The following is a 288,358-nucleotide window of genomic DNA, read 5'->3' as shown; positions in this document are numbered from 1 at the left end:
TTGTAGTTTCACCAAACCTCTGCAACTTTTATTGGTTAAGAGACTAGTTCTATACAAAGGCCAATTTTAAATTGAGGCATGAATTGGACAGCTTCAGGGTAAATGGAAAGATTTTGTGATACTGTGAGCTTGAGGCACAGGTCTTTTTAACTCCCAAGCTTCTTTCATTTCCATTTAACCAATGGGCTCCCCACCCTTTCTTGCTCGGAATTTAGCAGTCAGCCCACATCATGGGTGAAATTTCCAGTCGGAGTTCCCTGGACTATGAAGCAGTGAAGTATCTCTTAAAGTAAAGTTGATTATCAGTAGAACAATGCAGTAAACAATTGATGAGGGGGAGGGTTTCCCCCCTTCTTCCCAACTGATACCCGGCTTGGGTCACTGTCTGTGCGGAGTTTGCACGTTCTCCCCGTGTCTGCGTGGGTTTCCTCTGGGTGCACCAGTTTCCTCCAACAAGTCCCAGGTGGGCCTCCTGCACCGCCATCCATTGTAGCCAACATTACACTTTGTAGCCCCTGTCCTGCGCCCTCCTGTGGGGTCTACCATGCATGCCCTCCTTGAGTGGGCCATGTGCTACCCTGCCAGTAAGGTGCCACCTGGTTGTGGGAGGCGTCCCGTGCCATCGATCAGTGCCAAACTTTGTGGCATGCATGGGAGCAGGGATCACAAACGGGTTTAGGTGGGGGGTGGGCACCCATTGGAATCGTAGCTGTAATGTACTGTGGGTCCTCTGTGTGATGCATGGGTTGTGCCTACCTGTCTGGGGGCAGGATGGATGGGAACAGGGTGCAATGGGCAGGTGGGGTTTGGTGCCGACTGGTGTTCCTGAGTGGTGGGCTAGTTGATGGTGCCACTGCTGGGGTATCTGCCCTGGCAGTGTGTTAGGGAGGGTGACAATGGCCGCAGTGCATTTTCCCACTGTTCAGGCTGCAACTCCCCTCCCACTTCCCCCAGCTTCCTCCTGCAGTTGGGCAGCTCCTCGGGTGGGTGCACTGAGGGGTGCCAACACCTGATGGGCCACTGGCTGCGCTGGGTCAGCTGGGGCGGGGTTTCCTAGTAGGATGTTTGGGGAGGGGGGGGGGTGGGCACCCATACGGCCGGTGGTGCTCTGCACATTTACAGGACGTGGTGGGCAGTCGGTGTAGAGCGCAGCCAGGTGGCTGCATTGCAAACTGCGGCAATGGTGGCCAGTGCCTGGACATCCAATCTGGGGGGATATACACCAAACCCACGGCCCATCTCCTGGTCACACCCCCCCCCCCCCCCCCAACTAGTCTCCCCCTGGCCCTGGCAATCTCCCCCCCACTCCCAGCCAGCGGCACAACTGGCAGCCCATGGAGACATTTCTTACCTCCTCTTTCACCCTCGGCAGCCACTGCACCCAGTTTCCATTTTTAAATACCACAAGTGTAACGCGCCGGTGTCACTTCCACCTGGCAGAGGGGGAGCATAGCGGGAGGGCGGAGACTACCGGGTCGGGTCTGTTAATGATATGCTAATGGCCGTTACTTAACGGGGCATGGAATGCTTTCATTGAGGTGCCAGAACATGGCGTTCCGTTGGGTGCCCGGCATCGATCTCAAATTGCGACTAATGCCCAATTGCGATTCGCGATTCCGGTGCCGTTGGACAGAGAATCCTGCTACAGCTTCCTTGACATGTGAGCCCCACTGCATCAGGCAGCTTAGACTTTCTCGACAGGTCATCGTTGACATCTGCAGCCTCATGGAACAAGACCTCCTTCCTAGACAACCAGGTGGGAATGCATTACTTGCGGTTCAATAGAAAAAAGTTGAAGTGTTGTATCGGGCACATTTGGCAGCGTGTTTCCCGGCAGCTTCAGCAGGGAATAACCCTGCTATTCAACGGCATTTTGTTCTTTTCTTTGGACTTAGGAGTTTCTCCCCATTGAGGTCACACTTAGGCAGCCGTTCTGCACCAGTGAGCTGAGCTCACCAGCTTGACTGCTCCTCGCAGATCGAGGTGATATTTTGGAAATTCACCCCAATCTCTATACCCCTGCTTTCAGGGCCCCCATCTTTCAGGACCACCCCCTTCACCCCCACCCACCCCCAACATTTTCTGGGGCCTTCAAACACCCCCTCACTCATACTCTTATGCACAAGGCTTCTCTGGGCCCAACACCTGACACTGCCAACTTGGCACCCGGGCACCTTGACACTGCCAGCCTTGAACCCTAGCAGTGGCCTTGCCAGCCTGGAAATACCACCCAGCTACCCTGTCAGTGCCAAGTTAGCACTGCCCAGGGTGCCAGGCTGGAAGTGTAAAGGTTCTAGCATGGCAGTGCCATGGTGCCTAAGTGCCGGGAAGTGCCAGGGTGCTACCTTGTCCTGTCTCTGATCACCCAGAGGCCTCTAATCGCCTGCGATGCCTCCCAAGGTGCCATCATGACTGGTTCATGTTTGTGTGCAGCAGTACTAAACAGAGCCCGGTTGAGGCTCTGCAGGCGGCAGTGCTGGGTGAGTCCGGCGGATACATATTTAGATGAGCCTAATGGCTCTTTTAAATATGCATTTCTGGATCTTGTCCACTGAGGGAGAGATCCAGATCGCACTGGGCCTTGCAAGTCTGTTAACTCTTGTCAGGTTTATCGCCCCGTGCAAAGGCCACTTTTGGCCTCTCCTGGGATTCAACTGTCGCATCCCGACAAGGACGTTGAATCAATTCCGTGCTCATCATCACAACCTTGAATTTCATTGTCTTTGGTTCTGTTCAAGGGCCTGGTGGTGACATCTGTAGAATTTCACTATTTGCTGCTCACAAAGTGCATCTCCCAGGTGACTGCGGCCAGCTTTGCCGAGGCCGCCACCCACGTCTACTTTGCTAGTAATCAGGACATTCAGAAACAGAGGGTTCTCATGTTTGCTGTCTTTGCTGGATTCCCACAGGTACACATCTATTTGTCAGCCAGAAGGGATTCTATTCCGCAGGTGTTCAGCTGTTATGTGACCAACTCCAAACAGAGTGAGCAATGGTTAGTCTTTCAGAGTTGGCTAATGATACCAGTGAGGAGTCCTAACACTGATGCAGACAAAAGATACAACTGGAGTCAAATAACTATAAGAGTGCTCATGAGAAAACCGTTGGGTTGCTGAAGATGTGGCGGGCATTCAGTATGCACCAGCGAGAATTTCCTGAATGGTCATGGTTAGCAATGCCTTGCAGACTATTGCGTGAAAATTAGGACTTGAGTAAAGTGTGGACCTCTCTTATGATAAGAGGAGGAGGAAGAAGAGACACAGGATGAGGAGGAGCCTGACACATCCCGGTTGTCTGCAGTTGTTCAGTCAATTGCCAAGAAGACCGGGATGGAATGACCCAGGCATGGTTCAAATAGCCAAAGTATATGAAGTCACATGGCACAGCAATGCTGCCTGTTCCCTCCCAAATCATTCGTACAGTCAAAAACACTCCAATTCATTTATGCTTTTGTTCATCTTCTGCTCCAGTAATTCCATCCTCCTGAAGGCTAATGAGAATTTGGAAGCTGCCAAGAGGCAACAATAGAGCTGAATAGACAATGGAGACTAGAAATGGAAGTCTGGATTTTAAATCACGAAGCAGGTGTCATAATATACATCTATGTATATAATGGAGTGCAGGCAGGCAGTGATTGACACACAGGATGACCAGTAAGCACACAGAACAAAGCAGCCAATCACCAGACAGGGCACAACCACTATATAGCCAGAGGGCACCAGTTTTCCTGCTCTCTCGGGATCCAGCCTCTGAGACAGTCAGAGCTCATGAGCAGCAGCTAGAACATACACCATGTGGTAGTGTCAGGCTAGCATCAGGTCTCCAGTCACTTCAGCATAGTGTCAACCCACAGTTGAACATGTAATATAGTTAGATGTTAAATAAAATCATGTTGCATTTCAACACTTGCATCTCACGTGTTGGAGGTCTGTCTCTCGCTACACTGCATCAAGCACAGCCCAAATAGACCCAGCCTGCCCAACACATCAGCAGGTAGTGGGAGTTAGGAAAATTCCTGGATCAGGCCATCCACCTCGGAAGAAAGGCCCGTAAAGATGGGATTTTCATTCCACATGGTGTGAGCTGCAGTTAGGCCAACCTAGCCTGGATAAGGTTTGGAGGCAGCCATAGGGACGCTGGGTGCAGAGATGGGCCATTTAAAACACCCACCAATAAAAACAGAAAGGCCCTCCTGTCCTCACCCCTCACCACTCATACCACCTCAGCCCCAACACCTTTTCATCCCCAGGGGACACTCTCCATGTCCCCTAAGGCTCCCATCAACCCTCTATGGTCCCTGGTGCCCCCATGCCAAGGTATTCCTGTCAAATAATCATCATGGCTCTCCACATGTCCCTCCATGTCAAGCTATGGCACTTCAATATTTATTCACACACGGTACACAGAAAAGGTTGGATTAACTCAGTTTGTTCTCACTGGAACAATGGAGGTTAAGGGCAATGTGATTGAGTTCTACAAAATTATGAGGGGCATGGACAGAGTGGATAGTCAGCTTTTTCCCAGGGTGGAAGAATCAACTTCTAGGGGGCATGGGTTCTATGTGCGAGGGCCAAAGTTTCGAGGAGATATGCGAGGGAAGTGTTTTACACAGAGGGTAGTGGGTGCCAGGAACTCGCTGGCGGAGGAGATGGTGGAAACAGGTATGATAGTGATGTTTAAAGGGGCACCTTGACAAATGCATCAATAGGATAGGAATGGAGGGATATGGTCCCTGGAAGTGTCGGAAGTTTTAGGTTAGAAGAGCAGCATGGTCAGCACAGGCTTGGAGGGCCAAAGGGTCTGTTCCTGTGCTGTACTTTTCTTTGTTCTTTGAAGTGAAAAATGAAAATCGCTTATTGTCACGGGTAGGCTTCAATTAAGTTACTGTGAAAAGCCGCTAGTCACCACATTCCGGCGCCTGTCCGGGGAGGCTGGTACGAGAATTGAACCGTGCTGCTGGCCTGCTTGGTCTGCTTTAAAAGCCAGCGATTTAGCCGAGTGAGCTAAACACAGCAAAATGTGTGAAAGAATATTTGAATCATTAGTTGATAACCTTTCCACTTTCTTAAAAAACTCCTTTTCAGTACATGCCAAAACCTTTTAGTTATCCAGACGTTTTAAAGTATCAGTCGCAGAAACTGCAAGCACTTGAAACCTCTTTATCATGTGTAAATAAGCATGTGAAATTGGCAGCATCGATCAGAGAGCCACTGCTGTCAATAAAGCAGTGTTTCTCTGGGGCTTAATTGTTTACTGGATATCTGGGTCCTCAGACAAGAAAAGGCTTGGCTAAGAACCGAGAACGTGCTTACGGTTCCTGCTATTGATTTATTAAAGGGTCCGGATTCTTCTAGTTCCACATCCTCTCCTATGGATATAATTGATCAATTTTTGAGGTGGGCACTCGTCCTATACTGTGAGCAGAGGACCTTTTAAAATTATTGCAGGAATTGCCAACTGTAGTGGAATTTCCAACGGTAGTGGGTGAGTCTAACAGGTATCCCAACACTTAGCCATGAATGCAGACAAAGAATCGAAAATGTTAACTGTCTGAAAAATACAGTACTTTGATATGTATTATCTCCTGATGCTAGTGATAGATTAATTTGTTAACAACAGAATCTGAGTACTTGTACAATTAGTTAAAAGTGCTTTCATGCCTACAATTTTTTTAAATATAAATTTAGAGTACCAATTCATTTTTTCCAATTAAGGGGCAATTTACCATGTTCAATCCACCTATCTTGCACATCTTTGTGTTGCGGGGCGAAACCCACGGGGAGGATGTGCAAACTCCACACGGACAGTGACCCAGAGCCGTGATCGAACCTGAGACCTCAGCACCATGAATCTGCAGTGCTAACGACTGAGCCACCGTGCTGCCTAATACCTGCAATTTTAATAGGTTTCCTTCCCCCATGTCAGGTTTTGTTTATTATTGTGATGTTCAAATCAGTGATTTAGCTTGCATGACCTTATGATGAAACCATTAGTGTCAGCATTAGACTTGTGTAGGTTGGATAGGAATAGGGATGTTATATTGCAACGGTACAGGGCATTGGTGAGGCCACACCTGGAGTATGGCGTACAATCTTAGTGTCCTTATCTGAGGAAGAATGTTCTTGCTATGGAGGGAGTGCAACAAAGATTTATCAGGCTCATTCCAAAGATGGTAAGACTATCATATCAGGAGAGACTAAATCGGTTTGGATTATATTCCTTGTAGTTTAGAAGAATGAGAGGGGATCTTGCAGAAACTTATAAAATTCTAACAGGTTTAGACAGGGTAGATTCAGAAAGAATGTTCCCAAAGGTGGGGGAGTCGAGAGCTAGGGGTCATAGAGTGAGGATAATGGACACATCTTTTAGGAATTAAATAAGGAGAATTTTTTTCACCCATAGAGTGGTGAATCTGAGGAATTCATTACCACAGAAAGTAGTTGAGGCTAATGTGGTGTGTAATTTTAAAGCAAATATAGATCTTGGGGCTACAGGAATTGAGGGATATGGAGGGGAAGGCAGGATGAGAGTATTGAACTTGATGATCATAATGAATGGTGGAGAAGGTTTGAAGGGCCGAATGGCCTCCTCCAACTTCTATTTTCTATGTATGTTTGTATGTATGAATGTTAATATGAGACATTCATTCGGGGATTTAAGTGTGGGCTCTCTCTCACCCTTCTGCAGCTCTCAGTAGTAGAGTCCCAACAGAAAATCACACCGGAAAGTCACACCGACATAGAGCATGCTAGAAGAAAACAAACAAACCCATGGCCTTCAGGTATCTGCATGTACCAGTAGGAGCAATCAGCAAACACACCCGACAGCACCACTTGAGAATATTTTGTTTATTAAACTGCCAACACGACCATTTCACAAAAATGATCAAGAAAGCTAAAAACAAACGACTTAACAGTCTATATATTATATTAACCATTAACTGACAAGGAAATGACGCATACAATTACTTTTTCGTTGCAGAATATCGGGATAAACGTAAAGCTACAACAGTGCTTTTTAAAAAAATTTAGAGTACCCAGTTCATTTTTTACAATTAAGGGGCAGTTTAATGTGGCCAATCCACCTACCCTGCACATCTTTTGGTTGTGGGGGCGAAACCCACGAAAACACATGCAGAATGTACAAACTCCACACGGACAGTGACCCAGAGCCGGGATCGAACCTGGGACCTTGGGGCCGTGCTAACCACTATGCCACCGTGGTGCCCCTAACAGTGCATTTATAAAAAAAAAAACAAATACACGTTGAACATTAAACAGTCAACAGTACTATAAAGTAATCAGCAATCTGCAAGAGCATGTCTTCAACAGCTTCAAGTTGTCATTCGAATCAATCCGCTTCTCTCTCCCCCTCCTGCAATTCCCAGCAGTAGACTCTCAACAGTGGGAAATCACACCGGAAAGTCACACCAACGCAATAGGAAATCACACCGGAAAGTCACACCAACGCAACAGGAAATCACACCGGAAAGTCACACCAACGCAACAGGAAATCACACCGGAAAGTCACACCAACGCAATAGGAAATCACACCGGAAAGTCACACCAACGCAATAGGAAATCACACCGGAAAGTCACACCAACGCAACAGGAAATCACACCGGAAAGTCACACCAACGCAACAGGAAATCACACCGGAAAGTCACACCAACGCAATAGGAAATCACACCGGAAAGTCACACCAACGCAATAGGAAATCACACCGGAAAGTCACACCAACGCAACAGGAAATCACACCAGAAAGTCACACCAACCCCCCTGTGGGGTCCCCCACCCCGAGTACTGGGCCAGCAGCTCCAGTGCCCTTGTGGTGTATGCCAGAAAATGGAAACGGCCACTAACCTCCTCACTTCCCTCCGCAACCACTGCACTCGCTTCACCTTTTTAAAAAGAAGTACTAAACGATGCCCGCGTGATTTCCCGCTGGGGAGCCAGTTAATTCCCGAGAGGCCGTTGCAAATCGACTTTAATCTCGCTAATAAGATGGAAATGAATGCAAATGAGGGTTACTGATATGCTCGCCATACTTGGGTGAGATCCTGAACTTGCCAAAGGGAGCGGGCCAGTTAGATACCAAACTGATTTGCGTCTAGTGCGAATTTCAATTTTGGCTTTTCCCGCTATTTAACTGGCATGCCTAAATCAACAGCGGGCGCAATGCGTTGGTTAAATCATGCCCAAGGAAATAGCAGAGGCCATTTTTATTTGTGCTCACAGTAGAAGATGCAAAAAGTAACTGAAGAATAGCAGAAAAGCAAAACCAAAGGGAGAGAGGAACCTGAAACAACCGTAAACACGAGAGAAAAAGTATGAGGCATACTAATGAGACTAAAGGCTGACAAATATCCTGGAACTAGTGGCTTGCATCTTTGGGTCTTGAAACAAATTACTGCTGAGATAGTGAGTGCTTTATTTCTCATCTTTCAAAATTCCCTTCATTCTGGAAAGCTTCTATTGGATTGGAAAGCTGAAGAGGTAACCCCTTTGTGGTAATATGCCGGTAAGCAATATCATAGATTGATGGTGTGCGACCTCCAAGCAGCAGGTGGCGGTGCAGACACACCATGAGGTCTCAAGACAGTGATCATGTGACCAGGGACTCCACTATAAGTGGGAGCACATCCGGTCATCACAAGATGGCTTTGGGGATGGTTGTAAGACATAGAGGTGTACAGGTTTGCTAGGTGTAGTTCCAGGATAGTGCAAAGAAACACCATGATAACTTGCTCTGTAACAGATCGCTATCTTACCACGTGTGATTCAATAAAGATCCTGGTTTGGACAAGTAGATTCCTTTGCAAGGCATCGAAAGAACCAGAGACAACATGGTACCAAGAGTGCTGAAGATTTGAAGATTACGACGGCAGTGAAAAATTTAGGAATTTGACGGACAGACCGCTCTGGTGAACTTCAGCCTGAGGCCACTCAAAGCACTTGAAGATGCTGAAGCAAGAGATGGAAGGATTGAGAGACCCCCACCAGCTTCAGATATCCAGTAACATCGCCGAAAACTGGCGGCTATTCAAATAGCAGTTCAAACTCTATGTTTCGGCCCTAGGCCTACAGGCCCAGCCTGATGAAAGACAAATCGCATTGCTGCTAACAGTGGCAGGTCCACAAGCAATTGAACTATATAACTCATTTGCATTCGACAATGAGGAGGATTGCAAGAAATATGATGAAGTTATTCGGCACTTTGATCGGCATTGCTCCCCTAAAAAGAATGATACGTTTGAGCGATACATGTTCCGTATGTGTCCCCAAAAACCTGGTGAATTGTTTGAGAGCTTTGTCACCGACTTGAAGCTGAAGGTCCAGTCATGCAACTTCAGCAGCCTGAAATCTTCGCTAATCCGAGACCAAATTGTCTTTGGTGTAGCTAATGATAAGCTCCGGGAAAGGGTGTTGCAGGAGGAAGACTTGGTGCTGGAACAGGCAGAAAAGATTTGCTAGCAGAACGAGGTCACTGCACAGAGAATCGGCACACACTGCCCAAAACATTTTGCCGCCAACTCAGATGACACTAGCACCATTAGTGCTGTGACGCACATCATGAAGAAACGTGGTCTTAGTGCAGGTGGCCATTTCAAATGGCCGACAGGAGCATCCACTGCCGCCTTGTGTCAAAAGTGTGGCACTCAACATGCCCCACGGCATTGTCCGGCCTTTGGAAAAGTCTGTTCCAGGTGCAGCCGTATTGGGCATTTTGCAAAACAATGTTTTGAGCATCCTACGATGGACCATATATGATCAGTAAATGTAGCTGATGAGATAAGTATTAAAGAATAGTTTTTCATCAATCTCATCTCAGCCAAGGACCAAAAGAGTCCAAATAAAAATGATGAAAACAAAATTGTAAGGAAGACTGGAACTAGAAAGAACTCTCTGGACTCCATTAAAACTAGATGGAAATCGATGGTGTTACTGAACAATTAACTATTGCGATGTGACTTTGACTCTAAAACAAAAGCCAACCTCCTTAGCCGGTCTGCTTTGCAAAAGCTGAACGTGCAGCAGAAAGTCGCTGATCTGTCAGGGCTGCAGGTTTGTTTCGGAACAAGAACAATGGAGACCTTCGGTGCATGCAAACTTGTGCTCTCCATGGCAGATATGAGGTACATGTTACTGTTTCATATTGTAGACATGGGCATTGACTACATTATAGGAGCAAGCACTTGAATTGAGTTGAGCGATTATGTGTACGATAGCATGGTAGCACAGTGGTTAGCAGGGTTGTTTCATAATGCCAGGGTCCCAGGTTCGATTTCCGCTTTGGGTCACTGTCTGTGCGGAATCCCCACGTTCTCCCCGTGGGTTTCCTCCGGGTGCTGCAGTTTCCTCCCACAGTCCAAAGATGTGAAGGATAGGTGGATTAGACATGATAAATTGCCCTTAGTGTCCAAAAAGGCTAGGTGGGGTTACAGGGATAGGGTGGAGGTGTGGGGCTTCTAAGGCCCAGTGCAGACTTGATGGGCCAAATGGCCTCCTTTTGCACTGTAAATTCTATGTGTCCAAGAAGACAGCTGGCCTGCTGAATACTATGGATCTCCACAAGATATTCGAGTGTGCATGGTTTATGAAGATTCAGAAGAAATCCACAGGGAAGACGATGAATCAGATGAGGAGACAAACAACCAGTGAGCATTCCACTATTCTAGTTAACAATCTTCAAGAACATGCATGTGCTAAGTGGTATGATGAGCCCACATTAAAGCATCAGCTCGTTGTGAATGTTAAATGGACAGCCGTGTATATTTAACAAATGAGACAATCACGAAAGTATATCAGTTGGACTCGAGGACACTTAAATCGTTCTTTAATGAACCACAAATCATAGGATGCACAAGCTACAAAATCAACTGGAGGGAGGGCAAAAATGTAACGCCGAGAACAATTCAAATGGAACCGAAGCTCAAAGGTCGAAGCACACTCAGAAGTCATGAAAATTGTACCAATTGAATCGTTCTTTAATTTTTTCAGTCCCCCTGAAGTTCCGCGGTGTGGAATGTTAAGCAAACGTTCAGCAGCCAAACTCAAGGCTGACCTTGAACTTGGTGGTCTACTGCATGAACATATAATTCCGTGTGTAATGTTATATTTTACAGAAGAAATCATTGCAGATGATGCTGAATCCGATGATATCTACTGCGACCATATGCTTGAAGATTTTGACAAGGATACAGAAAGTGATGGCATGGGAGGTGAGGCAGATAAAGACCAATATAAAGACCAATAATCGATTCCCAGATCATCGATAACACTGATGATGAATGGGAAGACATCAATGGTGACTGCGGTGACAGAAACACAGATGTTGAAGTGGTTGGCCAGAGAGCATTGTAATCTCGAGTGACGAAGAACGAGTGAGTGCTGCTCCAGCAAGCCAAGAAAGGGCGACACCTGTTGCCCCAGTTCCAACCTCCACTTAGGCACCAGAAACCGAGGCGCTCCAACATTTTGGTGAGACCGCGGAAGTGGGCGCGGTCACACAACCCAATGATGACGCGTCGGCCCTCAGGGTCCAGCAGAAACTTTGCAGTCCTCTGAGCACAGGGTAAAAACCGAAGGCTACCAAGCCTAAAGAAAACAAGAAGCACAAGAAACTACGTCATCACATTCTCAACGTACACAGAGAAGAAAGGAGAAGACTGGGAGAGTTGCTCATCTCACTAACAAACCAGAACCAGAAACAAAGAGAAGCAGCGAACAGCGTCATGCCCTGAAGTGCAAAAGAAAGAGGCTAGTGATGCAAACGTGGAAATCATGGGCATAGGCTTTCCAAAGGCACAGAGCAAAGAGGGGAAGAAGCAAGAGGCCAGCACATAAACCAGTCTTCCAAGAGGTTGGCAACAGCCGAATGATCATAGAGGTGATCCCCTGAGGAAGGCACAATGACCTGTGCAAAAGAGACGGACTCTGGCCAGGCATATCATGTTTATGGACACCCTAGTTAAACTCATTCACATTGTTAGACAATATCATTATTGTATAAATTTAAAAGATCAGTGTTGATTGTAAACAAATCTGAATGTTTTCTGAGGAAGGGGGATGTGGTAATATCATAGATGGATGGTGTGTGACCTTCAAACAGTAGGCAGTGGTGCAGACACACCATGCAGTCTCAAGACAGTGGTCGTGTGACCAGGGACTCCAATATCAGTGGGAGCGCATCCGGACATCACCAGATGGTTGTAGGAGATGGCTGTAAGATGTACAGGTGAACAGTCGTGCTAGGTGTAGTTCCAGAGGAGTACAAAGAAACTCCATGATAACTTGCTCTATAACAGATCGCTATTTTATTACGTGTGATTTAATAAAGATCCTTGTTTGGACAAGTCAAGGTGTTTGGTAGATTGCTTTGCAAGACATCGAAAGAACCAAACACTATTATTCAAGAATGGAAGGAAACAGAAAGCAGGAAACAATAGGCCAGTTAGTCTAATATCTGCCATTGGGAAAATGCTAGAATCTATTATTAAGGAGGTTGGAACAGAACATTTTGGAAATCATAATCTACAATAATAATAATCTTTATTAGGTGTCACAATTATGGTTTACATTAACACTGCAATGAAGTTACTGTGAAAAGCCTCTGGTCGCCACACTCCGGCGCCTGTTCGGGTACACTGAGGGAGAATTCAGAATATCCAATTCACCTAACAAGCACATCTTTCGTGGCTTGTGGGAGGAAACCGGAGCACCCGGAGGAAACCCACACAGACACAGGGAGAACGTGCAGACTCCGTACAGACAGTGACCCAAGCGGGATTTGAACCTGGAACAATCATGATGCAATCAGACAGAGTCAATATGATTTTGTGAAAAGGAAATCATATTTGATAAATATATTAAAGTTCCTTATAGGTTTGAACACGGATTGAAGATCACGCTCCTGAAAAACATTTCTGGATGCTTAGGACTCGCTCTCATTTTAAAGTCAGGGCGGGAAGGAGTGAGTCAGAAGCCAGGTCGTTTCCAATTAATGACCTGTTAAGCTCCTTGAGGAGCTTGTTAACAGGCTGAAGAGGGCAAGGATGCATTTCACAATCTGTAAGTCAGTGAGCCTGAACAGTCTGGTGAACATTAGTACACAGCTGTTGGATTCAATGATGGCAGAAGTTAAAGTTTCTTTTTAGATTATGAAAAATGTCAGGACCTGTGCGATCCCATGCTTGATCATTTGGCTGTTTGACCATTTTTGTGTGCAATGGGGCTGTTGCAGCCTGCTCTCCTCTGCAAGGCAGGGTGCAGCCTGCTCTCTTGCAAGGCAGGGTGCATTGTGCTCTCCCGTGTAAGGCAGTGGCAGGCCCCATCATGGCTGAAGTCATGACCCAACGTGAGGTATCAGTCAGAGTAGCAAAGGAGCAAAAAGCGAAGGTGAGTGCAATTTTAACTAATCCCCTACCTAGGCCGCCAATGCAAAGTTTATCGAGCTTATCCCAGCAAAAAGAGAGTCATGGTTAGAGCCTCAGACATTCATGCAAATTGGAGTCCTGTCTTAGTACTTTAGCATCCACAAAGGAGGGCACCGGTTGAAGCCATCTCAACAGCTTTAACCTGATCACCATACTGAAGATGCTTTTTCAAGTTAAGTTTAATACTTTTCTTTGCAGGACCTGAAAATGTACCTGCCTGGGCTCCCACTGCTCTTCACAGATGACTTGACTGCCTCCATCTGGCTCAACATCGCTGCTGTACCTTGGATCTAGTGAGTGCACTCTAGCTGGTTCATCTCCACAAGTATGCACAGCAGGATATTAAGGCCTGGTTATAAAAACCAGGCTGAGCCTCTCACTGCTCCTTCCTTGCAGTTTAACAACTCACCAGGCTGCTTTCCCAACTTCAAAATAACATTTAAAAAATGTTTTTAAATAAAAATGATTTAAAAATTGGTTCCTTTAAGTTTATTGCAGCAATAAACAATTGTATCTGAATTTGGTAATTTTTTAGCTGTCATAATTAGTCTTGCTTCAGAATAGCAGTGGCTGAACTGAAAATGCACTTGCACTTTACCATCCAGCAGGAATGAAATGTCCAGTTTAAGTGATAATATTTAATGCACATCTGTGTCTTGATCAAGGTTTGATCAGTATCTTCTGAATTATGCTTATTTTCTAGTTTGCCTTTACATGCAATGTGGGATCACCTCAGTTAAATATCAATTATTCATTTTGGCTCTGTATTTATATCCTTGAATCTTTTTGTAATTTATTAAATTATTGATAGGTTAAATATAAAAGAGTGACGCATTCTTTGCAGAAGTTTAGAGGTGACAAGAAGGATTAGGATACCTTGACATTCGAGTATGTGAAATATGAAATAGCAATTTATTTGTCTGTCCATAGCTGATCCATGTGTGCCTTTTTAATTGTTTTGTTATTCATTCACGGAATGTGGGCATTTCTATCAAGGCCAGCATTTATTGCCCATTCTTAATTTCCCTTGTGAGCCGGCTTCTTGCTGTATAGTCTGCGTGTTATATGGTCAACTATCTCTATAGTTAGAAACCATTCACATTGCAAGGCTATCGTCAGCAAGAATCTTGTGAATGATTTGCTGACCCTTTGCTTGCAGTGATGTCAACATATTCAGACATACCAGTATAATGTTGCTGTCCTTGCTACAGAACCTGAGTGAGTCATATTCAGGTTCTGACGTGAGTACAAAACACTTGAAAGGGAACAGTGAAATATCATGGTTACAGATGGAATGAAAATAAGCCACATACCTTTCATGTTGAGTTATCTGGAATGGCCTACGCACTAAAGTTTAGGAAGGACTGTTAGTTTCGTAATATTACAATGGTTGATCACCAAAACAGGCTGTTGATGATTTCAACATGCTTTTGGATCAGAGTTTATTGAAGGAATAGTTGTGATTGTTTAATTCTAATTTCCTCTTTCATTTTGTGTCACTACAAATATTGTTAAGAGAAAAATTGTTGATACTTACCTTCTCTTTGAGGTTGATGTTTTCTGTTGCTGCTACTTGGTATTATTCATTGTCATGTGTCTGTTTTCCTGTAACAGGAGAGGGGCTTTTTAACCAACAAACAGATAGGATTCAGGTGGTAGTGGTGGGAGTGGGGTGGGGTGGGATGGGGGTGGGGTGGGGTGGGATGGGGGTGGAGTCTGGGGGAAGAGTTGGGTAGGGGAGAATTAAAGTCTAAATTGAAAGCTGCCACCAACCATTCCACTGCCATCTTTAACTGAGGGAAGGTGGATAGGTGACCAAGCCACCCCAACGGGATGGTTTGACACTTTAAATATGAGAAAGAGCCTGCGAAAACATTTGTTATTCATTCTTCCAATGTCAGCCAGGTTTCCTGAGCCTAATTCCAGGTGAGGGCTGCTGAATTCAGGAGTTGAGTGCCTAAATCACCACCTGCTGAATCTAGTATGCCTGCATGCACAAACTCTTTAATCTGAAATCCCCACCCCAACCTTCGCTATGAGTGAACCACACTCTGCACCCACCACCCTCCCCAACTCCTGACCTCTGATTCTCTCCCCTCTGCAACTTCAAGCCCTTTGACACACTCTCACCCCAAGGCCACAGATCTCATTCACCGAGGCCACTAATCCCCCACCTAACCCTAACCCTCGAGGATCAACCCACTTCTATGGGAACAAGCTCCCTTCCCCAACAGATTGATCTCTCTCCATACCCCTGAGATTGAGCCCCCCACCCTTGACCACACCCCCCTGTAACCCCCACCCCTACAACCATGCCAAGATTGACCCAACCCTGGAAATAACTCCATCACACCTTGATTACTGGTCTGTCAGCAAAGCCTCAAAATGTATGCTTTCCTGAGAGTTCAGAAATCCATTGGGCTGTTGAAACAGCTGAGCCCCAGGGAAAGCACTAATTGATTGAGAGCGCTGGCTCCCTGATCTCTGCTGTTGATTTCACAGTGTTTATTTACACATGGTTAAGAGGATTCAAATACCTGCAATTTCAACTGTTGCATTATTAAAGGATCTGGACGATTGGTACTCTTTTGCCTTGTAATAAAAAAACCTGGATCCCTGGTGCTGTAAGGCAGTAATGGCAGCTGTAAGCTACTTTGTAATGCACAGAGTCCTCTCATGTAGTGTCACACTGGTTTTGACAACTGTCCGGTTGAGAATCCTTAATAGGCTGGAAGACATTCCAGTTCTGTGAACACAGAACTCATGTCACAGAGACAGAAATAGATTTTCAAGAGGAAAATCCATGAAAGCAGTTCTGAGATACAAGGGTTAATGCCACTGTTAAGCACACGTTGTTTCTTCAGATTATTTATTTATGCATTTATTAAGTTAAAAATTAGCATTTTCAGACTCAGTTCACTAAAGGTCAATTTGTTGCTGAAAGCTAGCAAACAATTGAATAACTTGGTTCGATGGTTTTACAGTGGTTAATGATTAGTTGTTTTTTTGACCTATTTAGCAAACAGATTTTTTTTTAACACAATTCTTTTTCCAATTAAGGGGCAATTTAGCGTTGCCAATCCACCTACTCTGCACCCATCTTTTGGTTATGGGCAAAACCCACGCAAACACGGGGAGAATCTGCAAACTCCACATGGACAGTGACCCAGGTCCTCAGTGCTGTGAGGCAGCAGTGCTAACCACTGCACCACAGTGCTGCCCAAACAAATTTTTTTTGAATTGGTTCATATTATGCCAATCCAAACCACGTTCACATGTTTTGGGCATGCCCTAAGCTTAGGGGGTACTGGGAGGGATTTGCGGGCGTCATGTCCCAGGTGCTAAAAACAAGGGTGGCGATGGGTCCAGGGGTGGCAATGTTTGGGGTTTCGGATGACCCGGGAGTCCAGGGGGAGAAAGAGGCCGATGTTTTGGCCTTTGCTTCCCTGATAGCCCGGCGACGAATACTATTGGCATGGAGCGACTCAAAGCCCCCAAAGACTGAGTTGTGGCTTGCGGACATGTCGAGTTTCCTGGGTATGGAAAAAATTACGTTCGCCTTGAGGGGATCTGTACAGGGGTTCACCCGAATGTGGCAACCATTTATTGACTTCTTTGCGGGAGAGTGAGCGTCAGCAGGGGGTGGGTGGGGGGGTTAGAGTAGAGTAGAGTAGGAGGGATAAAATGACGGGTAGTACCGGTGGGAGAGGTGCGGGCTTGTGCAGTATGTTACGATTGAAATATTGAATGTACGTGGATGTTTGCACATTTTTGCCTTTTTTGCTTTCTTTCTGTTGCTGTCTGTAACTATTTACAAAGCCAAAAACTACCTCAATAAAATTGTTTATTTAAAAAAAATATTATGCCAATCCGATATTTGACCAGTGGTATGACTCAATAATAATTATTTTTTCAATAGATATTTTTGAAGTGTGCTGTCCAATTAATGTATATCAGACATAAACCTTACAACCCATATAATTTATAATTTTATTGTCATAAACATTCGACAAACCATAGTCTTGGAAAATTATATCAGGCATTGAGGTCGTTCTGGGGCTCGCCATTATTAAAAGCATCTCGAGTGGACAGTCTAAATATGCAGCAGGTGCCAAAGTGGTAAAGCTACAACATAGGAGTAGATGCATGTTAAACAGCAGAGGCAGCATGTTTGTTCCTGGTGTGACCCCATTTTAATGGATTGCAAGACTCCGCGGGAAATCTTTCGGGAGATAAGGTGGCAGTGGGGGAGGATTTGTTTTGAATGTGGAGGAGTTTGATAGCTTCACTTGCTGAGGGGGGATGAAGCTCCAGTTGCTGATTGAGTGGGGGGGGGGGGGGGGTTAGGAGGCTGGGAACCTTACTTTGTAAGTGGAATGGTGGTTCGGGGAACAGGAGTTGATCATTGGCGCATTGGTGGAATTGATGAAAAGGCAAAGTGGGGGAGTGATTTCCGCCCCTGTTTTCAGCAGGTGGGGATGGAGGCAGGGGCAAGATGTGCAGGGTAGGTGGATTGGTCACACAAAATTTCCCCTTAATTGGAAATAAAAATAATTGGAATGAAGGCAGGGGCAGAGAATTGAAGGAGATTCAGAAAATGGCTTTCACACCAGTGGGATTGCCCCATTAGGTTGGCTCCGACCCCATCAGTGACATAACGGTGCGGGAACCCTATTATAATACAGTAACATATATTTAGCAGACCTCATATACTGTGCAGGCTCCTCACAGACAGTGACCCGAGCTGGGAATCGAACCTGGGACCCTGGCACTGTGAAGCAACAAAGCTAATCACTGTGCTATTGTGCCGCCCTATCAAGTCAATAGGGAACTAGCGAGCAGAACCTGCTGGCTGCTCACAGTTAAGAGCAGCCCCTAGGGAGGAGAGGGTTTTTTGTAATCTTTATTTTTTTTTAGATCGAGCCATCCTTTTGACCTATCAAGAGCTGAGATTGCTGGCGAGGCCAGGCCGCCCCTGCATGGCGGGTGGGACCCGCCTCTTCACTGTTTTTTAAAAAGTGTGTAAAACCCAGCAAGGCAGCTTGTGGCTTCTGCTTTACCTGTCGGAGACAACACATCCCGTCCATGGTTTCTCTCAGAAAACACATACGTACCTACCTTTTTACAGCTTTCTTTTCAGCAGCATTCAGCCTTCAGAGAGCAGTGCATTCGGTCACACCCAGCAATGCTGCAAAATATGAGCATTGAAAGGGGCCAAGCCAGTTTGTTGGGAATCAACCCGGGCTCCACGGCAGCAATTGCGACTTACAAACCCCAAATCTATTCTAGTGACCCCACTGGGAGTCATGACCACAGTTTGGGAAGTCCTGTCATAGACAGAACCATCCACAACCAATGGATCAGATCCTTGCCAGCATCTCATTGCAAATGACAAGGCTGACTTTCAACCATCGTCAGCTAGAAGCGCTGAGTGGATGATGCATCTTGGTATCCTCCCCAGCATCACATATACCACTTCAATTTGATTCACTCCACGGGAAATGACTGAAGACACTGGATACAGCAAAGGCTATGGGCCCTGACAACACCCCAGCAATAATACTGAAGACTTATGCTTCAGAAGTAGCTGTAATCCAGTCAGGCGATTTCAATATAGCTACAACACTGACATCTACCTGACAATCTGGAAAAGTGCCAAGGTATGACATGTTTACAAAATGTAGGATAAATCCAACTTGGCTAATAACCCTATCAGTCTCCTGTCAATCATCAGCAAAGTGATGGAAAATGTGTCATTGACAGTGGTATTGAGTGCCACTGAAAATTCAATGACCTGCTCACTGATGTTCAGTTTGGTTCTCCCAGGACTATTCAGCTCCTGACCTCTTACAGCATTGGTCCAAACATGGACAAGGAAAGCCAACTTCAAAGGGGGAGATGAGAGTGACTGCCCTTGATATCAATGCAGTATGACTGAGCATGGTATCGAGGAACCCTGGAAAAATTGAAGTCAATGGAAATCAGAGGGAAAATTCTCCAAGGGTTGGAGTGGAAACTTATTACAAAGGAAGATGGGTGTGGTTGCGGGGGTCAGTCATCTCAAGCAGAGGGCATTGCTGCACAATTCCCAACCATCTTTAGTTGCGCTTCATCAGTAACTTTGGGTGCAATCTACTGGCTGCGCTGCGACCAAACGGCAGCGCAGCCGATAAATGCCGGGAGATCTCTCTTCCTGGATCTACCTGGCTCGTGATCTAATGCGAGAGGTTGCGATTTGAATCCCGCCGTATTTGGCAAATCTGCATATTAGAGCTCACCTGATCTACTGAGGCCCTGGGATCAACCCGCCACCTCGGAGACCTCAAGAAAGTGCCATTTAGCGCTGGTCTCTACAAACGGGGACCAGACGGAACCGCACTTGATTTGGGGGGACTCCCAGGGGATTGGTGGCCCCCAGGTGGATGCCCTCTGGGCAAGGTGCCACCTGGGCACCTTGTCAGTGCCAGGCTGACACCAGGTGGCACTGCTAGGGTGCCAGGCTGGCAGTGTCAGGGTGCCGGTGGATAGCAAAGGTCAAAATTACCTGCAAAATTTTCAATTGATTCAGGGAAAATATAACATTAAAACATAAAGTAAGTAAAATGGGAAAGCAATAATGTATTCTCTGGCTCTACGTCTTGGAAATCTCTGAAAATTGGGGATTGATTTACAATTTATTTACTTGATCTAAAATTGTCACGGATGGGAAACTGCTGCTTTAATTAGAAAATAACCAATCTGTGATTTATTTCTCTGTCTGGCTGTCTTCCTCTAATTTTTCCTGTTGCTGCTGAGGTTTCAGTGCTCATTATAAGGCTGCAAAACCAGCACTGTGCCAACATTTAAACTACAGATGTTAATTAATGAAATCAATATAGCAGGACCAGAGCTTGAAACATAGGATACAGAGATAATACATTACAACGAGATTTTGCAGCACAATAGGATGTGTGAATCCCCCGGTGGCTCAGTGAATAAATATATTGTAGCTATCAGTTATACAGGTCAGGAAGATCCGTGGCCTCTCTTTAGTTCCCAATTTCAGAATTGAAGCAGAAATGGAGGACTTTACTCCAGGCTAGGAAAAGAACATTCAGTTAAAGGTTCTTACTGGGAAAGTGCATACGCATGTATAAGACTGTGTGCACGCTGAGAAGGACAACGATGTGTTTAGTAATAATAACTTGCCGATGACACTGGGCTAATTCCTTACTCTCAAAATGGATGGGCTGGAGTCGCTTTGGCAATTAAAACGCAAAAGATCGGGACCAAAAACTGCATCCATCTCAAACCCAGCACTCTACTTTAACGAAGGTGGGACAAGGGGGGACAATACCCCCTTATCTCTACATAGAACCTAGCCTCCAGGTTAAATCCAGTCCACAGACCCTGCTATTTGCATGCAATACACTTTATACAGCTGTTTTTAAATTTGGCAAGTACCAAAGTAGCAACAATTTAACATACAGTTGCATTAAAATGCAACTAGATGCTGTAGCATAGTGATGATCAGCAGAAGCCACCCCACTCCAGCGGCTACTCATGTATGGCCGTGTATATTGAATGCTTGGCTCTATACTTATATACAGGGTCATACATGAAGAATACCTGCTGGGGTGAGGTAGCTGCTGCTGATCCTGAAACTATGCTACATCATCTAGTTGCAATTTAATGCAGCTATATATTAAATCATTGCATTTCTGGCACTTGGTAAATTTAAAAAAAACAGCTTTAAAAAGTGTCTCCCATGTAAACTACCTTTATGGAAGGAAATTGACAATTCTTACCCAGTCTAGTCTCTATCCAACCTCAGGCTTACAACACTGTGGTTGACTCTTAAATGCTCTATGAAATGGCCGAGGAAGCCACTCAGTCGTATCAAGTTACAACAAGAAACAATAAGCAAATCTCCAAAAGGTCACCCAGCATAGGGCCTCACGGTAGCATGGTGGTTAGCATCAATGCTTCACAGCTCCAGTGGTCCCAGGTTCGATTCCCGGCTGGGTCACTGTCTGTGTGGAGTCTGCACGTCCTCCCCGTGTGTGCGTGGGTTTCCTCCGGGTGCTCCGGTTTCCTCCCACAGTCCAAAGATGTGCGGGTTAGGTGGATTGGCCATGCTAAATTGCCCGTAGTGTAAGGTTAATGGGGGGATTGTTGGGTTACGGGTATACGGGTTACGTGGGTTTAAGTAGGGTGATCATTGCTCGGCACAACATCGAGGGCCGAAGGGCCTGTTCTGTGCTGTACTGTTCTATGTTCTATGTTCTATTGACCTATGACATCAGTTCCCCAAAGGCACACCCTGTCCAGTCAACCCTGCAAAGTTCTGCTCATTAACATCTGACAACTTGCGTACAAATTGGAAGTGCTGTTCCACAGACTAGTCAAGCAACAACTTTTACTCTGGCACCACAGATCCACCAGAGGTGGTTACACTGTGATGTACAGTCAAGAAGGATTGACCTTGGGAATAAGTATCCAGACGTCATGAATTTTAATGTATCAGGTCAAACATGGACAAGGAAATCTCCAGCTAATGAATTTATATCCTTCCATCTTAAACACCACCCAGAAGATGCATTGGGAATAGATAGGACACAGAATTTATTTCATTTCATTTAGTCTTGGTAGGAGACTTCAATATCAACCACCAAGAGAAGCTTTGTGTCACCACCACTGACCAAGCTGGCTGAATCCTGAAGGACATACTTGCAAGACTAGGCCAGTGACAGGTGGTGAGGGAACCAACAGGATGGAAAAAACTTTTACCTCAGCCTCTCCACTCTACCTGCTGCAGATGCACCTGTCCATGATAATCTTGGTAGGCATGATCTTGTGGAGACAACATCCTGTCCTCACACGAAGGCCATCCTTCATCATATTGTATGGCACTACCAATTTGCTAAATTGGAGAGATTAACCACATTTCTAGCAGATCAAATCTGGGTATCCATGAGGTACAGTGGGCCAATATCAACTTCAGAATTGTATTTCATCATAATTTGTAACCACAAGGCCTGGCACATTCCCATCTGTAACATTACCATTGAGCCATGGGGCCAACACTGTTTTATAAGAGCAAGCTAGAACAGGTCAGGCATATTAAACCTGGTGAAGCTGTAACACAGATAACACGCGTGCTAAACACCTGAAGCAGCGAGCTGCAGACAGAAGTAAGCAATCTAACAATTTACAAATCCGATTAAAGCCCTGTTACGTCCTGCCACATTCAGTCATGAATGGGGGTGGACAATTCTCCAACTGATAGGAGAAGAAGGCTCCATGAACATCACCATCCTGAATGATGGCAAAACCCAGCACCTTGGTACAAAAGACAAGACTGAAAAACCATCTTTGGCCAGAAATGCCAAGTGAATGATCTCTCTCAGCCTCTTCTTGAGGTCCTCAGAATTACAGAAGCCGGACTTTAATGAATCTGATTCACTCATTGTGATATCAAAAGAACTGTTGAACCTACTGGCCATGGCAAAGGTCCTGGCAATATCTCGGTTCTACTGCTGAATACTTGGTGAACAGGTATCACACTGGCATCTGCCAGACAAAATGGAAAATCATTTAGAATAATAAAGAATTCGAGCAAGGCTGGACAAACAGGATGCAGGGAAATTGTTACCTCCGGCGGGTCGGGGGGAAGGGGGTGGGGGGTGTCTAGAACAGGAGATCACAGTCTCAGGATTCAGTGCTGAGAAGAGTCGAAACGTCGTCACTCAGACAGTGGTGAACCTGTGGGATTAGCTGTGGAGGCAAGTCATTCAATATATTTAAGCAGGAAATAGAATTCTGGAATCTGGGGCTGATTTTCAGCTCGTGATCGCCTTCAGAGTGAATGATGATGCGGCGGAAAATGGAGTGAAGCGGGAAACGCAATTCTTTCTGGAGAGATTGCGTTTCCCTATTTTCCCTGCCCCTCACTGGCAACGTCACGAGGTTTATGCCCACAAATTGTGAGAACTTTATTTAAATGGATTATCATAAGTTTTAGTCTTATTAATGGGCACACCAGCCATATGATTCGCTCCTCATTAAATATTCATTATTTGCCATTGTGACAACACATCGATGAGGTTTACAAGAGATTTTTAAATAGAGGTTTCAGTCGAGGCGATGCCTCTGGGGGCGCAAGGGTAGGCATCGCCACCAGGAGGAGAGAGACATGCCCAGGCGGTGCCCTGGCCCTTCCTCCAGCACTGCCCTGGCATAGGTCAGCACTGCCACCCTATACCAGGCGAAGGGCCGGGGCAGACCCTTGTGCTAGCCATGTATGTGTGGCTTGAGGGTGGAGAGCAGGCAGTGAAGGGGGAACTTATAGGCATGGAAAAGAGTGTCCACTAGGGGGGGGGGGGGGGGGTGGGGTAAACACCAGCGATAATTCTGTGGTGGTGGGGGAAGCCCCCAATGATTGTCCGACGTGGGTGGAGCACCGATGATTGGCTGGGAGTCGGGGGGGGGGGGGGGGGGGGGGGGGTCATGCGGGTATCCAAAGGGATTGGAGGCCCCCAGCCTGGCACTGCCCAGATTGGCACTGCCAGGGCACCAAGCTAGCAGTTTATGCACACGCAATCGGGCCGGGGTTGCCTGGTGTGGTTGTTGGGGGGTATTGGGGAGGGGAACCCTCCCATGTTGTGTACAGGCTGGGGGGAAGTCGGGAATTTTTTTGTGGATCTTGGAGATTGGGGCGCCATTTAAAAATGCTATCCTGATCTCTCGCTACAACGGGGAGTTCTGACGTAGGAACTCCCCATTGTCAGAAACGAGGCTATGTGCATCCTCGGCCACACGTTCCCTGTTTAGACCCCTGATTCAAAGAGAGTCCCGTTGAATAGCCAAATGTTTCTTGGCACTGCGAGTGCCGGGATACCCACGGCTAAATGTGCTCGCTCGGGGACTTTGTTCTCTTTTGGGAAGATCGTGCCCAATGTTTCTCGACTGCATGACACCCCAGAAATGCTTTTCCCAAACTCCTGCTAACCAGACACAGTGGGCGCGATTCTCCCAAAACGGGAGCAATCGTAAGGCTGGCGTCAAACCCGGGCGGGTTTGACGCCAGCGCGCCCCTTCCCGACCGGGAACCGATTCTGGTCCCCGGTCGGGGCTAGCAGCCCGACGCCGTAAACTCCGGCATCGTTAAGCCCGCTTGCCGGAGTTAGCGCCGGCTGACGCGTCATATGACGTCAGCCGCGCATGCGCGGATTGGAAGACTCCAACCCGCGCATGCGCGGATGACGTCATCGCGTATTTGCACGAAACCCGTGCATGCGCGGGCCGGGATGCCCCTCAGCCGCCCCGCGAATGGATACTGCGGGGCGGCGGAAGGACAAATAGTGCGCGGGCATCGGGCCCGCTGCCCGCGATCGGTGCCCACCGATCGCGGGCCCATGGCACCCTTGGCACGGCCGTGGTACTGCCGTGCCAATCGGTGCCATGGTTATAAAAAGCGAGTTGTTCCCGCTGTTTTTACGAACGGCCAGACCAGGTCTGTTTGCCGTTCGTAAAAACAGTGTAAAGGGCTGGGACTTCGGCCCATCGAACAGCTGAGAATCGCTGCCGGCCGTAAAAAAATGGCGGCAGCGATTCGTGTCGGGAGTTGGGCGGGGGGGGGGGGGGGGGGGGGGTGGGGGAGAATAGCGGGAGGGCGGGAAAAATGTCGGGAAGGCCCTCCCGCTATTCTCCGACCCGTCGTGGGGGTCGGAGAATTTCGCCCATTGAACCTGCAATTTGAACATTTCAAGATAAACCCATTTTTATTATGTTAGACTTACACCTGAGAATTTCTATTTGAACCAAGACTTTTGGCTATTGTTAGGAACTTCCATTTGTTGCGGTTTTGCCCATTCAATTAGTCTATCGACATCTCTTCATCAGTTTACACCTACAGTGTATTTAGCACCACCTATGTTTTAGGCATGAGCAAATTTGGTTGTGACTGCAGGTCAGGCATGTGGAGACAGTAACAGAATGAACAGTTCATGTCGATAGCTATTGATCAGAACTGACAAAACCAGAACCTGGTACTGAGTGTTCAATATTTTTACCCTGCAGTTGAGCTGGTTTAATAATTTCCTAGCTAATCCTCTTTCTCTTTTTTATGCAACACGTGCAACCCTCTAATTATTTAACACCGTTTTCATTTCCAAAGATGTTTGGAAAAAATATGGTGAGGCAGTATGTAAAATAAGAGTTTCTCTTCTTCACCAAGGTATTTTTTGTTGAAACCTATTGCTCATGAATTTAACAATATCACAGATGCTTGATGCAGACTAAAACTGCCAGTTCCCAGAATTAAGAATCGAAAGGCTTTTAAGCTCCGTTACTCTACCCAACTGCACCTCACCGACATTAGTCATGTTGCAGACATAACCAAATTGTACATAAAATCTGTCTGTTTCCCTGTTAACTCATAGTGTTGTGAAATGTACAGTCACTTGTACTCCTAGGATTAAAGCAACCGGTTCCAATTGTTCAATATTATTGAATTTCTTATTTAATCTCTCTCCATTAAAGAAATAATAAAATGTTCTTGCTAAAATTGCAATGAATTGGAGGATTAATTCATTATCTCTGCAAACAAAAGGAAATGTTCTGCAAAGTTGCATTGACAAGTTAAAAAGGCCAAAAGAAATTCAAAATCAATGTATTTGTTTTAATATTCGCTTGCAGATATTTCTATATATTTACTTAGTTCGTCTAGTGCAGGGGTGGGCAAACTTTTCTGTGCAAGGGCCACATTCAGAAATTCACAATTTTAAAGGGCCGCATAGTATATTAATTAATAGTCCCGGTTGTAACCAATTAGCGTGCGGCATATACCTCAGCACTTCCCCCGGCGGCATCCTCCCTTTAGCCCTCTTTTTCTCTACTTTTCAAAAATGGCGCTTCACCCAGTTATGATTCTGGGTGCCTCATATAGAACATAGAACATAGAACATAGAACAGTACAGCACAGAACAGGCCCTTCGGCCCTCGATGTTGTGCCGAGCAATGATCACCCTACTCAAGTCAATGTATCCACCCTAAACCAGTAACCCAACAGCCCCCCCATTAACCTTATATAAAAAAAATTTTTTTTTAAAATGTTTTTAATTTTTTTTATGACTTGATCTTGGTGGGCCGCATAAAGACCTTTGGCGGGCCGCTTGCGGCCCGCGGGCCGTAGTTTGCCCACCCCTGGTCTAGTCTATAAGATTTGTTCCCCCTTTAAAAAATGTGAGTTAGTTGCTCTGTTGGAATAACAAAGTAAAAAAATGAGTTAACTGTCTGCATGCTAGATTTAAAAAAATATATATTTTTATTCTCTTTTTTCACATTTTCTCCCAAATCTACACCCAACAATAAACAATAATCAGTAACGAATGCAATGTCAATCCCCATATCAATAACAACGATCCCATCCTCCCACCAAACCCCCAAACATTAGTCCGCATGTTAGCATAAATAAATGACATAAAGGAATCAGGAATCACCCATAGTCACCATTAACACATACAGTCCCCTTCCCCCCAACCCTCTCAGGCCACGCCCCCTAATGTTCGATGTAATCCAATTCTCGAAAGTACATAATGAATAATGCCCATGAGTTGTAGAACCCCTCCATCCTTTCCCTCTGTTTAAATTTGACCTTCTCAAGAGTCAAGAATTCCAGCAGGTCCCCCAGTCATGCCAGGGCATAGGGTGAAGAATTTTATCTCCACCCTAACAGGATCCGACTTTGGGCGATCAACGAGGTGAAGGATACAACATCTGCCTCCGCACTTGTTTCCAACACCGGCTGGCCACCAAATATGGCCTCCCGAGGGCCCAGGTCCAGTTTCACGTGGACCACTTTAGAGATTACCCTAAAACCTCCTTCCAGTAATCCTCCAGCTTTGGACAGGACCAAAACATATGAACGTGGTTTGCGGGTGTGTGTCCCCGCAACGTTCACACACATCTTCTACCCCCTCAAGGAGCCGGCTCATCCTCACCCTTGTAAGGTGTACCACCTTCAGCTGTATCAGCCCCAGCCTCACGCACTAGGTGAAGGTGTTCACCCTCCAGAGTGCCTCACACCAGAACCCCTCCTCCATACCCTCTCCCAACTCTTCCTCCCACTTTGCCTTGGTCCCCTCCAGCAGTGCCTTTACCTGTTCCAAAATAGTCCTGTAAACCGCCGATACAAGCTCTTTCTCCAGTCCCCCTGTCGTCAGCACCTCCTCCAACAATGTGGAATCCGGCTCTACTGGAAAGTTCTGTATCTCCTTTCTGGCGAAGTCTTGAACCTGCATGTATCTCAATATTTCCCCCTGCTCCAGTCCATACTTCGCTTCCAGCTCCTTCAATCCTGCAAACCGACCCCCAAGAAACAAATCTTTTAGTGTCCTAATTCCTTTCTCCTCCCATCTCCGAAAATTTACATCCCACTTACCTTGCTCAAATCTGTGGTTCCCCCGAACCGGCATTTCCCTTGACTCTGCCCCTAACCCAAAGTGCTGGCCAAACTGCCTCCAAATTCTCAACAAAGCTATTACTACCGGACTCTCTGAGTATCTCCCCGGGGCCGTCGGAAGCAATGCTGTTGCTAGCAACTTCAATCCCAACCCCCTAAACAAACTCTCCTCCATTTGGACCCACTGGGAATCAACCCCTCTGACCCAGGTCCGTACCTTCTCCACATTCGCTGCCCAGTAATAATATATCAGATTCGGAAGACCCAAGCTCGCTGCCTGCCTTCCCCTCTGTAGCAGCAGCTTTCTAACTCTGGCCACATTCCCTCCCCAGATGAACAAGATAATCATCCCTTCAACCTATCTAAAAAATGCCTTTGGCAGGAAAATTGACAGGCATTGGAAAATAAACAGAAATCGCGGCAACACGTTCATTTTAACCGCCTGTACCCGACCTGCCAGTGACAGAGGGAGACCATCCCACCTCGCCAGATCAGCTTTCACTCTCCCCACCAAAGTAGAAATGTTGGACCTACGGAGTCCCCCCACTCCCTAGCAACCTGCACCCCCAAGTATCTAAAGTGAGACCCTGCCCTACGGAACGGCACCCCCACCCCTGCCCCCACCCCCGGCCGAGTCACCACAAAATATTAACTCTTGCCTAGATTTAATTTGTACCCCGAGAAGGACCCAAACACACAAAGCAGGTCCAGTATTCCCCCTATTGACACACTCATTTTGGTTCTGACACGTATAATAACAAGTCATCGGCATATAAGGACACCCTCCCACACCAAGTCCGAAACGTCATCCATGTCGATGGATGGAGGGTAATCCTTCGCCCTCTTCATTAAAGGCTGATTATCTGGTACCCGAAACTCCGGGCCCGGAGGGATATAACCTAACCGATTGGGGAGCTTCGCTTCCTGGATGATCGCCTGGGAGGTTCTACTGCCTGTCGCGTGGCGATCACCCCTGGATGTCCGTCAGCAAAACTCCTTGTCTGACTCCTGGTCGGACTGGTCGATCTCCCGCATTTCCGAGTCACCGCTGGGTACCACTGGCAACTGCTCCGGAGGGAGGGACACCACCGGTCTCGGGGTGTGTGGTCAGTCCTCGGGTACCTGTTCCATCTGGCTCCGGAGATGGTGCACGTGCTGAGTTGAGTCCTTCCCTTGCACCCTCACCGTACACAGGACTGGCCCAGTGTGATGTACGACTGTTCCCGGAATCCATACTGCCCCGTCAGTAAAATTACGGAGGTAAATGGAGTCGCCAGCAGTGAATTCTCTCACAGGCCTGGCTCGCTGCACTCCAGTCTGCTCCTGCTGGTCACGGACCCTATCCCTGATGTCCTGCGAAACGAGGCTCAATCACATGGGCAAGTGACTACCTATCAAGATCTCCGTTGGTGTCACCCCCGTGGTAGCATGCTGCGTTGTCCTATAATGGAATAGAAAGTGGCCGAGACGGGTTTCTGATGAGCCCGCAGTCTGTTTTCTCGTCCCCAGTTTGAATGCCTGTGCAACACGTTCCGCCAACCCATTCGAGGATGGTGATAGGGTACGGTGCAGATCTGACGGACTCCATTTTTCTTCACAAAATCCGCAAACTCCGAACTAGTTGAGGCAGTGCCGATGTGCGTCATGAGGACCTCCGGGAGTACGTAAACGCTGAAGGTCTGCCTGAGTCGTTCGGTGGTGGAAACGCAATGTGGTCATCATCATTCTGTGTACATCCAAACATTTAAAGTGTGCATCTAATAGCAGTAGGTATATTGCCCCTGGAAGCGGCCCACAAAAATGCATGAAGTGGAGCTGTTGGGGGGGGGGGCTTCTGGCAACAGGTACACTGTTTTGGCAAGTTCTTGGTTGCCATGTCGATGCCAGGCCACCACACATAGCTCCGGGGTCAAAATCTTCATTTTGGAGCTACCTGTGTGCCCACTGTGGAGATCCTGCAAAATGGCCCCCTGGTCTCAGGAATGACTGTGGTGAATGTGATTCACACCGAATTACAACCTGTATATACATGTGTCTATATTGTAAGTGCAGTGGCACTATCTGACCTCCAGGGGGAGTAGCTCTGGGAATGCTTGAGAGTTGTACGGGGCTTCTCCATTGGCTCCGCCCAGGACTCCTCCCACGGGAGCTGCTGTATAAAGATCAGTGCCACAGGGTCAGCCGGCCAGTTCACCGAAAGTTCAACGGCTAACAGGCTGACTCTGTTGTAAGTATATTAAAACGGCTATTCTAATCCTCTAAGCACGTGTCCGTAGAATTGTTGGTTCCAACAATTTAATATACTTAGGAAACAGTCGAAGAAATCATGGAAGCAGCCCTCAAGCCCGGACGCCTAGAACTCGACCCACAGTATGCAGAGGCTAAGGAAATTTTTCCCACTGGCTCAGATGTTTTAAAGCCTACCTGGCAGAAGCCAGCACCGCTGGAACAACGGAGGAACAAAAACTCAGCCTACTGCACGCGAGGGTAATGCACAGAATCTCCACATTGCTGAATCCGGCCGGTTCTTACACTGCAGCGCTAGCAATACTGGACAAAATGTGCGTTAGGCCCATTAACGAGGTTTATGCACGCCACGTGTTTACGACCCGCCGTCAGCGGCCTACGGAAACGCTTGCCGAATTTGTAAGGGAATTGAACAACCTTTCCAATGACTGTAATTATCAAGCCGTTACCGCGGCCGAGCATTGGGAGCTTGCTGTGCGGGACGTTTTCGTGGTGGGCCTTAGGTCTAACTATGTGTGCCAAAGACTGCTAGAAAAGGGGGCTCAGGACTTAGACACTACTGTGGAGGCTGCTACCACTATGGACGTTTCCTTCCGCAGCCTCACATCGTTTCCCGCGGACCCCGCGACCCCATCATGGACCCCCGACCAACAGTCCCCCCAGGCCTGTGCCGCACGGCCCCCCAGCTACCGCGCTGCCAAAGCCAGTTACTCTGCTGCCCCAGCAAACGACTCAGCTGCTCCAGCCAGCTACTCAGCTGCCCCAGCCTGCCATTTCTGTGGCCAAAGCCAGAACCCGCGGCAGCACTGCCCAGCCCGATCCGCGACCTGCAGCAGCTGCGGGAAGAAAGGCCACTATGCCAGAGTGTGCCTCGCGAAAAGGGCTCCAGTTTTTAACTCCCTTGCAGAGAGAACAAATCGCTCCCAACACCAGCGGGCCCGCGGGGCCCGAAACGCTGCGGCCTACGCCCCGACTCCGCCCCCTCCCGCCACCTGTGATCCATGGGGGCCAGCAAACCCCCACCATGCGGCCGGCCACGTGCGACTCATGGGGGCCGCCATCTTCCTCGTCGCTCACCATGTGCGATCCACGGGCCCCATCTGCATCGGCATGCTCAGAAAGCTCTTCTGAAGAATACGACTTCCCCGGGCACTCACCACGCGGCCCGCAACTCAACGTGGTCACCCTAGATCAATCCCGCCCAAGCACCTACGGAGTTCGATGGCGGAGGTCCAGAATCAATGGGTACAGCACGCCATGCCTCTTTGACTCCGGGAGCACCGAAAGCTTTATACATCCAAAACTGGTAAGACGCTGTTCGCTTTCTATTTTTCCTGTGAGCCAAACTATCGCCCTCACTTCGGGCTCCCACTCAGTCCAAATCCAAGGATGTACCGTCACTACACTCACAATTCGAGGCGCTAATTATTCTAAATTTAAACTTTACGTCCTGCCCGCCCTCTGCGCGCCACTCTTATTAGGCCTGGGTTTCCAGTGCAACCTCAAGAGCCTCACCCTCAGCTTCGGCCGGCCCCTGCCCCCACTCACTATCTGCAGCCTAGCCCCGCTGCGCATCGCCCCCCCCCTGCGCATCGCCCTCCCCCCCCCCCCCCCTCCTCTCTTCGCCAATCTCACTCCAGATTGCAAGCCAGTAGCTACTCGCAGCAGGCGATACAGCCTACAGGATAGGGTCTTTATCCGTTCGGAGGTCCGATGGCTGCTCAGTGAGGGGATCATTGAGACCAGTAATAGTCCCTGGAGAGCTCAGGTGGTGGTCGTCAAGACCGGGGAAAAATTTTGCATGGTTGTCGACTATAGCCAGACCATAAATCGCTTTACGCTCCTAGACGCGTATCCCCTCCCCAGAATTGCAGACATAGTTAATCAGATCTCCCAATATTGGCTATTTTCCACGGTGGATCTGAAGTCTGCATACCACCAGCTCCCAATCCGCCCGGAGGACCGCCACTACACGGCATTCGAGGCCGATGGCCGCCTCTTCCACTTCCTCCGGGTTCCCTTCGGCGTCACTAACAGGGTTTCGGTGTTCCAACGAGCAATGGACCGAATGGTAGACCAGTACGGGCTGCGGGCCACGTTTCCGTATCTGGACAATGTTACCGTCTGCGGCTATGACCAGCAGGACCACGATGCCAACCTCCACCGTTTTCTCCAAACGGCACAGAAATTAAATCTCACTTATAACAAGGAGAAATGCGTTTTCCGCACAAACAGACTGGCCATCCTCGGCTACGTCATGGAGAACGGAGTCCTGGGCCCAGACCCGGACCGCATTAGAACTCCCCCTCCCTCATTGTCCCAAGGCCCTCAAACGGTGCTTGGGGTTCTTTTCATACTACGCGAAGTGGGTCCCTCAATATGCGGACAAAGCCCACCCACTCTTTAAGGCCACACGATTTCCCCTGTCTGCTGAGGCGCGCCAGGCCTTCAGCTGCATCAAGGAGGACATCGCCAAAGCAGCCATGCGGGCGGTGGATGAACCCACTCCCTTTCAGGTTGAGAGCGACGCCTCAGAGGTAGCTCTAGCAGCCACTTTAAATCAGGCAGGGAGGCCCGTTGCATTTTTCTCCCGTACCCTATCCGCTTCAGAACTCCGACACTCCTCAGTCGAGAAGGAAGCGCAAGCCATCGTGGAGGCTGTTCATCACTGGAGGCACTACCTCGCAGGTAGGAGGTTCACCCTCATCACCGACCAACGACTAACGATCGGTTGCCTTTAAAAAATGATAAAATCCTTCGGTGGAGGATCGAACTCTCCACCTATAGTTACGATATTAAATATCGACCGGGGAAGCTCAACGAGCCCTCGGATGCCCTATCCCGCGGGACATGCGCCAGCGCGCAGATAAGCCGTCTGAAAGCCATCCACGTGGACCTCTGCCATCCAGGGGTCACCCGGCTCGCCCACTACATCAGTGCCCGAAACCTGCCTTTCTCCAACGAGGAGGTAAAAGCGGTCACCAGGGACTGCCCGATCTGTGCGGAGTGCAAACCGCACTCCTATAGACCAGACAGGGCCCACCTGGTCAAGGCTTCTAGGCCCTTTGAACGCCTTGCGATCGATTTCAAAGGGCCACTCCCCTCCACTAACAAGAACATCTATTTCCTCAACATCATCGACGAGTTCTTCCGATTCCCTTTTGCCATTCCATGCCCTGATATGACCTCCCACACAGTAATTAGGGCCCTGCATAGTATCTTCACCTGTTCGATTTCCCCAGCTACGTGCACAGCGACCGGGGTTCGTCCTTTATGAGCGACGAGCTACGTCAGTACCTGCTCGACAAGGGCATCGCCTCGAGCAGGACTACCAGCTATAACCCCAGGGGGAACGGGCAGGTGGAGAGGGAGAACACGACAGTCTGGAAGACCGTCCTGCTGACCCTCCGGTCTAGAAAACTCCAAGTCTCCCAATGACAAGAAGTCCTCCCAGACGCACTCCACGCTATCAGATCCCTCCTCTGTACAGCTACAAATCAAACCCCTCACGAGCGACTCTTCATTTTTCCTAGGGGCACTGCCACGGGAGTCTCACTTCCGGCGTGGCTGAGGACACAAGGCCCGGTCCTCCTGAGGAAGCACGTCAGGGGGCACAAAACTGACCCCCTTGTTGAAAAGGTGCGCCTCCTCCAATCCAACCCCCAGTATGCATTTGTGGAGTTCCCGGACGGTCGCCAGGACACAGTATCCCTTCGGGACCTGGCACCCGCTGGATCCAGCCCCCCACCTACCCCCATTGATGAACCCCCTTACCCCGTTCCCTATGCTGCCGCCCCCTCGCGCCCCCGATCCTGCAAGCTCACCCCACCGGTTCCACGTGCCAAAACCAGCCCGCCCCCAGCGCCCCCAGTCTCCGGTCGAGCCAGAGGTGTATAAAGTTCGGACGAGACGTGCCCTGGAGTCTGCCATCGTACCCCAGCTCTCAACACCCACCCAGCCACCGCAAGAGGATGCAACACCGGTGCTCCGCAGATCGAAAAGAACAATTCATCCACCGGACAGACTAACTCTGTGAGCCACCACCCCCGCTGGATTCAATTTTTTTCACAGGGGGTGAATGTGGTGAATGTGATTCACACCGGATTACAACCTGTATATGCATGTGTCTATATTGTAAGTGCAGTGGCACTATCTGACCTCCAGGAGGAGTAGCTCTGGGAATGCTTGAGAGTTGTACGGGGCTTCTCCCTTGGCTCCACCCAGGACTCCTCACCCGGGAGCTGCTGTATAAAGATCAGTGCCACAGGGTCAGCCGGCCAGTTCACCGAAAGTTCAACGGCTAACAGGCTGGCTCTGTTGTAAGTATATTAAAACGGATATTCTAATCCTTTAAGCACGTGCCCGTAGAATTGTTGGTTCCAACAATGACCACCCAGGAACCCCACAGCAGGATGCCATCCACCATTCTGAGTTCCACCACGTTAGTGGTAAAAGCCCTCAGGTCCTCCAGGAGGGCACAGTACTGGGCGCCATACAGCACAATGTGGCAGACCCTGTCCAGCAACGGGTCTGGCTGTGTCCAAGCCTTTACGTGGGCCGCTGTTACCGGCAACGAGTCCATAAAATGCAAGGCTGCGACGACCTCATCTGATGCCGCTGGCATTGGCACGCTGATGGGTAATGGCAGCAGGGTGAGAGCGCCCACGGGGGGAATCTTTGTTTCTGCGCAATACTCCAAAATATGCTCATACGCCGCTGAAGGAGAGTCCAACGCTGAATGTGGACGGATGCCACCGGGGTAATTGCCTTGTCCTCTTTGAATAACCCCAAAAGCGATTTATGGTCAGTATAAGCCATGAACACAAGGTTGTAGACATATTGATGGAATCATCGAACGTGGAACACAAATGCCACCCCTCCCTTTCTATTTGGGCATAATTTCCCTCTGCCAAAGTGTGTGAAGCAAATGCAATGGGCTGTTTGGTGCCATCATCCATCCTGTGTGTCAAAACGGTCCCGATTCCATACGGCGAGGCGTTATACGTCAGCAACAAGGACTTTGTCGGGTCAACAAGGACTTTGTCGGGTCAACAAGGACTTTGTCAGGTCGAAGTGCGTTAACAAGTGGGAAGACGACAGCCACCGTTTTACTTCAGCAAACACCCCCTGCTGTGGTGGGTCCAAAATCCACCGCTGGCCGTTCTTCAACATCAGGTGCAGCACGGCCCAAACTGTCGCCAAATTCGGGATGAACTTTCCGTAATAGTTGACCAGGCCCAAAAATGAACAGAGCTCCGTGGGATCTCTTGGTACGGGTGCCTGGCGGATGGCCCAAAATGTATCGTCCATCGAGTGTAGTCCATGCCTGTCAACTCTGTAGCCCGAATAGACCATTTCCATTGCATGGAACACACACTTTTAATGCCACAGGCGGACCCTGGCCACCTTGAACCAACGCAGGTCATCCTCCAGGTTTTTGAGATGTCCTGGTCGGGGGAAACCGGTGATCAGCACATCGTCCAAGTAAACCTCCACTTGTGGCAACATTCGGAGGATATTTTCCATCACCCTCTGGAATCTGGCACATGCCGACGAGACTTAAATGGCAGCCTGGTGTATACATACAACCCCCTTTGGGTGTTGATGGTCACGTACTTTCGGGAGGATGGATTCAAAACTAACTGGAGCTTGGTAAACGTCTGTCTGATTCTCAGCCTCACATATAAATCTTCAATCTATGACACTGCAGTGATCCAGACAGGATGCCATGTTGACCGTCATTTTGTAATCTCCACAAAGGCAGGCAGACCCATCAGACTTCATAACCGGCATGACCAACGCGACCCAATCCACAAGTTACACCAGGTGGATGATTCCCGGCTTTTCCAAACGGTCCAGTTCAACGTGTACCTTTGGCCTCAAAGCGTAAGGAATAGGTCAGGCCCAGAAATAGCACGGTTGGACCTCCAGGTCCACTGATATTTTGGCGAAGGCCCCCTGAATGTTTCCAAGGCCTTCCTGGAACACCCCCAGGAAACGTGCCAACACCGCGTCTGGCCCAGCGAGGTGCATTCGGCATATTCGTTGCCAATCCAAACGGAGACGGTTCAGCCAGTTACACCCCAGCATATTTGGACTGGGACCTTTCACCACCACCAGTGGTAGGTTCACTGACTGGGATCCATATTCCACGGGAACCTCCTGGTTGCCCGCGCTCTCCAACGGTCCCCTTGTACAACACTTGTCAGGCATTCGTACCCTTCAACGCTAAAGCGTGTATCCTAGAGCGAATCTTTTCATATGTGCGACCGCTGATCACAGAGACCACACCTCTGGTGTCAAGTTCCATCGTAATCGGAATACCATTGATCAGGACCATGACCTGGATAGGCGTCACCCATGGTTCCGAAATGCAGCAAAGATGGTGGGTAACCTCTGGTTCGTCTACAAAATGTATCTGCATTCTGTGGCAGTTGTCTGTGCGGGGGTGGTGGGTGGTCAAAGTGTTGTGTTGGCATCGGTCCCGCTGTCTCCCTCTGGTGCCAGTGCTCTCATTCCGCACAACAGTATATGGGGTGCACGCCGTATATTGGTAGGAAATTGGTGCCATTGGTCCTGGTCACCTGGAGTGCACCCCCAATGGCAGGAGTTCAAAATTTCCACCCAGGAGAGGGGAGCTGTTCTAGGTATTGGGTCCAATATCCAGGCTCAGTGTCAAACGCCTCAAGATTTCTGATTAGTGGCATCTCTGCCACCTGAGTAGAGGCCTTCTGAGGCCTAATCAAAGTGGTCTGGTCTGGAGGAAATGGTGCCTCCTGCAGCTCCACTTGACCCTCATCGCCGTAAAGTTGCAGGCAAGAGATCACTCAGAAGTGATGTCTGTTGCAAAAATTTGATTTTATTCAGGTAACCCCTCCTATCTCCCACCCTGGCCCTCACCTGGGCAGGGGTATTTATATCCCAGCAGTCCTTTGAACAGTGGGGTTAGCTCTGCCCCCTTATCTGGATAGATCATATTCAGGTGAGGCTGCAGGGATTCTGGTGTTGCAGATCCCTGGGTCTCCTGTAGGGTCATAATAATCTCCATTTTGGTTCTTTTGCTAGCAAAACCGATTTTCCTGAAGAATTAGAACTTCTTGTGATGGAGTCAAAGGGGACAGAATAACTTGGAATGTTGCTTTCAATCGAAATATCACATTTGTTCTGATGCTGATATCTTTACTCATCTACGCATAACATAATTATGTAATTAAACCATGTGTTCTGGTATAGCTAGGTATCACAGTTGTCGGTTCCAGTTTCAGATTTGTCAGAGCTCAAGATGTGACCATAACCTTTGAAATAACTTTATTAAGTATGTCATACGGTGTGCTGAAAACGCATAGAACATTCTCATTTTCAAAGTCATACGCTTCATTAAAATTCATGAATGCTTACTCATGTGAGGTACTATTACAACATATTCTCACAGATTCCTGAAGCATGTCTGGAGTGTCTGTCACAAACATTCGACACTCAGATGTTTCATCAGCAAATCAGGTGATAACACAAAAATAAATAGAATGACAGATAATCTCCATTTAACAGATGATTCAGGAGCAGTTATCCAGCATGGTGATATTCCATCGCATAAATGATTCCATTTACAAATAGTTGAAGAATAAGTTGCTCTGGTTATTTACCATTAAGTTCCACTGCGGTAGCTGGTAAGTGAAACCTCCAGTGTCTCTTTGTAATCAATAACTGGTCCAGAAACAATGGAAGTGTGACTGATTTTGTCATAACGGCATGTGAACATTTCAATGGTCTTAAAAGGGTCCAGATGTCATTTGGAAACGCAAAAAATCTTTCCATTGTAAAATATCTGTTCTCATCTCAAAAATTATGTTCCGGAATAATTTTTTACAATCTCAGGTCTGTGTAATCCCAGCATCATTACCTTAGCATATTCTTCCTGTGACAATTTTTTATTAACTGTAGATCTGAGGGACAATCATTGTCCAAGCATGAACAATGTGATCTATTATGTTGATTGCTGCTTAATTTAGAAGCTTAGTTTATTAATAAGTAAAAGAAAGGAGCAGGACTAAAATAAATGTAATTAGACGGAGTGACGTTTGAAAATGCAAGGACTCATCAGAAGAAATGTCTTTTAAAGCACATGTAACAATTTTTTCTAAGATGTTCAGTTTTTAACATTAGTCATCAATCCTTATATCTTTAAATTCAATATATTTCTGTCAATTTTCCTGAAGCTATGTATCACTTTTCAAAATTGCTGGACATTGGAATGTATGGGTGATTTGGATTCTATATATAGAACATAGAACATAGAACAGTACAGCACAGAACAGGCCCTTCGGCCCTCGATGTTGTGCCGAGCAATGATCACCCTACTCAAACCCACGTATCCACCCTATACCCGTTACCCAACAACACCCCCCTTAACCTTACTTTTAGGACACTACGGGCAATTTAGCATTGCCAATCCACCTAACCCGCACATCTTTGGACTGTGGGAGGAAACCGGAGCACCCGGAGGAAACCCACGCACACACGGGGAGGACGTGCAGACTCCGCACAGACAGTGACCCAGCCGGGAACCGAACCTGGGACCCTGGAGCTGTGAAGCATTTATGCTAACCACCATGCTACCGTGCTGCCCCAGGTATCTCCTGTTGGTTCACATTTATAGTGAAAGTTATCTGGATTTGTTACAGATCATGCCACAATTGCACTTCTCTCTCTTTGACGAGAAATAATGGGTGGAATTTTCTTCTCTGGGATTATGTCCTGTGGCGGGAGAGGGGATGGGGAATATTTTCGGCTGCAGAGGCTGCCGGGAACTCGTGCTATGTCGTGCGGCCCTGGCCTCATTAATTATGCAGTTGGGTGTTTCCTGACGTTTTCTGAGGTGGGGTGGGCTGGATGATGCGCTCCCTGCTGTCACATCTAGGCACAATATTTAAATGATGCCTGGACAGCAATTTACCCACCATGTTGCTTGAGGAGATTGCCAGAAGAGGAGTTGAAGCTCCAGCGCCTAAGTTCAGTGACACCTCCCTGGGCGTCCCACTCGACTAAATGGAAGCAAGGAGGGATGTCCTCTTTCAAACAAATCGGGGGCAGGGTGAGCAGGGAGACAGACCATCATGGGAGGGAAACTCCAGGGAGGCCATGCTCAGGGCCTGCAGCAGAGAATTACCCTGTAATACTGAAACAATGCGAATGACCACATGAATGACCCACCAGAGTAAGCGAGACATCAACTGTTCACACTCACCTCAAAGAATGGTGCAGGGCACATGGGCCTCAGTGTATCCTTGATAAGGTGATGCCTCATGGCTCCACTGCAGTCCACTGATTCTGCAGGTGGAGAGGCCACTGTGGGTCCCTCACCCTCCACACAGAGAGGTCATATGCTGTCTGGGAGGGAGGGGGGAATGAATTCATTCAGGTGATGAGGGCATCAGCAAGCACTGCCAATGACATGCCTCTCTAACCCATATCCATCTATCTGCATGGACTCAAAACTCTGGAGGATGCTGGCCCAGAACCCTTCTGGACAACCTGCAGTACATCAACCAGATAGCGCACAATCCATTGGGATATTTGTAAGACTGAAAGCATGAGAAAGATACACAAAACTCAATTGTCTTCAGCTTCATCTTCTCTCTTTGTGCAGGAGAGGTTAAGTCATAATCAAAAGAGGCGGAGAAGATGGAAGGGGGTGTCAGCACAATTTAAACAATGCACTGACTACGAGGAGTGAGCAGCGCAGCTGGTCGGGGTGGAACAGGAGAGCTCCATTGGATACGGAGAGATTGGCTTGAGGCCTCTATCCAGTAAGGATCCATGCATGTCATTGAAACCTCAGGGCAACTGTGCCTCCATGTTGGAGGCAGCTCATGCAGACACTCACTCGCTCCTCTCTCACTTACAGGTACCACCTGAAACCCGGCAAGGTCCGAGACTCAGGAAACCCTATCCAGCTTCAACACAATCCTGGAGAGGAGTGAGGATATCGCAGATAAAGAAAGAACACAGATAGAGGCATCACAGCAGACAGCTGCATCCTCCATTAGCCAAGAGACACACACTTTGGTGGATATTTGATCTAGTTTAGGAAAGGTCTCATATTCTGCTGGTCACTGCACAGACACGTGTCTGCAGAATGAGGAGGCAGGGTCAGCCAAGCTCACAGCACTTGGAAGACTGGTGGGGAAGAGGTATATGCGAGGTCCGTGCCTGATGATGAACTTTTGGAATCAGCCTTCCAAAAGATGCTGGAGAGTCAGGAAGAGATAAGGGATAAGGGAACATCAAGCAGAGATGTCAGAGGCCCTCAACAGGGTGGACATGTGAGGGGTGAGGATTCTGACTGCCAGCTGGCTGATGAAGTGGTGCTGACATGTACATGTATGGGGGTCTCCAGAAGGAAGATGGAGGACTCAAGGAAGAGCCTGGTCTGGGTGAGTTTCTGCAATGGCTATGTGAGGCAGAGGCAGGGAACCTTGCCATCCCTCCAGGTGCCTATTCCCCTCAGGGAGTCAGGCAGGGGCCATTGAGTACCAATGGGAAACTGAACAGAAGTTGGACACCCCTCGGACCTCCATTCAGAACACTTTGAGTTTGTCCTTACCAAATCGTCCTTGCCTGTGATCCCTTCAGCCTCATATTCTGTCACTGCAGAGGGAGCAGCTGTTCCACAGCAAGACAACCAAAGTAAGCCAGGGTCCTCCAGGTCCTCTCCAAAGGATGGCTGCCAAGGTCATCCTGGGCAATAGGACCAACTGGTCAGCAGGCTGCTTCCACCACTGCTGCAGGTATCGGGGATACAGTTAGAAGAGGTGTCAGCAAACAGAGGCAGATTTAAGTGAACTCTATTTATATTGTTAAATCTTAGAAAATAATATGCAGATTTAAGTGGGTTTAATTTTGTGCTTTTTGTGCATGAAAGGGTACAACTCTAGTTAAATTCATGTCAACCAAAGGTTGCATGAATGGGGGTTTTGGTTTCAGTTCAAACTGTATTTCTATTGTGCTGAGAGAAGGTTTATGATGGGAAACTAAATAAGTGATTGGGGAAAGCACGAACTGTTGCTTAGCAACCAGGGGCTACTTTTGGGAAACAAGCTCTTGGAGTCTAATTTTAACTGGAGCCAGAGTAGAAGGACCTTAGCAGTGAGAGAAGGAACATCTTTCACAGCTTAGCTAAAGAAAAGCCATAAATGAAGTAAAGGGCAAGGAAGCCAGTGCCAGAAATCTAAAGAAGAGTTAGTTAAGGAAGCGAGTGAAATGAAGAGATGTTTCCAGGAAGCCTGAAGTTAAAGGAACAGAGGAAACTGCAACAGGGTACAGTTCATTGGAGGCACAAATAGAGCTGTGAAGGAGTTAGCTCGTGAAAAGCCAGAAACATACCTGAAGTAATTCTAAGATTTGTGATATCTTGCTACAACCTGTTAAATTATACTTGAAGTAATTGTGAAGCAATTGGTGGTTGGATCTCAGAGTTTGTGTAATAGCATTCAAGTCAAAGGAATACTGAAATGAGAGTTTGTAAACCTGGAGGCGGATCGTTGCTAACAAAGCTGAGAAAAAGTCTTGCTTTAAATGATAATTGGAAAACCTGGATGAGGATCCTTGATGAAAACAATTGAGGGAAATCATTATTTGAAAGAAGATTTTTAAAGTGTGTAACTCTGAGAGTGGAGTTTAGAAACAATCATGAGAATTATCTTGGGAGAATTTGAGTGCACAGAAGATGAATTGAGTGGCATCTACCACTGGGTTTCAGTGTGGGCTGTTGTCTGGCCACAGTTAGAAGGACATGGGTTGGTTGCAGGATATTATACCATAAGATAAACTGTGAAATCTGTGTTATCCTTGAAATGTGGGTACATTTGTGAACATAAGGGGAGGAGTGAAAGATTATTGCATTATTGTCAAACATTTTGGGTGGCTGGTCAATGGGGTTTCCCATTGTGGGGAAACCCCCAGGCTGCTGGCAAAAGGGAGAAGCCTGACAGCAGAGAACTCAGCCCTTTAAGTTTAAATCTGTTTTTTTCTTGGTGGTAAAAGCTGATTGGCAGTCCTATGACTCTGTTCCTCCACATTTTCTAATAAAAGTAAAATATCTGGTCTTTTGAGTGAGGGTTTCATTCCAGGATCTTTCTGCCCAGTTATAACATCCACTAGGATCGTAACAATTGTAAGAGAAAGAAAGTTTTGAATTAACAAGTTGTTGCACTGGTGCAATAAAATAGTTGCATGTAACAAACATTTGTAAATATAGTTCATTTGGACTTTACTTATATCTGACTCATAAGACTACCTCCATCGACCACACCCTCTCCCCAAAACCATTGACCCCCAAGGAATCACTTTCGACTTCTCCACTGTCAACCTTCAACCCTACCCAATCACCTTCTGTTCTGTCCAGGTTAACGTGGAAAATCCTACCCCGCATAACTATAGACATGCCTGCCCTCATTCTTCTGGTGCCCTATGAACAATCATCGGTGCCCCTTTGCATCACATTGCTGCACCCTCATGCGCCCAACCCATCAACGCCCACTACCCCCTTTAACTTTCTCTGTCTCTTTGTACCACCGGTGCCCTTGGTATGTCCCATATAATCCTCCAAAGACTCCACTGACTCGTGCCTTTCAAACTGCTTCCCTCGGCAGTCCATCCATATCCGTCAACACCTTTGCACAAACCCACATGCCTGATCACATCTGCACAAGTCACCTCACCCATGCCCGCAAATCGCACATGCCTTTGAACCTTTCCGTTCCATACCAACTCACCATTTCAAGATTCCCAATGAATCTCCCTCTTTCCCCCAGCACCCTCAATGCCCCCCATCGCCCTGTAGGCTGGTACACCAACACCACCTCTTCATTCTTCTTTTCTCTATCTTTCACCTGCCCCCCCCCCCCCCCCCCCCCCCCCCCACACACACACACACACACACACACACACACACATAGAACATAGAACATTACAGCGCAGTAGGGGCCCTTCGGCCCTCGATGTTGCGCTGACCTGTGAAACCATCTGAAGCCTATCTGACCTACACTATTCCATTTTCATCCATATATCTATCCAGTGACCACTTAAATGCCCTTAAGGTTGGCGAGTCTACTACTGTTGCAGGCAGGGCGTTCCACACCCCTACTACTCTCTGAGTAAAGAAACTGCCTCTGACATCTGTCCTATATCTATCACCCCTCAATTTAAAGCTATGTCCCCTCGTGTTGGTCATCACCATCCGAGGAAAAAGACTCTCACTGTCCACCCTATCTAACCCTCTGACTATCTTATATGTCTCTATCACCTCTCAGCCTTCTCCTCTCTAACGAAAACAACCTCAATTCCCTGAGCCTTTCCTCGTAAGACCTTCCCTCCATACCAGGTAACATCCTAGTAAATCTCCTCTGAACCCTTTCCAAAGCTTCCACATCCTTCCTATAATGTGGTGAACAGAACTACACGCAGTACTCCAGGTGTGGCCGCACCAGAGTTATGTACAGCTGCAGCATGACCTTGTGGTTCCGAAACTCAATCCCCCTGCTTATAAAGGCTAGCACACCATATGCCTTCTTAACAGCCCTATTAACCTGGGTGGCAACTTTCAGGGGTTTATGTAGACATATGGATGAAAATGGAATAGTGTAGGTCAGATAGGCTTCAGATGGTTTCACAGGTCGGCGCAACATCGAGGGCCGAAGGGCCCGTACTGCGCTGTAGTGTTCTATGTTCTATGTTCTACCACCCTCTGTCTTCTTTCAGCTAGCCAATTACTGATCCAAACCGCTAAATCACCTTCAATTCCATACTTCCTTATTTTCTGCAATAGCCTACCATGGGGAACCTTATCAAACGCCTTACTGAAATCCATATACATCACATCAACAGATTTACCCTGATCCACCTGTTTGGTCACCTTCTCAAAAAACTCAATAAGGTTTGTGAGGCATGACCTACCCTTCACAAAACCGTGTTGAGTATCGCTAATCAACTTGTTCTTTTCAAGATGATTATAAACCCTATCTCTTATAACCTTTTCCAACATTTTACCCACAACCGAAGTAAGGCTCACAGGTCTATAATTACCAGGGTTGTCTCTACTCCCCTTCTTGAACAAGGGGACAACATTTGCTATCCTCCAGTCTTCCGGCACTATTCCTGTCGACAAAGACGACATAAAGATCAAGGACAAAGGCTCTGCAATCTCCTCCCTGGCTTCCCAGAGAATCCTAGGATAAATCCCATCTGGCCCGGGGGACTTATCTATTTTGACATTTTCTAAAATTGCTAACACCTCCTCCTTTTGAACCTCAATTCCATCTAGCCTGGTCGACTGAACCTGAGTGTTCTCCTCGACAACATTGTCTTTCTCCAGTGTAAACACTGACGAAAAATATCCATTTAATGCTTCCCCTATCTCCTCTGATTCCACACACAACTTTCCACTACTATCCTTGATTGGCCCTAATCTTACTCTAGTCATTCTTTTGTTCCTGATATACCTATAGAAAGCCTTAGGGTTTTCCTTGATCCTATCCGCCAACGCCTTTTCGTGTCCTCTCCTCGCTCTTCTTAACTCTCCCTTTAGGTCCTTCCTGGCTAACTTGTAACTCTCAAGTGCCCTAACTGAGCCTTCATGTCTCATCCTAACATAAGCCTTCTTCTTCCTCTTGACAAGTGCTTCAACTTCCTTAGTAAACCACGGTTCCCTTGCTCGACAACTTCCTCCCTGCCTGACAGGTACATACTTATCAAGGACACGCAGTAGCTGTTCCTTGAAAAAGCTCCAAATTTCGATTGTACCCATCCCCTGCAGTTTCCTTCCCCATCCTATACATCCTAAATCTTGCCGAATAGCATCATAATTGCCTTTCCCCCAGCTATAATTCTTGCCTTGCGGTATATACCTATCCCTGCCCAATGCTAAAGTAAACATAACCGAGTTGTGATCACTATCACCAAAGTGCTCACCAACATCTAAATCTAACACCTGGCCGGGTTCATTACCCAGTACCAAATCCAATGTGGCCTCGCCCCTTGTTGGCCTGTCTACATACTGTGTCAGAAAACTCTCCTGCACACACTGCACAAAAACTGACCCATCTATAGTACTCGAACTATAGTATTTCCAGTCAATATTTGGAAAGTTAAAGTCCCCCATAACAACTACCCTGTTACTCTCGCTCCTGTCAAGAATCATCTTTGCAATCCTTTCCTCTATATCTCTGGAACTATTCGGAGGTCTATATACAACTCCCAACAGGGTGACCTCTCCTCTACTGTTTCTAACCTCGGCCCATACTGCCTCAGTAGACGAGTCCTCAAGCGTCCTTTCTACCGCCGTAATACTTTCCTTGATTAACAATGCCACACCCCCTCCTCTTTTACCATCTTCCCTGTTCTTACAGAAACATCTAAATCCTGGAACCTGCAACAACCATTCCTGTCCCTGCTCTACCCATGTCTCTGAAATCGCCACAACATCGAGATCCCAGGTACCAACCCATGCTGCAAGCTCACCCACCTTATTCCGGATGTTCCTGGCGTTGAAGTAGACACACTTCAAACCAGCGTCCTGCTTGCCGGTGCCCTCTTTCGAACTTTTAACCCTATCCCTGACCTCACTACTCTCAACATCCTGTACACTGGGACTACAATTTAGGTTCCCATCCCCCTGCTGAATTAGTTTAAACCCCCCCGAAGAGCACTAGCAAATCTCCCCCCCAGGATATTGGTACCCCTCTGGTTCAGGTGAAGACCATCCTGTTTGTAGAGGTCCCACCTACCCCAGAATGAGCCCCAATTATCCAGGAAACCAAAACCCTCCCTCCTGCACCATCCCTGTAGCCACGTGTTCAACTCCTCTCTCTCCTTATTTCTCACTTCGCTAGCACGTGGCACGGGTAACAACCCAGAGATAACAACTCTGTTTGTTCTAGCTCTCAGCTTCCACCCTAGCTCCCTGAATTTCTGTCTCAAATCCCCATCTCTCTTCCTACCTATGTCATTGGTACCTATGTGGACCACGACTTGGGGCTGCTCCCCCTCCCCTTAAGGATCCCAAAAACACGATCAGAGACATCACGAACCCTGGCACCTGGGAGGCAACACACCAACCGTGAGTACACACACACAGACTCTCACAGCCCCGCAGTTCATCCTGCAGCGCTCCACCTGCTGATGGAAGATCCACATCCTGGGAGCAATTACTGTCTGAAGATCAGACCCCTGGGAGCAGCTACTGGTTGAAAATCAGAACTCTGGGAGCAGTTACTGATTTTTTTTTAATAAACATTTTATTGAGTTATTTTTGGTCTTAAAACAACAACACAACAAACAATGTACATGAAACTATAAACATAGTGTAAAAGCCGTCTCCCCCCCCTTACAGGTCCCACCTTTATTAACCCCCTATTCTAAGCTAAAGTAAACCCCCCCCCCCCCCCCCCCCCCGCCTTCTGCTGACGATTAATTTTCCGTGAAGAAGACGACAAACGGTTGCCAGCTCCGGGTGAACCCTAACAGTGACCCTTTCAAGGCGAACTTGATTTTCTCCAAACAGTAAAAGCTAGCTATGTCAGATAGCCAGGTCTCTGACTTTGGGGGCTTTGAGTCTCTCCAAGCTAATAGTATCTGTCTCCGGGCTACCAGGGAAGCAAAGGCCAGAACATCTGCCTCTTTCTCCTCCTGGATTCCCAGGTCTTCCGACACCCCGAAAATCACCATCTCTGGACTCAGCGCCACCCTTGTTTTTAACACCATGGACATGACATCTGCAAACCCCTGCCAAAATCCCCTAAGCTTCGGACATGCCCAGAACATGTGGACATGGTTCGCCGGTCCTCCCGCACATTTTGTGCACCTGTCTTCCACCCCAAAGAATTTGCTCATCCAGGCCACTGTCATGTGAGTCTGGGAACGACCCTAAATTGTATCAGGCTGAGCCTGGCACATGTTGCGGACGCGTTGACTCTATTCAACGCGTCCGCCCATAGACCATCCTTTATCTCACCTCCCAGCTCCTCCTCACACTTGCGCATCACCTCCTCGGTCAGCATCTCCTCAGACCCCATAGGTTCCTTGTAAATGTCCGAGACACTCCCTTCTCCTACCCACCCTCTGGAAACTACCCTGTCCTGAATCACCCTTAGCGGTACGAGCGGGAAGGTTGACACCTGTTTACGAAGGAAGTCCTGCACCTGCAGATACCTGAATTTGTTTCCCCTCGCCAACCCAAACTTCTCCTCCAGCGTCCTCATACTTGGAAAGCTCCGCTCTATAAACATATCCCCCATCCTCTCAATTCCTGCTCTCCGCCATATCCGGGACCCCCCATCCATACTTCCCGGGTCAAACCGGTGATTATTACAGATTGGGGAGCAGACCGATGCTCCCTCTGTTCCCACGTGTCTCCTCCATTGCCCCCAGACTCTCAGGGCCGCCACCATCACGGGGCTGGTGGAGAACGGCAGAGGCGCTGTTACCAACGCCCGCAAACTGGTGCCCTTGCATGAAGCCGCCTCCATATGCTCCCATGCCGACCCCTCCCCCACCACCCACTTCCTGATCATGGCTATATTTGCCGCCCAGTAATAGTTACTAAAATTTGGCAGTGCCAGCCTGCCCTATCCCCGAATCCGCTGAAGCATTACCGTCCTTACCTGCGGGGTCATGCCCGCCCAAACAAAGCCAGAGATCACTTTGTTGACCCGTTTAAAAAAGGGCCGTGGAATAAATATGGGGAGACATTGAAACATGAACAGGAATCTCGGGAGGACTATCATCTTCACTGTCTGCACCCTCCCAGCTAATGACAACGGGATCGCGTCCCATCTCCGAAAATCGTCCTTCATTTGGTCTACTAGCCGGGCCAGATTTAATTTATGCAGCCGGTCCCATTCCCGCGCTACTTGAATGCCTAGGTACCTAAAGCTTTCCCCTACTAATCTAAACGGCAGTCGCCTTTCCTGTCCCCTCGCGTGGATCGCAAACATCTCACTTTTCCCCATATTTAGCTTATACCCCGAAAGCCAGCCATATTCCCTTAGAATCCTCATGATTTCTTCCATTCCCTCTAATGGGTCTGATACATACAAAAGCAGGTCGCCTGCATAGAGCGAGACTCTGTGCTCCACTCCCCTCCGGACCAACCCCCTCCAGCCTCTTGAGGCTCTCAGAGCAATTGCCAACTGCTCTGTAGCTAGCGCGAACAACAGTGGGGAGAGGGGGCATCCCTGTCTCGTCCCCCGGTGCAGTCTAAAATAGTCCGATGTTGTCCTATTCATCCGTACGCTTACTACAGGAGCCAGGTGGGCTGAAATGGCTGAGTGGTTAAGGTGATGGGCTGCTAATCCATTGTGCTGTATAGTGTACGTTCAAATCCCACCCTCATCAATTTTAGGGGCTGGTTTAGCATACTGGGCTAAATCGCTGGCTTTTAAAGAAGACCAAGGCAGGCCAACAACACAGTTCAATTCCTGTACCAGCCTCCCCGAACAGGCGCCGGAATGTGGCGACTAGGGGCTTTTCACAGTAACTTCATTGAAGCCTACTCGTGACAATAAGCAGTTTTTTCTTTTTCTTTTCTTTCTTTTCTGATACAGCAACCTGACCCAGTCAAGAAAGCCCCACCCAAATCCAAACCGTCCCAGTACCTCCCACACATAATCCCATTCTATCTGATCAAAAGCCTTTTCTGCATCCAGTACGATCGCTACCTCCACCTCCCGACCTTCCGGGGGCATCATGATCACATTTAACAGCCTTCTTACATTGGCCACCAATGGCCTATGCTGAACAGACCTCATCTGGTCCTCCCCAATAACGTCCGGAACACAATCCTCAATCCTGGAGGACAAAATTTTGGCCAGCACATTCAACAGGGATATCGGTCTGTAGGACCCACACAGCTCCGGGTTCTTGTCCCGCTTCAGAATCAGTGAAATCGTGGCCTGTGACATCGTCAGCACCCCTCCTTCCCTTGCATCATTGAACATCCTCAACAACACCGGCCCCAATATACCAGAGAATTTTTTATAAAACTACACTGGGTACACATCTGGCCCCGGGGCTTTACTCACCTGCATGGCCTTGAGACCCTCCATTATCTCTTCCAACCCGATCGGGGCCCGCAGCCTTTCTACCAGCTCCCCGTCCACCTTGGGGAAATTCAGCCCCCCCCAAGAAGTGCCTCATCCCTTCCGGCCCCGTAGGGGGTTCTGACCTATACAGCCTACTGTAGAAATCCCTAAATGCCTTATTCACTCCTGCTGAATCTCCAACCAGGTTCCAATCTCCGTCATTTACTTTCCTATCTCTCTGGCTGCCTCCCTCTTTCTAAGCTGCTGGGCAAGCATTCTGCTGGCCTCTCCATGCTCATAGATCACTCCCCTCGCCTCCCTCAACTGCTCCACCACCCTCCCTGTGGTTAACAAGCCGAACACCACCTGTAGCCTCCGCCGTTCCCTTAAAAGCCCTGCCTCTGGGACTCCGCATACCTCCTATCGATTTGTAGTATCTCCTTAACCAGTCGGTCCGTCTCTGCTCTGTCCACCTCCCTGTGGGCCCATATCGAGATCAACTCCCCTCTGACCACTGCCTTCAATGCTTCCCAGACCATCGCTGCTGAAATTTCCACCATGTCGTTGACCTGCAGGTAGTCCTGAATATATTTCCTCAGCCGCTCGCACACCCCTTTGTTAGTCAAAAGTCCCACATCTAACCTCCAGTGTGGGCGCTGGTTACTGTCTTTACTAACCTGCAGGTCAACTCAGTGCGGAGCATGGTCTGAGATTGTGATCGCCAAGTAACCCATGTCCACCACCCCTGACAGTAAGGCCCTGCTCAAAATGAAGAAATCGATCCGGGAGTACATTTTAAGCATGTGTGATGGATGGAGAACTTATTCACCCTCGGCTGCCTAAATCTCCATGGATCCACCACCCCCTTCCATCTGCTCCATGAACCCTTTTAGTTCCTTTGCCATTGCTGGCACCCTGCCCGTTTTCGAGCTTGACCGGTCCAATCCAGGGTCAATAACTGTTGAAGTCCACTCCCATGACCAACCTGTGCGAGTCCAGGTCCGGTATCTTCCCCGGCACCCTCTTTATAAACTCCACGTCATCCCAATTTGGCGCATACACATTTACTAATACCACCTGCACCCCCTCCAGTTTCCCACTGACCATAATGTACCGACCTCCCACATCCAAAACTATTCTACCCGCCTCAATCACCACCCGCTTATTGATCAGGATCACAACCCCTCTAGTATTTGAATCCAGTCCTGACTGAAAGACCTGACTGACCCAGCCTTTCCTCAATCTACTCTAAGTTACTCTAAGGCACATCTCCTACAACATTACCACGTGCGGCTTCAGTACTCTCAGTACACATGTACTCTCTTGACCGGCCCATTTAACCCTCGAACATTCCAGGTGATCAGCCTAGTTGGGGGACTCATTGCCCGCGCCCCCCTCCTTCGCCAATCAGCCATCCCCTTTTTTGGGTCCACCTCCAGCCCATGCTGCACGCCTCCACCGGCCCACCCCCAGACAGCCTCCAACCCACCCTCCTTCCTGTCCCTTGGCCTAAGTCCCTCCCTCATCAGCAGAATATTTGCCCCCCCCCCTCTTGGAACAACACTCTGTAACCCAACCCCTTTGATAAACCAAACATATGCACACTCCCCACTGCGCTTACGTGTGCAAGCCCACCCAGCTAGTTTGGTGGCCCCCATACCTGGCGCCGGATAGTCTCCCACCTATTGTTCCCTCCCCACCCTCCCCCCCGCTCATACCAACATACTCCAACATCAAACAATCCCCACACAATTGCCCGACAGAAAAACACCAAAATCTAAACAAGCACACTCCCAGTAGTGCAAATGAAAACCTTACCTCACTCAGCTCTGCCACTGGTCCCAAATCAAAACAGAAGGCATTACAAATAATGCTGTCGCCCAGGCTTTCGCCCATTACCAGGTTTTGCTGCTCGGTGTTTTCGAAGACGGCACTGAGCTGGCTGACGGTGGGAGACCCAGACTCGGTCCTGGGGCTGCTGCTGTCCAAGGACTCGGTGCTGCCTCGGTGAGAGCGGGACCCGTCGATCCCCTGCAGCTCGTCCAGCAGCTGATCCTGGGAGCCCTTCCTCTCCCTTTTGGGGGAGCTCTGGTGGGAAAGGGCAAATGAAAACCTTACCTCACTCAGCTCTGCCACTGGTCCCAAATCAAAACAGAAGGCATTACAAATAGCTTCCATAAAACGAAAAACGAGAAACTTTTTTAAAAAAACAACAGAGTAACAAAAAGAAAAAAAACATGAACGCTGCAGCAAAGTTCAAAAGTTCTCAGTCCACCACCTGCCCTTTCCTATTCACGAAGTCCAGTGTGTCCTCAGGCAACTCAAAATAAAAGTGCTGTTCCTCGTGCGTGATCCAGAGATGGGCCGAATACAACAGTCTGAAGTTCACCTTTTTCTGAAAAAGGATCCACCTAATCTGGTTGAAACTTCAAGAATTGGTAGATCCACAGGATACTATTGTCCCACTGAAAGCTCCGTGTCTGCTTGGCCCACTGTAGAAGGTGCTCCTTATCCACGTACCTGTGGAATCTCACCACCATTGCCCTCGTGGCTTCCTCGCGAGTGCTCTGTGAGCCCTGTCCACCTCCAAGGGTCGGGAGAATGCCCCATCCCCCAGCAGCTTCTCAAACATATCCGCGATGTATGCCCCAGCGTCCGCTCCTTCGGACCACTCCGGGAGTCCAACGATTCTCAAGTTCTGCCGGCGGGACCTATTCTCTAGGTCCTCCACCTTCTCCAGGAGCTTCTTCTGCTGGTCTCTCAGCATACCCACCTCCAGCTCCACCGCAGTTTGATGTTCCTCCTGCTCAGCCAGCGCCTTCTCCACCTTCTGGGTCGCCCGATCTTGGGCGTCCAATCTACGCTCCAGCCGCTCAATTGACTCTTTTATCGGGTCCAAGCAATCCCGTTTCTGCTTAGCAAAGCCTTCCTGAATAACTTGCATCAGTTGCTCCGTTGACCGCTGGGCCGAGAAACCAGAGGTCCGGTCCTCCGTCATGCTGTTTCCTGCTGCAGCTTCAGCCCAAGCTTTCTCTATCTTTCTGTTCCTGCCTTTACGAGCACTTCTCGTCCTTCTCTCCATGCACCGATGTGGGAATTCAGCAACAATTGCCTCTGTCTTCAGTTTTACAGTTCACGTCCGGTAGAAAATTGGGGGAAAAGGTCCAAAAGTGCGAGCAGAGCGAGAGCCACCAAATGAGCGACTTACTCCTTCATAGCTGCCACCAGAAGTTCCCCGGGAGCAGTTATGGATTGAAGATCAGTACCCTGGAAACAGTTACTGATTGAGGATCAGATCTCTGGGAGCAATTACTGGTTGAAGATCAGAACCCTGGAAGAAGTTACTGATTAAGGATCTGAGCACAGAGAGAAGTTACTGGTTGACAATTCACTCCCTGGGAGGAGTTGCTGGTTGAAGATCAGAACCCTGGAAGCAAATACCGGTTGGCGATTCACTCCCTGGGAGCAGTTACTGGTTCAAGATCAGAAATCTGGGAGCAGTTACTGGTTGAAGGTCAGAACCCGGGTGCAGTTACTGATTGAAGATGAGAACCCTGGGAGCAGTTACTGCTGGAGATCAGAACCCTGGGAGCAGTTACTGGTTGAAGATCACAACCCTTGGAGCAGTTACTAGTTGAAGATCAGAATCCTGGGAGCAGTTACTGGTTGAAGATCAGAAACCTGGGAGCAGTTACTGGTTGAAAATCAGAACCCTGGGAGCAGTTACTGATTGAAGATCAGAACCCTGGAAGCAATTGCTGATTTAAGATCTGAACCCAGAGAGCAGTTACTGATTGAAGGTTTAAACCCAGAGAGCAGTTACTGGTTGGTGATTCACTCCCTGGGAGAAATGGCTGGCAGATGATCAGAACCTTGGGAGCAGTGTCATGTGAGAGCACCTTCATGAAATGGGTGTTTATAAATGGGTGTGTATATAAATATCTGTAGTGAGAGTACCTTTAAGAAATTGTTAATTACTACTGCAGTGATGTCAGAGAGTGGGTGGAGCTGGGCTGTCAGTCAGCTTTTTACTTTTGTTTTAGGCCGTTTGCTGCAGGGTGTGTTTTAGTTTTGCTTTCAGTGTTGGAGCTGAAGCCAGACAGAGCAGCTGTACTGTTGATCTCTCTGCCATCAAAAGACGATCTCTTGATCATTTGGTGAATTCAAAATTATAAATGTTCTCAGTAGTGAATGTAAACCTAATGCGCTTCTGGTAAAATATGTTTTAAGTCTTATGGATGTTAAAACAAAAGCTTAAAGGATTACTTAGTGTTGTATTCTTTGGGTGTTGTATTTGAATTAATGTTTGCTAAGATGTTCACTGTATGTTTCAAAAAGGTTAACTTGAGTTCATAAAATAAATATAGTTTTGCTTTAAAAAAGTTTTCAATTTCTGCTGTGCCGCAGCTGTAGAGTGGGCCGTGTGCTCCCCATACCACAATCTATTAAAACTTGTGGGTCAGGTAAACTCCATGATACACTTTTGGGTTCGCTAAACCCTGGGCCACAACAAACTGGGGGCTCGTCCGCGATAAAAGTCTATCTATTGGATTGGTTCAGTGTACTTAAAGACAATGAGGGGTGAGCATATTGTGAGTGCTTTTCAGGTGTGGTATTTTAGTTTAAGGAGGGAGTATGTTGTGGACAATGGCTCTTTCAGGGGCTCAGAATTTTGTGGGGCTGGAAACGGTCACACGCAGTATCTTACGGACAGAGACTAAAAGCAGACAGTTAGATTTGGCAAAAACATTGCAGTTAACATTATGTGACAAAATGCAAAGAGATGAGGTAATAATGGAAGTGGTGAAGCTTTTAAAGTTGCCTGAGATACAGTTTGACTCATTGGAAATGGCAAAAATTCAGTTACAATTTCAACAAATGGAACATGAGAAAGAATTAAAGCAGCTTGAATACGAAAGAGAGGAAAAAGAAACAGAGAGAGAGCGGAAAAAAGAAAGAAAGAAATAGAGCAGAAAGAGAAAGAGACAGAGAGAGAGAGGAAAAAGAAAATGATAGAGAAGAAAGGGGATGGATTTAAATATGTCCAAGCATTGGTTTAGCTCACCAGGCTAAATCGCTGGCTTTTAAAGCAGACCAAGCAGGCCAGCAGCATGGTTCGATTCCCGTACCAGCCTCCCCGGACAGGCGCCGGAATGTGGCGACTAGGGGCTTTTCATAGTAACTTCATTGAAGCCTACTCGTGACAATAAACAATTTTCTTTCTTCTTTCTTTTCATTGCCAAGGTTTGACGAGAAGGAGGTAGAAGCCTTTTTCATTTCATTTGAGAAGGTAGCTAAACAAATGAAATGGCCGCAGGACATGTGGGTATTACTGATTCAAACAAAGCCGGTAGGCAGGGCTAGTGAAGTGTTTGCATCACTCCAAGAGGAATTATCTGAGACATATGAGGAGGTGAAAAAAATCCATCTTAGGTGCATATGAACTTGTGCCTGAAGCCTACAGACAAAGCTTGAGAAATTTAAGGAAAGAATTTGGTCAAACATACATGGAGGTTGAAAGGCTCAAACAGTAACTTTCATAGGTGGATAAGGGCTTTGAAAATAGACCAAACGTATGAAGTTCTCAGAGAAATTATACTTTTGGAGGAGTTTAAAAATTCAATTCCTGATGTAATGAGAACTCATGTGGAAGAGCAGAGGGTTAAAACTGTGAGATTAGCAGCAGAAATGGCAGATGATTATGAATTAGTTCATAAATCAAAGCTTGGTTTGCGACATCAGTTTCAGCCTCTGAGGGATAGAAACTGGGGACATGAGAAATACTCAAGTGGTAAAGGTAAAGGTGATCTGATGGGAGATAATAAGGAGAGTGGACCTTAGATTCAAAAAGAAATCCAGGAGGATGGAAAAGAAATGACAAGTTTCAAATATTTTCACTGTAATAAACTAGGCCATGTAAAGTCACAGTGTTGGTGGTTGAAGAAAAGCACTGGGAAGGCTGATGTGATGAAACAGGATAAGACAGTGGGGTTTGTTAAAATGGTAAAGGAAAGCCCAAGTGAAGTGAAGGAGGTGCAAAAGATTGTAAAGCCTGATCAAGAGGTGATTGAAAGGAAGGTGCCAGATCTCTTTAAATAATTTACTTGTCTGGGTAAAGTTTACTCATGTGTATCAGGAGGAGCAGGTAAAGAAGTCACAATTTTAAGAGATACCGGAGCGAGTCAATCTTTGATGGTAAGAGATGAGGAGTTATGTAGTCTGGGAAGAATGTTGCCAGAAAAGGTGGTAATATGTGGAATTCAGGGTGAGAGGAGTAGTGTTCAATTCTATAAGGTGAAGTTGGAAAGTCCAATGAAGAGTGGTGAAGTGGTACTAGGAGTTATAGAGAAACTATCTTGTCCAGGAATACAGTTTATCTTGGGAATGATATAGCTGGATCGCAGGTGGGAGTGATGCCTAATGTGGTTGATAAGCCAGTGGAAAATCAGACAACTGAAGTGTTGAAGGACGAATATCCTGGGATTTTTCTGTATTGTGTAGTAACAAGGTCGAAAAAGTCACAGGTTAAGACAATAGGAGAAATCAAAGAGTGAAGATGAAGTTGAAATGCAATTATCAGAAACGATTTTTGATCAGATGGTTGAAAAAGAACAAGAACAGATGGAGGATGAGGCAGATATTTTAAGTAAAGGAAAATTGGCGGAGTTACAACAAAAAGATATAAAATTAAAACGTATGTATCAGAAAGCATACACGGAAGAGGAATCTGTGTGTATACCAGAGTGTTATTACCGTAAAAGTGATGACTTGATGAGAAAATGGAGACCTTTACATATGCAGGCGAATGAAAAGTGGGCAGAAGTTCATCAAGTAGTATTGCCGGTAGGGTATAGAAAGGAGGTGCTGCGTTGCACATAAGGTACCAGTGGGAGGTCATTTGGGAACAAGTAAAACTCAAGCTAAAATCCAAAAACATTTTATTGGCCCGGGCAACATAAAGATGTAGTTAAATTTTGTCAATCATGTCACACATGTCAAGTGATAGGGAAACCTCAAGCAGTGATAAAACCAGCGCCCTTAATACCCATTCCAGCTTTTGAGGAACCTTTTACAAGGGTCCTAATTGATTGTGTAGGACCGCTTCCTTAAAGGAATCAATATCTTTTGACTATAAAGGATGTGTCTACTAAGTTTCCAGAGGCCAAGCCAGTGCATATTATTACAGCTAAAAAGGTTGTAGAGGAGTTACTTAAATTCTTTACTAAATATGGACTACCCACAGAAATACAATCGGATCAAGGATTGAATTTTACCTCAAGGTTATTCAAAGAAGCTCTGGATAGCTTAGGAATAAAACAATTTATATCAACTGCGTACCATCCAGAATTGCAGGGAGCATTAGAAAGGTGGCATCAGACATTGAAGATAATGTTGAGTGCTTATTGTCAAGATTATCCAGAGGATTGGGATAAAGGGATTCCATTCGTACTGTTTGCAATTAGGGATGCACCTAAAAGGGCAGCACGGTGGCCTAGTGGTTAGCACAACTGCCTCACGGCGCTGAGGTCCCAGGTTCGATCCCGGCTCTGGGTCACTGTCCGTGTGGAGTTTGCACACTCTCCCCGCGTCTGCGTGGGTTTCTCCCCCACAACCCAAAAATGTGCAGAGTAGGTGGATTGGCCACACTAAATTGCCCCTTAATTGGAAAAAATGATTGGGTAATCTAAATTTTTTTTAAAAAGGGATGCACCTAATGAATCAACCAAATTTAGTCCTTTTGAACTAATTTTTGGTCATGAGGTAAGAGGAGCACTTAAATTGATTAAGAAAAATTTGGTGAGTGAGAAATCAGAAATTACAGTATTGGCTTACGTGTCAAATTTTGGGAAACAATTAAATAGAGCAAGTGAATTGGCGAGACAACATTTGAAAGTTGCACAAAATGTGATGAAACGGGTAGTGGACAAGAAATCCAAAGTTCGTAGTTTTGCCAGTGGAGATAATATTTCAGTATTACCTGTGGTGGGTGAACGTTTAAAAGCTAGGTTTTGTGGACCTTATCAGATTGAAAGGAAATTACGTGAGGTGAATTATGTGGTAAAAACACCAGATTGAAGGAAAATTCACCGAGTGTTTCATGTGAATATGCTTAAAAGGTACTTTGAAAGGGAAGGAGAGAAAAAGAAGGAGGTTTTAATGATTCTACCTCAAAGTTACAAACCAAATCCAGATGACTGTTAATTTGACATACTTCAAATTAAATTGGAAAACGAGTATGTTCTTAAAAATTGGGATAAATTGTTGAGTTACCTACCAGAGGAAAAACAAACTGACCTGAAAGAGTTATTGATATTACATGGGCAAATTTGTAGAGATAAATTGGGAAGTACTAAAATGGCGATACATGATGTAGATGTGGGAAATGCTGTTCCAATCAAACAACATCCATATTAGTCTTAACCATTTAAAATTGGAACACGTTAACTAAGAGATTGAGAGTATTCTTAAAAATGGCATAATTGAAGTGGGTTGCAGTCAACGGAGCTCACCATAGTGATGGTACCTAAACCAGATGGTACCCAACGGTTGTGTGTGGACTATAGAAAGGCCAATGCAGTTACAAGAATGGACTCGTATCCTATCCCACGTTTGGAGGATTGCATTGAGAAAGTGGGACAATCAGCTTTTATTTCCAAACTGGATTTACTTGAAGGTTACTGGCAGGTACCTTTGTCCGAAAGGGCGAAGGAGATTTCAGCCTTTGTGACTCCAGATGGTATATATCAATACAAAGTTATGCCATTCGGCATGAAAACGCCCCAGCCACATTTCAACGGTTAACTAACAAAGTTGTTTCAGGATTACCTAATTGTGCAGTATACATCAACGGTCTGGTAATTTTCAGCCAGACATGGTCAGAACATTTGAAACATCTGATGGAGTTATTCAATTAACTTCAGGAGGCAGGTTTGGTGATAAACTTAGCCAAAAGTGAATTTGGAAAAGCCCAAGTCGCTTTCCTTGAGGGGTTTTCAATACCCTCGAGACGAAGGGAAAGAATGCACTTTCTTGACATGAGTGGATTTGGTCGAACATTGTGCAAACGTTTTGCAGCATGATTGCTCCACTGATGGACTTGCTGAAGAAACGTTGAAAATTTCAGTGGACAGCGGACTTTCAACAGGCATTTGACGGCCTGAAAGTTGTGATAACCAATGCTCATGTGTTGGAGAATTACAAGGGACTCTGATCAGATTGGACTAAAATATCTGACTTTAAAGAGAAATGCCGAGGCATATAGAAATGGACGGATCGTGCAGAGACCTTCTTGTTCAAAGCGGCTGTCAACCGAGAAGTAATTCAGTTGGAGGAAGAACAAAAATGTACCATATCATTGTACCTGTTTGCGTGTGTTTTTTTAAAAAACAAAAATGTATACTTTCTGTGTGCATTCCTTAAAGCATAGTGAAAATGTGAAAAATGAAACCATCTTGAAGTTGATGGTTTATATTTTTTCTTGGGGGGGAGGTGTCATGTGAGAGTACCTTTAAGAAATGGGTGTTTATATATGGGTGTGTATATAAATATCTGTAGTGAGAGTACCTTTAGGAAATGGGTGTTTTCTACTTCAGTGATGTCAGAGAGTGGGTGGAGCTGGGCTGCCTGTCAGCTTTTTACTTTCGTTTGAGACTGTTTGCCATAGTCCTCATGAGGCTTATCACAGGCCCAACCCTGATAATAGTTTGTGTTTCTTGACAAAGGCATCGTACACCTGATGCCTGTTTTGAGAGCAGGTTAAAATTTCTCCCATGGTTTCTTATTTGTATTTCTCCTGGCTAGTCTCCAGTTGTTCCCGTTTTTGATTTTTCTAAGGTGAAAATAAAGTTGCTTTGCGGCATACAAGGGAATGAGAAACTTGTAGCAATTATGATGATATGCATCAGCAATCTTGTATATAGTAACGTACATGACCTCCACCCAGCAGGTGGCAGTGTAAACCTACCATGTGACTCTGTGCCTCGGAGAGTTGGGAGCAAGTCGTGTTGGTAAATATACATATTTTGCAGTAGCTCAAGCACAATTAGTTACTGTTAGAAGTTTGTAATATATTTATTCCAGTTATCTTTACCACACATTTGTTTTCTATTAAATTATTTTAACTAGTCAAGAACTAGATGTTCTGTAGTGCATCGTTCCTATCGACCAGTGCACAAGAACATGACATGGCACGTGGACTGGCGATCAACAAAAAACAAGAAGATTCTGCGAAGATTCGAACAATTTAATGATAACTCCGAAGAAGAAGAAGATACAATAATAAAATGAATTTTTTCGACTAACCTCATGAGCTACTGGCAACTAATACTCAATGCTCTGTAAGACTTTGAAGGCCAGGATGGAAGGTCTGATGGCATCTCAACAACTTTGGTCCACTAGTAAAGTAGACGAGAATAGGTGGGTGTTCAAACAGCAGTACGGACTCTATGTTGCAGCCCTTTGTCTGCAGCCACAGCCTGAAGAGAGGTGTATCGCGTTGCTGCTCACTGTAGAAGGTCCCCAAGCAATTGAAATATTTAATACGTTTGTCTCCCACAGCAAGGCGGACAGCAAGACCTTCGACAAAGTTCTCAAGCAATTTGATCAGCATTGCTCTTCTAAAAAAAATTAGATATTCGAGCACTACATAATTTGCACGCGCACCCAGAAAGCAGGCGAATCATTGGATAGTTTTCTAACCGATTTGCGGCTGAAGGCGTAGTCATGTAACTTTAGTACCCTTCAGTCGTCAATGATCCGTGATCAGATAGTGTTTGGGATTTCTAACAACAAGGTGTGTGAGAGGCTTCTAAGAGAAAATGAGCTCAGTTTGATGAGGCTATCAAAACATGTTACGTGAGCGACCTTGCATCACAGCAAATTAGCACATTGAATCTCAGACATTTTGGGGCGAAGATAGAAGAGGCAACCAACGCCATTAGTGCAGTGACGAGCCTGAATAAAAAACGTGGCCCCAGCAAAGGCGGCCATTTTGAGCATCCGACCCGATCCTCCATTTCATGCCAGCGATGCAGCAAACATTTGCCACGACAATGTCCAACGTTTGGAAAGATATGGTCTAACTGTAACAGCAAAAGTCATTTTGCGACGCAATGGATTTCCAGGAAAAAGGCGGGATAAACAAAAGCCATCAGCACAGTTCATGAAGTGTGTCTCGAAGACACGTTCTTCATGGACATGATTTCTTGTGAAGACACGGATAGTCAAGTCATGCAAAATAACATGCTTTCCTGCCAATTTGCATCAATAGTGAATTGAACGCAAATACCCCAAAAGACAAATGAACAGCTCCATTAATGATTCATGACACATTAATAACCTTTAAACATACCACAGGAGCGACGAACAACCTCATCAGTTTGTCAGATTTAAAAGAGCTGATAATTAAACTGCAAGTATTAAACAAAGCAGTACTGCTGAGAGACTACAACGGAAATGAAATTATGATGCTAGGAGCATGCGAGTGTGATGTAAATGTGAAAAAGAGTTGACACGGTAAAATGTTCCATTGTAGAGACGGAACACGAATCTCTACTAGAAGTAGACATGAGTAAGGAACTTCAGCTAGTTAAGTGAGTTTACAGTGCAGATAGCACTGCAGCCAGACAACATGCATCAGTAGATTCCACACTGAAGGAATTTCCTGAGATATTTCAGGGCTTTGGCACTTTATCATACACATATGAAATCCATTAAAGAAGAACGTGAAGCCAGTAACACACGCACTGAGATGTGTACCAACACCATTGAAAGATAAATTGAAGGCTGAGTGTGGTGAACGTATTGTATTAACCATTCACCATGTATTTCTCTGTGCCACGCTGTTGCCCATTTCGGCTCCACCTATGGACCATTGTATGATATTACATAGGATGTATCATGTTGGTGCCCTTGTGGGCTCCGCCCCTGGCTCCGCCCCTTGAGGGGAGGTATAAGAGCAGCAGCTTTGTAGGTGGCTCTCTCTCTAGCAGATCAGTCGCAAGCAAGTTCTGTTCTAGTCGATTAAAGCCACTGTTTACATCTACTCTCTGTTTCGCGTGAATTGATGGTTGCATCACTGAGCTTGAAAGGATAAGAGCTTTAGGTGTAATTAAATGCATAGAACAACCTACAGATTGGGTAAACTCTATGGTTTGTGTCAATAAGAGAAATGGCGACCTACGAAACTGTATGGACCCCAAAAATCTGAACCTCAACATTAAACGAGAACATTATCCGATACCGAAAAGGGAGGAAATAACGTGCAAGATAACAGGAGCAACATGTTTCAGTCAGTTATACTCTTCACAAGGCTTCTGGCAGCTTAAATTTGACAAAGAAAGCACAAAGCTAAGTTACGTTCAACACACCACACTTTTCAGAAGATAAAGTTGACATTTGGCATAACTTCTGCTTCAGAAATTTTCCATCGTGCCATGGAGCACATGGTTGAGAGAATTCCGGGAGTCAGAGTTTATGTGGATGACATAATCATCTGGGGATCAACACCGGAAGATCATGACAAAAGGCTTCTCATGGTCCCATGGCTTAAAGTTGAACAAGACTAAAGTCAAATTGATATGGACAGTATCACCTTCTTAGGAGATAAGCCCTCTGCACAAGGTGTTCAACCTGATCAAGATAAAATAAAGGCAATCTTGCAGCTGCCAGGTCCCAATGATAAAAATGGTACATTAAGAATGTTTGGGATCATAAATCTTGTTGGAAAATTCTTTCCTAATCTTGCAGCTAAAACTGTAAACCTGAGAGAAACTGTCAAGAAAGATACAATATTCCATCAGTCTACCGAACATGAACAGGAATGGCAAGCATTGCAAGCATCATTGACAACACCGCCAGTCCTGATGTTTTTTATCCCAGCGAAAAAGACAAACGTTTTGACGGAAACATCATAGGATGGTTTGGGAGCGGTCCTACTGCAACAAGATGTAGAAGAAAACTTGCTTCCAGTAGCATATGCGCCCAGATCAATGTCAGATACGGAACGCATGTATGTGCAAATTGAAAGAGCCTGTTAAGCACTATAGAGAGGCCTGGTGGGGGGCGGGGGGATCCTTCACTGAGGAGGGGCCTCATGGAAGGCAAGGGGGGGGGGGGCGATCAGGCCCCACCGATCCGCGGGCGCGCGCCATCACGGGGGGGGGCTACATTTTTGGTGCCGCTCCGCGGTGCAAGTCCGCCATGTCCCATGAGGCAGTCGCCACAGGCCGTCGCGGTTTGCATGCGCAGACTTCTGACCGCGTCCCGTATCCGCAACTAGAGCTGCGAGAAGCACTCGCAGTTTTAGCACTTTCTTAAGGAAAATCCAGAGTGAATTGCCCACTTTTTGACGCTGGTGTGGGGACATAGCCCCATTATTGGAAAATCCTGCCCATGATCTTTCAAAAAAGGAGGCAAAAGAGATTTTACGATAAATCCGCGAGAAGACTCCAACCGTTGCAGCCAGATGACACAGTCAGATTGAAAGATTCCAAAGGGAATGGATGGTGGAAGTATGCGAAGGTACTGTGATAGGCAGGTCCAAATTCGTATCTAATCATCGCTGATGACGGGATAGTCTTAAGGACAAACCAGAAGAGCTCTGCTGTAAGTTCAGCAACCTTTTGTAATGCAACCGCAAGGTGAAGTGGTGAAGAATCCTAAAACAGCTGAAGAAGGTACAGTACAGCATACAAAGCCACAACAACAAGGTAAAGACACACCAAACAGCATCCATAACCACAAAGGAACATGCAGTAACTTCACAAATTCAACCGCCACTCAGAAGATCAACAAGGCAAAGATATAAACCTGAGAGACTGAACTTGTGATGAACTGTAAACAGTTAAATGTTCTAAAGATTTATGCATATCATAGAAGTTTGAAGATAGAACAGTACAGCACAGTACTGGCCCTTCAGTCCACTATGTTGTGCGGACCATTCATCCTAATCTAAGATCAACCTAACCTACACCCCTTCAATTACTCCTGCCCATGTGCCTGTCCAAGAGTCGCTTAAATGACCCTAATGACTCTGGCTCCACCACCTCCGCTGGCAATGCATTCCATGCACCACTACTCTCTGTGTAAAGAGCCTACTTCTGACATCTCCCCTATACCTTCCTCCAATCACCTTAAAATGACGTCACCTTGTGACAGCCATTTCCGCCCTGGGGAAAAGTCTCTGGGTATCCACTATATCCATGCCTTTCATCACCTTGTGCACCTCTATCATCTCACCTCCCTTCCCTTTTCACTCCAGTGAGAAAAGCCCTTGCTCTCTCAATCTTTCTTCATAAGACATGCCTTCAGTCGAGGCAGCATTATGGTAAATCTCCTCTGCACCCTCGCCAAAGCATCCACAATCTTCCTATAATGCGGTGAACGGAACTGGACACAATATTCCAAGTGTGGTATAACCGGGGTTTTATAAAGCTGCAGCAAAACCTCGCGGCTCTGAAACTCAATCCCCCTGTTAATGAAAGCCAACACACCATACTCCTTCTTGACAACCCTATCAACCTGGGTGCCAACTTTGAAGGATCTATGTGTGTGGACCACTAGATCCCTCTGTACCTCCATCATTCCAAGAATTGTGCCTTTAATTTCAGCATTCAAATTTAACCTTCCAAAATGAATCACTTCATATTTATCTAGGTTGAACTCCATCTGCCACTTCTCAGCCCAGTTGTGCATCCTGTCAATGTGCAGTTGTAACCTGCAACAGCCCTCAACACTATCTACAACTCTACCAACCTTTGTGTCATTGGCAAACTTACTAACACACCCTTCCACTTCTTCATCCAAGTCATTTATAAAAACCACGAAGAGCAGCGGTCCCAGGACAGATCCCTGTGGGACACCATTGGCCACTGATCTCCAAGCGGAATACTTTCCATCTATTACCACTCGCTGCCTTCTTTTGGCCAGCCAATTCTGTATCCAGACAGCCAAATTTCCCTGCATCCCATGCCCCTGACTTTCTGAATGATCCTACCATGGCAAACCTTATCAAATGCCTTACTGAAATCCATATACACCACATCCACTGCCCGACCTTCATCAATGTGTCACACCCTCAAAGTATCCAATGAGGCTTGTGAAACATGACCTGCCCCTCACAAATCTCTGCTAACTATCTTTAATGAAACTATGTTTTTCTAAATAATCATAAATCCTATCACTCAGAATCCTTTCCAGCATTTTTCTCACCACAGATGTAAGGCTGACTGGTCTGTAATTCCCAGGGATTTCCTGATTCCTTTCCTTGAACAGGGGAGCAACATTCGCCTCCCTCCAATCATCCGATACTACTCCAGTGGAGAGTGAGGACGCAAATATAATTGCCAATGGTGCAGCAATCTCCTCCCTCGCTTCCCATAGTAACCTTGGGTATATCTCATCTGACCCAGGGGACTTATCTATCCTGATGCTTTTCAAAATTTCCAGCACATCCTCCTTCTTAATATCAACCTGTTTGAGTCTATTAACCTGATTCACGCTGTTCTCAAGAACAAGAAGGTCTATCTCGCTTGTGAATACTGAAGCAAAATATTCATTTCAGGTCTCCTCTACCTCCTCAGACTCTAGGCACAAGTTCCCTCCACTATCCCTGATCTGCCTGACTCTCACTCTAATCATCCTCTTATTTCTCACGTAGAGAAATGCAATATCATATTGCATTGTTAAAATTTGAGTCATGAATATAAATAACTAAATTTCCAAAGGAAAGGGGATGTGAGGATATGCATAAGCAATCTTGTATATAACACAGGACATGACCTCCGACCATCATGTGGCAGTGTAAAACTACTATGTGATTCTATGCCTCGGGGAGTTTAGAGTAAGTCAAGTTGTTGGATAGATGTATTTTGCAATAGCTCAAGAATAATTAATTAATTAATTCCAGTTATATTTACCACACATTTGTTTTATAATAAATTATTTAACGAGTCAAGAACTAAATATTCTGTAGTGCATCATTCCTATCAGCCAGTGCACAAGAACATGACAGTAATGACGTAGTTTACAAGGTTTATAATCATGAGGGAATGATAGCATACTGGTGATGTTACTGGATTAGTTATCCAGACACCTGGACTAATGACATGGAGACATAATTTACATCGCATCGTAGCAGCTGGGGAACTTAAATCCAATTAAATCAAAAATCTGCAATTAAAGAGCGAGCATAAAACTACCAGATTGCCAATAAAAACCCATCTACTTCCCTAATGTCCTTTGAGGAGGAAACCTATCATGCTTATCTAGTCTGGCCTATTTATAGCTCCAAATCTATAGCAAAGTGATTGACTCAACTACTCTCTAAAATTATCTAACAAGCCATTGGTTAAGGACAATTAGAGATGGGCAATAAATACTGCCAATATTTATATTTAACGGAAGTGTGTTGGATCAGATTTCTGATTAGTTCTCTTGTAGGCAAATGTGTAGTGAAGTTCCCAAGGGGTCAGTGTTGTTCTTCCTGATATATATTAATGAGCGAGGTGTACGGGGCACAATTTCAAAATTTACGTATAATACAACTTGGAAGCACTGTGATCTGTGAGGAGTACAATGTAGAACTTCAAAAGGATAGAGAGAAGCTGGTGGAATGAGCGGACAGGTGGCAGATGAAGTTCAATGCAGATCATTGTGAGATGATTCATGTTAGTAGGAAAACATGGAGAGACAATAGGGTGCAATTTTAAATGTGGTGCAGGAGCAGATAGGCCTGGTGTAAGTCATTGAAGGAGCGGGATTAATGAAGCATAACAGTATCCTCAGTTTTATTAATATGGGCATTGAATACAAGAGGACAGGAGTTTATTTGAACTTGTATAAGATGCTAGTCCAGCTTCATTGGGGCAGGGGCAGATTTACAATGTAACACACTATGCACTGGCCTGGAGTCCCCAAAAATGAACGTGTTTCAAAACGTTCCCTCCTGTTAATTTGTGAAACCAAACGGAATTCTCTTCTCCTGAACCTGACGGTGAAGTATCGGCAAAAAAATGAGGTCTCTGTCAAATGAAACCGGCATCAGGCTTTCCTGTGCAGCCATGACTGACTGACTGCTGTTGAAAAATGTAGTGAAGCCATTCAGCCCATCACCGGCTGATTCCTCTCTGCATTTGCTGCTGATGGACTCACCAGAGAGGCATCAGCCTGTGATGGGTTCTGAACAGCTTCACTCCCATTTTTCAAAGAGAAGACTTGTTGGAAAGTGAAACAGCTCTCTGAGCTTGTGACCCCATTTGACTCTTTTCCAAAGGGTATCTTGACTTCTACCGTTCCTCGATCCTGTTCTATGTTCCAGCCTAGAAGAGGACTGGGGCTCAGGCGAGAACGTTTGGCGCAAGATTGAAACTTTCACCCAATCGGAAATTAAACAAAATCAAAGGTTAGCTTTATTGTTTGGAGGGACTGGAGAGGCGAGCATAGTCACAGCAGTCTGATCAGATCCTCCTTTCCAAGGTGTGGTGAATGTATAAGGCATAATTCACACTGTGTATCACTGTGTCCCTGTGGTCTCCGACTGTGAGCCGTTGCGCGGCTCTGCCCACAGGGGGAGATGATGAGCTTGTACAGGGCTCCACCCTTGGCTCCGCCCATGGCTCCACCCATGGCCCCTCCCACTACCGGAAGTATAAAGTGCTGCGGTCTTGTGAGTCTGCCCTCAGTTCTTCTGGTCGCAGGCAGGCTCAGTTGTAAGTCTATTAAAGCCACAGTTTACTTCCTCTCGTGTCTTGAGTGAATTGATGGTCGCATCACAAGGGCCAGAGGCTGACAAAGAACAATGGAGGGAGCAGGTGAATGTCTGTAACAGTGTGGACTCTACAGTAAATGGGCTGAAGGAATTGTAATCTGTATCTACCCTCTGCTTGGGGATCAAGCTCTTCTACACATTTAGTTCTGCTCATTCTCAGCTATGAATCTATCGTGAATGCATGGATCCAATTCGTACTGAGTGATTGTTCAATGCTGATCTAAAAGGGAGAGCAAATTTGTGGCCATTGCTTTCAGAAACTGGAGGCAAGTCCTCCCAGTCCTTCCCTCTGGAGGATCTTCATTCTTACAGACAGAGCAGCGATGTTCAGCAAAGCGATCCTCTAATCCACCTTTGGTCTCCTTGGTGTTGAGAAAACCACATTGTGAGCATCAAGCACAAGATACTGGGTAGGGAGAAGTATCCGTAAGCCTCTGTCACAGCCAGGAGGTGTTTGGGGCCCTGAAAGGTGGAAAGCCAGGAGGTGAAAGGACATGGGAATGGAACAGGCCTGAGAGGTGATGAGGAAGTGCACCAGGGGGTTGTGGTAGGAATGGTTACTTCAGAATGCTGAAAGGAAGTGTAGGGAGAGATGTAAAGAGGTCAAGGTAGCAGAAATGGCTAAGAATTGTCCGTGAAATTTGTGGGGTGAAAGATGATAATAAGAAGAACATAGAACACACATACAGTGCAGGAGGCCATTCGGCCCATCAAGTCTGCACCGACCCACCTAAGCCCTCACTTCCACCCTATTCCCATAACCCAACAACACCGAACCTTTTTGGTCACTAAGGGCAATTTAGCATGGCCAATCCACCTAACCTGCACGTCTTTGGACTGTGGGAGGAAACCGGAGCACCCGGAAGAAACCCATGCAGACATGGGGAGAACGTACAGACTCTACACAGTGACCCAGTGGTGAATCGAACCTGAGACCCTGGTGCTGTGAAGCCACAGTGCTGCCCACTTGTGCTACTGTGATACCCTGCAATGATTTTGGGAAGGAATTTTAAATATTTCTTGCCTAGCTATGGATGCATCACTTACCATAGAGCTGCCTCAGGAAACAAATCCTTTTGGGACAGGTTTCAACTAAAAATTAGGTGATTAAAAAATTACTTGCATCAGTATTTTCTTTAAAACATATTCCAAACTGTGGCAATGGTTCTGGGAAAGTGGTCTGAGGTTTCCACTCATTGAGTCAGTCTCAGGGATCTTAATGAGACAAAATTCTAAGATAGCTCACTGAGTGACTGGGGTCTAAAGGCTTCCCATTAAGTGAATGAATGTGGGAAGTATAGAGTTTAAAGAGATTACTTAGTGAGTAGATTTGAGGGATCACATCCAGGATACAAACCAAAGAAAATGTACATACTGAATTGTGTTGGATAATTGAGTACAGTAAAGGCAATTTCCATGTTTGCTTGCCTCGTATCATAAGATTTACTATCTTTACCAATATTCAGACAAGAAGTAAGCTTGGATTTCAACAAGGCAATTATTCACATAGACATGCTTTTACAAGTGAAGAAACATTGATCAATTTGTGAATTTTCTTGGCCCCGGCCTTGTGATCCAGGTGGGGGGAAGAGGTGGTGGTGAGGGGTGCGGGTTGAGGGGGGCGGGGGAGGGGTTGGCAAAAACTAAGCACAGGCCCCACTAACGGTAAATCCACCATTGAGTTCTGGGTTAATTATTCATTTTCACCAGAAATGGATAACAAGAAGTGAAAATGCTCTGCTCTCTGAATCTCAGTGCTGTTAATATCGAAGGAAGAAAATGAAGATTTGTCAGTCAATAACTCATTGGATAAAGGTGTGTGGGAGGCTGCAGGTGCTTGAAGAGGACCCATTTACAGTGTTATGGGGACAAAGCTGGGATGCAGGGCTAAATTTAAACTCTTTCAGAGAGCGGGCACTGGTGTGAGAGGTCAAATGATCTCCTGCTGCGTGTAAGAAGCTATGATTCAGCCGAGTGTCAGCCTAGTGTGGCTCAGCTGGCAGCACTCTTGCTCTGAGTCACAAAGTTAAGTTCAAGTTCCACTTTGTGGGTTTGAAGTACAAAAATGAATGGTGACAATCCAGTGTCAGGTGTATTGCGAGCAAGTGCTCAGTGTCAGAGGTGAAGTCCTTTGGAGGATTTGTTAAACTGGGCACCATCTTATTGCTTGGATGGATCTAAATGTTCCTAGGGCACCATCGAGAAGAAGAGCAGCGGAGTGATCCCAGTGTCTTGGCCAATATTTATTCCTCCATCAACATCAGAAAAACAGAATATCTGGTCATTATCACATTGTGGGTATTTACGATGTGCCAATTGGCTGCTGTGTTTCCGACAACACTTCAAAAATATTTAGTTGGCCCGAAAGCGCTCCGAGACAACAGGTGGCTGTGAAAAGCATGACATAAATGCAATTTCTATTTATTTTTATTCATACATGTGGTCCTTTGGCATATCTTCCCCTGTAGCTTCATTTTTGGTGCCATTGCTGCTTCTCTTGGTGGTGCTGCTCCGTAATCTTTATTACACTAGAACTGATCAATTGAGTTGATGCAGGGGGATTCTCAGATAGCGTTTGCCACTCTTGAAAATGGTGACGCCAGCGTAAAATCCCATGAGAACGCAGGGACAAGAAACTTGGTGGCAAGATCTCGTTCTCAGATTTTTCCTGGCCCTTGCTGGTGACGCAATGAGATTCCCACCCACTTTAAATACATGGAAATGTATTTAAAGGGCTTCCTCGCCCTATGTTACCCGCAGGTAGGGAATTCCCTCCTCGCTGACATTACAACAACTTTTGCAAAATTTCAAGGAGACTCCACCGAGGGCACAAAGATATGTATAGCTCCCGGGTAAAGAGGGACATGCCTGGGCAGGGCCAAGGGGTCAGTGCCAGGGTGGAACCTCTGGGGAACCCCAATGGGAAAGGGGAGGTGTGAGGGGCGGTTTCCCTGATGATTGTGGGAAAGATTTCCTGTGTCTGTTGGGGCTGTGAGATGTTTATTTCTCATGAAGATCAGGTGCCCTTTAACGATGGCGCCCCAATCCCGCGGCAAAGAATCGGGAGAGAAATCTCAGCTGTGTAGCTGGAAAGCACACCACAAATCACCAGAAGATTCCGTCTAGTCAGTGTTCCCTGCTTCTTGCTTCCCAGTACATGATTGCATCTGTTCATTTCAGCTGATGATTTTATGCACATGGCTCAGCTATTACTTTGAGCTATCATTCTCAAAGTTGTGATGATCTGAAACTCTGTAATGTGAGACGTATCATACTTCACATATACTTCGAAAAACATCGGATATCCCCCTCCCCTCATCTGGTCTTCCATCTTTACAAAGGGGTAAAGCATGATTGTAATTAGAAAACCCACAAATGTGGATCTGAGGCCATCTTTTGTTAAACATCCACGATCTCATGGATTGTAAAAGCTCCAGTGACGCTATTCTGAAATAGAGCAGTGGGGTTATCCCTGATGTACTGGCCAATATTCACACCTTAAACAAAATCACAGAAACCTACTGGGTGTGACCTACCAGCCATGTTGCACCCGAATAGCGGCAAGGTGTGTCTGGTAGATGCCGGGAGATTCCTCTTCTTAGATCAACCCATTCGACATGCTTTGCGAGATTTAATGCAATCTGTTTCCACAAATGGGGACCAGACAGGGGTGGGGAGTCCCAAGGAATGGGAGGCCCCAAGGAATGGGAGGCCCCAGTGTTGCCCTCTGGGCAGAGTGGCACCCTGGCACTGCTGGTGCCACCGAGTCGACAGATCAGAATGCCATTTTTAAATGGCGTCCCAAACCCTTCCTCCACTTAGGAGTGCCGGCAAGTGGAGGACACCGACAGTAGACCACACAGGAGGGTGCAGGTCAGGGGCCACAGAGCGTATTGCTGGATGGGTAATGCCAGCCACTGGTACCCCTGCTGGGGGGGATGGATGGCAGGGTTACAGGCCTCCGGTGCCAGGCACCGGTGGGGCCAGTCGTACGGAAGGCAAAATGTTGGGGGGAGCGGAAGGCAGTGGCGTGCAGAGGTCTGGTGATGCCCGGGGCAAATCTTAATTGTATGCCCCAAAGACTCAAGTATAAGGCCTAATATACTGAGAAATATTATGAGAAAGGAAAACATTTTGAATATATAAACACAGATGAAACATGAAATAAACGCATTATTCGATTTTAATATAAATCAATCAAATTTATTAAGTTCTTTTCCCCAAATGATACCTCCTGTCACAAAACACCTGAACTACTTCACTTTTTACATCAGCTGTAAGAAATTCTTTTTCAATGCTTATTAAAGCCAGGTTGGTCAGTCGCTCCTGTGACATAGAAGACCTCAGATATGTTTTTATTAATTTCAGTTTTGAAAATGACCTTTCACAGCTTGCGACTGAAAATGCGATTGTAAGCAGTAATCTGTATGAAACACACAGCGTCGGAAAGACATCCCTCCCATACTGCAGTAAAGACTCCAGAGCATCTTTAGGATCAGGGGGAACTCTATTCCCTCCAGCTCGAAGGAGCATCACAAAATCAATAATTTTGTCATACAACTGAATTGCAACCACATCATTGTCATAATAATTTGCAAAGTCTGAACATTCCTTTTTTAATTTCTCTCTTTCTTGTTCATCTTCAATCACTACTGAATTCAAGTTCAGAAGAAAAGAAAATCGGTCACTGAGTCTTTGAAGACGGACACTGCGGTCTTCAATTTCAGTTTTTAATCTGTTCACAATCTCTACCATTACTCTATTCATTTCTTCTTGTGCCGTCAGTCCACTATCTCTTGCTGACTCTCCAGGCATTATTTTTCTTCTCCTTGTTCGTGCAATTGGTATTCCCCAATTTTCACAATATTCATTGGCTAAATCTATTGCATTGTGGATAATTTCGTCATTCTTCAAATTCAAGATGTGAATAAGTCCTCTCAGATCACAAGAAGCTTCATGGAACCCCATTTTCGGATCCTGCAAACGTTTTGAGACTTTCTCCACTGATGATAAAACGGAGTACCAAAAATTTAATAAAGCTATAAACGGGAACTGTTGAATAGAGTTCAGTAGCGATCCTGCATCAGATTTAGTTTCCCTTGAAAATTCTCCTTCCAGCAGGTGTTGAAGGCTTGCAATAACGTTGTCACACTCTTCGTGGATTACTTGCACAGCATCATGGCTGGAACTCCATCTTGTGTCACACTGTCTTTTCACAGTCCGAGTGACAAATGATTTTAACACTTCCCAACGAGAAGTAGATGAAGAAAAAAAAGTAAAGAGTTTTTCTAGAATGCCAAAAAATGTAACAACAACAGGTTGCACCTCACTTGCATGGACACAGGCCAAATTGAGGCTGTGGTTCTCGCAGCTCACAAACACAGCTTTTGGGTTAACTTCAAGAATTTTTTGTTGAACACCTCCTCTCACTCCAGCCATAACTGCTGCGTTATCATATGCTTGACCACGACAGTCATTCATGGAAATTTTGTCTTCTTCCAATTTTTCCTGAATTTTATTTACCAGGCTGACTGCATCTTTCTTGTTGACTTGAAAAAAATCCCAGAAATGTCTCCTTTATTTCTACTTTTCTGTTTTCATCAATATGAACGTAACGCAGAATTTCAGAAACCTGATCTTCATGGGCAATATCTGGAGTTGAATCCAGCATTATGCTAAAATATTTTGCGTCCTTAATTTCGGAAATTATATTTTTCTTGACAGTTTCACCAAGAAGATTGATTATTTCGTTTTGAATTCTGTTGGACAAGTAGGTGACACTTTTTGGTTTCTCTTTCCCTCTCTGCAAGTGTTTTGCTAAGATGTCATCATATTTGGCCAAAAGTCTGATTGTTGCTAGAAAGTTTCCTGTATTTTCACTGACTGTCTCCCCTGGCTCTGATAACCCAGATATTCCTTCTCCTCGATGTCCACGATAGGCCAGATTCTGTTTTGCCAGAAAGGATATAACCTCGACAATCCGCTCAGTTATAGCTTTCCATCTTTTCTTTTCAGCAGACATTTGCTGTTGAAGTTCAGCATCTATCGTAGTTGAATGATGGAGTCGAACTACGAGGTTCAGGTATTCCCTCATGTGAGCTCTATGAGAAGGGCTTTTCTCATGGTCAGGTATTGTTGGATTTAATTTTCTCCAAGTGGAGAAACCGTCTTCCTTTCCAAAGTTTGACACAGACGACAAATGCTCCTTTGAAAACAAAAAGCAAACAAAACAGTAGCATGCTTTCCGATATGGAGAGTGTAACAACCATTTTCTCTCCACAATTTCTCCGTTTGTGGAAACTTTATCAAACCACTGTTTGGAAAATGATCTCCCATCCTTCTCAGCAAATGGACCACTTTTATTCTGATATCTTTCAGGGCCATGTTGTAATATTGTCATCTTCAAATGATCTGGAATCGGTTTCTTCAAACAGCCAAAATCGCTTCTTTGCAAAAATATGCTAAAATCTTCTTTATTTTCTTCACATGGATCATCATCCTGACAACGAGACTGAGGAGAGAGAGTATTATGTTCTGACCGAGCTGAATCCGTATCAGAAAAATCCTTCTCTGCACCCACATCATCTTTTACTTCTCCAGGTTCTCCTACTTCTTCTTTACTTCTTTTTATCCATGCATCTAATGCCCCTCTTTGATGGGACTCTTCTTCGACTCTGGCCCTCTTTTTTTTCCTGTTCTGTGCTCCACTCGGTTGTACACGAAATACTCGTGACATTTCATTTTCTATCTCAAAAACCGTAAGACGCATGAGAAAATGGGAAGAAAATGGTAAACAATCGGTCAGTTGCAGACGGATAAACCATATTTCATTTCTTTGTTCCTTCGTATCAAATTATTTCACACTGATTCTCCACTGATAATTTTGTGCAATTTATATGATAGGCTTGCAAATTAGTGGTATATGTATTCGAATATTAGCATGTTATGGAATAAATGTCTCCTATTCCGAGATTAAATGCCATAGCAGTCCTCTGATCATCCAGGCTTCACTCTTACTACATCCCATGTAAATATTTCATTAAATATCACCAAAAAACCTATAAAAAACATAGTTGCACCCGTTCTAGAGCTATTCACTGACCTGAGTAGGTAAAAGAACTAATCTAGATGCACAAAAAGCTGAAGAAAAGACGAGTTATGACTCGAGGAAACGCAGGAACGAACAGCCACGTCTGCTTGTTGCTTTTGATGGTTGCACCACGTACATCATGCGCATGCGTGTGGGGGGATGGGGAGAAGCACCATTTTCTTTAGACAGAAAGGGTACACCATGTTAAAGGAATAAAGGGCTAACAACTGCCTCTGCAGTGTGGTGAGCCTCCAACAATTGATTTATCACCGCTGAAATTTTAAAATTACTATCTTATTTCCTTCTCTGGGGCAGCACGGTGGCCTAGTGGTTAGCACAACCGCCTCACGGAACTGAGGTCCCAGGTTCGATCCCGGCTCTGGGTCACTGTCCGTGTGGAGTTTGCAAATTCTCCCAGTGTCTGCGTGGGTTTTGCCCCCACAACCCAAAAAATGTGCAGAGTACGTGGATTGGCCACGCTAAATTGCCCCTTAATTGAAAAAAATAATTGGGTAATCTAAATTTAAAAAAAAAAATTATTTCCTTCTCCAATGGATGCCCGGGGCCAATGCACCGTCGCCCCCCCCCCCCCCCCCCCTGCATGCCACTGGCGGAAGGGGTTGGGGAGGGAGGAGGGGGATATGCAGGGGCAGGGGCTACTGTGCAAGCCCATTGGACCTGAATAGGCATGGAAGTACTCACCATGCTAATAATGGATTTCAGAGTCCAGCCCAGAATGGTTGGCATCAGCCTGGCCGTGGCGACACTTACAGACACATTGAGGCTGCACAAGTAGGAGCTGCTAGGGAGGGTCCTGTAAAACAGGAGCTGCTAGGGAGGATCCTGTAGAACAGGAGCTGCTAGGGAGAATTCTGTAAAACAGGAGCTGCTAGGGAGAATCCTATAGAACAGGAGCTGCTAGGGAGAATCCTATAGAACAGGAGCTGCTAGGGAGCATCCTGTAGAACAGGAGCTGCTAGGGAGCATCCTATAGAACAGGAGCTGCTAGGGAGGATCCTGTAGAACAGGAGCTGCTAGGGAGCATCCTGTAGAACAGGAGCTGCATGGGAGGGTCCTGTAGAACAGGAGCTGCTAGGGAAGGTCCTGTAGAACAGGAGCTGCTAGGGAGGATCCTGTAGAACAGGAGCTGCCAGGGAGGATCCTGTAGAACAGGAGCTGCTAGGGAGGATCCTATTGAACAGGAGCTGCTAGGGAGGGTCCTGTAAAACAGGAGCTGCTAGGGAGGATCCTGTAGAACAGGAGCTGCTAGGGAGGATCCTGTAGAACAGGAGCTGCTAGGGAGGATCCTGTAGAACAGGAGCTGCTAGGGAGGATCCTGTAAAACAGGAGCTGCTAGGGAGGATCCTGTAAAACAGGAGCTGCTAGGGAGGATCCTGTAAACCAGGAGCTGCTAGGGAGGATCCTGTAGAACAGGAGCTGCTAGGGAGGATCCTGTAGAACAGGAGCTGCCAGGGAGGATCCTGTAAAACAGGAGCTGCTAGGGAGGATCCTGTAGAACAGGAGCAGCCAGGGAGGATCCTGTAGAACAGGAGCTGCGAGGGAGGATCCTGTAGAACAGGAGCTGCTAGGGAGGGTCCTGTAGAACAGGAGCTGCTAGGGAGGATCCTGTAGAACAGGAGCTGCTAGGGAGGATCCTGTAGAACAGGAGCTGCTAGGGAGGATCCTGTAAAACAGGAGCTGCTAGGGAGGATCCTGTAAAACAGGAGCTGCTGGGGAGGATCCTGTAGAACAGGAGCTGCTAGGGAGTATCCTGTAAAACAGGAGCTGCTAGGGAGGGTCCTGTAGAACAGGAGCTGCTAGGGAGTGTCCTGTAGAACAGGAGCTGCTAGGGAGGATCCTGTAGAACAGGAGCTGCTAGGGAGGATCCTGTAGAACAGGAGCAGCCAGGGAGGATCCTGTAGAACAGGAGCTGCTAGGGAGGGTCCTGTAGAACAGGAGCTGCTAGGGAGGATCCTGTAGAACAGGAGCAGCTAGGGAGGATCCTGTAGAACAGGAACTGCTAGGGAGGATCCTGTAGAACAGGAACTGCTAGGGAGGATCCTGTAAAACAGGAGCTGCTAGGGAGGGTCCTGTAGAACAGGAGCTGCTAGGGAGTGTCCTGTAGAACAGGAGCTGCTAGGGAGGATCCTGTAGAACAGGAGCTGCTAGGGAGGATCCTGTAGAACAGGAGCAGCCAGGGAGGATCCTGTAGAACAGGAACTGCTAGGGAGGGTCCTGTAGAACAGGAGCTGCTGGGGAGGATCCTGTAAAACAGGAGCTGCTAGGGAGGATCCTGTAGAACAGGAGCAGCCAGGGAGGATCCTGTAGAACAGGAGCTGCTAGGGAGGGTCCTGTAGAACAGGAGCTGCTAGGGAGGATCCTGTAGAACAGGAACTGCTAGGGAGGATCCTGTAGAACAGGAGCTGCTAGGGAGGATCCTGTAGAACAGGAGCTGCTAGGGAGGATCCTGTAGAACAGGAGCCTGCCACAGAGCAGCAGGTGCCAGTTGGTGACAATGGAGAGCCGCTGTCCAACAGGTCGAGGAGGAGGTGTGAAGGAGGTGTCACATCAGGCCTCGTGTATATCAGCAGTGCCAGCCACTCGAGGACATGCTGGACCAAGTGTGTGGCCAATGACTAAGGCTGAGTAGGGCGACCGTGTGACATCTCTGCCAGATTATGGTGTAACTGGAACCACGGGGGTAAGGGGAAGGACATCTACTCCTGGTGTCTGTCAAGGTGATAGTCGCCCAGAGCCTCTTTGCCACATGATGCTTCCAGGTGCCGAGTGAGAACCTATCTGGGATTTCCCAGAGTTCTGTACACAGGTGTATCCGCACCATCACAGATGCCCTGTGAGTCCGGATGGTGTGCCATATAAACTTCAGGTTGCCTAGGCAACAGGATCTTCTGCTATCGCAGGCATACCCCAGATTCAGGGGGTGATCAATTGGACACATGTCCCTCTATGAGCACCAACCGAGGAGGGGACGCATTCATCAATCAGAAAGGCTTCCACTCCATGAATTTGCAGTTGGTGTGTGACCACCGGCTGCACATGAAGCAAGTCAATGGCTGATACCCTGGCAACATGTATGATGCATTCATCCTGGCATACTCAATGGTGCCCGACACCTTCGATGCACCCCCTTTGGTGAGGGATTGGTCCTTGGGTGACAGGCATTATCTGCTGCGGTCGTGGCTAAGGGTGACTGTCCAGAGGCCCCAGACAGATGCAGAGATCCGTTACAATTACACCTATGCAGTAACCAGGAGGGTTATTGAGCAGTGCATTGACATCCTGAAGATGCTGTTCAGGTGCCTGGACCGCTCTGGTGGAGCTCTCCAGTATAGCCCAAGGCATGTCTCCCACATTGTGGCAGCCTGCTGCATCTTCCACAACATCGCACAGGAGAGGGGTGACATGCTGGAGATGGAGGAGGAGGAACGCCAGGCCTTATTCAATTAATAGGATGCGGAGGAGGGCCAGGATGGGGCAGGCACAGGGAGCCACACAATCTGTGCACCTGGGCCGCCATGCACGGGCCAACCTAATCGCCTCCAGTTTCGCCAACTAGGCAGCCTGGCCACCGGCAGCTCAGCTGTCTCGTCTCAACCCCACACACCACCCTCCCATGACCACCCACCATCTCCCCTGTCCCCGTTTCCTGCACTCCATTGCCCCCTGCCCACCCCAGCACCACCACCCTCCTCCGGGCTTCCCACCAATGTCATCAGATGGTGTTGGCCCAGGGTTGGCAGTAATAGTGAGTCTGGTCCATGGGGTGAAGTATAATGACCGGCCGCAGTACAATGAGCTTTGGTGATCCACATCATTTGACAGAGTCTGACTCCTACCCTGGTGTCATATTCTACTGAATGCCCGAGTGATCCCTGCATGCTTGATGGCCTGTCCATCACAATGGTCCAACAGACCTACAGGGGAGGTGGGGGTGAGGATGGGGTCCATGTTTCCTGTGGTGCTGGTTCTGGGGTGATGAGTGGTCATGGGTCACTCATCAGATAGCCTTCACCACATGGTGCCCCCACATCTCTGACCCAGTCCCCTGACATGCCCGGGGGTACTTCCGACTGTCCTTGGGCCTTGGTCTGTGCTGCCCTCCAACACCCCACATCACTGACCTCCCCCCCACCCCCTCACCACTGGCCACCCGGCACACCCACTGCACACAGGCCAGCCCTGCAGATGAAGGACCGAAGCAGATTGTAACATCAGCGAACATGGGGTTTATTGTGGTATCTACAAATACAACTCTCAACACCGAGGTGAGAGTCTCTGGATTGGTGAAAGGTGTTTGTAACAGCAATGACGAGAAGTCCGTATCATCCCCGACTGGAGTTCCGGGGTGTTGTGGTATTGTGCCTGGGGACGAAGGACCCTGGATGTTTCCGCCTCGTCGCCAGGTGAGTTGCGGTGTTGCGGAGGGGGTGAGAAACACCTACCTCATCGGAAGGTGACCCTGCAAAGCACATCAAGACGCCTGGTGTGATCAAAGATAGGCGTGGTGTGTGAGGGTGGGGTGATGCATGCCATAGGGACATCGCAGTGCATTGGGGGCTCACATTGTTGTCCGAAGCTGACCTCCGCCTCTACAACTGCCTGTTCTTTGACACAACTGAGCAAGTCAATTGCCTTCTGCTCTGCGACGATGAGGGGCCGCATGTCCAGTGGGCCCCCTCCGGTCTTCTCCCACTCCCGGTGGTGGTGATCCATGTTCTTTTATGGGGGAACAGATAATGCACAGTGTGAGTCACTTAGGCAGCACAGGGGGTCCGCAGCTAGTGGCCTGTGTATGCAGAGTGCCCGGCCATGGTGTGTAGTATGTGTTTTGACATGTGGCGCAGGTGGGGGGCGATCGCCCTCCAGGTGGGGAGTGGGTTACGGGAGTGTGGAGCAGAAGCGATGCCAGAGACGCAGCTAGCCAGAAGGGGTGCCCTTTCTCACCCAGCACAGCCTGCCAGTCCGCCTGGTGGGGCCTGATGGGGGTGGGGGGTAAAGGTGATGGATATGGGGTGCACAGGATGAAGATGGTGCCAGGGGAATGGAGTGGGTGACTCACCCGGGCCGACCTGAGGAGGTTGTGCAGCTTCTTTCTGCACTATTGTCCAGTCCTCGGGTGGGGCCCACAGTGCTCATGGTCTCTGCCACTTCCACCCAGGCCCGGTTGACATCGGCGGCTGACAGCCTCCTTCCCACCCTGGGGAACAGGGTGTTTGCCTCTCCTCCACGGCATCTAGGATAGAATGACAGTATGTGGGGAGTGGAATGTCGATATGCAGCTGCAGCCTGTCAGGCTCTCCAGTGCCAATCCCTCCCACTGCAAATCACACAGCGGCATGTGTTGGAATTGCACTAGTTCCATACGGCACAAGTGCGGGTCCGTTAGCATGTCCTGGATAGCTCCTACAGCCACCACCCCACCGGGACTGTGGATTGGATTGTCACATGTATCGAGGTACAGTGAAAAGTATTTTATAGCGAGCAGCTCAACAGCTCATTAAGTACATGAAAAGAAAAGTAAATAAAAGAAAATACACTATAGGGCAACACAGGGTACACAATGTAACTACATAAACACCGGCAACGGGTCAAGCATACAGGGTGTAGTGTTAATGAGGTCAGTCCATAAGAGGATCGTTTAGGAGTCTGGTGACAGTGGGGAAGAAGCTGTTTTTGAGTCTGTTTGTGCATGTTCTCAGACTTCTGTATCTCCTGCCCGATGGAAGAAGTTGGAAGAGTAAGTAAGCCGGGTGGGAGGGGCCTTTGATTATGCTGCCTGTCTTACTTCGGTGGTCGGTAAGTTAATGGAAAAGGTCCTGAAGGATAGGATTTATGACCATTTGGAAAGATGCAGCTTAATTCGGGATAGTCAACACGGATTAGTGAAAGGTAAGTCTTGCCTCACAAATTTAATTGAATTCTTTGTGGAGGTAACTAAGTGTGTAGATGAAGGTAGAGCAGTTGATGTCGTATACATGGATTTTAGTAAGGTGTTTGATAAGGTTCCCCATGGTCGGCTCATGAAGAAAGTAAGGAGGTGCGGGATAGAGGGAAATTTGGCCAATTGGATAAGGAACTGGCTATCACATAGAAGACAGAGGGTGGTGGTGGATGGAAAATTTTCAGACTGGAGACCAGTTACCAGCGGTGTACCACAGGGATCATTGCTGGGTCCTCTGCTATTTGTGATTTTTATCAATGCCTTGGAGGAGGGGGCTGAAGGGTGGGTCAGTAGATTGGTGGAGTAGTGGATGAGGTGGAGGGCTGTTGTTGGCTGCAAAGAGACATTGATAGGATGCAGAGCTGGGGGAAAAAATGGCAGATGGAGTTTAACCCTGATGGGGCAGCACGGTGGCATAGTGGTTAGCATAAATGCTTTACAGCTCCAGGGTCCCAGGTTCGATTCCCGGCTGGGTCACTGTATGTGCGGAGTCTGCACGTCCTCCCCGTGTGTGCGTGGGTTTTCTCCGGGTGCTCCGGTTTCCTCCCACAGTCCAAAGATGTGCGGGTTAGGTGGATTGGCCATGCTAAATTGCCCGTAGTGTCCTAAAAAGTAAGGTTAAGGGGGGGTTGTTTGGGTTACGGTATAAGGTGGATACGTGGGTTTGAGTAGGGTGATCATTGCTCGGCACAACATCGAGGGCCGAAGGGCCTGTTCTGTGCTGTACTGTTCTATGTTCTAAGTGCGAGGTGATTCATTTTGGTAGAAAAAATTTGAATGCAGATTACAGGGTCAACGGCAGGGTTCTGAGGAATGTGGAGGAACAGAGAGATCTTGGGGTTCATGCCCACAGATCTCCGAAGGTTGTCACTCAAGTGGATAGAGCTGTGAAGAAGGCCTATAGTGTGTTAGCGTTTATTAACAGGGGGCTTGAGTTTAAGAGCCGCGGGGTTATGCTGCAACTGTACATGACCCTGGTGAGACCACATTTGGAGTATTGTGTGCAGTTCTGGTCACCTCATTATAGGAAGGATGTGGAAGCATTGGAAAGGGTGCAAAGGAGATTTACCAGGATGCTGCCTGGTTTGCAGGTCAGGTCTTATGAGGAAAGGTTGAGGGAGCTAGGGCTTTTCTCTTTGGAGTGGAGGAGAATGAGAGGCGACTTAATAGAGGTTTATAAGCTGATTAGAGAGATTGGACGTTCAGAGACTGTTTCCTCGGGTGGATGTAGCTGTTACAAGGGGGCATAACTATAAGATTCAGGGTGGGAGATATAGGAGGGAAGTCTGAGGTCGGTTCTTTACTCAGAGAGTGGTTAGGATGTGGAATGGACTGCCTGTTGTGATAGTGGAGTCGGACACTTTCAAGCGGTATTGGATAGGCATATGGAGCACACCAGAATGACAGGGAGTGGGATAGCTTGATCTTGGTTTCGGAGAATGCTCGGCACAACATCGAGGGCCAAAGGGCCTGTGCTGTGCTGTACTGTTCTATGTTCTATGTGATCTTGAAGCAGGTGGGGACCTCGGAGCAGAGTAGGGACAGGTTAAAGATGTCCGCGAACACATTTGCCAGCTGGTCCGCGCTGGTTCTGAGTGCACAACCAGGGATCCCGTCCGGACCCGTCGCCTTCCGAGGGTTCACTTTCAGGAAGGCCGATCTGACTTTGGAAGCTGTAATGGTGGGTATGGGTGTGTTATGGGTTATGGGCTGCTAGGGAACTCGACAGTAGATTGTTGGTTTCCTGCTTGAACTGAGCATAGAATGCTTGAGTTCATTGGGGAGGGGTGCGCTGCTGTTGGAGATACTGCTCAGCTTCGCTTTGTAGCCCGTTATGTTGTTCAGGCCTTGCCACAACTGCCGAGAATCTGTAACGCTAGTCTGTGACTCTAGCTTGGTCTGATATTCTGTCTTGGCATCTCGAATGGCTTTGCGGAGGTCGTACCTGGATTTCTTGTATAGGTCAGGGTCACCTGACTTGAACGTCTGAGACCTGTCCTTCAGTAAGGAGTCAATCTCGTGATTGAGCCATGGTTTCCGGTTGGGGAACGTACGTACTGCTTTCTTTGGCACGCAGTCGTCCACACATTTGCTGATGAAGTCTGTAACGGTGGTGGCATACTCATTTAAGTTGGTCGCTGAGTTCTTAAATATGGACCAGTCCACTGAACACCCCCATTCAATCCCATCGTCAGGGCCTAGTTTCTCAAACGGAAAATTCAGCTCGACATACCTGCAAGACTCTTCGGGCGCGATTCTCCAGAAAGACTTTGAAGTGTTGGAGCGAGCAGGAATTGCCACGAGGTTCCTGGTGCTCAGCCGAGCAAAGCCGGCAACATTATTCAACGTTAATTGGTCGACTTATTGAGACCTCATAGGTTTCTCGCCGCAAACGAAGGCTCACCAGCTGATTCACCAGCACCCCCCCCCCACCAGCCCCCTGCGAACAAGGTTGAGCAGCACTTAAGCTGCACTTGCTCAGCCAACCCCAGCCAGCTCGCAACAATGGCACCCAGGAGACCGGCCCCAAGGTTCGGGACGCAGACCTGGGGAGGCTACTGGGCACTCTGGAGGTCACGCGTAATGTCCTGTTCTCCCTAGGGTCCAGCAGGGTCATCCATAGGGCAGCCAGCGCAGCCTGGGGCGATGCCAAGGCACCGTCACCCCCTGATGCACCATCAATTGGACACGAAGCGAAGATATGATCCAAACAAAAGGCTTTAATGCACAAGATGTGTGCCCAGCAGCAGACGTACAGAAGAATGACCGACTGCCGGGGAACATGGGTTCGTATACCCTGCCCTGTAGGCGGAGCTACCTACCTCTCAGCCAATCGGCTGAGATGCACATGACTTACCCGGGCCAATGGGCAGCGAGTCCTCTGCACCAATGGCAGCTCACATCTGAAGGTACCGTAATACCCCTAGTTATACTACCACACCCCCCCCCCCCCAAGACCTTTCTGCCTGCATGGGAGAGCAGCCAGCCCAAACTCACCATGCGACCCCCAGCCCTCCCTCCACCCGTTCCCTTCACTCCCCAAACCTTCCGTCATCCCCCCACCCCCCACTCCCTACCACCCCCCACCCTTCCTACCGCTGTGACGCACGCGTGATGCCCTCTCTATGTCTTCTCAGGAAAACCTCTCCCACAATCGGCAGGAGATGACCCAAACTGACGATTGTGTGCCGGACATCAGAACCCTCACCACCTTCGAGAAGTGTGCGCTGGAGGTGACGGGTGTGGGCAAGGGCACCGCAGTCACCAACACGGAGGCTGGCGGATGCCGCAGAGGTGAGGAACCGCTGGGCTCCACCCAGAGGACCTGTCAAACGTGAGTTGTTATTGCTGAGTGACACATCACTCCCACTGACCACATGGCCATTCTCCCGTGGGTCATCCCGTTAACGGCGCCGGCCCATCCCGGCTGGCCCCCTCTCCAGTCTCCCATGAGACCACCTTGGAGGAGAGGTCCTAGGATGCCACAGCTGTCATCCCCACCTTCCACCAATGCATATACACGCACATCGGTGGGAGATGTCAGTGAACTGCTTCTGGGGCACAGCCTGGTGAGCACCACTCTGCTGCTGATTTACATCCATAGCTGCTTGGTGGAGTCCTAGAGGTTATGGTGTTGGAGCTGTTGCTGGAAATGCATAGCACCGAGGCCAACATTGCAACGGTGGTGACCGCAGTGGAGAGTCTGGTTTACGATGTCAGCACCATTAGTGAAGGTGTCCAAGGTGTCACGCAGTCAGTGATGGCCATGGCTGAGAGTCTAGGCTAATGTCCGGCTCACTGGCGAATGTCACCCACTACCAGACTGAGCCTGATGAGGTTCTGCAGGACATGTCCCGCTCTCAGATGGAAATGGCCGAGGTGCTGCGGAGCTTGTCTCATTCACTGAGGAGCATCGGTGAGGGCGCGACACGATGGTGCAGACCATGGGGAACAGCCAAGGCTGGCAGAGCCAGATGATGCAGGATGATGGCCACCAGCACGCCAGAGTTCCGCCCCTCTGATGAGGCCGCAGTCAGCACACATGTCAGGGCGGCATGGTTGTGCATGTGCCGCCGACAAGTGAGCCAATGCCCTCTGGCCCCAGAGCCCCCAGAGGATGCCCGCCAGAAGGGGCTCAGAAGGCCACGGGATGAGGTAGGCATCTGGCTACCTCCGCCTCAGATGTACATTCTGGGGAGACACATAGATGTAGTGGTAGAGCTAAGAAGGGAAAACACATTGAGGATCACTGAGAGCACCGGGGGAGGGGGACGGGGTGGGGGGGGGGGGGGGGGGGGGGGTTCGGTGGGTGGGGAATTGTAAAACACAATAAACATCTTTGTGCCAACCAGTATGATGCCTCTGTCACTTTCTTCTGCAATGCGGGCCATCCTCCGAACCCCTGTCCCATCTCTCCAGATATCCGCCCCTCCCCTGGCACACTGCGTGCAGGTGATGGGTGTGAGCGAGCTCTCAGCAGACAGGCAGGGGGCAGACTATGGCATAGATTGAGGAGCACCAGCGCCCAGCTCTCTGTGGGTTATTATCACCCTCCTGCCCTCGACAGTGACCCGCTGACCATGCCAACACAGTCCCAGCACCCTGAGTGATGAGGCACAGGCCCTGGGAGAGTGGGAAATGGGAGTGGGAGATGATGGAACAGGCCACGTCCTAAGTGAATTGGGCAAGAATGAGGTCCTCCCTCCCTCCGTGCTTGCCGGACCCTCACCGCTGCTGCCTGTCCTGCAGCCTCCGGCTGGTCCTCAGTTCCTCCCTGGCCTCGTCCTCCTACCCCTGCTGGTCCGGCACCACCTCGTCGTCCTCCTCCTTGGAAGTGGTCACATGTTCCTCATCACTAACCTCCAGATCACTGCCCCGCTGCTCTGTGCGGTTGTGGAGTGCAGAACAGACCACCACAAAGTGGGGGCCCTCTTGGGGAGGTCGGGGGGGGGGGGTGTTTACTGCAGTGCACCATCGGAGCGGTCGAGGCATCGGAACCACATCTTGCGGAGTCCAATGCACCAGTCAATGGTTGGCCACAGGGGCCTCATTTTACCATGTCTCTGCTTCGGTCACCCACTTCTGCACTGGCGTCATTATCCAGGTCCTCAGCGGGTACCTCTTATTTGCCAAGCACCAGCTGCCCATCCTGGGGTTCTCCTCGAAGAAGCCGGGGATGACTTACTGCCCCCCACGATGTAGCTGTTGTGGACATTCCACGTGTAGCGTGCACGCATTATCTTCATCTGATGGTCGCACACAGGCTGTATGTTGATGGGGTGGAACCCCTTTCTGTTAATTAGGACACTCCCAGATGGCCTGGTGAGCGCAGGGCCACATGCGTAGCATCCATTACTCTCTGGACCTGGTGCATCCCGGCAATGACGGAGAAACTTGCAGCGCGGGCATCTTGCTGAGCTTGTTCCATGTCAAAGATGATGTCGTTTTCCACCAAAGCAAACAGAGGATCCATGATCTGCCGGATGCACCTATGGGCTGTGGCCTATGAGGTACCACACAGGTCCCTGCTTGAGCCCTGGAATGATCCTGATGCGTAAATGTTCAGGGCTGCAGTGACCTTAACAGCTGCCGGGAGCAGGTGTCCTCCTCCACGCGATGCAAAGTCTGCGAAGGACAGGTGCCGCATCATCTCCTTGTTGAGGCGGAGCTGCCTGCAGCATGTGCTGTGTGTCATCTGTTCAAATGACCAGCAAAGCCTGTACACTCTGGGCCCTCACTGGACTCCCCTGCCACATTGCTCCCTTGCTTGATAAGTGGCCGGGTCCTCAGGGGGTGAGGCGGGGTCAGGCACATGATCGACATCTCCAGCTCTACAGACATTGCTGTCGCCACTGTCTCCGGTGTCTGGCCGTCCGGGCTACCAGCAGCACCATTAGGGCAAGTTCTGGGTCCAATATTCCTGTGGCGTTCAACATCTGTAAAGAAGTGGGTGAGGGTGTGAGACTGACAAACCATTGATTTCGCCTCCCCCCCCCCTCCCCCCAACCGGAACGCCTAGTCCACGAACTCATGCCTGCAACGAGCCCCCCTCACCGGACCCCAGACCCTGTACCCCGGACACCCACTCATAACGTCATCTGGACCGGGCAGTGGCCCCTCCCAGTGGCAATCACCAACACTCCGGCTGTGGGCATGTCCCTGGAGATGTGTCCTATACCCTGGGTGTTTGGATGTTTGCTGCCACGTGTGTAGTGTTGCCTCCTGTAGCGTTCAGGCACAGTGCCCAGGCATCACAGTCTGATTGGAATGCGAGGCACTGACACGCATGCTACATGGCCCGCCCACCCCCGGGTGGTGTGAAGTGCTTACTTAACCACGATTGCCAATTAGCAATTAGCAAAAGTCTTCAGCCGCACGACCAGAGGCTTCAGTAGTCGGTGGGGGCTAGGGTTGCCCCTGGAATGGGTAAACATGATCCAGCGGCTGGGCATGATGGTGCCGCCAGTGGATGCCCCCCCCCAGCACTTTCCCCTCCATGGTGGCCCACCCCAGCCGTGGTTGACTTCCCCCAGCCCCCAGCAAAGGATCCTCACCCCCTGCCGAGCACTGGGGTAGCTACCCTGGGCTCTTTGCCTGTGAACAAAGATGGTTACTCACCTTGTCATGTGAGAGTACCTTTAAGAAATCAGTGTTTAAGAAATGTACCTTCAAGAAATGGTGTTTATCAGTGATGTCAGAGTGTGGATGGAGCTGGGCTGTCTGTCATCTTTTTACTTTTGTTTTATGTTGTTTGCAGCAGGGTGTGTTTTAGTTTCGTTTTCAGAGCAGGAGAGCTGCAGTCACCCTGTCTCCCTGTAATCTAAAGACTGTAAATCGATCCTTTGGTGATTTAAAACTAATAACTGCTCTCAGCAGTGACTTTAACCTGATGTGCTTCTGTTTAAAGGTTTTTGGATGTTAAAACGACAGCTTAAGGCTTACTTAGTGTTGTATTCTTTGGGGGTTATATTTGAATTGATGGTTGCTAAGGTGTTCACTGTATGTTTTAAAAAGGTTAACTTGAGTTCATAGAATAAACATTGTTTTGCTTTGAAAAATACTTTTCCATTTCTGCTGTGCCACACCTGTAGAGCGGGCCATGTCCTCCCCATACCACAATCTATTAAAAGTTGTGGGCCAGCTGAACTCCATGATACACTTTGGGATTCTCTAAACCCTGGCCCAGAACAACCTCCTCGGCTCCCCACGGAAGCCGTTCGGCCTTGTTCATGTTTTTAAAAGGCAGTACTATTCGGCACCAGTGTGACCACTTCCTGATTCCGCCTACAAAAGCAGGCTGGTTGCATCACAAACTGTTTTTCTCCTGGCACGGTTCTCCTTTTTGGCCTCTCCCGCAATTCACCAGCCTTGTTTCGCTTGAGTGAGGGCGTAATGATGGTGGAGAATCGCGCCCTTCTTTTTTCCTTTTTTTACTGGGTAGACAGCAAGGAACAACTTAAAACTGGCCTGATTAGAGCACAAAACTCCATTAAATCAATGCATCTGTGCCACTGTCTGGACTGCAGCATGAACTGTACCACAACAGCAGTTAGAGATATGCAGTCTCGGTAGCATTTGCTGCCTGCCTTCAGGCTCCAGGCTTGTTAAGGCAGTGTAATAGGCTCAGAAACAACATGCTCTGACATTTCTAATCTTCTGTTACTGGATCCTCAATCGGCCTCGCCAAACCCAGAGGCTGAAGGTAAGGAGCCGCTGTTGAAGCTGAACATCTCTCACTAGCGATATGGTATTGATTCTGCTGCAGTCCAGAGAGGAGCAGTAATGCACTGTGATGAATGTTGGGAATTGTTTTAGATATATTGTGTTGTGTGTCTACTGCAGCAATGTTATCAGAAGAACTTTGGGTAAAGTCTCCACATTATATGCCTACTAAAGCTGTGATTAAGGGGTAATAGCCAAGCAGACAGCAATGTCATTCATGGGAGGGCTGGATCTGTTTAACGTTTTGCATTCAGTCCTGCCCTGTGTCTATTGTTTTTAGTTTCATTTTGAGAGTTCTGCTTTGGGTTTTGGAGGAAAGGAGGTTTGTGTCTCAGACAGATTTCTGAAAGCTTCTCTCTCATGGAATTTGTGCATAAATATGTCAGCCATTGAGTGTTCATTGTGTTAACAAGTTGCTTTTCACCTGCATGTGTGGATTTTGCATAATTAAAAGTTTAGAAGTAGATGGGAAAGTAGCTCAAATAACTTTTTTTTTTCTCGAACTGCTTAACTGTTTATTGAAAAGCTGTTTTTTCCTGAATGTTAATGGGGTTAATCCCGTGTTAAGAATAAAGTTTGTTTTAATATTAAAGATGTTTAGTTGTCAGTGGAATCACGTCTGGAGTATCCTTTCCCTACAGTTTATGAATCGAAAAGTTGTTGGTGTTTCTCATCTGGTTTCCTGATATAAATTGGGGTCTGGTCCGGGTACTGTAACAGCACTTATATATTTAGGGGTGTGTGGGGTGAGTCCAAATGTCCTCCAGGCTCAACAAGGCAACATAATTGGCTCAGAAACCAATGCACTTCAGCAGAAAGATATGATGGGGATAAATATTGTTTTCTCCAGTGAGAGCTTGAGTCCCAAATGTTATGTTGCTTGCCTGGTACCAGGGTTGATGGCATCCTCTCAGAACTGGAGTAGACATTGGAGTGGCAGGGTACGGAACCAGTTGTCGTGGTCCACAGGATCAACGACACAAGTAGGAGAAAAAGATTATTCTAAAGGAGTATGAAGAATTATGGGCTAGATTAGAAAGCAGAACCAGATAAACCACAATCTCTGGATGTGGACCTGGACCATGAACAAGTTGGAATTGGTAAACTAAAGAAGATCAATGAATTGAATGCAGGGCACAAAGGTTGGTGTGGGAGAAGTGCAGATCAATTCATTGAGTAATGACGCCAGGACTGGGGGAACAGGAAGCTGTACTGTTGGAACAGTCTTCACCTGAAAAGCGCTGGGGCCAGTATCCTGCTACATTGAATAACTATTTTTACAGAGAGGGTGTAGAGATTAAATAATGGAGGGAAGAGTTGCTGTGAGGGGAGATTTACATACAAACCTGCATAATAACATGAATTTACATATGGGCAGCATGGTAGCACAATGGGTAGCGCTGTTACTTCAGAGCTCCAGGGTCCCAGGCTCGATTCCCGGCTTGGGTCACTGTCTGTACGGAGTCTGCATGTTCTCCCTGTGTGTGCGTGGGTTTCCTCCGGGTGCTCCGGTTTCCTCCCACAAGTCCCAAAAGACGTGCTGTTAGGTAATTTGGACATTCTGAATTTTACATCTGTGTACCCAAACAGGTGCCAGTGTGTGCCGACTGGGGGTTTTCACAGTAACTTCATGCAGTGTTAATGTAAACCTACTTGTGACAATAAAGATTATTATAAAGAATTAGGAGCGGAACTATGCCATTTGGCCGCTCGAGCCTATTCCGTCATTTGGTACACTCATGGCTCATCTGATTGTGGCCTCCCCTTTTCTGTACCCTTTGACTTTGTGTCAGTGAAGACTCTATAAAGCTCGGCCTTGAACAGACTTAATGAACCTACCTCCATGGTTCTCGGGAGAAGAGAATTCCACAGACTAACGGCTCCAAAAGAAAAATAATTCTCCCCATCTCCCTCTTAAATGGGAGAGCCCTTACTTTTAATCCATATCCTGTAGTTACAATCTCTCTCACAAGGGGAAAAACCCTTTCAGCATCGACCCTGTCAAGTCCCCTCAGAATCTTATATGTTTCAATAAGATCACCTCCCATTTTTTTAAACTTCAATGAATACAAGCCTAAATAAGACCATAAGATGTAGGAGCAGAAGTGGACCATTTGGCCCATTGAGTCTGCTTTGCCATTTAATGAGACAGTGATCTGTTATAGAACATAGAACATAGAACGATACAGCGCAGTACAGGCCCTTCGGCCCTCGATGTTGCACCGACATGGAAAAAATCTAAAGGCCATCTAACCTACACTATGCCCTTATCATCCATATGCTTATCCAATAAATTTTTAAATGCCCTCAATGTTGGCATGTTCACTACTGTTGCAGGTAGGGCATTCCACGGCCTCACCACTCTTTGCGTAAAAAACCCACCTCTGACCTCTGTCCTATATCTATTACCCCTCAATTTAAGGCTATGTCCCCTTGTGCTAGCCACCTCCATCCGCGGGAGAAGGCTCTCGCTGTCCACCCTATCTAACCCTCTGATCATTTTGTATGCCTCTATTAAGTCACCTCTTAACCTTCTTCTCTCTAACGAAAACAACTTCAAGTCCATCAGCCTTTCCTCATAAGATTTTCCCTCCATACCAGGCAACATCCTGGTAAATCTCCTCTGCACCCGTTCCAAAGCTTCCACGTCCTTCCTATAATGAGGCGACCAGAACTGTACGCAATACTCCAAATGCGGCCGTACTAGAGTTTTGTACAACTGCAACATGACCTCATGGCTCCGGAACTCAATCCCTCTACCAATAAAGGCCAACACACCATAGGCCTTCTTCACAACCCTATCAACCTGGGTGGCAACTTTCAGGGATCTATGTACATGGACACCGAGATCCCTCTGCTCATCCACACTACCAAGAATTTTACCATTAGCCAAATATTCCGCATTTCTGTTATTCTTTCCAAAGTGAATCACCTCACACTTCTCCACATTAAACTCCATTTGCCACCTCTCAGCCCAGCTCTGCAGCTTATCTATGTCCCTCTGTAACCTGCAACATCCTTCCGCACTGTCTACAACTCCACCGACTTTAGTGTCGTCTGCAAATTTACTCACCCATCCTTCTGCGCCCTCCTCTAGGTCATTTATAAAAATGACAAACAGCAACGGCCCCAGAACAGATCCTTGTGGTACGCCACTCGTAACTGAACTCCATTCTGAACATTTCCCATCAACTACCACTCTCTGTCTTCTTTCAACTAGCCAATTTCTGATCCACATCTCTAAATCACCCTCAATCCCCAGCCTCCGTATTTTCTGCAATAGACGACCGTGCGGAACCTTATCAAACGCTTTACTGAAATCCATATACACCACATCAACTGCTCTACCCTCGTCTACCTGTTCAGTCACCTTCTCAAAGAACTCGATAAGGTTTGTGAGGCATGACCTACCCTTCACAAAACCATGCTGACTGTCCCTAATCATATTATTCCTATCTAGATGATTATAAATCGTATCTTTTATAATCCTCTCCAAGACTTTACCCACCACAGACGTTAGGCTCACCGGCCTATAATTACCGGGGTTATCTCTACTCCCCTTCTTGAACAAAGGGACCACATTTGCTATCCTCCAGTCCTCTGGCACTATTCCTGTAGCCAATGATGACCTAAAAATCAAAGCCAAAGGCTCAGCAATCTCTTCCCTGGCTTCCCAGAGAATCCTAGGATAAATCCCATCCGGCCCCGGGGACTTATCTATTTTCACCTTGTCCAGAATTGCCAACACTTCTTCCCTACGCACCTCAATGCCATCTATTCTAATAGCCTGGGTCTCAGCATTCTCCTCCACAATATTATCTTTTTCTTGAGTGAATACTGACGAAAAGTATTCATTTAGTATCTCGCTTATCTCCTCAGCCTCCACACACAACTTCCCACCACTGTCCTTGACTGGCCCTACTCTTACCCTAGTCATTCTTTTATTCCTGACATACCTATAGAAAGCTTTTGGGTTTTCCTTGATCCTACCTGCCAAAGACTTCTCATGTCCCCTCCTTGCTCGTCTCAGCTCTCTCTTTAGATCCTTCCTCGCTTCCTTGTAAATATCAAGCGCCCCAACTGAAACTTCACGCCTCATCTTCACATAGGCCTCCTTCTTCCTCTTAACAAGAGATTCCACTTCTTTGGTAAACCACGGTTCCCTCGCTCGACCCCTTCCTCCCTGCCTGACTGGTACGTACTTATCAAGAACATGCAATAGCTGTTCCTTGAACAAGCTCCACATATCCAGTGTGCCCAACCCTTGCAGCCTACTTCTCCAACCAACACATCCTAAGTCATGTCTAATGGCATCATAATTGCCCTTCCCCCAGCTATAACTCTTGCCCTGCGGGGTATACTTATCCCTTTCCATCACTAACGTAAAGGTCACCGAATTGTGGTCACTGTTTCCAAAGTGCTCACCTACCTCCAGATCTAACACCTGGCCTGGTTCATTACCCAAAACCAAATCCAATGTGGCCTCGCCTCTTGTTGGCCTGTCAACATATTGTGTCAGGAAACCCTCCTGCACACATTGTACAAAGAATGACCCATCTAATGTACTCGAACTATATCTTTTCCAGTCAATATTTGGAAAGTTAAAGTCTCCCATAACAACTACCCTGTTACTTTCGCTCTTTTCCAGAATCATCTTCGCCATCCTTTCCTCTACATCCCTAGAACTATTAGGTGGCCTATAGAAAACTCCCAACAGGGTGACCTCTCCTTTCCTGTTTCTAACCTCAGCCCATACTACCTCGGAAGAAGAGTCCCCATCTAGCATCCTTTCCGCCACCGTAATACTGTCCTTGACTAGCAGCGCCACACCTCCCCCTCTTTTGCCCCCTTCTCTGAGCTTACTAAAACACCTAAACCCCGGAACCTGCAACAACCATTCCTGTCCCTGCTCTATCCATGTCTCTGAAATGGCCACAACATCGAAGTCCCAGGTACCAACCCATGCTGCCAGTTCCCCTACCTTATTTCGTATACTCCTGGCATTGAAGTAGACACACTTCAAACCACCTACCTGAACACTGGCACCCTCCTGCGAAGTCAAATCTGTGCTCCTGACCTCTATACTCTCAATCTCCCGTACCCTAAAACTACAATCCAGGTTCCCATGCCCCTGCTGAATTAGTTTAAACCCCCCCAAAGAGCACTAACAAATCTCCCCCCCAGGATATTGGTGCCCCTCAGGTTCAGATGTAGACCATCCTGTCTATAGAGGTCCCACCTTCCCCAGAAAGAGCCCCAGTTATCCAGAAATCTGAATCCCTCCCGCCTGCACCATCCCTGTAGCCACGTGTTTAATTGCTCTCTCTCCCTATTCCTCATCTCACTATCACGTGGCACGGGCAACAACCCAGAGATAACAACTCTGTTTGTTCTCGCTCTGAGCTTCCATCCTAGCTCCCTAAAGGCCTGCCTGACATCCTTGTCCCCTTTCCTACCTATGTCGTTAGTGCCAATGTGGACTACGACTTGGGGCTGCTCCCCCTCCCCCTTAAGGACCCGGAAAACACGATCCGAGACATCACGTACCCTTGCACCTGGGAGGCAACATACCAAACGTGAGTCTCTCTCGCTCCCACAAAATCTCCTATCTGTGCCCCTGACTATTGAGTCCCCAATTACTAATGTTCTACTCCTTTCCCCCCTTCCCTTCTGAGCAACAGGGACAGACTCCATGCCAGAGGCCCGTACCCCATGGCTTACCCCTGGTAAGTCGTCCCCCCCACAAGTATCCAAAACGGTATACTTGTTACTCAGGGGAACGACCGCAGGGGGTCCCTGCACTGACTGCTTCTTCCCAGTCCCTCTTACAGTTACCCATCTATCTCCAGTCTTTGGTGTAACTATTTCTCTGAAGCTCCTATCTATGACCCCCTCTGCCTCCCGAATGATCCGAAGTTCATCCAGCTCAAGCTCCAGGTCCCTAACACGGTTTTTGAGGAGCTGGAGTTGGGTGCACTTCCCACAGATGTAATCAGCAGGGACACTGACTGCGTCCCTCACCTCAAACATTCTGCAGGAGGAGCATTGTACTGCCTTCCCTGACATCACCTCTAGATTAAAAAAAAAACAAGAAAAAGAAAGGAAGAGCTTACCTGATATTACCTCAAACCCTGCTCCCGCTCAAAGGTAAGCAAATTTAAAGGCACTCACTCACCTTCACGACAGGCCCCTGCTCCCGCTTCCCAACCACCGTGGGGTGGGGGGGTTGGTTAGAGGAGGAGGTAGGGTGGGAACCACTCACAAAGTGTTTCGGGTTTAACTGTCACTTGCCAACAGCCTCTCCACAAACCACCTTCAACTTAGGCTGACCGCACTGCACGTATGCAAATTTCCCCAGAACAGCTGATCAGTAGCTCTGCTCTGCTGCCCTCTGCTGGATGATTGCCTTCACTCAAACTCCTCGGGTCCCCTTCGCAGATTCACCTTCAACTTAGGCTGACCGCACTGCACGTATGCAAATTTCCCCAGAACAGCTGATCAGTAGCTCTGCTCTGCTGCCCTCTGCTGGATGATTGCCTTCACTCAAACTCCTCGGGTCCCCTTCGCAGATTCACCTTCAACTTAGGCTGACCGCACTGCACGTATGCAAATTTCCCCAGAACAGCTGATCAGTAGCTCTGCTCTGCTGCCCTCTGCTGGATGATTGCCTTCACTCAAACTCCTCGGGTCCCCTTCGCAGATTCACCTTCAACTTAGGCTGACCGCACTGCACGTATGCAAATTTCCCCAGAACAGCTGATCAGTAGCTCTGCTCTGCTGCCCTCTGCTGGATGATTGCCTTCACTCAAACTCCTCGGGTCCCCTTCGCAGATTCACCTTCAACTTAGGCTGACCGCACTGCACGTATGCAAATTTCCCCAGAACAGCTGATCAGTAGCTCTGCTCTGCTGCCCTCTGCTGGATGATTGCCTTCACTCAAACTCCTCGGGTCCCCTTCGCAGATTCACCTTCAACTTAGGCTGACCGCAATGCACGTATGCAAATTTCCCCAGAACAGCTGATCAGTAGCTCTGCTCTGCTGCCCTCTGCTGGATGATTGCCTTCACTCAAACTCCTCGGGTCCCCTTCGCAGATTCACCTTCAACTTAGGCTGACCGCACAGCACGTATGCAAATTTCCCCAGAACAGCTGATCAGTAGCTCTGCTCTGCTGCCCTCTGCTGGATGATTGCCTTCACTCAAACTCCTCGGGTCCCCTTCGCAGATTCACCTTCAACTTAGGCTGACCGCACTGCACGTATGCAAATTTCCCCAGAACAGCTGATCAGTAGCTCTGCTCTGCTGCCCTCTGCTGGATGATTGCCTTCACTCAAACTCCTCGGGTCCCCTTCGCAGATTCACCTTCAACTTAGGCTGACCGCACTGCACGTATGCAAATTTCCCCAGAACAGCTGATCAGTAGCTCTGCTCTGCTGCCCTCAACTCCACTTTCCCACCTTATCCCTATAACCCTTGATTCCTTTACTGGTTAACAATCTGCCTGATTTCAGCCTTGAACGTAGTTAATGACCCAGCCTCTAAAGCTCTCTGTGATAATGAATTCTACAGATTCAGTATTCTCTGAGAGAAGAAATTCCTCCTCATTCCTGTCTTAAATGGGTGACCACGTACTCTGAGTTTATTGCTGCTGGTCCTAGACTCTCACACAAGGGTAAACAACTTCTCAGCATCTATCCTGACAAGCCCAGTGAGAATTCCTAAGGCCTCCTCTCATTATTTTAAACTCCAATGAGTACATGCCAATATACTCAACCTCTTCTCATAAGAAAATTCCTTCATACCCGGGATCAACCTAGTGAACCTTCTCTGGATCTCCTCTATTGCCAGTATATCTCTCTTAGATAAGGGGCTGAAACTGTTCACAGTATTCCAGGTGTGGTTAACTAGTGGCTTGTATAGATTCAGTAAGACTTCTCTGTTTTCATACTCCATCCCCTTTGAAATAAAGGCAAACATTCTTTTTGAAAATGTCCAACCATTCTTATACAAAAACCCTTCATCTCAGGAATCAGTCATGTGAACTTTCTCTGAACTGTTTCCAATGCAATTAAATCCTTTCTTAAACAAGGAGATCAAACTGCATTCAGTACTCTGGATGTGGACTCCCCAACACCCTGTACAAAGGGTGTAGCAAAACCTCCTACTTCTATATTCCATTTCCCTTGCAATAAATGGCAACATTCTATCTGTGTTCCTAAACACTTGAACAAATTTAGACTGTGATCTTTCTCCTCCATCTTGATCTTTTTTTATTTCCCAAACACCTTGGGCGGGATTCTCTAAAAATGGGGCTATGTCCCCACGCCATCGGGAAACCCAGCGCCAACAACTCCGGCATCAACGGCCCCTGAAAGTAAGGAATTCTCACCTTTCTAGGGGACTAGGTTGCCGCCGGAGTCGTCCCCGCAGCTCCAGCCGGCGGGAAATGGCCCGCGTGAGTCCCTGCATGCACGGAACGGTCGACGTATTTCCGCACATGTGTGGGGGTTCCTTTCTCCACTCTGGTCCCCAGGCAATATGGCGGAGCCCTACAGGGGCCCGGTGTGGAGTAAAGTAGGCCCCCACGGAACCAGCCCACACGCCGATCGGTAGGCCCCGATCGCGGGCCAGGCCACCGTGGGGCCCCACTCCGGGGTCGGATCCCTCTGACCCCCCTCCAGGACGGCCGCACACTTACCTTCCAGGTCCCGCCGTGTGTGAGGTGAGTAATCCACGCCGGCGGGACTGGGCCAAGCTCGTTGGCCACTCGGCCCATCGGGGCCCAGAGAATTGCTGGGGGGGGGGGGCGCTGTCAATGGCCCCCTACCGGTGTGGCGGCGATCCCACTGCTGCCCGAAAAATGGGGCTGGAGAATAGAGAGGCTGGCCCTTTTGTCTCAATGCCCCCACCCCCACCCCTTCCGCTCCCCCACCGTGCCATCTGTCACTTGTTCTTAGGTTTTGTTTTCACTGAGCACTGACCTTTATTCTTCCATTAATACATTCTTATATCTTACCTTTATGCAACTATCCCCTACCATTAACACTTACCTCTGTCTCATTAAATGGACAAAAGAGCTGAACTCCAGAAGTGAGGGACAGTGACTGTCCTTGACACCATGGCAGCATTTGACTGAGTATGGCAACAAGGAGTCTGAGCAAAACGGGAGTCATTGGGAACCATGGGGAAAAACTTCCACTGGTTGGAGTCGTACCTAACTCGAAGGCAAATGGTTGTGGTGGTTTGGAAATCAGTCATCTCAGTTCCAGGACAGCCCTGCAGGAGTTCCTCAGGGCAGTGCCCTCGGCCCAACCATCTTCAGTTGCTTACTAAATTACTTTCCTGCCATCAAAGGATCAGAAGTGCAGGCATTAATTGCTGACTGCACAATGTTCAGCACCATTTGCAACTCCTCAGATAATGAAGCAGTCCATGTCCAAATGCAGCAAGATCTGAACAATATCCAGGCTTGGGCACACAAATGGCAAGTAACATTTGCACCATGGTGACCATCTTCAACAGAGAGGATCTAACCATTGCCCCTTGACATTCAATGGCATCTCCATCGCTGAATCCCCCACTTTCACCATTCCGGGAGTTTCCATCGACTAGAAACTGATCTGGAGTAGTCATATAAATACCATGGCTACAGGAGCAGGTCGGAGGCTAGGAATTCTGTGGCGAATAACATATCTCCTCACTCTTGATAAATCCCCAAGGCCTGATAATCTACATCCCAGAGTACTTTAGGAAATGGCCCTCGAAATAATTGATGCATTGCTGGTCATCTTCCAAGATTCTATGGACTCTGGAGGGAACAGTTCCTACAGATTAGAGGATTGCTAATATAACCCCACTATTTAAAAAGGAAGTTAGAGAGAAAACAGAATTATAGACCAGTCAGCCTGACGTTGGTAGTTGGGAAAATGCTAGAGTCTATTATAAAAGATTTAATAGAAAGGCACTGGAAAAATAAAAGGATCAAACAATCAGCAAGGATTTATGAAAGGGAAATTATGCTTGACAAATCTACTGGAATTCTTTGAGTACGTCACTAGTAGAGTTGATGAGCGGGGTAAGTGGATGAGGTTTATTCAGATTTTCAGAAGACTAGTGGGGGACCGCAGGGATCGGTGCTGGGACCCCAGCTATTCACAATATATAGTAATAATTTAGATGAGGGAATTAAATGTAATATCTCCAGATTTGCAGATGACACTGCAGGTGAGCTGTGTGGAAGATGCACAGATGCTTCAGTGTGATTTGGGCAGGATGATTGAGGAGGCAAATTTAAGGCAGATGCCTGCATATGTATTCTCCGGGTGCTCCAGTTTCTTCCCACAAGTCCCGAAAGAAATGCTGTTAGGTAATTTGGACATTCTGAATTCTCCCTCTGCATACCCGATCAGCCGCCGGAGTGTGGCGACTAGGGGATTTTCACAGTAACTTCATTGCAGTGTTAATGTAAGCCTACTTGTGACACTAATAAAGATTATGTATTATATGAGGCCACACCTGGAATATTCTGGTCTCCTTATCTGATTCCTGGGATGGCAGGACTGACGCATGAGGAGAGATTGAGTCGGTTTGTGTATATTCAGTGGAGCTTAGAAGACTGCAGGCGGATCTCATAGAACCGATAAAGTTCTAACAGTACTGGGCAGAGTAGATTCAGGAAGAAAATTCTGGTCGGGGTGTCCAGAATCAGGGGTGACAGTCTAAGGATACGGGGTAAACAATTTGGGACTGTGATGAGGACAAATCTCTTCAATCAGAGGCTGGTGAATCTGTGGAATTATGTAGCATAGAAAGCAGGTGAGGCCAAAAAATTGTGGGTGGGATTCTCCGTCCAGCGACATAAAATCACATAAATCGTGGCCGCCGCAGGGTGCCCGACGAAATACCATGCTCCGGTGCCTTGACAGCGGCATCAATGCATTCTACACCGCATGTATAGTAAATGCCGTTGGCATATCATTAACGGGCCTGACCCGGTATTCTCCAGGGCCTCCATGATGCTCCGTCTCCGCCAGGTGGAGTTACCGACTGCGGGTTTCACTTGTTTAAACATCGGGAAACAGGCACCACAGCTGCAGAGAGAGAGAGAGGAGGTAGGACATGATCCCAGAGCTGCGACCAAGGGCTGCTGGACCTGTCTTTGGCAGGACTGGCTGGGGGGCGGCGTCTGACAGGACTGGGAGCAGTAACGGGGGGTGACCATGGGTGGGTCGTGGGGTCGCTTGACCCATCCAGGACCAGGGTGTCCAGGCACGGATTGCCACTGTTGAAGCTTGTAAGGAAGCCATTTTGTTGCACACCCCAGTGACCGGCTACCGTGGCCCGTGGTTGCGCACAGTGACACTGGCCGTATGGGTGCCCCCACCCAACCACCGCCGCACTCCACTCCCATTCTACCCCCCCAACTCCCCCAACAGCCGGGCACCACCCGCCGGCAGGGTATCACGTGGCCCACCTAAGGGGAATGCCCACAGTAGTCCCTACAGGAGGGTGCTGGCTGGGGGCTGTGGAGCATTACATCGGCATGGGTAGGGACAGTCACTGGTAAATGTACCGGCAGGAATGGATGCCTGCCAGAAAGGATGGATGCCGGGTTGAGAGACCACCGCTGTGCCAGGCACCAAGAGGTCGAGGATGCGGTGCAGAGGGTAGAGTGCCAGCGGGAACATCTAGGGTTGGTGTGGGGATGGGGGAGGAGGGAGGGTGACATGAGCGGGAAGGGGCTGCAGGTCAGGCTGGGGCCACCATGTAGCCCGGTGGACCTGGTTAATATGTTAATATGTCTGACTTTCACCCTCTGCAATGGATTTCAGAATTCAACCAGGAATTGGTGGCCTTCTTCCTAGTCGCTGCAACCCTGGGGGATATACTGAGGCTGTACGAGCAGGAGCTGTTTGGGAAGGACCCTGCAGCAGCGGAGCTGCCCCAGTAGAACAGGAGACAGCCGGTGAGGAAGGAGGGTCGGCCACCAACAGGCCGAGGAGGAGATGGGAAGGAGGAGCCGCATCAGGCTCGTGTGTAAGCGTGTGCACGCTTTGAGCAAGAGGTCAGCGAGCACGGGCCCTCCACCCCAGAACCTTGGATGAACTTGTATCTGAGATCACCATTGCAGACTTCAGAACAGCCTTCTCAAAGGTCAACCATGGAAAGCCACTGGCCTGGATGGGGTACCCGGACGAGCACTCAGGTCTTGCGCAAATCAGCTGGCGGGGGTATTCGCAGACATCTTCAACCTCTCTTTACTGCAATCTGAGGTCCCTATCTGCTTCAAGAAGACGACCATCATCCCTGCACCAAACAAAAAGCCAAGCAGTGTGCCTTAATGACTATTGTCCAGTGGTTCTGACATCCATCATCATGAAGTGCTTCCAAAGGTTAGTCATAGCACAAATCAACTCCAGTCTCCCGGATTGCCTTGATCCACTACAGTTTGCCTATCGCTGCAACAGGTCCACAGCAGACGCCATCTCCATGGCCTTGCACTCTACCCTGGAACACCTAGATAACAAAGACACCTATGTCAGACTCCTATTTATCGACTACAGCTCAGCCTTCAACACGATCATTCCTACGAAACTCATCTCCAAACTCTGTGGCCTTGGCCTCGGCCCCTCCCTCTGCGACTGGATCCTGAACTTTCTAACCCACAGGCCACAATCAGTAAGGATAGGCAACAACACCTCCTCCACGATCATCCTCAACACCGGTGCCCCACAAGGCTGTGTCCTCAGCCCCTACTATATTCCTGATACACCTATGACTGTGTAGCCAAATTCCCTCCAACTCGGTTTTCAAATTTGCTGATGACACCACCGTAGTGGGTCGGATTTCAAACAATGACGAGACAGAGTATAGGAATGAGATAGAGAAACTGGTGAACTGGTGCGACGACAATATTGGATTGGATTGGATTGGATTGGATTGGATTTGTTTATTGTCACGTGTACCGAGGTACAGTGAAAAGTATTTTTCTGCAAGCAGCTCAACAGATCATTCAGTACATGAAAGAAAAGGGAATTAAACAAAATTCAAGAAAATGCATGAGAATACATAATAGGGCAACACAAGATATACAATGTAACTACATAAGTATTGGCATCGGTTGAAGCAAACAGGGTGTAGTATTAATGAGGTCAGTCAATAAGAGGGTAATTTAGGAGTCTGGTGACAGTGGGGAAGAAGCTGTTTTTGAGTCTGTTCGTGCGTGTTCTCAGACTTCTGAATCTCCTGCCCAATGGAAGAAGTTGGAAAAGTGAGTAAGCCGGGTGGGAGGGATCCTTGATTATGCTGCCCGCTTTCCCCCGGCAGCGGGAGGTGTAGATGGAATCAATGGATGGGAGGCAGGTTTGTGTGATGGGCTGGGTGGCATTCACGACTCTCTGAAGTTCCTTGGCCGAGCAGTTGCCATACCAGGCTGTGATGCAGCCAGATAGGATGCTTTCTATAGTGCATCTGTAAAAGTTGGTAAGGGTTAATGTGGATATGCCGAATTTCCTTAGTTTCCTGAGGAAGTATAGGCACTGTTGTGCTTTCTTGGTGATAGCGTCGACATGAGTGGACCAGGACAGATTTTTGGTGATATGCACCCCTAGGAATTTGAAACTGCTAACCATCTCCACCTCGGCCCCGTTGATGCTGACAGGGTTGTGTACAGTACTTTGCTTCCTAAAGTCGATGACCAGCTCTTTAGTTTTGCTGGCATTGAGGGAGAGATTGTTGTCGTTACACCACTCCACTAGGTTCTCTATCTCCCTCCTGTATTCGGACTCGTAGTTATTCGAGATCCGGCCCACTGTGGTCATATCGTCAGCAAACTTGTCGATGGAGTTGGAACCAAGTTTTGCCACGCAGTCGTGTGTGTACAGGGAGTAGAGTAGGGGACTAGGTACGCAGCCTTGCGGGGCACCGGTATTGAGGACTATTGTGGAGGAGGTGTTGGTGTTCATTCTTACTGATTGTGGTCTGTTGGTCAGAAAGTCAAGGATCCAGTTGCAGAGTGGAGAGCCAAGTCCTCGGTTTTGGAGCTTTGTCAATGTCAACAAAACGAAGGAGATTGTCATCGACTTCAGGAAGCATAGTGGAGAACATGCCCCTGCTTACGTCAATGGGGATAAAGTAGAAAGGGTTGAGAGCTTCAAGTTTTTACATGCACAGATCACCAATAACCTGTCCTGGTCCCCCCATGCCGACACTAGAGTTAAAAAAGCCCACCAACGACCCTACTTTCTCAGAAGACTAAGGAAATTTGCCATGTCAGCTAAGACTCTCACCAACTTCTATGTATTTGCATTGCGGACGATGTGTTGCTGTATTATGCATTTTCTTTTTATTTCTTTTTATTTTATTGTATTTTCATATACGAAAGGATCTGTTTGAGCTGCTTGCAGAAAATTACTTTTCACTGTCCTTGGTACATGTGATAATAAACAAATCCAATGCAATTAGCTGGGCCAGGAATCATGTGGTATGGATCACTTCTGTAATCAACAGCGTGGCCCTGACATGGTGGACCTCATGATGGGCCAAGGGGGTTACCCCTTTGGGGAGTTTCCCCAAAGTCCATCCAAGGGCCACCCTCCCCCCCCCCCCCCCATAATGTACTACCTGCCCAGCCGTCTTCTACCAGACCCCCGCCCACGGAGTAAGTGCATTCCAATCACAGAGTTGAGTAACTGGAATGCATTTTGTGATTGGAATGCACTTACCTCTCTTTGTTGTGGTTGTATTCATTGGTATTTGAACACTTTAGAGTCACTCATCCATGAAGGGAGATGAATGAACCAAGGCTGCAACTGGTTTGTGGATGCTGTCAATCACAGCGTACACTCACTCTCCCCTTGCCTACCCTAAACCTGTTTGGACTTGAAACAAATCCAAAGTTTTGTTGCAGAGCATTTAAGTGAAAAATTCTATATCAGATGGCCAACCATACGATTAACTTTTATTGTTCCAACATTTGATCGCAGATGAAGTAGGAAGTATGCTTTCAAGTGTATGCTGCTAACAGTACGATCTTTAGAAATTGGACCTTCAGTGACTTTCCAAAGACTGTCAACACATAAAACGCATTTAGATTTGAACAATTAAGACATTATTATGTTATCAAATAATGTGATCAGCATTTACACTTTTGAAAATAAAGTATTAATGAAGTGAAATTTTAGCCTCACCACAGTTGTTAGTGTTATTGAAGAATGTTAGTTTGATATTATTCACTGTAAATGAACAAGAAACCATTCTCTATTGCTTCAGAACAATCTTATTGTTTTCTCCATTGTATCACAATCCCAAAGAAGTTCAACTCAGGACACTTTGGGCTCTTGGAATGTGTTGCTGAGTGTAGTGGTATGATTGTAATCATAGAATCATAGAATTCACAGTGCGGAAAGAGGCCATTCGGCCCATTGAGTCTGCACTGGCCCTCAGAAAGAGCACCCTTCCTAAGCCCACAGCACCACCTTATCCCCACACCTCCACCCTGAAGTGTTGGCTAGTGGCGACATGTCATTCAAGTCCTTTTTGATAATATTTACAAGGGGGCAGTGGTCGGTTTCAACCGTGAACTTCGGAAGTCCATAGACGTAGTCGTGGAACTTCACGACTCCAGTGAGAAGGCCGAGACACTCTTTCTCAATTTGCGCATAGCGCTGCTCTGTGGGAGTCATTGCCCATGACGCATACGCAACGGGGGCCCATGATGAGGCCTCGTCTCGTTGCAGGAGCACTGCACCAATCCCCGACTGACTGGCATCAGTAGAGATTTTGGTCTCTTTGGTCGGGTCAAAAAAGGCCAACACTGGAGCGGTGGAAAGCTTGGCCTTCAGCTCCTGCCATTCACGCTCGTGAGCGGGGAGCCATCGGAAATCTGTGGTTTTGCGAATCAGGTCTCTGAGGGCCGTGGTGCGTGAGGCGAGATTCGGGATGAACTTCCCGAGGAAATTCACCATACCCAGGAACCGGAGGACCGCTTTCTTGTCCTCGAGCGTCTTCATGGACGTGATTGCTGCAATCTTGTCCTCGTCCAGACGCACCCCCTGGTGGGAGATGTGATCCCCCAGAAACTTGATACTTGACTGGCCGAAGGAGCACTTGGCCCTATTGAGGCGGAGGCCGTGTTCGTGGATGCGCCTGAAAACACGCTTAAGGCGGGCAATGTGTTCCTGAGGGGTGGTTGACCAGATAATAATGTCGTCGACATATACCCGGACAGCGTCGATCCCCTCCAACATCTGCTCCATGATCCGGTGGAACACTTCGGACGCAGAGACGATGCCGAATGGCATCCGGTTGTAGCAGAGCCTGCCAAAGGGTGTGTTGAACGTACACAGCTTCCTGCTTGACTCATCTCGTTGGATCTGCCAGAAACCCTTCGAGGCATCCAGTTTTGAGAATAGTTTGGCGTGGGCCATCTCGGACGAGAGCTCCTCGCGTTTCGGAATCGGGTAGTGCTCCCGCATGATATTCTGATTCAGATCTTTAGGATCAATACAGATCCGCAGCTCGCTGGACGGCTTCTTGACGCAGACCATGGAGCTTACCCAGTCTGTGGGTTCCATGACCCTAGAAATGACTCCTTGGTCATGGAGGTCCTGGAGCTGTTGCTTGAGGCAGTCCTTGAGGGGCGCTGGGACTCTGCGAGGTGCGTGAACAACTGGCGTGGCGTTGGGCTTGAGTAAGATTTTGTACGTGTAAGGGAGCATGCCCATGCCTTCGAAAACATCATAGTATTGCCGGATGATGGAGTCGAGTTGCGCCCGGAAGTCTGTATCAGAGGATGCAGACACATCGCTTGAAGAGAGACAGTGTACTCTCTGCACTAAGTGGAGCAGCTTGCATGCCTGCGCACCAAGCAAGGAGGCTTTTGAGGCAGCAACAATCTCAAACGGGAGAATGACTGTGTGAGCACGATGTGTCACCTCAAGGCGACAGGAGCCGCTGGCAGCGATGGCATTGCCATTGTAGTCCAGCAATTTACACGCAGATGGCAGGACAGCAGGCTGTACGCAGAGCTTGCGAAAATCAGACGATGCGATGAGATTGGCAGAAGCACCAGTGTCCAGGCGGAACCTGACAGGGGACCGGTTGACCGTAAGGGTGGCACACCGCTCATCATCCTGGCTGAAGCTGTGGACGTGGGCGGGATTGGTGCCACGCTTGGGGGACATCCTGTTCGTGGTAACAACGCCGATTTGGAACGGGACCTGTGGGTCATTGCAGGCACAGTCGGAAACAAGGTCTAGAGTAGGTTCATTGATGGCAGGCTGGATAGCCCTGATGTCTCTGTGGGGCTGGGTGGACCTTCGAAAAGCAGCAGGCATGGACGATCTGCACATTGCAGCATAGTGGCCTCGTTTGCCGCACTGCAGGCAGCGTCGGGACTTCGCGGGACATTGCCGCTTTAAGTGGGCGGAGCCGCAGTTGCCGCCCGCCGGAACGTTGGGACGTTCGTCGCGCCACCGCGCATGCGCGGGGCAATCCAGCACCTGCACGAAGCAGTCCGTGACGTCAGCACGCTCGCTGCGTGTAAGCGCGGGACTCTGCGAAAAGTGCGCGAAATGGCCGCCATCATTCAGATCCAGAGCCTGAAAAGATTTAATCATTTGGACCCGTTCTGCCTCGTAAGGGGCTTGCCGCGCCGTTTCAGCAGCCTGGGTGCAGGAGTAGCGCGTGGAGGCATGTTCATGAAGTACACAGGTCTCAATGGCCGTGGAGAGAGTGAGCTGCTTTACTTTTAGTAGCTGCTGGCGCAGGGGCTCAGACTGAACACCAAAAACAATCTGGTCACGGAGCATGGAGTCAGAGGTGGACCCATAGTTGCAGGGCTGCGCAAGGACGCGGAGGTGGGTAATAAAGGACTGGAAAGGCTCGTCCTTACCCTGAATTAGCTGCTGAAACGTATCTCTCAAAGCTCTCGTTGACCTCGACCGCGCAGTGGTTGTCGAACTTCAGAATTATGGTCTTGAACTTCGATTTGTCCTCCCCCCTCATCGAAGGTGAGCGAGTTGTAAATGTGAAGAGCGTGGACACCGGCTGTGAAGAGGAAGAGAGCAATCTTCCGTGCGTCCGAGGCAGCTTCAAGGTCCCTGGCTTGAGGTACAGCTGGAAGCGCTGTTTGAAAACTTTCCAGTTTGAGCCCAGATTCCCTGCAATGCAGAGAGGTGGCGGCTGGCTTTTCACAGTAACTTCATTGAAGCCTACTCATGACAATAAGCAATTTTCATTTAATTTCATTTTTCTGTAGGATGGCGCGAGACTGGTGGAAGGCAGATCACTGAAAGGTAGGTCTCAGAAGTGCGAGCATCCCTCAACTCCTGGTATCATGAATTATTGGCTAGTGTAGACTTGAGAGATGAACAGACACTTCCAACACTGGTGAAAGTTCAACTCAATTTTATTAACTACTTCTAACTAACTAACACACGATGACTGTGGGTCTAAATGATGCTAATTTAAAGTAGAGACCTAAGCCTTGTCCGAACCAGTTGACTCTCTCAGCACGTGTTGTAATTCTGTGCTGGGCTGGATGAGTTCCTGTTACACTCAGAGGCAGCACCCAGAATGAGCGGGAACCGTGGTGCCCTCTGCCTTTATAGTGTGTATTCTAACTGGTGATTGGCTGCGGTGTTTGTACATGTCGATTGGTCCCTGTGTGTGTCCATCAGTGTGTGTCTGCACCATGATATACTGATGTATATTTTGACACACCCTATCCCCGTAACCCCACCTAACCCAACCTTTTTGGACACTAAGGGCAAGTTAGCATGGCCAATCCGCCTAACCTGCACAACATTGGACTGTGGGAGGAAACCGGAGCACCCGCAGGAAACCCACGCAGACACGGGGAGAACGTGAAGACTCCGCACAGACAGTGACCCAAGCCGGGAATCGAACCTGGGACCCTGGAGCTGTGATCAACTGTGCTATCACTGTGCTACTGTGCTGCCCTAATGGGAGATTTGTGAGCCTGACTGGAATTTGAAACTGCTGTGTGACTGAAATTATTTCAGATATGTGACTCTGGTTCTGCTCCGAATACCTCGGAGTTATCATGAAAAGAAACAAAAGCTTCCCCCCCCCACCTCTCACCACCAACCCCCTTATGTCTTTCACTTCAGTTATAGTTCTCTGTGGAAATTTAAATACGTTTCAACCCTTTGCGCGATCAATGGCTTTGCACTTAAACAGATTGCAATAAAGGAGTTTCATTTACGAAAATATGTAGTTTTGAAATTACATTTTGAAACTGACTTAACCTTGGGGACTTCAGTCACCTCGTAATTTCTTCCAATCAACAAGGAATTTGATAAAGTGCCACATCAAATGCTGCAGCACAAAATCAGAGTTCATGGTGTAGGCAGTAACATCTTAGCTTGGATACAGGGTTTGTTCACTCACATGAAGCAGGAGGGAAAAATTGGCCTTTTTGGGTTGGCAAAAGTTATTGGCGGAGTGCCGCTGGGATCAGTGTTGAGGCATCAAGCATTTACAATCAATATCAATGGCTTGGATGTAGGGACAGAATGTTTGGTTGCTAAATTTGCCGAATACACGGCGATAGGTAGGAACGTAAGTAAAATGCAAAGACTCTGCAAAGAGATCCAGGGCACAATTTACCGGCTGCATCCCGCTGGAATCAGGGTGAGACATGGCTGGTAGATCCCGGGAGAGGCCACAATGGATAGAACCCAGATTCGCAGTGAATTTATAAAACAAATTAGCTTTGCTGACACTGGACCGAACGGCCATCCAGTGTAATATTATCATAACTTTCAGCATTACCAAGGTTAACGTAGTATCATGAATAGCCATTGGAGGGAGCTGCAGATACTACTACATAAAGCAGTTATGCCACACCTTAGGGGAGTAGTGTATACAGGAGGCAGCTAGTGAAGGTCATAAGAGCAATTAGTGTAAGGTTAGATTATAGTTTATATCAGGAGTGAGATCAGCAGTAGATTAGTGTAGTTAGATGTTATTGATCAATTCTGTATTCTAATGGACTAAGTGTCGAAACCCAGTTTAGTAGCGTAAATAAAATCATAGCTTTGTTGAAGTAAAAGCTATACTGTGATCTTTGTGGAACACTATGCCAACCATCCTAAACAAGCACACAAGGAACACCACACCAGGCATCTATAGGCCTCGCCGAGGAGACTCCAACCAAGCACCAACTAGTAATGGTCCCATAAACAGGGACCAGGCTTACCGTCACTTGAATGTCAGAGCCCCTTAGTGCAGGAAATGACGCTACGTGCAGCCTTGGGGGTGGGGTGGGAGGGGCTGTTCCCCGCTGGGGCCTGAAATAGCAACAGAATGTTGTTAGATAGCGGGGCCATTCCTGGAACTACAGGTGCCAGGAACGACTCTGATAATCCCGCCCAGAACGGACTCTGGTTTTTTTTGTCAGATCGCGCCCCTAAATTATATCTGTATGTATGTTCCTATGTATTCCCGGATACATAACACCCCACCTCATTTACTTCAATGGTGCAATAACAATCAATATTTATACATCAGGTCCCTGATATGTTATTTCTATGCACATACAATTCAATAAGGTAGTCTCTGTGGTGGACATCTAGTCCTTTTTGGTAGAATTTGACATTCTTATGCTCGGCTACTTGTAACCTCAGAAGTGACCTCATTCCTTTCTGTCGATGGGTGTTCTTGAGTAATTGTTTCAGTATCTGTCACTAGGCAATGAAAATCCTCAGGATTAGGATCTGAACTCATCATTGTTTCTGTTTACCTTTACAAAGTATAGCTCTCAAGATCTTCTAAAGGTAGGACCTCTTGAGAAGTTTCTGCAAACTCACATTATGCACCAGCATGATGTCACCAAACTCTTTCACCATCCATCTGTACGGTGTATGATATTGGACCTGTCTTTGCTGGGATCTTAGCTGGTATCCATTTCTCATTGGTGGTGTAGCTTCTAGATAACACTCTCTATCCCTGGTTGAATACTCACTTTTTACAGATTTTCTCCCTCCTAGCAATTTGTGCCAAATTTTGTCGTTTGACAATCTCTGAAGTATCAGGTGGAGTAAACAAACCAAACTGTGTTCATGGTATCCTCTGAAACAACAGCATTGCCGGTGAACTTTGCCTGGTAGCCTGTGCTGTGTTCCAATAAGATATTAGAAATGTGTTTACTCTTCTTGATAATGTTCCATGATCCTTCAGTGCTTTGATAGAACGCTGTAACGATTGCACATGTTCAGCCAATCCATTCTTTACTGGATGATTTGGAGCTGATTTAATATGGTTTATACTGTTCCCTTTCAAGTAATCCTCAAACTCTTCCAAAGTAACTTGCGTACTATTATCACTGGTCCAAATTTTCAAATATTTTATCTAGTTTTTCGATGGTCTGCTCAGTCATCGTTGACTTATTGTCATAATTTCTGGTATTAAATTCCCAGACCAGGCCCCAACAGTGGCGAAGATATTGGACCAAAACCCCAATATTTTGGTTTATTTTGTAAGACTGTGCAAAAAGAATGATTTGCTCGAGGTGTGACTGCTTGAAAAAATCGGGCTTTGGTATTTTAAAACAAAATTTTATTATGAATAGAATATTAAACTCTATAACTTCAAACCTGAAAAGAACAGCTTATAATTACTCCTTAAACACAACCACTCAACTCCCCATTAAACAACACTTTAATACTGTTATGGGCCAGAATTTAGAAAACTCCAAAGTACATCATGGAGTTCACCTGACCTATAATTGTTTATTGATTTTGGATACGATGATACAAGAGCCTGCCATTCACGTGTTATTCAACAGAGTTCTTAGGTGCTTTTAATCAAAAAAACAAACTTTATTCTGCGAATTTAGTTAACATTTGTGTAAACACACAGTAAGAATTTTTATCAACTACAACCATAAAGACCACACACAGCTACAGTAATCTATGTATAACCCTTATTGAATTCCCCCTTAACTGTTCCAATTCAATAACAAAATCCAAGTAAAACCAGAAACCCCTTTTCAAAGGTGTGGTTCAGCACACGGCATTCTCACTGGTATAAGACTTATCATTGATACTCTTGTTCCCCTTTCCAAACAGCAGGTTTGAATTCCTTTCAGAAAGCAATTATCTCTTTTAAGTTATCATACAGTCTGGAAACAACTTTTAAAATGAAGAAAAAGAAACCCTTCTTTCAACCTGTGCATTTCAAACCCAGTCCAAAACTCAAAGCAAAAGTAAAACTCAGAGCCACAGCCCAGCTCCACCCACAAAATGACATCACTGAAGCCATGTGATCAACAAAAACATTTCTTAAAGGGACACTCCCATGACATAATACTGCTATTCAATTTGCCATTAAGCAACAAGAAAAGAAACACACATATTCAATACATCTTAAAAACCAACAGGGCATAGAGTAATACTTGCTTTGCAAAACAGATTTGGGCCCCAGTTAAAATCACTGCAGATCCTGGCTGAATATTTGCAAATAACTGCTTACCGTCTCTTCCTTGTCTTCAGACAGGCTGCTCTGGTTTAAAATATTATTGTTTTTTTTTAAACTATCACTAGTGAAACCACAGTGCATTAGCCCAGACTGAAAAACATATTCCTCTGTTGATTTCACCGTCTGGCGGCTAAACACTCCCATGACCTACAAAACAGAATCCTTTTTATAAAAATAAAACAGTACCACTACACTACACTCTAACCCTAGGCGTTTAACCCTTATATGGTCCAATGCATTTATAATCCAATTTTCCTAGATTTTCCTAAAATCCTCCATACATCACACTGGCCATGTCGAGGGCGTGTCCAAAATCACTCAGAACATGTGAGTCTCCAGTGGACAATCGATGTGTATTCTCTGCCATGGCTGAGTTGGCCATTCCCACGGATGTAATGATTGTAATGATGGAGTGTTCCTTAGTTTTGCACAAGATTGACATTGCCCAACTTTCTCTTCAATTTGAGCCAGCCACCAGAAATAGCTGCTTGCCAATTCCTTCATCCTTACCACACCAGGTTGTCCCTCATGCAGTTGGTCAAGGACTCTACTATGTAAGCACGGAGGAATAATCACACAGATTCCCCATAATATAACTATATTCTGTACTGTCAACTCAAGTCTTCATGTGACTTAAGGCTTGAGGTCTGGAATTTTCCTACAAATGTCTGACATCATTCCTTTTTGGACCATGCCCATCACCATCATCTGAATAAGTTCCTGTCTCTCTTTGAGCTTGAGGTATACTCTCCACGAGCGAGAAATACAAAATGTTGACAACATTTTCTTCTGGGTCATGCTTGACTTGTAACGACAATTGTGATAAAGCATCAGCATTTGCATGCTGCTCGGACTTGCGATACTGGATACTATAAGTCTGTGCCGACAACACCATCTTTGCAATCTACTAGCTGCCAAAGAAGGTATACCTTTACACAGTACAAAGATTATAGTTAAGGGTCGATGATCCTTTAAAAGAGTAAAGTTATGCCCATAAAGGTAATAGTGGAACATTTTATACCGAAAATGATTCCCAAAGCTTCTTTTTCTAGCTGAGCGTAATTAATTTCTGCACTAGTAAGAGTGTACAGAGCAAATGCTATTGGTCATTGCTCTCCTGAAGGCATAAAGTGTGAGACAACTGCAAAAACTCCATAGAATGAAGCATCACAAGCTAATTATAACTTCATTTTTGGATTACAATGAACCAACAGCTCTAACTACAGCAAAGCTTCTTTCACTTCATTGTCTGCATGTTCACATTCTGCTGACCAGTGCCATGCTTGTTTGACATATAAAGGCTTCAATCGCATTACTAAATTCGGCATGAATTTACCATAATAATTGATCAGCCCCACTTAATTGTGTCACATTTTGAGGATGTGGTGCTTCTAATATGGCTGACATTTTCATCACTTCTTTGCGTAAACCATCTTTGTCAATGGTAATTTATTGATGACTTGAAAAAGTCACACTTTTTCTTAACTCTCAGTTTATGGCTCTGTAACAGCCTTCATGGTAGTTCCAAATTCTCCAAGTGTTCCTGTTCGCTTGAACTGGTGAGGAGTATGACATCTAAACAACATCGCACTCCATTCAATTCACTTTGAATTTGATCATGGATCTTTGAAATGTTATTCCAAAAGGGAGTCCTCTGTGATGAAAAGACCTTTATGCATCACGATGGTGAGTAGTGGCTGTGGTTTGGCAGGCACTTTCGTCTGCCGATATGCACGTGAAAGATTAATTTTATCGAATTTCTGTCCTCCAGAAAGTCTAGCAAACAAATCTTCTATCAGTGGCAGTAGATAATGATCCACATACAAAATTGGGTTAATATTTGTTTTAAAATCTTCGGATCACATTTTATGGTTTTCAAGGCAGATGCCTCAGCTTTTGATGATAATTTGTCTCGGGTATTAGTGATACTGCTGCACCCGTATCCACTTCCATTTTAATTTCATGACCTTCAACCTTGGATATGCCCAAAAACGTTGTCGATCCCTCCCTTGCATTGACAAAGACACCGAGCTTAAGCTCTTGCAGTAGGTCGGTTCTGGTGTCTTTTGAGTGATAATGAGCTTCATCCACTAACTTCGAGACACAACTAGATTGTTTTTCTGTTTTTCTTCTTGAACTTTCTTGGTGTAGAGCCCAATACACATTGGCAATGTGGCCCTTCTGACCACAGTTCTTGCATGTATTCAATTTATTCCAGTATTTCCCTGCTGAATGTCCAACCTGAGCACAATGGTGACACGGCTTCACCTGTGCAGCCTAGTTCCTTGATGTATCCATTTGTGGATCTTCGCTCCAGGCCCTATCTGTGAAGCCTCTCTTATTGCAAGCTCCACAGCAGCTTTTAGAGTTACATCACTGATAGCAAGCCACTTCCTCTGAGTAGCTTCACTGCGTAACCCACAAACCAACCTGTCTCAAAGAGTATCATCAACTGTTCTACCAAATCCACAATATCTAGCTAATCTTCGAAAAGAAAAATACTTTCACCTTCTTCCTAACTATCGCAGTGGAACCAAAGCCTTTCTGCAATCATTCATTGAAGGACTTGTCTCCTACTTTTGCTGGGTGAACAAGGTTCTGGAGCAGCATAAATGTTTTATGGCCAACTGAGCTGAGAAATGTTGTGACCTTTAGGACTTTTAGTGTCTGACTAGCTATTAAAACAATTGGAATCTTTCTTCCATGAATTCCATGTTTCATTATCCTTTTTAAATGTATCCATGTTTTTCCTGCCATTTTTGGATCCTGGCTTCTAGGTGTTGAATGGGATCCTTGGTCCAGTCAATTGATAGACACAACACCTTTAACTTTGAATCAAATTGCTTCTTTATGAAGCACAATATACAAATCCCAATGCTTATCACGACCACAAGAGAGGTTCTATCATACACCATGTCAAAACTCCATTATACAAAGTATGAAAAGCTGTTACACACAGTGTCAAAACTATCTTCTAACAAAGGTATACATGATGTGGAAATGACGACGTTGGACTGCAGTGCGCGCAGTCAGAATTCTTACAACACAGGTTAAAGTCCAACAGATTTGTTTCAGATCACTAGCTTTCGGAGCACTGCTCCTTCCTCAGGTCAGATAATGGTGCAGTGCTCCGAAAGCTAGTGATTTGAAACAAACCTGTTGGACTTTAACCTGGTGTTGTAAGACTTCTTACTGACAAAGGTATATACACAGCTTGGATCTAAATACCATCTGTTAAGGGATGAGGTGATCTGATTCCCTCTTGGTGGACCCCAATGTCCTTTATGGGACCCGGTCTGAGGGCACGGCTTCTTACAATGGCTATTCCTGCAGGTTATCTCTTCAGTAGTCTCCTTTTCATACAGATCTTGCTCATGCTCCCAGTCACATATACACAGGGCAGCACTAATCAATCAATATATATTTCTCGGCCCGAATGCTCAATGAGTCGTTACTCACTCAGGGGTTGCATTTCTTCTCAAGAGCACGGCACACACAGGGGTCCCTGATTAATTACTGTCTGTTCAAGACATAGCAACAGCCGTTGTCCAATCAACTCCTGTGCTCACTCCCTGCCTGCACATGCAGATCCGCAATATGTATGCTGCTTAGAACATAGAACATACAGTGCAGAAGGAGGCCATTCGGCCCATCGAGTCTGCGCCCACCCACTTAAGCCCTCACTTCCCCCCTATCCCCGAAACCCAGTAACCCATCTAACCTTTTTGGTCACGAAGGACAATTTATCATGGCTAATCCACCTAACCTGCACGTCTGTGGACTGTGGGAGGAAACCAGAGCACCTGGAGGAAACCCACGCAGACACGGGGAGAACGTGCCGATTCCGCACAGACAATGACCCAGCGGGGAATCGAACCTGGGACCCGGGCGCTGTGAAGCAACAGTGCTAACCACTGTGCTACTGTGCTGCCCACGGTACAGCTGTTTTGATTGTGTTGATACAGATTTATTCTCTTTAACCATCAGGCTTTGCTGGTACTTTCACTTTGCTGGTGTCTTTATGGATACCCATTGGGCAACATAGGGTCTACTCTTCCTCCCTTCGGAGTGTGTTGGAAAGTATGGCACAAAAAAATCCGTTGAACAATCAACTAGGAAATCTTTCCCTTTTATACCTGAGTATTTTGACTTTTTACCCGAGTAGTGGCCTGTGCAGAGTCAGCAGACTTTGAAATCCCCGTTCCCTGCAGTTTGTGTAGCTTTGCCATGTGCATGGTCCCTGCAGCCCAGATCCCAATCACTCCAATGCAAAGAAGATTTCCCCAGCTGTCGGTCTTCTTACTCACAGTTGCCATCTTTCACTTTCACTTCAGCAGCAGTGCTTTGCCTGATATCTGTGAGTGTGCTGGTCTGGTCCCCAGAATCTTACTTTGCTTCAGATGCCGTCCCACAATTAATCAACAAAAATATTATTTCTAGCGATTGTTCTGCCTCAATTCTCATCGCCAGTTTTCTCTCCTGCTACATTCCTTTGTTGCCACAAAGAGAAACGATATGGAGATGCTCACATTCTGGATTCTTGTGAAACATGAGATGTTTATTAAAGATGTTGCTCATACAATCAAGGTGATGATCTGTTCAAATCCCACGCAAATACTCTGCTGATGTCACTGCATGTCATGTGACACAGAACCAGCAAGAATGTATTCCCAGGTATATAACAGGAGGCAAAAGGAATGTTGGTATTTATTGCAAGGAAAGTGGAACCTAAAAGTAGGAAAGTTTTACTGCAGATGTACAGGGCACTGGGGAAACCACATCTGGATTTTTAAAATTAATTCTTGGGATGTGAGCTTCGTTGGCTAGGCCAGCATTTATTGTCCATCCCTAATTGCCCTGAGAAGATGGTGAGCTGCCCCCTTGAAACACTGCAATCCATGCAGTGTAGATACACCTACAATGATGTTAGCGAGGGAGTTCTAGGATCCTGACTCAGCGACCGTGTGAAAAAATAGTGATATAGTTCCAAGTCAGGATGTGAGTGACTTGGAGGAGAACTTCCAGGTGGTGGTGTTCCCATGTGTCTGCTGCCCTTCTAGATGGTAGTGGTTGTGGGTTTGGACAGTGGTGTCTAAGGAGCCTTGGTGAGCTCCTGCATTGCATCTTGTAGATGTTACACACTGCTGCTAATGTGTGTCGGTGCTGGAGGGAGTGAATGTTTGTGGATGGGGTCCCAATCAAGTGGGCTATTTTGTCTTGGATTGGTGTCAACCATCTTAACTTTTTTGTTGGAACTGCACTCATCCAGATAAGTGGAGAGTATTCCAACACACTCTTAACTTGTGCCTTGAGGTTATTCATGAAGGCCCTGCCTTCTCAACTTTTCCCCTCTGCTGATGTGTGGTGATCCTCAGATTAAATTGCCACCAATCAGCTCTCCCTATCACAGGGGAAAGCAGCCTATGGTTATCTGATGTACCATCAATTCACCGAGAGACTGAGAGAGCGAGTGAACATTCGGCTTTATTAATCATGAACTTGCCTCGCCAGAGTCGGTTGTACAGATGAGTGCCACCCACAGGTGGCTGGTCTATATATGGCCCCGGTGAGGGCGGAGTCAGAGGTGGAGCCCAACGGGGCTACAGTACAGGACCTGGAAGTAGCTCGTATCACCACTTCCAGGTCATAGGTTACAGTATCATACAGACAGCTCATGCCTTAGATGAATACATTCACCACATTATCTGTGACTATGACGACTTTACCTCACCTTAACTTGTGCCTTGTAGATTGTGGGCAGGCTATGGGGAGTCAGGATGTGAGTTACTCATCACAGAATTCCTAGCTTCAGACCTGATCCTGTCGTCACAGTATTTATTCTTTTGAAAATGTTTTTATTGCAGTTTTTCATTTTATATACAGTACAGTAGACAAGGGTATGTGCATCGAGTAAAATATGCTAGAAATTTCCATTGGTATGCTGCTGTGTTGAGGACCCAAAGGGTTGACCCCTCACTCTTTCTACCATGGCAACCCAGTGGTAGTTCTGTAAGTTTGGGAGGGCTTAGCCGCCCATATTTCTTAATTTCTTTCGGCCTTTTTTTGGGATCCTTGGGCTCTTTCCCCCCCCCACACAAGTGGCTTTGTCAAACACATTGAAGAAGGCCTTGGGGATGTAGATCAGTATGGATCTGAACAGGAAGAGGAACCTGGCAGTACGTTCATCTTGATCATCTGGACTCTGCCCACGAGGGAGCGCAGGAATGTGTCCCATCTCTGTAGGTCCTTTCTTACTTCCTCTGCCAGACTGGCCAGGTTCCACTTGTGGATCAGTGTCCAGTCATGGGCAATCTGGATCGCCGGGTAGCTTTGGGTTAGTTTGAATGGTAGTTCCCCTAGCTCTGCACCTCCCCCTCTCGGGTTCACAGGGAAAACGTCACTCATGCTCAGGTTGATTTTGTAGCCCGCGAAGGCTCCAAACTCTCTCTGAGCTTCATGATCCCTTCCATGCCACTTTGTAGGTTCAAGATGTAGAGGAGCTGGTCATCCGCATAGAGAGAGACTCTGTGCTCTCTGTTTCCTCTTTGGATTCCCTTCCAGCTTCTTGCTGCTCTGAGGGTGATCTTCAACCTCTCAACTGCTGCGGCGATTAAGAGCAGGGACAGTGGGCATCCCTTCTTTTTGCCTATTTGCGGCTGGAAGTGTTCAGACCTTGTGGTGTTGGTCCATAAGCTCACTCTGGTGGCATTGTACAAAACGTTCACCCATGAGGTGAGCCCTGTTCCCAGCCTAAACTGCTCTAGTACCGCAATGAGGTACTTCCACTCAACTCTGTTGAAGGCCTTCTCTGCATCCAGGGAGAGGATCACCTCTGATCTTCTCTCCCTGGATAGGGTCATCATCACGTTCAGCAGTTGTCTGATGTTCTCTGTTAGCTGCCTGCCCTTAGCAAAGCCCGCTTGGTCCTCTGCGACTATCTGGTACACAGTTCTCCAATCGCTTAGCCAGAATATTTGCGAGTCTTTTCACATCCACATTGATCAGCAAAATGTGTCTGAATGATTTGCATTCCATTGGGTCTTTGCCTTCATCGGTTATTAGCAATATGGTGGCTCGTGTTAGCATTAGAGGCAGGGTGCCCCTCGCTAACAAGTGAGGGGCCAGGGGCATAGCAAATTCTTTATGGAAGTCTGCCGGGTACATGCAGGATCCCGTCCTGCGGGATCAACCATACTTACCTTGTGGATGCGCCCCTCCTCCTATCATCCCCAACGACTGGCATGTCCAGCATATCGAGGAAGCGCTTCATCCCAGAGTCCCCGCCGGGGACTCAGAGGTGTACAGCCCCTGGAGAAGGCCTCAAATGCTCCGTTGACCTTTTTTGGTTTGGCTACCAGTCCGCCTCTGCTATCTTTCACCTGCGTTATCTCCCTAGTGGCTGCCTGCTTTATTAGCTAGTGAGCCAACAGGTTGATGGCAATTTCTCTGTGTTCGTAGAAGGTTCCCCCATGTCTAGTGGAGTTGGTACACTGCCTTCCTGCCGGATAGCAGGTTAAAGTTCATTTGTAGCTTTTTCCTCTGTTCTTGAAAATACAGAAAAATGTGTCATTTGAAACATGGAAGTCTGGCAATATCTGGTCTGAGAGGATACAGGGAAAGATCCCACAAAAGGTTAATAGCAGCTGCAAAGAGCAGGATTATAAAGTGCAGATTATCAAACACACAGGTTTCATGTGGTAAACTAAAACAATGGCTCACACCTTCATGGAATGTAACTATCTCAGGAAGTATCTGGAAAGGCATGAATTAGAGTTTCAATTGACGAATGTTTAAAACAGGCAGGTCTTTCAGTTAAATTTTAGCATACAGCTAAAAGTAAAGTCTCACACCTTAATTGAAATAAACTCTTAGTAAACAGCTGGAAAGGATGGAAGATGCTCAGTCGAATTTGGTGTAAATTCTAAAGGGTAAAATTCTATGGACATCAAGTCAATTAAAAGAAAATTGGAGACAACCTGTCTACGGGAGACACAATTTGAAGTCAAAATCAAAGGCAAAGTTATGAGCTGGGGACAATTGGAAAATTAAGCGATTCGAAAGCACAGAAGTGGAAGTAACACCTATTGAAACCAAAGGAACTTTGAACATCACAAATGTAATCAGATCTGAGGTGACGTTATGCCCAGGGTGAATGATTAGTTGTATTCAAGTGTTTGCATCGAAGATGCTTTTTGACAATCAAAGGGAAATAAGTTAATTTACAATAAGGTACTAAAAACTTGGTAATTGTTAGAAAGAGAATATAAACCCAGGGAGCAGCAGCAACAAGGACAGAGCACAGAGCAGAGGAAACCAGCAACAGGAGAGAGAGAGAGAGAGAGAGCTCGGTCATGGGAAAGACAAGGCAAGCAGCCGAGTTTAAACAGCTATACATCTAAGGAAGACTAGAATTTAAACAGGAGTCAAAGTCAGCTTAGAGATAGCTAGCAGAGTTAGCTCTTATAGCTCAGTACATGGATCGACAAGACAGCAACAGAGCTAACCAGCGAATACATCCCAAGAAGACCAGAATTTAAAGAAGATTGAGTGTCAAGGTGGGCCTGAAGGTCCCTTCAACCAACCAGCAGGATCCAGAAGCAAGATCCTTTTACCTTTCTGTAAAGAAAGTGTTTGCAGCTTTTAAAAGAAAAAATATAATAATAAAATAACTTTACTTAACCTGAAAAAGTGGTTTATTCCTGAAAGTCTACGTTACTTACTTAGCACTGCAGGACCCAGGGCATCGATGCTACTAAGTGGTAAGTAGATAAAATCTTCGGTGAAGGTATGGGTTATACCGGGGGATAACTTGAAAATATAGTTTGACCTGAATGGCACCCGCCGAAGCCTGCATCGGAGTCAGGGAGTGAGAATCCCTGTTCACCAATTAGAATATTGACCCTTTTTTGGTATAGGGGGAATTCTAAGAATAGTGGTGAGTTTTCAAAAACACCTCTCTGCCAGAAGCTCTACTGTTGGGGCCTCGGAGTATCTGCTGTTGACCTCCAGAATACAGTTGATCAGTTGCTGCCCAGCCATCCTCTCTTCCCTGTCTCTGTGTGCCTTATAAGTGATAATTTCTCCTTCAATCACAACCTTCAGTGCCTCCCAGGGAGGGTGACACTTCCCTGTTTTGGTTTTTAGTAATATATTTGTCAATGGCCTGTGATGTTTTCTGGCAGAAGACCTTGACGGCTAAGAAGGTCATGTGCAACCTTCATGTGGGGCTTTGGGCACGGCCTGTCTCCAATCCACATCCATGTAGTGTGGAGCGTGGTCGGAGTTTACAATCAGGGAGTATTCCACTATTACTATCTCTGGAAGCACCAATTTCCCCACTACAAAGAAGTCAATACGGATATAGACCTTGGGCTGGATTCTCCGATTTTGAGGCTGTGTCCGGAGCATATGTCTAGTCAACGACCAAAAAGTCGGCGCTGCCCCCGCACCAATGCTCCGCCGGGTGGTGGGCTAGCAGCCGTGCCACGTAAAGTCTCCCGGCTTCACCTGCAGATACGGACGGAGAATTGCCGGGTCCGTGGCAAAGCTTGTGCACGGCGACGACCTGCATTGGTCACGTTGTACAACATGGCGCTGGCGCACGCTGGGCCCAGCCTGCCAGATAGTGCCCCTCTGTAACCCACCTTGCCACACCTGGACCACCCCCCACCAGTCCCCCCACCCACCGCCGAAGAACCCCTGGCCAGCGGAACGGTGCCACCCCACTGTGGTGGTGCTGGACACAGTCCGCAGCCGCCACGTGAGGTCTCCGAAAACTGTGAGAACACGCGCCCCACACCGTCTGCAAGTCGGCCCATTGGGGAGGGGGAGCATCGGGGGAGGGGCTCAGCTGACGTCCTGAGGCCGTCCAATGGCGTGCGGTATACTCAGCGATGACACCGTTTTTGAGAAGGCAAAACGGCACCGTCCCCGATTTCGGCGTCCAAACGGATTCTCCGGCCAATCACCAAATGTGATTTCAGCGTCGGCAATCAGAGAATCCCACCCCTTGTGTACTAGAGAGAGCAAAGAAAATTTCTTCTCACCTGGGTGTATGAACCTCCATGGGTCCACAGCCCCCATCTGTTGCATAAATGTTCCCAATTCTCTAGCCATGCCTGCCATTTTCCCCATCCTGGGGTTTGACCTGTTTGTCAGTGAGACCTGCACACAGTTGTTGCGTATCTATATCGGGGATTTCCACCATGGTCTTCTTTATGAAGTCTTTGTCGTCCCAGTTGGGTGTGTAAATGTTTAAGAGGACTATCAGTGCCCCGTCTAGGACACCGCTGACCATAACATACCATTCCCCTTGGTCCACAACTGTCCTTGACGCGGTAAACATCTTACTTATCAGTGTGCCTCTTGGAGGAAGACTATGTCAGTTTTCATATTTTTCAGGTGGGCAAAGACTTTTTCACTGGCCGTTAAATCCCCTATCGTTCCAGGTGTCTATTCTGATGTTTTTTTTTTTGTCTACCCCCCCCCCTCCTTCGGCATCAACCATACTTACTTTGCCGATGCGCCCCTGCATTCCGGGGTTTTCTTTTGTTAAGGGGCTATCTAAAATCGCCACGGCCACCGTACTCACCATGAGGTGTGGCCCTTGTGCTCTGGGGTTTCACTTTATTTAGGGGCTCTCCAAAGTGGCTACTTGCAGCGCCATCTTGCTCCACGTTTCTGAGACTGACCTGCTGAAGCCAGTTTAAAGCCCTCCCCCCACACCCCGTCACCGTCATTTTGTTCCCCTGTGATTTGTTTCCTCCCCTCTTGCTGGCCCTCATGGCCTCTCATCCCATACCCCCACTTCTGTTTACCTCTCTGCTACCCCCCCCCACCCTCGGTGTTGTGCATCCTCCCCTTGCCAGACACTCTCTCCCTGGTGGGAGCTGTCGTTCCCATCTGCAGGCCTTTGACTGTTTGGCCCAGCGAAGGATCCTTTCCTGGTCGTGGTACTTGTGCAGTTTGGCCCTGACTGCTCTCGGCTGCTCCCGCGCCTTGTGTTTCGGCTGGAGTGACCTGTGAGCCCCGTTGATCTCCGGCAGCTTGGGGAAGCTGTCTTTCCCCACTAGGGTATCCAGCATTTGGGCTACATAGTCGTTCAGGTCCCTGTCCTCAATTTCATGTGGTAGACCCACTAATCTGATGTTCTGTCGCCTCAACTGATTATCTTGGTTCTCCACCTTCCCTCTCACTTTATTTAGGTGCTCTCTAAAGTGGCTACTTGCAGCGCCATCTTGTTCCACGTTTCCGAGAGTGACCTGCTGAAGCCAGTTTAAAGCCCTCCCCCCCCCCATCCCGTCATTTTGTTCCCCAGTGTTACCACCAACTTCTTAATTTCGGCCTCCAGGGCAAAGGTTCTTTATAATCTTTAAATCTTCATTTGTGTAACAAGTAGGCTTACATTAACACTGCAATGAAGTTATTGTGAAGATTTGGTCGCTCTGGACCATCGAGGCTTTCTCCAGCTCCTTTATTGTGGTCCCCTGGGTCTCCAGCCACCTCTCCATACTGTGGAGGGCCATCTGCATGGTGGCCAGTGCCTCTGCCATTGCCACCTTGACTGCTGCTTTATTTCAGCCTTAATATCGTCTCCCATCTACTTCAGTTCCCTGGTGAGAAACATTTTCCATCCAGATAGGACACGGCCACTAGTTTTCCCGCGCTCTTGGGATCCAGCCTCTGAGACAGTCAGAGCCCGTGAGCAGCAACTAGAACATCCACCATGTGGTAGTAAGATAGTCTGGTCAGGTTAGCCTCAGGTCTCCAGTCAAGTCAGCATAGTGTCAACCCACAGTTAAAGTATGTATGATAGTTAAGAGTTCAATAAAATAGAGTTGCATTTCTTCAAGTGTCGGAAGCCTGTCTCTCTCACTACTACAGTCTTCGCAGACCCAGCTTACCCAACACATCAGTGGCCATTGCTGGAGGCCCACCACACCATTCTCCGCCCCAGATTAGTTGAAGTCCTGATGGCGTGGATCTAACATGATTCTGCCGGTTGGGATACTAGCGTGGCGGCTGCAGGGGCGCGCCGATCGGAGGGCAGGGGGGACCTTATACATGACCGGGAAATGTTTGGGTGGGCAGTCTGGTTCGGGCATGCAGCCGATCGGGGGCACTATGTTTAAGGTCCAGCAGCGGGATTCTCTGTCCCGGCAGCTGGCCAATGGAGTTTCCCATTGTGGACACCCCCACGCCATCGGGAAATCCACGGGCGTGAGCGCGCTGCCGGCGAAACGGAGGATCCCGCAGACGGAGAATCCCGTACATAGTGTTCAATCTCCCCAAAATTGCACAATGCTGGACCAGTTGAGAAAAATTGTGTGAAACTCACCTGCTTCACAGACACATTTCCCCACCTGATGTAATAGCACTCTGCGTAATTTCAGAATGCTGATGAAGATCACACAGCCAGTAGGATAGGTGGGGCCTAAACCACGATTCAGCGATCAGGGCACCATTTTAAAAGGGCACCCTGATCTCAAAGTTACATTTAAGGACAACCCCAATGGACATTGGGACCCCCCCCCCCCCCAACAGACATGGGTCCCCCAACAGACATCGGGATCCAAAGGACATCGGGACCCCTCAGTGGAAAAGGGAACACCCCCCCGCCACACACAGAGAAAGAGCTGGGAGCTACAGGACCTCTGCATGGTATGGTCCTGGTGTGGTCAACACAATTCGTTTTCGCTTTTGAAAACCAGTACTGATTCATCCCCGCATGACATCAGGCTGCCAGGAGAGGTGGGGGGGGGGGGGGGGGGGCGGTGGGGAAGAAATGTCATGGGCGAATGCAAAGAAGTCAAGCCCACTAATTAAATGCTAATTTATTTAACTGTATGTGTTAGCGGAAGAAATTTCTATATGTGTAAGGATTGGTATAATAAAGATGTCTCCAAGTATTGCAATAGCACAGGGCAAGGGCAAACCAGCAGGCAAGGGGTTAAACATATACCAAGAGTAAACCAGCAAGCAAGGGGTTAAAGTCACCCACATTGGAAATGATTTAATTATCTCACAGAGCATTTGAATATGAAAAGGGAAACACAGGAGGCCCCAGTAAGTCTAAGGGATCCATTGTCCAACACATTCGCACCTCTTCTAGAAGTTAAATATGTTACGCACAAACTCATGAGATTGTAAGGAAACATTGTATTCTTTAATCGTTTTCCAGTTACGGGGACCAGAAAATATGCATACTGATCACTTTGTATTGTTCTGAATGATTCAGTGACGTCAATACCTCTTTGTCACTCCGAAGAACTTTAAATATATATGCATGTAATTCTGAGGACAGGCAAAGCTGACTTTTGCGAGCGACAGGATAGTCGCAAAATCTATCTCTCCTATGTGCACACAGTTTTTCCGAATTAAACAAAGTTTTACCAACACCACGCGGTCGAGAACAGACTTTGAGGTTTTACTTCCCTCCAACAGTTGGCGTAGTCAGGGAAGGAGATCAAGACAGGATGACCGGCGACTATGTGGCTCCAAATCGGATGAGTGTCTTTTAATCTACCACCCATAGTTAGGGAGCGATTCCACATTAGTCGTTGGTTGGCCATAAGTTGCAATCTTAAAGAACAAAACGGAGGAAAAGTCTGACCGCGTGAGGTGAAGTAAAAATCTTTGGGGAAAACCGGGGTGTGGGATCGGTAGTTAAGTTAAGGAAACTTGCTAAGGAACTTGTTTTGGAGATTGAAGTGGCTGGTGAAAAGTAAAAACCTGTAGGACGAAATATCACAGGAGAAAGAGTTAGAAGGATCTCACCTAGAGTGAGAAAGGAGTAGCCAGCCGCAGGAGTAACCGCGAGAGGGTAGAGCCGCGGAGGCGGAACCCCGCAGGAGTGGTGTGTGTGTGTGTGTGTGAGTGAGAGTGAACTGCAGAGATGGCCGGATCAGATAAAATAGGCAGCAAGAGCAAGGGAGAGCAAGATAGATGGGGGCCCGAGGGATCGACCGCGCAGGTGATTGTATCCCACAATAGTAAGTTAATTACAAAGATGAGGGAGAAAGGATACAACCCAGATGCACCCACGGCTGAACAGAAGGCCTGGTGGGCAGGCCAAACCAAGAATAAGTATAGTAAGAAGTCTTACAACACCAGGTTAAAGTCCAACAGGTTTGTTTCAAACACTAGCTTTCAGAGCACTGCTCCTTCACCTGAGGAAGGAGCAGTGCTCCGAAAGCTAGTGTTTGAAACAAACCTTTTGGACTTTAACCTGGTGTTGTAAGACTTCTTACTGTGCTCACTCACGTCCAATGCCGGCATCTCCACATCAAGATTAAGTATAATAATTGCAACTGCAATTCTAAGGAACATAGGAAGCAAAAAATTGCGGGAGGCAAGAGTAGCAGCTGTAAGACGCGCGCAGGAAGGGGACAGGAGAAAACCGCAGGGCATATTTGTGGGGACTGTGACCCCGACCGCACCACATGTCATGGAAGAGAGTGACTACGGGGATGACTGGGACACTGCCGAGGAGGGAATGCACGAGGATTTTGCATACCCCACTCCTTATGAGGAAAAGGAGGAAACGTTGCCTGTAGCCCCAGTGCGTGTAGTGAGGAAAACGGTGGAGGGGCAAACCACTGAGCAGCATATTCAAACGCTCTTCACAGCTGGAGAAAAATAAATGATCCTGAATGAACTGTCTTCTCTAAAACAAGATGATAATGGCCCTTTTTGGGGTAAACTGGACGAATTACGGGAGGCTCATGGGTTAACCAATGATGATATCCATTTATTGTTAAAGGCAAAGATTCCCACACCGGTATGGGCAAGCGTGTCACAACCATATAGGGATCGCACGTGGGTCACACAGAGGGGTGGGGGAAACAAAGATGCCCGCTTTGCAACCTTTAGAACGGCAGTGCGAACTGCCCTAGGGAGAGGTAGCCCAAATTGGACATTGATCACCTTACTTAAACAGGGACCAAAGGAAAGGGTCGAGGATTATGCAGAGAAGAAATTTAAGGCGTTTAAGCATCAGTCAGGGAAGTAGCCTCCAGTAGAGATGACAAAATCTTTTTTAAAATGTTAAGGATGGAATGGGTCCTCACCTAACTAGACTTGTAGACATGGGACTTCCGGTAGGGAACGACTTTGATCAGGTCTTAGCTATGAAGGCAGAGGCTAACATAGGAAAGGGGTCCAAGGTTAGCTCCGTAGGAAAATTAGAAGGAGGAAGGCAGTGCTACACCTGCGGGAAAGAAGGGCATTTCCCAAGGGAGTGTAAAAGCAAGAAAGAACCCAAATGGACACCTGAGGTGTCTGAATTGCAGGAGAGCAGACCACGAGTAGGAAAATTGTTGGGTAAAGGGAGGGGGCAAGGATGGTTAGGGTCCCACAGCCCTAAATGGCAGTGGGGGGTCGAGTGTCCCAGGACCAGTAATACAGGTTTCAGCTAAGGATTTAGCGAAGATTTCAGTGCCCTAAAGCAATGACACGTTTCAGCCCTCACTGGTAAAGAAAGGGACTCCTGGATATTTGTTGATGCGCTGTTAGGGGGCCAGCCGTGCACAATGTGAATAGGTACCGGGGCCACAATATCCATCACCGATATAGATTTACCCTTAACCCGTCACACAACCCAGATCAGGGGGGTGGAGGATGGGGTCCGTGTAGCCACATTAAGCGAACCCAACCTTTTAGAAATCAGGGATTTCACGGTTAGAATCTGGGTATGCAAGATTGCTGAGGGGACTATATTAGGAATAGACTGGCTGGAGCGATTGGGAGCAGTAATAAACTCTAAAACATAGGCCATTGAGTGGAAAGGGCCATACAATGTAGGTCGGTGGGGAAGGAAGACCTGGCATCGCATCCACAGCATGGCTTCAGTCACCACTGACTGGGGGCAGCAGGGGATGTGGGGAATAATAGCACAGGCATATCCAGCAGTATGGGCCAGAAACAAGCAAGATTGTGGAAGCTGGAGGTGACTCTAGTCACCATCACCGGAGACCCACACCCACCACATAAGCAGTATCCCATAAAATGGGAAGCGACCGAGGCAGTAAGGAAGATAGTGCAAGAATTAGAAGCTCAGGAGATAGTAAAAGAGACCCACTCATCCACTAACTCCCCAATTTGGCTGGTGAGGAAGTCAGATGGCTCGTACCGACTGACGGTACATTACACCAGCTTAAACAAGCACGCGGTAAAGGAATACCCAATTGTGGCAAATCTGACCACTATTTGGAATAACCTTCGCCCAAAACAGAATGTGTTCTGAATCTTAGATATAGCCAATGGGTTCTGGTCTATTCCAGTGGGGGAAAAGCATCAGGACAAATTAGCTTTTACCGTAGGGGAAAAATAGTATACGTGGACTAGATTACCCCAAGGCTTTCACAATAGTCTGGTCATTTTTCATCAGCACACGGCTGAGGTGGTCACCCAAGTAAATCTTAGCGGGACGCAGAATGTCATACTCCAGTATGTAGACAACATCCTAATAGCTTCAGTCGGGGAGCAAGACCACATCACCACTCTCACCTGGACCTTAGCAACCATAGAGCGAGTTAGCATAAAGATCAACCCCAGGAAGGTGCGGTTAGGGCGGGGAGAGCTGGTATACTTGGGATAACACATTAAACAAGGGGAGAGAAAGATTCCAGGGGATCGGAAGAAAGTTATTTTAGAAATGCCCAAACCCCAGACCATAAGAGGACTTGGGCAGGCATTGGGGCTATTCAACTACTGTATCGGAACTTTATCGAGAATTACTCCGAGTTTGCGAAGCCATTGCAAGGATTGACCAGGGGAGGGAGACAGTCCCAGGAGCAAGTCGAGTGGGGCCCAGAACAAGACACAGCCTTTAACAAATTAAAGCCGACCCTCACTTTAGCCCCAGCCCAAGGGTTGCCAGATTCGACTAAACCTTTTTGCCTCTACTGTGACAATCAGGGGGGACATTATACAGCGGGGGTAGGTTAGAAACACGGGGACACGATGCGGCCAGTAGCCTATGACTCATGTAGACTGGGGCCTGTGGTGGCAGGCTTACATCGATGTACGCAGACCATGTGTGCCATGTGGGCGATAGAGGCAGCAGAAGCAGTGACTCTCTTAGAATCCGTTATCTTTCACTCCCCTCATTCCATAGTACAGCTATTAGAAGCAGGGAAATTAAGGGCAGTTCCAGATAGTCGCTGAGCTAAATGGGAAAGCATTTTACTCCCGGCAGACAAAAGAATCCAGATAGTTAAAGATTCAACCTCTAACCCTGCGTCCATGATGGTTCAAGAAGGTACAGAGCATAATTGTGTGGAGGAGGTCGATGAGAGCGAGAGTGGCGGGATAGCAGAGGAACCCCTGGGAGGAAATGTATGGGAATTATTTGTGGACTGGTCCCGGAAATATCATGAGTGGGTGACCCGCACCGCATGGACAGTAGTGAATAAAATAGGCTGGGTACTAAGGGGAAGCCAGATTCCGGGGACTTGGTCAGTTCAGGTAGCAGGATTAATTGCCCTCACAGAAGCCTTAAGATTAGCAGCAGGGAAGAGGGTAAACGTACATACAGACAGCCGGTGTGCTTTCAGAGTGATTCATGACTATATGGTGGCTTGGATTAGGCGAGGTTATATAACTTCATCAGGGGGACATGTGCAACATGAACAGCACATATAAGACCTGGTAGAAGCAGCCAGAGCCCCAGCAGAAGCTGCTGTAATCAAAGTAGCCGCCCATTAAAAGGTACAAACCCTGCAACAGGAAGGCAATGATTATGCCTATAGGGCAGCAAAGGCCCTTACCGAGCAGATCCCCGAGGGACCAGGGGAAGTAGTGTCAGCCATTGCGGCACCTGAACCAGACCCAGACTGCATGGGAAGGTTACAGGCAACAGTGGGAAAGGAAGAGAAAGAGGAGTGGAAGCGAGAGGGGGCAAAACACGATCCAACTGAAATCTGGAGAAAGGAGGGGCGTGTAGTTGTACCCAGGTGTATAAGGCAGACATTATTAAAGGTTTACCATGGAATAGCTCACATTGGTAGGGACAAAATGATCAAACAAATGTATAGGTGCTGGTGGTGGAAAAGAATGGGTAGAGAGATAGCAATACACTGCCAGCACTGTATAGACTGCGCCCAATGCAAAGCCAAAAAGAAGAATGAGGTTTCAGCCCAGACCGCAGGGGCCATGGGAGCAACTGCAGATAGATTTCACCGGACCACTCGCGCAGTCACAAAATACAAGATACTGCTCAGTTATTATAGACAGAATCACCCGGTGGGTGGAGGCATTTTCCTGCAGGGATTGTACAGCAGGAACAGTGGCCAGGATATTGGCAGAGGAAGTAATTCCGTGGTGTGGAGTCCCATTGCAGCTAGATTCAGATCAGGGCACTCATTTCACGGGCAAGGTAATGAAGCAGGCTTGTGCCCTGCTCGGAGTCAAACAGCAATTTCACACCCTGTATCACCCCCAGATTTCCGGCATGATTGAAAGGACAAATCGTACCCTTAAGAACGGTCTGACAAAAGCTTTAGTAGACACAGGACAGGGTTGGGTAAAGGTTTTACCCACCGTACTCATAAAAATGTGAGCCACAAGAGCAAGGGGGACATGACACCATTTGAATTAATGACCGAGAGAGCTATGGCACTCCATGAGGACACAGTAACAGGGGGTACAGAGAGCTGTAATGCAAGGGAGAGAGTGTTTAAATTTATCAGGCTCTTGTCGGAGCAGCTGCACAGTTTAAAGGGAGAAGTGATAGACACACAGAGAGTGAGAGATTGGGAGAAAGAAAGGAATTGCATCCGCAGCCAGACCCCAAAGGCTGGAGAGAGTCATGATTAAGGTACTTCCAGAAAGGGCAGGCTTTCAGCCCAGATGGAGTGATTGTCGCAGGGGATACATGTGCCTTATTTGAAATGAAAGGCATGCCAAAGTGGAAACATTATACTCAAAATGTACAAGGAACCAAAGGCGGTCTAACTTCCCCCAGTTATGAGGGGGAAGTTAGACTGCCTTTGGTTCCTTATACATTTTAATTTGAGTATAATGCTTCCACTTCTGTGTGCCTTTCATCTTTTGTTACAGATCCCTGCTTCCATGGATACACCTAGGACAGACCTGGGAGGTACCCACGGTATTCATCAGCGACCACACATGCTGGCACCCGGGGCAATACGTGCAACTCCCTACAGAACGAACAGGCGAATGGATAAAGAAACAGACCACGTGGATCTCGGAGAGGTTCACACCGGACAGCCATTGAACCCAAGTGATCATGACCGTATGGGGAAGGACGGTGGCAGAGCGCACGGTTTCGGTGCCCCTTGAAAGACCCGGTACATCCATCAGACTCAAGGATCCAGGCTGCAACTGGGCCAACGCCAAGTGGGGGACAAACAGCATTAAGCGACCCCCAGGATGGTTCTTTCGGAAGACACGTGCAGGAGGAGGGCGGTTTGCCACCCCTTCCGACATGGGACTAAAAGACTGAACTGAACTGAAGACATTTGCCTCCCTGCACAGGCTAAATCTCTTAAATTTACATAGGGACAGGCATGAGCTTGTGGTCACCAGGCCAGGCAACAAAGCAATTGAGAGAGGGATGAGATGCGGTCCCTCAGGAAAGTTACAGGTTTGAATCCCTGGAGTCAGTACAGGAGGGCTGGGGCTGGATCTATCGAACTGGATCCAAGGGGGTACATTGCACACAGCGAAGGTTTGGCATACGTAAGCACTGTGGAGTGCTGTTCGGAATCAATGCATTATATCGTGTGGGCATGTAAACCCTCAAACCACTGTCTAATACCAGCAAAGTGATGGTCAACTTACTGCCTTTACGGGACGCCTTCAAAGCTATACAGGTGGGGCCGACACAGTGGTGCTTCACAATGTTGGAGACGGAGATCACCTCAGGGGGTTTACTCTGTGGTAGCAGCCATAGCTTCTGTTTGCAAGTCACAAACTCATTGACAGTGGGAGAATTTCACCTGCCAGGGAGCAAATCAGGGTATTTATTCAGAGCCTGGTGGGACGATTCTCTGTACATTGACAAGACACTGGGCAGTATAAGTCGTGAGGCAATGAAACGTGCCACAGAATTAGCCCAGGATTATACCAGGCAGTCTGCAGAACAAACTAGCAAGGGGAGAATTCAGGTGAACTTAGCGCTCCAGACCACCATCAAGATAGGACCCTCAGGGGCACACCACTGGTGGGACATATTTGGAGGGGGTCGTTCAGCAGGCGTATGGGAGACAGTGAGGTTAGGGATAACCCTGGGGACATGTGCGGTACTGATATGGGCAGCAGTTATGTGCTGCAAGCAGAGAAAGGCAGGGCAAAGGTCAATTGCCCCTCAGTACATCCCAATGGCATTCGTGTGAGATGGGGGAGGGGAGGAGAAAGGAGTGGCTGGAATTTACAGCCATGTTGTTTAGGACACGTTCCGTGGAACCAGAGGGCCACCCAATGGGATCAGGTGCAGGCGGTGTCTTCAAAAAAATAAGTAAAACGGTAGGAAGTCACCCATGGGCGAGCAGGCATGATAAATCCACAAGATAGCTGTAAAATATGTTTTCAATCAAAGGAAGCGCGCAGAGAGAAGGGAGTGTTTATATGGCTTTCTTGGATACGTATATTACCAAGAGCCATCAGGGGGGAGTGTTAGCGGAATAAATTGCTATATGTGTCAGGATTGGTGTAATAAAGATGTCTCAAAGTATTGTAATAGCACAGGTCAAGGGAAAACCAGCAGGCAAGGGGTTGAAGTCACCCACGTTGGAAATGATTTAATCATCTCACAGAGCATTTGAATATGAAAAGGGAAACACAGGAGGCCCCAGTAAGTCTAAAGGATCCATTGTCCAACACATTCGCACCTCTTCCCGAAGTTAAATATGTTAAATACAAACCCATGAGATTGTAAGGAAACATTGTATTCTTTAATCGTTTTCCATTTACAGTGACCAGAAAATATGTATACTGATCACTTTGTATTGTTCTGAATGATTGAGTGACGTCAATACCTGCTTGTCACTCCGAAGAACTTTAAATATATATGCATGTAATTCTGAGGACAGGCAGAGCTGACTCTTGCGAGCGACAGGATAGTCACAAAATCTATCTCTCCTGTGCGCACACAGTTTTTCTCCAATTAAACAAAGTTTTACCAACACCACGCGGTCGAGAACAGACTTTGAGGTTTTTTTTCCCTCCAACAGTATGGAAATTAGATTTACCACTATGTCCCTGGCTTGCTGCAGGAGGGGCATGTGGAGGGGATTGTTGGGGGTGTGGAAGATCTCAAACCGAGATCTCGATAGTACAAATCCAGTTTCTGGCCACTTGGGAGATTTAGCGGCTATACTGGATTTGCACCCGCGGCTAAGGGGGCTGCTAGATTGCGCATAAATTCCTAAGGGGTCTTAATAGGGTGGAAATTGAGAGGAAGTTTCCCCTTGTGGGGGAGATGAAACCTAGTAATTGCAGTTTAAAGAGGTCTCCCTTTTAAGATGAGGAGGTGATATTTCTCTCAGAGAGCGGAATTCTCTTCGCTACACACACACACATATACACACACACACTCGGGCATAAGATGGATTTACTGGCCCCATTTGCAGCGAGCATCATGGTGGGCTGGAGTGGAAAATGCAGGGAGATGACCAGAAATCAGTTTAAAGTCTTGCGAAACCTGTTTGCGATTGTTTGCTCCATCTATCAATTGCAGGCCATGATTCCTGCCACAGCACTAAAACCCCTCCAGCCCTCATCCCCCTCCCGCCAACAATACCACACGCCCTCCATGACAACACATGTCACCTCATGCCCTCTACCCATCTCCATATCCCCTAATACCCTCCATGTCAACCTTTGCCTTTCCACCCATCCTCCATAACTCCCATACCATTTATGTCAAGCTATGCTCCTGCACCCAACCACATTATTGCTCCAATGCCAGCTTTGAGCCAACCCATGCCCCTGCACCCATCATCCTGAGCCCATTCCTGTCTCACAGCTCCAGGGACTCAGGTTCAATTCTGTCCTCGGGTGACACAACTTTGAGGGCAGCATGGTAGCATAGTGGTTAGCACAGTTGCTTCACAGCTCCAGGGTCCCAGGTTCGATTCCCGGCTTAGGTCACTGTCTGTGCGGCGTTTGCACATGCTCCCCATGTCTGCGTGGGTTTCCTCTGGATGCTCCGGTTTCCTCCCACATTCCAAAGATGTGCAGGTTAGGTGGATTGGTTATGCTAAATTGCCCTTAGTGTCCAAAAAGGTTAAGTGGGGTTACTGGGTTACGGGGATAGGGTGGAGGTATGGGCGTGGGTAGGGTGCTCTTTCTGAGGGATGGTGCAGACTTGATAGGCTGAATAGCCTCCTTCAGCACTGTAAATTCTATGATCTATGATTTATGATTGTGTGGAGTTTGCACTTTCTATGCATGTCTATGTGGGTTTCGTTCAGGTTCTCCAGTTTCCTCCCACAGTCCAGACATGTGTAGGTAAGGTGGTTTAGCCATGCAAAATTACCCCTTAGTGTCCAAAGGTTATGTGGGGTTATGGGAATTGGGTGGGGTTTTGGGCCTAGGAAGGGTGCTCTTTCAGAGGATCGGTGTAGACTCAATGAGCCAATGGCCGCCTTCGGCACTGTCGAATTTCTGTGATTTTAACTCACCCAGTATCCACAATGGACAAACCTCTGAACCACGCTGATGTTAAATAACATTCTAAATGGCTATTGAAAACTTAAAACAACAATCCCATTCTTAAAAACACATTCATTACATTTGCATTCCTTCAATTATTTAATCCGCATTATGAACAAACATTTTACTTAAGTGCTTAATATTTATAAAAATGAGATTCGTATTTATAGCCCCACCTCAAAGAGTCTATGGCCTCTTAGAGCTGTCAATCAAACTGAACTGGAAGATACCACATTGTGATAATGGAAGGTTATGAAATCAGTCAGGCAGCACAAATCCAGGAATGATAACCCTCAGGTTTATGTTAACCAATACAGTAAAATATAAAGCAATGATTTTTTTTCCCACACTCTACAAAGTTTTTTTCAAAGGTATGGAGGACAGGAGTTTTAAAAGCCTTGGCAGCTTGACAGTTGCTTTTAACAGTTCTCAAAGATCCTCTTGGCAGTTGTTTTTGACACTTTTGCAGTTCCTTTTGATACTTTCGACAGTTGCCTCAAAGTTCCACTTAACAGTTCTCTTGACATTTCCAATGGGTTTTGCATCTTTTAGTCACATTCATGTCCATTTTTAACAATCCAAAAGAGCGCCTTAATCTCCCAAAGCGTGTCCTGGGACCATATTCAAAGGACTATCATACCTCCCCAAAGTGTACCCCACCTTTCCAAATGAGTCTGCAAAGTTTAGATCTGCTCCTATTAAGTCAAATCTGCACATGTCATGTTTCCCACTCCCGGCTAATGAAAATCAGACATGATTGGAGGAAGCTGCTGTTTTATAGTAGATTTCAGTCAAAATGACTGCAGTTGAACTTGTTCATTTTTCTACTCAATCTCAGTAAGGCCTCAGGAGCATGTCACCACCATTGTCCCACATGGAGATTGACATCTCCAAGTGTTCAATGAGTGTAAGGAAAAATTAGTAATTGGCTGAAAAATTTAAACAACCATTTTTCAGCTTGACAAGTTTTCCCACTGATACAGATGGCTCCCATAAACTTCCAGAGGCAGTGAAAAGATTTGTTGACACTTAACTGCCTCTGAAGCAGCCTAGTAAGACATTTAGTTGTTTTAAAACTGCTGTGATAGACGGCAGCAGTTAAAGAAAATGGCTCACCACCACCTGTTGAAGGCTTGTGAGAAATGGGCAATAAATGCTGGCCAAGCCAATGGCACATCATCATGCAACAGGAAAAATACTCTGCCAGCAGAATGAAATTGAAAGGAATAAAGACTTGTTCAGGAGTTGTGAATGTAATTTTAATAAACTAACTAGGTGCAATGGGACAGCCACAGTCCTGGAAGACCTGGGGCGGGATTCTCCGACCCCCGCCGGGTCGGAGAATTGCCTGGGGCCGGCGTCAATCCTGCCCCCGCCGTGTCCCGAATTCTCCACCATCGGGATTCGGCGGGGGCGGGAATCGTGCTGTGCCGGTCGGCGGGCCCCCTGCGGCGATTCTCCGGCCCGCGAGGGGCTGAAGTCCCGCCGCTGACAAGCCTCTCCCACCGGCGTGGATTAAACCACCTACCTTAACGGCGGGATTGCCGGCGCGGGCAGGCGCCAGGGTCCTGGGGGGGGGGGGGCGCGCAGGGCGATCTGACCCCGGGGGGTGCCCCCATGGTGGCCTGGCCCGCGATTGGGGCCACCAACCGGCAGGCGGGCCTGTGCCGTAGGGGCACTCTTTTTCTTCTGCCTTCGCCATGGTCTTCACCATGGCGGAGGCGGAAGAGACCCCCTCCCCTGCGCATGCTCCGGTATGACGTCAGCAGCCGCTGATGCTCCGGCGCATGCGCGGACTTACGCCGGAATGCGAAGTCCTTTCGGCCCTGGCTGGTGTGACGCCAAAGGCCTTTCACGCCGGCCGGCGGAGAGGGAACCACTCCAGCGTGGGCGTAGCCCCTCAATGTGAGGGCTTGGCCCCTAAAGGTACGGAGACGTCCGCACCTTTGGGGTGGCCCGCGCCGGTGTGGTTCACGCCACTCCTACACGCCGGGCTACCCCGCCCCGCCGGGTAGGGGAGAATCCCGGCCATGATCTTGTTACTAAAATAGAGTGCAGAATGTTCCGCTCCCACCAGCGACGGGAATCATGGCGGGTTGGCAGCTAACTTCGGTGTGATGGAAGGTGCAAATTTCCCGCAGGTGGGAAATTAATTTGGAAATTTATTTTTCCGACTTTGACAGTGTGTTAAAGGCAGGCTGTGTTTCCAGCCAATCTATGTTAGCAACAACATTATCGTACATTTTCATCTCATGAGTGCACATTAAAAGGCTAACTCAATGGAGTTATATTCCCCCTGCAGATTAAGTGCCCCGCCAATGGATAATTAGAATGTTCTGTTTGCCAATAATTCGGAGCGATCTGCATCTGGCAAACTTCAGCCATGACTTGGAGGTCAGTAGTTACTGCTTTAGCCTTCCTTTAAGGCTATTGCTGTGAAATGTTGGGTGTCTGCAGCAGAATCTGTGCTAATGGTGAGCAGAAGGGAGAGTTTAGATACAGGCAGGGCAAGGGGTGTGGAATACAAGAGGGGAATGGGGAGATAGAGGAATACTGAGGAGGAGAAACACAACATTTGGAGGAGTGAAAACTGTGCAGCGGGTAAGACAGTGACAGGACTCAGAGGAAATATGAGGGGTGAGGGGGCAGGTGAAGACGGGACTAACAGGTGCTCAAGGAACAGAGTGGAACTCTGTCAGGGGGATATTGAAGAGACTGTCCTGGGGCTGAGCCCACGCTGTCAGGGGAATATTGAAGAGACTTTCCTGGGGCTGAGGCCACACTGTCAGGGGGATATTGAAGAGACTGTCCTGGGGCTGAGGCCACGCTGTCAGGGGGATATTGAAGAGACTGTCCTGGGGCTGAGGCCATGCTGTCAGGGGAATATTGAAAAGCCTGTCCTGTGGCTGAGGCCACACTGTCAGGAGGATATTGAAGAGACTGTCCTGTGGCTGAGGCCGCACTGTCAGGGGGACATTGAAGAGACTGTCCTGGGGCTGTGACCACGCTGTCAGGAGGATATTGAAGAGACTGTCCTGGGGCTAAGGCCACGCTGTCAGGGGGATATTGAAGAGACTGTCGTGGGGCTGAGCCCACGCTGTCAGGGGGATATTGAAGAGGCTGTCCTGGGGCTGAGCCCACGCTGTCAGGGGAATATTGAAAAGCCTGTCCTGGGGCTGAGCCCACGCTGTCAGGGGAATATTGAAGAGGCTGTCCTGGGGCTGAGCCCACGCTGTCAGGGGGATATTGAAAAGCCTGTCCTGGGGCTGAGCCCACGCTGTCAGGGGGATATTGAAGAGACTGTCCTGGGGCTGAGCCCACGCTGTCAGGGGGATATTGAAGAGACTGTCGTGGGGCTGAGCCCACGCTGTCGGGTTATATTGAAGAGACTGTCCTGGGGCTGAGCCCACGCTGTCAGGGGAATATTGAAGAGCATCTCCTGGGGCTGAGGCCACACTGTCAGGGGGATATTGAAAAGCCTGTCCTGGGGCTGAGGCCTCGCTGTCAGTGGGATATTGAAGAGACTGTCCTGGGGCTGAGGCCACACTGTCAGGGGGATATTGAAGAGACTGTCCTGGGGCTGAGCCCACGCTGTCAGGGGGATATTGAAGAGACTGTCCTGGGGCTGAGCCCACGCTGTCAGTGGGATATTGAAGAGACTGTCCTGGGGCTGAGGCCGCACTGTCAGGGGGATATTGAAAAGGCTGTCCTGGGGCTGAGGCCACGCTGTCAGGGGAATATTGAAGAGCATCTCCTGGGGCTGAGGCCACACTGTCAGGGGGATATTGAAGAGCCTGTCCTGGGGCTGAGGCCGCACTGTCAGGAGGATATTGAAGAGACTGTCCTGGGGTTGAGGCCATGCTGTCAGGGGAATATTGAAGAGCATCTCCTGGGGCTGAGGCCACACTGTCAGTGGGATATTGAAAAGCCTGTCCTGGGGCTGAGCCCACGCTGTCAGGGGGATATTGAAGAGACTGTCCTGGGGCTGAGGCCGCACTGTCAGGGGGATATTGAAAAGGCTGTCCTGGGGCTGAGCCCACGCTGTCAGGGGGATATTGAAGAGCATCTCCTGGGGCTGAGGCCACACTGTCAGGGGGATATTGAAAAGCCTGTCCTGGGGCTGAGGCCACACTGTCAGGGGGATATTGAAGAGACTGTCCTGGGGTTGAGGCCACACTGTCAGGGGGATATTGAAGAGACTGTCCTGGGGCTGAGTCCACACTGTCAGGGGGATATTGAAGAGACTGTCCTGGGGTTGAGGCCACACTGTCAGGGGGATATTGAAGAGACTGTCCTGGGGCTGAGCCCACGCTGTCAGGGGAATATTGAAGAGACTGTCCTGGGGCTGTGACCACGCTGTCAGGGGGATATTGAAGAGACTGTCGTGGGGCTGAAGCCACGCTGTCAGGGGGATATTGAAAAGCCTGTCCTGTGGCTGAGCCCACGCTGTCAGGGGGATATTGAAAAGCCTGTCCTGGGGCTGAGCCCACGCTGTCAGGGGGATATTGAAGAGACTGTCCTGGGGCTGAGGCCACGCTGTCAGTGGGATATTGAAGAGACTGTCCTGGGGCTGAGGCCACGCTGTCAGTGGGATATTGAAGAGACTGTCCTGGGGCTGAGGCCGCACTGTCAGGGGGATATTGAAGAGACTGTCCTGGGGCTGAGGCCACACTGTCAGGGGGATATTGAAGAGACTGTCCTGGGGCTGAGGCCGCACTGTCAGGGGGATATTGAAGAGACTGTCCTGGGATTGAGGCCACGCTGTCAGGGGGTTATTGAAGAGGCTGTCCTGGGGCTGAGCCCACGCTGTCAGGGGGATATTGAAGAGACTGTCCTGGGGCTGAGGCCGCACTGTCAGGGGGATATTGAAGAGACTGTCCTGGGGCTGAGGCCACACTGTCAGGGGGATATTGAAAAGCCTGTCCTGGGGCTGAGCCCACGCTGTCAGTGGGATATTGAAGAGACTGTCCTGGGGCTGAGGCCGCACTGTCAGGGGGATATTGAAGAGACTGTCCTGGGGCTGAGGCCACGCTGTCAGGAGGATATTGAAGAGGCTGTCCTGGGGCTGAGGCCACACTGTCAGGGGGATATTGAAAAGCCTGTCCTGGGGCTGAGCCCACGCTGTCAGTGGGATATTGAAGAGACTGTCCTGGGGTTGAGGCCACACTGTCAGGGGGATATTGAAGAGACTGTCCTGGGGTTGAGGCCACGCTGTCAGGGGGATATTGAAGAGACTGTCCTGGGGCTGAGCCCACACTGTCAGGGGGATATTGAAGAGGCTGTCCTGGGGCTGAGCCCACACTGTCAGGGGGATATTGAAAAGCCTGTCCTGGGGCTGAGGCCACACTGTCAGGGGGATATTGAAGAGACTGTCCTGGGGTTGAGGCCACACTGTCAGGGGGATATTGAAGAGACTGTCCTGGGGTTGAGGCCACACTGTCAGGGGGATATTGAAGAGACTGTCCTGGGGCTGTGACCACGCTGTCAGGAGGATATTGAAGAGACTGTCGTGGGGCTGAAGCCACGCTGTCAGGGGGATATTGAAAAGCCTGTCCTGTGGCTGAGCCCACGCTGTCAGGGGGATATTGAAAAGCCTGTCCTGGGGCTGAGGCCGCACTGTCAGGGGGATATTGAAGAGACTGTCCTGGGGCTGAGGCCGCACTGTCAGGGGGATATTGAAGAGGCTGTCCTGGGGCTGAGGCCACACTGTCAGGGGGATATTGAAAAGCCTGTCCTGGGACTGAGCCCACGCTGTCAGTGGGATATTGAAGAGACTGTCCTGGGGCTGAGGCCGCACTGTCAGGGGGATATTGAAGAGACTGTCCTGGGGCTGAGGCCACGCTGTCAGGAGGATATTGAAGAGGCTGTCCTGGGGCTGAGGCCACACTGTCAGGGGGATATTGAAAAGCCTGTCCTGGGGCTGAGCCCACGCTGTCAGTGGGATATTGAAGAGACTGTCCTGGGGTTGAGGCCACACTGTCAGGGGGATATTGAAGAGACTGTCCTGGGGTTGAGGCCACGCTGTCAGGGGGATATTGAAGAGACTGTCCTGGGGCTGAGGCCACACTGTCAGTGGGATATTGAAGAGGCTGTCCTGGGGCTGAGGCCACACTGTCAGGGGGATATTGAAAAGCCTGTCCTGGGGCTGAGCCCACGCTGTCAGGGGGATATTGAAGAGACTGTCCTGGGGCTGAGGCCACGCTGTCAGTGGGATATTGAAGAGACTGTCCTGGGGCTGAGGCCGCACTGTCAGGGGGATATTGAAGAGACTGTCCTGGGGCTGAGGCCACGCTGTCAGTGGGATATTGAAGAGACTGTCCTGGGGCTGAGGCCACGCTGTCAGGGGGATATTGAAGAGACTGTCCTGGGGCTGAGGCCACGCTGTCAGTGGGATATTGAAGAGACTGTCCTGGGGCTGAGGCCACGCTGTCAGTGGGATATTGAAGAGACTGTCCTGGGGCTGAGGCCACGCTGTCAGTGGGATATTGAAGAGACTGTCCTGGGGCTGAGGCCGCACTGTCAGGGGGATATTGAAAAGCCTGTCCTGGGGCTGAGGCCACGCTGTCAGGGGGATATTGAAGAGACTATCCTGGGGCTGAGGCCACACTGTTGGGGTATATTGAAGTGTCTGCCCTGGGACTTAGGCCACACTGTCAGGGGCATATTAAAGAGACAGTCCAAGCCCACGCTGTGAAAGGGATATTGAAGAGACTGCCCCGGGGCTGTGACCACACTCTCGGGGGGGATATTGAAGAGACTGTCCTGGGGCTGAGGCAACAGTCGGGGGATTTTGTAGAGATTGTCCTGGGACTGAGGCCACGCTGTTAGGGGGTTCGATTCCGGCCTCAGGTGATGTATGTGTATAGTTTTCACTTTCTCCTCATTTCTGCATGGGTTTTCTTCGGGTGCTCTGGTTTCCTCCCACAGTCCAAACATGAGCAGGTTAGGTGGATTGACCATGCTAAATTGTCCCTTAGTGTCCAAAAGATTAGGTGGGGTTACTGCGTTACAGAGAGAGGGTGAAGATATGGGCTTAAGCAATGTGGTCTTTCAATGGCCGGTGTAGACACAATGGGCTGAATGGCCTCCTTCTGTACTGTAAATTCTATGATTCGATAGGGGTCCTTTTTTAAGTGGTCTGTGGGGCCTCTTTTTTTAGGAGTTTCAGGCGGGGCTCCTTATTTGTGTGATCTCCTTATTTCGGGGGACTCTGTGGGGCGGGTCACGCACATATTTAGGGGAGGGGGAGAACCCAGAGAGTCTGGCGTGGAGGGCTGAATTGCGATGTAGGTTGCGGATTTGAATTACTATGCAGGGGGTGGGATAGACAGCTGCGAGACCTAGCTATTGGCCTCCTGCTCAAACTAGTGGCGTGATAGTGGGATTCCCTCAGGAATCCCTCACAATCCTCGCTGTGCAAAAATTTGTATGGTGAAGGATTGGGAATCGCTTCGTGATCTGCTCTCCCACTGGAATTTTGTTCTGGCGGGAGAACATAATCTCCCAAACGGAGTATCTCGGCCACTGTTTCTCCAGGACCCCAAATGGCTGAATGGAATTTATAGCGCAACATTATAATGGAGAGCCAGGGATGTAATGAACTTTCACTCGTTGTACTAGTTGACCAAACGATTTAGTATCCTGAGCCTCCAGAGATGTTAGGCTTTGTACGAGGTTATACGTTTGTGTGTCGCAAACTGTGAGTAATATAACTTGTATTTTGTCTTCTTCATGAATTTGTTGGCAGCATGAAATCATTGCTATCAGACCACCAGTTTGAGAAGGTAGCGAATAGTGAAGTCTCGCAGCTGGCCATCCCACCTCCTACATTGCAATTCAACCCCTACCCACCCACACACACAAATAAGCACAACCCCAGTACAGGTCTAGGCCCATCGGTCTCAGGCTTAGTCAAAAGATTCTGCCCTACCCAGAGTCTGCACCCTGGCACCCGATAGGCTCAGGTTTCTGTTCTCTGATCCCATAGGACCCAGGCAGATCACATGGCCCGGGAAGGATCACCCCTTGAAGGGGGGTCACACTATCACAATAACATTCCAGCCATGGAAAAACAAATAGGACAATATTGACAGCCAGATAACCTACAATTGAGAGTAATGAGGACAACAGAGGGTTTTTTGTAACCCTCCTTTTTAAATAGTGGGGTTACAGTAGCTGCCCTCCAATCTGTAGGAACTGTTCCAGCGTCTATAGAATCATGGAAGATGACCACCAATACATTCACTATTTCTAGCACCACTTCCTTAGATACTCTGGGATGTAGATTATCAGGCCGTGGGGATTTATCAACCTTCTATCCCATCAATTGCCCCAACACCAGTCCCCTACTAATACAGATTTCCTTCATATTCTCCCTCTCACTAAACCCTGTGTTCCCCAACATTACTTATTTGTGTCCTTTGTGAAGACAGAACCAACGTATGTAATTATTTGGCCAGCCATTTCCATATACTCTTTCAACAATATTGTCTTGTCAACATCAAATGATCACCTACTGATCAGGTTTGAAGTTTTTCAGTCCCTGCACTAACATTCCCTATGGCCTACTTAATGGACTGTGTCAATTTGAGGAACAGTTTCATACCATGAGTTTGCATTTGGGTTACTGGGACTGGATTGGAGACTGTCTAGACACATTTCACAAAAGATTTTAACACATAACAGAAAAAGGAAAATTCATCCTACTTGTCAATATAACAGCCATTGCACTCCTAAAGGAATTTATTCAGTATAGATCCTCACCTTAAGCCTCATGGTGGCAATCTAGTGAACTGGACAGCACACTCTGCAGAACATATCCTATTTTCATTCCATTGACATATTTTTGTATTAACTTTCAGTTACAGTGAATGGCAGTTTTCTTAACTGTTTTTGTATTACTGTCGTGAATGCTATCTCTTCACACTAAAACAGGTGTTAATTCTGCAGAGTTGACGGAGCGTGGGTGTAGCCAGTTCTCTGGCAGCTGCTATGAATTAAAAGTGTTAGGAAATTTCATTAAACTATAATTGCAATCCTCAGCTCTTTCATGGTAAACACACAGTCATATGTTAGAACTTATGTGGAGCAGCATTGCAAATAGAATTTCAGCAGATGAGAGGGTAGACAATAAAAATTAATTGAAGTTCAGCTTCAGTATATTTTCTAACCGTTGATTGCGCTCCAGATTGGTAGCATTTCTGCATAACTTGATTTCAGGGTTAACACTGATTTTAGATAACTGAAGTGTACACAACTGCCTTAATAATTATCTACTAATTTATTTCTGTTTTATAGCTGCTCAATATTCTGTGTTGCCTTTTTTATATGTCTGCGCATAATAGGGGAGGGGAAAGGTAGTAAATCTCTAAATAGGTTAGGTAGCATTAAATACACTTCCCTTACGCATTTCAGAACCACAGTTATTCTCAGCATAACTATGCTGATTTGTGAAGTTGTTTGAGCTATTGTGTCTTTATGATCCAGGGATGCAAGTGCAGTGACAGGTTTAAGGCACCAGCATGCAATTTGTGTCATCCCAGGGTACAGTAGATTGCAAGACAGTGAAGCAGATGCTAGGGCCATCAATGAATAGCATTTTCCTTTGTTTTTGTACAAGTCAATATGTTTCTGACCCTGAACTGGGGCTCTGAACCATGCTGTTTCGTGTCTGAGTCACAAAATCTAGTGTTTGTTTTTCTCTCTATCATTTTCGACGGTAGTTTGAAACTGCTCAGTAGAGAATTGCAAGCAGTTAACTTGGAGAATAATAAAAAAAAAAGCAGATTTGAAACTGTTACCAGCAAAGGAATCAGTCTTGATTCAGCCTAACCTCCTGGCTAGTAAGTCGCACAGGAGCCTGGTGACCTCACGACAACTGAACTCACTGCCAATCTAATTAAGGATCAGTGAGTTGGCTTTTGATCAGCTGTGCAGCTGCCGAAAATGTAAGCCAGGTTTACTGAAAAGAAAATTCACCTACCAGCGATTCTCATGGTTTGTCAGCAGAAACTTCTAGAGATTTTTATTGAATTTTTATCATTGGCATAACAAATCTCAGAACCCAACCCACCATCCAATGTGTCAAGCATTCTATTTCATGATGGACTTGGCAAGAGGTGCCTGCCCTATGCATAGCAACAGCAAAAAATATTGCACATACATCAAGCATCATGTTGCTAAAAACAAAGCCTGCAAACGACAACTACACATATTTTTATAATCGACCTCCGGAGCTATTTCTCCAATTTACTTCATTACTTTGACACTATGTAAAACAATTCTGTCGTTAACTGTTTTGCTTGCAATTATTGATTGATGCTGCTGGGAAGAATAAGTTAATTAGGGCAAATTAGTTAAATCATTGAGTCTCTGCCTTGCTTTCTAACTCTTGAATGTTAGCAGAGTCATGAACATCTTGAAGCATCAACCAAGAGATCCATTTTTCATTTAAGGCTGGTGGCTGAATTAATACTAGTTTTCAATTCAATTTTGCAGCCCATTGTTAGGAAAACAAAGGTTGCTTAAAGGGAATTAGATTTATATTGGTAAACATTAGAAATAAGGTAGAGTTTTAAGTGTGTTTAATTTAATGTTTCTGTGCCTGGAATGGCAAAGTCTATAGTTAGATCCATGTTGGACAAAGGTTTTTGGATGCGTGGGTTTGGTTAAGTTCCAACTGTGTTTCTGTTGTGCTTAGAGAGGGCTATGGCATGAAGAAGAAATAAAAAGCATAATCATGTGGGTGTTGCTTAGCAACTGGAGCCTTGTAAGGTAGAGAAGCTTTTTAATTTTTAGTTCAGCTAAATTGATTGCAGTTGGAGATAGGGGATGAAAGATAAGGCAGTTGGTTTCGAAGGCTGGAGAGGGAACATCTCTCTCTACTTTGTGAGGAGAAAAGTCATACCATGGAGTAATGGTTAAGAAAGGAACTGCAGAGATCTGAAGGGCAGCTAGTTAAGGAAACTAGAGAAATGAAGATAAAATTCCAAGAAGTCTGAGGTTTAAGGTACAAAAACAGAGCACTGCCCAATTAAGACAGACAGAGCTGAAATGTAGGTTGAGACTTCCGAAAGATATTTGAAGTGATTTTCAGGTTTGTGAGATTTTGCTACAGCCTGTGGAATGTGAGTTGGAATAAATATGGAAATCAGTGGCCGGATCTCATAATTTTGGTAAAAGCAGTTCAGACAAAGAAACCTAAAAGAGGTGGTGTAAAATCCTGGACTGAATTTGTTGTTTAAATTGGAGTGGAAGCTTTGTTTAAAAGCATCATTTTGAAAGCCTAGTCTGGATCTCGGAACACAGTGCAAAGCGAAAGCATTATTATGAGAGAAGATTTTAAAACGTAATTTTGGGAGTGCAGTTTGGAAATTCTCATGCGATCATCTGGGAGCGGGCTGGATTCTGTGGAGAAATCCACAGACACTAACTTGGGTTCAGAACAGAGTTTCACCACAGTAATCCTGTGTGCTTAAAAGGGACTTTGTGTTAATGTGACATTTTTGCTGAAGATATATTTTGTAATCCATGATAATTTTAAATCTGTGTGCAATGGTTGAAGTATAGGGGGAGTAAGGATTATTGTATTATAATCAAACTTTTCATGTTTAATACATTTTTTCCATGTTGTTAAAACTAATTAGAAGTCCTGTGACTCTGTTCCTCCACATTTTATTTAAAAAAAGTTACTGCCTTTTGAGCCAGGGTTCCATTCTGGGATCTTCCCAACCAGTTGTAACATAAACTGGGATCGTAATTTACCGCAGTTTACCGGCTGCTTAAATCTGGATGGAACGTGGCTGGTAGATTTCATGAGAGGCCTCTTCCAGGTTTCCTGACGGTCATTTTGCCTCATGCGATCTAATGAGATTGCGTGATATGTCACGATAAGCGGGACCCAGACTTGCAGAGTTAAGTGAGCTTAGTCTGCCGACGCCAGATCAAACCAGCGCCCGTGATCTACTGGCCTCACCGAAGAGATACCAACCAGGCGCCACTTAGCATTGGTCCCCTCAAATGAGGACCAGGTGGAACAGCACTTGGAGGGGTCTGCCAAGTGATTGGAGGCTCCTGGATGGTTGGTATCATGGCAGCATGGCACCCTAGCACCTTGGCATTGCCAGCCTGGCACACTGGAAGTGCCACCTGGGAATTTTGGCATGCCACCTTGGTGCCAAGGTGGCAATTTGCCCACACCGGAGATCAGGCCCGGTGATGCCCTGCCCATATGAGGTGGGGCACGGGGGCCCGAAGACCGGCAACAGGTGAGTCGGTTCATTGGAGGGTGTCCGGGGGTTGCGTTGGGGGGGGGGGGGGGGGGGGGGGGGGGTGGGGGGCGAAAGATTGGCGCGGCATTTCTTCATTGCAGGAAATGCAACTGAGTGTGGCCTCTGTGGGGTGTTCTTTGCTGAGGCCCAAAAAACCCCCCAAAAACTCCATTAGATAGCGGGGTCATTCCCAGCATTACAAACCCTATGGTGCTACAACCCTTCCAATCCTGCCCTGAATGGACTCGTTTTTTTATGGTTAGATTGCGCCCAACAGCTCAACATATCAAATGTACAGCAGGTCCACATTTTAAACACGGAACAGGTTCACACTAGTAAACATGCAGCAGCTCCACAACATTAAATGAACATCACATTCAAAGGTTAGACAACCAGCAGGTCCTCATTTTGAACATACAGAAGATTCACACTGCTAGATGCTGAAGTTCCATTCCCGCGTAGTTGGTAGGTTCAATTATGAACAATTTGAACATCAGCATTGATATGGACTTGAGAAACAAAGCAAACATGGAGACTTTTGAGCTGAAAGATAACAATATAAGAAATAGGAACTGGATTAGACCATATAGCCCAGCAAACCTCCGCCACCATTCAATATGATCATGGCTGATCAATGGTTTCAACTCCACTTTCTGCCCGTTCCCCATACCCACTGATTTTTTTGAGAGTGAAAAAAATCTATTTATAGTCTTCAATGTATTTAATGATGGCGTACTCACAGCCCTCTGGGCTAGAGAATTCCAAAGTTTCACAACTCTTTGGGTGAAGAAATTGAGCCACATCTCAGAGTCAAATGGTCAGTCCCTTATCCTGAAATTGTGGACCCTCGTTGCTTTTTACTCTCAAGTGTTAATGTGTTTTGGGGCCAATCAAATAATAGAAGAAAATAAATTAACTGAGGGACAAATTAAAAGGGGTAGCTACTAAAAGGGGCCAAGCCCAAAAAGAACAAAGAGGAACGGAAACTTTAAAACATTAAATCAAAATGTGAAAACTGGAGTCGATAAAGCAATCCAACAACTGCGATGCATAACGAGCACGGAAGCTCTTCAGGGTTAATTCCACGCAGGGAGGCAATCTGCTTTATCACACTCAACTGTTTCAGCTCCCTCTGTTCCGACTCTTTTGGAGGTTGAGCCAATGATCAGCACCTATCTTTAATAATGCAATTAGCTTAACAATGTCATTGCTAAATGATGCACTTGCTGACAGACTCCTGTCGTGGTTGGAAATAGGATTTTGTTGCTCTTTGTTAGTTACGGGCAGTTTCCCTACCAGGAACGGTCCCTTTTAATTTGTCCCTGTGTTTGTTTATGTTGTTCTATTCAGTTGATTAACACTAAAAGACTGCTTGTATTTCTCTGTGTGCTCCTGCTGTTTGCTGCAAACCTATTTGAACATTTGTGACGGGATTCTCCACCCCACCCCACCGGGGCGGAGAATCCCCGGGGGGCGGCACGAATCTCACCCCACTGCCCCCCGCTGCTTCTCCGGCGCCGTATTTCGGGCGGGGCCGGGATTCACATCACACCTGTCGGGGACCGTTGGCAGCTCCGGCAATTCTCCGGGTCCTGATGGTCCGTGCGGCCGTCTGTTTTTGGCCAGTCCCGCCTGCGTGAATCACTCAACTCCCATACTGGCGGGACCTGGCAGGTAGGTGGGCGGGGGCGGTCCTCGGGGGGGTGCGGGGGATCCGACTCGGGGGGGTCCCCCAGGGTGGCCGATCTGCGGACGGGCCTGTTCGTGGTGGCACTTCTTCCTTCCGCGCCGGCCCCTGTAGGGCTCCGCCATGGCCGACGCAGAGAAGAGAACCCCACGTGCATGAGCCAAAATACGTCGGCTGGTCTATGCATGTGCGGAACAATGCCGGCCCTTAGGCAAATGCGCGAACTCAAGCCGCCCCTTCGCCGCCGGCTGGAGCGGCACCAACCCCTACAGCGTCCACCTAGCCCCCGAAAGTGTGGAGAATTCTGCACTTTCGTGAGCTGTTGATGCCGGAGTAGTTGGCGCTGGTTCTCCCACCGCCGTGGGGACTTAGTCCCAAGAAAGGTGAATCCCGGCCTTGGTTTCTGTTTTCTGCTGTTACTCCTTCTGCTTCTTTGACCTGGAGTGAGGCAAGGCTATGAGGGGAATTGGCTGGCCTGCAGCTAGACTGAAGAAGGGGGAGGGGTGCTTTTCTCACCCACTCTGCTATGCTCTATGTTAGTGTGCTTTCAGGTAATGGTTGTTCCTGCCTTGACAGTCTGCTGTTGGGGTGGCCAGAGGGACAAAGAGAAGGGGAGTGCCTTGAGAGCTACTGCAACTGTCTGGGACTGTGTCTGCTTGCTGCTACCCCTTCTACTTCTTTGACCAGGAGTGAGGTTGGGGAAGTATTTGGCTGGCCTCTTACCAGCTGAAGACAAGGGAGGGCATGCACTTGCAGCTTGTTGCTATCTTCATTGGAATATTTTGTTAATTGACTCATGTCTGGTACTTGCTAATGCCTCTTTTATTCCTGTGATTCGGATCACGGTCTGGGTGGTGTTGGGAGACCAGATGCCGGTATTGCAGGAAAGGAGAGGCGGTAGTCCGATTCAACTGAGCCACGCAACAGTTGTTTTGGGATGTCTTTGCGTTTATTGGTTTATGTCTATAGTGTGAAGATGTTATCCTAACATATTATTGCCTGTTTTGTGTCTTGTGTGTTTGGACTATATCTTGCTTTGTCTCTTTGTATGATGGAACTGTTATTCAACTAAAAAATATCCCCTCATGGCTGAAGACTGTTTCTCTGCTTGCTCCTGCTGTTTTCTGCAAAACTGTTTGAAGACAATGGGCAGGATTCTCCAGTCTCCGACGGCGAAATCACATTTGGCAGTTGGCCGGAAAATCCACGATGACGGCAAAATCGGGGGTGGCACTGCTTTTGCGATGCTCCGCCTCTCCAAAATTGTGTACTCTAGGAGTACGCCGCACACCTTATGGACGGCCTCAGGACGTTACCTAAGACCCTCCCCATGACGCTCCGCCCCTGATGGGCCGAGTTCCTGAAGGCGTCGGTCACTCATGGAATTTATTTTCAGGAACTCAACATGGCGGCTGCTGACTAAGTCCAGCGCACCACAGACAGGGGGGGGGGAGCCAATCCGCAGGCAGGGAGGCTTTGGCGGGGTCTAGGGATACTGGGGGGGGGGGGGGGGTGGTCCGGGGGGTGGCCTGCCTGGCCAAAGTTGAGCAGAATTTGGCAGGCTGGGTCCGCGTGCTGCCGATGCAATGTTGCACGGCCGCAGGAGGCCGCCGCCATGCGCAGCCACGGAGCGGACAATTCTCCAGTCCATTCTGCAGCTAGAGCTGGGGGCTCTATGCTGCTTGCCTGCTAGCACCCCACCAGACGGTGGCCTTTTTGCGCATTTTTTCGGTTGTAAAATGCCACCGTTCCCACACCAACATCACCACGTAGTCTCAGAATCTGAGAATCCTGCCTTTGGTTTCTGTTCACTGCTGCTTTCCCTTCTGCTTGTTTGACCTGGAGTGAGGCAAGGCTATGGACGAAATTTGCAGGCCTGCTACTGGACTGAAGAAGGGGGAGGGGTGCTTTTGTCACCCCATCTGCTATGTTCTGTGTTAGTGTGGCTAGATAATGATTGTACCTGACTTGAGAGTTGACTGCTGGGGCTGCCAGAGGAAGAAAGAGAGAGGAAATGCCTTGAGTGCATCTCACTGGGACTGTGTCTGCTTATTGCTGCCTCTTCATCTTCTTTAAACTGGAGTGAGGGGCGTCTGGCCTGCTACCAGACTGAAGACTGAGGAGGGCCTGCGTTTGCAGTTTGTTGATGCCTTTTGTCATGAGAATGTCACTTTAAGAAATGTTTGGCTGCTCATGTTACTGCAGTGATGTCAGAGTGTGGGTGGAGCAGTGCTCTGGCTGTTTTTTAGTTTCACTTTGAGAAACGCTTGGGTATGTCTGTGTCTTTTTGGTTTTGTTTTCAGTGTTGGAGGTGAAGCCAGACAAAACAGGTGTACTGCTGTTAGCTCTGCCATGAAAAGACTGTCTCTTGATCATTTGGTGAATTCAGAATTATAAATGTTTTCAGTAGTGACTTTAACCTGATGCGCTTCTGTTAAAGTTTGTTTTTCTAAGTCTTCTGGACGTTAAAAGGACAGCATAAGCATTACTTAGTGTTGTATTCTTTGGAGGTTGTATTTGAATTAACGGTTGCTACGATGTCCACTGTTTGTTTTAAAAAGGTTAACTTGAGTTCATAGAATAAACATTGTTTTGCTTTTAAAAAAATACTTTTCCATTTCTGCTGTACCACACCTGTAGTGTGGGCCATGTGCTCCCCATACCACAATCTATTAAAAGTTGTGGGTCAGGTGAACTCCATGATACACTTTGGGGTTCTCTAAACCCTGGCCCATAACACTTTGTTGGAGTATTTTGTTTATTGACGGATGAATGTTCACTGTCTCATGTTTGGAAATGTGTGTTACTCGCTACTGCCCCTTTATTCCTGCGGTCAAGACTTTGGACTAGGTGGGAATCAGGTAACCAGATGCCGGTACTGCAGTTGAAGAGGGGTGACGGCTCTAAGGTTGTGTCAAGATGCCTTTGTGGACTAGTGGTGACTTCATGCATTGGTGACTATGTACTGCTCCCTGTTTGGAAGCCACGCAAGTCTTTTATTTTTGCATTCTTATTGGTTTTTGGTGTTTTTTAATTTTTTTGTATTACTGGTTTATGTTTCCTATGCTTGATATTGTGCTATTGCTGTTTATTGTTTACTGCCTAGGTACTGTGTAAGTACCTGCTGCAGCCCATCCTACTCCAGTGGTCTGGGGTAGCTGGAATCGCTGCCAGTGCTGGAGAGGGGGTGGAGGTCATATCTCTCGTGCCCTATGTCGGTGTGACTTTGACGGTGGATTGTTGTGCTCATTCTGGGTGCCCTTCTATGGATGCGGGTCTACTGCTGGAGCTGCTGGTGGGGGCGGAGGAGGAGGGGAAGAGCGTGAGTTAGCTCGGATGCTGATGACTTGGTTATGTTGTTGATTGTTTATGGATTTTCTGTTTGTAGGCTGCGTGTTTGTCAGCCACAGCTGCTTTTGTGCATGGTCTAGTATCTGGAAGGGGATGCTCCCTTGCTCTTCCACCATGCCCTGTGGCTGGGTGCTGCGGGGAAGGAGGGAGGGAGCAGTGGGTTGACTTTGCCACTGATATCTTTCTTGCAGTGTTTTGTGTTTCCTGTTTCATGTAATTGGTTTGGTGTTTGCTCTGTTTTTGTACAAAGGAACTGTTAATAAACTAAAATATAACCCCCCTCTTTCTTTTAAATTCATGCTTTGGAAAAAGGAAAATTTGAGAACACATCTTTATAATGAAGAGAAACAAATAGGTGTTTTCACATTAAAGATTATATATTCCCTTTACCACATTTATATTTACACAAAATTGCAAAGCGAAAAACTTAATTTTCCATCATAAGAGACTCATCTTTCATCCAATACATGGAGCAATTTCTTGGAGCAGGTATTAATTGGTGACTTTTGTCAACCCATCAGAGGTTTTCCTTCTCTCCAACATTTATTTTAAGTCAGCCAGCTATATTCTTAGCCTTTTTTCAGTGACACTTTTTTGTTGAGTGGACATTGTCTCACAGGGATCGGTTATCAACATAACACACTTGGGCAAATGTTTCTCACTTTTACCTTTTCATAGTATATCTGTCAGTATATTGATAAGTAGACCCCGTATCTCTTGTTTCTACTCATGCCTGTGTTTCAGCAGCTAAGGTGCTTTTTACTGCCTTATTAATTTTCTTGTCAGGCCAACCTCGTATATCATCTGTTTCACCCAAGGCTGGAAACCCGGGTATGCATTTCTCTCAATTTAATTTTTTTAATGTTTTCTTTGCTCTCAAACTTCCTCTATCAGAGCAATACTTCTTCATAGGACTCAGCTCACACCATCAGAATGCACAATCTGCTCAACTGTCCAATCAAGCTTCTCAATTGAAGAAAAGCAAATTACTGCAGATGCTGGAATCTGAAACGAAAGGGAATATGCTGGAAAATCTCAGCAAGTCTGGGAGCACCTGTAGGGAGAGAAAAGAGCTAGCTATGACAAAGAGTCATCAGACTCGAAATATTAGCTCTTTTCTCTCCCTACAGATGCTGCCAGACTTGCTGAGATTTTCCAGCATTTTCCCTTTCGTTTCAAGCTTCTCAATTGATCCTTTTTTTCCCTGGATGCTGGATCCTCTTTTTGTGAGGGTCTAAATTTATTGGGACGCGACTAACATTTTCCAGATAAGATTGTTGATTCAATGTTACTCCTGACTTGATCTGATTCTTGTCTAAACCTATAAATTTAAAACCCCTGAAGCCTGGCCTCCCTTCTTGATTTTATTGATCATCCATTTGCTCTAATTCTACAGAAAGGCCGCACAGAAAACCATCAACATGCATGATAATGATTGTTCCTAGTTTCTCATTGTAATGCCAATAGAACATTACAGGGTCTGTCTTTAAATAGAAGCAGCCCATTTTCAACAGAACCATCCTCACAGAAAAATGCCATACTCTTCACGCATCATTCAATCCATAAACACACTTGTTTATTTTGTACAATTTCCCTTCTATTTTCAAGCTTCTTTAGGGGGTTTCAAAAGTACATCCCTTTGAAATTTCTCACCGTGCAAAAATGTAGCTTTTATATCTGTCGAATTGCATTCCCAGGAGTACTCAATCTTCAAATTTCATTTCACCTTCATTTGGGGCATCCACCCTGACATCTTGATCCCCAAGTCAGCCCTTAAAAATACCCTGAGCGACTATTCTAGCTTGAGCCTTGTATATGCTGTCAGTAGCACCTTTTCTATGCATATCCACCTGCATGACGAGGCTGGCTGTTCCTTGTCTTGGATTTCAGTATATACTTCAATTTCTTTTCAACTTTTCAACTCCTTTTTTTTGTTGCTTCCTTTATTAGCTTATCTTCCAATTTATTGGCCTGCATCATGAGGACTTTTGCTTCTAGTCAAGCTTGTCAAGCTCTGATCTCTACACGGCCCCTCTCGCTTCCTGGGTCACTGCTACATCATCATTCCGCATGCGGTCAGAGTCTTGATTGCAAGTTTGAGAACTTTTTCCAGGGATCGTGACTTATTTCTGGTTCACCATCAGAACTTACAGCTTTCTGGCCATCTACATCCTTCCATCATGTTTCCATTATACGGATCGTGGGCTGGATTCTCCGTTTGGGACACTATGTGCTGATGTCGGAGTGGGAACATCTATGTGCTGATGTCGCAGAGTAGAACCGCCAGCTCTAGCTGCGGATACGTCCAGAGAATTGCCGGGTCTGTTGCCGCACATGCGCTGGTTGGTGGTCTGCAGCAGCTGCGCCATGCAACATGGCGCTGGCCGGGCTCGGACCTGGCCTGCCAAATAGCGCCCCCTTTTGGCCAGGCACGCCACCCCCTGACCGTCCTCCACCATTGCCCCCAGCCCCCGCCAAAGCTCCCCCTGCCCGCAGAATGGTTCCACCCCCTCCCCAGACTGTGTCGATTACTGCCGACCCAGTCTGCAGCCGCGCCACCCGATTCCCTGAAAACATTAGCTCACGTGCCCCACGCCGTCAGGAACTCGGCCCATTGGGGGGTGGAGCTTCGGGGAGGGCCTCGATAAAGTCCTGAGGCTGTCCACACGGTGTGCGTCACGCCCCCAATTTCACACCAACGGGAATTTTCTGGCCGAACGCGATTTCGGCGTCGGAGACCGTAGAATCCTGCCCCCATCTCCTGAACTTCATCCTGCAGTTTTAACCAATAATTATATTTCCTAGTGGCCTGTTGTACTCTTCCTACGATGATGCATCCCTCCTCACATTGGCCCCTTCTGGCATGTATGTTACCTTTGTTCCCACATTTGGCTGGTTGTCCTTTTGAATAAATAGCGTTATTCAGCACTTTAGTGTTACTTCATTCATCATCGGTCAACTCTCTGTTTGCTGTATTCTGTTCCTCATGATTGCATGGAATGCTCATATGTGAAGTGCATGGCCCTTTTTCACTCCCTATATTTTGTTCCAAATTATAAAGGCATAGAAAGTGCCAATTAGCTCTAAGAATGAACCCTAACTGTTTGATCCCTGTGTTGTACAATTACTACTTTTCCTTACTACCTATCAGTTTGCCAGGACTTTTCCATTCTTTCCATCTTCTCTTTTGTAATTTACCAGGTCTCTTGTCTGAACCATATTCCCTTTGGCCTTCTAAGGCTAGCCAAATTCTCTTCAAAGTCTCAACATTAATAAAAACTTTCTGCTGCATGCAAAGAATTCAGATGAGCAGAAAAAGTAGAGCTAAAATACAATCCCTTTCAGCGCAGGGGGAGCATCTGATTTGTGATACGCCAACTGGTGTGGATGGTATCCCAACCATTTGCAAAGAGTTCTTTCAATGTCCTACCCGTGCCAGCGCTATTTGCAATTTACAATCTGGTTGATCATCCAATATTTTATGTAACAGGTCACCTGTCAGTGCATGGTTTCTCTCACATAGACCATTATTAAATGGGCTCTCAGTGGTAACATACATAATTATGATGTTCAAATTTTCATACGTCTTGAAATTCCTCATTGTAAAATACCCCACCATTATCTATCGGGAATTTTGTCGGTGTTCTGAATCCTGTTCCCGCCCATTTATTCCCTTACAGTGTATTACAATGGATATGCTAAATCTTGTTGCCATATCTATACAGTGTAACAAAAACAATATCCCTATCTTTGACACATAATTAAGTCCATTGCCACTGCATCATTAAATTCTCTGGCTAGAAGCAAGCTCAGATCCAGATGTGGTGGTATCTTTCTATATTTTATCTGCATTTCACATTGAGCTGTGACTTGCTCAATAACGTCAACACATTCTGCATCAAGTACTCCAGCATCACACAGTTAAGCTTTCAATTTTGGTGGCACCAGGTGTGTAAATTGTCTTTAACTTCCAAATGTATCTTCCTTTTTGTCCACTAAATTCTTATTCCTAGAAGTTAAATAGACTTCTTGAATTGTTTGATGAGAAATTTCTGGCTTCCTTAATGGCAGGCAAAAATGGCCTGCCTAGTAAAATGTAGATCCACTGTATTCCCGAACACAATTGCTCTTGTCGCTTTCATGTCTAGCGTCATCTGTGTTTTTAACAACAGATTTCTTCTTAACAACAGAGCTATATCGCTCGAGACAACATCTGTACAGAGGAAAACGTTGATCCCAGCTGTTCTGCACTGAAGAACCACCCTTTTGGAACACATTAGTATGTTGTCATCTCCAAATCTGAAACGTGTAAAGTTTTCATACTCTTTGACCTTCCTGCTGATCTGCCTCATCAAGAGACACCAGGTAGACGTTAAGCCAGTCCACCCCACACTGTGGAAGTGCAACAGCCATCTAAAACTTCACAATGAAGGGATCAGCCATCAAAATACTCACCACGGGATTCAAACTTTCAGTGATCAACACAATTCCTTCATGGCCGTCTCCATCATGACTTTCAGCCTTGGAATTATCTGCTTCATATGTTTATTTCAAAAACTTGTTTCTTTTGCTGTGTGCAATGCATTGCATAACAATACTTGGAATCACACCAATAACATCGATTAACCCTTTCTTGCGCATTTCCCGGGTTTAAATGTCTGTAGTCGCCATCCCAGATCCACTTTTTGTCTCATCTGTCAAATTGGTTGAAAGTGCGACCATCTTCAGACTGCCTATCAGTTACTCCACCTTTGTACTGGAATCTGCATTTAATGTTTTGTCAATATTGAAGTCACGAATCCTCCATCCTTTGTTTTATCACGGAATTCCCATACCAGCCTCCCCGGACAGGCGCCGGAATGTGGCGACTAGGGGATTTTCACAGTAACTTCATTGAAGCCTACTCATGACAATAAGCAATTTTCATTTTCATTTCAATTGCCTGTATTCAATAGGAAAGTACCTGGAAATGATTGTCTTTCTGGAATTTCTTTTTAGCACGGCAATCATGATCTAAATGAGAGTCTTTACTTTGGAATTGAACCCCCATCAATGCTAAAAATCCGTCAACATGTTAGAAATGCATGCGCGATCAAGTCACTTGAATGGCAATACTAACTCTGGGTTGTCAAGTTCAAATCTTCTCAGTCTCTGATACCATCTATCAAAGTCCATGATATGTTCATCCATGGACTGCTCATCTGTTTTCTTAAATCTATTAAAGGCTAACCAAGCGTCATATGAATTTATTTTAAAAATGTAACAGAATCCCTCTGTTATCCAAATTATTCACGTTACATTTTGAAAACACTTTACTCTTAATTTTACTTTTGCTCAGGTCAAAGCTTTGCTCATTTTTGGGTAATGAAGTAACACATGTTCATATCTCAAATTCAATTTCACATTGCTCATATGGTTCCACCTCTCATAAAATTGGTGAATAATTAAAGCTGATGCTTAGAATCTTTCTGCCATCCTGGAACTTAAATTTGCCAGCAGCAGTGTACACTTTTCTTCAGAGGGCAGAGACAAAAACCTTCTGTTAGAGGAAGAAGTCACTGAGGGATTGTGTTCATCCTGTGCTACCACGTTAGTTCCAATAATAGTATATGATAAAGGAATAAGTCAGAAACGTCTCTCTTACCTTAAGCATGTTTATTCATAGAATCATAGAATTTACAGTGCAGAAAGAGGCCATTCGGCCCATTGAGTTTGCACCCACCCTTGGAATGAGCACCCTATCCAAGCCCACACCACCACCTTCTCTCCACACCTCCACCCTATCCCTGTAACCCCAACTAATCATTTTTGGAGACCAAGGCAACTTAGCATAGCCAATCAACCTAACCTGCACATCTTTCAGCTGTGGGAGGAAACCGGAGCACCCGAAGGAAACCCACGCAGACACGGGGAGAATGTGCAGACTCTGCACAGACAGTGACCCAAGCCGGGAATCGAACCTGGTACCCTGGAGCTGTGAAACAACAGCTCAGCACAGTGACAATCTCTGTTTGCTTCTCCACGCCCAACTGTTCCGCTGTGTCCATTCATACTCTTTTGGAGGTTAAACCAATGATCATCACCTGTAATTGACAAAGGATGGAATTGCTGATACATTGACACCAAGATGGAAAATCTCTTGGCTGACCACAACCGGCTCAGGAAAAATGCTGTTGAATGGCAGAATCATTGTTCTGGGAGTAGGAGGGGAGGGGCGGATGTGAGATGACATTGAACCAGTGGCTCCAGTGCAAACCGGATGCAGACATGGGCTGCCAAATGCTAAACTGGGATCTTTAAAAGGCCCACCTCAGTTCCCTGGAATGCCATTTTTTGCTCAAAGTTTAGGCCCTCACCCCTCACATTCCCTCACTCCCCATCCATACCAACACACGCCCTACTAATTAACCCATAGGCTCTCATTCCTTCCATGCTGACCCATGCACCCCACCAACCTCCTTGTTCCTTATAGTCCACAATGCTAATTCATGACAACTCGTGCCAACCCACCCACCACTCTTTGCCTTCATACACTCCATGCCAACTCACCCAGTATCCGGAAGGCCGCAGAAGCCGTGCTGAGAAGAAATAAAATAAAGTCGAAGGCCCTTCTACAACCTACAAACTATCAATCAAGATTATTAATCTCCTGATGTACTTATTCCTTTATTAAAACAAATGGACTTCTATTCATAACCCAAAATCAAAGACCCCTGACCCTTTAATAACCTCTTTCAATTGCCAACTAAACTGTGAAGTCAGGACGCCTTGCTGGGATAATGAAAGGTAGTCGAAGGCAGTCAAATATTGATAATGACATAATAATAGCCCATAGGATAATATCAACAAATTGCTATTGTAACTGCTCAGTTAGATTCTCTACAGGCAGCCTATTTTTAATTTATAAAAGGCTGGGAATTTAAGTAACTTCATAGATTGACAGGTTTATGGACCTTCTCCATCCTTTCAGATCATTTACATCTACTCTAAAAATTTGTTATTGCAGCACCATGGGTGAAGGCCCTTGTGAAAAGGGGTCTGTTCGAAGTCAGCATTGAGTTCAAGTGGCCCTGCTGAATTTGGATTTACCCCCATGTGAAAATTGCTCGCACCCCCCTCCCAACCTTTCCCCCACTGGTAAAACTGGGATCTGTTGGAATTGGGGCGAGCTTTCCATATTGGGATCATATCATTTCAGAAGGTCCACTGAGTCTCCATCATTTCATGAAAATCTGGCCTTGGCAAGCCCCATGCATAACCTTGAGTGTTTCAATTATTCCCGAGAAGCTCCCAAGAAATTTGATAGACCCAATTTTCTCAACCTCTCATCACAGGACAACCATTATCCCAGGAAGTAACCGAGTGAACCTTTGCTCTCCTGCCTCCAATGCAAGTTTGTCTTGCCTTAAACATGGAGACCAAAATTGTACAATATTACAGGTATGGTCTCACCAAATTCCCATACAATTATAGCACATTTCTTGATGAGAGCAGGGGAACGGCTGCTGCATAGAAAGAGTTTTGAAAGTACATAAAACAATAAAGGGAAAAAAAAACTTTGGTTTATATACTGACTTTTGCTACCTTGCGATGTCCTTCCTGAGGTGCTTCTCAGCTAATTAATTACTTTTGAAATAGTTATTTGTTGCTATGGAGGGAAGTGAGGTAACTACACACAACAGAATCCCACAAACAACAATGAAATAAATTACTAAGTAATCCATTGTGAATTGAAAGCTTGCGTCGTGTATCCTTAGCTGACAGAATTCCAGCCTTCTATTTTTGGGGGTTGGAAGTGAGTCATTAAAACATCTGTGTTTTTTTCAGCCTACACTTGAAGTGGTTGAAAGTTAAGGTTATGGGTGGGATTTAATGGTTGCTTTGCGCACAAAAAGTGGCGTGGTGCAATACGGCTGGTAGATGTCAAGACCCCCACTTCTGGGATCTACCTGGCTCGCCACGCCTCGGGGGATCTATTGCGATCTCGCGAGACATCGCAAGGTGAATTTATACTTTCTACCAAATCTGCTTATTAGAGTGAAGCAACTAATCTCCTTCTAATATGTGTTCGCAAGATCTTACCAAGGCACAGGATCTAACTACCGGGGACCATTCGGAATGGTACTCATCTGGTCCTCTCAGGAGATTGGAGGACCCAGGTACACCACACCTAGGCAGCCTGGCACCCTGGCAGTGCACCTGGGTGCCAGCTTGTCAATGTTAAGTTGTCCAGGTGAAATTGCTAGCTGGAAGGGGCACTTCCAGGGTACCAGGCTGGCACTGCCACGGTGCCAAGCTGGAATTGTTTGCATGGCGGAGATCCAACAGGATGTGCCCTGCACAGGTTTGGCGGGATGTGAGGGAGAGCCGCCGAAGACCCCCTTATAGTGAGTTGGGACTTAGGCGGGTCGGGGGTCGCATTGGGGGCTGAAGAGATTGGGATGTTAGATCTCTCGCTGCGCTGAGTTCCGAAGAGCGGAGCTCCTCAATGCAGAAAACGTGTCTAAGTGCGGCTTCGACGGGGCGAAGTTCCCTGCTGAGGCCACCGGACTATCCGCACAGGTGTTGGATAGTAGGGTGTTTCTCGGCATTCCGAGCACCAGGAAAGTCTAATCTTGCGCACCACAGGATTTTGTCCCCATTCAGGTAGATCGTGCCTACATTTCTTACACCTACTTTGTGGTTTAAGAAAAGTTCGTTCGCTGTCAATCTAGAATAAAAATTGGACAGGTTCTACAACTGGTTGTCAATTTACTCCACCAAGTCGCTGCCCAGGCAGCGGAGAGAAGAATTTATCCCTTCGGACAGACTTCATGACTAGATTGTTTGCTGCAGAGTTAGAAAAGCCAGAGAACTCAAGCATCTCTTGCATCATCAGGTAAGGCGATGTGAGCCATTTTGACAGGAGGCTTGCTAAACAGTCTGACAATGTGAGAGAGCTGATGCATTATCAATAAATGCATAGCTAGGATGTTGTTAGTGTCATGTAAGAGTACCTTTAAGAAATGGGTGTTTATAAATGGGCTTGTATATAAATATCTGTAGTGAGAGTATCTTTAAGAAATTGGTGTTTATTACTGCAGTGATGTCAGAGAGTGGGTGGAGCTGGGCTGTCTGTCAGCTTTTTACTTTTGGTTTTGGCTGTTTGCTGCAGGGTGTGTTTTAGTTTCATTTTCAGAGCTGGATAGCTGCAGTCACAGCCAGAAGGCGTATGAGTCTCTCTCTCTGTAATCTCAAAACTGTAAATCGATCCATTGGTGATTTAAAACCAATAACTGCTCTCAGTAGTGACTTCAACCTAAAGTGCTTCTGTTAAAAGTTCTTTTTTAAGTCTTCTGGATGTTAAAAGAACAGCATAAGGATTACTTAGTGTTATATTCTTTGAAGGTGGTATTTGAATTAATGGTTGCTAAGTTGGTCACTGTATTTTTGAAAAAGGTTAATGCGAGTTCATAGACTAAACATTGTTTTGCCTTAAAAAAAACATTTCCATTTCTGCTGTACCACACCTGCAGAGTGGACGTGTGCTCCCCATACCACAAACTATTAAAAGTTGTGGGTCAGGTGAACTCCATGATACACTTTGGGGTTCTCTAAACCCTGGCCCATCACAAATTGGGGGCTCGACCGGGATAAAAGTCTATCTATTGGATTAGCTTAGTGAACTTAAGGACAGTGAGGGGTGAGCATATTGTGGTTGCTTTTCAAATATTGTATTTTAGTTTAAGTAGGGAGTGTGTTGTGGACAATGGCTCTTTCAGAGGCTCTGAAGTTTTTGGGGGTGGAGACGGTCACACGCAGTACCTTATGGACAGAGACTAAAAGCAGACTGTTAGATTTGGCAAAAATAAAGAGAGAGAGTTTGAACTTCAGAAAATGGCCATGAAATATGACAGTCAGTTAAAATTGACAGGCGTAAAGAGAAATGTACAGTTGGATGATAGTGATGAGGATAGTGAGAAAGAGCGTCATAGTCGAAGGCTTGGTGGGGATCTATTTAAATATGTCCAAGCATTGCCAAGGTTTGATGAGAAGGAGGCAGAAGCCTTTTTCATTTCATTTGAAAAGGTAGCTAAACAAATGAAATGGCCACAGGACATGTGGGTATTACTGATTCAAACAAAGCTCGTGAGTAGGACTAGTGAAGTGTTTGCATTAATACCAGAGGAGGTATCTGGGATGTATGAGGAGGATAAAAAATCTATCTTAGGTGCATATGAACTAGTGCCTGAAGCCTACAGACAAAGGTTTATAAATTTAAGGAAAGAACCTGGTCAAGCATACATGGAGTTTGAAAGGATCAAACAGAGTAATTTTGATAGGTGGATAAGGGCTTTGAAAATAGACCAAACGTATGAAGCTCTCAGAGAAATTATGCTTTTGGAGGAGTTTAAAAGTTCAATTCCTGATGTAGTGAGAACTCATGTAGAAGAACAGAGGGTTAAAACTGCGAGATTAGCAGCAGAAATGGCAGATGATTATGAATTAGTTCATAAATCAAAGCTTGGTTTCCGACATCAGTTTCAGCCTGTGAGGGATAGAAACTGGGGACATACGAAATACTCAAGTGGTAAAGGTAAAGGTGATCAGATGGGAGATAATAAGGAGAGTTACCTCAGATTCAAAAAGAAATCCACGAGGGTGGAAGAGACATGAAAACTTTCAAATGTTTTCACTGTAATAAACTGGGCCATGTAAAGTCACAGTGTTGGTGGTTGAAGAAAAGCACTGGGAAGGCTGATATGGTAAAACAGGATAAGACAGTGGGGTTTGTTAACGTGGTAAAGGAAAGCCCAAGTGAAGCGAAGGAGGTGCAAAAGATTGTACAGCCTGATCAAGTGGTTATTGATAAGAAGGTGCAAGATCTCTTTCAAGAATTAACGTGTGTGGGTAAAGTTTACTCATGTGTGTCAGGAGGAGCAGGTAAAAAAGTCACAATTTTAAGAGATATGGGAGCTAGTCAATCTTTAATGGTAAGAGATGAGGAGTTATGTAGTTTGGGACGAATGTTGCCAGAAAAGGTGTTAATATGTGGAATTCAGGGTGAGAGGTGTAGTGTTCCATTTTCGAAGGTAAGGTTGGAAAGTCCAGTGAAGAATGGTGAAGTGGTAGTATGAGTAATAGAGAAACTCTCTTGTCCAGGAATACAGTTTATCTAGGGTAATGAAATAGCTGGATCGCAGATGGGAGTGATGCCTACTGTGGTTGATAAGCCAGTGGAAAATCAGACAACTGAAGTGTTGAAGGATGAATATCCTGGGATTTTTCCAGATTGTGTAGTAACAATGTCGCATAATCACAGGTTAAGACAAGAGGGGAAATCAAAGAGTGAAGATGAAGTTGAAGGGCAATTATCAGAAACGATTTTTGATCAGATGGTTGAAAAAGATCAAGAAAAGGTGGAGGAAAATTTTACTCCAGAAAATTGGTGGAGTTACAACAGAAAGATGTAGAAATAAAACGGATGTATCAGAAAGCACACACGGAAGAGGAATCTGAGTGTCTACCAGAGTGTTATTACCATAAAAGTAATGTCTTGATGAGAAAATGGAGACCTTTACATATGCAGGTGGATGAAAAGTAGTATTGCCGGTTGGGTATAGAAAGGAGGTGTTACGAGTTGCACATGAGTTACCAGTGGGAGGTCATTTGGGAATAAGAAAAACTCAAGCTAAAATACAAAAACATTTTTATTGGCCTGGACTATATAAAGATGAAGTTAAATTTTGTCAATCATGTCACACAGTCAAGTGATATGGAAACCTCAAGCTGTGATAAAACCAGCGCCCTTAATACCCATTCCAGCATTTGAGGAACATTTTACAAGGGTCCTAATTGATTGCGTAGGACCACTTCCTAAAACAAAAAAGTGGGAATCAATATATTTTGTCGAAAATTGATGTGTCTACTAGGTTTCCAGAGTCCATTCCAGTACGTAATATTACAGCTAAAAGGATTGTGGAGGAATTACTTAAATTCTTTACAAGATATTCACTACCCACAGAAATACAATCGGATCAAGGGTCAAATTTTACCTCAAGGTTATTCAAAGAAGTTATGGATAGCTTAGGAATAAAACAGCTTAAATCAACTGCGTACCATCCAGCGTTAGAAAGGTGGCATCAGACATTAAAGACAATGATGAGGGCTTATTGTCAAGATTATAGAGAGGATTGGGATAAAGGAATTCCATTTGTACTGTTTGTAAATAGGGATGCACCAAATGAGTCAATTAAATTCCGTCCTTTTGAACTAATTTTTGGTCATGAGGTAAGAGGACCATTTAAATTGATTAAGGAAAAATTGGTGAGTGAGAAACTCCGTGGTGAGTTTGGTGATGGGGTACTTAATCAAGGAAGAGGGTGATGGGTGGGGACCCTTCCGCCTTCACACCACCATTTTGGTAGATGCAATTCAGGTGGGAGCTATAAAATGAATGGCAGAACCATCAGGAGCATAGAGACACAGAGATCTGGTCTCAGATCCTCAAAAGTTGCAGCACAGGTGGAAACGGTGGTAAAGAAAGCATTTGGCATGCTTACCTCCACATGACGGGGTATCGAGTATAAAAGCTCGACAATTATGTTCCAATTATATAGAATGTTGGTTAGGCCATATTTGGAATACTGTGTCCAATTATGATCACCACACTACCAGAAGGACATGGAGGCTTTGGCGAGAGTACAGAAAAGGTTTATCAGGATGTTGCCTGGTATGGAGGGTATTAGCTATGATGAGAGATTGAATAAACAGGGATTGTTCTCCCTGGAGAGACAGAGGCTGAGGGGCGACCTGATAGAAGTTTATAAAATTATTATGGGTATAGATAGGGTGAACAGTTGGAGGCTTTTTCTCTGGGCGGAAATGACAATTACAAGGGGGCACAAGTTCAAGGTGAGGGGGGAAAGGTTCAGTGGAGATGTGCAGGGAAAGGTTTTTACACAGAGGGTGGTGGTGGCCTGAAATGCATTGCCAAGTGAGGCGGATGAGGCAGATACGCTAGTGACCTTTCAGACTTACCTGGATAGGCATATATGAACAGATGGGGTATAGAAGGATACAGGCCTTTGCTCAGGATAGCACACCTGATCAGTGCAGGCTTGGAGGGCCAAAGGGCCTGTTCCTGTGCTGTATTGTTCTTTGTTCTCCATCCTAGTTCTATCCATGGCAGGAATGCCTGAAGATACTCTTCCTGCCCTACTACCTATTTGGTCAAGTTGACATTTGTGAATATATCCGAAAGAAAATGATAGCAATCTACTGCAAAGCAGACTAAAAGCAGTGGGCAGTTAGATTGTCATGCTCAATTCCCTCAATTCTTCCTGAGGTGTGGGCAGCACGGTGGTGCAGTGGGTTAGCCCTGCTGCCTCACGGCGCCGAGGTCCTAGGTTCGATCCCGGCTCTGGGTCACTGTCCATGTGGAGTTTGCATATTCTCCCCGTGTTTACGTGGGTTTCGCCCCCACAACCCAAAAAGTTATGCAGGCTAGGTGGATTGGCCATGCTAAATTGCCCCTTAATTAGAAAAAAGAATTGGGTACTCTAAATTTATATTAAAAAAAAGAAGAAAGAAAAAAATTCTTCCTGAGGTGAGTGGACTTGGATACCCCAAATTTTAGTTGCTGCTTTGCAGGACCAATACACCACAAAATGGCAGACTGTTTATATGTCTTCTTTAGGTGCCTAAAACATCCCTGTGGCAGAAAACATGAGGGTTGCGATGATCTTCAATGCCACCAGTAGTGAATGGCAGATTTTTGCTTGTTCCTGGAACGATTCATTTATTTGAATTAGCACCACAACCTCCCTGACGATCCAGATTTTCCAAGCACTCTTTATTTTTTTGTAAAGCCCAGTAACTGATTCCGTTGTGGTAGATCTTCTTAATGAGATACTACCTGCTTCAAATGACAAGTTTCCAATGCCGACATAAGTTTGGAATTAAGCCTTAAGCAGATGTTACCTTTTGAATGTAAATCAGTTTGCTTCGTTGATTTAAATTGCTAATAATTGCATAAATGTATATAGCAGCTGTTGTCTTCAATCAGAACACGTTTTCTATAAATTTATTGATAAAACATTCCTTATCACTCTTGTCTAAATGTGCAGGTGAACAGGAGCTGTGCAAATGAAAATTTATTTTGCCGACTCTGACCATAATCCTTGGGCGAAGTGAGCAGATTCTCTTTGGACTCAAGGTAGTTCGAAGGTGAGATCTAATGATGCACGTTCTGAACAAAGTCTATTGTCTTTGGCAGGTCTGCAGCACTCCAGTGATTTTGATAATTGACCACTCCGACAGCTTTGTTAATAGAATCTGACAGACTTCAATGGGGCTTCATATGTGCGATCAGAAAGCCTTGAAATACAATGCCTGAAGTATAAACATAAAATATGTTGCTATGGGAACCAGTAAGGGTCTTAGCTGCAGCTGACCTGTCTTGGGATATGTGGAACATTCTTTGTTCCATTTCTATTTGGGTCCTTCCCCTCACCTCTTGAAGACTATATCGGCACTGTTTTCTACTCTGACCCAGAACTGGAAAGCATTGCTCCCAGAATCAATCTTTACTTCACCTTCACCTGGCTCATCTCTGACTCTTCCCTCCCTTTATGGACTTTCCTGTCACCCATTTCTAAGGAAAGATTATCAACCAATATTCACTATAGGTCCACTGACTTCCACCTTGCCTTTTGTAGGGATTGTATTTAATTTCCCAGCTTTTCTATTTCTGTTGCAACATGCTACATTCCATATCAATGCTATTGGTATGTCTTTCCTTTCCCTCAACAGAGGATTCCTCATCACCATGATTAATAGGGTCCTCGACATGTCTTTTCAATTTCCAGCACTTTTGCTCTCCCCCCTTCTCTTTCTTTCCAGAACCAAGACCGGATTCTGCCCCACCAGACTTCACCTTCAATGGATCACCCTCTGCAAAACATATCTTTTCCTCCCCTCTCCTTTTAACATTTAGAAGGGACTAATCATTCCACAATGCCCTAACCTGCATCACACCCTCCCCTCACCACAACATTGCCCTGTGCAAGCTCAAGGGATACAACACCTGCCCTTTGAACTTCTCCCTTCCCCTGCCCAAGGTTCTGAGCAACTCTTTTCAGGTAAAACAGCCGACTTAGTAAATTGTATTCACTGCTCATGGTGCAGTTTTGTCTGTACTGGGAGGACAAACTGCGGATAACCTCCCCTCAGACTGCAACTGTGAAGCAGTAACTGTTTCTCTCTCCATAGATGCTGCCTGACCAGCTGAGTATTTAGAGCATCTTCTGTTTTTGTTCTGGACTAAGTAAGGTGATCCTGGCAAGACAGGCAATGGTAGGTATATCTGTTCTCTCACGTAGCCTGGTTAATCCAGATGTGCACATTTCTGGGTCTCTCCATTTGATGTCAAGATGCACCTAAGCTCTGTGGACTTGATGGGAAGTGTAACATTTCCTAGAACTGCATTCCATATTGGGAAATGTCATGGAAATTTACTAAAATGAATAATTTCTATTTATTTTTTCCCACCTGATTGACATACTGGTTGTCCTTTGGAAACCATGTGCCGCGGACAGTCACAGAGACCTGTCTTTGGCCAAATACAAATTTTGCTTTCAGTTCGTGGTTTGTCTTCGGGTTTCTGTAGACTCGGGAATACAGCGGCCACCAACCAAGCTTCCTGGAGAGAGAGTCAGCCCTCACAGTGACCTTCTGGGGCGAGTTAACTGGATCTTCTTGGACTCTGAAAAACATCCCAGTGGAATAGGATCCAATCACCACCTGCTACCAGGTAGATCACAGCCTTTTGGGCCAAATCGTTGGCCACCAGCCAAATCAATCAAACCGAGTCCCAACCCATCTCCCTCTTTGGAGCAAGCATGTCTGCAGCTTGTGTTTAAATCAGCACAGCCTTCTGGATTCTTCCTGCTTGAATTAAAAATATAGGCTGTTTGCCTCAAAGTCAGGTGTCCATTAATCATCCATGGATCAAAAATATGATGGCAGGAATAAAAACAATGGTAAATAAGGAAATAGACCGAGAAAATAGGAAGGTCCCTTCCACCATTTCTAGCAATCCCACCTGGATTTTTCATCCACCAAGCTGCTAATATCTGCTGCTAAGGGGACCCTCCTAATGTTGCACTCTACGAACAATGGGGGCCCCACTCTCTTTGAGCCAACAATTAGGCCTTCAAGCCATGTGGTGGGAGGCCCACCTGCAGGTGGTAACATGCCAACTGGCGAGAAGAGGTATTTAATTAGCCACTTATGTGGCTCAATTGGCCTCTGGGTGGAAGGGCCATTTGCCATTTTCCCATCATTTCCAAAATGCCATGGCTGCTGCAAGGCAGCAGGTAGGCAGACCTTAAACTTCCACCAAATTTTTTGTTTCCCCCACTGACCTCCGATCACGCTCCATCGAACTGCTCCATCAAACCCCGTAAAATTTCAGTCAAAATATGGCATGACCCCTTATTGGTTCCATGGCATATCGTGCAGGGAAATTATCAGAGAAACGCTCAGGCAATTCATTGCTTTTTTGACATGTGTGAGCCTGATTGTTTCAATCAGCAAAAAAGTTAAAATCCCCCATTAAAACCATTTTGTCTTTGCTAAATGCTTGCCTAATCTCTGCATTTATAAAATCCAGAACTTTGCAGCTGCCAACAGAGAGTGTATAAACAACCCGCATATTATGTATTCTCATGTATTTTCTTGAATTCTGTTCAATTCCCTTTTCTTCCCATGTACTGAATGATCTGTTGAGCTGCTTGCAGAAAAATACTTTACACTGTACCTCGGTACACGTGACAATAAACAAATCCAATCCAATCCGCAAGTTTTAAATCCTTTCTATTTCTTATTTCAATCGATAAAATTCCTGCTGCCTTCTTATTAAATCCTGTCTTATCACTCAAGTGTTATCCATCCTTAATCACAAAGACTATTCTTGTCCTCTATCACTTTCCTGACTTACCTGTAGTCCTCATAACCTTGGATATATAGTCCCCTGTCATGACCATCTTTGGACCATGCTTCAGTAACGGCGACCATGCCATAGCCTCCACCTTGAATTTACGCCAGCAGTCCACTCAATTTGTTCCTGAATACAAAAAAACATGACTCGTCCTTCTCGCTAATATTTTGCTGATATTTCTCTCTTTTACATCTTTTGGTTTTCTCTTTACCTGCAGTTCTTGCAGCACAATTTCTGACTGTTGCTCTGCTCCCTTTCCTTTCAGTTGTTTTCAAACTATTGGCCTGAATCATACAGGGTTTGAACCTCTATTTCCTACCTTGAACAAACAAAAAACTTACATACTTACCTCCCTCTGATATTTCAGGGCAGCTCTCCGACGGAGGTACCTTCCAAACTGATGCAGCGGTGCCAGGGGTGGATTTACAATGAAAACACACCCGTGCCGAGGCACAGGGCCCTGAACGACTGGGGGCCCCAAACGATGAGCGAGTCTCTCACATCCGATTAGGGACAGATAGTCTTTGTGATTTGAGAATGGAAAGCCCCTGAGATAACAAGAAGTATAAACAGGCAACAAATAGAGCTAAAGTTAACTAAAGCCACAATTGAATTCCCAAAGCACATCGGAAGCTTGAAAAGTTCTGTCAGCAGCCAGAAAAACTACATGAGTCCTTTGAAAAGTTTAGCCTGGTGGTTAGGATTGAGTTTAGGTGAGGGCAGCACGTGGTGCAGTGGGTTAGCCCTGCTGCCTCACGGCGCTGAGGTCCCAGGTTCGATCCCGGCTCTGGGTTACTGTCCATGTGGAGTTTGCACATTCTCCCCGTGTTTGCATGGGTTTCGCCCCCACAACCCAAAGATGTGCAGGCTAGGCGGATTGGCCACGCTAAATTGCACCTTAATTGGAAAAATTTAATTGGGTACTCTAAATTTATAACAAAAAAGCGAGGGACATGGCTGCAATGCAAATTATATATTTTCACTGTTACAGATTGTACAAACCTTTTAGCTATTAACACTTTGAATTTATGTTTATAAATGGCCTGGATTGGACTTGAGGCACTGAAGATTGATAAGGTTGCTCGAATGCGGGAGAAAATTGGAGAGATACTATATGTGAACCATATGGAGGGGGGGTGTGATGGGGGAAGCATGTGTGTGTGTGTGTGAGGGGTTGGAGTATAGAGAGTGTGTGTGAAGGATGGAGATGAAGAATTATACAGACCTGAGGCTGTTCTTTTGAGTAAAGGCACATTTTAATAAAAGTCAATGACTCCCCAGAGGGAATTCTACAGCCTGGGGAGTACTGACTGAATGTTACCTCCAGAAGATCCTCATTAGCAATCCAACCAGTGGTTTCAATCACTTGGCGAGGAATGGCAAAGAGAGAGGGACTGTGTGAGGGGTAGGGATGATGAATGTGAGCGAGGGATGAGGTTATGCAAGAGTGTGTCTAAGGAGTAGGGATGAAGGGCTTGTGTGAGGAGTGGGGGTGAACAGAGCATGTGCGAGGGGTGGGGGTGGAGAGAGTGTATACGAGGGGTGGGGGTGGATAAAGTGTATGTGAGTGGTGGACTTCAGCCTTCTGATCCGTGTGGGTTGGCCCCAAACATGAAGCTGAACACCGGGCACCACAAACTGTAAATCTGCCTCTGTAGCACAGAAAACCTCAGAGGGAGCAGCGGAGAGAATCCATGCAGAAACCATGCACCCTTTTTATGGCATTGGTGTCAAGCTGTAAGTAAAGAAGTTAAAAGTCCCAAAGTTTCTTGAAAAGCTATGGAGATAAAAATGGGGGTACGGTGGGTGAATGGGTAGGAGTACGATAAGCGGGTGAAGGCGTAAGGTGGGTAAAGTGAGTGGATATGTGGATTGGGTAGATAGGGTGATGAGGTCAGGTGAGTTGAGCCAGAACATCTTAGGTATGATAAAGAGCCCAAAACTGCTCACAATATTCCAAAAGGGGTCTGATCAGAGCCGTATACAGCCTCAGCAGTACATTGCTGCTTTTGTATCGGGCGGCACGGTAGCACAGTGGTAAGCACTGTTGCCTCATAGCGCCAGGGTGCCAGGTTCGATTCCCGGCTTGGGTCACTGTCTGTGCGGAGTCTGCACATTCTCCCTGTGTCTGCAGGGGTTTCCTCTGGGGGATCCAGTTGCCTCCCACAAGTCCCGAAAGACGTGCTGTTAGATAATTTGGACATTCCGAATTCTCTCTCCGTGTACCCGAATAGGTGCCAGAATGTGGCGACTAGGGGGTTTTCACAGTAACTTCATTGCAGTGTTAATGTAAACCTACTTGTGATTAAAATCGATTATTATTCTATGTATTCGCGCCCTCTCAAAATGAATGCTAACATTGCGTTTGCCTTTCTAACTGCCAAATGAACATGCATGTTAACCTTAAGAACGAGACTCCTAAGTCCCTTTGTGCTTCAGATTTCCAAAACCTTTTCTCATTTAGAAAATCGACTGTGACTCTATTCTTCCTCTCAAAGTGCATAATCTCGCACCTTTCCACATTGTATTCCATCTGCCACTTCTTTGCCCACTCTCAGCCTGTCGAGCTCCTTCTGAAACCTCCCTGCTTCCTCAACACTAGCTGTCCATCCACGTATCTTTGTATCCTGTGCAAACCTAGCAACAATGGCCTCAGTTCCTTTTTCCAGATCGTTAATGTATATTATGAATAGTTGTGGTCCCAACACTGAATCCTGCAGAACACCACTAATCACTGGCTGCCATCCTCAAAGAGACACCTTTAGCCCCACTCTCTGCCTTCTGTCAGTCAGCCAATCCTCTCTCCATGCCAGTTCCTTGTCCCCAACACCATGGGCTCTTATCTTATTTAGCAGCCTCCTGTACGGCACCTTGTCAAAAGCCTTTTGGAAATTGAAATATATCATGTCCAATAGCTCAATTTTGTCTGACTTCCTTGTTACCTCCTCAAAGAATTCTAACAGATTTGGCAGGCATGGCTGCCCCTTGACAAAGTCATGTTGATTCACCCCTGTTTTACCATGCGTTTCCAAGTATTCTGCAATTTCATCCTTAATAATGGACTCTAAAGTTTTACCAACGACCGAAGTCAGGCTAACCGGCCTATAATTTCCCGTCTTCTGCCTCCCTCCCTTCTTAAACAGGGATGTTACATTTGCTATTCTCCAATCCTCTGGGACCCTCCTTGACTCCAGTGATTCTTGAAATATTACCACTATAATACCTCCACAATCCCCTCAGCTATTTCCTTCAGAACCGTGGGGTGTAGTCAGTCCATTCCAGGTGATTTATCCACCTTTAAACCTTTTAGCTTCCCAGCACCTTCTCCTTAGTGATGGCCACTATACCCACCTTTGCCCCAGACTCTCTTGAAATTCTGGTATGTCACAGGTGTCTTCCACCATGAAGACTGATCCAAAATACCTATTCAGTTCCTCTGCCATTTCTTTGTTCCCTATTACTATTTTTCCAGCCTCATTTTCGAGTGGTTAAATGTCCATTCTTGTCTCTCTTACCTTTCATATATTGAAAAAACACTTGCAATCTTCTTTTATATTAGCAGCTAGCTTACACTCATATGTCATCTTCTCCCCCGTTATTGCTTTTTTAGTTGTCCTCTGTTTGCTTTTAAAGGCTTTTCAATCCTCTGGCTTCCCAAAATCCTCACCACATTGTATGTTTTTCTTATTCTTTTCTGCTGTCGTTGATCTCCCGTGTCAGTCAGGGATGCTTCGTCCTCCTCTGAACATGTTTCCTCCTCCTTGGGATGAATTTATGTTGTGCCTTCTCAATAACCCTCAAAAACTCCTGCCATTGCTGTTCCACTGTCTTCTCTGTTGGCTCACCTTCCAATCAATTCTGGCCAGCTCCTCCCTCATATCTTTGTAGTTACCTTTACTCCATTGTAATACCGTTACATCTGATTTCATTTCTCCCTCTCAAACTGCAGGGTAAATTCTCCCTCTCAAACTGCAGGGTAAATTCTCCCTCTCAAACTGCAGGGTAAATTCTCCCTCTCAAACTGCAGGATAAATTCTCCCTCTCAAACTGCAGGGTAAATTCTATCATATTCTGGTCATTGCCCCCTCAGGGTTCCTTCACTTAAGTTCCCTAAGTCTGCCTCATTACACATCACCAAAATCCAGAATGGCCTGCTCCCCAGTGGGCTCTACCACAAGCTGCTCCAAAAAAACATCTCTTAGACATTCCACAAATGTATTTTCTTCGGATCCTCTACTAACCTGATTTTCCCAGTCCACCTGAATATTGATGTCCCCCATAATTATTGTAATATTGCCTTTCTTGTATGCCTTTTCTACCTCCTGATTTATTTTCTGCCCCACGTCCTGATTACTGCTAAGGGGCCTATACATAACTCCCATCAGGGTGTTTTCCCTTTGCCTTTCCTCAACTATACCCAGACAAGTTCTACACCTTCCGACCCCATATCACTTCTTGCTATCCATTTAATTTCATTTCTTACTAACAAGGCAACCCGGCCCCCTCTTATCTTCCTGTCCTTTCAATAGGACACACTATCCTTGGATATTTAGAAGCTAGTCCTGATCCCCTTGCAGCCACTTCTCTGTGATGCCCACAACATCATACCCACCAATTTCAATGCTCATTTACCTCATTTCATTTACTGCATGCACCCCCTTCTAATAGTTATCCCCTTATTTTCTGTACCTGAAGTTAGATTCCTGCTGCTTTCCACAATCTGTTCTCTTACTTGTTCTGGAAACTTTACGAACCTCTCCAAAGCATCCTCCCCCCTTAAGTCGTTAAAGTCTTCATCATTAACCTGCAATCCTACCTTCTCCTTTAACTTTAACTTCCCCCCACAGTTATTTAAAGCCCTATTCAACCTGCCACCTCTTTTTACCTGATTTGCCAAGCTCCAGGAAACTCCACCAGCATTAATTAAAGAGCAAACCTAATGAATGTAGAAGCAGACTTCCTAAAAGATTTGACTTGCCACCTAATAGTGAATTGGTCACCTACCCGACCTCTGTTAAAACTGAAGTAAATGTGCTGGGATGTGGCTTGAAATGTGTTTGTCCCACCTAACCCAAATCCACGCATTCTTGGGTATAAAAATAACCCTCCCATCCGCGGTGTTTTTAGGAGGAAAATTGTACTGTCAACTTCCAATGATATGGACATTTTATAAATATCATTAATATCGTAAGAGTGCATTTTTTCTGGCAGCAAATGGTTAAATTGTATTTTCCATTCACCCTCCTGATTCTTTTAACTAGTTAATCAATGTGTCATTACGGCAAATTGTAAATAATTAATGAATGCAGTTATTATTCAAATAATAATCAATCAGTTGTGAATTTTTTCAGATTTGAGACATTGTGAATAAACCAGCTGAATTATTTCTGCAATACTGCCCGTTACTTGGTTCTCTTATTCTGAGAAGAACATCCTCAAGGTTTAAGAACTGTAACATAGAATGGCAGTGGTCTATAGGGAAGGTGCAGCCACAAAAGCAAATTCATCAGTGCAACAGAGATACATAACTTCTGGCTATATTTCATAAAGGAAATTTAGGAATTGTACATTAAAGATTATTCCCTGAAGGATGCAGATTCTGCGAAGGATGATTTGTTAATGCAGAGCAATCTCATTTTCACCATATGATTTACAGTAATTGTGAGCTTGCTTTGGTAATAAGAAATTATTACAAACTGAGATACTCTTATGCTTTAAGGTCTCAGAGAAAACATTTTTAAAAAAGTCAACATCTCAATTGTAGATGGAACTTTATTGCCCGACATGGGGCTAACCAGTTTCTTACCGACAAATATGACTCTAATGGCCATGATTTAGCGGCCCTGTTGATCACACACGCAGATCCCATTATGACCGCTAAATCTCGCAAGTTTGAGATCTTCTCCACCAGTGACATAATCCCTTCAGGGCGTGAACATAATTTCCATAATTTTTACTACATTAACATATACTCACCGGCCTTAATGCTGTAATGTCCACCAACAACTTGCCTTCTCACTCACCTGGTATGACATCATGCCGACGCGAATCACGACTGGTTTTCAAAAAGGGAAACCAGTCGTGATGACTATGCCGGGATGCACAATAAGGTATAAGATATGTCCCGGGTGGTGTGGGACATAGCTGGGCCCCCTGGCAATGCCAACCTGACAGTAGATGATTTAGCGGTCATAATGGCATTTGCGTGTGTGATCAACAGGGCCGCTAAATCATGGCCATTAGTGTGATATTTGTCAGTAAGAAACTGGTTAGCTCCATGTCGGGCAATAAAGTTCCATCTACAATTGAGATGTTGACTTTTTTTTTGAATGTTTTCTCTGAGACCTTAAAGCATAAGAGTATCTCAGTTTGTAATAATTTATTACCAAAGCAAGCTCACAATTACTGTAAATCAAGGTCTGGCACTCTGGGAGCCCCATTTGGGGAGGTGGTGGGTTCCCCTTATGTGTGGGGGGGTATTTATGTGGGGGTGCCTGCATTGAGGTGGGGTGGGCCTGATGCCTGTGAAGGGGAAGAAGTACACTGATCCTAGGGGGAGGGTTTACCCCCAATGCTGGGGGGTGGTGAGGATCAAGCCGGAGCTTGAAGGTGGGTGGAGGAACCAACAATGCTGTGAGGAGTGAGAGTGCCCTGATGTTTTCGTTGGGGGTGGGGGGGGGGGGGGGGGGGGAGGTTCTGTTCTATGGTTTAAAAAGGTTGTCTACTACAATAGTGTTTAGTGAAGTGCTTCTGCATTATAGTAAAAGCCTTAAAACATAATCTTGTTGTGCTATCCGTTCTGCCATTAGCTGTGAGAATTTCTTTTTAAAAATGTTAACAGTCTCTATGGGGATCGTAATACAATCTTTTGTAACATTACGTGTGATTACCTCGACTGTCACATTCATAAAATAGCAACAAATCACAAATGAATAGCTAGAAGCATCTGACAACCAACAACGAAACAATCAATCTACAATTTAAAAAAAACTTTGAATCAGAAATCAGCAGTCAGCTACAGTTGGAGAAATACCACGCAAACAGGGCGACACGGTGGTGCAGTGGTTAGCACTGCTGCCTTACGGCGCCGAGGACCTGGATTCAATCCCAGTATCTGATCACTGTCCGTGTGTAGTTTGCACATTCTCCCAGTGTCTGGTTGGGTCTCACCACCAAAACCCAAGAGGGCAGCACGGTAGCATTGTGGATAGCGCAATCGCTTCACAGCTCCAGGGTCCCAGGTTCAATTCCGGCTTGGGTCACTGTCTGTGAGGAGTCTGCACATCCTCCCCGTGTGTGCGTGGGTTTCCTCCGGGTGCTCCGGTTTCCACCCACAGTCCAAAGATGTGCAGGTTAGGTGGATTGGACATGATAAATTGCCCTTAGTTACCGAAATTGCCCTTAGTGTTGGGTGGGGTTTCTGGGTTATGGGGATAGGGTGGAGGTGTTAACCTTAGGTAGGGTGCTCTTTCCAGGAGCCGGTGCAGACTCTATGGGCCGAATGGCCTCCTTCTGCACTGTAAATTCTATGATCTATGATCTATGTGCAGGTAGGTGGCATGCTAAATTGTCCCTTAATTGGGGAAAAAAGAATTGGATACTTTAAATTTAAAAAAAGTTTTTAAATAAAGAAATACCAAGCAGAAAGATAGTCAATCACATTGGTCCTTTTCTTTAGTCCTTTTGTTGAACTTGTGGGTGTTCAAGACTTCAGGCAATTTTCTAATAATGAATTACACTGCTCAAAATGCATCTCATGGTATGGTCAGAAAATTCTACCACTGCTGTCATTCCTTCAAAGGAACTGTGGTGTAAATCCTCCACTTCAAGTGGAGCAGTGCCAACAGAGCTCTGAGCAATTTTTGGATCTATTAGTTCCTTCATCCTTCTTCATTCACTATTCTGTACACAACGCAGGATTTGCCAGTTGTCCAGTTAGAAGTCACATGTCTGATATAACAGACAGTGACATCATGAAAGCACTGGGGGAAATATGATTGTCATTATAAAAGACGGGTAACCTGTCTGATTATGAAATATATGAATATTAAATTACATTGCTTGGTATAGGCTATAGAGCACCAACTATAGAGAAGAATGTAGTGGAATGTATCTGCAGGAAAATTACAGAAAGATGCAAACATTATAGAATGCTTTTAATGGGGGACTTTAATTACCCAAATGTAGACTGGGGCAGTGCTAATGTAAGGGGCGGAGATCGGCACAAATTCTTCGATAGTGCTCAGTTAAATTTTCTATAGCAGCCCAACAAGGCAGGAAGCAATGTTGAACCGGGTTCCTGAAATGAGTTGGGCCAAGTAAATCCACTGTCAAGGGTGGAACATTTAGGAGACGGGGAGCATTGTATTGTAAGGTTTAGGATGATGATAGAAAAGTAAAATAGGCAATCCAGAGTAATTAACTGAGAGAGAGCTGACTTCAATGGGGCAAGAACAGCGTTGGGCCAATTAGATTGGATCGAAAGATTGGTAGGAAAACCTGCAGTTGAACAATGGGCTGCCTTCAAAATAGGAATGGTCCAGACGTAGTCAAGGTATATTCCCTTTAAAGGGAAAGGTAGAGTTTGGGCTTGCTGGATGATAAAGGAGATACAAATTAAGATAAGAAAGAAAAAGTGTGCTCATGACAGGTGTCAGGTAGAAAATTCAGTTGAGAACCTAGAAGAATACAGAAGGTTCAGAGAGGAGATGAAAAAGCACATTAGAGAAACAAAGAGGGATTATGAGAAAAGGCTGGCAGCCATCATAAAGGGGAATCTCAACATCTTCTATCGTTACATAAATAGTAAAAGGGTGGTAAATAGAAGAATACACTGATTAGTGATCAAAAAAGGAATTTACACATGGAGGTTGGGCTGGGGACATGGCTGTGGTACTAAGTGAATACTTTGCATACATCCTCATAATGAGGCAGATGCTACCCAAGACATGGTGACAGACAAGAAACCTTTGTCCAGACATGGGTTCAAAATTGATAAGGAGGCAGTGTTGGTATTGAAAGGTGACAAGGCACCGAGACCGAAAGATATGCATCCAAGGATATTGAAGAAAGTAAGAATGGAAATTGCAGAGGTAATGGCCATAATCTTCCAGTCTTCTCGAGACTCACGGGAAGTGCCAGAGGAGTGGATAATTGCAAATGTTACGTCCTTGTTCAAAAACAGTTGTAAGGATAACCCCAGCAATTATAGGCCAGTCAGGTAACATCAATGGTGGGCATGATCCTAGAAACAAATATTTGGGATAGAAGTAATAGCTGTGGTAGCTCTAGACATGCACTGGAGGCTTCCAATAATAAACAAAGGGGTTTGTAGATGAAAGACAAAGGCAGTTCGATAGCAGGCACAGAACACTATACAACAAGGCCTGGATTTTCATTCTGAAGAATTTCCTCTGGCCTGAGTAGAATCATTCCTGGTCTCCACTGGTGCTAGGCACAGCACCCAGGAGTGATTTCCTCTTCTTTTCCATACAAATTTATGTATGGAGGAGAGCTTGTGGGGATTCTGTTGGAATCTCAATATCAGGCTGCCATTTTGAGCGGAAACCCCGATATCAAGGTCTGGCAGTTGCTCACCCACCCCCCCCCCCCCCCCCCCCCCCCCCACCCAGCCCCGCAATGAAGGTCCTACCACCCCTCTCCACTGACAGGTATGGGAATACTTACCCCCCCCCCCCACTACCACCACAATCACTATGGGAATAACGGGTCATCCCCCTCCCATAGTACGCATGCATAAGGGTGACCTGACACCCGTGCCCCCTCCCCCCATCAGAGACCACTGCCTGAAAGCTGAGAGGGTGATAAATCGCTGCATTTTCACTTACCCTTCCTTCTGCTGCCTCAGACAAAAGTGTTTAAAGCAGCTGTTGAAGTGTCAGAGGCTTCCTCATAAGCTCTATAAACTTCAAAGGGCTTTAAATCCCTTGACAGCTTTTGAAATGTATATCTTCCATTCAATTTCACACAGCAATAGCCAGTGATTGACAGTTTTATTACTCCTGAGACAGCTGGTTGGTGGATTGTTTATTGAACTTTCCCTTTATGCTTGAATGCATCTCCTTTGCCCTGCTTTGATGTTGACCACAATGATTACAGATACTCGTGCTATGACTGAATGTTCCTCACATCATCAAAAGCAGCTAAGTGCTGAAAAAAAGAGAAGTCAAAGGCTCGGTGCCAATTCTGTTTGTAGGCCGCAGTTCGATTCTCTACCAGATTGGGAAACACGCTTCTGGCGGCAGGCGGTGGCGATTCCACCCCCAGGTCTTTACACTTCAGGCCCTTTATCCACACCCGGGGCCTGTTCCCAGGGTGCCATACAAAGTTCCCATTGGCTGGGGTTCGCTGCTCCTGTGCGATTGGCCCGAGCTTGTCACGTGATCCAGGGAACCTGACCTCTTAAAGGCACCATGCTACTACAGTAGTCACATGGAACAATGTGGCTCGATTAGGAAGAGCCTTTTCTGAAGAGGAAATTGTGTTTAACTAACCTCCTGGGGAATTTGAAGGAGTAACAGAAAGGCTCGATGAGAGTAATGCTTTTGCTGTGGCATACATGAACTTTCAGAAGGCATTCAGTGTAGTGTCACACAGCAGACATAGAACATAGAACATAGAACAGTACAGCACAGAACAGGCCCTTCGGCCCTCGATGTTGTGCCGAGCAATGATCACCCTACTTAAACCCACGTAACCCGTATACCCGTAACCCAACAATCCCCCCATTAACCTTACACTACGGGCAATTTAGCATGGCCAATCCACCTAACATGTGAGAAAAGTTATAGCTCATCGAACAAAAGGGACAGTAGAAGTGTGGATACAAAGCTGGCTTAACAACAGGAAGCAGAGATTAACGGTCAATGGATATGTTTTGGGCTAGAGGAAGGTTTATAGTTGTTTTCGCCAAGGATTGGGACTCTTGCTTTTCTGCTATATATTAATTTAATTTTTAAAAATGTTTCCAGTTAAGGGGCAATTTAGCATGGCCAATCCACCTGCCCTGCACATCTTTGGGTCGTGGGGGTAAGACCCACGCAGACAAGGGGAAAATGTGCAAACTCCACATGGGCAATGACCTGGATCCGGGATTGGAGCTGGGTCCTCGGTGTTGTGAGGCAGAAGTGCTAACCACTGTGCCACCATGCCGCCCTTCTGCAATATATTAATGATCTAGATCAGGGGTGGGCAAACTACGGCCCGCGGGCCGCATGCGGCCCGCCAAAGGTTTTTATGCGGCCCACCAAGATCAAGTCATTAAAAAAAAAAATTTTAAAAAAAAATTTTTTTTTTTTTTAATTTTAAGGTTAATGGGGGGGGGAGCTGTTGGGTTACTGGTATAGGGTGGATACATTGACTTGCGTAGGGTGATCATTGCTCGGCACAACATGTGTTTCATGTGAAGTTTCTACTTTAAAATATTAATTAATAAAAATTAATTGCTTTTTTTTCTTTAAAAACCTTTTATTTTGGCTATTTTAAATATTAATTATTTTACTTAATATACTATGCGGCCCTTTAAAATTGTGAATTTCTGAATGTGGCCCTTGCACGGAAAAGTTTGCCCAACCCTGATCTAGATGTTGGTGAATGGGAGAATACTTCCAAAGTCTGGGGATGACACAAAATATGGAAATATTGTAAACTGTGAAGAAGACAGTGCAGAACCTCAAAAGGACATAGACAAGTTGGTGGAGTTGGCAGATAGGTGGTAGGTGAAGTTCAATGTGGAGAAGGGTGAGGTGATACATCATGGTAGAAAGAACATGGAAACAATATAAAATGAGTTGTAAAATTCTTAAAGGGGTGCAGGATCAGAGGGATCTGTGTGTGTATGTGCAGAGATCATTGAAATTAGCAGGACAGATGGAGAGAGTAATTAATAGAGCATTTTCCAGGGTTTTATTAATTGGGGTATAGAGTACAAGAACAAGGAGGTTATGCTGACACAAGAAAGTAGACCTAGCTGGAATATTGTGTACCATTCTGGGTGCCACAGTCCAGGAAGGATGTGAATGCATTGGTGAGAGTGGAGAAGAAGTTTACAAGAATGGTTCCAGGGTTGAGAAATGTCATTTATAAGTATATTGGAGAGATTGGGACTGTTCTCCTTGGAGAGAAGAAGGCTAAGAGGAGATTTGATTCAAGATCATGAGGGGCTGGAAAGAGTCGATAGGGAGAAACTGTTCCCGCTTGTAAAAGGACCAAGAATAAGATGGCACAAATTTAAAGTGATTTTCAATAGAAGTAAATGTGATGTGGACAAAACGTTTTCACACAAGTGGTTCACTGTGCTGGAATACACTGCCTGGGAGTGTGGTGGAGGAGGGTTCAATCGAGGCATTCAAGAGGAAATTAGAAGATTGTTTCTGTTTAAGTAATGTGCACGGGTACAGGAAAAAGGCACAGGAATGGCACTAGGTCATGATATTTATTTGGAGAGCTGGCGGAGACATGATGGGCCAAATGGCCTCGTTCTGCACTGCAATGATTCTGTGATTAGTTCACTTCTCCCCAACCTCAGTCTTATTAAGAGCTTCCTATTCAGCGACATGTAAATTAATTGACCTTAACGACAAAATAGGTATTTTTTTCTGCAATTATTACTGAAGCTAATTTCTTCCTTTTGGAACACTTCTCTTTTGTTGAGAATTTATGAAGATACTTCAACAATTGTGAATTTGTCATCCACTACGACTGACAGAACCACATCCAGTTGAAGGCCTCAAACATTGTCAAGACTGCCAAAGTCTATTCCCTGTGATGGATGGACATACTCTCCTCATCAAACACTTTCTTTTCATGCAGAACGCCGACAGTCATGCAGAACGCCGACAGTCACCAACGCTGCCTCAGATTTTCACATTGTGTCTTTCCGGAAAGGATTTGCTGATTTTTTTGACCTTCAGAGGAATCGCCATGAAAGATCTAATACATGACTTGCTCAGGCTCAGAAATCACCTCAACACACCACAGCTTCAATCAACACCCTGATTTCATCCTCATCTTTATCTTAGTGGCAACTAATGGTGTTGAAAAACTAATCTATGAGCTAAGTTCTATCTTCACTACTCTCAGCACTTGAAAACTATTGCTGCTGAGATTGAAATCTTCAATGCCCATCTGTAGCAGAAAAATCTCCTGTTGAGCCCTAAATGCTTCTAAACTAAAGGACTGTGGATTCCCCTTGTACCTTTGGTGTTTATTGACAAGAGATAACTTATTGTGCACAGTGCTGGTCTCCATATTATAAAACGAAGATACAGGCACTGGAGAAGGTGCAAACAAGACTTACAAGGATACTGGAGCTGAGAGGTTATGACTATCAGGAAAGACTGAGCAGGCTGACGTCTTTGGAAGGGGTGACCTGACGAAATAGTTAAAAACAGGAAGTGGTTTGTTAGGGATGCGATAGATGTTCCACTTGTTGGGGTATTCAAATGTATGCCGCCATAAAAAATAAAAATAAACAGTAATACATCACAAAAGGAATTCAGGTGATGGGCAGAATGCGGAATTTGCTGGCTCAAGATCCAGAATCTATTTAGCTTTGCCTTAAAAATATTCTCAGACTCTGCTTCCACTGCCTTTTGAAGAAGAGAGTTCCAGAGACTCACAACCTTCTGCCAGAAAACATTTCTCCCCATCTGTCTTAAATGAGTGGCCCCTTAGCGTCACAGCTGCCACGCATACCCTCTATCAGTGCAGATACCCAGACCTAGATGGGAATAATTAGGCTTCTGGGTTAGTCATTGGTAAGTACCCCACTGTTGATGATCCACAGTAAACGGAGCAGGAAGATCCAAGGATTCTGGCACTCGGAGTGATGCTGGGCCCAGGACACTTCTGAGTCCCAATCAGATGGTGTGCCCTTCGGTTTGGTCATCCCCCAGTTGCTGCAACTGCAGCGGCAGAGTTGTGAAATCAGGGAGGGATGCAGCACCCTTCTTGGACAGCAAGGCTGACTACAGGAATGCCATCACATTCTGCCTGAGGAGATCATGCTCTTACTCTGAGGCCAACACTGCAAGGGTGGGGTCTGCAGTGGAGACCTCAGTGCAGGATATGCACTCCATGATGGGGGATATCCACTCCATAGTTCAGGCCTTGCATTCCATGGCTGAAGGTGTGAGCACTATGGTACAGGGCATCATTTGCATGGTGCAGGCCCTGGTGAGAATCCATGAGTGCCAAAGCCAGAGCATGGGTCTTGGGCCCATCTTGGGTGATGTCTATGTGGAGTTTCACATTCTCCCTGTGTCTGCATGGGATTCCTCCGGGTGCTCCGGTTTCCTCCCACAGCCCAAAGATGTATAGATTAGGTGGATTGGCCATGATAAGTTGCCCCTTACTGTCCAAAAGGTTAGATGGGGTTACTGGTGTAATGATATGTAGACAGACTGTAACTAAAGGGTTAATCACAACACTTGGCTATGGCACTATCACTAGAGGGCATTACAAGATCCAATATATATACTGGGCGGGATTCTCCAATAATGGGGCGAAGTCCCCATGCCAGCGTGAAAAGCGGCGCCAACCACTCCGGCTTCAACCGTCCGCGATAATGAGGAATGTGTGTTGTTCCTCGTGACTTAATAAAGCTCGTAGTCTCAAATGTGGAGAAGATGCTTTATTGTGAATTTGTTCTCTCTTCAGAGCGTTACCTATGGCTACCTCAAGTGCTATTAGCTGGCATGTCTGTGCTGCTACCAGTTCTGCCTTCTGTGAAGTGTGTCCTCACTTCCTGTCCCCGTCTATTTATATGGCTCTCCCGTGCCCCCTCTAGTGTTTGCTCAGTTGTATTGCATCTAGTTAACTTGTGATCACCACATCCCCCTTTTTCTCTTTACATATTTTCTGTACATCGTTAAAGAAAATTGTACATCCTGTCCCGGTGTATTTATAGCTCTCCCTCTGGTGTTTGCTCAGTTGTTTTGTATCTAGTCAATCTACGCTCACCACATCCCCCTTTTTCTCTTTACATATTTGCTGTACATCGTTAAAGAAAATTATAGAAAACAGTTACTTATGATATGCGTATCTATACAGGTGATGGTGCTATTGCATATTTTACAAAGCCAATGTAGTTATATGTCCAATCTTAATAAAAACATTTATGAGTCCAAACTTGATGAATTTGTTCAGAGCTTTTTTTCTTTTTGTTGTTGATGACGTGGTGATATTGATATTGCAAGTCCGCTGTGAATGTTGTTGGTGTTCCTTGTTATTTTAAGTACCCAATGCATCATCCCGAGGTGTTTGCATGGTCACCTCACTGATGTTGACTGGCATGGACTTTTTTCTGTGCTTGTGGTATTGATTTATTGTCTCATCCGCCTTGGATGCTGGTGTGCTTGCTCGTTCTGGAGCAGACGTGAGTTTGTGCGATTCGTCGTCATCCCATGACATGTTTGTGGTCTTGTCATCGTTTTGCAGTGTGCTGTGGCATTGTCCTTCATGTGCCGAGTAGTACCATTGTGTACAAGTCGTTGTTTCATTGCTGTTGTTTCTGTCGTTCCTATTTTTGTTGTTTTCGTTGCCGTACTTGTTGCGGTTTTTGTCGTTTCTGTCTTTGGTGTTGGCACTGTCGTTGTTCCTGTCTTTGTTGTTTTCGTTGCCGTTCGTGTTGCTGTTTTTGTCGTTTCTGTCTTTGGTGTTGTCGCTATCTTTGTTCCTGACTTTGTTGTTTTCGTTGCCGTTCTTGTTGTTTCTGTTTCTGTCGTTGTCGCTATCTTTGTGCCTGACTTTGTGGTTTGTCTTGTCGCGCTTCATGTTGCTTTTGTTCTTACTGTTGTTGTTCTCGTTTCTGCTGTGCTTCTTGCTATTGTTGTTGGTCTTGTCGCGCTTCATGTTGCTTTTGTTCTTGCTGTTGTTTGTCCCGTTTCTGCTGTGCTTCTTTTGACTTTTGTTTTTCTTGTTATACTCTATTCGTGTCCCGAGTGGATAATTTGAGTCATTGAGCATTTCGTCTCGAGAGTGGTGCGAATGATCTGATGTTGCATCGGTGCAGGTGACATCAATCATTTGTGGAGAATTGGATTCCTCATCTTTGCTTTCTTGGTGCTCCTCTTCCGGAGTCAAATTCTTCTCGATTTCATTTGACGCGGTGTCTCTGGATTCTTGGCGCTCCTCTTCTGGAGTCAAAACCTCCATGATTACAATTGACGTGGTGTCTGTGGACTTCTGGCGCTCCTCTTCTGGAGTCCAAATCTGCATGATTTCAGTTGACGTGGTGTCTCCGGACTCTTGGCGCTCCTGTTCTGGAGTCCAAATCTGCATGATTTCACTTGACGTGGTCTCTCTAGACTCTTGGTGCTCCGCTTCTGGAGTTGAAATCTTCATGATTTCTGTTGATGTTGTCTCACTGGACTCCAGGTGCTCCTCTTCTGGAGTCAAAATCTGCATGGTTTCTTTTGGCTTGGTCTCTCTGGACTCCAGGTGCTCCTCTTCTGGAGTCAGAATCTGCATGGTTTCTTTCGGCGTTGTCTCTCTGGACTCCAGGTGCTCCTCTTCTGGAGTCAAAATCTGCATGTTTTCTTTCGGCATCGTCTCTCTGGACTGTTGGGTGGCCCGACTCTGTGCTTCTGTACAGACAAGCTGAGAACTGTCAGTCTCGCTGTGATCCTGTACGTCGAGTGTGATCACCTTGTTACTGTTTTCGCTCTGTGCTTCGGTACAGACAACCTGAGAACTGTCAGTCTCGCTGTGATCCTGTACGTCGAGTGTGATCACCTTGTCACTGTCTTCGCATGCAGTGGGTAGAGGTGCATTGTCTTCTTCTTGTTCATGTGAGCTTGTTAGACTTTCATAGTCTGCTTGTGGTTGCTCAGATACGGCAGGTTGACCTTCATGGTCTTGTGCATGCATGGTGTCAGTGGTTAGATGTACGTTGTCTTCTTCTTGTTCCTGTGAGCTTGGTAGACTTTCATAGTCTGCTTGCGGTTGCTCAGATACAGCGGGTTTACCTTCATGGTCTTGTTCATGCATGGTGTTCGCCAGGGAGTGTTTGCTTGCATCCCTTTTGGAGTCTTTCATCACTCGCACTATGGAGCCTGTCATCGCTCGCTCTGTGGAGTCTTCCTGTGCTCTCTGTGTGGCGTCGTCTTCGTCTAGGGTATTGCTGTCATCCAATGTATCGACAAGCTGCCATGGCGTCATGGTGTTGGATTCATCTACCATGAGTAGAGTCGTGTTGAGCTTTGCAACGGTGTCGCTGATGCTGTGATCAGCATGTCCAAATAACTCCTCCATGTCTGAGTAGTATTCTTTGAAACCCATTTCATCTTCGTTGGCTTCTTCTACCACGAGTTGATTTGTGTTGAACTTTGCGACCGTGTCGCTGATGCTGTGATAAGCATATCCGACTGACTCAGCTGTGTCTGAGTAGTATTCTTCGAAAACCAAATCATCCTGGTTGGATTCATCTACCACGAGTTGGTTCGTGTTGTGCTTTGCGACCGTGTCGCTGATGCTGTGATAAGCATGTCCGACTGACTCAGCCATGTCTGAGAGGTAATCTTCGAAAAACAAATCATCTTTTGTTGTTTCGGAATTCTTTTTGTTCTCATCACTTTGGGTGGTGCAGACTGCTTTTTTCAGGGTGTTGTGCAAGTTGTTTTTAACTGTTGGTTTAAGTTCAGGCGTTTTTCTGTGTTCTGAGGCAAGAAAATTTGTGTTTACCACTTTAAGTGTCTTGTTTTCAATTTTCGGGCATTTCCCTTTTAAGTGGGCGTGGTCGGGATGCTCAGACGTCATGACGTCACGCGCAGGAATGCATTGCGCATGCGCAAATCGGCCTTCCTCCTTCACTGTGCGGTTTTGTTTCCATTGCGCATGCGCGGCTTGCGCATGCGCATTACGATCCGCGACCAAAACTTTTTTTGACTGCACATGCGCGGCTTGCGCATGCGCATAACGATCGGCACCGCGATATTTTTTAAACTGTGCATGCGCGGCTTCCGGTTCCGGCGCATGCGCAGACGCAATTTGTAGTTCTTTGCTTACCGGAGACTGCAAAATGTGCTCCAACGCCATTTTTTCGCAGATTTCAGCGATTTTTCTGTCCCATCTGGACTGGATTTCTAAAAGTTGTAAGTTACCTTCTCTTCCCGATCTGGACTGGGTTTCAGCGTTTTGGCTTTGTGATAAATTCGTGTTATTTCTTCTTTTTGATCTGTACTGTGCATTCGCGATTTCTTGTTCTTTTCGTGATTTTTTAAGTTTTGCATCACTCTGTCTCTGTGCAGTTTGGACTCTGAGCATGCCTTGCTGTTCAAATTTCTCACAGTACTCTTCAAATTTGTTTAGTACCGTTTGTAAGCTGTTTCTGTCTTCACCTTTTGAGTATTTAAATCCATTATAAACTTTCGTAGCTTCATGTCCTTCGATGAGAATTGCTATTTTAATTTCGTCTGAGGCTGCTGCTGCATCATTTGCTATGATACCGTAACCGAACCATTGTTTAAACCTTTCCCAGACACTTTTTACATTTCCAGTCGTGTCCAGCTGAAGTGTGAATCCAAGGCACTTCCTCCCATCAGCGATGCCTTCCCAAGTCGAATGTCCAGTAGGAGATTTCCATGCCATTTTGTTCTTTCTGTGTCTGCCACTGAGTTGTCCTGTAGTAAGCGTCTGAAGCCACTCCTGGGTACCATGTGTTGTTCCTCGTGACTTAATAAAGCTCGTAGTCTCAAATGTGGAGAAGATGCTTTATTGTGAATTCGTTCTCTCTTCAGAGCGTTACCTATGGCTACCTCAAGTGCTATTAGCTGGCATGTCTGTGCTGCTACCAGTTCTGCCTTCTGTGAAGTGTGTCCTCACTTCCTGTCCCCGTCTATTTATATGGCTCTCCCGTGTCCCCTCTAGTGTTTGCTCAGTTGTATTGCATCTAGTTAACTTGTGATCACCACAGAATGCTCCCCTTCCTAGGGGAGTACAAGTGAACCTCACCATTGGGAATTCACCCCAGTGGAGGCGGAGAATCGGCAAGCCCCGGAGAATACCAGGTCAGGCCGGCTAATGATATGACAACGTCGTTTACTGAATGTGCCGAGTGGAACGCATTGGCACTGCTTTTGAGGCACCGGAGAATTGCGATTTCGCATGAAATCGGCGTCCGCCACAATTTCGGCCTCAAGGCCGATTCGCTGCCCAATCGCGCTTCCCAATTCCGGAGTCAGCTGACAGAAAATCCCAACATTTTTCAAAAACCGCAAGTGTTCTATCGGCATATGAATAATAAAAGAAGACGTGGAACTGATTATAGACCAAGAAGTGGATTAATGCTTGTGGCATGGCTAAGAGAATAAATGAATACTTGGTATCTGTCTTTACCAAGGAAGAAGATGTTGTACAAGTCAGACTGAAAGAGAAGTTGTCGAGACACTGGATGAGGTTTGGATAAGCTGGCTGTTTTTAAAGTTCATAAGCTACCAAAGTTCGATGGAATGCACCCAAGGATACTGAGGAAAATGAAGGTGGAAATTGCAATGGCACTGGCCATAATTTTCAATACTCCTCGGGCAGGATTCTCTGATCCTGCACCTGATTGGAGAATTGCCAGGGGGGGCGTGAATCCCGCGACGCTGCTCTGACGGCAGGCCGCTGATTGTCTGGAGACTGGAGAATTGGCAGCAATCGCACCGGCGTTATTCTCCGCACTCAACGGGCCGAATGCCCGCCAAGTTCGGCCGAGTCCCGCCGGCGTCGTTCATGTGTGGTCCCACGCGGCGGGATCTCGGCGTTCTGGCTGCAGGGGCCATCCTAGTGGGGGGGAGGGGGATACGACTCCAGGGGTGGCCTCCACATTGGCCAAGCCCGCGATCGGGGGCTACCGATCGGTGGGCGGACTAATTCCGGGGGGGGTGGCCTATGTTCCCCCACACCGGTCCCCTGTAGGGCTCCGCCATGTTGTCCGGGGGGCCGGCGCAGAGACAGCAACCCGCCTGCATGCACGGACCCGCGCCGGCCGTGGCGTGTAGCGCCGCCCCTGCTGGTGCCCGTATCGGCAGCTGGAACTGCGTGGAGTGCTCCTGTGCCATGCTGGCCCCCTGTGTGGTGCAGGATCGCTGCCCCTGGAGGCCAGATGATGCCATTGTAAAACGCTCCGGCTTATACGATGGCATCAACACTTAGCCCCAGTATCGGAGAATCCTGCCCCTTATATATAGGGGTGGTGCTAGAGGCCTGGAGAATTGTAAATGTTACACCTTTGTTTAAAAGTGGGCATATGGCTATATCCAGCAACTGGAGGCCAGTCACTTTAACCTTGGTGGTGGGAAAGCTTTTAGCATGATACTTCAATACAAAATTAACAATCGCATGGACAAAGGTGTATCAATCAAGATAAGCCCACAGGGATTTGTTATGATTGTGTTTAATGAGGGCAGCACGGTGACGCAGAGGGTTAGCCCTGCTGCCTCACGGCGCCAAGGTCCCTGGTTCGATCCCGGCTCTGGGTCACTGTGCGGAGTTTGCACATTCTCCCCCGTGTTTGCATGGGTTTCGTCCCTAAAGATGTGCAGGCAAGGTGGATTGGCCATGCTAAATTGCCCCTTAATTGGAAACAATTAATTGGGTACTCTAAATTTAAAAAACAAAATGATTGTGTTTAGTGCACTCATTTGAGTTTTTGATGAGGCAATAAAGAGGGCTGATATGGGTAATACTATTGGTGTGATGCACATGGGCAAGCAAAAGCATTTGTTAAAATGCCACATAACAGCCTTGTCAACAAAGTTGAAACCCATGGAATAAAAGGGAAAATTTTAGCATGAATACAAAGTTGACTGAGTGACAGAAAATAGAGAGTACTGGGGAGCAGTTGTTTATGGGATTGTAAATGGTATATGTTTAGGTTTCCCAGGACACAGAATTAGGTTCACTGCTTTTACTGATCAATATTAATATTCTAGACTTTGCTGTATAGAGCACAATTTCACATTTTGTGACTCACACAAAATCTGAAGGCATTAGGCAGCAGCTTCCAACGTCCAAGGAATCATCCAAAAAGGCAATTTAAATCACCAACTTCAGATGGTTCTGACATGGTACACCAATAGGGCCAGTTTAGCTCAGTTGATTCGACAACTAGTTCATAGAATCATAGAATTTACAGTGCCGAAGGGGACCATTTGGCCCTTTGAGTCTGCACCGGCCCTTGGAAATAGCACCCTACTTAAGCCCATGCCTCCACTCTATCCCCGTAACCCAGTAACCCCACCTAACCTTTTTAGACACAAAGGAGCAATTTAACAAGGCCAATCCACCTAACCTGCCCATCTTTGGACTGTGGGAAAAAAACAGAGCACCCGGGGAAAACCCCCACCAACACGGGGAGAAAGTGCAAGCGCTACACAGACAGGCACCTGAGGCTGGAATTGAACCCAAGATCCTGGAGCTATGAGGCAGCAGTGCTAATTATTGTGCCAGGTGCCGCCCTGATGCAGAGTGAGGCCAGCACCGTGGGTTTAATTCAAGTACCGGCTGAGGTTGTTCATGAAGGCCCTGCCTTCTCAACCTTGCCCCTCGCTTGATCCTCAGGGTAAATCACCACCAATCAACACCCCCCCCCCCCTCCCCCCCCCCCCCCCCCCCCGCCTCAAAGGGGAAAGCAGCTTCTGGACCTCTGGGACTATGACGACTTTTACCTTTACACCAATAGTTACCAAGAAAACATTGAAGAATTAAAACCACAACTAACTTCTGGGTAACTATCGTGCAGACCCACATTGAATCCCCAAGAGACTCCCCCAATTCCTGACCCCCTAGGGAACAGCATTTGACCACAAAACCTGACTACCCATCTCCCCACAGCACTCCCCCCCACTCCCCCTCCACAACTCAGGACCCCCACACCCTGACTACACCCCGTAGAGATTCCCCATCACCCAAATCCCAGGGATGACCCCTGTGACAATATAGATATTGTATAGTAGATAAAGGGTTAACAATTTTATGCAAATGCGTCTAACCACCAAGTGGTGATCAAGGGCAGTCACGTAGATCACGTGCCACCCTTGATTCTGGGAGAAGGTGATGAGGCGGGATAGAGAGTAGTAGTGTGTTCAGGAGATCTGTAGATAGCATAGTTTATTGAGCAAACTTTGTATCTTCATAAGCTGTTTGCATCTAGTTATAAGTAGTGTTAATAAATTAGATTTGTTAATCAACATAGCTTGATGTTCTTTGTTGAACACTACACATCAAAGCCATCCTTATCAAGAAAGCAGAGAAAATCACATGGTATCAGGAGAACTTGCTAAGGTAAAATAGAAAGATTGAGCTAGAGAAAGAAAATCTCCGTGCGGAAAAAAAACTTGCGAAGAAAGTAAAAAAAAATTCTACCAGGCTCTGATCTCAACGACTTCGTTGAAGCCAGTAAAGTCAGAAAACACTATACGTTCAACACTCCATATGGAAAATACTGATTTAATCGAATGCCTTTCGGTATCATATCAGCATCCAAAATATGTAATCGATCGATGGAACAAATGATAGAAGGTGTTGCAGGCGTCAGAGTATTTATTTTGATGATATCATCATATGGTCAGCGAATGAAGAAGAACACAACGCACGACTTCTTTAAGTCATGCAGTGAATTGAGAAGTTTGGTTTAAAACTAAATCGACCCAAATGCCAATTTGGTGTCTCCAAACTCACGTTTTTAGGTGATCAAATTTATTCTCAAGATGTGCAGTCAGACACTGAAAAAGTTGCAGCCATCAACGAAACGTCATCTCCTAAAGACAAAAAAGTGGTACTTCGAATGCTAGGCGTGGTAAACTTTCTGGGCAAATTCATTCCGAATTTGTTATCATGGTTCTGAGACAGCTAATAGGGGAAAATGTAATTTTCACTTGGTCTGAAGAACACAAGAGGGAGTGGTCTGACCAAAAGACAGCACTCACCACAGCACCATTTCTGTCCTTCTTTGATTCCAAGAGTAACACAAAGATATCTACAGATGCTAGCAAAGACGGCATTGGAGCTATGCTGCTACAGCAGACAAGTGAAGGGCAATGGCAACCGATTGCATAGCCTCGAGAGCAATGGCACCAACTGAGCAGCACTATGCACAAATTGAAAAAGAATGTTTGGGTCTCCTCACTGGTATAGACAAATTTCATAACTATGTATATGGGTTACTCACCTTCATAGTGGAAACTGATTATCGTACTCTCCTGTCCATTATGAAGAAAATGCTGAATGAAATGTCTCCGAGACTCCAACATATGATTACGAAGCTTAAGAGGTATGACTTTGAGCTAGTCTACACATCGGGTCAAGAGATTGTTGTAGTGGATGCACTGTCGGTTGAAAGTGATGATCCAGGGTCGACGAACATCTTCCCAGTCATCGAAGCTCAAGCAACCCTGATTAAAGAAAGTCTACCTGTCTCTGACGAGAAGATTAAACTCATCAAGGAAGAAACATCCAAAGATGAAACAATCCAACGTGTGTTGCATTGCATGTGGGATAGTTGGCCCAAAGGACCTTGTTCCAACTACAGGAACATACGAGTGGATCTGAGCAGTGTGAACGGATTCCTGCTTAGACAAGACATTTGCAAGGCATGGAATCCTATTCACCATCATGAGTGACAATTGACCATGTTTTGACAGCTATGGCTGGATAGAGTTCTCAAAACAATACAACTTTCAGCATGTCACTTCCAGCTCACTTCATCCACAATCTAATGGGTAGGCTGCAAAAGGTGTACATATAGCCAAGCAGCTACTCAAAAAAGTATTGGATTCCAGAAGCGATCCATACTTAGCATTGTTAACCATGATGTGGAGATGCCGGTGTTGGACTGGGGTGAGTACAGTTAAAAGGCTTTGTTGTTGAAAATATGGAAAAATGTGTCATTTGAAAATGGAAGTCTGGCAATATCTGGTCTGAGAGAAACCTGAGAGGATGCAGGGAAAGATCCCATGAAGGGTTAATAGCAGCTTCAAAGAGCAGGATTATAAAATGCAGATTCTTTCTCTCAAGCAGGTTTATCAAACACACAGGATTCTTGTATTAAGCTAAAAACAATGGCTCACACCTTCATTGAAATTAACTCTCTTAGTAAACAGCTGGGAAGGAAAGGATGAGGTTCAGTTGAATTAGGTGTCAATTCTAAGTGTGAAATTCTACTAACATTAAGTAAATTAAAAGAAAATTGGAGGCCATCAATCTACGAGAAACATAATTTAAAGTCAAAATCAAAGGTAAAGTTATGAACTGGGGACAATTGGAAAATTAAACTATAGAAACCACAGGAATTAAAAGTAACACCTCTATTGAAACCAAAGCATTTTTGAATATCACAAAGGACAATGTAATCAGATCTGAGAGGTGAGGTTATGCCCAAAATGAATAATTAGTTGTCTTAGAATGTTTAGATCAAAGATACTTTTTAACAATCAAAGTGAAATAAGTTAAATTACAATTATGTCATAAAAACTGAATAGCTACTAGAAAGAGAATATAAACCCAGGGAGCAGACTTCCGGTGGCGGCAATGCGGAGCTAAGCCGCACGTTCGGCAGCTCCCGCTAAAAACGGGCTTTGGGGCTCTTTTCAGGGCCCCCAACGGAACTTTGTCGACGAATCCCGACGTGGGAAGGGGTCTGGAGTAGATCCCTAAGGTTCTATGGTCCGGACCAGGAGTGGGGTGAGCAGAAAAACAGTGGAAGCGCCACTGGAAAAGCGGGGGAAGAAGAACAAAATGGCGGCAGGCAGAGCCCTCGAGGAGCTGAGGCAGTGGGCGCAGGAGCAGCAGGAGACTCTGCTGCACTGCTTCCAGGAGCTTAAGGTGGAGCTGCTGGAGTCGCTGAAGACTACCACCAGAGAGCTGATGGAGACTCAGACAGCCCAGGGGGCCGAGATCCGGGAGCTTCAGCAGCAGGCCTCCACAAGGGAGGATGAGGCCGTGGCCGTCGCGGGGAAGGTGGAGATGCATGAGGTGCTCCACAAAAAGTGGCAGAAGCGGTTCGAGGAGATGGACAACCAGTCGAGGCGGAAGAATTTGCGGATCCTGGGCCTCACGGAGGGGTTGGAGGGGTCGGACCTGGCGGCCTATATGGTCGTTATGCTGAACTCGTTGATGGGAGCTGGGTCCTTCCAGGGGCCCCTGGAGTTGGAGGGGGCCCACAGAATTCTGGCTAGGAGGCCCAAGCCGAACGAGCCGCCGCGGGCGGTGTTGGTGCGGTTTCACCGGTTCGTTGATCGTGCGTGCGTGCTCCGGTGGGCCAAGAAGGAGCGGAGCAGCAAGTGGGAGAACACGGAGGTGCGGATCTTCCAGGACTGGAGTGCGGAGGTGGCTAAGCGGAGGGCCGGGTTCAACTGGACGAAGGCGGTGCTCCACAGACGGAGCGTGAAGTTTGGCATGTTGCAGCCGGCGCGTCTGTGGGTCACCTACAAGGACCGGCACCATTATTTTGAGTCCCCGGAGGAGGCATGGGCCTTTGTGCAGGCCGAAAAGCTGGACTCAAACTGAGGGTCAAAGATGGGGGATTTTGTATGATAATGTAATTGTGTTTAATTTTTGCTCGGTGGGGGGGTTCTCTGTTTAATGCAAGATGTGTGTTGGCTTTAGGGTGGGTGGGGCGATGCCGTTATGTATTTTTGTATGGGTCTGGTGGACGGGTTCGGACAGGGAGGTAAACTGGGAGTGCGGGGAGCTGGTGGTGGGGACTGGCAATGGGAGTTGCCCTAGCAGAGGCGGGGTTGGGCAGGGCGGGCTTTTCTCTGGTTTCCCGCGCTGTGGTATGATGGGGGCGGGGGCGGGGCTGAGTAGCGTGGGCCGTTGCTGGCTGTTATTTTCCTGCGCAAGGGGGGGGGAGGAGGGCCTGCTGATGGGCACGAAGGAGGAGGAGTATTCCCACGTGGGGAGGAGTCGGAGGTATGGCGGGAGTCGCCGGGGTCAGCAGACATTAGCTGGCTCACAGGAGTGCTATGGAGGGAGGGGCGCGGCTAGGAGGGGTCCTAGCCTGGTTGGGGGGGGGAGGCGGGGGGTTGTACCGGGTTGCTGCTGAAATGGCCAGGAAGGAGCTGGAGGATGCAGGGGGTGCTGGGGGGGGGGGGAGTTGCCGCCGTGGAGAACAGGCCGAGCGGGGGACGCTGGCCAGTGGCGGGCAGGGGATGGGTTATGGCTAATCGGCAGGGGAGGGGGGCAGGGTGCCCTCTGATCCGGGTGATAACCTGGAATGTGAGGGGGCTGAATGGGCCGGTCAAACGGGCCCGGGTGTTTGCGCACTTGAAGGGGCTGAAGGCGGATGTGGCCATGCTCCAAGAGACACACCTGAGAGTGGTGGACCAGGTTCGGCTGAGGAAAGGATGGGTGGGCCAAGTATTTCATTCAGGGCTGGATGAGAAGAATCGGAGGGGTGGCGATCCTGGTGGGAAAGAGGGTGTCGTTTGAGGCGTTAAATGTGGTGGCTGACAGTGGCGGGAGATATGTGATGGTGAGTGGTAAGCTGCAGGGGGAGCGGGTGGTGTTGGTGAATGTTTACGCCCCAAATTGGGACAATGCGGGGTTTATGCGGCGCATGTTGGGCCACATTCCGGACCTGGAGGTGGGGGGCCTAATCATGGGTGGAACTTCAACACAGTACTGGATCTCCCATTGGATCGATCCAAGTCCCGGACGTGTAGGAGACCAGCGGCGGCTAAGGTGTTGAGGGGGTTTATGGATCAGATGGGAGGAGTGGATCCCTGGAGGTTTGCGAGGCCAAGGGCCAGGGAGTACTCGTTTTTCTCCCACGTGCATAAGGCCTACTCGAGGATTGATTTTTTTGTCCTGAGCAGGGGGTTGGTTTCGAGGATGGAGGATGTTGAATACTCTGCTATTGCCATCTCAGATCATGCCCCGCACTGGGTGGACCTCAGGCTGCGAGAAGAGAGGGACCAACGTCCGCTCTGGCGCTTGGAGGTGGGGCTGCTGGCAGATGTGGAGGCCTGCTGGAGGTGGCCGGAAGGGTTCGGGGGTGTATTGAGAGGTACCTTGAGGCCAACGATAACGGGGAGGTCCGAGTGGGGACGGTCTGGGAGGCATTGAAGGCGGTGATTAGAGGGGAGTTGATTTCCATCCGAACCCATAGGGAGAGGGGGGAGCAAAGGGAGAGGGAGAGATTGACAGGGGAGATGGTGCGGGTGGATAGGAGATATGCGGAGGCTCCGGAGGAGGGATTGCTGGGGGAGAGGCGTAGCCTTCAGGCCAGATTCGACCTATTGACTACCAGAAAGGTGGAAGCTCAGTGGAGGAAAGCACAGGGGGCGGTGTATGAATATGGGGAGAAGGCGAGCAGGATGCTGGCACACCAGCTCCGAAAGCGGGACGCGGCCAGGGAGATTGGGGGAGTGATGGATAGAGTTGGGAAGGTGGTGCTGAGGGGGGTAGACGTTAATGGGGTCTTTAGGGACTTTTATGGGGAACTGCACCGGTCTAAACCCCCGGTGGAGGGGCGGGCGGGGGGGGGGGGGGGGGGGGGGGGGGTGTTGGGGGGGGGGGGGGAGGAGAATGGGGCACTTCTTGGACAAGCTGCGATTTCCGAGGGTGGAGGAGGGGGAAGTGGAGGGACTGGGGGCGCCGATTGAGCTGGAGGAGCTGGTTAAAGGGATAGGGAACATGCAGTCGGGGAAGGCGCCGGGGCCGGATGGGTTTCCGGACGAATTTTACAAAAGGTATGGGGACCTGTTGGGCCCCCTGTTGCTCCGGACATTTAACGAGGCAAGGGAGGGGGGGGGGCTTTGCCCCTAACTATGTCACGGGCGCTGATTTCCTTGATCCTGAAGCGGGATAAGGACCTTCTGCAGTGCGGGTCATATAGGCCGATCTCGCTGCTAAATGTAGACGCCAAGCTGCTGGCAAAGATCTTAGCCACAAGAATAGAGGATTGTGTGCCGGGGGTCATTCACGAGGACCAGACGGGGTTTGTGAAGGGAAGGCAGTTGAATACTAATATACGAAGGCTCCTCAGTGTCATTATGATGCCGGCTGTGGAAGGGGAGGCAGAGATAGTGGTGGCATTAGATGCGGAGAAGGCCTTTGATACGGTTGAGTAGGGGTATCTGTGGGAGGTGTTGGAAAGGTTTGGGTTTGGGGAGGGGTTTGTCCGTTGGGTGAGGTTGCTCTATGCGGCCCCGATGGCGAATGTAGCCACGAATAGGAGGAGGTCGGAGTACTTTCGGCTGTACCGGGGGACGAGACAGGGGTGTCCCCTGTCCCCTTTGCTCTTTGCGTTGGCAATTGAGCCTCTGGCCATGGCGTTGAGGGAGTCGGGAAACTGGAGGGGCCTGGTGCGGGGTGGGGAGGACCATCGAGTGTCGCTTTATGCGGACGACCTGTTGCTGTATGTGGCGGACCCGGTGGGGGGGATGCCGGAGGTGATGAGGATTCTCAGTGAATTTGGGGGCTTCTCTGGGTATAAGCTGAACCTGGGCAAGAGCGAGTTGTTCGTGGTGCACCCGGTGGATCAGGAGGAGGGGATTGTAGGCTCCCACTGAAGCAGGCAGGGAAGAGCTTCAGGTACCTAGGAGTCCAGCTGGTGGGGAGCTGGGGGGCCCTGCTCAAGCTCAACCTCACAAGGTTGGCGGAGCTGATGGAGGAGGATTTCAAAAGGTGGGATATGTTACCGCTGTTACTGGCGGGGAGGGGGCAGTCCGTTAAGATGACGGTGCTCCCGAGGTTTTTGTTTCTGTTCCAGTGCCTTCCCATCCTTATCCCGAAGGCCTTTTTTAGGAGAGTTAACAGGAGTATTATGGGATTTGTGTGGGCGCATGGGACTCCGAGGGTGAGAAGGGTGTTCTTGGAACGGGGCAGGGATAGGGGGGGACTGGCGCTGCCCAACCTCTGTGGGTACTATTGGGCTGCCAACGCAGCGATGGTGCGTAAGTGGGTAATGGACGAGGAAGGGGCAGCATGGAAGAGGATGGAGATGGCATCCTGTGTGGGCACGAGCCTGGAGGCGCTGGTAATGGCGCCGTTGCCGCTTCCTCCAATGAGGTATACCACGAGCCCGGTGGTGGCGGCTACCCTCAAAATTTGGGGGCAATGGAGATGGCATAGGGGAGAAGTGGGGGGTTCGATGGAGGCCCTGATACGGGGGAACCATCGGTTTGTTCCAGGGAGCCTTGATGGCGGATTTCTGAGCTGGCACAGGGTAGGGGTTAGGAGGTTGAGGGACCTGTTTGTGGAGGGGCAGTTCGTGAGCTTGGGGGAGTTAGAGGGGATGTTTGGGCTCCCCCCGGGGAACATGTTTCGGTACATGCAGGTGGAGGGGTTCCCCTTGTTGCCCCCATGTGGGGTACGGGACAGGGTGCTCTCGGGGGTGTGGATTGGAGGAGGGAGGATTTCGGACATATTCCGGGTAATGCAAGAGGTAGCCGAGGCCTCGGTGGAGGAGCTGAAGGGTAAATGGGAAGAGGAGCTGGGTGAGAAGATTGAGATGGGGACGTGGGCGGATGCCCTGGAGAGAGTGAATTCCTCCTCTTCCTGTGCGAGGGCTTAGCCTCATACAGTTCAAGGTGCTGCATCGGGCCCACATGACTGGGACGAGGATGAGTACGTTTCTCGGGGGCGAAGACAGGTGTGCTAGGTGCTCGGGGAGCCCAGCGAACCACGCCCATATGTTTTGGCCGTGCCCAGCTCTGGGGAGTTTTGGAAGAGGGTAGCAAGGATGGTGTCGAGGGTGGTGGGATCCAGGGTCCAGCCAGGCTGGGGACTCGCAATATTTGGGGTTGCAGTGGAGCCGGGAGTGCAGGAGACGAAAGAAGCCGGTGTCCTGGCCTTTGCGTCCCTAGTAGCCCAGCGGAGGATTCTTCTTCAGTGGAAGGATGCAAGGCCCCCAAGCGTGGAGGCCTGGATCAATGATATGGTGGAGTTCATTAAATTGGACAAGGTGAAATTTGCCCTGAGAGGATCAGTACAGGAGTTCTTTAGGCGGTGGCAGCGTTTCCTAGACATCCTGGCGGAACGGTAGGGGAATAGGCCGGCAGCAGCAGCAACCCGGGGGGGGGCGGGGTTTGGTTCGGCGGGAGGGAGAATTGTGACAATGGGTTTGTTGGATGTGGCGGGTGTTATCTCTTTCCTTTTTGTTGTTTGCTTTTTTTTGTATTTGTAGTTGCTTTTGTAGTTGGGTGGGTGTTGTTCTTGGGTTTTTACCATGGTTGTTTTGTTAATATTGTTTTGTTGTTTATATTTTGTGAAAATCTTAATAAAAATTATTTTTTTAAAAAATAAACCCAGGGAGCAGAAGCAGAAGAGGGATCAGAACTCAGAGAACTCGGAGAGAGGAGAGAAGCACATTCAGATCTCACAGCTCGGTCATCGGAAAGACAAGACAAACAGCCGAGCTGAAACAGCTATACATCTAAGGAAGACTAGAATTTAATCAGGAGTCAGAGTCAGCTGAGAGATAGTTAGCAGAGTTAGCTCTCATAGCTCAGTACATGGGATTGACAAGATACAGCATCGAAGGTAACCAGCGAATACATCTCAAGAAGACCAGACTTTAAAGAAGATTGATTGTCAAGGTGGGCCTGAAGGTCCCTTCAACCAACCAGCAGGATCCAGAAGCAAGATCTTTTTGCCTTTCTGTAAAGAAAGTGTTTGCAGCTTTTAATAGAAAAAAATATAATAATAAAATAACTTAATTTAACCTGAAACAGTGGTTATTCCTAAAGTCTACTTTACTTACTTAGCAATGCAGGACCCAGGACATCGATGCTAATAAGTGGTAAGTAGAGCAGCACGGTGGCACAGTGGTTAGCATTGCTGCCTACGGCGCTGAGGACCCGGGTTCGAATCCCGGCCCTGGGTCACTGTCCGTGTGGAGTTTGCACATTCTCCCTGTGTCTGCGTGGGTTTTGCCCCCACAACCCAAAGATGTGCAGGTTAGGTGAATTGGCCACGCTAAATTGCCCCTTAATTGGAAAAAATAATTGGGTACTCTAAATTTTGAAAAAAAAAAAAAAAAAAATTTTTTTTTTTTTAATAAGTGGTAAGTAGATAAAATCTTTGGTGAAGGTATGGGTTATACCGGGGGATAACTTGAAAATATAGTTTGACCTGAATAGCACACACCGAAGCCTGCATTGGAGTCAGGGAGTGTGAATCCCTGTTCACCATTTAGAATGTCAGCCCTTTTTGGTATAGGGGGAATTCTAAGAATAGCGGTGAGTTTTCAAAAACATCTTACAACACCAGGTTAAAGTCCAACATGTTTGTTTGAAACACTAGCTTTCGGAACACTGCTCATTCACCTGAGGAAGGAGCAGTGCTCCGAAAGCTAGAGTTTGAAACAAACATCTTAGCGTTGTTAAGCTAAAGAGTGGCACCACTAGCGACTGGATTCTCACCAGCACAACTGTTGATGAATCGACAGCTACGAAATACTTTACCATGTTTACCTACAGTAGATCCTGATGATGATGCTGTACAGAAAATCAAGCAAAACAAACAGAATCAGCCACGTTACTACAACAGGACAGCAAAGAATCTAGCAATGCTAGAGCTTGGAGATCATCTGCTGGTACAGCTTCCGACAGGAGTATGGTCTTGCATGACTGGTGTAATTCACCAGACAGCTCCACACTCATACTTTGTTCTCACGGTCGAAGGTTCTATCCTACGAGGTAACCGTAGACCGTTTCTCAAATGGAAGACAGTTCCACCTGTATTTGCATACATAGAGATTGACATGAGCTTCTTAAGGCAACTTCTACAGCACCACAGCGAGATGTTGTTCCAGCAGCGAAGACAACAGCAATTTGACAAACACAATTGAGAAGGTCCACACATATAAAAAAGAAACAGGACAGACTCAATTTGTGAACTTTTAAAAATTGTTAACACGTGGACAGTAACCATGTATGGTTATATGGTTATACAAAACACATAAAATTTTCATATCATGTAAATATGTTTGTACAAGTCTCCAAACAACTTCAGAAGGGGGATGTGACGATATGGATATTGTATGGTAGATGAAGTGTGAACAATTTTATTTAAATGCATCTAACCACCAGATGGTGATCAAGAACAGTTACATAGATAACGTGACACCCTTGATTCTGAGAGAAGGTGATTAGGTGGGATGGAGAGTAGTTGTGTGTTCAGGAGATCTGTAGATAAAGTTATAGCATAGTTTATTCAACAACCTTTGTACCTTCGTAAGACGTTCAAATCTATTTATAAGTAGTGTTAATAAATTAGCTTTGTTAATCAACATAGCTTGATGTTCTTTGTTGAAAACTACACATCAAAGCCATTCTTATCAAGAAACCAGAGAACATCACAACCCCTACCCCATGAAACTACACTACACAGGATTCCGCCCAACCACACCGGACTGCTTCCCCCTGACCCCAGGCCTCACCAGACCTGACCAACTCGGGGCCCGACCCGCCCCTCCCATACAAAGCCCCACTTGTCTCTCCTGAGGCCTGACAGCACCAACTCCTCACAGGCCCAGCTTGAACTGGCCAAATTTGAGGCTTGACTCCCCACCAAGACCCAACTGCCTTCCCCCTCCCCCCAAAGCCTTCCCTCTATCTTTCAAGGCCTGAACCTCCACCCCTCTCAACCTATGATCTGATCCCCAATCCGCCAACCTCTGAGTACCCCTCCCCGACCTTCAATTCCCACCCAACAATACCCTGCCAAATCCTATCCATTTACCTCAGGCACTTACCTTCTCCTCACCTGCCAAGGATCTTTAACTTTCCATTTAAACTTTAACTTTAAACGTATGGTTTACAGCAGTTAGTGATGTAAGAAAGGCTGTGTGGCCTCTTCACTTCGATTCTCCTGCATTTCAACACTGTGGTAAGTGCTGCACTGCTTGGATCTTGCCCAGCCTAAATTGGAGGTCAAACAAGATAGCAGCGATAAAGAATTGATCGAAGTAATTGTGCACAGAAACGCTGATTACCCCACTCCAAGGACGTTCAGGTCCAATATTGCAAACTGTGAGGAGGATAGCGATGACTTCAGGAGGACATAATAAAGCTGGTGAAATTAGCAGATAAGTGGCAGATTAAATTTAATACAGAGAAATGTAAAGTGATTCCTTTTGGTCAAAAGGGCAAGGTACTAAAAAATATAGGATACAATTCTAACGGGGATCACAAAGCACAGTGATCTGTAGCGAGTGAGCCCACCAACAAGGACAGGACTAGGCCAAGCTGATAGGATGAAACCACGGGCGGGATTCTCCGCGAACTGGCGCGGCAGGCCACTCCGGAGTTGGGCAGCCCCGAAGGTGCGGAATCCTCCGCACCTTCAGGGGCTAGGCCAGCAGCGGAGTGTTTGGCACCGTGCCAGCTGGAGCGGAAGGGCTTGGCACCACTCCAACTGGCGGCAAAGGGCCTCCGTCGGCTGGCGCGCGGTGGCGCATGCGCAGGAGCGCCAGCGTATGCTGGCGTTATCCCAGCGCATGCGCTTGGGGGGTTCTACTCCGCACTGGCCATGGCGGAGGTTGACAGCGGCCGGTGCGGAGGGAAAGAGTGCCCCAATGGCACAGGCCCCCCAGGGGCCAAATCCACCCCCCCCCCCCCCCCCCGCCCCTGGCCTCCCAAGGACTCTGCAGGCCGCCCGTGGAGCCAGGTCCCACAGGTGAGGACCTGTTGTGATTCACAATGGCGGGACCCGTTGTAAACGGGCGGCCACTCGGCTCATCATGGGCTGGAGAATCATTGGGGGGACCGCTGCCAGCAGCCCCGACTGGCGCGATTTACGCCCCTGCCAAAATCCCAGCGCCAGAGAATTTGACAGCCGGTGGGGGTGGGATTCAATGAGCCACTGTTGCGCTGTGGACGTGTTTCGTGCGTTAAGCACTTCCCTGTTCATCAGATGATATTAGGGTGGAGACGGTGGTACAAGCGATTTGTGTTGTGAGAATGGGCACAAGATTAAAAGTTAAATTTCGACATTTCAAACAAATCTCAGTTTGAGTAGATCTGTTAGAGGCAAGATAGATAGACAGAGCTTTCTGTATCCATAGGGAGGTCTGTCTGCAAGTTAACGGTGCTGGTTAAATTATTCATTTTGCTGAATTGGGTGGGCTTTTATGTGTTCAGCATCACACCAGTTGTCATTTTTGCAAAATTTGATGCATTATGAACTCAGTCAGTGTTGTTTGATTTATTTTCTTCTCATTTTGGGATGTTGAACTTGTGTTCAATGCCAGAACTAAACGTTTAAAAGCCCCCAAGCTGGTTATTATGGGGGAGAGAAAGAAGAACAGAAAAATAGAAAAAAATATCAAAAAACAGAATCTGGGAGAGCGGCCAAGAGAAGTGGAGTGAGATGGCGGGTGGAGAAAAAATTGGGCAAGTGAGGAAATTCGCCCACTTGTGACACGCTTCCCATAACGTCTCCTGGAAAAAGTGGCAACCATGGTCAAGGATCAGAGGTGATTGGAAAAGAAACAATGGTGGGTGGCATGAGTGATACCTCTTTTATGAGGCCTGTCTTTAGAATCTGAAACACTGCTTGAGAGTGTGGTGGAGGCAGATTTGATGGAGTTCTACAGGAGAGAATTAAATAAGTATCTAAAGCGAAGATATTTCAGGGCAAGAGCGAAAGGATGGGGGAGTGGGAATAGGTTAGTTGTTCTTCCAGACAGCCAGCACAGAAACAATGGGCTGGATTCTGTGTTTCTGAGCCTAAGTGCTGATGCCAATATAGAATTGGCACCAAACCCACACCGATTCCGCTACCGGTTTGGGGCAAGCATTGGTGCCGCGTAGAACACCACTGATTCCCATGAAAAGTGTTGTGGGATTCGCCGGGTCTGTTACAGAGCTGACAAGCTGCAGCCCTGAATAAACTCTACACCCCCACCCATACACTGATCGGGGCCGAAAAGATGGGACAGGTTGTGCTGAACCCATACAGCTGATGGGTCAGCTGGGGCCAGAGGGCACCCAGGAGGTGTTGTGCACCCATCCACACCGACCCCACAGCCCACCTCCTGGCCAACCCCCACTACTCCCCCAGCCCTGGCCGAAGGCCCCCGACCAACGGCACGGCTGTTGGCCAAGTATGGTCATGCTGGACATTGTCCGTACGCCCTCTCTCTCTCTCTCTCTCTCAGCAGCCACCACACCAGGTTCACGACTTGTGAGAACACATGTGGACTGTGTCGTCGGGAACTCGGCCCATTGGAGGCGGAGAATCGTGGATAGGCCCACAAATGATATGCGAATGGTCTTGCAACTACATGCAGCTTGCGTCACATTGGCACCGTTTTCAAGGAGGCGGAGCATTGCGATTCAGCGTCAAACCGGCGCCAGCTGCGATTTCGGCGTCAGGAGCTATTCTCTGTCCGATCGCACGCCCCGACTTTGCCGTCGGCTAAAGGAGAACCCCGCCCAATGTGTTAAATGGCCTACTTCAGTGCTTTCACTATTAACCAGACTCTGCAGCCTCAGCCCCATTTTTCAGTCATATCCCAGACCCAGAGGCATTGCAATTACAGCCCCCATACTTCTTGCAGACTTGTCTGGATGATCAACTGATCAAAACCTCCAAAGATAATCCATCCTACCTCCACAGGCTTTGCCACAGCAGGAGTCAGTCAAAAACACTGCATCTGCTCGTTGACCCTTTAAATAACCCCAGTAGGGGTGTTCTCGTGCAGCTGAATGCACAATGAGTTGAATGGTTAACAAATGTGTACACTAGTCCTGTTAAACGTGTGAGCTCCTACGTTACAAAACCGTGCGACAAATCAGCTGCAGTGGCTTTGTGGCATGGCAATCTGACCAGGCCTGATGCTTGCAGGACATAGGCTACATGGATTAGGGTTCTTCCCAGCTTGGGGGACCACGCAGACCATGTCAGATGTTGCCAGATGTGCTACCTCTGCCATTTAACTTTAGGGCTTATGTAGGTCCAGCACCAGATACTCTCCAGAGTCCAATTCCAAGGCTTCTGTGAGCTTTTTATAGTGATCTCATTATTTTCTATTTTTCTGAGCTCCCTAATTTCCAAATGCCAGACTCCCGTCAGTTATTTTCTTTGGTCTCCTTCCATTGATCTCATTCTGCAGCTTTTTTTTCTCCTCTCCTATTGAAGAATCCTATTCTAATTAGTATAAATCAGAATAAGAAGACCCACTAGTTAGCTTGCATATAGCCACTTAATTATCAAAATCAACACCACTTGCAACATGAACAAAGCCGACTGGGATGGAGAGAAGCAGAGATCGGAGGCAGAGCACTTTATGAATACAAAGCCCAAGAAGAATGGATAGAAAGTAAAAAGCCAGGATTAACGTGTTCAAATACTGGCACAAACTCCAATTGTTTGCTGAGATTTGCAAAGAATCGTATCGGAAGGAAAAATACAGGAACCAATCTGAGTACAGTCTTAGAGAATGAAATGAGGGAATGACGAGTGCTATTGTCTCTTTGGTGCAATATATGTCATATACAGTTGGTGGTATGTGCAAAATACATAAGGCAGAGACTGTCAGTAATGATAGTCATGATTACTTCATGAGCTGCCGAGGGCATTACACAGTCAAGCCTCATTAGCAACATAGTTGTGACACGATACACAATAGAATGCATTCAATTTCCATCACTTAAATCTGGCCTGTACTTTCAAAAGAATGCTGACATATCCTTAGAATAACAGCAGTATATTAGAGATCGTTGCTGAAGCCATGCACTTGCTTTGAAATTAGCAAGTAAATGTTACATTAAGATCACTTGGGATTTTATTTCAGCACTCAAGAGATGGATCAAAAGATACTCAAAAGTACAATTACGTCCTTCAGCATTATAATGTTTTCAAGTTACAGAGTAGATTTTTGTCTTCTCTGTCTAGACTTAAAGTATCGACTTCGCATATTGAAGAGAGGAAGATCCATCAAGGAGCATTGTACATCTTTAGTGTTAAAACTCTTTGCTTGTAACTGTTGAATGTGCATGTGATATCACTGGGAAGAAGACATTTATGGGACCAGAGGTAAATCCATAAGACCCAGTCCTGGAGATTGACTGCTGGGTGTGGCAATGTTACCTCATAAACTGAACAATCCTGCAAAGCTACCAATAACAATATTACAGTTTTGAGGACAGTCACTAAAATAACAATCATTTGCATTCACATACTTAATTGTGATAACTGAAGGTATTCCATACCTTGAGCTGGATGTCCAGTCCTCCTTCCCAGCACCGATCCTCCGACCAGTGAGGGGCTGGCAGCCGCACCACATAAAACACATGGTCTTTATGAAATAAACGGCTGGAGAATTGCAGGGCTCACAAAAACTGAGAGCACAAGTGAACCGCGCCATCGTGAACTCGGCCCATTGGGGTTGGAGCATCAGTGGAGGGTCGTCAGGTAATGTCCTAAGGTCGTCCCAACGGCGTGCGGCGTAATACCCAATTAGACCGTTTGGGAGGAGGCGGAGCATCCGAAAACAGGCGCCGCCCCGATTCGGTGGTAAAAGGGGATTGCAAAATTGGCGTCAGACTTCCCAATTCTTAATTGGAAGCAATTTCTTCTCATGCAGCACTGAATATCAGTTAAGCAATCTGACAGTGGAGCAGTCGAGTGAGGTGTTGGTGAGATAGATCTGAATGTCATCAGTGTAATTTTAGAAACTAATATTGTGTTTTAGGATGATGTCAGTTAGCGCCAGTCAATTCCTTAAACTGGAAACTTAAACTCGTGTCTCCCAGCAGAACTGTGCATTCCATTAGTCAGCCATGTGGAAGCTTCTTTGGTGAAAAATTGATTCTATTGATATCAGAAACCCTTCTCTACCCAGTGCTGACACAGATCTAATCAAACAGAGGTTTTGAATAAGAATTGAGTTTGGAACAAAGGCTGTGACAAAGATAATGGGCGGGATTCTCCGCTTGCCGGCTCCAAAAGCGGGGTAGGCGATGGTTTGACGCCAAATCGGGATGCTTGGCACCCTGAAAATGGCGTAAATGCGTCGCTCACCGCACGGGGTGAAAGTACAGTGTACAGGAGGCATATCGTTCACGGGCCTGAGACTCTATTCTCTGGGGTCTCCGAGATTCACCGCCTCTGATGGGCCGAGTTCCCGACGGCGTGGTTCACTTGTGGTTTTAAAAATCATGAACCTGGCATCCCACCTGCTGAGCAAGAGAGAGGAGATAGGAAGAGGCATGGAGTGACTACGGGCTGCCGGCCCGGACACCAGCCGTCCTGGCTGCGATGGTGGGGGAGGGGATGGGGACGGAGGGAGGGAGGGGATCGGTAAGCCAACAACCGGGGTTCCCACCCCCCGCCATGGGGCTGGGGCGGCACACCCACTGACCACCCACCCTGGCCTCTGGTTCTACACAGTGGCATCTGCCGTATGGGTGTACCCATCCCTGCAGCCCACCCCCCCCCCCCCATCACTGCGCAACCCCCCTCCGTCTCTTAACACCCTGCCCAACTGGCGGCCACCCATGGGGGGGCCACCCAGGGCCATACCCACGGCAGCCCCCAGTGAGGACAGTGCTAGCCAATGGTACCACTGACAGCAGGAAGGGGCGCCAGGACTGGGGGAACCAACGGGGCAGGGGGCGCATGCATGGGCAGGGCCCGCAGTGCCTACCGGGACCACCGTGTAGCCCATGAAACCTGGCTGGGCACGGGAGTATGTGCATTGCTAACATGTTGGTCTTCCACCCTCTGCAGACAATGGAATTCGGACATCAACCTGCAATGCTGACCGCTGTGGTGATGGCCGCAGCCCTGTGAGATACCCTGCGGCCGCGTGAGCAGGGGTGGCCCAGAGAGGAGGGGAAAGCTGCATCAGTGGAGCAGGCAGCAGAGGGGCATAGAACATAGAACATACAGTGCAGAAGGAGGCCATTCGGCCCATCAAGTCTGCACCGACCCACTTAAGCCCTCACTTCCACCCTATCCCCGAAACCCAATAATCACACCTAACCTTTTTGGACACTAAGGGCAATTTAGCGTGGCCAATCCACCTCATCTGCACGTCTTTGGACTGTGGGAGGAAACCGGAGCACCCGGAGGAAACCCACACAGACACGGGGAGAATGTGCAGACTCCGCACAGACAGTGACCCAGTGGGGAATCAAACATGGGACCCTGGCGCTGTGAAGCCACAGTGCTAGCCACTTGTGCTACCGTGGGCAGATGGCAGCTGTACAGGCTGGAGGGCCGCCTGCCCAACAGGTTGAAGAGGAGGAGGTGCCATGGAGCCACCTCATTAAGCCCCACGTGTACCGGCACCGCATGTCATTCGGGGACCGGCCGTACCGGGCATGCCGTCAGAGACTGCGGATGAGACAGTGCGACACATCTGCCAGATGATGGCACACATGGCACCGCAAGGGTTTGGGGGAGGACATCCGCTCCCGGTGACCTTCAAGGTGACGGTCGCCCTCAACTATTACATGACAGGGTCCTTCCAGTCGCCGAGTGGGGACTGATGTGTTAGGCAGGTTGGTTCGACGTTGACTGCAACTGGATGCAGTGAAGCTAGAAACAGACATCTGACATCTGACACAGGAGATGATCCAACATTGTTTTATTCAACTAGTGGACTGCTGTACATGTTCAGCTGTGGGTTGACACTCTACTAATCCAACTGGTGACCTCTTACTGGCTTGACCAGACTTACTAGCTACCGCACTAACTTGTGCACTCTGACTGTCTCAGTAGCTGGGTCCTGAGAGAGAAAGAGTCTTAATGCCCTGTGGGCTTTATAGTGGTGGTGTCCTGTCTGGTGATTGGTTGTTCTGTGTCGTGTGTGTTCATTGTTTATCCTGTGTGTCAATCACTGCCTGTCTGCATCTCATTATAGACATGAGTGGATATTATGACATCTCCCTTTTTTAAAATAAATTTTGAAACGTGAAGGTGTATACATGCCTGACTATGTACAAATGGTGAGTTAATGAACATATGTACATGGGAAGGTGTCTATTGTGCAGATACAGAGCAAACTGAACAAAATTTACAAGAATTAAGTCTATAGATTCAGTCTTTGAGGCGGGCGACGAATTCTTGCCGATCGCCGCAGAAGTGGAGCAGGAGACACCGGCTCTTGGACAGGCGGGATGGCTGGCAGATCGGTGGCCTCGTGGCAGGAGAGGTCCGGAGGAAGCATGATAACTGGCAGAGCAATGTGGTCAGGTGGTGGGCGGGGAATTCTTCGCAGCGCCCTCCTATTGCGTCGGAGAATGGAGCCGTCAGCCATTTGAACAATGAAAGACGCTGGGGCAGCCTTCCTGACAACAACAGCTGGGGCTGACCAACCTCCCTCAGGCAACTGGACACGAACAACATCTGCTGGAGCCAGCGCAGGCAGATCCGTGGCATGAGCATCATACGTGATCTTCTGCTGGTCCCTGGATCGCTGCACCTTTTGCAACACTGTGAGGTGGTCAAGATCTGGAATATGGATGGCTGGAACAGTCGTCCTCAGGTTGCAGTTCATGAGCAGCTGCGCCGGAGACAAATCAGTCGACAGAGGGGTTGCCCTGTATGCCAGCAGCGCCAAGTTGAAATCGGAGGCTGAGTCTGCAGCCTTGCACAACAACCGCTTGACAATATGGACCCCTTTCTCGGCCTTCCCGTTTGTTTGCGGGTAATGGGGACTGAAGGTGATGTGACTGAAGTTGTAGGATCGTGCAAAGTCGGACCACTCTTGGCTGTAGAAACATGGACTGTTGTCACTCATTACTGTGAGTGGTATCCCGTGCCTGGCAAATGTCTCTTTGCAGGCTTTGATGACTGACTTGGACGTGAGGTCCGACAGTTTCACCACTTCCGGGTAGCTGGAGAAGTAGTCGACCAAGAGCACGTAGTCACGCCCATTGGCGTGAAAGAGGTCTATCTCCACTTTAGACCATAGAGAGGTCACAATCTCGTGCTGTTGCAGTGTTTCCTTGGGCTGAGCCGGTTGAAACTTCTGGCAGGTTGTGCAGTTGAGGACCGTATCGGCAATGTCCTGGTTGATGCCCGGCCAGTAAACTGCCTCGCGAGCTCTGTGCGACATTTTTTTACCCCAAGGTCACACCCTCACGGATGTGTCTGAGCACCATAGCTTGCATGCTTTGAGGAATGACGTTCTTATCCAGTTTAAGAAGGATTCCCACAATGACCGTTAACTCGTCCTTAACGCTAAAGAACTGGGGACATTGCCCCTTTTGCCAGCCATGGGCGAGGTGTTGCATCACGCGCTGTAGTAGAGGATCTTTGGCAGTTTCTTCGCATATTGGGATGACGCGTTCATCAGTGGCTGGGAGGTTTGCTGGCACACAACTGCACCTGTGCCTCTATGTGGCAGATGAAGTCGCCCTGTTCATACAGCGTGGTGATGGATCGGGATAGGGCATCCGCGATGATCAGCTCCTTACCCGGTGTGTAAACGAGTTCGAAGTCATATCGGCGGAGACAAAGAAGAATTCACTGTAGCCGAGGTATCATGTCATTTAAATCCTTCTAGATTATGTGGACTAAAGACCTGTGGTCTGTTTCCACCGTGAACTTTGGCAGGCTGTATACGTAGTCATGAAACTTGACTGTTCCTGTCAGGAGACCCAAGCACTCCTTTTCGATCTGGGCATACCGTTGCTCGGTCGGCGTCATGGCCCTGGAGGCATATGCCACTGGAGCCCAGGGCGAGGAGTCGTCTCGCTGGAGGAGCACCGCCCCAATGCCGTCTTGGCTTGCGTCAGTAGATATCTTGGTGTCCTTGGTTGGGTCAAAGAATGCCAGTACTGGGGTTGTGGTGAACTTCGCCTTCAGCTCAAGCCACTCCTTTTCATGTGCGGGTAGCCACTGGAACACTGTTGACTTCTTTACGAGATGCCTGAGGGCCGTGGTGTGAGCTGCCATATTGGGAATGAATTTCCCGAGAAAATTTATCATTCCGAGGAAGCGGAGGACCGCCTTCTTGTCCTCCGGGGTCTTCATGGCGTTCATCGCCAGTACCTTGTCGGTGTCAGGTTGCACACCCTGCTGTGAAATGTGGTCACCCAGAAACTTGATGGCGGATCGACCAAATGAGCATTTGGCCCTGTTGAGCTGGAGGCCATTTTCATGAATCCGCTGGAAGACCTGTTTGAGGCGAGCAATGTGATTCTCGGGTGTTGTGGACCTGATGATCACGTCGTCCACATAGACTCGCACCCCCTCGATGCCCTCCATCATTTGTTCCATAATGCGATGAAATACTTCGGAAGCTCATATGATACCGAAAGGCATGCGGTTGTAGCAATAGCGGCCGAATGGAGTGTTAAACGTGCAACGCTTCTGACTAGACGCATCCAGCTGTATTTTGCAAGAAGCCATGGGAGGCGTCCAGCTTGGTAAAGAATTTGGCATGAGTCATCTCGCTGGTTAACTCTTCACGTTTTGGGATCGGGTAGTGCTCTCGCATAATGTTATGGTTCAGGTCTTTGGGATCAATGCAAATGCGGAGTTCACCAGAGGTTTTTTTTACGCAGACCATGGAGCTGACCCAGTCTGTTGGTTCCGTGACCTTTGAGATGATGCCCTGGTCTTGGAGGTCTAGCAGCTGCTTTTTCAGATAATCCTTGAGAGGATGGCACCTGGAGAGGTTCACCTGTTTGATTTTGAGGAGCTGCTGCTGCAGGGAGTCGGACTGGACCCGAAAATGATCTGAGCCCGGATCATGGAATCAGCCGTCGAGTCATAATTACATGATTGTGCTACGATGCGGAGATGCGTCAGGAAGGACTGAAAAGTTTCATCCTTACCCTGAAGCCTCTATTGGAAGATGTACCATTCAAAGCTCTCATTCACTTCAATGTCGCAGTGGCTATCGAATTTTAGCAGAACTGTCTTGAACTTCGTCTTGTCTTTGCCATCGGCAAACGTAAGCAAGTTGTAGATATGGATGGCGTGATCTCCCGCAGTTTACAGGAATAGCGCGATCTTTCTGGCATCCGATGCTGCCTTGAGGTCGGAGGCCTCGATATACAGGAGGAACTTCTGTTTGAAGACTTTCCAATTGGCGGCGAGGTTGCCAGAGATGCGGAGCTGGAGAGGAGGCTGGATGTTTTCCATTTTGCTGGATGGCTGCTTGCTGGTCATTGCAGATTCACTCGAGGTAGGTTCGGTAGGATTAATAGCATTCCGGTACCATGATGTGTTAGGAAGGTTGGTTCGACGTTGATCGCAACTAGATGCAGTGAAGCTAGAAACAGACGTCTGACACAGGAGATGATGCAACACTGTTTTACTTAACTAGTGGGCTGCTGTACATGTTCAGCTGTGGGTTGACACTCTACTAATCCAACTGATGATCTCTTACTGGCTTGACCAGACTTACTAGCTACCGCATGGTGATAGTGCTCACTAGCTTGTGCACTCTGACTGTCTCAGTAGCTGAGTCCTGAGAGAGAGTCTTAATGCCCTGTGGGCTTTATAGTGGTGGTGTCCTGTCTGGTGATTGGTTGTTCTGTGTTGTGTGTTCATTGGTCATCCTGTGTGTCAATCACTGCCTGTCTACATCTCATTATATACATGAGTGGATATTATGACAGGGACCTGTCCCTGATCTTGCAGGCCTTGGTGTACAGCTGCATCCGTGCCATCACGGACGCCCTATATGCCCAGGCAGATCAGTACATCCAGTTCCATGTGGGCTGAGCCCACCAGGATGCCTAAGCAGTGGGGTTCTCTGCCATTGCCGGGATGCCCCATGTCCAGGGGGTGATCGATGGCATGCATGTTGCCCTACAGGCAAAGGTAGAGAACAGACCACTCTGCATCAACCAAAAGCGGTTCCACTTGATGAAAATCCAGCTGGTCTGTGATCGCCAGCTGCGTATCATGGAAGTCTGCTTCTGATACCCAGACAGTCTACATGAATCATTCATCCCGACTCAGTGATCCCCGACATGTTGGAGGGCTCCCCCCCCGGCTCGGGGGCTGGCTGCTGAGCAACAGAGGTTATCCGCTGCGGTCGTGGCTGGTGACGCCTATCCGGAGGCCACAGACCAACGCGGAGACTCTTATGATGATGCACTTACAGCGACCAGGAGTGTGGTCGAGCGGTGCTTCAGCATCCTCACGATGCACTTCAGATTCCTGAACCGCTCTGGAGGGACCTTCTTGTACGAGACAGAGAGAATTGCCCACATCGTGGTGGCCTGCTGCATCCTCCACAACATAGCATGGCAGAGGGGCGATGTGCTGGAGGAGGGGGTTGAAGAGGAAGGGCAGACCTTGTCAGACGAGGAGGATGCATGGTAGGGGGACGATGAGCAGGACATGGGGCCCAGGCAGGCACGGGAGGCCGCATGACGGCATCGCCAGGGCCAGCGCGCACGGGACGCTCTGATCGGGACACGTTCATTGACTAGGAGAGGGGGACTTGCTGACCAGGGACACGGATACCACATCCCAGACCCACATCCACTCATCTCACGCACCACCAAACCGCCCGCATGAAAATACCTGCGGCGCTACGAGCTGGGGGCCTTGGTTTGCAGTGACAGTGGGTCTGGTCCATGGGATGGAGGATCCACACACATGTGTACGGCCTCAACTGGGACCTTGGATTCATGTTGCATTACATTCAACCCCCCCCCCCCCCCCCCCCCCCCCCCCCCCCCCACCACCATCTGGCCTGGGCTTGCAAAATCCTACCAACTGTCCTGGCTTGAGACAATTCACACCTCTTTAACCTGGGGTTACCCCTCTCTCTGGCTCTGTAAAGACTTAATTACCTGCAAATGCTCGCATTCAAAGTATCGTCTTGCATCTTTGACTTTGTCTATATAAATGTTTCTGAAACCTACCTCTCCATTCACCTGAGGCAGGAGCTGTGCTCCGAAAGCAAGTTATTTGAAACAAACCTGTTGGACTTTAACCTGGTGTTGTAAGACTTCTTACTGTGCCCACCCCAATCCAACGCCGGCATCTCCACATCATGGAGGATGATGACAACCCACTCTGCGATGAGCTCTGGTGCTCCACATCGTGTGACAATGTCTGACTTATGCCCATGGTAGCACCTTGCACCTGGGTGATCACTGCATGTGAGCTGACAGTCCATCACACAATCCCGTTGGATCCCGGCGGTGGGGGTGCTGGACACAGTCGGGAGGGGGGCGGGGGGGGGGGATGGTGGGGAGGATGGTCTACCCATAGGGCCTGCACTGGTCCCCACCCCCACTCCCCCCTGACCAGCCCACCCCCACACACAGCAGACAGAGAACCGAGGCAGGTTATAACAGTGGTTACAGGTGTTTATTGTGCGGAAATATACACACAGTCTGTGCCTCAGCCCCATACCTCAACTGTGCCATGCACCTGCCCTTACAGTCCCTAAAACTACACCTAGGTGGTTCCCCAGATGGTACAACAGGGGTGGAGGAGGCCTGCTGCGACTCCTGCCTGCGACAAGTGTCCCTGTTGGCGCACATCTCCTGGGCGACCTGACCTGGATGGGCCAGGCCGCTGCTCGGGTGGCGTGGTGTCACCCCGTTCTACCTGCTGCCCACCAGTTACACTAGGAACAGGAGGGGGGAAGTCCAAGGTGCTGCGGTGTTCCAGCACCTCCCCTGCGGGAGTCACCGGCAGGGGCCCCGTCACCTCCTCTTTCCTCGAGGTTCCCGATGAATGAAGCCACCCCCTGAGGCCCCCCCACCATCTGAAGCTGCCAGTTCTGGAGGCCCATTCTGATCTTGACCAGGGTCTGCACGTTCGCGGCCATGGAGCACAGGGAGTGGCCCATCTCCATCTGGCACTGCACCACATCACGCTGTGACTGTGCCACCACACTGAGGGTCTGTGCCACATCAGCCAGTGACTGGGCCACCTCCCTCTGTGACTGCGCAACACTGGCCAGGGCGTGGGAAATGCCACCGATATTCTCAGCCATGGCCTGCTGTGACTGGGCCATGCTGAGGAGCGCCTTGGCCCCGCCTGCGCAGAATGCCCCAGGCCCTGACACTCTGACCCATAGCTGACACCATCGCCTCCATTGCCTCCACCGTGGACGCCACCCAGCCTGGGTGGCATGCAAGACTGGCACCAGCCCCTGCTTCTGAACGCGGATGGACTCCTCCACCTGCTGCTGAGGGGGGTGTGGGCTGGAGAAGGTGAAGGGGGTGAAGAGGGTGAGGGGGGTGTGGGGTGAGGGAGGTTGAGGGAGGGTGAGGGGGGTTGCAGAGGGGGTGCGGGGGTGTGCGGGGGGTGAGGAAGGGTGAGGGAGGGTGAGCGGGGTTGTGGAGGGGTGAGGGGGGGTGCTGCGGAGGGGGTGAGGGGGATGTGGGGTGAGGGGGGTTGTGGGGGGCTGAGGGGGGTGCGGGGGGTGTGGGGTGAGGAGGGTGAGGGGTGCTGCGGAGGGGGTGAGGGGGGTGTGGGTTGAGGGAGGGTGAGGGAGGGTGAGGGAGGGTGAGGGGGGTTGCGGAGGGGGTGAGGGGGGTGTGGGGGTGAGGGAGGGTGAGGGAGGGTGAGGGGGTTGCGGAGGGGTGAGGGGGGTGCGGGGGGTGAGAGAGGGTGAGGGAGGGTGAGGGGGTTGTGGAGGGGGTGAGGTGGTTGTGGGGTGAGGAAGGGTGAGGGAGGGTGAGGGGGGTTGCAGAGGGGGTGTGGGGGGTGTGGGGGTGAGGGAGGGTGAGGGGGGTGTGGGGGTGAGGGAGGGTGAGGGAGGGTGAGGGGGTTGCGGAGGGGTGAGGGTGGTGCGGGGGGTGAGAGAGGGTGAGGGAGGGTGAGGGGGTTGTGGAGGGGGTGAGGTGGTTGTGGGGTGAGGAAGGGTGAGGGAGGGTGAGGGGGGTTGCAGAGGGGGTGAGGGGGGTGTGGGGGTGAGGGAGGGTGAGGGGGGTTGCAGAGGGGGTGAGGGGGGTGTGGGGGTGAGGGAGGGTGAGGGAGGGTGAGGGAGGGTGAGGGGGTTGCGGAGGGGTGAGGGGGGTGCGGGGGGTGAGAGAGGGTGAGGGAGGGTGAGGGGGTTGCGGAGGGGGTGAGGTGGTTGTGGGGTGAGGAAGGGTGAGGGAGGGTGAGGGGGGTTGCAGAGGGGGTGAGGGGGGTGTGGGGGTGAGGGAGGGTGAGGGAGGGTGAGGGGGGTTGCAGAGGGGGTGAGGGGGGTGTGGGGGTGAGGGAGGGTGAGGGAGGGTGAGGGGGGTTGCAGAGGGGGTGAGGGGGGTGTGGGGGTGAGGGAGGGTGAGGGAGGGTGAGAGGGGTTGCGGAGGGGGTGAGGGGGGGTGCGGGGGTGGGTGTGGATGTCCACACATGTGTCATGGGATCCGCAACTAACAGGGTCTCACTTGCTCGCCCGCTGCTGACCTCCACCTCAGTGACCTTCCTTTCCTCCGGGCCGCCGACCACATCCAGTACCCTCTGCTCGGGCATGATGAGGGGCCGCAAGTCTGGTGGTCCCACTCCGGTCTTCTGCCGCTCCTGGAGGCCTTCTCCTGGGGGGCAGGGTGGGAGGGGCAAATACAAACAAAGACACTGTTAGACGTTCCGATACATGCAGTCCAGGGGCTGGGTAGATGATGGCATTGTGGCAGGGTGGGTGTTCGGCCGTCCCCTGGGGGTAGGGGTCGGGTTAGGGGTGTGTGTGGGGGCGGGTTAGTGCCAGGGGCACAGCACTGCCTACTCACCCTGGCCGCCCTGAGGACGTCGTTAAGTTTCTTCTGGCACTGCTGGCCAATCCGGGTGACATCGCCCATGGCGCTGACCACTTCTGCCACCTGCGCCCAAGTACGGCGAACGGCGGCACCTGGTGGCCTTCCTCCTGGTCCGGGGTATGGCATCATTCTCCTCTCCTCCATGGTGTCCACGAGGGTGTCCAGCTCAGCGTCCCTGAACCGTAGCGATGCTCTCCTTCCAGCCATCTTGTTGGCTGGGATGGTGTGGGTGGGGAATGGTTCGGTTAAGTGCGGCTGCGGCGTGTGAGCCTCATGTGCGTCAATCATGGACCCGGTGAATCCGGCACCGTTTTGCATGGAACCGGTTGCGTTCCACGTGGCGCTGGTGCTAGCCCATTTACAGTTGCTGAATTGGTGCAGCTGTCATGCCGTATTTACTGTCGTGAAACACCACCTTTCCCACGCCATCGTCAGCACTTAGTCTCTAAATCGCAGAATCCAGCCCAATATTTTGGCGCATATGGAACAGAAATCAGTCTTTGGATTCATTAGCTAAACCATAGCTGGTCGTATTAATTAGTTGGCATCAAAGAACTGACAGAACCCTTGGTGTTTTCTGACTGATAATGTGAGAAATCCAGAGTGCTATAAGCCATTACCTGTCTGTACTTGTGCTTTTCTTGTTTTCAATATTTTTAACACCGAGCTCATTGAGTACCAGGAACAGAGAACAGGCCCAGCTTGATCTGTAGACTCAGGAGAAAAACCTGAGCTTTGCTTTATCAGTGTCATTTGTCCAAAGAAATGCGAGATTCTGACAGGCGGCGAAGGTGGTGGAATCGAGGAACAGACTTATTGAGGCTGGCTTGCTGACATCCTGCACAGTCGGCTGAACTGTGAGAATTCTACCCTGAGGCTCCATCTGTCTGCCCAAGTGAGCATAAAAGAGCTCAAGGCACATTTTTGAGGAAGGTTGGAGTACCAGGAGCGAATAATCGGACGTTGCCTTGTTTAATTTCAGTTAGATGGCCCACTGAGCTCTCTTGGAGTGCTGACTGGCATTCTCCCCCCTCAACCAACACCTCCAAGGTTATTCATCTGCTTGTGCTATTGAGACCTGTCTGTTTGCATATTGTCTACATTTCATGTGATAATTAATTGGCTGTAAAGAACTTTGGGATATTCTGAAGACATGAAATGTACTCCGTTTTTTTCTTAATGACTTTCTAATTAGCTTTTGCTCTGAACAACCCAGAAAAGGCAGGATATCAGCAGTCTGGAAATATTCCTGATATTTGGGTTCAATGGAATTGTAATGCTGATTTAAGAACATAAGAATAAACAAAGGGACAAGACCACTTTGTTCATCTGGTTCAGACTCCAGTTTAGATCGATATATTCCTTTTGATCAGGATTTTTCATCTCCCTCCGACACTGAATTTATTTACCAACAAGGTATGAAATACATGTTTAAGTTATGAGTAAAATTATATACTGTGAAATAAAAATGAAAAATAGTAACATGTCAAACTAAGATAACATCAAGACCTTTCCCAGCAAGTACAGATAATTGTAAAATATCCCTACATAATTACTTCTTCCAAGACTTTGTGTAACAAAAAGCCTCGGATGACTGCGTGGTTTGCACTTTCTCCCCGTGTCTGTGTGGGTTTCTTCCGGATGCCCTGGTTTCCTTCCACAGACCAAAGTCGTGCAGGTTAGGTGGATTGGTCATGCTAAATTACCCTTAGTGTCCAAAAAGGTTGGGTGGGGTTACTGGATTCTGGGGATAGGGTAGAGGTGAGGGTTTAAGTGGGACGCTCTTTCAGAGGGCCGTGCAGACTCGATGGGCTGAATGGCCTCTTTCTGCACTGTATATTCTATGATTCTATGACAACTTACTTATTTTTCGCAATTTACTATATTCTGTGAGAAATTTAAAAAGCTCTGTGAGTTGTCACGTCTAGCCTCCTCTCTGAAAATTACATATACTAACTCACGTCGTCTTGCAGGAAAGACTGTTGGTCTCACACCAAGCAATATGCACATGCACAGCAAGCAGCATTATAAAAATAGTTCTTCAGAAGTAAACTTCCTAATTGCAGCTAGAGTCAGTTAACATCAGTCGACTGCATGCAGGTTGCTTGTCAAATTACATGAAGAGTAACCAGTAGGGGAGAACAGATGGAAGCAAAAAGCCCTCAGATGGGTAAACTATTTTTCTTGTCCAACAGTAATCTCCTGCCATCTCCCGGTAATTTTTCACATATGCACCTTGCTAATTTAGGTTTTTCTCACCTTTCTTTGACTTAATGAAATTCCCTGTGAAAAATCTTCTTCTTCAAGCTATATTCTATCCAATTTCCTGGATGCCTTAGAAACCTAAACAATAAGTAAAGATTTGTGGAAGAAAATCAAGGGACTGAATTCTCCACTTCACGATGCCGGAATTGTGATCGGGCGGTGAATGAAAATGTGCAGAGCGCCACCAGTCATATGGGTGCCCCCCACCCCACCCTAATCCCTGGGGAACCACCAGATGCCAGTTGACCCACCAACGGGACAGGCAAGTTAATGCGTACCCCATGACACACCATGTGTTGGCGCTTCTCAGTTCACTCCTCCGAAGCACAACCCCACTGCAGGGGATGAACAGAGCACACACGGACAGAGGACGCATGCACTATGGCCTCTGGCATCCTCCCTGGCATACCGTCCTCTCAGGGCAGAAGCCCCACCAGTGAAACTGTCAGCTAGCCCACTCTGCAGGACCACCGGCTGTCTCCTAGGCCTGCCCGACCCCCTGCTCCCACCATCATGCCCCGGACTGGTTGCCACAGCCCACACAGGACCCACAGCACACTGTAGCTACGGTCCCAGCAGATACCCGTCTGCCTCTCGCCCATCCATGGGCCCTGCCCGCACGCATGCCACCATGCATGGTGTAGGTCGGTGGCACATGGTGACACATGGAAATGCAAGACAGGGGCCACAGAGTATGTCCCTGGTATCGGTAGGGCCAGTTATCAGTACCCCTGCCTTCAGGGCCAGGCGCTCGGGTCAGAGGCTCCACAGTATCAGGTACCAATGGGGTCTGGGTTGTGGTGTGGAAGGCAATGCGTCGCAGGGAATGGCTGAGGGAGGGGGTTGGATTTTGAGTGGGGTGACATCCAGAAGCTGGAGCTGCTGCACAACCTAGAGCCACCATATAGCCCGTTGGACCTGGATGGGCACGGGAGTACTTGCCATGCAAACATGTCTACCCCTTTCCCCTTGCAAAGAATGGACTTTGGTATTCAGTCAGCAATGGTTGCCTTCTGCCTGGCCGCAGCAGTCCCAGTGGATGAACTGAGGCTGTGGGAACAGGAAATGATCGGGGTGGACCTTGCAGAACAGGAGCCTGCCCCAGTGATGCAGGGGCGAGCCAGTGAGGCTGGAGAGCTGGGTGTCGAACGGGCCAAGGAGGAGGTGCGAAGGAGGTGACACATCTGGCTACGTATGTACATTCGGCACCTGTCCTTCCAGGACCTGCTGTACCGAGCGTTCTGCTGAAGCCTTGAGCTAACCAGAGACACCGTGCGACACCTGTGCCAGGTGATAGTGAACTTGGAACCGCGAAGGTATGGAGGATATCACCCCATCCAGTGCCATCAAAGAGATGGTCGCCCTAAACCTCTTTGTCACGGGGTCCTTCTAGGCAGCGAGTGGGGACCTGTGTGGATTCTAACAGACATCGGTGCATAGGTGCATCTGTGCCATCACGGATACCTTATATGACCTGGCAGTGGGTTATGTACACCTTAATGTGGGCCGACCCCACCAGGTTGCCCAGGCAGCAGGGTTCGCCGCAATTGCTGGCATACCTCAGGTCTAGCAGGTGATCAACAGGACACATGTTCCCCTACGGGCACCGGCTCATGTGGAGGTGCCCTTAATCAATCGGCAGGGCTTCCACTCCATAAGCATGCAGTTGGTGTGAGACCATTGGATATACATCATGCATGTCTGCACCCAGTATCCAGGCAGCATACTCGACAGTGCCCGACACCTTTGAGGCGCTCCCTCATGTGTCCGCTGTGGTCATGGCTGATGATAGCTGTCCAGAGGCCCCAGACCAATGCGGAGAACCGTTACAAGAGAACCCATGCAGCAAGGGGCGTCATTGGTTTTTAAAGATGTGGTTCTGATGCCTGGACCGTTCTGGTGGGGCCCTCCGATATTGGCCTAGGAGGTTCTCCCACACCATGGTGGCCAGCTGTGTCCTGCACAACATCATGCTGCAGAGAGGAGCCATGCTGGAGGAGAGGACGGGGAACACCAGACCTCATACGGCGAGGAAATTTTGGAGGATGGCCAGGATGGGCAGGGTGGGGCCTGGATAGGCACAGGTGCGCTATCACCTGGCACAGGTATCGCACGGTGTCTCTGGTTAGCTCAAGGCTTTAGCGGCACGCTCGGTCCGGCAGGTCCTGGAAGGACAGGTGCCGAATGTATACACGTAGCCAGATGTGTCACCTCCTTCGCACCTCCTCCTTGGCCTGTTCGACACCCAGCTCTCCAGCCTCACTGGCTCGCTCCTGCATCACTGGGGCAGGCTCCTGTTCTGCAGGGTCCTCCCCAAACGGTTCCTGTTCCCACAGCCTCAGTTCATCCGCAGGTTTTGGAGGATGGCCAGGATGGAGCCTGGATAGACACAGGAGTCTGTGCAATGTGTGAGCTATGGCCACCAAGCAAGGGAGAATGTCATAACCTCCAGGTACGCCGCCAAAGAGGCCTGGTCACCAGCAGACCGGCCTCCATGTCTACCTCCCCAAACCCCTGTCACCCCTTTAGCCACCCATCACCTCCAGTCCCCCCTTCCTACACTACATCCCCCACCAACATGAACACCTCTATTTCCCTCTGAGCTTCCCACCAGCTTCACGACAGGATGTTGAGCCCTGGGTTGGCAGTATCAGAGGATGGAGGATGATGACGACCTGCTTTGCGCTGAGCTTGAATGCTCCGCTTCGTCTGACAATGTCTGACCCATGCCTACGATATCACAGTCCGCCCATGTGATCCCTGTATGCTGGCCATTCCATCTCATCGGTCACAGAGCTTCTGGGGTGGTAGGGATGTTCCCAACTGACTGTCAGGTGCCACAGGTGATGGAGTGCCACCTTGTTCTGCCCGCTGCCCATCGGATGCACCAGTGACAGGTGGGGAGGATTCTGAGGTACTGCGGTGATCCAGCACCTCCCCTGCAAGCGTCAGCAGCATGGGCCTATCACCTCCTCCTCCCTCGGTGTGCCCGATGGCCCACAGATCTGCCGGGCCTCTTCCGGTCTGTGGCACCTAAAATGGTGTCCAGCAAGGGATGCTGGGAAAAGTGGTCAAGGGTATGGATGAGCAGGCTGCAGGCAGATCAAATAAAGCTACAGGAAAGGACTTTGCAGACTTCAAACTATTTCACAGCTTGATGCGAATAACGCAAATAAAGGGCAATCTCCAGGCCACCAGCAGGATCAATAGAGCTGTCTTGTTAATCACAATTGTTTACCAGACACAGCGGCACCTAACTTCCTTATTTGGAAGGGCCGACATGTTTCCAACACCTTCAAGTTTGGGCACTGAGTGCCCACCCTAAACTTGATGGGGCAGCCCCTGATTGGACTTTATTGATCAGGCTGACCGAGCCCTGATCAATCGATTGACAAATGACCCTGAGACCGCCACCAAAAGAGTCACGAAATTCAAACAGCATAAGAGTTATTGCATGGATTCATTCTTTCTCTTGAGCAACAATAACTAACAACGGTGACTTCCATCGGCCGACAAAGGAGAGCATCACACTACCAACAGAAGAAAGACCAGAGCCAGATTGATAACCAACTAACAGCGGACCACAAGACCGGAACTACAGATAACAGGCCTTGTCAGTCACTACCAAGTTAAGTTAAGATCTTGGAACTATTGGTGTATAGTTTAATCTATGATTGGGAGTGTGTGATTAAATAACCGTAGCCATTGTGTGCGCTTGAATAAATATTGTTCTGTTTTATAAACTGAGTCTCATAGTCATTTGTGCACCGTATATGGGTTAAGACACACTGTGGTTTAGAACGGGCCACAGGTCCTCGCCTGCTCCCAGTAGTTATGGGCCGGGGAACAGAAAACACACAGTGTGAGACATTCAGACTGGGGCTGCACAGGGGGTCCACGGTTAGTGGCTGTGCGGGGCACCCGGCCATGGTGGGCGATACAGGTGTTGGCTTGTGGTGCAGGGTGGGTGCAATGGGGCTGCCCGAGGCTGGGGTTCGATCGCACTCTTGGGGATGGGGGGGTGGGGGAGTGTGCGGTGTGTGTGAGACAAGGGTGATGTCAGGGACACGTGTGTGGTGGCTCACCCTGGTTGACCGATGGGGGTTTGCCCGTCCTCATGCAACATTTCCTATCTGTCTGCCTGGTGGGGGCTGCAAGGAGGGGGGGTGAGGGATGTGGGGTGGTTGTGTGCGGGACAAGGGTGATGCCAAGAGCACATAGGTGCTGACTCACCCGGACCACCCTGAGGAAGTCATGCAGCTCCTTTTGGCACTCACTGTGGGCCCCACGGCACTCACCCCTTCCGCCACCTCTGCCCAGGCCCGGTTGACTTCGGTGGGTGGCAGCCTCCTTCCTACTCCGGGGAACAGGGTGTCATACCTCTCCCCCATGGTGTCCAGTATGGTGTCCAGCTCTGCGCCTTGAACCTCGGGGCCCCTCTTCATGGTGCCATCTTCTTTACTGGAGTGAGAGAGTGTGGCGGATGGGTTATTATACGCAGCTCCAGCTTGTCAGGCTCTCCAGTGCCAAGCCCTACCCCAGCATATACCACGCGACGTGAGTTAGAATTGCATTACTTTCACGTGGGCGGAGTGCTGGTCCATTAGCATGTCCTGAATGACTCCGGGACTGGCAGCCCCATGGGGACTGGGGAACACTCCTGATTCAGTCCAGGTGTCAAAACATAGGGCTGGATTCTCCGAATCTGAGGCTATGTCCGGATTAAGTGTCTAGTTTTATGAAGAAAAAGTCGGGCCGCCCCGGCACTGATGCTCCAACCGCTGATGGGCTAGCAGCCGCGTCACGTAAAATGCAAGGCCTTCCTGATATAAACGCCTGGAGAATTGCCGGGTGCGTGGCCGCGCATGCACACGGCGACAATCTGCAGTGGTCGCGCCATACAACATGGCACCGGTCGCACGTGGACCCGACCTACCAGCTATTCCCCCCCTGCACACCCTCCAGCCCTCGCCGAAGCTCCCCCTGACCAACTGTACGGCTCCCCCCCCCCCCCCCCCCACCCCCCACCCCCTCCCCACCCCCCGACTTTGGCGGCACTGGACACATCCGAAAACAAGCATTGCCCTGATTCGGCCGCAAATAGGGATTCTCCTCCAGATCGCCAATTACGATATCGGCATCGGACATGGGAGAATCCAACCCTTAGTCTCTCCAATGTAGAATCCAGCCCAAGGGTTGTGAAATGTGGATGCCACGATACATGCTAAGAATTTATTTTTATATATATTAATTTATGTGATATGAGCATTGCTGGCTGGGCCAAGATTTATTGCCCAACCCTAGTTGCCCTTGAGAAGGCAGACCATACCTCTCACTGTAAGTGAACGTTGGAAAGACCACCAGCAATTGGAGACGGAAGCAGATCTTTGCAAATGAAGTTCACGTGCACAGTGAAGAGCTTTCCCTTCTTATGGAACAGTGAGTTTGAATAGGTGAATATATGCCTTAGTGTTGCTATCCTACATTATTCTAAAAATGATATTCGTGTGAAATTAAGAAGTGGCTTGCTGCTCAATGTGTTTTACAAATGGGAACTTTATATTTAATTAGATCGACACAATAGAAACACATCTTAATTTGTAAATGATAGAATCCTTACAGTGTAGAGGAGGCAATCCAATCCATCAAGTTTGCACTGCCCCTCCAAGACAGTGTCCTACTTAGTTCTATCCCTGTAACCTGCACATCTTTGGACACTAAGGGGAAATTTAGCATGGCCAATCCACCTAACCTGCACATCTTTGGACTGTGGGAGGAAATCGGAGCACCTGGAGGAAACCCACGCAGACACGGTGAGAAAGTGCAAACTCCACAGAGTTGCCTAAGGCTGGAATTGAACCCGGCTTCCTGGTGCTGTGAGGCAGCAGTGCTAACCACTATGTCACATTGTTGCCCTTAAGCCCCCTAAACAAGTTAATTTCTTATCTGGTTCTGTTCCTGATTCAGGTAGTTTTTCAAGAGTAAATGAATTAATAAAATTCAGCAAAAGCATATTTAAAAATTGGCCTGAGGTAGCCAATTGAAAGAGCAAAGTTTCACTAGTTACATCATCCCGCTTGTCAGCAATTTGTATTCAATAGCGTGAAATAATGCGAGGGGCATAATTATGGGCACAAAAAAAAATCACACTGACATTTATCCTCAAAGCAAGAGTCATGAAAAAAAATCAATTTCTTTTGGCAAATCATTTCAGCATATGTACAAATGTTAAGGTTCCCTGAACAGGAGAGTTTTTCAACATCTTTGATGTTCTAATATTTATCAATTCAATTAACGCGGACAAATTAAATCAGTCATCTCATGAGCTGGAACTAATAAATACGTTGTCGAGGCTGACAGCCAGTGCTCCTCCAGTGCTCAAATATTAATGAAGCAATATTTGTAAATAAGGCTGTACCCTTCCATCTTCATAAGGTGCTGATTCAATGATTTATTCCTAAGAATCAGCTGGCCAATTTGAAGATGATATGCCTGGCTGCTAAATCTCAATTTGCATGTTTCCCAATAAATTTTGTCATAAAGTAGTAAATTCCAAATATGTTTAATTTGTCAGCATTAGGTTACAAATCTAAACAGAATTGAGCATCATAAAAACGGAAAATGCCAGAGTGCTTAAAAGGTCAGGCAGTATCTGTGGAGAGAGAGAAACAGTTTGCATTTCCGATCGCTGACCTTACATTCTAACAGGGAAAAGTTAGAACTGAATAACTTTTGAGTAAAGTTTTATTTCCTTCTCTTTATTTATTTCAGCTTTTCTCTGAGCACTTTTGCGTTCAGTCAGCAGAATGTCTTCCGTTTCTTTGGTTCTTTTGTTACCCCATCCCATAATCACCCAAGGTTGGAAGCTCTCCTAACCTGCACATCTTTGGACACTAAGGGGCAATGCAGCATGGGCAATCCACCTAACCTGCACACCTTTGAATTGTGGGAGGAAATTGGAGCACCCAGAGGAAACCCACGCAGACATGGGGAGAATGTGCAAACTCCACACGGTCACACTCCACACTGTCACACAAGGCCGGAATTGAACCAGGGTCCTTGGCACTTTGAGACAGTAGTGCTAACCACTGTGCCATCGTGCCACACCATGATCCAAATCTGTTCTTCGTTTGAAGATCTGATAATGTTCTCATTCTGTAAAGACTACCAAAGTGTTTCATCTGTTTACTTTGGTGATGCTTCATCTCTATCTGTCTAAATTGGTGTCTTTAACCTGTGGTATCAATGTAGGAATCTGTGTCTGCAATCTGCCCCCCATGTGTGTCTAAAATGGAGCTAATCCACTCAGCAAACCTGAGAATCAGTATCTCAAGATTATGAGTTGAAAATTCTCATTCTTTTTCAGTAACGCCTCTATAGTTCGGCCATTAGCCCCTTCCTCCATTAGCCTGTGGAAACCTTGATGAGCTTGTTGTATGAACTTCTCCAAATGATTCTCCAATTATATTTACAATTGTGGACCGTTATCTGATATTGAAATATCAGGAATCCCATAGGCTGCAAACTTTTATTTTAATTATATAATCATTACCTGGAGGAAAATACAAATTGGGAACAGGAGTAGGCCATTTGAACCCTCAAGCCTGCTCTGCCATTCAATAAAATCATGGCTGATCTGATTGTGTCCTCAACTCCACATTCCACCTACCCCGATAACCTATGACTATAAAAGGCTCTGATATATGATCATGTAATTGTTTCATTTCAATCCACCTTGGGGAGTAATCTATTACAATGAAGAACATTTTCCTTCTATGCTCAAATGAATCCATTCCTAACCATTCCCATGGCCTTGTAGGAGAAGAAGATGACATTGGTGGTGCTTTTGATTCCTGTCTGTGAATTGTATATCACATACATCGGAGTTGAGAGACCAGGCCACCAAACTGAATACCATGCTCTGGGTCTGCACTTAATAATACCTAAATAACCTTGATGTCGATGTTGCAAGATGTCAGGTGACAATACACTTGATATTACTATTCTATCATTGTATATCAGTAAATCATTGATCACTGTCAGGCTGTTGGACATCATCTCGAGATAGAACTATGTAGTATGTATTTTTTTAAATAAATTGAGAGTGCCCAATTATTTGTTTTTCCAATTAAGGGACAATTTAGCATGGCCAAGCCACCTAACCAGCACATCTTTGGGTTGTGGGGGTGAAACCCACGCAGACACGAGAGAATGTGGAAACTCCCCAGGGCTGGGATTCGAACCCGTGACCTCAGTGCTAACCACTGCATCACGTGCAGCCCCTCTATGTGGTATGTATGTTGGTCATCTTCTAATACAAAATTTTATTATTTGCTGACATTCCACATTGGATTTCTGAGACTATTTTGCTCAATCTTTGCGAAGTTTCCAATGCCACATAGGCTGTCACTGTAGCAAACTCCTCAACATTTTGTACAAATTCAACATCGCGTCTTTCTGGATTCTCTGTTTCAATGCATGATAACATAAGAACATAAGAACATAAGAACTAGGAGCAGGAGTAGGCCATCTGGCCCCTCGAGCCTGCTCCGCCATTCAATTAGATCATGGCTGATCTTTTGTGGACTCAGCTCCACTTTCCGGCCCGAACACCATAACCCTTAATCCCTTTATTCTTCAAAAACTATCTATCTTTATCTTAAAAACATTTAATGAAGGAGCCTCAACTGCTTCACTGGGCAAGGAATTCCATAGATTCACAACCCTTTGGGTGAAGAAGTTCCTCCTAAACTCAGTCCTAAATCTACTTCCCCTTATTTTGAGGCTATGCCCCCTAGTTCTGCTGTCACCCGCCAGTGGAAACAACCTGCCCGCATCTATCCTAGCTATTCCCTTCATAATTTTAAATGTTTCTATAAGATCCCCCCTCATCCTTCTAAATTCCAACGAGTACAGTCCCAGTCTACTCAACCTCTCCTCATAATCCAACCCCTTCAGCTCTGGGATTAACCTAGTGAATCTCCTCTGCACACCCTCCAGCGCCAGTACGTCCTTTCTCAAGTAAGGAGACCAAAACTGAACACAATACTCCAGGTGTGGCCGCACTAACACCTTATACAATTGCAACATAACCTCCCTAGTCTTAAACTCCATCCCTCTAGCAATGAAGGACAAAATTCCATTTGCCTTCTTAATCACCTGTTGCACTTGTAAACCAACCTTCTGTGACTCATGCACTAGTACACCCAAGTCTCTCTGAACAGCGGCATGCTTTAATATTTTATCGTTTAAATAATAATCCCGTTTGCTGTTATTCCTACCAAAATGGATAACTTCACATTTGTCAACATTGTATTCCATCTGCCAGACCCGAGCCCATTCACTTAACCTATCCAAATCCCTCTGCAGACTTCCGGTATCCTCTGCACTTTTCGCTTTACCACTCATCTTAGTGTCATCTGCAAACTTGGGCAAATTGCCCTTGGTCCCCAACTCCAAATCATCAATGTAAATTGTGAACAATTGTGGGCCCAACACGGATCCCTGAGGGACACCACTAGCTACTGATTGCCAACCAGAGAAACACCCATTTATCCCAACTCTTTGCTTTCTATTAATTAACCAATCCTCTATCCATGCTACTACTTTACCCTTAATGCCATGCATCTTTATCTTATGCAGCAACCTTTTGTGTGGCACCTTGTCAAAGGCTTTCTGGAAATCCAGATATACCACATCCATCGGCTCCCCGTTATCTACTGCACTGGTAATGTCCTCAAAAATTCCACTAAATTAGTTAGGCACGACCTGCCTTTTACGAACCCATGCTGCGTCTGCCCAATGGGACAATTTCTATCCAGATGCCTCGCAATTTCTTCCTTGATGATAGATTCCAGCATCTTCCCTATTACCGAAGTTAAACTCACTGGCCTATAATTTCCTGCTTTCTGCCTACCTCCTTTTTTAAACAGTGGCGTCACGTTTGCTAATTTCCAATCCACCGGGACCACCCCAGAGTCTAGTGAATTTCGGTAAATTATCACTAGTGCATCTGCAATTTCCCTAGCCATCTCTTTTAGCACTCTGGGATGCATTCCATCAGGGCCAGGAGACTTGTCTACCTTTAGCCCCATTAGCTTGCCCATCACTCCCTCCTTAGTGATAACAATCCTCTCAAGGTCCTCACCTGTCATAGCCTCATTTCTATCAGTCGCTGGCATGTTATTTGTGTCTTCCAGTGTGAAGACCGACCCAAAAAACCTGTTCAGTTCCTCAGCCATTTCCTCATTTCCCATTATTAAAACTCCCTTCTCATCCTCTAAAGGACCAATATTTACCTTAGCCACTCTTTTTTGTCTTATATATTTGTAAAAACTTTTACTGTCTGTTTTTATATTCTGAGCAAGTTTACTCTCATACTCTATCTTACTCTTCTTTATAGCTTTTTTAGTAGCTTTCTGTTGCCCCCTAAAGATTTCCCAGTCCTCTAATCTCCCAGCAATCTTTGCCACTTTATATGCTTTTTCCTTCAATTTGATACTCTCCCTTATTTCCTTAGATATCTACGGTCGATTTTCCCTCTTTCTTCCGTCCTTCCTTTTTGTTGGTATAAACCTTTGCTGAGCACTGTGAAAAATCGCTTGGAAGGTTCTCCACTGTTCCTCAACTGTTCCACCATAAAGTCTTAGCTCCCAGTCTACCTTAGCTAGTTCTTCTCTCAACCCCTTGTAATCTCCTTTGTTTAAACACAAAACACTAGTATTTGATTTTACTGTTACATGTCTGCTTTGCTTTGTTCTTTGTCTTATACATATACCAACTGAGAGTGGGTGAAAAGAGGACATGAAAGGAGTAACCACTACCATGAAAAGGAGGCAAAGTGAAGACCCCGAGCCTGCCAACAGCAAAGAAAAGAGTGGAAGTAAAGAAGACTCATAGGCAGCAACCACCCCCGAGAAGAGTGGGCGAAGAGAGGACCCAGAGGCAATAACCACTACTTAGAAGAGTGGGTGCAAAGAAGACCTGGGGGAAATCAGCGGCACCCAGAAGATCTTTCCAATCCAATCCAATCTGTGGCTTCAGAGAATTATGGTCACATGCTGAGGGAAATTAAAGTGAGTTATCACGGGAAAACAGATACAGTAAGTGACTGGTTGGGGAATATTTTCCTGATTTATCTTCAAAGCTCATGCAATTTACCAGTAATCAGACGTGGAAGCATCCAGGAGGATAAAGAGGCAGATGTTCTGGCCTTTGCTTCCCTGATAGCCCGGAGGCGGATATTACTAGCATGGAGGGACTCGAAGCCCCCAAAATCGGAGACCTGGTTATAGGACATGGCTGGTTTTCTCTGCCTGGAAAAAATTAAGTTCGCCATGAGAGGGTCATTGTTAGGGTTCGCCCGGAGGTGGCAACCATTCATCGACTTCTTCGCAGAGAATTAACCGTCAGCGGGGGGGGGGGGGGGGGGGGGGGGGGGGGGTAGGTTAGCGTAGTGTAGGGGGTTAAGTAATGGTGGGACCTGTGGAGGAGGGAGGCAGTATTTGCACTATGTTGATATTCTTATGTACATTGTTTATATTGTTGCTGTTACAATGCCAAAGAAATACCTCAATAAAATGTTTATTATAAAAAACAGTACTTGGAAGCTTTTATTAGTCATAATAGTGTTTCCTAGCAGTAGAAAAGAATATTGAGAGTAGCAGTGCATATTAATTAATTATTAATTACTTAACACATAATAAAGAATTAATATTGTGGCTGGAGAAGATGAGCATTTCTTAGTGCTGCGGTAAGTGTCTACGGCTGGATGAACTTTGGCTTGGAGCCATTCAACTGAAGGCTGAGCTGCAAACATTACGATGCATCAGGGATGGAGAAACCCACCTTGGCAGCACAAGACAGTTACACCCCTTTGGATCGGGTCCTCTGATTTGGTCAGTAGTCAAGGACAAGAGGGTGTGACTGTGAATGAGGCAGATATGGGGACTCAGAAGGTAAAACAAGAGCCTCAGCCTTTGCAATTGTCCATCAGGTTTGAGATTCTTGCAGCTTGTATGGCTGAAGGCTGTGGCTGTAGGACAGGTGAGCAAACTGACCATGGTACAAGAAATGAGTCAAGTGGGGTGGGACATTATAAGAATGTATTGGTGTTTAGGGGCAGTATAGTCAGGGGATAGACACAGTTATGTGCAGCTGAGAGCTCGAGTCCAGATGGCTGGATTGTCATCCCAGTGCAAGGCTTTGGGACATCTGCTGTGGGTTGAAGCATTGTTTGCAGTAGGAGGGGGTGCATCTCATTGTTGTGGCTCATGTCAGTAGTAATGAGATAGGTAGAATTAGGGAAGAAGTTATGCTGAGGGAGTATGAGCAGCTTGCAACTAAATTAAAAAGCAGAACCTCAAAGGTAATCATCTCTGGATTATTGCCTGATGCAAGAGCAAATTGGCATAGGGTAAATCATATTAGAGAGTTAAATAATAGTTAGTGTGGGAGAAATGGGTTTTATAGCATGGGCTCTGGCTTCAGTACTGGGGCAAGTGGGAGCAGTACCGTTGGGACAGGCTTCATCTGAACAGTGCTGCGCCAAATGCTCTGGTGAGTCGCATAGCCAGAGCAAAGATGGATTCTCTGCTGTCGGGATTCTCCATTGCGCCAGCAGCGCACCCACGGCCGGGGATTTCTCAATGGTGAGGGGTTGCTCAGAATGGGAAACCCCATTGGCCGGCAGGCGAGATGGAGAATCCCGTTGCTGGCAGGGGCGCGCAACACCAGAAAACTAAATAGTGGGGCAAGGGACCAAATTTGGGAAGACGTGATTAATTAAATAGAGGAGAAAAGGCGAGAAAACAATGTAGAAATAAGGGAAATTATGATCAGAGTTCAGAAGGAAGGAACAGAGTGTGCAAAGCAAAGAATGCACCCGTAAGCTACAAATTACAAAAATAGTAAAAAGACCGAACTGAGGCTCTGTATCTGAATGCATGTAGCATACGTAATAAACCTGAACTGACAGAACAAACAGAACATGGGCAGGATTCTCCACCAGCGGGACACTCCATTTTGCCAGCAGTCTGGTGGTTTCTCGACTGCGTGGGGCTGCCCCACAATTAGAAACCCCATTGATTGTCTGGCGTAATGGAGTATCCCGCCGAAACAGAAATGTGGTGCAACCAGCAGGAGAATCCCCCTCATATATATGGTGTAGTCATGGTTGCCGGATGACAAAGACTCTTTTACAGGATCTGTAAATTCAGGAGCACATGACACTTAGGGAGGACAGGAAGCAAAGAGAAGTTGGAGGGGTATCTCTGTTAATTAAGGATTACATTGCTATAATAGAGAGGGAGAGGGCATTAGTTCTGGAAACCAAGACGTTTGGGTTGGGAAGAGAAGTAGAAAGGTAATAATTCACTTATGGGAATGGATTATAGACATCCTAATATTAGCCACACTTAGGACAGGGTAGACAGAAAAAATATTGGGGGTTTGTTAGAAAGGTATGTCAACAATCATGGGTGATTTGAATCAATAGATTGGACAAATCAGATTGGCAAAGGTAGCCTGGATGAAGAATTCATATATTGTTTCGGACAGTTTCTTAAAGCAGCATGTTTTATTACCGACCAGAGTAGTATAGGCGATACCAGATCTGGTAAGATGTATGAGACAGGATTAATTATTGACCTCATTGTGCAGATGCCCCTAGGTAGCAGTGATCCTAATACGATTGAATGTCATACTCTGTTTGAGGGAGAGAGGAGTGGATCTAAGACTAGTGTTTCAAAATTAAATAAGGGAAATGAAGACAGAGCTGGCTGAAGTGAGCTGGGAAATCAGGTTAAAGGACAGATCAATAGATATGTAATGGAAAATATTTCTTTCTTTATTTATTTTAAATTTAGAGTACCCAATTCATTTTTTCAATTAAGGGGCAATTTAGCGCAGCCAATCGACCTGCACATTTTTGGGTTCTGTGGGCAAAAACCCACACAAACACGGGGAGAATGTGCAAACTCCACACAGACAGTGACCTGGGATCGGGATCGAACCTGGGACCTCGATGCCATGAGGCAGCAGGGCTAACCACTGCGTCACCATGGTGCCCTTGTAATGGGAAACATTTAAGAAGATATTTCTGAATACTCAGAAAAGGTACATTCCAGTGAGAAAGTAAGGCGCTAAAGGAAGAATGCATTATCAGAGTCTAATTAAAGAAGGTAAAGATATATCAAATTGAAAGAAATAACATATTGGGCTCGATTCAGTGACTGCTTGCTCCCGGTGCAGATCGGGGTCTATAACCGGGCGCCAGGCCGATCATGAGTCACTTGATCCCCTCTACCCTCTCGCCCTTGCTGGCTCATTTAAATACCTGGATGCCGGATTCACCCAGCACCCAGGACTAAATGGCCGCACCTGCGAGATCTCAACAGGGCATCAGTGTCAGGGTACCCAGGTGCTAGGTTGGCACTGCCAGGGCTCTGGCCTGGGAGAAGGGGGCTTTCTCATCGGAGGGAGGGTGATGTGGGGTTTTCAGGGGCCTCAGGAAGGTTGAGGGGTGGGGGAGGGCAGAAAGTGGGAGGCGGACCTGAAAGGGGTAGGGGGGAAGATCAGGGCTGCTGGACAAAATGGCGCCCCGATGTGTGTGCAGCCGTTCTTGCTGGCGAGATCAGGTTGCCAGCAGTAATTTTCTTTAAGTGCAGCTTTGCCGGGGGAAACCTCCTGAGGCCAAGAAAACCAACAATCTGCAGTTGAATCGTGGAGTGTTTCTCAACACTGCAGCCGTGGAGAAGCACACTGCTAAACACGCCTGATAGCAGTCATTGTTTTTAGCTGGATTGGATTGGATTGGATTGGATTTGTTTATTGTCACGTGTACCGAGGTACAGTGTAAAGTATTTTTCTGCGAGCAGCTCAAACAGATCATTCAGTACATGGGAAGAAAAGGGAATTAAACAGAATTCAAGAAAATACATGAGAATACATAATAGGGCAACACAAGATATACAATGTAACTACATAAGCATTGGCATCGGTTGAAACATACAGGGCGTGATTCTCCGCACCCGGGAGAAATCGTGAGGCTGGCGTCAAAAACGGGCGGGTTTGACGCCAGCCTCCGCCCCCCCGACCGGGAACCGATTCTGGTCCCCGGTCGGGGCTAGCATCCCGCGGCCGTGAACTCCGGCATCGCGGGCTTAATGAATTTCGTTAAGCCCGCTAGCCAGAGTTAGCGACGGCTGACGCGTCAAATGACGCCAGCCGCACATGCGTGGATTGGACGACTCCAACCCGCGTATGCGCGGATGACGTCATCACGCATTTGCGTGAAACCCGCGCATGCGCGGGCCGGTATGCCCCTCAGCCACCCCGCGAATGGATACAGCGGGGCGGCGGAAGGATAAAGAGTGCGCGGGGTAAGTACCCGCTGCCCGCGATCGGTGGGCACCGATCGCGGGCCCAATGCACCCTTGGCACGGCAGTACCACGGCCGTGCCAATCGGTGCCATGGTTCCCCAGATCGGGACTTTACGGCCGTTTTAACGAACGGTCAGACCAGGTGTGTTTGACGTTCATAAAAACGGTCGTAAAGGCCTTGGAATTCGGCCCATCGGCCAGCTGAGAATCGCTGCTCGCCATAAAAAAACGGCGGGCAGCGATTCGTGTCGGGAGGCGGGCGTGGGGGGGGGGGGGAGAATAGCGGGAGGGCATCGGACCAGCGTGGCCGTAAAACTTTACGCCGCCCGCTATTCTCCGCACCGTCGTGAGTGCGGGGAATTGCGCCCACAGGGTGTAGTGTTAATGAGATCAGTCCATAAGAGTGTCATTTAGGATTCTGGTGACGGTGGGGAAGAAGCTGTTTTTGAGTCTGTTCGTGCGTGTTCTCAGACTTCTGAATCTCCTGCCCGATGGAAGAAGTTGGAAAAGTGGTTTAGCTGGTTGAATCGCGCCCATAATTCCAAAGATGAGTGACCGGTTCGAACATTGCACAGAAATTAACAAACAGCAAAGAATGACTAAGAAATTAAAAAGGAAGGAGAAATTATGGGCGGAATTCTCCGCACTCACGACGGGGCGGAGAATAGCGGGCGGCGCAAATTTTTACGGCCACGCTGGTCCGACGCCCTCCCGCTATTCTCCCCCCTCCCCACGCCCGCCTCCCGACACGAATCGCTGCCCGCCGTTTTTTTACGGCGAGCAGCGATTCACCCCTGGCCGATGGGCCGATTTCCAAGGCCTTTATGACCGTTTTTATGAACGTAAAACACACCTGGTCTGACCGTTCGTAAAAACGGCCATAAAGTCCCAATCTGGGGAACCATGGCACCGATTGGCATGGCAGTACCATGGCCGTGCCAAGGGTGCCATGGGCCCGCGATCGGTGCCCACCGATCGCGGGCAGCGGGTACTTTCCCCGCGCCTCTTTCTCCCTCCGCCGCCCCGCTGTATCCATTCGTGGGGCGGCTGAGGGGCCTACCGGCCCGTGCATGCGCGGGTTTCACGCATATGCGTGATGACGTCATCCACGCATACGCGAGTTGGAGTCATCCAATCCGCGCATGCGCGACTGACGTCATCTGACGCATCAGCCATCGCTAACTCTGGCTAGCGGGCTTAACGAAATTCGTTAAGCCCGCTATGCCGGAGTTCACGGCCGCGCGATGCTAGCCCTGACCGGGGAGCAGAATCAGTTCCCGGTCAGGGGGGGGGCGGAGGCTGGCGTCAAACCCCCCCCGTTTTTGACGCCAACTTCGCGATTTTTCGCGGGTGCGGAGAATCACGCCCTATGAGTCCAAGAGAAAGATAGCTAGAAATATAAAAACAGGTAGTAGGAATTTTTGCAGGTATTTAGAAAAGTGAAAGTAAAATGAGCATTGGTCCTCGAGAGAGTGAGAATGGGGAATTGATATTGGAAAATGGGACAATGGCAGATGAATTGGACAGATATTTTGTGCCTGTCCTTACTGTGGACATTATAAATAACATTCCAGAAATAATTGTGAATAAGGAGGTAAAAGGGAGGGAGGAACTTAAAACAATTATAACCACCAGGGAACGGGCACTGAGATCAACTATTCACACTAAAAGCTGACAAGTACCTATACCCTGATGGAATTCATTCTTGGCCTTAAAAGAAGTGGTTGGTGAGGCATGTTTTAATGATCCAAAATTCTCTTGATTCTGGAAAGATCCCATCAGATTTGAAAATAGCAAATGTGATTATTCTCCAGTCAAGAAAGGAGCAAGATAGAAAGCAGCAAACTACAGTCAAATTAGCTGAAATACTGTCGTAGTAACATTGATGGAATCCATTATCAAGGAAGTTATGGAGGGGCATTTCGACAATCTCAAGGCATTCATCAAGAGTTTATATGGTTTTGTGAAACAGAAACCGTATTTAATTAATTTAGTGAAGTTCTTTGAGGAAAGACAAAAAGGAAATGTGGTGGTGTTGCATTGCTGGGTAAAGAGGGAATTAACCCAGTAGTGAGGAAGGATATTAGCTCCGACAATGTAGAATCTGTATGGGTAGAACTGAGGAACACCAAGAGGCAAAAAACATTAGTGGGAATTGTATATAGACCCCCAAACTGCAGTGGTGGTGCTGGGAATGGCATCAAACAGAAAATTAGAGTTGCATGCGATAACGGGACATCTGTAATTATTGGTGATTTTAATCTACATATAGATTGGGGAGGTCAAATTGGCTATGATATCATGGAGGAGGAATTTCTGAAGTCTATACGGGATGGTTATCTGGACCAATACATTGAAGAATCAACTAGAGAACATTTAAAATGGCGTCCCAATCTCCTTCTGCACTGAGGAGTTCTGGTGAGCGGAGCTCCACAGTACAGAAAGTAGGATTAAGTGCGGCCTCATCAAGTACTTCCCCGCTGAGGCCCTGAATCTACATGAATGGGAGCAGAGTCCCGTTCGATAGCATGCGGTTTCCTGGCACTCCGAGTGCTGGGAAGCGCCCGGCTAAATGTGTTCATTATGGGACTCTTTTCCCATTTGGGCAAATTGGGATTTTCCGCTTCTGCCAAAGTCAAGGGACTTCAGACTGTGCTACATATTTTACACTCCCACCCAAACCGATTTCCACCACCTTTGGTGGGAGAGGAAAATGCCAGTCGATGATTTCAGCCCAATTATTTCTTGACCGGTTGTTTTAAACCAAAGTGTATTTTTAATGTATCAGATGAAACTTCAAAGTAAAAATCTTTCTTTTTTGATACTTTCAGAATTCTCGGATGTCCCAAAGTGCTTTATGGTGACTGAAAGACTTTTGAAGTGTCATCATTGTTGTAATCCAGGGAATTCTGCATTTGATTTGTACACAGCAAGGTCCCACAAGCAATCCAACTCTAATGGGCAGATAATCTGTTTTAGTAACGTTGCTTGAGGGATAAATATTGGCCAGGACATCACGGGAAAACTTTCCTGCTCTTCATAAAATATTGTCACAATATTTGAAAGGGTAGAAAGGCCCTTTGAGGGATCTTCCACGTGCATCCCAGGCCATTGGCCGGCAGTGGGGTGTTCTGGGATTTCCCATTGAATCCACCTCCCGCCGCCAAGTAACCCATGGCTGCCGTTTGTCTTCGGTGGGAATGGAAAATCCCGCAGGTGAGAATGGCTGGAAAATTCCCCCTCTCTCCTGTTTGAATGTTTTATCAACACATCCAACAGTACACCAGTCCCCCAGTGCCTGTGCTGAAAAGTCAAGTTTAGTTTATGAGCTCAAGCCTCTTGAGTGGAACTTAAACTTACAATCTTTTGACGAGGAGGTGCAAATGCTGATGCCATCAAGCTTGCTTATGGAAAAACATTTACAATCTACAGCTTCTGCAAGCCAAAGCATGCTGGCACCGAATCATATGATTTTTCTGGAGAAATACATCACCAATCTTATTCTTCTCAACTCTGATTCAAAAATGGACACCATGGGTGAACTTCGCCATTCCCCTCTATTAGTCCTTCCCCTGTAGATTCCCTTCCCATCTCTACCATACACCATTCATCATTCTCTGTCTGAATGAACAGTTACAGTAACAACATTGGTCAAAGTCCATGGGAATCCATTCTTTCAGAGATTCAGTTTCTCATCTTGGCTGCCTGAAGCTCCTTGATAGACCATTTGAGGCCTCAAAGAAGACATAAATAATCTTCATGCCACCTTTCTCGAATTCCTGTAGTGCTTCCATTGACGTTATGGTGGACAAGCTGGAGAACACACATGGAGAATATTTAATAATATATAGCAGCGATATAGTGTGGACACTGGGGGTTGGATTCTCCGCAGCCTGACGCCGTAATTGCGGCCGGCACCGGGGTGGAGAATCCTGCTTGACGCCGTAATCCGGCCGGGCGCAGGTCCAGCGATTTCTCCACTGAAAATTGGCATCACTATGGTGTACGCCGCGCTGCCGAGGGCCCATTGCCAGAGGCCAACTCAGCAAGCGTGGAATGGCTTGGCACCGTACCAACTGAAGGGCCTCCACCGGCCCATGCGAGTTGGCGCATGCGTGGGAGCGCCAGCGTGTACTGGTGTCATCCCAGCGCATGCGCAGGGGCGTTCTTCTCCGCGCCGACCATTGCGGAGCTTGACAGCAGCCGGCGCGGAGGGAAAGAGTGCCCCCACGGCACAGGCCCACCCGCGGATCAGTGGCCCCCGATCGCAGGCCAGGCCATCGTGGGGGCGCCCCGGGAACAGATCTCCCTGCAACCCCCCCCCCCCCGAAGACTCTGTAGGCCACCCGCAGAGCCAGGTCCCACCAGTCTAACCTGGTTTGATTTACGCCGGCGGGACCAGCCAAAAACAGGCAACCGCTCGGCCCATCACGGGCAGAGAATTGCCGAAGGGCCACTGCCAACAGCCCCTGACCGGTGCAACGCGATTCCTGCCCGCGCCGAAAATCTGGTGACAGGGAATTCGGCAGCCGGCGTCGGAGCTGCGGGGCCGGATTCACGCCGCCCCCCAGCGATTCTCCGACCCGGCAGAGGGTTAGAGAATCCCGCCATAGTCTCAATTTTGGAGAATCCAGCCCTGGAAATCTGAAATGAAAACAGTAAATGCTGGATAAATTCAGCAGGTCCAGTAGCATCTGTGGAGAGAAACACAGTTAATGGTTCCAGTCCATTTGGCCCTTCTGCAGAACTGTTAAAGGTATTCTTTGTGCTGATGAGTTGTGGGACAGGCACATTGCCCTGTGCAATCTTCTTTCCCTCTGCTCAAAGAAAGGTTTCAAAATCAAGATGTAAAGGAGCATGAATACCAAATCATGACATTGGATGGAATTTTACCATATTGTGTCAAATTGTCAGGTTCAGACGAAAAAGGAATTTGCAACTTTCCAGCTGGACACCAGTTTTCTCTCCCGATATTGAGTCACTTTAAAGGAAATAATGAGTGGGTGCGTTTTCCGCCATCACTCTGGTGGGAATTCGGCAGCCGGCGTCGGAGCTGCGGGGCCGGAGAGCTGGCACCCAGTCCACAGTGATCATCTGTAAAGGGCGCCTTGATCAGAAATGAAACCGAGTGGCCCGTAAGCCCCCATCACGGACATATCGGGGGTTTCCCTCGCAACCGACAATCATCGGGAGCTCCACCTCCCCACCATCATGGGAGTATCGCTGCCCCCACCGAGTGCTCATTCCTCCAGTGCCTGTATGTTCCCCCCCTCACTGTCTGCTCCCCTCTAACCCACTGCCCACCACCAGACATAACTGGAACCCTCTCCCCACCATGCGGCTCCAATGAGGACCCCCCCCCTGCCCTTTGTGGGCAGGAATCTCGTTATATCCCCGGCAAGGGGTGGAGAAAATCAGGAAACTCGATCTCTCCGGATAGAATCCCGTTTCCTGATTCTCTCTGAATTTTGCGGTCACGTCGCCAGTCTCTGACGGCAAACGCGGACTGTAAATCTTCCCCATAGTGTCCTACACCTGCACGTGTGAATAATAACACTGGGAGAATGTGGACCTTGCCGAGTCCATTGTACACCGACAATTAGAAGAGAAAGCTAAGATCCACAGACACGCCTCCTTCCCTTTCTCAGGGCACTGTTCTCTCCATTCTCTCGTAAGTGTTGTCTGCAATTTAGGAAGTTTGTCAGAAGCCCTGAACTTCACTACTGTACAAACCTAGCTGTCACTTCAGTGTTGGTACTCTGGAAGCTTCCTGTTCTGAAGGCTTGCTAACACAAGCTCTGACCTGAAATAAATCACTCACCTTTAAATTTGACCATCCCCCTAGGCAATACTGTATAAGTTCCCCTGAGTGATAAATAAGGCACAGCACTGAATGTGTTTTACTTCTATTGCAACACATTTTAGCTCCCATCTAATTCTTCATTAAAGTTATTTAGCTGAGGAAGGGATGGACCTTCATTTAATTTATCACTCTGTCTTGTTGCCCTTGACCATGCTTTCAGCATTAAGGCATTAATACTGAGAGAAAATGTGTTTAATTTGACACCAGCTGGCCAAACAGGTAACACTGCCTCAAAGATTGTGCAGTAGCTTTTCTGCCAAAGAAATAACTGGAACAAGTTTGAAAAATGACAGAAGTTGTGCATTGATCATCATTAGGCCAACAGGTCAACATGCAGGGCCCGAGAGTGATATCATTGGTGTCTCAGTCTACTTGTTATATTACTCTTGTTTTCTTTAAGCTTAAGATTGTAACTCCTGTTTGAAAACAAAAGGGCAATGATTTTGTTTTATATTTGTGTATTCATTTCAGTCATTACACCTCTTCAATTCATTTAGATATCATTGCAATAATTTTCCTCTTGATGGCCTTGCATCTGAAACAATTCATGTATTGACAACTGATAACAAAGGAAATGTAAGAGGCGTGTGCTTGACCTGCAGAAGATCAATGTGCAAGTAAAACTACAGGCAGACCTTTGGGGAATAGCAATATTTTCTCAGAAATAAAAACAAAATTGAGTTTAACGATTGAACCCCTAATAGCCAGCAGCCTTTATAAATCTCACTGGGCTTAATCCAACTTGGAATCAGTTAATACAGTAACCTCACCAGTCTGGAAATCTATTGTTCAGAAACAATTGTCCAGAAAATATTTGAGCGGCTTCAAGCAACACATGGCATCATTTTGATGCAGCACTTTGGGAGTGGAAACATGGGGCTGGATTCTCCGATAATGGGGCTAAGTGTTAACGCCCTCGTAAAGACCGTAGAGTTTACAACTGCGTCAACGGGCCCCCAGGCCCACCGATTCAACAGCCCGCAAGGGGGCAGCACTGCGCCGCGGGAAGCGGCCGGCGATCGATACTTGGCGTTGCGTCATTGACACGAGGTCGCAGCGCCTTAAAAGAGATCGCCCCCAACTCACTTCCGTCGCAGGGAAGATGGCCGCCCGCCCTGCAGTGCTGGGATTTTGGGAGGGAGAGCTGGACACCCTCCTGGACGCTATGGAACAGAGGAGGGAGGTCCTGTACCCTGCACTTGGCCACAGGGCACCAGCCGCCATTGTCCGGCGTTCGTGGGCGGAGGTGGGCGAGGCCGTCGGGCCTCTTGTCAGGACAGGTGACTAGTGCCGGAAGAAGTTGCATGACCTACTCAGGGCAGCCAGGGTGAATACCCAGCACTGTGCCCCTTACACCAACTTACACCCTCTACCCGACACATGTATGCCAGCAGGCCATGGCTGAGAGCACCCCGCTATTGCCCAAGCGCTGGTTGGTGTCACACAGACCCAGAGGGAGATGGCACAGTCCCAGAGGGAGGTGGCACAGTCCCAGAGGGAGATGTCATGATCCCAATCAGGGATGGCCCACCCTCTGGGCTTCATAGCCGCTGATGGAACCATCAATTCACCAGACACATGTTTCCGATATGAATATAGGCTTTAATCTACTTACTACAGAGCCAGCCTGTTACCCGTTGATGAACTCTCAGTGAACTGCAGGTTGACTCTGGATAAGGGTATTTATACAGCAGCACTAGGGGGAGGAGTCGTGGGTGGAGCCACGGGTGGAGCCCTGTACAAGATCCTGATCATTCCCAGAGCTACTCCCCCTAGTGGTCGGATAACGCTACTGCGCTTACAAAGATATAGTGTGAATTATCATGTTACATTCACCACAGCCGCCAACACCCAGACCCTTGTCGATGCCACAGTGGGACTCCAGGACTGGCAGCGCCAGATGTCGGGGGTGGTTTGGGAGAGGGCCACGCTCGCAGCCCCATCTCATGGAGAAGCCCTAGGGTCATTGGGCACCCCGAGGGAGGAGTAGGGACCATATCTGTGACTCCTGCAGGGGATGTCCTGGAACACTGCACCACCTCGAACTCCCTCCCGAACATTCCTGGTGCGTCTGGTGGCAGCGGGCAGAGCAGGGCAGTACCGTGCCAGCCGTCACGCCCGAGAAGTGGCTGGCCACATCCAGGCTGGGTCGCGCCAGAAAATGTGTGGCAACGGGGGGGACCCTTGTCGCAGGGCAGGAGTCACAGCAGTCCACCTCCACTCCTGTTGAACCGTCTGGGGAACAACTTAGGCGTAGTGATAGGGCCCGTAAGGCCAGAAAGTTAGACGCTGAGTAAGTTGGCACAGGCGCAAGGCACAGTTCAGTTATAGGGGCTAGGGCACATGTGTATAACTTTACAAACTCTTTTTATCACTGATAGAAGCTACCTGTGTTCTTTCCGATGTGTGCAGGAGTGTGGAGGGAGGTTAGTGCCACTGTGGCTGAGGGGGCGATGGACCATTGAGGCCGAGTGGGCATTCCAAACCCCCCCCACCCAATGTCAAAACCACCCTGACCCTGGCTGAAAGATGTTGGGTCTTTGTGTGTGCAAGAGCCAGATATCGTCTAACAATTTTGGAGCTCAGAGCACGTCGCAGAGCGGCCTGTCATCATCCTCCATGCCATAGATCAGACCCGCTGTCACAGGCAACCCTGTGCCCCTCGATGTGCCGCTTCTGTAAAGAAGGGGTGGTGTGCATGCGGGTGCTGCGGTGGTGTGGGAGGGGAGGGTGGTCGGTGGTGGGGGTTGTGTGTGTGTGGTCGGTGGTGGGCGTTGTGTGTGTGTGGTCGGTGGTGTGGGAGGTGAGTGTGGTCGGTGGTGGGGGAGGTGAGTGTGGTCGGTGGTGGGGTGGTGGGGGTTGTGTGTGTGTAGTCGGTGGTGGGGGAGGTGAGTGTGTGGTCGGTGGTGGGGGAGGTGAGTGTGGTCGGTGGTGGGGGTTGTGTGTGTGGTCGGTGGTGGGGGAGGTGAGTGTGGTTGGTGGTGGGGGAGGTGAGTGTGGTCGGTGGTGGGGGAGGTGAGTGTGGTCGGTGGTGGGGGAGGTGAGTGTGGTCGGTGGTGGGGGAGGTGAGTGTGGTCGGTGGTGGGGGTTGTGTGTGTGTGGTCGGTGGTGGGGGTTGTGTGTGTGTGGCCGGTGGTGGGGGAGGTGAGTGTGGTCAGTGGTGGGGGTTGTGAGTGTGGTGGGTGGTGGTGGGGGAGGTGAGTGTGGTGGGTGGTGGGGGTTGTGTGTGTGTTGTCGGTGGTGGGGGAGGTGAGTGTGGTCGGTGGTGGGGGAGGTGAGTGTGGTCGGTGGTGGGGGTTGTGTGTGTGTGGTTGGTGGTGGGGGAGGTGAGTGTTTTCGGTGGTGGGGGAGGTGAGTGTGGTCGGTGGTGGGGGAGGTGAGTGTGGTCGGTGGTGGGGGAGGAGAGTGTGGTCGGTGGTGGGGGAGGTGAGGGTGGTAGGTGGTGGGGGAGGTGAGTGTTTTCGGTGGTGGGGGAGGTGAGTGTGGTCGGTGGTGGGGGAGGTGAGTGTGGTCGGTGGTGGGGGAGGAGAGTGTGGTCGGTGGTGGGGAGGTGAGGGTGGTAGGTGGTGGGGGTTGTGTGTGTGTTGTCGGTGGTGGGGGAGGTGAGTGTTGTCGGTGGTGGGGGAGGTGAGTGTGGTCGGTGGTGGGGGAGGTGAGTGTGGTCGGTGGTGGGGGAGGTGAGTGTGGTCGGTGGTGGGGGTTGTGTGTATGTGGTCGGTGGTGGGGGGAGGTGAGTGTGGTCGGTGGTGGGGGTTGTGTGTGTGTGGTCGGTGGTGGGGGTTGTGTGTGTGTGGTCGGTGGTGGGGGTTGTGTGTGTGGTCGGTGGTGGGGGTTGTGTGTGTGGTCGGTGGTGGGGTTGTGTGTGTGGTCGGTGGTGGGGGTTGTGTGTGTGGTCGGTGGTGGGGGTTGTGTGTGTGTGGTCGGTGGTGGGGGTTGTGTGTGTGGTCGGTGGTGGGGGTTGTGTGTGTGTGGTCGGTGGTGGGGGTTGTGTGTGTGTGGCCGGTGGTGGGGGTTGTGTGTGTGTGGTCAGTGGTGGGGGAGGTGTGTGTGTGGTCGGTGGTGGGGGAGGTGAGTGTGGTCGGTGGTGGGGTTGTGTGTGTGGTCGGTGGTGGGGGTTGTGTGTGTGTGGTCGGTGGTGGGGGAGGTGAGTGTGGTCGGTGGTGGGGGAGGTGAGTGTGGTCTGTGGTGGGGGAGGTGAGTGTGGTCAGTGGTGGGGGTTGTGTGTGTGGTCGGTGGTGGGGGTTGTGTGTGTGTGGTTGGTGGTGGGGCTTGTGTGTGTGTGGTTGGTGGTGGGGGTTGTGTGTGTGTGTTCCGTGGTGGGGGAGGTGAGTGTGGTCGGTGGTGGGGGAGGTGTGTGTGGCCGGTGGTGGGGGAGGTGAGTGTGGTCGGTGGTGGGGGAGGTGAGTGTGGTCGGTGGTGGGGGAGGTGAGTGTGGTCGGTTGGTGGGGGAGGTGAGTGTGGTCGGTGGTGGGGGAGGTGAGTGTGGTCGGTGGTGGGGGAGGTGAGTGTGGTCGGTGGTGGGGGTTGTGTGTGTGGTCAGTGGTGGGGGTTGTGTGTGTGTGTTCCGTGGTGGGGGAGGTGAGTGTGGTCGGTGGTGGGGGAGGTGTGTGTGGCCGGTGGTGGGGGAGGTGAGTGTGGTCGGTGGTGGGGGAGGTGAGTGTGGTCGGTGGTGGGGGAGGTGAGTGTGGTCGGTGGTGGGGGAGGTGAGTGTGGTCGGTGGTGGGGGTTGTGTGTGTGTGGTCGGTGGTGGGGGTTGTGTGTGTGGTCGGTGGTGGGGGTTGTGTGTGTGGTCGGTGGTGGGGGTTGTGTGTGTGGTCGGTGGTGGGGGTTGTGTGAGTGTGGTCGGTGGTGGGGGAGGTGAGTGTGGTCGGTGGTGGGGGAGGTGAGTGTGGTCGGTGGTGGGGGAGGTGAGTGTGGTCGGTGGTGGGGCTTGTGTGTGTGTGGTCGGTGGTGGAGGTTGTGTGTGTGGTCGGTGGTGGGGGAGGTGAGTGTGGTCGGTGGTGGGGGAGGTGAGTGTGGTCGGTGGTGGGGGAGGTGAGTGTGGTCGGTGTTGGGGGAGGTGAGTGTGGTCGGTGGTGGGGGGAGGTGAGTGTGGTCGGTGTTGGGGGAGGTGAGTGTGGTCGGTGGTGGGGGAGGTGAGTGTGGTCGGTGGTGGGGGTTGTGTGTGTGTGGTCGGTGGTGGGGGTTGTGTGTGTGGTCGGTGGTGGGGCTTGTGTGTGTGTGGTCGGTGGTGGGGGTTGTGTGTGTGGTCGGTGGTGGGGCTTGTGTGTGTGTGGTCGGTGGTGGAGGTTGTGTGTGTGGTCGGTGGTGGGGGTTGTGTGTGTGTGGTCGGTGGTGGGGGTTGTGTGTGTGTGGTCGGTGGTGGGGGTTGTGTGTGTGTGGTCGGTGGTGGGGGTTGTGTGTGTGTGGTCGGTGGTGGGGGTTGTGTGTGTGTGGTCGGTGGTGGGGGTTGTGTGTGTGGTCGGTGGTGGGGCTTGTGTGTGTGGTCGGTGGTGGGGGTTGTGAGTGTGGTCGGTGTTGGGGGAGGTGAGTGTGGTCGGTGGTGGGGGTTGTGTGTGTGTGGTTGGTGGTGGGGGTTGTGTGTGTGTGGTTGGTGGTGGGGGTTGTGTGTGTGTGGTCGGTGGTGGGGGAGGTGAGTGTGGTCGGTGGTGGGGCTTGTGTGTGTGTGGTTGGTGGTGGGGGTTGTGTGTGTGTGGTTGGTGGTGGGGGTTGTGTGTGTGGTCGGTGGTGGGGGAGGTGAGTGTGGTCGGTGGTGGGGGTTGTGAGTGTGGTCGGTGTTGGGGGAGGTGAGTGTGGTCGGTGGTGGGGGTTGTGAGTGTGGTCGGTGGTGGGGGTTGTGTGTGTGTGGTCGGTGGTGGGGGTTGTGTGTGTGGTCGGTGGTGGGGCTTGTGTGTGTGCGGTCGCTGGTGGGGGAGGTGAGTGTGGTCGGTGGTGGAGGAGGTGAGTGTGGTCGGTGGTGGGGGAGGTGAGTGTGGTCGGTGGTGGGGAGGTGAGTGTGGTCGGTGGTGGAGGAGGTGAGTGTGGTCGGTGGTGGGGGAGGTGAGTGTGGTCGGTGGTGGGGGAGGTGAGTGTGGTCGGTGGTGGGGGTTGTGTGTGTGTGGTCGATGGTGGGGGTTGTGTGTGTGTGGTCGATGGTGGGGGAGGTGAGTGTGGCTGGTGGTGGAGGGGGTGAGTGTGGTCGGTGGTGGGGGAGGTGAGTGTGGTCGGTGGTGGGGGAGGTGAGTGTGGTCGGTGGTGAGGTGGTGCCATTTTGTGGTGTCTGTGCCCCTGCACATCAGAGAACCCCCCACGTAGTTGGTGAAATGTGCGGCTATTAACTCGTCCCATGTTCGCAGGCCCTGCCGGTGACGACATGCTGCCTCCCGTCCATGTCCAGCCCCTATGTCCAGCCTCTCCCTCTCCGCCTCATCTGGAGAGGCCTGCCCCTCCTCTTGAACTTCCTTCTCCCCCTCCTCTACCTCCAGAACCTCGCCCCTCTGCTGGGTTATATTGTGGAGGACGCTGCTGACCACTACGATGCGGCCAACCCTCCTAGAGTCGTACTGAAGGGCCCCGCTAGAACGGTCCAGGCACCTGAAGCGTATTTTCAGGACCTCAAATCACCTCTCGACCACACCTCTGGCCGTACAGTGGACCTCATTGCTCCACGTCGGTCTGTGGCCTCCGTATAGGCGTCATCAGCCAAGACCGCAATGGGTACCCCCTGTGGCCCAGCAACCAGCACCATAGCCCGGGGGGGGGGGGTCCCTCAAACATGCTGGGGACCACAGGTTGTGCCATCATGAAGGAGTCATGTACACTGCCCGGTCACTGGGCGCAGACGTGCAAGATCTTCATCTGGTGGTCACAGATCACCTGCACGTTCATGGAGTGGTACCCCTTCCTATTCATGAACACCAGCCTGTTAAACGATGGTGGCTGCAGGGCGACATGCACCCCATTGATCACCCCCTGAAGCATGGGTATCATGGCAACGGCAGCGAACTCCGCTGCTCGGGCATCCTGGTGGCCGTGGTCCATGGGGAACTGTATGTACCGGTCCACAAGGGCAAAAAGGGCATGGATGCACCTCTGCATGGACGCCTGGGAGATGCCGGACAGGTCCCCACTTGGCGACTGGAACGACCCCGTGGCATAGATGTTTAGGGCGACCGTTGATGTGTTAGGCAGGTTGGTTCGATGTGGACTGCACTTGATGCAGGGAAGGTAGAAACAGATGTCTAACACTGGAGAAATCCAACACTGTTTTATTCAACTATAGAACTGCTATACATATTCAGCTGTGGGTCGACACTATACTGATCTGACTGGTGAACTTGTAGTAGCCTGACCAGACTTACTAGCTACCGCATGGTGTTTGCATTTGCTAGCTCATGGACTCTGACTGTCTCAGTAGCTGGGTCCCGAAAGAACGGGAAACCTAGTGCCCTCTGGCTTTATAGTGGTAGTGTCCTGTCTGGTGATTGGCTGTACTGTGTTGTATGCTTACTGGTCATCCTGTGTGTCAATCACTGCCTGTCTGCATCTCATTATATACATGAGTAGATATTATATCTCCCCCTTTTTTTTTAGTTAAATAAATACTGAGGTATGTATACGTATATATATATATATCTGGTTATATATAAACGGTGCTTGAACAAACGCATATACATGGGAAGGTATCGATAGTGCAGATACATGGCAAACAAAGCAATATTTACAAAGGTTAAATCGATGAATTCAGTCTACAGATTCCGTCTTTGTGGTGAGTGACGAATTCTTGTCGATCGCCGCAGAGGAGGATCAGGAGCCGCCTGCACTTGGATAGGTAGGATCGCTGGCATCGCAGTGGTCGCGGGGGCCGGTAGGGTCGCTGGCAGATCGGTGGCCTCGTGACAGGGTACGTCCGGAGGAAGTATGATGGCCGGCGGAGCACTGCGGTCAGGTGGTGGGCGTGGAACTCTTCACAATGCCCGTCTGTTGCGCCTTAGCAGGGAGCCATCAGCCATGCGGACAAGGAAAGACCTTGGGGCAACTTGTTTGACAACAACAGCTGTGGCTGACCAGCTGCCCTCAGGCAACTGGACGTGAACATGATCGGCTGGAGCCAGCCCGCGTAGATCCATGGCATGAGCATCATATGTGGCCTTCTGTTGGGCCTCTGACTGCTGCATGTTTTGCAAAACCGTGAGGTGGTCAAGGTCTGGAACATGGAGGGCTGGAACTGTGGTCCCCAGAGTGTGATTCATGAGCATATGCACTGGAGACAACCCAGTGGACATTGGGGCTGCCCTGTATGCCAGCATTGCCAGGTTGAAGCCAGAGCCTGAGTCTGCAGCTTTGCACAGCAACCGCTTGACAATATGGACCCCTTTCTCGGCCTTCCCGCTTGATTGCGGGTAGTGGGGACTGGAGGTAACGTGATGGAAGTTGTAGGACTGTACAAAATCAGACCATTCCTGGCTGTAAAAGCATGGACCGTTTTCGCTCATTACCGTGAGCGGTATCCCGTGCCTGGCGAACGTTTCTTTGCAGGCTTTGATGACCGCTTTCGACGTGAGGTCGGACAGTTTCACCACTTCTGGGTAACTGGAGAATTACTCGACCAGGAGTACGTAGTCACGCCCCTTGGCTAGGAAAAGGTCTACACCTACTTTGGACCATGGAGAGGTCACGCTCTCGTGCTGTTGCAGTGTTTCCTTGGGTTGAGCCATTTGAAACTTCTGACAGGTGGGGCAGTTGAGGACCGTGTTGGCAATGTCCTGGTCCGGAAGACATGGGTCCTGGTCCGGAGGATGCGGAGATGGGTCAAGAAGGAGTGAAAAGGTTCATCCTTACCCTGAAGCCTCTGCTGGAAGATGTACCGTTCAAAGCTCTCATTCACCTCAATGTCGCAGTGGCTGTCGAACTTCAGCAGGACTGTTTTGAATTTCATTTTGTCTTTGCCGTCGGTGAAGGTAAAGGAGTTGTAGATATAGATGGCATGATCCCCCACTGTGGAGAGAAATAGCGCGATCTTCCTGGCATCCGATGCTGCCTCGAGGTCGGAGGCCTCGATGTACAAGAGGAACTTTTGCTTGAAGACTTTCCAGTTGGCGCCGAGGTTGCCGGAGATGCAGAGCTGCGGAGGAGGCTGTATGTTTTCCATTTCCCTGGATGGCTGCTTGCTGGTCAATGCTGATTCACTCGAGGTAGGTCCGTCATGATCAGTAACACTCTGGCACCATGATGTGTTAGGCAGGTTGGTTCGATGTGGACTGCATTTGATGCAGGGAAGTTAGAAACAGACGTCTAACACTGGAGAAGATCCAACACTGTTTTATTCAACAATAGAACTGCTATACATATTCAGCTGTGGGTCGACACTATACTGATCTGACTGGTGACCTTGTAGTAGCCTGACCAGACTTACTAGCTACCGCATGGTGTTTGCATTTGCTAGCTCATGGACTCTGACTGGGAACGGGAAACCTAGTGCCCTCTGGCTTTATAGTGGTAGTGTCCTGTCTGGTGATTGGCTGTACTGTGTTGTATGCTTACTGGTCATCCTGTGTGTCAATCACTGCCTGTCTGCATCGCATTATATACATGAGTGGATATTATGACAACTGTAACCCTGATAGCCACCGGGAGAGGGTGTCCTCCCCAGTCCCACGCAGTGCCAGGTGTGCCATCGTGTGGCATACGTGGGCCACGGTTTTCCAGATCATCCTCAGTTTCCTCCTGAATGCCCTGTCTGGGAGGTCCTGGAAGGACATGCGGCGCCGGTACACAAGGGGCTTCATCGGGCGCCTCAGTGGCACCACCTCCTCCACCCCCTCATCGTCATCCTCGTCCTGCAGCTCCCCCTTGTCTGGTTCCTCCTCCTCCTCAGCCTGTCGGGCAGGTGGACCTGCAGCCTGAGCGGCCCCTCTGCGACCTGCTCCTCAGCTGTGGCCTCCGCATCCTCTCTGAGCCGTCCCCACTCACGCTCCCACATGCAGGGCAGCGGCCCCCGCCACGGTGGCCAACATCGCTGGGTGGTGGCCAAACATTATGATCTGCAGGGTGTGAGGGAAACAATATGTTATCATGGCACATGCAGCCGTCCACAACCAGGTGCCATGGCCTACATGGTCACCCCGGTTGGCACCATGCGCCCCAGCCACACATGCCCAACCACCCCCATCCTGTCGGTGACTCCACACTTGTCACCCGTCCCTCCTGTCAGGGCCACTGTTCCATGGCGCAGCCCTCACTGGGGGCTGCTGTGGGTGTGGCCCTACGTCTCCACCCCTGGTGGGTGACAGCGGCTGGGTGGGGTGGCCGGCGAAGGGCCCGGCAAACACCCAAACGGCCGTGATGCCTGCGATGAGCCAGCGCCCGGTGTGGGTGCCCATCAACATGGCCGCAGTAATGGCGTCCATTGAGAGTGCATCACCCTGTCATAGAGGGGGGCTCCCAGCCTTCCGACCTGTCTCCTCCACCTTCCCCGAAACTACCCCGACCCTGGAGGGCTACCCCCCTCTCCCCCGCAGAAGCCACGGCCCAGTGTGAGTGCCCATCATCATGGCTGCCGTAATGGCGTCCGTTGGGAGTGCATCACCCTGTCATGGAGAGGGGCTCCCAGCCGCCCGACCACTGCCTCCTCCGGACGCCTCATCAGCCAGCACAGCATGACTGGTTGATGATTTTTTAAAAGATGGTTAGAACCACGCCATCCGGTCTTTGGCCCATCAAGGGCACAGAATCATAGGGGGCATGGAGAACCGGTTGTCGGACCAACTCCCACAATTCTCCGGACCATGTGGTGCCCACCGCGATCGCGCGATTTTTTTGGGCTGCGGAAAATCAAAAATCGGCCCCAAAAACGCGCCGCAGGCCTTTTCGCCGGAAAAGCCTATTTTGCAGCGGTCTCAGAGAATCCAGCGCATGGTTACAATAGGCTTCTGTCTCATGAGTCTGTAGTTTGTGCCATGTTGATCAGCTCTGTGTTAAGCATTGACTGGTGTGGCTCAAGAGTCCAACTCTGGCATGGCAGTCTCTGCCACATTTGTGTCAGAGGAAGAGAGTGGGCTGAGAAGGTGCACAATTCGCTGGCCTCGGTTTTCTCTGGGCCTCTTCTTGGCCAGCTAAGTTTTTTATTTGTTTACGTCTACCCATGCTCTTGCAAACAGTCAGCCTCCGGAGGTCACAGCCATCAGCAGCTGTCCCCCAACTGTCAGTGTCAATATCCGTCATCTTCATACCTCACTTACAGGTGTCCTTGCAGTTGAGGTATGGACATTAGGACGTTGCTGTCCAGTAGCCAGCTTATTGTAGAGAAGGTCTTTGGGTATACGGCTATCATTTATCTGATGAACGTGGCCAAGCCAGCGCAGATGTCATTGGCTTAGTGGTGAGTGTATGCTATTAGAATTAGCATGCTCCAGGACCTATGAGTTGGTGATTTTGCACTGCCAAGGCGACGCCTGAGACAACAAAGGCGGAAACTGTTCAGCTTTTTCTTCGGCTTAGCTTATGTTGCCCAGATCTCACCACCATAGAGCAGTGTGCTGAGGACAGAAGTTTGGTTGACTCACATTTGGTGCTCTCAGTCGAGTTGCTGCCATTGCACACACCTTACTCAGCTTCGATATAATGGTTTCTGCTTATAAGGTGCAAGTATTGATTTCAGTATCAAGTGACAGATTATAGGCGACTGTAGTTCCTGGAATTGTGAAGTGATCAACAATCTCCAGCGTTACATTGCCGATGTGAATATATTAACATCCTTTCTTATGGTCAAATCAAATTCTTTAATGGCGTGAGAGTCTGCTTATTTGCCACTGAAAGTATTCGTTGGCATGGAACGCAAGTGCGGCATTATTACCGTCGAGTCAGACAAGGACTTGGCACTCCTTTGTCTCGGATCTCATGTGAGCAAGGTTGAACAGTTTTCTGTCAGTTCTGGTAAGTAAGTAGACACCCTCGGGTAGATTACCTGAAGGCAGATGACAGAAGCAAGGAGAGGAATATACCAAAGCGATTGACCACACTGGAAATCGGTAAAGGCCAGTAGAGGATGGGAAAAGCGGCATTGAAGCCACCGACAGCAATAGTGGCTTTTTCCACCATATGGAGCAGACCGTGAAAAAAAAATCATAAGGTCTATTGCTGGACGGACAGCTTCTGTTGCCCCCCCCCCCCCCCCCCCCCCCCCCCCCCTCCCACCAGCAACTTAGTAACTGAAGGATCATAGCATAATTTATAAAAGCTGTCCCAGCATAAAGGGGACTATCCAAAGGGATGATTCGGGCGCAGGGGCCTGTTACTGGTACGTTAATGAATAAAGATGATGTTCCTGGCTTGGAATGCTGGGAAATGTGCCCAGTCACTGACAGGTAGATTGGACAATCGTGCCACACATTTATGTCAACATAAAATGTGACTTAGGCTGTTCTCGTGACAATTTCCATTCCCATCACTGACCCGCCCAATGCGATCTGGAACTTAAAAACCTAGTCTGGGATCTCAAAGGACTCCAATGTTGCCCCATCAGAGCTGACCTTAACCACCATGATGTCATAGAAAAAGGAGACATGAAAGATACATATTTGGCTAAGTAAACGTTTTTTGTCAGTGTTTTGTAAAGTTATTGCACTGTTTTATGCTTCAGGTCAATATTTACATTGGTGCTGTTTTCTGGTTCACACACTTGTATTTAGAACAAAGAACAAAGAAAGGTACAGCACAAGAACAGGCCCTTCAGCCCTCCAAGCCTGCGCCGACCATGCTGCCCGTCTAACCTAAAATCTTCTGTGGTCCGTATCCCTCTATTCCCATCCTATTCATGTATTTGTCATGATGCCCCTTGAACGTCACTATCGTTCCTGCTTCCACCACCTCCTCCGGCAGCGTGTTCCAGGCACCCTCTATCCTCTGTATAAAAAACTTGTCGCGCACATCTCCTCTAAACCTTGCCCCTTGCACCTTAAACCTATGCCCCCTGGTCATTGACCCCTCTACCCTGGGAGATAGTCTCTGACTATCCATTCTGTCTATGTCCCTCATAATTTTTTAGACCTCTATCAGGTCGCCCCTCAACCTTTTTCGTTCCAGTGAGAACAAACCAAGTTTATTCAACCTCTCCTTATAGCTAATGCCCTCCATACCAGGCAACATCCTGGTAAATCTCTTCTGCACCCTCTCTAAAGCCTCCACATCATTCTGGTAGTGTGGTGACCAGACTTGAACACTCTGCTGCAAGTGGGTCCCAACTAAGGTTCTATACAGCTGCAACATGACTTGCCAATTTTTAGACTCAATGCCCCGGCCAATGCAGGCAAGCATGCCGTATGCCTTCTTGACTACCTTCTCCACCTGTGTTGCAACTTTCAGTGACCTGTGGACCTATACACCAAGATCTCTCTCACTGTCAAGACTCTTGCGGGTTCTACCATTCACTGTATATTCCCTACCTGTATTAGATCTTCCAAAATGCATCACCTCACATTTGTCCGTATTATACTTCATCTGCCATCTCGCTGCCCAAGTCTCCAAATGATCTAAATCCTGCTCGATCCTCCGACAGTCGTCATCGCTATCCGCAATTCCACCAACCTTTGTGTCTCCGCCAACGTACTAATCAGACCAGTTACATTTTCCTCCAAATAATTTACCTACGAACAGCAAAGGACCCAACACGGACCCCCATGGAACACAACTAGTCACAGCCTTCCAATCAGAAAAGCACCCTTCCATTGCTACTCCTGCCTTCTATGACCTAGCCAGTTCTGTATCCACCTTGCCAGCTCACCCCTGATACCGTGTGACTTCACCTTTTATCCAGTCTGCCATGAGGCACCTTGTCAAAGGCCTTACTGAAGTCCATATAGACAACATCTACTGCCCTACCTGCATCAATCATCTTTGTGACCTTCTCAAAAAACTCTATCAAGTTAGTGAGACACGACCTCCCCTTCACAAAACCATGCTGCATCTCGCTAATACGACCACTTCCTTCCAAATGGGAGTAGATCCTGTGATTATCCTTGCTGCCCTTCTTTAACAAAGCAACGACATTGGCTACTCTCCAGTCCTCCGGGACATCACCTGAACACAGTGAAGATCCAAATATTTCTGTCAAGGCCTGAGCAATTTCCTCTCTTGCCTCCTTCAGTATTCTGAGGTAGATTCCATCAGGCCCTGGGGACTTACCTACCTTAATATTTTTCAAGACACCCAACACCTCGTCTTTTTGGATCTCAATGTAACCCAGGCTATCTACATACCCTTCGCCAGACTCAACATCCACCAAATCCTTCTCTTTGGTGAATACTGATGCAAAGTATTCATTTAGTACCTCGCCCATTTCCTCTGGCTCCACACATAGATTCCCTTGCCTAAACTTCAGTGGGCCAACCCTTTCCCTGGCTACCCTCTTGTTTTTTTGTATGTGTAAAAAGCCTTGGTATTTTCCTTAACCCTATTTGCCAATGACTTTTCCTGACTCCTTTTAGCTCTCCTGACTCCTTGCTTAAGTTCCTTCCTTCTTTCCTTATATTCCACACAGGCTTTGTCTGTTCTCAGCCTTCTAGCCCTGACAAATGCGTCCTTTTTCTTTTTGACGAAGCCGACAATATACCTCGTTATCCAAGGATCGTGAAATTTGCCATATTTATCCTTCTTCCTCACAGCAACATGCCGGTCCTGAATTCTTTTCAACTGACATTTGAAAGCCTCCCACATGCCAGATGTTGATTTACCCTCAAACATCCGCCCTCAATCTATGTTCTTCAGTTCCTGCCTAATATTGTTATAATTAGCCTTCCCCCAATTTAGCACTTTCACCCAAGGACCACTCTTATCCTTGTCCACCAGCACTTTAAAACTTACTGAATTGTGGTCACTGTTCCCGAACTGCTCCCCTACTGAAACTTCTACCACCTGGCCGGGCTCATTCCCCAATACCAAGGTCCAGTACAGCCCCTTCCCTAGTTGCACTATCTACATATTGTTTTAAGAATCCCTCCTGGATGCTCCTTACAAACTCTGCCCCGTCTAAGCCCCTAGCACTAAGTCAGTCCAGTCAATATTGGGGAAGTTAAAGTCTCCCATCACAACAACCCTGTTGCTTTTATTCCTTTCCAAAATCTGTCTACCTATCTGCTCCGCTTTCTCCCGCTGGCTGTTGGGTATCCTGTAGTAAACCCCCAACATTGTGACTGCACCCTTCTTATTCCTGATCTCTACCTATAGAGCCTCGCTGCCCTCTGAGGTGTCCTCCCGCAGTACAGCTGTGATATTCTCCCTAACCAGTAGCGTAACTCCTCCGCCCCTTTTACCTCCCCCTCTATTACGCTGAAACATCTAAATCCTGGAATGTTTAGGTGCCAATCCTGTCCTTTCCTCAACCAGATCTCTGTAATGGCAACAACATCATAGTTCCAAGTACTAATTCAAGCTCTAAGCATCTGTCTTACCTCTTAAACTTCTTGCATTAACACATATGCACTTCAGGCCACCAGTCCCACTGTTTTCAGCAACATCTCCCTGTCTGCTCTTCCTCAGAGCCATACTGGCCCTATCTCCTAGTTCTCCCTCAATGTTTTCACCTTCCAACCTATTGCTCCGGTGCCCAGCCCCCGCCATACTAGTTTAAACACTCCCGTGTGACACTAGCAAACCTCGCGGCCAGGATATTTATGCCTCTCCAGTTTAGATGCAACCCGTCCTTCTTATACAGGTCACACCTGCCCCGGAAAAGCTCCCAGTGGTCCAGATAATGGAAACCCTCCCTCCTACACCAGCTGTTTAACCACGTGTTTAGCTGCTCTATCTTCCTATTTCTAGCCTCACTGGCATGTAGCACAGGGAGTAATCCCGAGATTACAACCCTTGAGGTCCTGTATTTTAATTTTCTGCCTATCTCCCTGAACTCCTGCTGCAGGACCTCATCCCCCTTCCTGTACCAGTTAGTACCATAACCTGTACCATAACCTCTGCCTGTTTTCCCTCCCCCTTCAGGATGCCCGCTACCCATGCTGAGAAATCCTGGACCCTGGCACCATGGAGGTAACATACCACCCTGGAGTCTCATTCACGTCCACAGAAGCACCTATCTGTGCCCCTGACCGTAGAGTCCCCTATGACTATTGCTCTTCTGCGCTTTGACCCTCCCTGCTGAACATCAGAGCCAGCCGTGGTGCCACTGCTCTGACTGCTACTGTTTTCCCCTGATAGGCTATTCCCCCCGACAGTATCCAAAGGGGTATACCTGTTCGAGAGGGGGACAACCTGCATTGATTTCCTGCCCCTTCTGGTGGTCACCCATTTCTCTGCCTGCACCTTGGGTGTGACCACATTTATATAACTGCTATCTATGATGCTTTCCGCCACCTGCATGCTCCTAAGTGCATCCAACTGCTGCTCCAACCGAACCATGCGGTCTGTGAGGAGCCCCAGTTGGGTGCACTTTCTGCAGATGAAGCCATCCGGGTAGCTGGAAGCTTCCCGGACCTGCCACATCTCACAGTCAGAGCACTGCACCCCTCTAATTGACATTACATTAATTAGTAAATTAATTTTAAAGTTTTTTTTTAAAGTTACTGTTAACTGTATGTTAACTATATGTTTCCTAGCACTAGATTTCTACTATAAATGCAAAAGCTAAATGCAGTACTCTCCGATCTCTGGCTTAGATACTCCTCTAAATTATGATTAAATAATTAATTAATTATGTTTCATTAGTTTAACAATGTTCAAATTTTAAATTTAATGCAGATTCCCTATCAGCCAATCAGGTCACAGCTTTCCTTTAAAACAATGGTGGGTGGGGGAAATCAGGAATGCACAAGGCCAGTGGAATACAAAGTGCAAGGCGGGTTACAGGACTGGAGGAAGTTACAGTGAGAGAGGCAGCACCTTCACGTGCTCCATTACAATTGGAGTGCTCAGCACGTTAAACTGTTTCTAGAAATGAAGTTATTTCAGAATGAAGACAGTGACGTTTGCTTTCTTTCCTCCCACTGCTGCAAAGCAACTATTTTTTCTCTCTTCTTGCTGTACATTCATCATTCCCAATATTGTGACTGATCTGGAGTCCATATGTGTTCATATATAGATTTTCTCTGCAATGAAAAATGTTATTGATGATTTCGTTTAGGCAGTGATGACACCCGATTTGACTGATGGAAATGTAGGCTTGAAAAATAAAGGTTTTTTTTTTAAACTTTAGCTGGGGCTATTTTCCTCACTGAAGCACTGGTACTTTAGACTATGGTGATCAGTGTGGGATTTTGAGCTGCAATGCCTGTTTTTAAAAATTCCTTTGTAGGATGTACATGTTGCTGGCTAAGCCAGCATTTATTGCCCATCCCTAATTGCTCTTGGGAAGGTGGTGGTGAACCTCTAGCCATGTGGTGTAGATATACACAATTCCTTTAGGGAAGAAGTCCCAGTGACAGTGGAGGAATTGGGATATATTCGAAAATCAAGATGGTGAGAGACTTTGAGGGGAACTTCCAGGTGCTGGTGTTCCCATGTGACTGCTGCCCTTGTCCTAGATGGTAGCAGTCGTGGGTTTGGGAGGTACTACCTATGGAGCCTGATAGTTTCTGCGGTGCATCTTGTAGATGGTACACACCATTTCCACTGTGTGACGGTGATGGAGGGAGTGAATATTTGTGGAATTATGCAGCCATCAGCGAGCATCTCCGCTACTGATGTTATGATGGAAAGGAAGTAATTGATGAAGCTGCTGAAGATGGTTGGGTTTAGGACGCTTCCCTGAGGAACTCCTGCAGTGATACACTGGAACTGAGATGATTGACCTTCAACAACCATACCATTTTCCATTGTGACAGGTATGACTCCAACCAGCGGAGTTTTCCCCCCCGATACTCATTGACTCCAGTTTTGTTAGGGCTATTTGATGTCATATTCGGTCAAATGCTGCCTTGATGTCAATGGCAGTCACCCTCAAATTACCTCTATGAGTTCAGATCTTTTATCCAAGTTTAAAACAAGACTATAATAAGGTCAGGAGCCCAGTGACCCTGGCAGAATCCAAACTGAACCTGCCTCAGTACGTTATTGCTAAGCAAGTGCCACTTGACAGCACTATTGATTGTTGTGCTACCTGCTTGGTCGATAACACGTGTTGCTCAATCCTTGGTTGATGGTGAGGTCCTCTGAATCTTGTTGAAGAAGACTCAAACTCGTCCAGTTACAACAAAGATTTATTGAGTAACTATAACTATTAATGTATGAGTTCTTTACCTCAACATGGAAACTAGGAATTGGTTAACAAGATTTAACAATAGTAACTAAACGTAACTCCGCTAACTATCTACGTGATTCTGATGTTACCCTGTTCACAGGGCACCCACGAGAGAGAGAGAGAGACCACGTGTGGTTGCTTTTTTATACCCCTGTTGTTCCAGCCTTCTCGTGATCATGTGGTGCTGCTATTTACCTATTAACCTCTTGTGTGCATGCACCAACAGAGATCACTACATTCCCCCCTTTTTAATGTTTTACAGATTTTCTGGATGATGTTATGAAAATTGAACAAACATAATGAACTAGTCAACTGGGAACAGATAAAACAAGTAATGCTGTGTACAGAATGTGATGGTAATAATGACTGTACAAAATCAATCAACGTTTAAAAAGTCCAATCCTAACGAAAAACTTTGGGAGTCCAGACTATATGAGTTTGATCAGGTGGGTTGATCTCATCGCCTGAGGTTGAGGTGGCAGTTGGTGTTGTCATGTCGTCGTGGCCACCGTCAGTGTTTATATGTGTACGTGAGGACCTCACGAGCCATCGGATGGTCGAATCACTTTGTAGTCTGATTTATACTTATTTTTGTATGCTTGTGATAGCGATTCTGTGTTGCATCTTTCTTGAAAGCTGCTTTGCTTGTTTGTTGTGGAGCAAATACAAATTTGTGAGATTTATTGCCATGGCATGTTTGTACTCTTGTTGCGCTCAATTTGTGTTCCGTGTGGATAATTTGAGTAAGTCACAGTCATTGGTGTCAGTCACATTGAGCGTTTCTTTTTGAGAACTGAGAATGATCTGATATCGTATTGATGTTGGTGACATCAGCCATTTGTGGTCAATTTGATTGTTCGTTTTTGCTGCCTTAGTGTTCCTCTGATGCAGACATTTCCGGTACATTTGAATCATCTGTGATCTCTTTATGCGCCTCTTCAGGAGTTAAAATCTTCAAGATTTCAATTGATGTGGTCTCACTGGACACAAGAGTCATCCTACTCTGTGCTTTTGTAGAAACGAGTGAGGTCTGTCAGTCTCGCTGTGAGCCTACACACTCTGTATGTCGAGTGTGATCACTTTGTCACTATTTTCACATACAGTGGGTAGACATTCAGTGTCTTCTTGCCGATCAAATGAGGTGGGTAGAGTTTCATAGTCTTCTCTGGTGGCTCAAATAAGGTGGATAGACATTCATTATCTTCTTCGTTCACGGCTGTCGCTCCGGAGTTGTTGCATGCGGCCATTCTCGAGCCTGTCAACGAGCTCGCTATGGAGGCTGGTATCACTCCCTCAGTGGAGTCGATCTGTATTCTCTGTGTGGTGTCGCCTTCTGTTAGGATATGTGACATGTGGTTGTCATCCATTTTGTCGACGAGCTGCCATGTCGCCATGGTACTGGATTCTCCCACCATGAGACTTGTATGGAACTTGGCACCCATGTTGCTGCTGCAATGACAATCAGATCCAGAGAACTGATCCATGGCTGAGTGGCATTCGTCAGCGAGTAATTCATCGCTTCTTGTCAAGGATGTGTCACGGTGCTCTATTTGTCCAATGAGGAACTCATCTCCTGAGTAATCATCGTCAATGAACAAATCTTTTGCTATGGATTTGTCATTGTGCTCTTCTCTTTGGGTGTTGCAAACTGTATGTTTCAGGGTGCTGCGGAGGTAATTTTTAACTGTGGGTGAAGGCTCGGTCTTCATTTTGTCGTTCGAGGAAAAAAATCTGTGGTTTGTAGCTTTAAATTTCTTATTTGCAATTTTCGGGCATGTCCCTTTTAAGTGGGCATGGTCCGGGTCCTCTGACATCATGACGCTCGTGACATAACACGTAGGAATCGACTGCACATGCGCAATCCCAGTTTCCTGTACTGTGCGCTCTTTTTGCAACTGCGCATGCGCGGCTTATCACGCATGCGCACAAATGTATTTTGCCGTTTTTTTCTGTGTTTGAGAAGTGCGCTTGTGCGTACTGGCCGGACCGCTCTCGTTCAAGATGGCTGCCAAGCAAAAAGTGCTGCTGCATCGAGTGAGATCCTGCCTCTGCCTCGTGGTAAGTTTTGGCACTGTTTTTTCTTCGGATAAATTGAAGGTCCTGATTTTTTTTCTGTTCATGCACTATGCACTGTTTAATCGCGACTTCTAGAGTTAGATACTGTTGTTGTGAAAGTTTTTTCGTTAAATTTTTATCTGATAGTCCATAAATTAATTGATCTATTATCATAGCATCTCTGAAATCAGCATAATTACAGCCTTGTGCTGGTACCTGGAGGTCTTCAATAAAATCAGTGATTGACTCTCCGAATCTCTGGCACCTATTACGAAATTTAAGTCTTTCCAGCGTCTCACCAGACTGATTTTTACAGTATTGTTCAAATTTTGCGATAATTACTTTCAATTTAGTTTTGTCTTCACCTTCCAAGAAATTGAATGAATTATATGTCTCCATGGACTGTTTCCCTGCCGCAGATAAGAGGTAGGCTATTTTTTAAGAATCAGGTGCAGCGGTTATGTCCTTAATTTCCAGAAATAGATTAAAATGTTGAAGGAAAATTTTCCAATTATACTGGAGATTACCCAAGGTTCTGGGGGGCTCTAGAGCTGGAAGTGAGTCCATCTTACCGGTTTTTTCTTGCCCAGGAGGTCCGACTGCTGTAATGCCTTCCGTGGTTGAATATTTCTCCGAATTATTTTTTTTTCTTGTCTGTTGAACCTAATCTAGCTAGTTTATGTTTTTGTTGTTAAGGCCAACACTCCTTGATACCATGTTGTGTTACCTGCGTGGTCGATAACACGTGTTGCTCAATCCTTTGTTGATGGTGAGGTCCTCTGAATCTTGTTGAAGAAGACTCAAACTCGTCCAGTAACAACAAAGATTTATTGAGTAACTATAACTATTAATGCACGAGTTTTTTTAACCTTAACGTGGAAACTAGGAATTGGTTAACAAGATTTAACAATAGTAACTAAACGTAACTCCATTAATTATCTATGTGATTCTGTTCACAGCGCACCCACGAGAAAGAGAGACCCCGTGTGGCTGCTTTTTTATACCCCTGTTGGTCCAGCCCTCTAGTGATCATGCGGTGCTGCTATTTACCCATTAACCCCTTGTGTGCATGCACCTACAGAGATCACTACATTGATGACCCCCTTCCAGATGGGAGGAGTAGACTGATGGGATGGGTAATTGACCAGGTTGGATTTGCCCTACTTTTTCTGTGTAGGACATACTGTGTAGATGCCAGTGTTGTAGGTGTACTGTAACAGCTTAGCTTGGGGTGCAGCAAGTTTTGGAGCACTTGTCTTCAATACTTTGCTGCAATATTGTCAGGGCCCATAGCATTTGCGATTATCTAGTATCTTTGGTCGTTTATTGAGTGAATCGCATTGGTTGAAGACTGACATCTGTGACGCTGGGTACGTCCGGAGGAAGCTGAGATGGATTATTCACTCGGCAACTTCTGGTTGAAGATTGATAGAAATGCTTCAGCCTTGTCATTTGCACAGATGTGCTGGATGGGAATAAGGATGAGAATATTTGTGGAGCCTCTTTCTCCGGTGAGTTATGTAATTGTCCACCGCCATTCACAACTAGATGTGGCAGGACTGCAGCGCTTAGATCTGATCTATTTCTTGTGGAATCACTTAGCTGTCTATTGCTTGCTGTTTATATGGTTTAACATGCAAGTAGTCCTGTGTTGCTGTTTCATCAATTATACCTGGTTCTGTTTAGACATGCCCTCCTGCATACTTCACGGTTGATCCCCTGGCTTGGTGGTAATCGTAGAGTGGGGGTATGCCAGGCTATTGATCATTTTCTGTTTCTTTGTGAAGTTAGTTACACTTGTGTTGACTAAAATTCATCCAATCAACATGTAACATAACTTTTACTTTGATATCTATGCCATCTACTTGTAGGTGTAGCGAGACATCTGCAGTTTTTTCCAGATTGGGCAACGTGATCAGTGTTTCGAATGTAATGATTTTTCTACTACATTGTAACAAACTTCAATGCCCTGGATCTGTATTTTTATCAGATGTCATTGCAGTCTGGATGGTGCGCTGTCATTGGTTTTCACCAAATCATTTCCAATGGTTTATGGTCAGTTTCCACAATGAATCGTTTACCACATACTTTAATCTGGAACCTTGTGATACTGAGTGCCAGAGTGAGTGCCTTGCACTTTATGTTTGAATAATTGGACTGCGTTTATGATAGATTGGACCCAAATGTAATTGGTTTACCATTTTGCATAATGCACCATCCTTACCCTTTTTAAGATATGCTAATCTCTAAGATCTTCTTCTTTCTTGGGTCATAGTGTTACAGGGCATTTGTCTCCCCTGAGAATGCCTGTTTAGTAGCTCGAACATGTGTTGATGGCCCTCCTACCATATATTTGTAACATTTCTCCTTTGCAGCCCTCACCCCTACCCCCCATAGACTCCCTGTGCCCCACCCATGGTACATATGGTGCAAAGGAGTTGCAAAAACAGAGAGATTTCTGCAAGTGCTCTTTTTCTGAGGGGTCGTCGAAGGTCAGAGTGAAACCTGTAACCTGAAAGGTTAGAACGAAGCAGGTTGATCTGACCTACATTCACCTGGCACTTGCTGCTGCTGAAGTGAGTCCTTCTCGGCAGGCTGCTGCCATCAGTGATTTGGATTTCAGACATGCTCTTCTTTGGTTTTGTCCATCACTGTAACAAGATGCATACAACCAAGGATGTTTTCTGTAATCCAGTCGGGAGGCAGTGGCAAAGTGTTATCGTCACTGGACTAGTAATCCAGAGGCCTAGGGTAATACTCTGGGGACCTGGGTTCGAATCCCCCCAGGGCAGATGGTAGAATTTGAATTTAATAAAAAAATGTGGAATTTTAAAAAGTCTAATGATGACCATGAAACCATCGTTGATTATCATAAAAACTCATCTGGTTCACTAATATCCTTTAGGAAAGTAAATCTGTCATCCTTACCTGGTCTGGCCTACATGTGACTTCAAACCGACAGCAATGTAGTTGACACTTAATGCCTTCATGGTTGGGCAATTAATGTTGACCCAACCAGCGACATCCACATCCCATGAATGAATAAAGAAAAAATATACATATGCCGCTGGGAGCAGATACTGATTGACAGATAAACCAAAGGGTAATCTCTGAATCGTGTCCTAAAAATAGTGATTTCTTGAGATCCTGCTGCCAACTCAGCAGAACAATATTGTATCTTACCTCTGGTCACACCTATGGAACCAGATTTCCTCATAGGTGAGCCCAATATCTTTTTACAGCACATAACGTACAAAGGTCTTGGACCACAGGACAGTTTCATGGTGAATGCAGCGGGCCACACTTCTCACAAGGCTTGCTTGCTTTCCGCATCCTTGTCACAGTATCAATATTGGTAGGTGCACCTAATTTGTGTAGGTGTTGTTGTCCAACTGCATTGCCTTCATATTTTCTGCCATCTTTTAGCAATATGTCAATATTGTGATATTTCTTTTTCTTCAAAAGATCTTTTTGGAAAGCTTCAACTGGTGTTGAAGCTATAACCGGCTCTATTTATATGGACAATGTTTCTTGTCTTCAGAGAAATCAGTGCTTGCCTTTATTCTGGCACCTGCTGCCAAATTGATCAATTGATTCTTGTGGATGTTGTCTGTTAGCCGTCAGCTCTAAAATGTTAAAGTTTATATTTACAGGAAGCTGATCCTCCAGCATGTAACACAGCTTGGCAGGATCATACTGATCCTCCTCAGATAGGCCCAAAATGTTGCCTCTGTCCAATCCTTTGTTTTCAATGGCTATCTTTATTAACACTGATTGTTTATCAAATTCTGTGTTGGATGAATCTAAAAAGAATAGCTCCATAATTTTGGATTTGGATAGGACATCACTGGCCTTCCAATTCATGCTGGTCTATCTGGTAATATCTTCCTGATGTTTTCTGTCTTTTAGGTGTTGACGTGTATGGGATTTATAGCTTCTCTAATCTGTGGGGAGATTCAGCAATACAGCAGCTGTGTGTTTTTCTTTTCTCCTCCTTTTTCATTTGGAGCACCGTGTTCTGCACCGTGTGCTTCCTGTCTTTTGCATAGGAATGGCACCTGGGGACATTGTAATGGCCCTACAGCTTGTACTGTTCACTCAAAATCAACCAGCCAATTCAAAATGGACTGCCCAATTCACCACCAATCTGGCTACCTCACAAATTAAGTACTTACTGCTCTGTGAGACACTGTCTGTAGAGGGACTCTGCCTCATGGGATCTCCAATGCACAGGCAGCCTGTGTACAACACAAAATCCCATCTGTGGCTTTTCCTGTGACCTTCAAGTCGGCATACTTTTGTGTTATTGAGGAACCATTGTGTAAATTTCCAGGCGAAGTGACCATGGTGAAGAAATGACTGATTAGAAAAACACAATGTTTATTTACCTACCCAATGCACTCCTACTCCCTGAAGGGTTTCCCACACCTGGCCCACACTTGGACCGGAGTATTTATGTCCCAAGATCCCCGAGGTTAATGGTGTAGCTCCGCCCCCTCATCTGGTGCGATCATATCCAGATGAAGTCACGGGGAACCTAATGGTGCAGACCCCATGACCTTGGGTCGGGTTATAACACACTGCTGCTCACTATGTTGTATTTCTATGTTTGCTTAGTACAAACCTATCAATCTGACAGCACTGGTAAACTAAATATTGGTAAAGACTATTTGAACATGTTGTACAGGATTGCTCACCAAAACAGATTTACTATAATGATTCAACAGCTACTGTTAACAGGGAAGTACAGCTGCAATTCTTTCACACCATATGCTGCTAGCTCAACTGAAAACTACTCTGAACAATGCCTGCTAGTCACATGGTACTTGTAAGTATATTCTTTCTTAAAGTTGAATCACTATACCAGCAGTAATCCAGAGATGACTACTTTTGAGGTACCATTTGCTACTTTTACTCAGTCCCTAAATTCTGACTGCAGGAGCACATCCCTCTTTCTACTATGCCACGGGTATCAATGTGGAGCATGATCACTGGCTGTTCACCCCCCTACCTCATGGGGAACTATTCAGTGACATCCTTTACCTGCTACCAGGGAGACAACATACCATCCTGGATTAAGGTCTTTAACTGCAGAAAAACCTGCTTGTCTGCTTATCAAATCTCCTGTCATTATTGCTCTGCCAATATTCTTCCTGTCCCACTGTATAGCTCAGCCAGCCATAGCCCTGGGTGCACTCCTCAGATCAACCATCACTATCATCCGTATTCTGTTTGAAGAGTGAGATGTACTCAGGAAACCTCTGCATTACCTGCTTATTTTCTGTTAGCTGCCTGGTGATCACCTCTCTCTCCCTGTGCATACTTTTCAGATGAAGGGTGAACTAATTAAATATGCTATCTACAAAGAACTCAACCTTACAACAGTGCCACAGTGACACCAGCTGCTATTCAAGTGCCAAAACCAATACTTGAGCTTCTGCAGCTAATGACACTTGCTGCACATATAATTGTCAAGGACACTGGAAATGTCCTGGAGTTCCCACATGGAACAGTATGTGCACTCCAGGCGTCGGAGCTGTCCTGCAATTTCACGACCTATTAGATAATAAAACTTACTACGTAAATAAAAATCACCAGCTATTCACTTTGCTTCTTAAGTTGTCACTTAAATATGGGGCGGTTAGTTGAAATACTTTACTTAATGCTTATTATCAAAATAATTACTTCTAAAAAATTCCCAGCTCTTTAGACCATTTTCCTAACGTTGGAGAATGGGAAACAAAACTGCAATACTCACTAATCAATCCATTTTCAGCCTTTCTCTGATTTCATAATTTGATCTTTTTTTGCTCTCTCTCACTTCAGCAACCCGGATCTTCCACACTCATCCCAGTCTCTTCTCAATGATCCTGATCTGCTTCGCAGTGGTCCTGACCTGCTGTACGGTCCTCCCAGTCTGCTTCACAATGTGCTTGTTTGTGCAATGCCTCAATGCTTAAAGATCTGTGAGATGTGCCTGAGGTGTAAATAATGCACGTGAGGGATGCAATAATGTTGGTTGTGTGGATGTCAGTGCATTGTATTGCTGGTGGTGGTTCAATTATTGAGGACGTGCCTCAATAGGAGATAGGACCTTATCTTGACCACTCATATCAAATCATTACAATTATTCCAGTACTGGAGATATGTCTTGGGACAATACTCCTAGCTGGGACTTCATCAGTATCTCCTCCTATTTGTTGCTTCTGTGGCCTGCAATCCCTCTGCGGATGAGAGACATCCCTCCTTAGCTGTATTCCCTCTACCCTGGCCTTCAGTGCTGCACCCGTGAACCCTGGGTCATTCTAATATGTGTTGTTATTTGTCTGCCAGTGCACCTTCAGTAGAAAATTGTGTGCAAGCTACGTATAACACCCCAGGAAAATTAAACCTAAACAAGTCCTTGAGTGCTAAGCACACAGGTCTCCATTTTTAGCACCTCTAGGTCTGATTAAATCAGAACTTACCTCAGAACTGAGGACTAAAATCAGAGTCTTCCACCAACTTGTATGCTCATTTAAAGCCTATTTCACCTTTTTCCCATAATAACCCCCTGAGCCTCTGAGCAAAAAATAGATGTTCTATTTCCCTGGCTTTTCTTTCTAAAATGATGAATACAATCTGTTCAGGCAATAATGAACGAGAGAGCAGACATATGAACGGTCCAGTTATTACTTTACGTTAAAGGCGAGTGTCAGTCCACGTGTTGGTGTGATAAAATCCCTGATATTTTGTCACGGAGAAATCAAATTGATCAATAATTTTGAACTGCCTTTGAAAATAACCAAATGTATCTGATGTTCACATGCTCATGACTCAGTGACTAGTTCAAATAACAAAAAACACACAGAATGTTGACAGAAATGTAGTGAGAATCAGCTTTCAATTAAAATCACGTGCACAGAGTGGGCGGATACCAAGCTTCAAACTTGTATTCATCAAAATAAGCTGCAGTATTTATTCAATCCCTCTATAATGTAATGTTCAGTTTGCACTTTCCTTTCTGCTTCCCAGTCTTTCCCATTACTGTTTTTGGTATAAGTTCAAGAACTGAGCACGTTAAACTATTTGCCCTCAAAATTAACTTGCAAATCAAAAAGGTGGTAATCTATTGAACTTTAGTACAATGCTAAATTATGATTACAGCATTGTCTTTATACATAATCTTTACTGTCACAAGTAGGCTTACATTAACACTGCAATGAAGTTACTGTGAAAAGCCCCTAGTCGCCACACTTCAGCACATGTTGGGATACACGGAGGGACAATTCAGAATGTCCAATTCACCTTAACAAGGACGTCTTAGGTCGTGAGGGGATTTTACTCAAACGGTGACAATTTTTGTTGATTTGTAAAAGTGATGGGTTTCTACTGCATGCCCAGCCAGTAAAGGGCTGCACATGAATAGTTAGTTGTATTTATGTTATTTCGGCCCGGAACTGGCTCTGCGCACATGCACAGGAGAAAAATAGAAGTGAAAAGATGACCTGAAGCGGAGCGCCATTCGACAGGAGTCCCAAGGAGCAGGACACGGGCAGGGACCAGGTGAAGGCCCCAAATTAGGGAGTGGGACAGAAAGAGGTCCTGGAAAAAGGTCTCAGGTAGGGACAAAGACAGGAATCAGAAACAGGTCCCATGAGACAGCCCCAGGAAACGGACAGGACAGAGATCAGATGCAGATCCTAATAAATGAAGTTAAGAGAAAGGAGCAGAGTAATAGGGTGTGAATTAAAAACTGAGGTGCGGTAGCAGATTTGAAATGAAGTGAACTTGAGAGCCCTGAAGACTCAATAACATGGGCCTTTTGGACCAGCGGGGTTTTGTTTGGCACGGCCAAAAATCTGAAAGCCTGTTTGGGAGGTGAAGCATGGGTATACTCAAGAGATCCAGGGAAAGGAATCTCGGAAAGCGAGATTCAAACCTTGGAGCTAGCTTCTTATTGAAGGTGGCAAGTCGGCGCAACATCTGGAGGGAATTCTGAGACATGTTCTTCAAATGTGGAGATTGGAAACCCGAGTGAGAAAGACAGTGGGCGGTATTCTCCGCTCCCAGGACTAAATGCCCATGCCATTGTGAACGCCGTCGCGAGTCGCGTCACGCCGCCCCAATACCTGCAAATGGGGGCCGCGCCAACCTGCGCATGCGCAGTTGGGGCAGTTCATTCCTGTGCATGCGCAGTTGGGCCCCGCCAACCCGCGCACGCGCAGTTGGGGCAGCTCATTCCTGTGCATGCGCAGTTGGGCCCCGCCATCCTGCGCATGCGCGGGGAACTTCTTCAGCGCACTGGCCCTCACAACATGGCGGCAGGGTTCTGGGGCCGGCCGCGGAAGCAGATAAGCCCCGGGGGGGGGGGGGGGGGAGAGGCCAGCCCGCTGATCGGTGGGCCCGATCGTGGGCCAGACCCCTTCGGAGGCCCCCCCTCCCTGGTGAAGGAGCCCCCCTCCCCCCCCCCCACAGGCTGCCCCCCCCCCCCCCCCACGTTCCTGCACAGTTCCCGCCGGCAGCGACCAGGGGTGAACGGCGCCAGCGGGACTGTCATTTATTTCGCCGGCTACTCGGCCTATCCGGGCCGGAGAATCACTGCTCGCCGTTTGCGGCGATTCTCCGAGCGGCCCGATGCGATTCCCATGGCGCTGGTTTCGGGGGGTGGGAGAATCGAGAGCGGGTGTCAGGGTGGCGTGCCACGACTTGTGCAGCACCCCAGTGATTCTCCCACCCGGCGTGGGGGGGGGGGGAGAATACCACCCAGTATGTGGCAAGCATCTGGGTGGGCCGTTGAGATATCCATAGAATGTACTTTGGTCAGGTTTGTCATTTACCTTGGAGTGGGGTGTGTCTGATCATAGTTCGGCAGTTTGTTCACATGTACTTACTCTGAATATTAGAATGTGAGATAGATATGGTAATTTATTTTTTCCTAATTTGTATGTGTCTCTAATGATATAGCTGGGAAGAGGGAATATTGAATGTTTGAATCATAGTCCTGTGTTTGTACTGAGATCTTTCCAACCTTTTTAGGTTTAATATAGCTCACTTTCTTTTTTTTTTATAAATGTTTTATTCTTTGTGTTAAACAAACAGCAAACCCCTATGAATTTGTTCATCCAGGGTTTCTGAAAAAAAAGGTTAGGATTTAACAAGCCAGGTTTTGTCTGGCTTGTTAAGTATTAAGATCAGCTGGGATCATAACAGGAAGCATGGTTTCATTGATATAGTTGGTTTGGGATGTTAATTTCGTGATCACTTTTATTCTTACACTCTGGCCAAGCAAATGTTGTGATGATCAGTGACAGAGGGAAATAAAGGCTTGGGACTGCTGGTGAATGGGGAATTGGGTTGTAATAATCAGACTTAAAATGTAATCCCTGGCAGAAAGGGCCTATCTATATTGTTGCCTTATTTTCCACTTCTGCCAATCTCTGGAAGCTCCTCAATGTGGTCCACTCAAGAATCTCCATGCTTCAGCACTCTATTGATCTGCTTTATCACATTTTTTGTGGCAGTTGGCTCTAATTGTCTGCATGCTGTGCACCATGCAGGATACATTCAGAAGAAATGTCATCAATGGTTCTTATCATCCAATAGCTTCCCTGTGGTTTGCTGTGGTGGTTCAAATTTAGCAGGGCAGGGGGGACTTCCACAGAATTAAGACATCACTACTCCTGCCAGGGTACTGGGCATCGACCTACACGATTCTCTGTGCATGGGTACACATCAGCTGGACATCAATGGCACTCTGCAGCATGGGAATCCTGCAATCCTAGCCTACCTAATGCCCGTTCCACCTACTTTAGCAAGAAAGAAGGAAATGCATTTCGAGCAGTGATGACCTCTCCTGTGCAACAGTGGATGGCAAACTGTTTTTAAGGCAAAAGTAGATTAATTCTTGATAAGTAAAGGTTATTGAGGGTAGACGGGAATGTGGAGTTGAAGTTACAATTAGCATGATCTTACTGAATAGTGGAGCATGCTCGAGGGGCTAAGTGGCCTACTCCATCTCCTTATTCATATGTTTGTATGTTCATATTTATATTGTTAATGTCACCTGCTCCAGCCTGGAGGGAGCGAGATGTATAAAGGTCTCCTTGCTCATCGACTAATTCTGAATCTTGTTTCACTGAATCATACCGGAAAATGGTCTATTCACTCATATAACCTAACTTTGAGTTGTGTGAAGTATTTGTGTCTTGCAGCAGTTGAGAAAATGTGTACAACATAAGAACCCAAGAAATAGGGGCTGAAGTAGGCCATTTGAGCATTTGAACCGACATCACGTTTGGAATGTAACACTTTCCTCAAATTATTTCCTGTTGGGAAACAAAACCAATTGCCAGTTTTCATATGATGGATGATATAGTTTATATTTGGGCAAGAAATTCAGTTTGAAGTGCATTTTCTTTGGTTTACATGATACAGCATGCAGCTCAGCATGAAACATGCTATTAAGAGGCTATGTGCCCCTCAGTTCTTGTGAGGATAGCACCATTTAAAACTAGAATACACTACTTAAAGCCTTATTGCACTTCTTAAAGGATAGATGCATTGTGACTGAAACTCCCACTCATTGGATTCACAAGAGTCCACCTCCAGCGTTTCACTCTCACCTTCCGAGATTCTTCACCCTCAGATGATTGTCACAATCTCCTTCATAGCCACTGGCAATGCAATTCATGTCCTGCTCTGAGATTGCTGTTGTGGCTGCAGCAGGATTTCAGTAAGGGCCACTAATTAACCACAGACCGCTCACATCTTGAGCGTGATCTAAAGGGAAAAGAACAGAGTGCCGTGTTAGCCGCATTATTCGGGTACTCCTTGCTGCTTGCAATGCTTAGAATGACCCCGCTATCAAGCAACAGTTTTTTTTTCTGGCCTCAGTGAAAAACACCCCATCAAGGCTGCACTTACCATCATTTCCTGCACCAGCTCATCAGTAAAGGAAGCGATCAGGGCATCATTATTAAATGCCGCCCCAATCTCTCAACCGCCCACTGCAGCCTCTGAACCCCAATCCCAGCTTACTTGTTAGGTGTTCCGTGAAGCACCTTTACCCCACCTCATGAGGGAAGGGCACCCCCAGGCCCTATCCCCAGCATGGGGAAACTGCCACCTGGGCACCTTGGAACTGCCAACCTGGCACCTTGACAATGTCATCCAGGCAACCTGGCACTGCCTGGATGGCAGTGCCAAGGCACCGGTGTGGCAGTGCCAAGGTGTCTGGGCGGCAGCAGGAGTGCCAGGATGCCATCCTGCCCAGTTACCAGACACTTGGAAAATGGGATTAGAATGGTTAGGTGTTTGTTTTGACAGACGCAGATGCATTGGGCCAAATGGCCTTTTTTGTGCTGTATGATTCTATGACACCCAGGAGTCTCCAATGGCCTGGGAGACACTCCAGGTGCCACTACACCTGGTGCACATTTGTGTGGACCAGTACTAAATGGCGCCATGGTGAGGTCTCCCAGTCTCGGGCATTCGATCCTGGGCCAAGTGAGTCCGACGCAGACATATTTAAGTGAGGCTAACTGATCACTTAAATATACAAATTTAGATTACGGCCAGTGAGAGCGAGATCAAGATCACAATGTTTCGCGAGATCTCATTAGGTCTCGAGAGGTGCCCTGAGCATTGCACATCTCAAGAGAAGCAACTCGCAAGAATTAACGGCCTCGTCATGTCACCGAGTCGGGCGCGACAAGGCTGCACAATCACGCCCCTTGTTTCCTGTTGAGATTCAGGTCAGAGATTTGCCGCTTGAGTACCCTGGGTGAACATGGCCTCTTGCTGAAAACCCATCACCCTCCTCTTCCTCTTCCTCCTCGTCCTCTCTCTTTTAACAGTTTATCCGACTCTAGGTGTCTCTAAGCCGCCGGCATCCTGAAGGCAATTGTTGGGAGGGTGCTTATCCCCTTACCCCCTCGTCACCTCTTATACTGCAAGGTGCCAGGTTGGCACTGCCAAAGTACGGGACATGAAGGGGGTACCTGGGGGGCTGAAGGAGGTTCTGAGGGGGACCATTACCAGTGATTAAGGAAGAGGGTACCCTATCAGCGATCTGGGATGGGGGGGGAGGAGGTTGAAGCAGCAGCTTTGGAGTTCTTCGATATCAGAGGTGCCGGTCTTGCCAAAGAGGTCCCACCCCTCTCACTTCCAGCTCAGACTCTGGTGTGCCATGGAATGGCACAGAAAACCAGATGAAAATGAAAATGAAAATTGCTTATTGTCATGAGTAGGCTTCAATGAAGTTACTGTGAAAAGCCCCTAGTCGCCACATTCCGGCGCCTGTCCGGGGAGGCTGGTACAGGAATCGAACCGTGCTGCTGGCCTGCTTGGTCTGCTTGGTGTTGCCGCCCGTTCATATACCTGTCTAGATGCCTCTTAAATGATGCTATCGTGCATGCCTCTACCACCTCTGCTGGTAAAGCATTCCAGGCACCCACCACCCTCTGCGTAAAAAAGTTTCCACGCACATCTCCCTTAAACTTTCCCCCTCTCACCTTGAAATCGTGACCCCTTGTAACTGACACCTCCACTCTTGGAAAAAGCTTGTTGCTATCCACCCTGTCCATACCTCTCATAATTTTGTATACCTCAATCAGGTCCCCCCCTCAACCTCCATCTTTCCAACGGAAACAATCCTAATCTACTCAACCTTTCTTCATAGCTAGCACCCTCCATACCAGGCAACATCCTGGTGAACCTCCTCTGCACCCTCTCCAAAGCATCCACATCCTTCTGGTAATGTGGCGACCAGAACTGCACGCAGTATTCCAAATGTGGCCTAACCAAAGTCCTATACAACTGTAACATGACCTGCCTACTCTTGTACTCAATACCCCGTCCGATGAAGGCAAGCATGCTGTATGCCTTCTTGACCACTCTATCAACCTGCATTGCCACCTTCAGGATACAATGGGCCTGAACTCCCAGATCTCTCTGTACATCAATTTTCCCCAGGACCCTTCCATTGACCATATAGTCCGCTCTTGAATTTGATCTTCCAAAATGCATCACCTCGCATTTGCCTGGATTGAACTCCATCTGCCATTTCTCTGCCCAACTCTCCAATCTATCTATATTTTGTTGTATTCTCTGACAGTCCTCCTCGCTATCTGCAACTCCACCAATCTTAGTATCATCTGCAAACTTGCTAATCAGACCACCTATACCTTCCTCCAGGTCATTTATGTAGATCACAAACAACAGTGGTCCGAGCACGGATCCCTGTGGAACACCACTAGTCACCCTTATCCATTTTGAGACATTCCCTTCCACCACTACTCTCTGTCTCCTGTTGCCCAGCCAGTTCTTTACCTATCTAGCTAGTCCACCCTGAACCCCATATGACTTCACTTTTGCCATCAACCTGCCATGGGAAAGCTTATCAAACACCTTACTAAAGTCCATGTATATGACATCTACAGCCCTTCCCTCATCAATTAACTTTGTCACATCCTCAAAGAATTCTATTAGGTTTGTAAGACATGACCTTCCTTGCACAAAACCATGCTGCCTATCACTGATAAGTCTATTTTCTTCCAGATATGAATAGATCCTATCCCTCAGTATCTTCTCCAACAGTTTGCCTACCACTGACGTGAAGCTCACAGGTCTGTAATTCCCTGGATTTTCCCTGCTGCCCTTCTTAAACAAAGGGACAACATTAGCAATTCTCCAGTCCTCCGGGACCTCACCCGTGCTCAAGGATGCTGCAAAGATATCTGTTAAGGCCCCAGCTATTTCGACCCTCGCTTCCCTCAGTAACCTGGGATAGATCCCATCCGGTCCTGGGGACTTGTCCACCTTAATGCCTTTTAGAATACCCAAAACTTCCCCTTTCCGTATGACAACTTGACCTAGAGTATTTAAACATCCATCCCTAGCCTCAACATCCGTCTTGTACATCTCCTTTGTGAATACCGTTGCAAAGTACTCATTAAGAATCTCACCCATTTCCTCTGAGTCCACGCATAAATTCCCTCTCTTGTCTTTGAGTGGGCCAATCCTTTCCCTAGTTATCCTCTTGCTCCTTACATACAAATAAAAGGCTTTGGGATTTTCCTTAACCCTGTTAGCCAAAGATATTTCATGACACCTTTTAGCCCTTTTTATTGCGTGTTTGAGATTCGTCCTACTTTCCCGATATTCCTCCAAAGCTTCATCAGTTTTGAGTCGCCTCGATCTTAAATATGCTTCCTTTTTCATCTTAGCTAGTCTCACAATTTCACCCGTCATTTTTTTTTTCTAAAATTTAGATTACCCAATTATTTTTTCCAATTAAGGGGCAATTTAGCGAGGCCAATCCACCTACTCTGCACATTTTTGGGTTGTGGGGGCGAAACCCACGCAGACACGGGGAGAATGTGCAAACTCCACATGGACAGTGACCCAGAGCCGGGATCGAACCTGGGACCTCAGCGCCGTGAGGCGGTTGTGTTAACCACTAGGCCACTGTGCTGCCCTCTTTTCACCAGTCATCCATGGTTCCCTAATCTTTCTATTTCTATCTCTCATTTTCACAGGAACATGTCTGTCCTACACTCTAATCAACCTTTCCTTAAAAGACTTCCACATTTCAAGTGTGGATTTACCCTTAAACAGCTGCTCCCAATCCACATTCCCTAGCTCCTGCCGAATTTTGTTATACTCTGCCTTTCTCCAATTTAGCACTCTTCCTTTCGGACCACTCTTGTCCTTGTCCATGAGTATTCTAAAACTTACGGAATTGTGATCACTATTCCCAAAGTAATCACCGGCTGAAACATCAACCACCTGGCCGGAATCATTTCCCAATACCAGGTCCAGTATGTCCCCTTCCCTAGTTGGACTATTTACATACTGCTCTAAAAAACTCTCCTGGATGCTCCTTACAAACTCTGCTCCATCTACGCCTCCAACACTACACAAATCCCATTCCCATTCGATGTTGGGGAAGTTAAAATCTCCCATCACAACCACCCTATTGCTCCTACATTTTTCTATAATCTGTCTGCATATTTGTACCTCTACTTCATGCTCACTTTTGGGAGGCCTGTAGTAAAGTCCCAACAATGTTACTGCACCCTTCCTATTTCTTAGCTCCACCCATATTGCCTCAGTGCTCGAATCCTCTATCGTGCCCTCCTTAATCACAGCTGTGATATCATCTCTGACGAGTAATGCAACTCCTCCACCCCTTCTACCTCCCTCTCTATCCCTCCTGAACCATCTATACCCTGGGATATTCAGTTGCCAGTCCTGCCCTTCCCTCAACCAAGTCTCAGTAAAACCAATAACATCATATTCCCAGGTACTGATCCAAGCCCTAAGTTCATCTGCCTTACCTGCTACACTTCTCGCATTAAAACAAATGCACGACAGACCACCTGTCCCTTTGCGTTCATCATCTCTTCCCTTTCGACTCTGAGGTCTCGATGGTCTGAGTAATAAGGAGAGGCTGGATAGACTGGAACCTTTTTCCTTGGAACGTAGGAGGCTTAGGGATGATCTTATAGAGGTCTATAAAATAATGAGGAGCATCGACAAGGTAGATAGTTGACATCTTTTCCCGAAGGTAGAGAAATATAGAACTAGAGGGTATAGATTTAAGGTGAGAGATACAAAAGAGACCAGAGGGGAAATTCTTTCTCACAGAGGGTGGTGAACATCTGGAACGGGCTGCCAGAGCTGGTGAGCATCTGGAATGGGCTGCCAGAGCTGGTGAGCATCTGGAATGGGCTGCCAGAGGCAATGGTACAGGTGGGTACAATTGTTTTCCTTTAAAAGACAGTTAGACAGTTACATGGGCAGGGTGGGTATAGAGGGATAGTGGCCAAATGCGGGCAAGTGGGACTGGCTTAGTGATAGGAACTGTGCGGCATGGACAAGCTGGGCCGATGGGCCTGTTTCCATGTTGTAAACATCTATGACTCTAAACATTGTGAGGGTCTCTGCCTCCACCACCCTTTCAGGCAGTGAGGTCCAGATTACCACTATGCTCTGTGTGAAGGGTATTTCCTCAAATCCTCTCTAAATCTCCTGCCCATTACTTTAAATCTATTCCCCAAGGTTATTGACCTATGAACTAAGGGGAATGTTTCTTCCTATCTACCCTATCTATGTCCTTCATAACTTTGTACACCTCAATCAGGTCCCCCCTCAGCCTTCTCTGCTCTAAGGCAAACATTCTCCCCTTGAACAGCCTCTCTTCATAGCTGCACTGCTCCAGCTCAGGCAATATTCTGGTGGATCTCCTCTGCCCCCTTTATCGTGCAAGCACTTCCTTCCTATAGTGTGGCAACCAGAACTGCACACAGTGCTCTAGCTGTGGCCTAATGGGCATTTTATACAGCTGCATCATAACCTCCCTGCTCTTCAATTCTATGCCCTGGCTATTAAAGGTAAGTATGCCTTATGCCACCTTAGTCACCTTATCTACCTGTTCTGCTACCTTCAGGGAACTATGGACATGCAGCTTAAGGCCTCTCTGGTCCTCTGTACTGCCTGGCATTTTATCATTCATTGTGTATTCCCTTGCCATGTTAGTCCTCCCAAAACGCATCACCATAATGGCAGAACTGGCATAAAATCAGCATTGTAGTCTGGCTGAAATCCTGTGTTCTGTTTTATATATTTTCTGTGGCCGTTTACTCTGCATGTGCTCTCATTTTCACCAAGACGACAGATGGCATTTCCTCAGAAGTGCGTATGTGCCGCAGGTGCCATTTTGAATCACTCACAGTGCCCAAAAATAGGCACTAACTAAATTTCTTGCCCAAAGATGCACCATCTCACCCATTATGGTTAAACATGAAAGCTGGCATTCTGCTTTCTGTTTTTTCCCCAGCAGGAAACAGTTTGAGGAAAGGGTTATGTTCCAAACTTGATGCTGGTTAGAATGGTCAAATGGCCTACTCCAGTTCCTATTTCTTATGTTCTTAAATTGTACACTTTGCCGCAACTGCGGCTGGACAGAAAGACTTTATACAACTCAATGTTAGATTATATGAGTGATTCCAGTATGATTCAGTGAAAGGAGATTCAGATTTCATTGATGAGCAAATTGTTTTTTTGCTTTTGCAACATTTGGATTGAGCTTGGGCCAAAATTTAGGATCAGCCCTGAAATGTGACCAGCCCTGGTATGATCCAAGCAATTCAGAGCCTGTGTGGATAGCATGAAGAAAGATTAGTAATATTGGGTGGAAACTCTTCTACCACCGATACAGCTTACAACATTCAGCAGTGAAGGCAGCATGGTAGCACAGTGGTTAGCACAGTTGCTTCATAGCTCCAGGGTCCCAGGTTCGATTCTCGGCTTGGGTCATTGTCTGTGCTGAGTCTGCAAGTTCTTCCCGTGTTTGCGTGGGTTCCCTCCGGGTGCTCCGATTTCCTCCCACAGTCTAAAGATATGCAGGTTAGGTGGATTGGCCATGCTAAATTGCCCTTCGTGTCCAAAAATGGTTAGGTGGGGTTACGTGGATAGGCTGGAGGTGTGGGCTTAGGTTGAGCGCTCCTTCGAAGGGCCGAAGGGCCTCCTTCTGCACTGTAAATTCTATAATTACATCTCGACAGGGGTTCATCAATATGCCATTGAATCCTCAATTATTGTAAACCAATTCACGAAGAGATTTCCCAGCAGCAGTGCCCTCTAGTGATTAATGTTGACTTTGCGCTATTTAATATTGGAGTGTGCATGTTTCTTCAACAATCAAAGCAAAGGGTACAATTGGATATATCCTGAAATCAAGCTTGCGGGTAGTGATGCAAAAACAACCTAACTCATTAGTTCTAATGCAGACAGAATGCAAATTTTGTGCCGCCTGCAGGTTTGCATGATAGCTCCATGCAACCCAGCATGAAACACTCTGTTGAGAGGCTTTATTCTTTATGCCCCTCAGTCCATGTGAGGCAAGCATCACGTAAAACTATCCTCCACTGCTTAGAGTAAACTTGCTCCTCTTAAAGGGTAGGTGCATTCTGACTGAAGCAGTTGCAGGAAGTGGCAAAGAAAGCATACTGAGCAGCGAGAACACTGATTAGTGGTGTGACAAGGCAGAGAGTGTGGTAGTCACCACTGATGTATTATACTGTATATATGGGTTTTACGGTAAGGCCCCTGTACTACAGGTACGGGGGTAGATCCCTGCCTTCTGGCTCCGCCCAGTAGGCGGCGTGTAAATAAGTGTGCTCTCCATACAGCAGCCATTTTGTCAGCTGCTGCAGGAGGCCACACATCTCTGTGGAATAAAGCCTCGATTACATTCTACTCTCGCTTTGTCGTAATTGAGAGTGCATCAGAGAGCATACTCCAATGTTCTCTGACACAGCACTAGCAATCTTGATAAAGGAGCTGGGGAAGAGGTGGGAGACCCTCTTTCTACAGGGAGCCCAGAAGCTCTGCAGAAAACTCAGAAACAATAGTGGGAGCAGATAGCCGCTGCTGTCAACATCAACAGTCAAGCTCTGAGGACATGGATAGTGTTGAAAGAAGTTTAATTACCTCATACGAGTACTGAAAGGCAGTGATTTCATCTTCAAATGACATATCCTTGCACCTGAACCACTAGGCTAACATACAGTTCAATGCACAATGTCACCCCTGCAGCCCAGCCACCCCTGCCACTACTCTATCAACAATCTTTATCAATCAAAACTGATACCTAACCAGAAGGCCATAAGACATAGGAGCTGAATTAGACCACTTGGCCCATCGAGTCTGCTCCGCCATTTAATCATTTTTTTTTCTATAAATTTAGAGTACCGAATTCATTTTTTCCAATTAAGGGGCAATTTAGGTTCAATCCAACGACCTTGCACATCTTTGGGTTGTCGGGACGAAACCCACACAAACACGGGGAGAATGTGCAAACTTCACACGGACAGTGACCCAGAGCCAAGATCGACCTGTGACCTTGGCGCCGTGAGACTGCAGTGCTACCACTGCGCCACCATGCTGCCCTCCGCCATTCAATCATGGCTGATATTTTTCACATCCCCATTCTCCCGCCTTCTCTCCATAACCCCTGATCCCCTTATTAATCAATAACCTATCAATCTCTGTCTTTAAAAAACTACGTGATTTGACCTCCACAGCCTTCTGCAGCAAAGAGTTGCACAGATTCACCACTCTCTGGCTGAAGAAATTCCTCCTCATCACTGTTTTAAAGGATCATGCTTTTAGTGTGAGATAATGCCCTCTGGTTCTAGTTTTCCTATAAGTGGAAACATTCTCTCCTTGCCCACTCTATCCACACCTTGCAGTATCCTGTAAGTTTCAATAAGATCTCCCCACATCCTTCTAAACTCTAACGAGTACAGACCCAGAGTTCTCAACCGTTCCTCATGCGACAAGCTCTTCATTCCAGGGATCATTCTTGTGAACCTCCTCTGGGCCCTTTCCAAGGTCAGCACATCCTTCCTTAGATACAGGGCCCAAAACTGCTCCCAATACTCCAAATGGGGTTTGACCAGAGCCTTATACAGCCTGAGAAGTACATTCCTGGTCTTGTATTCTAGCTCTCTTGACATGAATGCTAACATAGCATTTGCCTTTTTAACTGCCGACTGAACCTGCATATTAACCTTAAGAGAATCTTGAACAAGGACTCCCAAGTCCCTTTGTGCTTCTGATTTCCTAAGCATTTCCCCAGTTAGAAAATAGTCTATGCCTCCATTCCTCCTTCCAAAGTGCATAACCTCACACTTGTCCACATTGCATTCCATCTGTCACTTCTTTGCCCACTCTCCTAGCCTATCCAAGTCTTCCTGCAGCCCTCCTGCTTCCTCAGTACTACCTGTCCCTCTACACATCTTTGTATCATCTGCAAACTTAGCAACAATGCCTTCAGTTCCTTCTTCCAAATCATTAATGGATATTGTGAAAAGTTGTGGTCCGTCACAGACCCCTTAGGCACACCACTAGTCACCGGCTGCCATCCTGAAAAATATCCTTTATCCCCACTCTCTGCCTTCTGCCAGTCAACCAATCCTCTATCCATGCCAGGATTTTACCCTTAACACCATGGGCTCTTAACTTAATTAACAGTCTCCTATGCGGCACCTTGTCAAAGGCCTTCTGGAAATCTAAATAAATTACGTCCACTGGTTCTCCTTTGTCTAACTTCCTTGTTACCTCCTCAAAGAACTCTAACAGATTTGTCAGACATGACCTCCCCTTGATGAAGCCGTGCTGACTCAGTCCTATTTTATCATCCACTTCCAAGTACTCCGTGATCTCATCTTTAATAATGGTCTCTAAAATCTTGGACTGAAGTAAGGCTAACTGGCCTATAATTTCCTGTCTTCTGCCTCCCTCCCTTCTTAAACAGCGGAGCTGCATCAGGTACTTTCCCATCCTATGGGGCCCTCCCTGCCTCCAGTGAATCTTGAAAGATCACCAATAATTCCTCCACAATCTCCTCAGCTATCTCCTTCAGAACCCTGGTGTGTAGTCCATCCGAAACAGGTGACTTATCCACCTTCAGACTTTTCATTTTCCTCAGAACTTTCTCCTTCATGATGGCCACTACACTCACCTGTGCCCCCTGATTCTCCTGGAGCTCTGGCATCCCACTGGTGTCTTCCACCATGAAGACTGATGTGAAGTTAATATATTGAAAGAAACTCTTCCTATCTTCTTTTATTACCACCTAGCTTACACTCATAATTCATCTTCTCTCTCTCTCTCTCTCTCTCCCCCCCCCCCCCCCCCCCCCACCCCCCGCCCAACCCTTATTGTTTTTTAGTTGTTCTTGCTCGTTTTTAAAGGCTTCCCAATCTTCTGGCTTCCCACTAATTCTTGCCACTTTGTATGCTTTTTCTTTTGCTTTTATGCTTTCCTTGACTTCACTCATCAGCTAGGGTTGCCTCATCCTCCACTTAGCACGTTTCCTCCTCCTGGGGTTGAATTTCTGTTATGCCTGTCGATTAACCCCCCCAAAGCTCCTGCCATTGCTGTTCCACTGCCTTCCCTGCTAGGCTCCTTTCCCAATCAACTCTGGCCAGCTCCTCCCTCATGTCTTTGTAGTTACACTGATTTAATTGTAATACCGTTACATCTGACTCCAGCTTCTCCCTGTGAAACTGCAGGGTAAATTCTATCATATTATGGTCACTGCTCCCAAAGGGTTCCTTCACCTTAAGTTCCCTCATCAAGTCTGCCTCATGACACATCACCAAATCCAGAATTGCCTGTTCCCTTGTAGGCTCTGTCACAAGCTGCTCCAAAAAAACATCTCTTATACATTCCACACAATCCTTTTCTTGGTATCCTCTGCCAACCTGATTTTCCCAGTCCACCTGCATATTGAAGTGCCCCATGATTATTGTGATATTGCCTTTTTTACATGCTTTCTCTATCACCTGATTTATTTTCTGGTGCACATTCTGACTATGGCTAGGGGGCATGTACATATCTTCCATCAGGGTCTTTTTACCTTTGCGATTCCTCAACTCTACCCACATAGATTCTGTGCTTTCTGACAAACCTCTGCTGAGCCCTCGGCTCCTTTAACTAGCTGAAAGTTCTCATCATTAACCTGCACTTCTACCCTCCCCTTTAACTTTGATTTTCTAATTCTCCGTACAACTGAACCCCCCCCCCCCCCCCCCCCCCGGCCCTGATGGAATGCATCCCAGAGTGCTAAAAGAGATGGCTAGGGACATTGCAGATGCACTAGTGATAATTTACCGAAATTCACTAGACTCTGGGGTGGTCCTGGTGGATTGGAAATTAGCAAACGTGACACCACTGTTTAAAAAAGGAGGTAGGCAGAAAGCAGAAAATTATAGGCCAGTGAGCTTAACTTCGGTAGTAGGGAAGATGCTGGAATCTATCATCAAGGAAGAAATAGCGAGGCATCTGGATAGAAATTGTCCCATTGGGCAGACGCAGCATGGGTTCATAAAGGGCAGGTCATGCCTAACTAATTTAGTGGAATTTTTTGAGGACATTACCAGTGCAGTAGATAATGGGGAGCCGATGGATGTGGTATATCTGGATTTCCAGAAAACCTTTGACAAGGTGCCACACAAAAGGTTGCTGCATAAGATAAAGATGCATGGCATTAAGGGTAAAGTAGTAGCATGGATAGAGGATGCAGAGGGATTTGGATAGGTTAAGTGAATGGGCTAGGGTCTGGCAGATGGAATTCAATGTTGACAAATGTGAGGTTATCCATTTTGGTAGGAATAACAGCAAACGGGATTATTATTTAAACGATAAAATATTAAAGCATGCCGCTGTGCAGAGAGACTTGGGTGTGCTAGTGCATGAGTCACTGAAGGTTGGTTTACAGGTGCAACAGGTGATTAAGAAAGCAAATGGAATTTTGTCCTTCATTGCTAGAGGGATGGAGTTTAAGACTAGGGAGGTTATGTTGCAATTGTATAAGGTGTTAGTGAGGCCATACCTGGAGTATTGTGTTCAGTTTTGGTCTCCTTACTTGAGAAAGGACGTACTGGCACTGGAGGGTGTGCAGAGGAGATTCACTAGGTTAATCCCAGAGCTGAAGGGTTTGGATTATGAGGAGAGGTTGAGTAGACTGGGACTGTACTCACTGGAATTTAGAAGGATGAGGGGGGATCTTATAGAAACATTTAAAATTATGAAGCGAATAGATAGGATAGATGCGGGCAGGTTGTTTCCACTGGCGGGTGAAAGCAGAACTAGGGGACATAGCCTCAAAATAAGGGGAAGTAGATTTAGGACTGAGTTTAGGAGGAATTTCTTCACCCAAAGGATTGTGAATCTATGGAATTCCTTGCCCAGTAAAGCAGTTGAGGCTCCTTCATTAAATGTTTTTAAGGTAAAGATAGATAGTTTTTTGAAGAATAAAGGGATTAAGGGTTATGGTGTTCGGGCCGGAAAGTGGAGCTGAGTCCACAAAAGATCAGCCATAATCTAATTGAATGGCGGAGCAGGCTCGAGGGGCCAGATGGCCTACTACTGCTCCTAGTTCTTATGTTCTTATGTTCTTTTCCCAGCATGATTCAGATGAAGACCGTCCCATTGGAACATGTCCCTCTTCCCCAGTATTGGTGCCAATATCGCATGAATTCAAACCCATTCCTCCCACACCAATCTTTGAGCCACGCATTTACCTCCTTAATCTTATTGACCCTGTACCTACATGAACCACGACAACTGGATCTTTACCCTCCCACTCCAAGTTCCTCTGCAGTCCAGATGGAAGATCCCAAACCCGAGCATCAGGCAGGCAACACAATCTTCGGGATTCTTCATCCTGGTCACAGAGAACAGTGTCAATGCCCATAACTATACTAACATCTCACTCGGACTCAACACTCACACCAAACCTCACACCCACATCTCACAGCTGGCACACAGTGCCAGCAACTTAATCGTGGCAACCACATCATCCAAATAGAGTGTGCGACACTCACTGACACACTGCTCTCCCTCTTGCAGGACAAGATGGCACATAACTGGAGATATCAGGAGCTGTCTGGAAAGGGATAGACTCAAGGGTTGTCCGTGCTTACTCCAATAGTGGAGATGGTGCTCTCCATTATTGGTGTGATATGACAGAGGCCGTGGCCATTGGTGAAGTTGAAACCATGATATCCTCAAATATAATCATCCTTCTCAGCTTCCACTTCCCCCTCATCCAGCAATCTCTCCCAATTTACTGGATGCACATGGTGTAAGCATGCACACCTTACTTCATTCCCTCCTTTCACCTCTCCTGTTCCATTCTCCTTTCAGATACTCAGAAGATACTACCTGACCAGGCAATGGTGGGAAAGTAAAACAACAGCAATGAAGAAAAAACACCATCACTCACCCTCATACTCACAGCTTCCAGCTCGAATACTGAATCTGTGAATACTTTGACGTATAGCTGAGAGGTGCGATGTGAAATACCAGGCACAAGTGGCTTGCAATCAGGGCAGGATGCAAGGCTAATGTAGGTTTTAGCTCGCTGAAGGCGAGATGGCACATGTGTTCAGCTGTAGCAGGTGATTCAGATGAAGACTTCGGTGGGACGGCCTACTGAAGAAGGCTAATGAATATGCACAATGAAATGCTTGGTCAATGTCAAGGAGTATGGAGGTATCTGGTATCAATCTCATATAGGGTTTTGTGCAGAGCTTGAAGCCGATTCTTTCCATAATTGAAACGTTGACCAATTCAGTCAGCACACTTGTGGATCTAACCATGATGCAGAGTCGGATGGCCAAAATCTGATCTCACATTGCAGCACAAGCAGGCTCCACTTAATTTTTGGGTGCTGCAGTGGGAGAGCAGACTAAGGTCATGACAGTTCAGCTTGTAACCGCATAAGCTCAGACTGTTGGCATCGCAGATGTGATTGCCACGTGGAAAGGAGCTTGCAGTCACAATAGTTCAACATTCCTTCCTGCAACACATTGCTCGGATTGTTGAGTCACTGCGCTATGGGAGTAACAGGGGCAAGCCTGTTGTTTTCATTCAGGTTGATAATGTTTGTCCTCCCAGTGCCCCTGCTGTGGGTCCAGGTTGGCATCACCTGTGTCAAGACAAAGTTTCCTGATATTCCCACAAGGTGCAGGAATTGCAAGCAAATGGACTTAGCTGTCAGTCCATGATCTACAATAAATCCTAGTTAATCTCACTTTTACAACCCCATTATCACAAATATTTAAACTATTCTTGTTAATTAATGCCTCTGGATCTGCTCTCTGCTTGTACTCATCTTAATTCATATTCTGTTATACATCCTGACCAATATTTTTAATTTTCCAACTACTAATTTGAATGAATGATCTAGTTCTTGGAGAAAGAGAACAAATACTCCCCACCCAATCATTTAGGTGTTTCTCTCTGATATTACACTTTGATTTTTCTGAAAAGCGTGCTAGGTCAAGTCCGAACCCACATCACACAACTCCACACACCTCCCCAAACACATACCTGCACGCCAATACGCACTGCACCACACTACCTCACTGTCCCCCTCTAACACATACCTCCACACCAATACGCACTGCACCACACAACCTCACTGCCCCCCTCTAACGCATACCTCCAACCCAATACGCACTGCACCACACAACCCACAGCCCTCACCAAACATGTACGTCCACGCCAATATGCATGGCAGCACACAATCCCACTGCCCTCTTCAAGCTCATACCACCATCCCAATACGCACTGCACCACACACACACCCACACAACCCCACAGCCCTCCTCAAACACGTACCTCCACGCCAATACGCTAGGCAGCACACAATCCCACTGCCCTCACCAAACATGTACCTCCACGCCAATATGCATGGCAGCACACAATCCCACTGCCCTCTTCAAGCTCATACCACCACCCCAATACGCACTGCACCACATACACACCCACACAACCCCACAGCCCTCCTCAAACACATACCCCCACCCCAATACGCACTACACCACACAACCCCACAGCCCTCCTCAAACACGTACCTCCATGCCAATACACACGGCAGCACACAATCCTATTGCCCTCCTCAAACATACCCCTCCCCAATACGCACTGCACCACACAACCCCACAGCCCTCCTCAAACATATACCCCCACCCCAATACGCACTGCACCACATACACAACAACCCAACCCCACAGCCCTCCTCAAAAACATACCTCCACCCTAATATGCACTGCACCACACACACCCCCACATGACCCCTGCCCTCCCCAAACACACACCACCACCCCAATACGCACTGCACCACTTATACACCCACACAACTCCACAGCCCTCCTCAAACGCATACCCCCACCCCAATACACACTGCACCACATACACATCCATCCAACCCCATAGCCCTCCTCAAACGCATACCCCCACCCCAATACACACTGCACCACATTCACACCCACACAACCTCACAGCCCTCCTCAAACACATACACCCACATACACACCCACACAACTTCACAGCCCTCCTTAAACACATGCCTCCACCTCAATGCGCACTTCATCACATACACACCATACACTCTCCGATGCCTGCCAGAAACTAACCTCCCCTGTATGCACTACCCACACATACACATATACTTACACCCAAGGATGCACACACCTGCACATCACACACCCACTCCCACACGCAACCCCCACACACACACACCCACACTGCCACACCTACCCACACCCCCCCCCTCATACACGCAGTCATAGATACCAATACACCACACACCCGCAACTACATACACCTACACGCCCACATTTTCAGGATTTTGCAGAGGCACACTGGTGATATTTCTCGAGGGATTTAAAGTATCTTCTTTACGTTGTCTTTGGGCGCAATCTACTGGCCTCGTCGCGCTCAATTCAGGACGCGCTCAATTCAGGACGCGCTCAATTCAGGACGCGCTCAATTCAGGACGCGCTCAATTCGGGACGCGCTCAATTCAGGACGCGCTCAATTCGGGACGCGACAAGGCCGGTAAATCTCTTGGGATCCATATTTGCATATTCAAGTGAGCACTGAGGCTCAAATGAATATGGCTGCGCTCGAGTTATCCAAGGCATCCAACAGGCTCATCTCAGAGATCCAGAGTGGGTGTCAATTAGCACTTGTTTCCACAAACATGGACCAGGCATATCAGAACTTGGGGGCAGGGGGCGGTGCTCCCAGGCAATCAGCGGCCCATGGTGTCGGGCTCTGGACAGGGTGGTATCTTGGCATCCATGATGCTGCCCGGGATGCCCAGGTTGCCCCGGTTGAACTGCCAGTGAGCAGGGGCATTGCCAGAGTGTCATGCTGGCAGTGCCGAGGTGCCATGGGGCCATTCTTCCCATGCCTTGGATCGGGCCTGGTGGTGCTCTGACCTTGTGCGGGGGGCATTGGGGGGAGGGGGTCTGGAGGCCACAGTGGGGGGTTTAGAGATCAGGGCGCCATTTGACCTCTTCTTGCACTGGCGAGCTGAGCTCATTAGTGCAGGCAATGAGCCCAAGTGAGGCCTAGGTGGGGCATTCCTCGCCAAGGCCCGGAAAAGAGGCAGTATCCCATTTAATAACAGGGTCATTACCAGCGCAACAAGGGCCAGGAAACACCCACTAAATGTGCCCGAAACGGAACTCTGTTTCATTTCCATTAAATCACGCCCAATGTCTCTGACGCAGCCAAGAGGACAGGTAGCACTACAACCCTGCAGATCATGAACTTTAGCCGGGTTTCAGGTCTTCTTTATCAAACACGTTTCCTCAAATAAGGATGTGCTAGTACACTGGTGGCGACATTGAATTTCATCATCAATGTCTTCCTTTGCTGAGAAGGGACTTCCATGGTATGAGAAATTAGCTATGTTTTCCTATGGTTCACCCTGGATCTTGATGTTGGGGCAATGTTGTGAGGTGGGAGCAGGCTATTAGAGGACCTTTGTCTTCTGGATGTTTAGCCGCACGCCCATTCTTTCATTCGCTTCCGTGTATACTTTGGCGATAATTTGGAGCTTGGCTTCTGAGTGTGCTCATACACAAGTGTTTTCAGCGTACTGAAGCTCGATGACAGAGATTGGAGTGGTTTTGGTTCTGAAATGGAGGTGACATAGGTTGAGTAGCTTCCCATTCGCCCTATAGAACAGTTCCACTCTACCAGGGAGCATCATAGTCATGGGGTGTAGTGTTGTGATGAGGCAGATGGAAAAGAGCATTGATGCAATGGCACAGCTTTGCTTGACCACAATTTTCACCTGGGTCTGTGCCAAATCCTTTGGTAAGGACCACGGGCTTGCATGCGGAGGATGGTGCTGAATTTCTATGGGCAGCCAAATTTGAGGATGGCGTTCCATAGTGCACTCATCCATCACACATTGTTCGTCTTCCAAAGTTCCTGCCACCTTCCTGGTATCGGTATTCCCACCCTTGCTGCTGTTGCTGCTCTTATCCACCCACGGGTCTCGCTTTGTTCTCACTCTCAGTGCTGCCAGTATCACTCTTATCCTCCTAATGGTCCTGCTCTATTCTCCCTTTCAGCATTGTTGCCGCTGCTCTTTGTCATGTGAGAATACCTTTAAGAAATGGGTGTTTATAAATAGGTGTGTATATAAATATCTGTAGTGAGAGGACCTTTAAGAAATGGGTGTTTACTACTGCAGTGATGTCAGAGAGTGGGTGGAGCTGGGCTGTCTGTCAGCTTTTTACTTTCGTTTTTGAGTAGGCTGCAGGGTGTGTTTTAGTTTTGTTTTCAGTGTTGGAGCTGAAGCCAGACCAAGCAGGTGTACTGCTGTGTTCTCTGCCATCAGAAGACTATCTCTGGATCATTTGGTGAGTTCAGAATTACAAATGTTCTCAGTAGTGAATGTAAACCTAATGTGCTTCTGGTAAAAGACGTTTTAAGTCTTATGGATGTTAAAAGGAAAGCTTAAAGGATTACTTAGTGTTGTAGTCTTTGGGGGTGGTATTTGAATTAATGGTTGCTAAGATGTTCACTGTTTGTTTTAAAAAGGTTAACTTGAGTTCATAGAATAAACATTGTTTTGCTTCAAAAAATACTTTTCCATTTCTGCTGTACCACACCTGTAGAGTGGGCCGTGTGCTCCCCATACCGCAATCTATTAAAAGTTGTGGGTCAGGTGAACTCCATGATACACTTTGGGGTTCTCTAAACCCTGGCCCATAACACTTTTTTCTCCCCACTGGTCTCGCTGTGCTCTTTGTAACCTCGTTGTTTCTGTCCAGTTCATTTAAAGTATAAAATTCCTTTCACATCAATTGTCTGTCAAGTTTTTAAAAAATTTTTTTTCATAAATTTAGAGTACCCAATGCAGTTTTTCCAATTAATGGGCAATTTAGCTTGGCCAATCCACCTACCCTGCACATAGAACATAGAACATAGAACAGTATAGCACAGAACAGGCCCTTCGGCCATCAATGTTGTGCCGAGCCATGATCACCCTACTCAAACCCACGTATCCACCCTATACCGTAACCCAACAACCCCCCCCCCTTAACCTTACTTTTAATTAGGACACTACGGGCAATTTAGCATGGCCAATCCACCTAACCCGCACATCTTTGGCTTGTGGGGGCGAAACCCACGCAAACACAGGGAGAATGTGCAAACTCCACACGGACAGTGACCCAGAGCCGGGGTTGAACCTGGGACCTCGGTGCCGTGAGGCAACAGTGCTAACCACTGTGCCACTGTGTTGCCCCTTTTAGTCTGTTAAATTAAAGAAAACTAAAATTAAAGAAAATGCTAGTTAGGCCACAACTAGAGTACTACGTGCAGTTCTGGTCACCACATTCTAGGAATGATTGTACTGGAGAGGGTGCAGAGCAGATTTATCAGGATGCTGGCTGGGCTTGAGGGTCTGACCTATGAATAATATTTAATAGGCTGGGGCAGTTTTTCTTGGAGCAGTGAAGGTTGAGAGGGGACTTGACTGAGGTTTATAAGATTATTTGGGACACAGATAAGGTGGATGGGAAAGCATTTGTTCGATTAGTAGAGAGGTCAATAAATAGGGACACAGATTTAAGGTAGGGGATAGAAGGCTAAGAAGGGAGTTGAGGGTGGGGGGAGCCTGAAATTCACTCCCGGAAAAGGTGGTTGAGTCAGAAACTCTCGTAACATCAAGAAGCATTAATATATATTACTTGCCTCCACAACCTCCAGGGCGCAAGTGCTGGAAAATATGATTAGTGTAGTCAGATCTTTGTTGACCTGCGTGGACAAGATGGGTCAAATGGCCTCCTTCTGTGCTGTAAACATCTATGAATCTCTGAATCTATCAATGACTGTAAAAACTCAAGGATAAAGCTGTTCATGGG

Source organism: Scyliorhinus canicula, chromosome 10 (genome assembly GCF_902713615.1).
Source record: "Scyliorhinus canicula chromosome 10, sScyCan1.1, whole genome shotgun sequence".
NCBI lineage: Eukaryota > Metazoa > Chordata > Chondrichthyes > Carcharhiniformes > Scyliorhinidae > Scyliorhinus > Scyliorhinus canicula.
The sequence above is the reverse complement of the archived record's forward strand: the minus strand, read 5'-3'. Positions refer to the sequence as shown.